General features: G+C 39.2%; 1 protein-coding gene and 2 non-coding genes across 3 annotated transcripts; 1 reads left to right on the top strand and 2 right to left on the bottom strand.

Annotated features, from left to right (window-relative positions):
• Nucleotides 1–104,106: 104,106 nt before the first annotated feature.
• TMC1 (transmembrane channel like 1) lies at nucleotides 104,107–262,613 on the top strand. Its single transcript, XM_056118790.1, has 20 exons — nucleotides 104,107–104,216; nucleotides 133,909–133,956; nucleotides 134,504–134,663; nucleotides 140,941–141,069; nucleotides 164,472–164,562; nucleotides 166,791–166,872; nucleotides 182,922–183,028; nucleotides 189,355–189,453; nucleotides 208,858–209,000; nucleotides 215,964–216,108; nucleotides 216,648–216,842; nucleotides 218,939–219,118; nucleotides 219,234–219,395; nucleotides 233,942–234,070; nucleotides 242,324–242,391; nucleotides 248,728–248,967; nucleotides 253,206–253,331; nucleotides 257,637–257,715; nucleotides 257,857–257,908; nucleotides 262,591–262,613. Exons 1-20 carry the CDS (start codon nucleotides 104,201–104,203, stop codon nucleotides 262,611–262,613), a joined length of 2,274 nt encoding a protein of 757 aa, XP_055974765.1. The 5' UTR covers nucleotides 104,107–104,200.
• Nucleotides 217,318–217,447, bottom strand: LOC130028071 (small nucleolar RNA SNORA27). Its single transcript, XR_008793161.1, has one exon. It is a non-coding gene; the product is annotated as a small nucleolar RNA SNORA27 (small nucleolar RNA).
• A 2,370-nt stretch (nucleotides 262,614–264,983) lies between the features above and the next one.
• LOC130028056 (U6 spliceosomal RNA) lies at nucleotides 264,984–265,090 on the bottom strand. Its single transcript, XR_008793150.1, has one exon. It is a non-coding gene; the product is annotated as a U6 spliceosomal RNA (small nuclear RNA).
• Nucleotides 265,091–288,358: the final 23,268 nt, after the last annotated feature.

The raw sequence follows: 288,358 nt of genomic DNA, 5'->3' as shown, positions 1-288,358 counted from the left end.
AGTATTGTTGATTAAGAACTGGTATCTACAGTGGCTCCCTCTCTGTATCATTTTGATTGTACCACCGGGTGTCAAGTTACTTGGTTAAATTTTATTCTGTGTATCTTGTGAAGATGTTTCTAGATGAGACTGATATTAGAATTTATATAGAGTAATATAAAATGCTGTCCCTAGTATGGGTGAGCTTTGTGCAATTTATTAATGACGTGAACAGAGCAAAAGGAGGAGTCAGAAAGAATTCTATCTCTGTCTAATTGTTTTTGATGCACTTGTGTTTTTCTCTGTCTTCACATTAGGACCTATACAGGAAACCTACACTATTGTCTCTTGGTTTTTAGGCCAGTTATCTGATTTACACAGGAGTCATATCATCAGCTTTCTTGGTCTCCATCTTGATGGCTGCCTCACATGAAATTGGACCTTCATAATTGCATAAATAAATCCCTTATCACCCCTGCCCCCACTGTTTCCTCTCTCTCATCCTCCCTCTCTTTGTATCTTATCTATATGGATTATGTTTCCTTAGAAAACCAAAACTAATTAATTTTCTCTATTATTTAAATAGATTACTCCTTGTACAACAAAAAGTGCACTGTTGAACATTTTACCCCCTACATATTTTATTAGTCATTTGGATTTTTTGCTACAAATTTTACTGTTACTCTATTTCCCCAATTTGCATTACTAATAACAATGCACAAAACTTTACGATTTCATTTTAGGAACATCCATTTTTTTCTCTTAACAACTGCCAATGTGTCCTCCATAGAAATTTTAATTTGTCTGTTTGATAACAGATTGAATAAAATAAAAGGTAATTTAGAAAGAAACCTGGTGATGTAGGCAGTTGGGCAGTGTGTCCTTCTATAAATAAGAGTTTTGAAGAGAGGAGGTAGAATGAATGTGCTACCTCAAAACCCACCACCCACAAATGACCTGGCAGGACATGATGACACCAAGAGCCTGAGCCAGCAGTGCTACCTACCACAGTGAGCCAGAACGAGGGATGGGAGTGACATATTGCTAAGCTCTGTATGTGGGCTGTGTAAGAGAACATATCTAATTTTAAGCCATTAAAGAAACAGGTAATAGTTCTCTAAAGTGATTAGTTTAGTCTCCTTTGTATGCTTCATAATATCCCGTAATAATTCTCAGAAGAAATAATCTTACTCATTTCATCCTCTTTCATTAGGCTTTCTGTGGCTGAAACATTTTAATGATACCATTCACGTCAAAGATTTATTTTCAGGCCAAAATGATAGCACAGTGGATAGCGTGCTTGTCTTGAATTGTGGCCAACCTGAGTTCAATTTCCAGGACTTCAAATGGTTCCCCAAGCCCCACCAGGAGTGATCCCTAAATGCAGATCCAGGAGTAAGCCTTAGTACTGCCAGGTGTGGCCCCCAAACAAAAAAAAATTTATTTTAATAACTTCTTTTTCATCTTTCTTCTCCTTTCTGTTTAATTAGGCTGTAGCTATGTTTAGTGCTCTATGCGGAAACAAAGCATTTTGAGACGTTGACAGGATTGTAGGTAGGAGACCAAAAAAAAGACAGAAGAGCTGTGAGCAGTCTTCACTAGTAAAGAAGGTTAAGGAACTCTAAGATATACTCTAAGGAGAAACAGAGGAAAATGTAGGAGACTATGCTGAGTAACATTTACTTCACAGGATACTCAAACTAAAGAATGCTCTAGTGTGTGTAGCATTCCTAACTGACTTCTTGGGCCAGGCACCACTACAGTGTTATCAGAGATGTCTGCAAATCATCTCTGAGTACTGCTATAGACCAGCTTCACTGTAGTGTCTGTGCTCCTGTAATCTCTGGTTGAACGTTTTTGCTCGTCCATAGTTCTAATCAGCCCAGGTTAATGATTTAATTCTATAGATTGTTCCATTTGCAAAAATAACTTAACATCATCCTCCAGTATTATAAAATCTGTTTCAAATTTGAATGAAAAAACCTGCCTATTCACAGTGAAAATGGAAATAACTACTAACCCTAGGAAGACCAACATGGATACAAGATGCAATTTAATTTAAGGTGAAAAATAGTTTTTTTTTCCGGGTCACTTTGTAAACTCATCATTGATCTGTAAAAGTGGAAGGAAGGCCTTACAAATCAACTCCTTCAGGAAATATTCTTTGACCATCTTCATGTCACCAGTTCTCATATCCTCCTGAGATTTTCCATAAAATAAACACAAGCAAATGATGTATATGTGCATGAAAAAAAATATAAAAATTGTCTTATGCTGGGTTAGGGAGAGAGTTCAAGTGAAAAAGCATAAGCCTAGTATATGCAAGGCCCTGAGTTTGATCCCTGGCACCCCGTGCTCTTACAATCCTACCTCTAGCCTTATCACCTTGCCAGTTATAACCATGGTGGCCCTGGAGCAGAAACTGCCAGTCCTGCACCACCAAGCTGAACTCCAAATCGCCCCTCTACCCTTTCATCACTGAGTAAGACCCTTATTTATTTATTTATTGGGCTGGAGCGATAGCACAGCGGGTAGGGCGTTCGCCTTACAAGCGGCCAACATGGCCGACCCGAGTTCGATTCCTCCGCCCCTCTCGGAGAGCCCGGCAAGCTACCCAGAGTATTCATATGCCAGACACAGTAACAATAAAGTCTCCAATGGAGACGTTACTGGGCCCGCTCGAGCAAATCGACGATCAACGGGAGGGCCTTGTGATTTTTATACATTTATTTTTCATTAAGTAGTTCACAATAGTTCATTACAGATAATATTCAAACACCCACTTTACCAGCAAGCATAATTCCAACCACAATAAGAGGGAAGTAAGTGTGTGAAGGTTTCTGTATTTCATTCTGGAGCCATTTAAGCCCGTATATAAGAGAATACAAGCAAGTATGTTAAAACCAAACAAATGTGTGCGACTTTAGGTACATCAGTGGGTTAGAGTATAAGAGGTCGAGTGCTCCAGGAAATACTGCATTGCTCTCTTCTGGGAGTTTTATTTTATAGGCTCTGAACCTTGGTCATTGATGAGATTACATGGTGCCGGGGGCAGTTTGTGGGTGTGACTGCCAAGCTACTGGAAAACTGGGGAGCTGGGTGGAGGAGTCCCGGTCCCAATCCGAGCAGGCTTGGAGATCTCAGCCACGTATGGCCCCCATTTAAAAAAATTATCCATGCCATTAGGGAGATCAAGAAGATCCAAAATCTGCAGTCAGCAAAATTGAGAATCAGGAAGAGCAATACAATTCAGTTGACATCAAGAAAGCCTAAGAACCAGAAGAGGCATTATCTGAGGTCTGGAGGACATAGAAGTCTTAGGTGAAGTAAAGAAAGAAAATTTGTCCTTCCTTCACCTCATTGTTCTATTGAGGTCATCAGTCCATTGGATAATGTCTACTTGCATGAAAGCAGCTGATATTGTCTCATCCAGAAATTCAGATGCTAATATCCTCCATGAATACTCTAACAGATATCACTGTATCACTGTTGTCATTCAGCCATTTACTCAAGCGGGTGCCAGTAATGTCTCCATTCCTAGCCCTGAGATTTTAGCAGCCTCTCCTTATCGTCTTTCCCAATGCTGCCTTATTAGAGGCCTTCACTCTAACAGTTAAATGTAGAAATAATGTTTTAGCAGGTACCTGGAATTCCCAGCCCCCATTGTTGAAATTCCTCACTCCTGGTGGCTTATTTGCTTCTACGTTAGAGTGTAGGCTTCTAGAAAGGCAGGGCCTAAGCTGGTTTATCCTCCAGATCTAGTACAGTATCCCTGTGGACTTGTGTAATGGTTTTAATGGCAGAGTAGGGTGTGGTGAGAAGACACAGCTGCCAACTGTCCATAGGCTCTTGTACTTTCAGCCCCCACCTTGACTTCTCTCTCACCTCATCCTTTGATCAAGAAGGAGATAGAGCATTGCAGACTGCTAACAGGAATTTACATGTATTGTGCTTTGTCTTATTATCCCATAATAGTGATGAGGGTTAATGGCTGAATACCACGTTCTTAAATTTGCAAGTCTTTGGACTGAGATTTGGGAACAATGACAACATTCTGAGCTTCCCAGAAGGTAACAGCTATGGGGATTTTCAGGGACATCTGAGAGAAGTGAACACAGATGGTTTGCCTTTTATTGGCCCGTTCTTGCCCAGAAGGCAACACTTAAAACAAAGGAGCCTTATACCAAAGGCTACGGACTTGGAGATACCTTCAGAGCTGCTTTTCTCCCTCTGGCCTGTACTGTATTGCTCACTTACAATTTCACAATCCAAGGTTTGTGACATTTTTCTTCTCTAGAATGGAAACAACAGAACTGTCAAGCATTAGTTTCTGATCAGTATCTCTGAGTCAGGCAAGAGCCCTGGTGATTAAAACTGGGCTCACACACTATATTCCCATCAGCTAAACAAGTGTGGGGGTCAAAGGAATAAATTATTAGGGGAAGCACCCAGGAAAATGTTCAATGGTAAAGTCTGTGCAAGTAATCTGGTTTCCTTTGGAGTCTGAGAAGATGGCGCCACTTGAGAAGAGCCTTGTAGCAGAATCTCCATCTGATGTCAAAGTAATCTGTAGAAAATCACAAAGCCACACAAATGCAAAAATCCACTGCCCCTAATTTTCTAAATCAGTAACCGTGATCATGGTAACCTCTGGCAAATGAAGGACTTGAACAGGAGAGTTAAAAGAAACACTTCAACTCTAGGGTAGTACTGTAGCACTGTCTTCCCATTGTTCATCGATTTGCTTTAGCAGGCACCAGTAACGTCTCACAACAAATTGTGAGACTTGTTGTTACTGTTTTTGGCATATCGAATATGTCATGGGTAGCTTGCCAGGCTTTGCTGTGCGGGCAAGATATTCTCAATAGTTTGCCGGGTTCTTCGAGAGGGGTGGAGGAATCGAACCTGGGTTGGTTGCATGCAAAGCAAACGCCCTACCTGCTATGCTATCGCTTTAGCCCAACTCTAGGGTCTCCATAAAAGTTTTGTATGATCACATTTTACGTGAGATATTTCTCCCCCTCTCCCTTCCATCCTTTTTTCTTTTTTTCTTTGACTTCTCTCTCTAAACTCTTTCTTATTTATCACCAAACTATCCTTTCATTTCCTTCTCTTTCAAATGCTTAGTGCTTCTTTACATCAACCAACAGATGCTGAAATTCTCCTGGTACTAAGGACTGTGTTAAGAATTTGAGGCCAGGATAAATTGGCTCTATTTTCTACCATGGTCCAAGTAATGATTTGATGAACTTTGCCCCACAATCTCCTTGAACTCCTAATCACTTCCTAAAACACAGTACACAGTACACTGACCAGGCCTGACATTTTTCATTCATAGTATGAGCAACTGGAATTCTCACCCATCTTATCAAAATTATCTTTACAAAAGAAGGACAGTTTTTGAATAGACTGATCACATATATTCTCAGAATAAAGAATACACTTACTCTGCAAAGTCTAGTCAATTGTCCTGTCTACAGCTTACAGCTGCTCCTTTTCCAATTACATCTCTGCATCTTGATCCTCTTGTTAGAAATTCTGGAGTGACTATTGCTTCAGCCCTTAGGCTGCTTGCCATGTGACAAAACCACCTTTAGATTAATTGCTTTGGAGTTCCTTAATCACTCTGGGATTTGATATGGAAAACTGGCACCATTGATTTAAAAAAGAAACTCTCACTTAAGCAGACTGTTCTGCTTGGGCCTACCAGGATGGGTGGAGCAAAGAAACAAAATAGCCGAACGTTCTCAAACGTTCTTTTTATCAAAGATAAAAAAGACACTGTATGAAAGAGAAGCGTCAGCTGAAGCTGACACAGGTACTGGCAAGGACACCCTGGAATGCTGTCATTTCTCACTAGACCAGAAACAGTTCACCCTGTAATAAATAAGATCTTAGTTTCTGTTGCAGCTTGATAGTGACCAGCTAACCTTTAGGCAAAACTTGCAGCTCTTCCTGATGAAGTCTTTTGGCAAACTATTTCCAGTTTTATGCAAGGGATTAGGTTAACGCTTGCAAAACCGGTTTACCAGGAACAGTGACTAAGGATTTTTTTTGTTGTTGTCCTGTATCTGGGCATATAGTGTCTAAGCAGCTATAAATATATTTACAAGCTGAAGTTTCAAGGGGTGGGGACTATTAGCTCACTGGAAAACAAGCCAACTCAGTCAGCCCTCATTCAGCTGGCATTTGGCACATGGTGTTTTCAGCCTCACCTCTTATGACTTCATTTTAGTTTTCAAGAACAGAGACTATGTCATTTTCTGTTTATCACTAACAACTTCCGTCCACCCTGCTTCTGGCTGTGTATATGCATGCGTGTGTGTGTGTGTGTGTGTGTGTGTGTGTGTGTGTGTGTGTGTGTGCTGTTGTTGTTGTTTCTGCTCTACAGGGGCTTGGAGTAGAGAATCTCACATAGGCATGTTCGTGTTATAGAACACACACTTTGCTTATTAGCACTCCAGTGACGAAGGGCACGGCCAGGGGAGCGATACTCTCTGAAGGTTGAGAGAAGGTTAGTTTCAGATGGGAAGCAAGAGAAGTTTTCTGTCAGACCGGAAGTTGTTCAGTTGTTTCAGACTGAACAACCTGGCATTCAGACAGTGCTGCTTTCAGCCCCAGATCTTGGCAATGGGGCAGACAGAGGGTGTGGTAACTTCAGATGTTGCCACAGGGCAGTGTTTTTATGGCATGTTCCCAGGAATCAGGGGCAAGAGGGCTGCCACAAAGGCAATTATTGAAACAAGAATTTCTAATAAGGGAGTGTCCTAAAAGGAGTAATAGTTATAATCCATGCCATTATTTTATGTTTACTATTGAAACGACAGCTCTCTCAACCTTTCTCTAAGCCGAAAATTCTGAGAAACACTTTGGTGGTTCCTGAAGGCCTGAGGGAAGGAATAGAATGAATGAGGCATCCCAGAATAAGCTCCTGGTTCCTGTTGATGTTAGTGGGTGGAGAATTTTCCACTTTGAGTACAGGAATTAATCTGGGGAGCGTAAAACCAAGTCCTTTGTATCCTTCAAACTCCATCACTACCATTGGCTATACAACACTGTCTTCCTAGTTCCTGCAATACCTGCTCAGTCTCTGCTGTCTAGGATTTTGCTTCGGGAAATTTACATGCATGGTCTGCTCGACGTTATTGCACTCAATGCTGGCTGACCTCAGAATCATCAGGCTCCATACCAGACCCATTTGGTTCTTTGTCTTGAACATGAGACCAGAAAGTTCCACTTCTTGATGGTACCCTTTTATGTCCAACTGCTGCCTACAGCCAACTGAGACGCATTGCTTTCTTTCCAATGGAAAACATACGCTACCCTTTTCTAGATCTGCTTCTAGCTTATTATTCCATTTCTGGAAACTTGATCCGCAAAATAAATTCTCCTGCTACCTTGATAGAAATGGAAATCTGTGTAAAATTTCTGTTACGTTATTCAGGTTTTGGATACGTTATTTTATTCATTCTTTACAGATGTTTTACAAAGTACTATCTTTATTGTGTGGTACAGGAAACAAAGATTCAGGGAACTTTGGGTAATTTGTCCTAAACTGGGCAATCAGGGAACAATAGAATGGGTTCAGACTCAAATCTGTCAGCATCTGCAGCCTTGCTATTCTAGAAAGTGTGAGCCTGGAGCTAGAAGAATCAGCATGATGTGGGATCTTATTAGAAATGTAGTCACTGAGTCCAAGATGTAGTTCAATAGGTTGCATGCTTCACCTTAGTTGGATACCTGAGCACTGCTGAGAGTACCATTAAAGAGATAAATGATAGTAGACTTTGAGCATTACTGGTGTAATCACACCATAAAAAGACCAAAACAATGGCCAGAGAGATGAGTACAGTGTGCATTCACTTGCATGTGGCTGACCTGAGTTCAAGCCCCAGCATCTTAAATGGTTCCACAAGCAGTTTTAGAAATAATTCCTGAGCACAGAGCCAGGAGTAATCCTTGAACATCTCTGGGATTGCCCATTCCCCCTACCCCCCCCCCCCAAAAAAACATACAAAAACAAAAACTCAAATAATTTAAATATATGCAGGTAAGTTTTCTATAGATATATATAAAAAAGAGAAGCAACAGATACGTAATCACATAGGTATCATCTTGGACCTACTGAATTAGTTTCTCTAGTGTTCAGAAATGTCTTTTGCTTAGTTTTGTTTTGTTCTTCAGTTTTTGTTTGGGTCATGCTCGGCTGTGCTCAGGAATTACTTCTGGCTCTGGGCTCAGGCATTACTCCAGTCAGGGTTCAGAGTGCTGGGGATTGAACCCAATTGGTCATGTGCAAGGTAAGCACCCTACCTGCTGTACTATTGCAACAACCCCCAGAAATGTGTTTTTTTTTCAAGCCCTCTTTGTGATTCTGGTGCACCCAAAGTTGAAGAATCACCAACCTAGAATCCTGTGTATTTCCCCACTTTACTGTCGTGTCTCATTTCCTTATTTCCTTGCTCAGAAGGATTGCCTCATATTTTTTTCTCTTGCAACCCCATTATCAGCTTCCAGGACAACCTTATTCATAACTTTCTCAACCAGCAGTTTTATTACACACACTCTTCTCATTTCCTTTACAACATTCATGGTATCTGACTGTGCAAACCACAGGATCTGACCTGGCTTTAGGTTTTGCCTCACTTTGCTTCACTCTAAGTATTTTCCTTGAATATTTTAAGGCAGGAAGACCCTGACTTTGAACCTCTTTTTTAAGCTTGGGGATACACATATCATGGGAATAACACAAACACTGAGTTATGTTTGATCATATCAACGAGTGTTTACATTGACTGCTTATACATGGTTGGAAAATCCCTACTAATGGTCTACTTAAGCCTGGGTTCCCAGGCAAGGAACTGCAAGCATCCCGAGGCCTTGGGAGCTTTCATTAAGCAGTGAAGTCTTCCAAGTCAGGCTAGGATAGGGATATTTTTAGATTAGGATCTGCTGATAATAGGCCACCTCCTCAAAACTATAATCTTATTCCTGGTTGGAAGTTGCCCAAGTTAAACCAGAACTATTTCCACTGGCTCTGCCTATAGTCAGAGGTTTCAGAATGACCAATACCTCTCACTAACTCTCCCTATTTCTACATACGCACAAAGTCCAGCCTACTAAGTAAAAGTCTAGTCTGTCTTATAGTCTGATTCTAACTTCAATGAAGTTTTGGGCTGTTTGTACCATATTTGAAAAACAAATTTGTTTTAATACCTTTAGCCTCATACATAATACATAATGATTGGTGAAAGGTGGTCATTTTGGAGTTCAAAACACATGAAGTTTTCTTGGATGGCTGATGCATCATTTTTAAATAGAAGCAGAAATAGGAGGTTGACAAGGAAACTTAGTTTAGGGATCCTTAGCTATTTATTTTTCTGAAAGTTACATTTATAACTTCTCAGTTTGTTTCTTCAATGCTACCAAACCCACGAGTATTCCATGAATAAAATATTAGGCTATCTCCCTGGTTGTCTGTAATGGTCATGTTATTCAGTTCAATGGCTATTTCATGGGATTATATCCTACTTGGAATTGCGGTGGTTTATTGAGATGCACTGCATTCATTTATACCATTTTCTATAGTTTTGCACTGTATTTGAGTCTCTAGCCACGAAAATTCTTGGGTTAGCTTAATTGCTAAAAGAATTAGAATTTCATCAGACAGTGACCTTGCAAGGACTACCATTGCAGCTCAACTTCAAATTCTTCTCAAGTACAGGGAATATTCTAAATGTATTTGCTTAACAGTTTATTTGTCATCTAATGCCACTCTCCCCTCTCCCATTAATATTAAGTCAGAAATTTACAAATAAATTCTGATAATAGGAAGTGACACAACAATCTTTTTTATTTTGTTTTTGCTTTGTCCTGCTTTTTGGGTGAACAAAAGTTTCATCATTTTTTTTATTAGAAATTATCTGGGAGTGATCGCTCCACATTTTATACTTCTCATGCTTCACAGCACTATAAATAAGTGGACTTTTCCCCCCTTCGAATTCAAGAGAATATTTTGGAGGTGATTGACAGAAAACATAATCAGCAAACCAGTGCTATCATTTTTCATGTTGTAAAACTAGAGGGAATATGGCATCTTATACTTAATAATAAACATGCAACGGTTTGTGAAAGTTGGCAGTCTGTACAGAAAACGTTAAGCAAAATTGTGCTCTGATTTAATGTTCTAGCTGTTCAGCAGATTTACTTTTACCCCCAAATATTTAAAATGAAATTTAAACATGGTTGATTTTGGCTCAGATAGACTATGTATTAACTGGAATTCAGGTAATATCCAGGACCTGATTTACTTCAGACAGTGAGACCCTTGAAAGTTTCCAAAAGTTCACTAGCTTCTTTTCGGAAAATAAAAATTCTCTTCCTTTTCTTCTAACTGTCCTCGTTCTTCTCTCACTACTTGATAGTTTGCTACAAAAAATTAAAATGCTTTGGAATTGGTACCTCAATACATGAGTTGGGTAGAAAGCAGAAGAAAACTGTTAAATTTTTCCATTCTATATTAGGATCTTAATAGGAAATTATTTAAATTTATTTCTTTTTAAATAATAACCAATCATTAAATTCATTTATTTCATTTATTTTTCTTCCCATTTTTATTTAGGCAGTCCTTCCATTTTACAAGTTAGGCTATTAATGATCAAGTTTTAAGTTGACAATGTTTCAGCACAAAGCCCACAACTACAGTGACAACATCTCTCCACCAATATTTCAAGGTCTCTTCCACACCCAGCCCACCCCCTGGCAAACTCAGCTCTGTAATCTGACTCTCAGGGTATGTAAATGTAAGTTACTCTTACTGCTTTGTTATATTCATGCTAAAATATTGAGTCAATGGTCAATGATTTACCATACAAAATTTCACAAAGCAAAAGCATAAATGTCTTTTTTTGCCCCAAACAGAGTAATAAAACCAATCATAAATAGACCCATTTTAGAGTGGCAGGTAGACGGCCTGGGGCTTGCCAGACTGTGCTGAGGAGACTGGGGCTTCTCCTGGCAATCCTGGAATGGAACTGGGGATACGGAACTCATATCCCTTAACCCTTGAACTGAGGACACGAAACTCACATCCCTCTCCAGTCCCTGGAACACATAATTTTATATCTACTTCTAGGAATCTTAGGCTTTTCTTATTTATTTAAAAATTAATTTTATTTTTAATAAAGTTGTTCATGATGATTTATTATATTCAATATTCCAACACCAATTCCACCCCCATCACACCTTCCCACCACCATTATTTCCAATTTTCCCAACCACCCCCCAAAGCAGGCCCTAAATAATTTATTTTGTATTGATTGTTATGACTAATTCGCTAAAAATGGTCAGAAAAGATTTCCTTAGAATAAAGTCTGTGAAGATTGTTGCATCTCACCCTGGAGCAGTTAAACTTTTGTATAAGAGATTACTAACATATTGTTGTAGGTTAAGCCTTGTGTGTTAATATTTTCTTAACTGAGATTGGTTGCCTTCATCCCTTCTAATGTGGTGAGCTATGAGCTACTTTTTTTTTCTTTTTTCTTTTTGGGTCACACCTGGTAATGCACACGGGTTACTCCTGGCTCTGTACTCAGGAATTACCCCTGGCGGTGCTCAGGGGACCATATGGGATGCTGGGAATCGAACCCAGGTCAGACATGTGCAAGGCAAATGCCCTACCTGCTGTGCTATCGTTCCAGCCCCTGTGGTGAGCTACTCTTGGTATATCAGTGGTATAGAGTATGAAATGTCTATTCTCTTTATGGTCGCATACACCAGGAATTCTAAAATTTTGAATAGGGTGATACAGCGGAAGTTAAATTTTTAACTGGATGGTGACTTTGGGGTCCAGAAGCATCTCTGCAGTTTGTTGATCTCCTTTGAGATTTATTCATGAGTCCCTGGGTCATGAGAGGTAAATGAGCTAGCGGCAGTTCATGGGTGTGAATGTCAGATTCTGGGAAGAACAGGGGAATGCGGGAAGGGTCGCCCATCCTTGACTCCATGAAAGCCTGGAGATTTCAGTCATAAAATCTGTGTACCTAAGTTTTTCAACAGATTTACTCCTGGATGAAGCTCTTCCTGAACTTGTGGAGTGCGGCCATGAGCATGATGGTGATTGGGTTATGGAGGTTTTTGGCTGTCAGGGATCTGTTTAGGCAGGTGGTGGGCTCCACTCTACTCCTGCTCCACTCCGGGGTACCCTAGATTAGACTCAGTCTTAGACTTTTCTTGTTGAACATGTACTAATAATATTTTTTTAAATTTTAACGTCAATAAAATAACTTATTTTAAACTAACATCTTTGACTTTACTTCTTGCCATATGATCCATCATTAGCAGTTATAATTATGCTCCAAAGTTCTAATTGTGAATCAATTGCTTGTCTCCTCAACATCCCCTATGAGAAATTTCATACAAAAATTTTCATTTCAGAATTAATGTAAACAACCTTATAAAAAATAAAAAAAAAGAAAATGGGACTTGTCAAAATTAAAACGAAAAAGAATTTTCATCTCAGAATAAAGTGCCAGGAAAATTTTGCTTTCCCCAAGCAAAATGGCATACTTTCTCCGTTGGGACAATAAAAGCCATGTAATTAAACATATTTTCCTTTGTGCTTTGGCTGCCAGGATGCTCAGAGCTAAATGTGTAGCCCAACATTTATGTTTTTATCACATCCTATGAGCCATTAATCTGGACTCTTTCTTTTTCCTTAAGAATGATCTTCAATCATGACATAAGTTTATAAAGTTTGTCATTATTAAGAAATTATAAAAGTATCTATAGACTGCCTAAAATTAATATGGGATGAAGTAAGCTATACATAGCCCAATAAGTCAAATGTTTGAAATCAAGGCAGATTTTTTTGGGGGGGAGAGAGGGGCGAAAACTAAGTGGTTTTGGGGTTTCTAATCCCACAGAAGTATATTTTATTTAAAAATTTTTTTTAACATATTCTTTTTTATTTATTTATTTTTATTGATTCACAGTGGGGTACAGTAACAAAATTTTGTGTTTGAGCTTCAATTAAACAGTCATCAAACACCCATCCCTTCACCAGTGCATGTTTTCCACTACTAAAATCCCTAGTATCCCCCCCGAACCCCCCGCATTCCACACCTCCCCTTGCCTGTGTGCAGACAATTTGCACAATACTCTTTTTCTATTTCAGCTACCTTTAATATTTTGAGACCAGTCCCGATACTGCTGATACCGGCTGAAAAGGCAGTTCCAGACCATGTGTTTTGTATTGCTTGCTATGGATACAGTATAATGTCATGCAGCCGTGAGAGCAGCCACACACTCTAGAGATTCTAAAATTTTAATAATTAGGGTCTGAAGAGATTGCTGTAGTAAGTTGCTTGGGACCAAGATTCCTTTGTGTGTCTCTGGATCATGGTGTGTGGGAGCTTAAGTACAGGGTGGCCGGATGTGGCATCATTTCAAAGTCCCATCGGGGCGGGGGTTGGGGAAGGAGAAGGGCCGACTCCTCCCCTATGCCTTGAGGCCTGGTGTTTGCCGTCACCGCCACTCTACCTGGAGCTTGTCCAGGAGTTCTAGAAAATGGGACAGGCAGGCAGAGGGATGCCACCTGCCCTCTTCTGGAGCAGCCCAGTGGATATGGCCTATTGTAAAGTCCAGGGCCATCTCTGTAGCAAGTTGCTCGGGTCCGAGATCCATTTGTGTGTCTAGAAGTCTATTTTATTTCAGCTAATAGTTTACATGCATTTACCATGTGTTGGACAGATGTGTTCCTGGTAGTGAGGTTTAAGTATTAATGTGGCTGAGTCACTCAAGGACACTAAAGGTTATAGGCAGAAGGGAAAAAACAAATAATGCAAGCTAAAATGAAATGGGTATTAAATAACCGTAAAAAACAACTGGTTGTAGGAACACTTGATATAAGAAGGAACAATTCATTTTGCAAGGGTTTAAAGACAAATAGGTTTTTAAAGGTTAAAAAAGGGAGAGAGAAAAGATTATTTTGAGCCAAGAAAGCTACACGGAGAGAGCATACTGTCACTACATTGCAGTGATAAATGACATAACAATGTTATTATGGAACAACATTAATAGTACATTGTATTAATATTGCTCCTTGGAGAAGACAGGTTTATATAGAGGTGAATAAAACTTTTCTTTCTTTACTGTTTCATTACAGTATTTTTTTTCAGTAAACAGAACTTTTACCCATTCTGTTGCAAGTAGAGTATTTCAAAGGCATTTTTAGAGCATTTTATTATCACAAGTACTTCCATTTTTACTATCATCAGCATTTCTCCTTTTTTCTAATAAAGGTGTATCATTGCCACTTCTTTATTGTTTATCGATCCTGATGGGGACTATTTCTGAATTGACTATACAAATAAAGAGAGGAAACGGGAGAGAAAAAGAAAAGACAGTAAAAGCAGAAAGGGGAAAGAAAATCTGAGAGTTTGATTCTTATATATTTGGTTTTATGTAGCACTGTCCTCCCGTTGTTCATCTCTTTGCTTGAGAGGCACCAGTAACGTCTCCATTGTGAGACTTATTGTTACTGTTTTTGGCATATCGAATATATCATGGGGAGTTTGCCAGGCTCTACCGTGAGGGCAGGATACTCTCGATAGCTTGCCGGGCTCTCCGAGAGGGGTGGAGGAATCGAACCCAGGTCGGCCACGTGCAAAGCAAATACCCTACCTTCTGTGCTATCGCTCCAGCCCATTTGGTTATATAAAACAAATAAATGTATATACAATATAATTATAAAAATTTTAGTATATTTAATTATATAAATCTATTTTATTATAGTTTTCTAGCTTTAGTAGGACGAGACTAAAAGAACAGACAGGAAAACTCAAGATTGAAAGTTTTTCTGGATTGGAAGAATTAAACAATATGGAGAAGAGTGAAGTGAATAAGGCCTAGGGAAAATTATACCTCGGAAGGATGTCAGAGTAGAAGATATTGGTCAGATTGTTCTGCCCTCAGGATAGAATGTGATGATTTGACAGGTTGGTACGATGAGCCATCAAGCATCGTGATGTTGTATATGGGAGATGGAAGGGGACAAGGTGCTTGAGCAGGAGGAAACATCATGCACCTGGGGCTTGCTCATATTGATACTGTGCTGCCACTCAGCACATCACCTGTGAATGGTTTGGCTTTGGCAGTTAATACACAGCATCAATATGAATCCCCTGAGCAGAACCTGAGGAAAATTTCATAAACAGTAATTATGGTGATTCCTACTGGCTGCATGCATTTGGAAACTATATGCCTAAGGGCTAATTTTAACATTCTATAATGTATACAGTTTAACTGGTATTTTACATGGAAGCATTAATAAATGGTTCTAATTGGTGTTGAATTGACATGGATTAGAGCACTTCTTAGACCTCCATTTTAGGGTTTAAAGACTTGGAGTTGAAAGAGCTGACAATATGATTTAAATAAACAATACGTTTTAGGAATTTTGCTAAAATTTGTCTGAAGGTAAATTAGGGTTTTTAATGCTCCAAGTTATTTATTTAAGCAATTATTATAATATGAATAACTGATAATAAGTTAAATACCCATATATAAGGAGCTTATTTTATAAATATTATGTATTTATATTAATAACATGCCATTAAAATAATGAGACAATGATAAGACATACTAAGAAATATGTGCAAGCTAAAAAATGTAGAAAATAAAAGTATCATGCTAAGCGAAATGAGTCAGAAAGAGAGGGATAGACATAGAAAGATTCCATTCATCTGGGGGATATAAAGTAACAAAATAGGAGATAAATACCCAAGGATAGCCGAGATAAGTACCAGGAGGATTACTCCATAGCTTAGAGGCCAGCTGGGCATTCTAGGGGAAAGGGCAGCTTAGATAGAGAAGAGAGCACCAAATAAAGGGTGTTTGGAGGATCCTCCCAGGAGGGGAGATGCACGTTGAAAGTAGACTATGGACTGAACATGATTGCCACTCAATGCCTCTTTTGCAGACCACAGCACCCAAAAGGAGAGAGAGAACAAAAGGGAATGCCCTGTCACAGAGACAGGGTGGGGTGGGGGTATGGGTATGGGAGGGATACTGGGATCCTGGTTTTGAAAAATGGGCACTGGTGGAGGGATGGGTATTTGATCATTGTATAATCGAAACCCAAGCACAAAAATTTGTAAATCTACAACTGGACCTCATGGTGTTTCACTAATAAAAATTTTTAAAAAATGTAGAAAAAGTATAAAATTATCTGCCATATTATGGTGAATCAGAAATATATACTTTATTATTAAGATAACCAGAATAATATTTCTTATATATATTTTTTTTATCGCCTTAGTTCTTGGCTCCATAAATCCTTGAAACTTTCTCAGTGTTAAGTGTGATCAAGCCTCTTTTATTTTAGGAACAGAATGAATTTGGGGAAAAACCTCTGAAGATGGGGTCTGGTTGCCTGTAGAAGCAAAGATGTGGGTTTCCAATCTTACACCAGACATTTTGATGTAAGGGGAAGTGGGTGAAGACTAAGTATAGGGGTGTTACCCAACTCATAAATTGTGCTCAGGTCACAAGGCTTCATAAATCCAAACACGGACAGAGATTTGGGGACAACACCTTGCCTGACACAGTTTAGAAACTCCTCGCTCTTCTCCCCCACCTTTTGTTCATGCATCCTTCCAGCTGGCTGTTTCTAAGTAGCACACCTGGTAGTGAATAGGTGTTACAGTGAATCCACCAATTTCCTAAGTTACATGAGCTTTAGTAAATTAATCAAACCTGAGGAGTTGGTTGTGAGAACCTTATAATCCATCATTCAGAAGCATCAGATTGTGCTTTGTATCTGAAGTCTAACGAGGGGATGATGGCATTCTTGAAAATGTATGCATTTCTTCAAATATACTCCTAAGCTAAGTCTGGTATTTTGTGTCTTATAGTGTCTTGTGCATATATATGCAAAACCAACAGCCCCTCTAGAAGATCACATGCCACATGTCTAATGAATGATTGTGGGAGTATCCGAGAGAGAATTAGGTCAAGAATAGGAGTGAGACAAAACATATGACTGTACTTTTTAATTAAACTAAATAGTCTTAACCGGAGTTTCTTTTTCTGACTAATCCTCTGACTTGAACTAGTGTTTCATCTCTAGGATTCAGATGAAAGGGAAACCTACTGTCAATATGTGAGCAGAGAACTTTCATTTTCCATCTGTGTGTGAAAGCTTCTCAACTTCCTTCCAACCTGGGTCAGAGCGTCTGTCATGGGACTTATTTTTCAAGCCCGTGTCCTCCCTTGAGCAAGTATCTCACTTGCTTGTTTTTATTTTCTTCTACTCTGGAGAAGCCCATGTTCTCTCTTAATATGTACTTCTCTTTTTCTCTCTCCTCACATATTTCTCTTTCTTTCTTTCTTTCTTTCTTTCTTTCTTTCTTTCTTTCTTTCTTTCTTTCTTTCTTTTTATGGCTCACACCGGACAGTGCTCAGGGGTTACTCCTATACTCCTGGCTCTGCACTCAGGAATCACTTCTGGAAGAGCTGGTGTACCATATGGGATGCTGGGGATTGAACCTGGGTGGGTCGTGTGCAAGGCAAATGCCCTACCCCTCACATATTTCTAAGAAACTTTTTTTCTACGAAAATGACCTTCCTTCACTTAAAAAAGAAAAAAGAAAAGAAAAGAAGCAAGCAGTTGCAGCAATTCTGCACAACACAACGATTTGTAATGGCCTTGAACCAGGTCACCTTGCTGGGAGGGTTTAAATTGTAACCACCTTGCTTGGCATATTCCTAACAGAAACTTCGAGTAAATCATTACACCAATTCTACTTTCTTTTTTAGGATAGGGTTCCAAGAGGTGCTCAGGCGTCCTGGGCAATTTACAGCTGGTGGTATTCAGGCTCTGCAGTGCTGGGGATAACCTGGGATAGCCCAGTGATGTTCACGGGCTTCCAGGACTGCAGCCAATGGTACTAAGACCCAACTGGCCTTGCACTTGCACCATATGCCCTAGACTGTCTCCAGCCCTCCACACTCTACTCTTTTTGATATTCTTTCACATTTTTCAGTGTACAAAGAGGGAAACGACTTACTCTGAATAGTGATGGTGATACCAAGTGGAGAATTTTGTCAGTGGTTCTCAAAGAGGGGCCCTTCTAAGGGATGCTTAGCAAAGATTGGAGACATTTTTGGTTTTCTAAACTGAAGGTGGTGCTTAGGAATCTAATCGATGGGCACTGAATACTCATCAGTGAACATTCTACAATGCACAGAACACTGTGTCCCAACAAAGAATTATATGAACCTGAATGCAAGCAATGCTGTCTTTGAGACACTTGGTTGTATAATGTGATAACAAATTAAAAATTTAGTTTCCATTGACTCAACCCAGCAAATAAGTGTTTCTTTCTCATACTGGATATCCAGCCTGGGCTGGCAGTGTGCTGTACTCACCTGATTCCATTCGGGAGTGTGACTGATGGAAACATTTCATGTGTACCTCTAGCATAATTGTGACAGGGACAGAACTTGGTGGATTACCCAGGAGATGTTAACGTTTTTTCTCTAAACAAGATAGAAAGACTTTCCATCACTTTCCATCAGCAATCATCTTTCATACAACCATACCTAGTGTCAAAGTGGATAGAAGCTGGATATTGTTATAGATCCAGAAGGAAGAGAAAATAGGATAATTTTAAACTTCCATAATGATTGGCATTGTGTGTGTGTGTGTGTGTGTGTGTGTGTGTGTGTATGTATGTAGTTTAAAGATTATTCTAATTGTTGATTGCTTGGAGAGCTGTTCCCATTCACCCAAAAGGAGAGTTGAGTACAATAAAAACAATTCAACATTTTTGTGAAAAAAATTTGAATAGGGGTGGACAGGAATAGTTGATCTCTAACAACATGATATTAGCTAGGACAGCTTGATATCGGGAGCCAGAATTCTCTGCAGTCTTGCTCACACACATGTCTGGCAGTTGATACTGTCTTGCTGGCTGGAAACCGAGACCTAGACTATGATTGTCATCCGGGTCACCTACATATGGGCTTTTCTTCTTTTTAAATTTTATTTTTATAAAGTTGTTGACAATAATTGACCGCATTTAATATTTGAACACTAATCCCACCACCATTACAAACCTTCCCACCACCGTATTTCCATCCCAAACCCCAATTCCTGCCCCCAAAGCAGAACCAAAGTAATTTATTTTGTATTGCTTGTTGTGGGCTGGAGCAATAGCACAGCAGGTAAGGTGTTTGCCTTGCACGTGACCAACCCGGCCAACCTGGACTCAATTCCTCCACCCCTCTCGGAGAATCTGGCAAGCTGAGAGTATCGTGCCCGCAAGGCAAAGCCTGGCAAGCTACCCGTGACATATTTGATACGCTAAACACAGTAACAAGTATCACAATGGAGATGTTACTGGGCCCGCTCAAGAAAATCGATGAACAACAGGAGGACAGTGACAGTGACAGTGATTGCTTGTCATAAATAATCTGCTAAAAATGATCCAAAATTTTTTTCTTAGAGGAAAGTGTGTGAAGATTACTGTATTTCACTCAGGAGCCATTAAGCTCTTCTATAAGAGATTGGTAACATGTTGTTAAAGGTTGAGTCTTGTGTGCAAATAGACATATATATGTATATATATATACACACATATATACATTTGGTCAACAACTACATATGTATATATATGCACATATATATAAACATATGTGTGTATGTATATAGATAGGTAGATAAATAGATAGATGTTACATGTATTTCCCCCTAAGATTGGTTGCCTTCTACTTTAAACCCCATCAAGTGTGGTGTGCTACTCCTGGTGTATCAGTGGTGTAAAGTATGAGATGTCTGTGCAGTCCAGGAATAGATTCACTCATGAGTGAGGCTCGTCCAAGTGTGGAGATGGGCCATGTAATCTCTTCTTAAAGCTTTTTAGAAAACTATTTGGTCCACATCTGGTGGTATTCTGGGATGACTCAGTTCTGTCCTCAGATAACTCCTGGTGGGCTTGGGAGACCACATAGAGTGCCAGAGATCAAACCCAAATTGGCAGCAAGCAAGACAAGTGCCCTCCTTGCTGAACTATCTCTCTGGACCCTCAGGGGACTCTTTGGCTTCCTCACAACAAGGCAGAAGTTCAAGGCTGCCAATTTCTTAAAGTCTGTGTCTGGAAACTGGTACTTCATCATGCTTCATCATCAACATGCTTCATCATCAACATTTGGTTTACTAAGAATTAGATCCCAACCTTAAGGGACGTTGCTGAGACTCCCATGTTTCAATAGAAGGAAAGTCAAATATGGAAATTATGTCTAAAACTGCTTTCCAGGTGAATTAAATCATTGAAATCACAGTACAATTTCTGTAAGTGGAGCCTGGAGAATGAGCATTCTTGGTAGAGTTAACAGCATGAACCAAGGAATATCAGAGATGAATTTATCTCTATCTTCTACCAGATCCTGATTACTATTCACTCCTAGTGCTCACATAAACCATGTAAAATATTTGATCCAACCACAAAATTTATCTTAAATTGCAAAATTTATCTTAAATTCTTTGGAGTTTATGAATGTGAACTACAATTTTGGATTTATTCCAATTTAATTGTCTGTTAATACCTGATGTTTACAATGCAAAAAAATAGAACTTTTAAAATGGTGATCATCAATTTTTTTCTGATCAATATTTGTTTTCATGATAAGTGTACTTCACCTCAGATTAGGGATTCAGTAGATTTTTACTGGTATTCATATGCTTCAGAATCCTTTTACTTTGAACTTTCAGCTCCAATTGCGGCTTCAGAGTCAGCTCAATGTGACCTGAAGCAGCGTTAAGAGTGTTCTTGAAGAATTAGGTGCAAAAGGGTTTGAGAAACAAAAAAAAATTGGCTCATCTTCCCTCTTTTCTGATTTTGAAAGGAAATGAGAGGTAAATCTCTGTGTCTGTCTCTCTTTCCAGTGCCCATTGTAAAATCACTAGTAGTGGATCACATTCAGAATTTTTGAGCTGAGAGCATCTTTCAAAGTTATTTAACTTGAACTTCCTTACTTTGCATGGAGGGCCTTGAGAACTCGAGAGGAAACGTGACCCGGAGTTACACTTCACAATTAAGCAGAGAGGAAGGGCAGCTGTTGCAAAAGGGGAGGCCTCCTGATGAATGACAGGGAATCTGCTTTTCCCTGTGTTTGCACTGAGGGAGAAACAGCTTCTTAGCTTCTGTTGCATTGACTTTCTCTGGTGACCTCTGTCCCAGCCCTTGGCGGCATCTATTCCATGCCACCAAGCCTGGACCACTCCATCTGTCTCCTGATTATACACTGGCAGCTGTCTTTAGCCTCACTCTTTGTTCTCATTCTTTTAAATCCAAGGGGGAGTTGCTCCACTGATAACATTTGAATTTAGCTCATGAAAAATTCTATAACAAGTGTACTTGCCTGTTTGATCTCTGGCTTCTCTCACATATTTGGCCTTTCTACCCTGAGAACTATTTCCCTCATTTCCTTGAAGCATACTGCCATTTCAATAGAAAGGAAATAACTGTGTAGCCTTCAAGCTGAGCTTGGGTCTAAAACGGACCAAGAAAAACTCAATCGTGAGCTACTGTGGAAACTCAGGTACCAATAAGGCAGTGTGATTTCTTTGCAAACACAGTTTTGGGATTAGGATTTTGAAATATCCCTGACATAGGTTCAATTTCCAATGCCACCACTTACTAGCTGTGTGATTCAGAAAGATGCTTAAACACTATAAAAATCACAAACACTGTGTGTGATCCACTTATTTTTATTACAAAAAATAGAAAAGAATCACCAACCTAAAAAAATTATAAATAAGTTTTTATGCCAAAAATTCATAGTTCAGGAAACTATGGAAAAACTGAGCTATCTGGATTCTTCCATGACCTCATCCACCGACCCTAACCAAGACAAAGGTAGGCAATGACTTGCCTTGAGAAAGAGGTAATAGAACTGAGAACTGTAGATACTGAGCATTACTAGGTCAAGAGAGCTAGAAGCACACACAAAACTTGAAGGCATAGAGTTTAATGTGGTACACTATTATCTGAGGGCTGTGTTGCTTCAGTGTGGATTTCATTCTGGTTTATTTTAAATCAGAGTTTCAAGACCAGGTTTGAATTTGATTTACTTATTTATTTTGCTTTTTGGGTCACACCCGGCGATGCACAGGGGCTACTCCTGGATTATGCACTCAGGAATTACTCCTGGAGGTGCTTGGGGGACCATTACCCTCTATCTCTCCAGCCCCCAAAATTTGCTTTCCTAATAAATTCCCTGAAATGCTGCTTATTTGAAAATCACACCATGGAATCTAAAGAAAAGCTATCGGATTTGGGAAATGAATTTATTAAGATTTGACAGGACCCTGTCTGTGTAGTTAGGATGAAGGAGGTTTCAAGAACTCTTTTCAGTCTTCTGATTTTACAAGGGAATGTTTAGGGATAGCTGGTCAGATCATAGAATATAATGTATTTATGAATAAATACATACATTAGGTACACATGAATGAGGAGGTGCTTTCGTAACAACTCAGTGAGTATATTGAGTGGTAGATATATTTATGAAACTTGGAAGGGAAAATGATTAGAGATAAAAACTTCGGGGTGAATATATAGCCAGATATTGAAGCGAGTGGCTTACTGTGACCTTGAAGGAACAATTCTATGCCACTTCTGGAATCTAATCAATTGACAAACAATGATGGAAGGGAAAGAACTTAACTTAGAAACACGCTGGATGCTTGAAGATGGAGGACTTCTGTTCTGCACTCTCACAAGAAGCAGCTTTCAGAGATAAAATTTAAAAATCACATTTTAAGTGGCAGCTGAGTAGCCAAAAAAGGTAGCCAAAAAATTATTTTAGATAAACCAGAGAGACTGTGCAGAGAATAAGGCCTACATACTGCCTCCAGAGTGATCCCTGGCATCCTATATGGTTCTTCCCGCCCTGTGAGAAATGACCCTTGAGCATAACAGATGTGTCCCCAAAACAAAACAAAACAAATTTCTTTAGTGACATTTTATTTCTAAATCTAAACAAAGGTTTTTGATTAAGGGTTTAGTCAGACCATTATCTTAAGGACAGAAAAAAAGACAGAGGCTTATCAGAAGTCAGCCAGCTTTTGTTGTTGTTGTTAGGTCACTGGAATAGTGTTCAGGAGCTACTCTTGGCTCTGTGCTCTGGTACCATATGTAGGGGTGCTGAGGATTTGAACTGGGGTCAGGGTAGGGGAAACAAGGCAAGTTCTTTAGCTGCCATAAGTTCCTTAGCAACTCTTTAGTCCCTGGTTTTTAACTTTTTAAAATTCAGCTCTTGAATCAGCTTTTAATTTCTCTTAGGTGGGTTCCAGTACAAAGAGGATCACTTAGTACTCACTCATTTTTGTGTTCCTTTTGTCCTGCGATCCAAAGCTCTGACTTCTCTTTCCTTGACCCTTTCAAAGGGCCATATCCCTCCCAGCCTTGGTTCTTTCTTGCTTGTTCTTCCTTCTTTTTGGCAAATGATGCTTTCTCCTCCCATTATCTAGCTCCTATCAACCCTCTTTGAAATCTATCCCAAAGACTCAGTCATGTATGGTATTAGCATCAAGGTACCTTTGCTTTCCTCCTAGCATAAGTCAAAGGTGGTGATTATGTTTTATTTACATTATTAAGTTCTAATGGTGATCGACTCATCTACATCCTAAGAAATTCTGAGGGTTTAGCTCAACATTTCACACTGATAAAGTCCCTGAAACAGTGGCTTGTGGCTAGCAGATATGGTAAAACAGTGGTAATTGCTCAGGAATGGGGAGAAACAGTAATCTCAGGGAAGGGCCAGGTTTCTCTTGCTTTTTAGATTTAAAAACATTCTGGGGGCTGGGGCAATAGCACAGCGGGTAGGCCATTTGCCTTGCACGCAGCCAACCTAGGTTCGAATCCCAGCATCCCATATGGTCCCCCGAGCACCGCCAGGAGTAATTCCTGAGTGTATGAACCAGGAGTAAGTCCTGTGCATCGCCCGGTATGACCCCGAAAGCAAAACAAACAAACAAACAAACAAAAACCATTCTGGGCGGAGAGGAGGGCAGAGCAATAGTACAGCAAGGAGGGCGTTTGCTCTGCATACGGTTGACCCCGGTTCAATTCCCAGCATCCCATATGGTACCCAGAGCAGCACCAGGGGTAATCCTGAGTGCAGAGCCAGGGCCAACTCCCGAGCATAGCCGCATGTGAGCCAAAAAGCGGGAAAATAAATCGGTGGTGGTGGTGGTGGTGGGGGATTACTATGGTTTAGAAACTGTTATTTGTAGGATTTTATACATGAACTATTCTAGCATCATCTTACTCATGTGCTACTTTTCCTCCCTCATTGTTCCTGGGTCTTTCACTCACTCTCCCCACTCCCGTGGTAAACTTCCTACTAAAGTCAAATTCTCAGGTTCTCTTGCCTTGGGGCATTTGTTATTCCACGATTTTGTTTCTTCAGGTTTTTTTCAGAACCGAGAAAATCATTTTACAGGCGTCCCCGTGAGAACCAGAAGCAGCGCCACCTGGTGGACACCAGTTATGCGACCGCTATGATGCCTCACGGCTGAGGGTTGTTGAAACAAAGGCAGAGAGGACTCGTTTTTGCATAAAAAAAATCATAAAAATTCAGGGCGCTGGTGGAGGGATGGGTACTTGATCCTTGTATAACTGAAACCTAAGCACAAAGATTTGTAAGTCTATAACTGTACCTCATGGTGTTTCACTAATAAAAAAAATTAAAAATAAATAAATAAATAAATAAAAAATAAAAATCTCATAAAATTTCATTAGAAGGAGAAAAACCCTTCTCATTGGGAGAACTGAAATAAGGTATAGTTTTTTTCCAAAGGTTTTTTCAAAGGTTTTTTTTTTTCACTTTTCTATTGTAATTAAGGGGACACAGGAATAAGGGAGTTTGAGATCTCCATCCGAAATCAGTGTCATGAAAAATCGAAGCAGGCGTCTAACGAACGGGCTTCCCAGATTGCTCTGCCTTTGGGAATGGAAGGGATGGTTCTGGTCTCTGGGAGTTGCTGATCCTGCACCGTTGCAAGCTTTCCTCCTGGAGAGGACGCATGGGTTACTGGGCAGAGGAGTCTGAACAATAGCATGGTGGGTGGAAGGAAAGGAGACACGATTTTTGTTTCCTTTCCACTTCTTTTACACTAGGGAAGACACTTAACACCTTAATTCTGTGGCAGAAAACGAACTAAGACTCTCACCATGTATAGACAGGTCGATTTCATATTGGAGTTTTCTCACTGGTCATTCCTAACTCTGGAATTTTGGAGGGAGGAGGTTGGAATGGTTTGGAAGCATGGTGCAGAGTTGGTTAGAGAAAGATACACTCCCCAATCCCCACCTTAGGCCATGCTTTGCTTTGCTTTGACATCAATTACCAGCTGAAAGACTTGAAGCCAGATGAGTTGATTTTGTTCCATCACGTTTCTAGAAATGTTTTCTCTCTTGGGCTGAGTTTCTGCATCTTGCTACTACATAGCCCACTGCCCAAATTGCATGCTGTTTACTCAAAGATGTGATTTCCTCTTTTAGTTCATTTAGATATGGCCACTGTTGGGCTACGGGCTGGGTTGTCACAGAACAAAGTGCATAATCACTGTATCTGTTAGGTAGATTTAATTCTCCGGCGATTCATTTTACTTAAAAGTAGAAAATCTACCATTAGGAAGTCCTTCAGATGGAGACTGATCCGGTAGTTCAATGATATTAAAAACAAACACATATTTATTTATTTTTTCTCTTCTGTGACTCACAACGTTGACTTCCTTTTAAGATTGTCTTCCCTTATGATTGTAGGTTTTGTTTCTGTCAGAATGAACTAGATTATGCCACAGTAATGGTATGGATGAATTGCTTGCATCTCGGTCTCTCCCATATTTTTAGGTTAATGTCTTAAACTTCAAAGTGTAATAGTTAGTGGCGAGGCCTTTGGAAAAATTGAAGCATAAATCTAAATCTAACTCTAAGCAAGCAAATCTAAATCAGCTAGGTTTACGTGAGACCAGGAGAGGAGAGCCCTCGTTGGGGTTACTAATTTGAGTATCTAACCAGCCACAGTTCTTCATCAGACACGGAGACTGTGGATACCTTGATTTTGCACTTCCCAGTTCTGATACAGGTTTTAGAGTTTTCTGCATCTACACAATTACTATCCAGGTTAAGAGAAAGTATTTTAGCAACTACAAAGCTTCCTGTGCCTTCTCCTTGCCAGAATGCCCTCTGAGCCATTTACTTTTGAGTTTTACTATAAATATTTTTAAAAAGATATATTCACATGCACATATCATGCTGGGCAACAGTACTAAAATCTAGCAATCATTAAGATTTTTGATACACAAGGTATATTTGTTCTCTTTTTCTTTTCTTTTTTTTTTTGGCTTTTTGGGTCACACCTGGCGATGCACAGGGGTTACTCCTGGCTCTGAACTCAGGAATTACCCCTGGTGCTGCTCAGGGGACCATATGGGATGCTGGGAATCGAACCCTGGTTGGCCCCGTGCAAGGCAAACACCCTACTCGCTGTGCTATTGCTCCAGCCCCTGTTCTCTTTTTCTTTAGGTTAGTGTTTATATTGTAGCCCAGGCAACAGGAGCGATAGCACAGCGGTGGGGCGTTTGCCTTGCACAGGGCCAACATAGCCAACTCCAGTTCGATTCCTCTGCCCCTCTCGGAGAGTCCGACAAGCTACCGAGAGAGTCTTGCCCGCACGGCAGAGCCTGGCAAGCTACCCGTGACATACTCAATATGCCAAACACAGTAACAACAAGTCTCATGATGGAGACGTTACTGGGCCTGCTTGAGCAAATCGATGAGCAACGGGAGGACCGTGACCGTGAGTGTTTATATGTGTGAACATTCATATGCATGCATATGTGTGTTTTTGTGTGTATGTATATTTTAAGCAAATTTGATATGTCAGGTCTCATTCCAACATGCATCTCTAAAAGCTTGGGCATTTTCTTCCAGAACAAGTGACTACTACACATGACTAGACAATGAATCCTTGGAATTATTTGGCACATAGTACCCATTATTCCAATTTCCTCAGTTGTCTTTGTATCATTTGTTTGTTCAGATGCAAGGTCCAGAATAGTAGCCTCACTGTTTGTTTGTCTTTATGTTTCTCTCTTTCTTTTCTCTGTCCTTGACTTCTTCTTTCTGTGTTGACATGTCTAGTAACCAACTCTGAATTTATGTGTTTCCTTGGGCTGTGGTTTTCCTCTGGCTAGTTTCTCCAGCCATTTTCTCTTTCAATTGAAAGTCAGGTCTAAAGGATTTTTCAGTTCAGATTCATTTTTTTTTCAAGGATATTTCTTTTCTTTTCTTTTCTTAATTTTTTATTAGAATTTTTTTTTTTATTATCAGTGAAACACCATGAGGTACAGTTGTAGATTTACAATTTTTTGTGCTTGGGTTTCGATTATACAATGATCAGATACCCATCCCTCCACCAATGCCATTTTCCACCACCATGGGTCCCAGTATCCCTCCCACCCCCATTCCCCCCATCCCCCCTGTCTCTGTGGCAGGGCAATCCCCTGTGTTCTCTCTCTCCTTTTGGGTGTTGTGGTCTGCAAAAGAGGCATTGAGTGGCAAACATGTTCAGTCCATAGTCTACTTTCGACATGCATCTCCCCTCCTGGGAGGATCCTCCAAACACCCTTTATTTGGTGCTCCCTTCTCTATCTGAGCTGCCCTTTCCCCTAGAATGCCCGGCTGGCCTCTAAGCTATGGAGTAATCCTCCTGGTGCTGATCTCAGCTATTCTTGGGTATTAATCTCATATTCAAGGAAATTTCTTAAATCCTGTCCGTGTCTTAAATTTGCCGCACCATATTTGATAGGGTTCAAATATGGTTTGAACCATGGTTTGAACCATGGGAACACCTACAAGGGCGATTAGAGCCCACCCTAAAAGCCTCTATCCCTCTCGGAGAGCCTGGCAAGTTACCCAGAGTATTTTGCCCACACGGCAGAGCCTCGCAAGATATCCATTGTGTATTCGATATGCCAAAACCAGTAATTTAGTAATTTCTTAAATGACACACTTCATCCTTTTGGGAGGTACATCCTATCTGCCTATTCCACTTTAATATTGTAATGACCAATTTTGAATTAAATATTTATAGTTTAATCTCAACATTTTCTTATCAATCTTTCATCTAATGCTTTCCACACTAGCTTTCAACATTTATTCTACAAATATTTATGAAATAAAGAATACCTTTCCTTAGCCGAGATAAGTACCAGGAAGTTTACTCCATGGCTTGGAGGCCAGCCACACATGCTAGGGAAAAGGCAGCTCAGATAGAGAAGGGAGCACCAAATAAAGGGTGTTGGGAGGATCCTCCCGGGATAGGAGATGCATGCTGAAAGTAGACTATAGACCGAATGTGATTGCCACTCAATGCCCCTTTTGCAAACCACAGCACCCGAAAGGAGAAAGAGAACAAAAGGGAATGCCCTGCCACAGAGGCAGGGTGGAATGGGGGATGGGGTGGTGGGAGGGATACTGGAATTCATGGTGGTGAAAAATGGGCAGTGGTGGAGAGATGGGAATTTGGTCATTGTATAATTGAAACCCAAGCACAAAAATTTGTAAGTCTACAACTGTACCTCATGGTGTTTCACTAATAAAAATTAAAAAAAAAATACCTTTCTTGTGCAAGATACTGGAGTCCCAAAAGAGGGCTAACACAGGGATAGATACTGTTTATATATCTTTATTTAATACAATACCCAAGATATGGGGTGTCTATATTTTGCAGATGATATACTAGCCATGGAATATATGAATACAAAATATGATTGAAACCTGCAATTTGCTTGATATTGGCTTCATGCAATTACCTTACCTTCTACTTTCTCTTCTTTATTCCGTTGTTCTCTCATCCCTTTTCCATTTTCATGCTTTTAATTATTTCACCCTCTTGATGTGTCAGGTATGTTGAGAATCACTTCAGGGGTATGGGACAAAAAACTGTTCTTATTTGTCTCTCAGGGTGATTTGTGATACCTCTATTTGTGATTTGTGATAGCAGACAATACAATAATTAATTTTGTGAAAGAGAAAAGAGAGATAAAACCTTGTTAATTATTCAAGCGTACACAGCAACTGGATGGACCCTGAAGGGAAAGAACTTTTCTGCTCCAAGTGTCCAGCGCCACACATTCTAAAAAGCTCCAGGGACTCTTCCAAGAAGAAAGTGAGTCAAAGCAGCATGGTATAAATTTACAGCAAAGCACCCCCATAAGAAATTATATATCGTCCTCTCTGGAAACAGGTGCACTCTGCAATTAGCATAGTAATACTGGACAGTCTTCAGTATTTAAGAGTTGTATATAAGCCTGCTTTGCTGAAATACTACTGGTGAAGTCTTTCCTTCCATCTTGAAGAAAATGCTGACTAGCTAAAGAAATACAAGTTTATACATGGGAAGAAGAACAGGGAAAAACCTGCTACACTCAGGGAAAGGAAGCATGTGCGATCCTAGACTATCTATGGCCTATAGATATGACCCAAATTTGAAAATGCACCAAGAAAATTTCATGCTTCCTTCATGACGATGTGGAAGGCAAGCGACCATTCACCACCCTGGGAAGGATGTATGAATTTGAATTTCACAAAATAAATCGATTTTGCAGAGGACTTTGTTTGATGCTAAAATTTTTGTTGTTGCAATACTCTCAAAACGGTCATGAGCGAACCTTCTCAGATGACTAGATGTGGAACTCCTAATAAAGGCCTTTATTAAAAATCCTTCCTAATGTTGCCTTATTAGGGAAGTACATTTTATATCTGTTATGGACTAAATTTCTAGTCATTGATTTTTTTCCCCTGCACAGAAAATGAAGAATGATACAAGAGCTCTTGATCCAGGGCAGAAAACATGCTATGTCCAAGAGATCAGACTGCAGGATTCACAATTCTTACATATTGGCTTAGAGAGACTGTGGGCTTGCAGTGCTTTCTGACATATTTTGGTTTCTGGAAGAGGAAGGGCCTCCTTGAGGGCACCTTCTGTTCCCCCTGTACTAGATTAAGGATGAAGAATGGGAATAGCCATTTGTAATACTTGCCATGAGGGGATCCCAGCTACCCACATGTCATTGCCAGAAAAGGGCTAAATTTCTAAGCCTTTCACCACCTGGCCCTGAGAATGAAAAAATGTGCTTACTTGGGGTGAGAGAAAGAAGAGAGGAAGGGAGACAGAGAGAAGAAGGGAGAGAGGGAAGAAGGGAGACAGAGAGAGGGAGACAGACAGAGACAGAGAGATACAAAGGGAGAGAGAGAGGGAGGGAGAGAAATAAAACAGAGATAGCTAGCTGTTTATAATATTCTCTCATATTTTTGTGTGTGGCAATGCTCAGACCTTAACTCAGGGATGGGGCTGAGGAAATAATATGGGGTGCTGGGCTGGCCACCCATGTCTGCTATGGCAAGGCAGACACCATGATCATTGTATTATTATTCAACTCTTCATCCTCCCTTATACTTCTGGTAAGCTCCTGGCCTGATGTAGGGGCTGTGGTGTCTATATGATTGGAAGCTATATTGTATGTTTTCTTTGGCTCCCTAAAGGAGAATAACAGTCAACGTGTCAATATAGACCCTCTGTTCAATCTTCTCTAGAAGTTCTTCATCTTCCAAGCGATTAATGTCATTCAGGTCACTTTCTCTTCCATATTCCCTGCTTTTGATGTTCTTACTCTTTGCCCAACATGGAATCAAATGCAATACTTAATGTTCTTTTCTTTGAATCACATGGGGAAAAAAAACACAAGTTGGCATAAGTCTTGTCTTCACACTTGAAAAAAATAACACAAATGGGGACTTGTATTCTAGAAGAGTAAACATCACTTGATCACTTGACTTCCCATTAATCATCGATTTGCTCGAGTGGGCACCAGTAACGTCTCCATTTGTCCCTGTTGAGTGCTAGTGTAGCTCAATGGTGTCTGTTCACTCTTGGAACACGAAGAGCCTCAAACTGATCGCTCGTAATCTTGATGAAGAAGACTGACCATCTGGTCGGTGGGCAGCCACGCGGTCTTTTGACATCCTGTGGAATCCAGTCGGTAACACTCTAGTCCAGCGGTCATCTTTAAATCTCATTACGTGACCAGCCCATCTGATTTTTGACACCTTGGCAAATGAGACAGAGTCCCTGATTCTTGATCCTCAACGGATGTTGGAACTCTGGATTCTTTCTCTCATTTGAGTGAAACGTGATATTCCAAGCATAGCTCTTTCAATTCTTCTTTGGGAGACCTGAATAGCATTCTCATCCTGTTTGCGAAGGGCCCAGGTCTCTGAGGCATATGTTAATGCAGGAAGAACAGTGGAATCAAAGAGATGTGCCCGGATCCAGAGGTTCTTCGTCCTCTTAGCTATTTCTTCGACGTTCTTGAAGGTGTTCCAAGCCGCTCTCTTCCTCCTGCGCAGCTCGGGTGCCAGGTCATTTGTCATATTGACCTCTCGACCTAGGTACACATAGCTGTTGCATTCGGAGATGGTCGGTCCGTTGAGAGCGAATGGGGCATCAGGAACGAGGCTGTTTCTCATAAACATTGTCTTCAGTTCCGTTGAGAGCGAATGGGGCATCAGGAACGAGGCTGTTTCTCATAAACATTGTCTTCATAAGATTCAGTTGTAGTCCGACCTTTCCACACTCACATCAGTAAACATCTTAAATGGAAAACAAGCAACCAACCCCAAATGAACCAATCCTGAGTTTCTGCAGTGCTGTTTTCTTTCTCCTTTGCTTCTGTGGATGCCACTCAGATACAGAAACACATTTTACTTTAATCTTTGCTCAGGGAACTTCTCATCTATCCTCTGACAAATTGTTGCTCTCTTATTCTGTAAAACCACCCACTGTAGGTCTCTCGCCTTCTCACCACCAAAGGGGACAGCATAGGCATTTATTTTCTAAGTGACAAGAATTAGTTCTTCCTTCAGTTCCTCCACCTGGAAGGCATATTTGATTATGGCCAGTTTTTATGTCATTACAACAATAACAATGTTAAGGGGTATTGAGCAGCATTGATTGCTCTCTGCTTTATAGTGCTATCTATTAGTACTAATCTCTCTCTCTCCCTCTCTCTCCCTGTGCTCTCAGAAGTTGCTAAATAGTGTAGTCAGTAAACTGAACACGAGTTCTAATCATAAAAACACTAAATTCTCCAAGGTTAAGACCTGATTTAGGTCATGAGAATTCTAATCATTAGCCTCTTAGTGCTGGTAAAGCAAAATTGGTTTCATAATTTTCATCAGTGCTTTGTATTGAAGGATAAACAGGCAAGGAATATGATGCCTTTGAGAAAAGGCAGAATTTGTAGTATGAGAACTATTCCTCCTCACTTTTTCTTCCTTTGGTGGAGGAAGACTTTGGACTGTACATTTGAGAATGTCAGGCCACCTGTTCTCTCTATTTGTTTAAGTGATGACAATAATCTGTGGTCTTGAAGTTGTTTCTTATTGGACCACATAGCTTTGATGCTAATTGTCAAAAATCAAAAGGTAGGAGGTAGGAGGGACACATTTTAACTGAAAGAGAAATACTAGGGAAAACCTGCATTTTACTTCATTTAATTTGAAGGATACTGGAATTATTTGACTATATTAATAATATCCAGTGATTAATTATTATCAATAATAATATCAATAAGAGATAGCTGAAGTCAAAATCTTCTTTTTGTTTGAGCCTATTTTTATTTTGAGATGCACAGGCAGTGTTCAGGGCTTACTTGGCTCTGCACTCCGGGATCACTTATGGTGGGGCTCAAGGGAACCTGTGCTGTACTGGGGATCAAACACAGGTCATTTACCAAGATGTTTGTAGTTTAGATTTACTATGGAGAAGTCTGGGGAGATGGATACAAGGAGGCCAGGTTAAAATTGGGTTTCCAAAGGGAAACCAGAGGGTTTGGAGCTCCAACCACAGCTTACAATTTCTCATAAGTTAATGTTCCCCCTCTCTCCTCAATTTTCTGGTTTTAAGAATGTCACAGATTGGAGAATTGGTGAGTATAAAGGAGAGGGAATTTTGAGAAGAGAGTCTGTGACTTCAATGGTGTGTAAAAATGGTTCAATACCAGCATGGTCATGGTCACGGTCACGGTCACAGTCTTCCCATTGTTCATCCATTTGCTCGAGCAGGCCCAGTAACATCTCCATCATGAGACTTGTTGTTACTGTGTTTGGCATATCGAACATGTCAGGGGTAGCTTGCCAGGCTCTGCTGTGCTGGCGAGATACTCTCGGTAGCTTGCCGGGCTCTCCAAGAGGGGCAGAGGAATCGAACTTGGGTTGGCCATGTTGGCCGCTTGTAAGGCAAACGCCCTACCGCTGTGCTATCGCTCCAGTCCATCAGTATAAAATTTAAATTTTTAGGAATCAAGCTATTTTTTATTGGTTTCTTTTGTCATTCTAGGTGTTACCTCTCAGTATAGAACCAAATGAACAATGAAAATCAGAAAATGATGCATATAAAGACCTTTAGATTTTCCTTTTTGGGATAACTGGTCTATCAAACTGCACTGCCCTTTCTGCATCCCAAAGAAGTATAGCTAGGGAAAGAGTCAGATTTGTAGTTGGCAACTTATTTGACTATATTAATAATCAAAAGACACTGAAAAAACCTAGCACTAATTCTATAGAATAAAATATAATTAGGGATATCTGTTGCCTTGTAAAGAAAGGAAAGGAAAGGAAATTAACCAAATAAAATTGTGTCATTGCTTAGGAAGAAAAAGCATAATTTTATATTTTTTTCACAATAGATTGATATACTCATTTAAGGGAGAAAAATTTATATTTACGTTTCATAATTCTAAATGAGACCTTGTAAGAAAAGGGAAATTAAAGAAAGAAAACTAGGCAAATGTACCAATATGTATTTCTCATCTACACATAGATGATAAACAAGGAAAACAAAAGCTCCATTATGTGGCTTAGAATTCAGATTTAATATCCTAAGATCAGAGGGAATGAGCACATGCTCTTCAAACTTGAGAATCTGAGTTCGAAGTCTTTTTCCTCCCCCAGGTCAGTCAGTACTCAAACCTGGGACTTGGCATTCTCCGTGTACGTGCCCTAGGTGTCCTTTAGGACCCTGGGATGCTCACCATCCCTGAGCCTTTTCCTGTTCATCCCCAACACTGTGCTCAGTGTTTTTCCTCCCCCAGGTCAGTCAGTACTCAAACCCGGGACTTGGCCTTCCTGTGTACGTGCCCCAGGCATCCTCTAGGACTCTGGGACACTCATCATCCCTGAGCCTCTTCCTGTTCATCCCCAATGCCGTGCCTAATTTTGGGCTGGCAGATGCTCATGCGGTCGCAGGTAGTTTACTCATACCCAGCAATCTCGTGTAATATCGCAGTCTCCATACCTCCGCACCAACATGAAGAAACAACGCAAATCCCCACCACGAGGGGAGGATGATGAAAACAGTCCAGAAGCCTCAGTAGGTGCTACTCACCTAAGGGACATCTCTGAGAAAGAATTCAGATATGAAGTAATGAAGATGTTCAATGAACTCAATGAAACAGTGAGACAGATATCCAGTAAATTAAAGGAGGACATGAGAGAAACAATCAAGAAAATCCAGGAACAAATGAGAGCAGAAATTGGAAAGCTATGCACATAAAATGACACGAATAAAAGATTCGGTAGATGAAATAAAAAAAAATCAGTCTGTGCCCTCAACACTAGAATGACCACAGCTGAAGACAGAATCAGTGAGCTGGAAGATCAGCTGCACAAATCCTACAGGCAACAACAATGGCAAGAGACCTTAAAATAGCTCTAGAGCGAATCAGAATCCTAGGAGATGATTCCAAGAGGAACAACATTAGAATCATTGCAGTACCAGAAGGTCAGGGAAACAATCCCAATGAAAAAAGCCACGGTTAAACAAATCATTGCTGAAAAATCCCCAGAGCTGGACAATGTAGCCATTCAGATTCAAGGAGCCCAAAGGGCGCCAGCTAAAAGAGACCTTAACAAAAACACTCCAAGACCCATCATAGTTAGAATGATGGATGCCGCCGATAGAGACACAATACTGCAAGCAGCAAGGTCAAAGAAGGAAATCACATATAAAGGAGCACCCCTTAGATTCACAGCCGACCTATCAGAGGAAACCCTCCAAGCCTGAGAATCTGAGTTCGATCCTGACACTGCACGGTCCCTGAGTGCTACAGAGAGTGACGCTCAGCATTGATGGACCAGTTCAGCATCACAGTAAAGCTGAACTAAGCACACAGAACTGTCATGCCTTCACCATAAGTTCAGCCAAAACCCTTAAACCCAGTACCAGAGGGCAAGATTTCCCACCAAAAATAATATCTCACTAGAGAAAGGGGAGCATGAATTCAGGGAGGACTCAAAGATGAAAATAAATATTAGAGTGGAAGCATGGGCCTTTTGTGTGGCTGCATGGTAACTTTTGACAGCGTGCTTCTGGCATAGTGTCAAATTCTATTCTCCTTTTCTCTGAGTGTTAATCTTCCCTTGTGGATAAAATTTTGTTGGGATCTATGATGATAGGTTTTTTTTTTTTGAGAACCCAACTTTAGTTAGATGAAGGAAGAGTACAGAGAAAGCTTCTCTCTGTATTTATTGTTTTTAATTACCTAAAACTCCAAGTGATTTTTGGGACAGTACATTAGAAACTTCTATGATCATGTTTAAGGTGACATATTCTTGCTATTCTTCACCCTTCTTTATGGATTAAGTTGTATCTTTCTAGCAGAGTGGTAGGGCATTTGCCTTGCACACAGCCGGCCCAGCCAAGCTGGGTTTGATTTCTCCATCCCTCTTGGAGAACCTGGCAAACTACCGAGAGTATCTTGCTCGCATGGCAAAGCCTGGCAAGCTGCCCATGACGTATTTGATATGCCAAACACAGTAACAACGAGTGTCACAATGGAGACGTTACTGGGCCCACTTGCGCAAATAGAACAATAATGAGAGGACATGACAGTGACAGTGTATCTTTCTCAAAAGCTGTTTATCCTAGTCTCAATATTTGATCATGTGACTTCATTTATAGTGTGATATTTATAAAAGTAACAAAGAAAATGAGCTCATTAGGCTCTGATTCAATATGACTGATATCTTTATGAAGATATCATTGACATGGACAAAGGGAAGAGTATGCAAGTTCAGATAGTGGTTTGTAAATTTATATTGTTTTAAAACTGTTTTTGGAATGAAAAACAGACCTATAAAATTAAATATCAAAAACCTTCCAACAACCAATTGTCATACTACCATTTATTATTTACAATCTTGTCATGCCAACACTTTGCTTTCTTCATCTATGTGAACTTCACTAGTCCTTATGGAAGCTCTACTAGACTGACAAAAATGAAGGCTTTATTAATCCGTGCAAAAAAGCATCACAGACATTTGTGGAAAAAGGAGCCTTGGGGAGTCTCAGAGCCAACACCCATGGACTATCAATAGATTTCACAAAGCAGACTTGGAGGAGATGGGCATTTATAGGGGAAAGTTATTGTCATTTCATACAAACCCACCCAGTGCAGAACCATCTGTTGCTCTGAGTCAGCTAAAACCTAGCAAAACATCTTTGACCTACAAAACTAGAAATGTAAGAGACAGGATGTGAACTAGCTGAAATGTATGGGACAGAATATGGACAAATCCATCCATAGATCAATAGATGCAGAACCATCTATTGCTCTGAATCACCTAAAATATTGAAATGTGTCTTTGACCTAAAAACTAGAATTTTATGGAAGAGGACTGCACACAGTGATAAGCAAAATCAGCTAAACAAATCAGGTATTTGCGAACAATTTGTGCAGAATTCAAGGTGGTGTTACTCGGTAGGGCATTTGCCTTGCACATGGCCGGCCTGGCCAACATGAGTTCGATTCCTCCGCCCCTCTCAGAGAGCCTGGCAAGCTATTGAGAGTATCTTGCCTTCACGGTAAAGCCTGGCAAGCTAAACGTGATGTATTCGATATGCCAAACAACAAAGTCTCGCAATGGAGACATTACTGGACCCGCTCGAGCAAATCGATGAACAATGAGAGGACAGTGCTACAGTGCTGTAACTCCTAAACATTGAGTGCTTCAGGGCAGGAGCTGGCATAGATAACAAGATGGGATGTTTCAATACCTCAAGCAAAATACTTCAGCCTGAAGGATTTAACAAGAATATAACACTCAGGGCACACAGTAAACTGAGAAGAAAAAAGCAATCTAAAATGCCTATCAAAGAAGTTGTGAAATGGTAGCAGAGCTGTGAAGGAGTCAGATGGAGAGTAGTGGGTTGTAGATGATCAAATAACTATAATTTTGGAGTCAGGAGGATTACTCAGTAGCCAACAAATGTGGGGTGAGATGCTTTTAAACTGTTATAACCAGATCATTTTCACAGCTTTCACTGAAATAGTGCAGCTGTAAAGTTCATGACTGGGAGTCTAGAATAAAAATTGGGGTTTCAATCAACTGACATAGCAACTTTGGGGATCGGAACAATATCTTTAATGAAATGAGTGTTTTAGTTGGCTATCTGAAGATACTGCCAATAGATGAAATGGTCTGTCTTATAGCGTGGATGTGTGTTTTAGACTAAGGATAAAATGGAGATACTGGAAGTGGTTGCATTTTTTCCCCTCAAATTAAAAAATTTTTTCCCCTCAAATTAAAAAATTTGAACTCTTGAAACATAGAATGAGGACTCAGGTGATGTCTATGTTTTTCTGCTTTGATCTTTGGATCATGCATTGATATCACAGTTTAGAGGCACTTAAGTCTTTATTTTTTCAAATTTTTTTTTGTGCTGGACTTTATGCCAATTTCAAGGGGCACAAATATGAGACCCCAATCCTTGCTGTCAGTAAATTAAGTACAAGTCTATCAAGAAGTCTCTTTGTTTAGGCACCCAATCAACAACAACAATTATAATGTGATATTAAAATTACTTCTAGAGTCTGTAAAGATACTGTTAAGATACTTGAAAAACAGTTTGGAGGAATATATTCCCAAATGATTGGGTGGTAGACTCCCAAGGAAGTCTCCTTTGAGGATGTGTAATTATAAGATTGTGGTCCATCTGATAAGTCTATAGGAACCAGATTACAAAGGTGCTCCTGTGTCAGACTTAAGGGAGACATTTAAGTCTTTTACTCTGTATGTGACACAATTAAATGTGTGTTTTAGAAAAAATCTCTAAGACAATAGAGGACAATGGGATAAAAATACATATTTTGGTTAACTCTATTCTAAAGTTTACTTTTGCACTCTGTACACTCTAATTAACTGTATTCAAGCAACGGGTCTTACAGACTCAGAAGCCTGTGCTATACACCTGTTTGTGTGTAACTTTCTTCTTGATATAACATAAACCTATGCTCCAGTCCCACATGCACTAGTGTTTATTAGAAACGGGTAAGAATAATGAATAAGAGATAGTGTTCAGTCTCATAGTTATTTGTAATGCTGTAGACATTAATTTTTTAATTGAATCACCATGAGATAGTTACCAAAATCTTTGTTGATTGAGTTTCAGTCATACAATGATCGAACACCCATCCCCCCACCACTGTACATTTTCCACCACCAATGTCCCCAGTATCCCTCCCGCCATCCCCACCCCATCCCAAACCCTTGCCTCTACAGCAGGCACTCTGCTTCTCACTCTCTCTCTGCTTCGGGGCATTATGGTTTGCAATGCAGACAGTGAGAGGCCATCATGTTTGGTCTACTTTCAACACACATCTCCTATCCCGAGTGATCCCTCCAACCATCATTGACATAGTGGTTCCTTCCCTATCCCAGCTGCCTTCTCCCCCAACACATGAGACAGGGTTCCAACCATGGAGCAATCCTCCTGTGTAGGTAATTTTTAAAATGAGTTTTTTTTTTCAGGATAGAGCCATAGTACAGCGAGCACTTGCCTAGCACAAGGTAGACTCGGGTTAGATCTCCAGCATCACATATGGTCTTCTGAACCTGCCGGGACTGAGCCTTGACTTCAGGGTCAAGAGTAATCTCCTAAGCACAGCCAGATATGACCCCAAAAATAAAAATAAATAATAAACTTAGTTTTTCCCATTGTTTTTAGTTTTCTTAAGTACAATAGCACAATTTAATAATTGATCTCTTTGAATATGGCAAAGTGTGTATCCAATCAAGCAAAGTCAAAACAAGATGCTGAGAGAAATCCTATAAAAATCCTGCTTTTCAAGTCATTGCTAGAATTTATTTTCTGGTTAAATAATAAAGCCAGGCATTTCTATGCAATGAAGTCAGGTCTTTTTCTGCATTTAAGGAGTCATCACGATCACGATCACGACCACCCTGTTGTTCGTCGATTGCCTCGAGCAGGTGCCAGTAACGTCTTCTTCGTCCTAGCCCTGAGATTTTTTTTTTTTTAAAGTGCCATATTCAAGGCTTTTTCAGGGTTAGGAGAATGAGACCCATCATTGTTACTGGTATTTGGCATATTGGGTACACCACGGGGAGTTTGCCAGACTCTGCCGTGTGGGCATGTTACATTTGGTAGCCTGCCAGTTTGACCGAATTAGGAATGAGATGATAAGATGTCGTGCGGCCGCAAATGCGGAATCCAGGAGCTGAGTGTGATGATCTCTGGATCCTGGCCGTTGTTGGAGTTACATGGCAGTTGGTGGGTGTAACTGTCTAGTTACTGGCAGGTCCAGTCCCAAACTGTACAGGCTTGGAGATCTCAGCCCCGGGTCCCACACACCTGGGTTCCTCTGTCAGTTCTTTTATGCGTGGGGCTCATCCAAGTGTGTGGAGAGTGCTCCCAGCAAGGCCTTGGCTGGGCCTCGGTGGTCTTCAGCTGTTGGGCCCTGGTGGAGACAGTCAGGCATAGGGTAGGAGACTCTGTCTTGTTCTCTCCCAGGAGCTGAGTGTGATGATCTCTGGATCCTGGCCGTTGTTGGAGTTACACGGCAGTTGGTGGGTGTAACTGTCTAGTTACTGGCAGGTCCAGTCCCAAACTGTACAGGCTTGGAGATCTCAGCCCCGGGTCCCACACACCTGGGTTCCTCTGTCAGTTCTTTTATGCGTGGGGCTCATCCAAGTGTGTGGAGAGTGCTCCCAGCAAGGCCTTGGCTGTGCCTCGGTGGTCTTCAGCTGTTGGGCCCTGGTGGAGACAGTCAGGCATAGGGTAGGAGACTCTGTCTTGTTCTCTCCCAGGAGCTGAGTGTGATGATAGGAGTCATAGGTATTGAATTTATTATAATATGAGAAATTAATTTCTGTTTTACCCTTCTTCTAAGTGTGCTTCTCAAGCTTCAGCATGTAGCAGAATCAACTGAAGATTTTGTTGTAACATAATACTGGGTCCTATTCTCAGAATTTCTGACTCAACTTAGAGATGAGACCTGAGACTCCACATTTCTGATAAGTTTTCAGATAAAGTTACTTCTGTTAGTCTCATGACCACACATTGAGAACCACTACTTTGGAACAGTAATGAATAACTTTTCTTGGGCACTTTCTGACTTCTGAATATTGGTCTTATATTAGTTTGTTAACTCCTCACGACAATCCTAGGACAAAAGCATTTTTTTGTGTCTCACTGAACAGTAGTCAACTCTGCTTCTTTAAAATATGCCTTTTGAAGGAAATGCCCTACCACAGAGGCAGGGTGGGATGGGGGGGGATGGGGGTGGGAAGGATCCTGGGATCCATGGTGGTGGAAAATGGGCACTGGTGGAGGGATGGGTATTTAATCATAGTATAATCGAAATCCAAGCACAAAAATTTGTAAATCTACAACTGTACCTCATGGTGTTTCACTAATAAAAAAAAAAAAGGAAAAAGAAAAACCATATCAGCAGCACTACTATAAACTACAGTGAAAAAAAATTTAAAAAAATATGCCTTTTGAGCAGAAGGATAATTTTGAAGTGGCTCTTTTGAGAAACAGGAGACAAAGAAGAAATTGAACATACCCTTTTCTGAGAGAAGTTTATGTTTATAAAGAAAATGTACGCGAAAAGAAAATTGACTTAGTCACAGAAAAATCTTATCTTTGAAAAGGCAACAGACTTAAATGTTAATAATGTTACACTGGTATACTGTTGTTCTCCCTGTAGTCTTCTTCTAATTGGTTTTATCTACCTCCCGTTTGTCCACAGCTGAAGATGGCACTTGAGCTAACTTTCTAGCTAGCCCAGAGAGTTGCTCATTTTTCCCTGGCCCTTTTTTATGTGTCCTTGAGATTATACATCTATTAATTTGTCTCTTATTACTGGAATCTTAACTAGAACTCAGAGCTATAGAGAGAATTTTCTTTCCTGTTCTACGATATTACTGCAAACAAAGAAATGAAGACCCTGGGGGCTGGAGCGATAGCACAGCGGGTAAGGTGTTTGATTTGCACATGGCCAACCTGGGTTCGATTCCTAGCATCCCTTATGGTCCCCGGAGCACCACGAGGAGTAATTCCTGAGTGCAGAACCGGGAGTAACCCCTGAGCATTGCCGGGTGTGACCTAAAAAGCAAAACAAACAAACAAACAAACAAACAAAAGAAAACCCAAAATAAAAGAAAGAAATGAAGACTTGAAGACTTGAGGGGTCAGAGTGATAGGGGCCTATGCAACAAAAGGACACTGCTTTGCACTCAGCTGGCCCAGGTTCAATCCCCAACATTCCATAAAGTCCCCCAAGCACTGCTAGGAGTAATTCCTGAGGGCAGAGCCATGGGTAATCCCTGAGCATGCTGGATATTTTCCACAAACCACAGCCACAGACAAACAAAGCAAGCCGAAACAACAACAGCAGAAAGAAATGAAGGCTTGAGAAATCAAAATCATTCATTCGAGGTGACTGTGTCAATAAGTGATGTGTGAAAACTCAACCTAAAATTCAGTAAGCGAGTGAGTTGTAGTGATTTTCCTTTTGCTAGATTCCAATTTCCTAAGCACGCTCCTCATCCAGAAACACTGGAACTCTGAGAACATTTTGTGAGTGTGCTTGTGACTTATATTTTCCTGTGTGAGATGAACATTGTTCTTTGTGGAAACATTTGCATTTTTATATGGAAATTTGCTTTATTCTCAAATGAACATTTTTGACTATAGAGAAATTGCCAAATGTGCTGACTCATAGCAAAAATAAAGAACATCTACTAATTAGCTTATGGCTTTTAGTTCTGGAAGGTGGTAGGCGGAAGATTAGATTGTCACCCACTATAGATTATTTCATTTTCACTTTATCCAATGCCATTTATAGTAATGTGTATGAAGGTGGTCTTCAGAGATTTATGGAGATTATTTTTTCAATGGTACAGATTGCTCTTGGAGAACAGAAGTATCATACTGACTCAGAGAAACTTGGTCATGTAAATCATTTTGTTTCGAGTGCTTGTCACTTCTGTACACATAAAGTGAACAAGTATTTTACTGGCTTATCAACCCATCACTAGAGTCACGAAAAATTCAACCTACAACATCATGCCTGACCACACACCAGTGATTTTTTTGTTACTTATTATTTTTCTGGATCTTTGACTAATCTTGTCTTTTTTCCACGTATGTATAATTTTCATCAAACTCATATGTGTTATGTATGTATGTGCACACATGCGTGTGTGTGTGTGTGTGTGAGAGAGAGAGAGAGAGAGAGAAAGAGAGAGAGAAAGAGAGAGCCTATCTGTCTACATATTGTTTTTTTTAATGGATATGGGCTATATTGTATCAGAAAAAATAACATTTAGATTTAAAGTCATTCTCTTCTCAAAATACAATGGGAAAAATATTCTATCATCAAAGTGATAGTTTTCTGTAATTATAATGTCATTATCAATGTGAAAAATTGACACCTTCATGCTTTTCATTTTAATACTAATTTGCATCATTTAAAATATTTTGACTACGTGCTATTTTTCTGCTAATTCTCATTGCAATTATGAATTTAAACTGCTTAAAGATGTTTCAATAAAACTAGTCTCTAGACCCATCCTTTTACAATTTTACAAGATTTGTTAGAAACCATTTAGACTACTAAATATGGAATTGTTTTTAAGGGAATCTTTTATTTACCAACTCATTCTCTCACATTTCTAAGGGAATTTGGTCATTGCAAGAAACATTTCTCAGTACTGATATTAATGAATATTATATATTTTTTAAAATTTTATTATTTATTTATTTATTGAATCACTGCTGGGAAAGTTACAAAGCTTTCAGGTTTAAGTCTTGGTCATACAATCATCAAACACATTTCCCTTCACCAGTACTTATTTTTCACCACCAAGAACTCCAATATACACCTCCTCCCAAGCCTCCCAATGCCTGTGAGGCAGATGAATTCTAGTTAATACTCTATCTACTTTGATTAGATTCATTGTTTCGACAAAAGATGCACCATTATTATTTAGAGTTTACACCCCAAAATCAGACCTGCTGAAAAGGCACTGTGAAATAATTTGTTTTCTACAGCTGGTTACAAGAACTGAATGATGTCAAAATGATGACAAAAAAATTCAAAATCAAAATCAAATTTTGGATTTCTGATATTTTACTTATTAAGCCTGGAAGTATTTCTGCCGAGAGTCAGATAATTATAAGATTGGTTTCTGTGGCTCTGGAGCCATGGCCGTGCCAGAGAGCCGCTTGTGGGGGGCAACTTGTGACCTCGGTAGGACGTGAAGGATGAGCCGGGAACGCCCCCCTTCCCATGAGGTTTCAGTCACCCCATCACGACCAGCTCATACCTGTCTTTCTAAAAAGCTCCGAGGAGGCCGCCATCTTGCTGTCCAGAGGGGAAAAGGTGGAAGGGAGCAACACCCTTTCCCTCCCGGGCAGGCATGGTGGCGTGGATTAATGCATAGTCCATTCACTTATCTGCTGCAAGCTGCTGGGCTCTGCATTAATTCCTTGTGCTTCTGGATGAATATCATATTTTTAAACTTATTTTCATGTTTACTGATGTCATTTCCCACAAGTTCCATGAGCAAGGACATTCATGTTTTGTTTATTCTTCTTTCTTCATTGTCCACAATAATGACTGACACATACTAGGAATTAAATAAGATGTTAAGTGAATGGACAGACAAATCAGTGAATAGATAAAATGTTGTTTAATATAATCATCAGACGAAAAATTCCAAGTCATGTGGAAATAAGAGTGAAAGAATGGGACAGAATTGTTTAACTTTGAAATCTTTATTTCTCCTGGAAAGTAGGATAAGAAATGTCTGCATCTGCTCTGTTAAGTTTATGCAAAAGTAAGCTCTATTACTTATATGTGGATATAGGAATGTGAAAAAGTGAAGCTAGTAGGCACAGAGTGGAATGATAGTAACCAAGTATTGTGGCAGGATTGGGGAGGTTTTGGTCAAAAGGGAACAGACTTAAAGTTAGAAGATGAATAAGTTCTGGGGATCTAATACACAGCATGCTGAGTATAGCTAACAATATTGCATTACATATTTGTAAGTTGCTAGACTAGATCCCAAGTATTCTTACTGCGCAAAGGAAATGATAATTCTGTGATATGATGGCTGTATTAGCTAACACAAAGATAAGCCATATTACAATATGTGAGTTCATCAAATCACACAATACTATGTTAAAATCATACAATGCTGAGTCATTTTGTGTCAAGTGATAAGAAAAGGAATATGTCATAAACAATTGAAATTTTGAAAAATTTAGAAATCTATGCAATTAGTGCTTGTTTATTGTTGAATGCTAAATCCCTTTCCCTCACCTCCCTGCCCCAACCCAACCCCACAAAGTAGCAGCCTAAAACCTCAGCAATTCGTTATCTCACAAGGACCAGGCATTCAGGGTTAGCATAACTGAATCAATCTAGCTCAAGGTCTATGTATTTATTTTCTCAAGTTGCCATTCAAACTACTACAGTTAATCATTTCATCATGAGTAGGTTTAAAGAACAGAATGGAACTAATGTTACTATACCAGACAGACTCAATAGTAACTAGACCCTGGAGCAATACTACAGTGGGTAGGATATTTTCCTTGTATGTGACCCACCTGGATTCGGTCCCTGGAATCTTTTATGGCTCACTAAGCCTACTAGGAATGATTTATGAGTATAGAGACAGGAGTAAAACCTGAGTACTGCTAGGTTTGGACCCAAACTAATAATGTTGATGATGATGATAATGATGATGATGATGATGATAGTAATAATAATAATAATACAAAGAAGAGGAGGAGGAGGAGGAAGAAGAGGAATAGGAGGAACTAATCTGGCAGTTCTGAAAGGCAAAAAGCACAATGTGAAGGTGTGTAAAGGGTTGGTTTCCTCTGAAACCACTTGTTTGGTCTGGCAACTACCCATTTCTTGACTCTTCATATGATCATCCCTCTACACATATATTGTTGTGTCTCCTTTTGAGTTCAAATCTCTCCATAAATTGGGCAGATTACTGAGTTGGAGAGATAGTACAATGGGTAGGGCATTTGCTTTGCACATGGCCAACCCTAGTTTGATCTCTGGCATTCTGTAAGGTCCCTCTAGCCCTCCCCAAGTGATCCCTGATTGCAGTCAGGAGTAAGCCCTGATCACAAGACCACCAGATAGGGCCCCCAAACAAACCCCTAAAATTGAATAAAAATAAATAAACTCACCAGATTATGTTAGGACATACCCTAACAGAATTATTTTAACTTAAGTATCATTTTGACATTCTATCTCCAACATAGTGACATATTTGGAGGTAGTGTGAGTTAAGACTTCAATAAATCTGTAGAGAATAGGTATGCCGTTAACTGTAGGATAACATTGGTTTGTCCTTTCTGGCTTTGCCACAAGATTTATTATGTTACTCCCATCACAGTGCTTCCATTTCTGTGTTTCTTTGTAACTTCTTTCTTTATGCTCTGCTTCCCCAACCTGTCAATTACCTTTGCCTCCTGATCAGACTCTGCTTACTTGTAAATATTGTTTTTCTCTTCTTCTTAAGTCCTTTGCATAGTTAATTCAGAGCAACTTCCTTTTTGTATAGACGCAGGAAGACAGTTAATTAATGCTATGCTTTTGTAACTTGGAGTTAATTGACTCTGAATGATGTTTTCCTCCTGGACATCTGTTCTCGCAACTTAAGCCTCAGTTGCCCTTACAGCCTAGCATCCCCAAAGCAGGGTCCCAATGAGGGACTGGATGGACCCAGGACAAGCAGTGAGCTACCCTGGTTATCAAAATGGGCCAAAGCATCATAATACTTAACTATAAGTTAAGACCATGGTCATGGACAAATTCTGTCATGATCCAAAAAGTAGCAACTGAATTAGGACCCTGCTAGGGTTAGAAAAGATTAATCTGATCCAAGCATTGTAGTCTGAGATCTATAGTGAGATGTCCCCAGGAGAGCCACCCCACAAGCTCACTGTATCTCTTACTGTATCCATACAAAATAACTAATATTAAGAAGTAGAATTAAGATGTTAATTAAGATGTTAATTAAGTTATTGGACTAAGGAGAGGAGAAACAACCCTAGGATGGGCGATCAGGAAGAACCTTCGATATGTTTCTTGTCTACCCCCAATGCGGAGGAGTTGGTGAGAGATGAGAGAGAGACCAGGGCAGCAAGATCGAGTGCGAAGAGACTAACAAGGGGGACAGAGGGAGAAGAATGTAGAGGAAGAATGCGGGAGCAGGCACATGGAGAGATGAGAGATGTGGTTGCGAGAAGGAGCGCAGAGGGATGAGTGTTAGAGACAGGAGGATATGGGAACGAGGGGCAGTGTGAGCCTAGAATGGGGGGCTTAGTGAGATTGGAACAGGCGCATTAGGAGAATGGAATAAATGGCAACTGATCACCGACCAGTCTGGTGGCCCTTGTTTCCTCTTTGTTCGCCCATGACCTTGGCCATCCCGGGTGGCTGAGCTGCCCGAGTCCACTGAATGCAGGCAGCGAGAGAGTCAAGCGGGGCTCTCCATAGGCCCTCAGTGATTACAGAGTTAACCATCTTGCAAGAAGCAGTCATTAACTCAGGGGCTACAGTTCTGGTGGATTGACTGTGAGAAAATGAACTTCCAAGCTCACTCATGTGATTACTGGTAGGTCTCGATTTCTTGGGAGACTTTGGTTCTTGTCCTATGGGATCCCCCATAAGCAGGTTAAGTGAACTGCTCATGACATAGCAGCTGTCTTTTCTCGGTGACAGAAATCTCTGACATAGCTCTTAAAAGAGAATGGACACTTGCTTTAAAATCTGATCTTGAGCTGACATGTCATAGTCTATTTGGATGGACCTACCTTCTCTGATAAAACATGGGAGAGTACTGTACAGCATTAAAAATTCTGGGAGATGGAATCATTAGTGGTTGTTTTTGAGGATGCCCCTGGCAGTTGAATTAAAACTAAAAAACCATACTGCAAAATGGATGTATTCACGTGGCTTAACACATCAACTCATTAGTGAAATACAAGATTTAGGTATTTTTAACAACTGTGATAATTGAATAGGTATTTTATTTTCCAGGGTTGAATTATTTGTGCTATAGGAATATTTCAGGGTTGGGGGAATGAGGCCAATTGGTTTTACAGTTCCACAATGAAATTGAACACATCATATTCAATTTGCAGTTTTGCCTGACCGATGTCGCTGTTGTCCCAAAATTTCAAATGGGATCGGACCACCGTCTCCTTCATGCAGAATTCTACTTCACAGAGCAGGGAGAAAGGGCTGCAAAGTTTAAGAAGAGAAGTCCCAGAATGATCATCAATTGGGAGCTCTTTGGGACTAATGTGGCAACATGGGAAGATGCCAGCATTGACAACATTGACAAAGAAAACGATCGAATGATTCAGCACCTCCATGACTGCACGAAGAATGCTGAGAGTGGGATAGCCACAGATACCTGCCTTTGGAAACTCAAGCTCATTCACCAACATGGTTTGGCGAGAGCCTCAGGCAATCACAAGCTAACAACTGATCTCGAAAAGTTGTGCAGAAAAGCGATAAAAGAAGAGGGGACTTGATCATTGTATAATTGAATCCCAAGCACAAAATTTGTAAGCCTATAACTGTACCTCATGGTTTTTCACTAATAAAAAAAATAATAAAAAATAAAAAAAAAAAAGAAGACCTCAAAGAGAGAAGAGCAGCAGTGTTGGCCAATACTTTTTCCGGCAGCCGGAAAAAGTATTCACAATGCCAGCTTATCCTTTGCCAACAACAAGTCCAAGATGACTGCCCTCCGACATCCTGATGGATCTATCACATCTTCCAGAAGGGCAATGGGGAAGATTATCCACGACTTCTACTTGGATCTTTTTGATAGCCTTGTTCACCTGCCCACATACCAAATTCCGCAGGATGGATATGTTGTTCCCAGCATTCTCCCTTCCGAAATCCGACATGCCATTTCATTGGTAAAGAAGCAAACAGCACCTGGTCCAGACAAGGTCAGACTGAAACAGCTGAAGATTCTGCTGCCAGTACTTATCAATACACTGGCTTGGCTCTTCACACGCTACTTGTCTGAATGTAAGGTTCCATCCCAATGGAAAACCAGCAGGTCCGTTCTGTACAAGAAGACACCCACGACGTCGGCAACTATTGTCTGATCTGCCTGTTGTCCATTGTCTACAAGTTGTTCACTTGTGTCATCCTGAATAGAATTGGCAGAACACTAGACGAACCATGCTAGTAAGCTGGGTTCCGAAATGGACTCAGCACAACCAACCATATCCACATGGTGACCAATCTCACTGAGGTTTTGTGAGAGTTCAAGATGCCACTCTATCTAATGTTCATGGATTTAGAATGAGAATGCTATTCAGATCACCCAAAAAGTGGTTGAAAGAGCTACGCTTGGAGTATCACACTTCACTCAAGTGAGAGAAAGAATCCGGAGTTCAGACCTCAGTCAACGATCCAAGATCAGGGACACTGCCTCATTTGCCAAGGCTGTTACCGACTGGATTCCACTGGATGTCAAAAAGACACATGGCTGCCCACCTACGATATGGTCAGACTTCTTCGTCAAAACCCTGAACAAACTGTTTGAGGCTCTTCTTGTTCCTGGAGTGAGCTGATGCTATTGGGCAACACAAGCACACAACAGGGACCAATAGAAACATTACTGGCGCCTGCTCGAATAAATCGATGATCAACAGGATTACAAGTGATACAAGTGAAGTGATAGGGATATTTGTAATTCTTTGTCAAATAAATTTATAAATGACATAAATATCATTGCCTGAGAGTATGTTCTAAATTAAGTACTTGTTTCACTTTGGATTGGTGGGTCAGGTAAAGGGAATCTGGGTTGACCTCAAAACTCTTCTCCATTAAGTAACACAGAAGCTTTGTTTGAAACGGTTTTAAGTCTTATATATCTATGATGAGGATCTTTTGTTCATCCCCCAGATCCACTGTCTTTCCCCCTTTTCTCTGCTTTGCCCTGGGAGGTTGACCTTTAACATTCTCAGTAGGTTACCTTGACATCTTGCTTCTTTTTTTTGGTTTGTTTGTTTGTTTGTTTTTGCTTTTTGGGTCACACCTGAGATGCACAGGGGTTACTCCTGGCTCTGCACTTAGGCGTTGCTCCTGGTGGTGCTCAGGGGACATATGGAATGCTGGGAATCGAACCCAGGTCGGCCACGTGCAAGGCATACGCCCTACCAGCTGTACTATCTCTCCAGCCCCTCTTGCTTCTTTTTGAATTGGACTTTACTACTGGAGAGCACTAGTCAGATTGGAAGGAGGGAGAAAGTTAGGTGCTTTTCCTCTGATAGCATTTGCTGACCCTCTTGGTCCTCTCCCTCAGTGTAGAGATGGTAAAGATGGCATGGGTTTGATTTCCATCTCTCTCTCTTTTTTTTGTAAGATTCACACCCAGTGATACTCAGGGGTCTTGAGGCCAATCCACAGCTTAGCGGAATTCAGTGCTCTGCAAGGCAGCAGGAGCTCTAAGGTCAAGAGCAGTTGGGAATTGATCCAGGCTACATACATGTTAGATATAAGCTTTACTATTTGAGTTAGCTTAATTCAGTCCTCCTAGACAATTGTGATTTCTCAATCTGCTACCACACCTTTAAAATTGCCTACATAAATTATTTTGTATATATTTTATATCTTAAAATTACCCAAGTTGAATGTTCCATATGGAGACAATCTGATACAGTTTTTGTAAATAGCAGTATAAAATCTTCGTCACCACAAAAAAGATTTCTTAATCTGACTGAGTACAAGAGATTTTGATAAAAATTTCCCTCCCCCACCCTCCCAAAAGTGTCAAGACAGTACACACTTTTATTTTTAAGGGTCATACAATCTACAACCACTGCATGACATGGCTATTTTAATGAGAAAACAGTATTAGAGAAGAAGTACGTGAATAAATTGACTTTTCTAAAGAACTTTATTTACAAAAGCAGACAGTGGGTTTCTTCTGTGACCTTTAAGTTTTCACAGTTTGCTAACTCTGATCCAGGGTGTGACTTTTTTTTCTTTTTAATTTATTTATTGAACTCCCGAGAAACCTCAATGAGCTTAGTTATCATGTGGATATGGTTGATTGTGCTAAATCCTTTTCAGAAACCGGCTTGCTCGCATGGTTGTCCTTCATCCAGTATTCTGCCAATCCTATTTAGGATGACTCAAGTGAACAGATTGTAGATGACAGACAACAGGCAGATCGGGTGATAGTTGCCAATGTTGTGGATGTCACCTTTCTTGTACAGAACGGTCCTGCTGGTTTTCCATTGGGACGGAACCTTGCATTCAGACAGGTAGCTTGTGAAGAGCCAAGCCAGTGTATTGATAAATACTGGCAGCAGAATCTTCAGCTGATCAGGTCTGACCTTATCTGGACCAGGTGCTGTTTACTTCTTTACCAATGAAATGGCATGTCGGATTTTAGAAGGGAGAACGTTGGGAACGACATATCCATCCTGTGAAATTTGGTATGTGGGCAGGTGAACAAGGCTATTAAAAAGATCCAAGTAGAGGTTGTGAATAATCTTCTCCATTGCCCTTCTGGAAGATGTGATAGATCCATTAGGACGTCAGAGGGCAGTCATCTTAGTATTGTAGTTAGCAAAAGACAGGCGGGCATTGCGAATGCTTTTCCCAGCTTCTGCCGCATCTGCCAGCACTGCTGCTCTTCTTTCTTTGAGATCTTCCTTTATTACTTCTCTGAACTGCGGTGAGCTCGGACGTTGGCTTGCGGTTGCCTGAGGCTTGCACCAGCCATGTTGGTGAATGAGCTTAAGAGTTTTCCAAGAGAGGCATCTTTTTGTGGCTATCTCTCAGCATTCTTCACACAATCATGGAGGTGCTGAACCAGTCGATCATATTCCTCGTCAATTTTGTCAATGATGGCATCTTCCCATTCCCACTGAGTTCAAGATGCCGCTCTGTCTAATGTTCATGGATTTAAAGAAGGCCTTCGATTCTGTCAAGACTGAAGCGGTCATCGAAGCCCTAGACAAACAGGGCATTCAAACGCATTACATCAGTATCCTCCGTGAGCTGTATTGTGGATTTACTACCAGGATCTCACCATTCTCCAGGGAGGTGATCATTGACGTCAAGAGAGGGTACGGCAGGCTGATACCATTTCACCGAAACTCTTCAGTGCCACCCTCAAGAACATTATGCGATGGTTGGAATGGGAAGAAATGGGAGTGAAGATAGATGGTTGGCAACAATGCCATCTCTGCTTCACTCATGGCATCATTCTAATAACACCAAACATCAGCAAAGCTGCACAAATGCTGGCTGACTTCAACCGTGAATGTGGAAAGGTCGGACTACAGCTAAATCTCACAAAGACAATGTTTATGAGAAATGGTCTTGTTCCTGACATTCCATTTGCTCTCAATGGGATGAACATCTCCGAATGCAACAGTTATGTGTACCTAGGTTGAGAGGTCAACATGACGAATGACTTGGCACCTGAGTTGCGTAGGAGGAAGAAAGTGGCTTGGAACTTTTTCAGGAGTGTTGAAGAAATAGTTAAGAGGACAAAGAACCTCTGGCTCCAGGCACATCTCTTCGATTCCACTTTTCTGCCTGCATCAACATACGCCTCAGAAACCTGGGCCCTACGAAAACAGGATGAGAGTGCTATTCAGGTCTCCCAAAGAGGAACCGAAAGAGCTATGCTTGGAGTATCACGCTTCACTCAAATGAGAGAAAGAATCCAGAATTCCAACCTCCGTTGACTATCAAGAATCAGGGGTGCTGTCTCATTTACCAAGATGTTGAAAATCAGATGGGCTGGACATGTAATGAGATTTGGAGATGACCGCTGGACTAGAGCCATTACTGACTGGATTCCACGAGACGTCAAAAGATCGCGTGCTGCCCACCTAAGAGATGGTCAGACTTCTTCATCAAGACCCTGAACAACTGGTTTGAGCTGTTTGTGTTCCTAGAATGAGCAGATGCCATTGGGCTACACTAGCAAGCGACAGGGATGAATGGAGACATTACTGGCGCCTGCTTGAGCAAATCAATGAGTAACAGGATGTCAAGTGATCAAGTGATCAATTTATTTTTGAATCACCGTGAGAGCAGTTACAAAGATTTCAGGTGTAAGACTCATTCATACAATGATGAAACACCCGTCCCTTCACCAGTGCCCATTTCCCACAACCAACAACCCCAGTATACCCCCCGTCCCACATCCTCCCTCTACCTCTGTGACAGACGATGTCCACATTACTCTCTCTCTCTCTCTCTCTCTCTCTCTCTCTCTCCCCTTTGATTACATTCTGTTTTTTGACACCAGCCCCACCATTTTTATTTCAGATTTTCCCCTAATACTTAGATCTGCCGGAAGGCAACATTAGGCACTTTCTTTTCTATTGCTGATTATGAATAGCATATGATTTTAAATTTTGGAATTTTAATAATTAAATTTGGAGGGATTTCTGCCAAAAGTTTCTGGATTCCGAGATTTCTTTCTGAGTCTCTGGGATCATGACCGTTCAGCAACTTGATCAGGAGCCAGAGAGGCTGTTCGTGACCAGTGACTCAGCATCTCATTTGTGTGTGTGTGTGGGGGGAGGGGAGGTTCAGGATGTGATTTAACCTGTGAGAGTGTTTCTGAACTTTTAATATTCTGTGCCCTTCCTCCATATGATGTTTGGCAATTCTTGGAGATGTTTTGGTTTGTCCTGACTGGAAGAGGGATACTACTGGTATAGACCACGAGAATGGAGATCAGGGATGAGGCTTTAACATCCTACATTTCACAGAATATTTCCCATAGTAAAGAATAGTTGACCCAAATATCAATGCTGTGGAGACTGAGAAATGCTGATCTTAAAGAGGTTAAGGAAATGATTGGTTTGCTCACTGTGTCTCTGTGATAGAGGAAAGAATCAGAATTAATTCTGGGTGACTCTTCCAACTCCCAGTTCTAATTTAAACATACTTCATGGAAAAAAAATACAATATGTCACATTTAGTTGTAAATGTGATGGCTTTCTAACCAATTTTTCCATCTCTTACATCACTGCTAGTCATATTAATCTAACTTACATTTATTTGGTTGAATAGTGAAAGTGTATATGCCTCCTCTAATAACTTAAATCTATTGAGCATACTAAAATTGCTTGTTGGAAACTTCCCGGTTTGTTGATTAAGATGAAGGGCAGCTTGTGAAAGAATTGGGTCTGATACAACAAAATAAATATGATTATTCTATCGGTGTGGGGGACAAGTACTGTCCGGGTTGAGAATACTGAGTTGCTAAATCTGAGAAACATTAGATATTGAATAGGACTATGTTTTCTTTCTGTGTTTGTGGGAAGGTATGCTAATGGAGGTGGCGTTTATAAAGGTTTTAGGAGTTAGGAAAAACTAGAGACATTTTTATTAACAGGCAAAGCAAGGTAGAATTACAGTCAGAGAAACCATGGTTCCAAAAGATTTGTTTGGAAATGTGCCTGTGAGCTAATTCATTTGATTATGTTCTTTCTGGGCTGGAGCGATAGCACAGCGGTAGGGCGTTTGCCTTACAAGCAGCCAACATGGCCTACCCGAGTTCGATTCCTCTGCCCCTCTCAGAGAGCCTGGCAAGCTACCGAGAGTATCTCGCCCGCACGGCAGAGCCTGGCAAGCTACCCGTGACGTATTCGATATGCCAAACACAGTAACAACAAGTCTCATGATGGAGACGTTACTGAGACGTTACTGGGCCTGCTCGAGCAAATCGATGAACAATGGGAGGACTGTGACTGTGACCTTCCTGGGCTCTATGTTGAAGATGAACTACCTGAGTGTTTCAGAAAAGGAGAGGAATGGAAAACTCCAACATGAATTATTATACTGTGAATTTTAAGTTAACCTATATAGTATCCAAAGAAACAGTTGAACTGAAACCTGCGATATTTGTGTCTGTTGAACTGAATTAATATTTCTTTTGACTTATGGCCTTGTTTAAAAACAAGGAACAATGGTTTACCCCCTCTATCCTCACCCACACATACTGTTAATTAGTAGACAAGTCTCAGAGCAATGCCACATGGAGGGTTGTTTCTGCATGATGTTGGAATTTTGCTCGGTTTAACAGTCTGATCATTGAGAAGATGCTCAAATTTTGGAATCACTTCTTTATTACAATCATAGCTATTAAGAATATTTTTTCCCCTTTTGGTTTTGGGGCCATACCCAGCAGTTCAGAGCTTGTTCCTGGCTCTGTGCACAGAAATCACTCCTGGTAGAACTCAGGGGACAATATGGGGTACCAAGGATCAAACCCAGGTCCGTCACATGCAAGACAAATGCCCTACACATTATGTTATTGCTCTAGCCTGCCATAGCTATCAAGTTTAAAGGTTTATAAAGATGGGCTAAACCACCATAAAGGTCTTTTCAAATTCATGCAAATTGTATTAACTAAATTTCATTGCTTCCATTAAAATACATTGATGTTAAAGCAATATCTACACACTGGAGAAAAATAAAATCATCCGCTGATTAATCAGTAACAAATATTTTGAAAACAGTGTAGAAATGTTATTTATATGTGATTTTGGAACCTGTTAGACAGGATTTTAGTGGGAAATGGCTCTAAATCTGGGATCACTCTTTTTAAAATTAGTTTCAGAATTCATTTTTGCTAGGAAATGCGTTTATCAAACTCTTTTAAGAATTTACAATCTTTAAATAATCAGTGTATAACAATTCTGACAATTACAAGTGAGAGAAGAGTAATTAAAATAATAAAAAAATTAGCAAATGTATTAAATATGGTACACTTGAATCCTAATATATCTCCAATGTATAAGGCAATGTATGAAATAGTTTACATAGCTTAGTATTTTCATTCTTTCTATAAACTACAGTAAGTACAATTATTGTCATAATCACTTTACTGATGAAGAAAACTGGGACAAGAAGAGGTTATATAATTGGCTCAAAATACACAGTAAACAACAACCTTGGAATAAAAATTCCAAAGCAGTGAAATTTTGGTCTTTTCTCTCTCTCTTTGATGTTTTCATTTAAAATTTTTCTCAGAAACGCTTTGGTTCTTTAATGTATTTTATGGTTCCAAGCAGATTTAAAAATATGTTTTATTATTATGGAAACAGCATAGTTGCAAGAGTGTTAATGTTTCTGCTTTTGTTATACCGGTGGACCAAGCTACTGTGCCTTTCATACCACCAAGTTACAAAAACCACCCAGGACTGTCCTGATGTCACTTCCAGCTCACTGCTAGTCTCCTCATTTCAGCCCTCACCCCCAACCTCAGTTCTTTTTTTTTTTTATTTTTTATTTTTAGTGAAACACCATGAGGTACAGTTGTAGATTTACAATTTTTGTGCTTGGGTTTAGATTATACAATGATCAAATACCCATCCCTTCACCAGTGCCCATTTCCCACCACCACGGATCCAAGTATCCCTCCCATCCCTCATCCGTCCATCCCCCCCTGCCTCTGTGGCAGGGCAATCCCTTGTGTTCTCTCTCTCCTTTTGAGTGTTGTGGTCTGCAAAAGAGGCTTTGAGTGGCAAACATGTTCAGTCCATAGTCTACTTTCAACATGCATCTCCCCTCCTGGGAGGATCCTCCAAACACCCTTTATTTGGTGCTCCCTTCTCTAACTGAGCTGCCCTTTCCCCTAGAGTGCCCGGCTGGCCTCTAAGCTATGGAGTAATCCTCCTGGTGTTGATCTCAGCTATTCTTGCCAACCTCAGTTCTGTTGTCAGAATTCAAGAACTGTTTTCAGTTCATCCCCTTAGATGCAGTCCATCCCCTTGTTTTATTTCTCTGGTTACCACATAGGAGTAAGATCAGTTGGTATTTATCCTTCCTCTGCCTGATTTCCTCTCGGTAGCTTGCCCGGCTCTCCGAGGGGGCGGAGGAATCGAACTCGGGTCAGCCATGTTGGCTGCGTGCAAGGCAAACGCCCTACCCCTGTGCTATCGCTCCAGCTGGCCTTGTTTTTTACAGGGGCTGGAGCGATAGCACAGCGGGTAGGGCGTTCGCCTTACAAGCGGCCAACATGGCCAACCCAAGTTCGATTCCTCCGCCCCTCTCGGGGAGCCCGGCAAGCTACCGAGAGTATTGGATATGCCAGACACAGTAACAACAAAGTCTCCAATGGAGACGTTACTGGGCCTGCTCGAGCAAATCGACGATCAACAGGAGGGCCTTTACCTTTACCTTTACCTGCCTGATTTCACTTAAGATGACTTCCCTCAAGTTCCATTCCAAGTTGCCGTGGACTGCAAATGTTCAATCTTTTTTAATAGTTAAGTAGTGTTATGGCACTGTAGCACTGTCCTCTCGTTGTTCACCGATTTGCTTGAGCAGGCCCAGTAAGGCTCTCCATTGTGAGACTTGTTATTGTGTTGGCATATACTTGTTACTGTGTTGGTAACTTGCCAGGCTCTGCTGTGGGGTGGGATACTCTCGGGAGCTTGCTGGGGTCTCCAAGAGGGGCGGAGGAATGAACCTGGGCAGACCTGGTTGGCCATGCAGGGCAGATGCCCTACCCGCTGTGCTATTGTTATTGCTATTAGCTATTCCTATTGCTCCTGATCCTTTTTTCACTGACCCTGTGAGGGGGGGAGGGAGGTGGCAAGACCCGAGGGGCTTTCGCTTCTGGCGCCAAGTGCTCAACTGGCCACGCGCCAGTTGGTCGCTACCTGCTCCGAGGACAGTGCCAGGTTGGGAGTTTGACTGGGGCAGTTCACCTGTCAAACGGTAACGCAGGTGTCCTAAGGCAACCTCAGGGAGGACAGAAATCTCCTGTGGTGCCGAAGGGCAAAAGCTCGCTTGATCTTGATTTTCAGTAGTTATTATATTGTATGTAATACCAAAATTTCTTTATCCTCTCATCTGTTTTCACATTTTTTTAATGAATCTTGAATAATGTAAGAAATGCAGCAATAAACACAGGTATGCCTCTATCTGTCTGTATTTAATTTGGGTCTGCACCTGGCAATGCTCAGGGTTTACTCCTGGCTCTGTGCTCAGGGGTCATTCCTGGAAATCCTCAGGAATGTGGAGTGCCAGGGATCAAACCCAGTTTGTCCACATGTAAGGCAAGCACGATACCCGATGTACTATCACTCTAAAACCAAGGTATACATATATCTTTTAAAAATTATTTAATTTTATTCAGAGGGTCACACTTGGATGTGCTCTGGGTTTACTCCTTTCTCTGTGCTTAGGGATCACTGCTGGCAGCGTTCGTGGGACCAGATGTGGTGCCAGGAATCAACTGGGTCCACAAATGGCTTATCTGTTGTGCTCTCTCTTCTCTCTCTCTCTCTCTCTCTCTCTCTCTCTCTCTCTCTCTCTCTCTCTCTCTCTCTCTCCTTCCTTTTCAAACCAATATTTTTATGCTGGGATGAATGTCAAGTGGTAGAACTGCTGGTTCATATGGAAGTTCTAAATACAATTTTTGAGAACTCGCCTTACCATTTTCCATAAAGGCTAAACCTGACATCATCCTTACAGCGGATGAGAGTTTATTTCCCCTCATGTCACAACCAACACTGTTTCATTTTTTTTTTTGATCTTTTTGGTATAGCCCATTTTCCCCGATGTGGTCTCTTATTGTTTTGAATTATATTTCCCTGAAATGGGTGATGATGAATATTTTTCATATGTCTAATGACCAGAAATTGTAGCACATCTCTATTTTATTTTGGAACGCACCCAGCTGTATTCAGCTATTCACAGCTCTGGGATTGGTAGTCATTCCAAGTGGTCCTCAGGGACTATGATTAGTCCCCACTGAGTCCTGCGCTCCTGCATGTAAAATATGTGCTCAGTTCTTTGATCCATTTCCAAAAGTCCCTCCCCATTTTTTCTATGGGATTGTTTCTTTGATGTCAAAGGTTGTGAGTCCTTTTATATCTTAGATTTTAGTCTTCTGTCAGTGTCCAAATATTTCTTCTTCTTCAGAAGGGCGTCTTTTCTTAAAAACAAAATAGTTTCGGGGCTGGAGCGATAGCACAGTGGGTAGGGCGGTTGCCTTGCACACGGCCGACCTGGGTTCAATTCCAAGTAGCCCTGAGCACCTCCAGTAGTAATTCCTGAGTGCAGAGCCAGGAGTAGCCCCTGTGCATCTCTGGGTGTGACCCAAAAAGCAAACCCCTACCAAACCCCCCCCCCCAAAAGACCCAAAATATTTTCATAATAAATTTGATTTGGGGCTGGAGTGACGGCACAGCGGTAGGGCGTTTGCCTTGCACGCAGCCAACATGGCCGACCCGAGTTCGATTCCTCCGCCCCTCTCAAGATACCGAGAGTATCTTGCCTGCACGGCAGAGCCTGGCAAGCTCCCCGTGACATATTCGATATGCCAAACACAGTAACAACAAAGTCTCCAATGGAGACGTTACTGGGCCCGCTTGAGCAAATCGATGAACAAGGGGAGGGCCTTTTCCTTTTACCTTTTTAGTTCTACTTTTCTCTTCTTTTTCCCTTTAATTTTAACTACATGATTATAATAGTTCATGGTTTTGATGTCGAAAGTAATAAAACTTCACCGTCACCAGTGTCCAAGCCCCCTTAGCCTTGACACTGTCCTGCCGTTCTTATGTCACATCTACTCCACCTCTTCATTCTCCATGCCTCACATCGCTCCCCCAACTGCTAAGTAATCTGTTTTGTGACCAAAGGTCAAGGCTTTGCCACAGTTTTGTCTTAACCCCCCGTGAATGCTGTTTTTTTTCTAGTATTTTTAGTGATGAATACAAGATCATTTAAAAGGCATCGTACTATGTTAGATCTTAATAAATCAAACAGGCAACAAATCTGTAACACACAGGCTAGTTGTTTGGACTTGAGAAAACCATATAACATATAAAATGAGAGATTGTACTGAGTGATTTCTTTTGTTTTGTTTTGTTTGGTGGCCACACCTGACAATGTTCAGTGGTTGCCCTAGGATCTGCATTCAGGAATCAGTCCTGTAAGTGTTCAGGGGATCATATGGGATGCTGAGGATTAATCTCAAGATGCAAGGGAAGTTTCCTTGCCCATGTACTATCTTCCCAGCTCCAAATACTTAGTGATTTTAAAATGTGTTTTTATTCCAACATGGTGATTCCAAAATGTGGAGAAATTTTTATTTCTTTGGGGACCACACTTAGTGGAGGTCACTCCCATCACTACTCAGGGAACCAGGAAATACAGAGGATTGAATCCAAGCTCCCTACGTGCAGAGCATGCATTCAGTCCATTGAATCTCAATCCAGTGCGCAGTTTCTTCTTTCTTAAATTATAACCATAAATCAAGTGGTTTATGGCTCATTGTTCATCCATTGTCATCTAATACTTTGGAACAAACACATCCTGTGCAGAATAATTTCCGTGCCTTTAAAAAACTGCATTGATTAATGCTTAGATGATATTGAAAGCTCCACTGCAAAAGAAAAAAAAATCTTGTTTAAGCACTCTTATGTCATGTATGGAATGTATTGCCACCATAGTCATAGGATTTTAGAATTAAAGAGTCCTGGAGATGACCTAATTTAGTTATCTTATCATACATATGACCAAGAAAGAAATTCAGAGAGAATTTTAAGGCCATTTTTTTTATTTAATTTTATTGAATCACTGTAAGCTAGTTACAAGCTTTCATGTTTGGGTTACAATCACACAATGATCAAACACCCATCCCTCCACCAGTGCATGTTTCCCACCATCAATATCCCTGGTATAACCCCCCTTTCCCACGCTCCCCCTGCCTCCATGGCAAACATGATTCCCTATAATGTCTCTCTACTCTTGGGCATTGTGGTTTGCAAGACAGACAACTGAGAGGTTATCATGGTTGGTCCTTTATCTACTTTCAGTACACATCTCCCATCCTAACCAATTCCTCCAGCCATCATTTTCTTAGTGATCCCTTCTCTATTCCAGCTGCCTTCTTCCTCTGCTCATGAGGCAGGCTTCTATCTATGGAGAAATATTTCTGGCCCGTATATCTACTGTCCTTAGTTGTCAGTAGAGCCATGTTCAAAGTCATAAATCTAGTTCATATTATAACTGAGCTACAATGATCTGAATTCAGATACCAGAGGTCACCCAATGAGTCAAAATGAGTAGTGTCTTTATTTCGCCAAGTCATAAAAAAAAATAAGCATGCTCTCGTCTGTTTAATGGAACAGAAAGATTGTATCTGAATGTCGGCTTAATTTCTTACTAATGTGAATTGTTTGATAAAATGAAAACATATGTGTATCTGTGTGAATGCATATTAATATGCCTTACATATTCATGTTATAGAGTCATATGCATTATATAAATTACATATTATGTATATATATTGTTCATGATCAAAAACTAATTCAGTGCTCAACACTGAAACACAGTGGGAAATTAAAATTGTGTTGGTACTAAGGAATCTATCTACATCTTACAAGAATCTATGAAAACATATGAGATGAGAAGTCAGTCTAATTTGTAACTGAGGCCAAATGATAGAATACGGTCAGTGCACTGCAGTTTACCAAGTTATTTGAGTAAAGTGGAGAAAGACTCAAACCAACAAATAGACAAAGATGCAGATCCAAATTCCAAAAATTTGATCTACTTACACTGCTCCCAAATCAGATTTGCAAAGATGATGATGAGGATGATGGCTCTAGAAAAGTCATGATCATCTGTGAAGTTAAGTTGTGGTGTTGCATTCAACATTATTAGCAGTGTAGCCTTGTTTTCTTTGAGTTTATAAGTTGTCGTATGGGAACTATAATCATAAGCAGCTTCTATCTCTGATATACTATAGGTAGCTTACATCTCATATTGTAATTACAAAAATTAGAGAGAATATCTGTTTTCTTTATGGAACACTCATATTTTCTTCTGGGCATTGAACAGCCTTACTTATCTAGTATGAATACTCATTTTAAATGTGAGAGATATTTTTAGAGCCTTATATATTGGCCATTTAATGATTCAAATATATCATTAGTAAAGATAATACCGAATGGTAAAAAATGTAATATGAATTCAGTAATGTTCTAAAATTATTTCATGGAGTATGCAGACATATGAATCTCAGAAAATGATAGCTCATGAAAATAAATACATGCAAAGATATTCATAGCCATTCATATGTGAAAGTAAAAGAATAGAAACAACTCGAATGTCTTCCAAAAGGAAGTCTGTGAATCCATAATGTTATATTCACATAATGTAATAGAACATAGCTGAAAGGTAGAACATGGACAGTTTCTGTGCACTGCCTGCCAATCCAGAATATATTAATTGTAAAAGTTAGGTAAAAAAAATTAATTGGGGGCTGGAGCGATAATACAGAGGATATGGCATTTGCCTTGCACGCGGCCGACCTGGTTCGATTCCCAGCATCCCATATGGTCCTCCAAGCACCGGCAGGAGTAGTTCCTGAATGCAGAACAAAAGGAACCCCTGTGCATCTCCAGGTGTGATCCAAAAAGAAAAAAAAAAAGAAAGAAAGAAAAAAGAAAACATTATTTATAATCTATCATTTATCCAAGAAACATATATGTGCATGTGTCTATGTATATATAACTCTAAGCTTATAAATAATTGTGTCTATACAAAATATGTTTTAGTAATTTGTCACCTTGGTTAGAGTGAACAGTAATTTGGTCAAATAATAATTCTAGGTGTTGCTTAATGTGTTTTAGGAAATGATTAAAATTTAAGACAATAGACTTTGATTAAAGAAAATTATCCTACATGATATAGATAGACTTCCTCATTTCAAGCAAACGCCTTAATAGTAAAGACTTAGGTTTCTCTAAGAAGAACTGAAATATCAACTCAACTCTTATATGAATTTACAGTTTGCTAGCTAGCCCCACAAATAAATTAATATTTGTCAGTCTTCACAATTATGTGCATTAACATTAACTCTCTCTCTCTCCTCTCTCTCTCTCTCTCAACTGCCCACCATCCATATATTATATAGAAATGGAGAGGGTGAAGTGAATAGAAATAAAATACTTCCCTGGATAAGGCTTTTAAATATATTTGACTTTGGAACCAGTCTAACATTTTTCTATAATCAGAAAAAATGCAAAATACAAAGAAGCAATTTCTACAAAGCAAGTAAAATAAAGAAAGAGTCACCTATGAATTGAGTTGGTGGCAAAACCACCAAACAAAACTTATTTCAGATTATTTAAAACATAAATTATACTAACATTTTTATTGATATATAAACAAATCACAAAAAATTGCAACACACATGGTTTTCAATAATTGCAATCAACAAAAGTTATATTGCTAGTCTAAACCTATTGTATTACATACATATTCTTTATTAACAAATCATACGATGAAAGTGGGCTGGAGCGATAGCACAGCAGGTAGGGCATTTGCCTAGCACACAGCCAACATGGCCGACCCGAGTTCGATTCCTCTGCCCCTCCCAGAGAGCCCGGCAAGCAACTGAGAGTATCTCGCCCGCACTGCAAAGCCTGGCAAGCTCCCCGTGATATATTCAATATGCCAAACACAGTAACAAGTCTCACAGTGTTACTGGGCCTGCTCGAGCAAATCGATGAACAATGGGGAGGACAGTGACAGTGACAGTGATGATGAAAGTACACATAATAAAATGATGATGCTCAAGGATCGGCTGGTGGGATTTGGGGGACCATATGGGGTGCTGGGGATCAAAACCTAGGATTGTCTCTTGCAAGGTCAAGTGTGCTACCTGCTGTTCTATTTCTCTGGCTTCACTAATAATTTTATTAAGAACCAAAATTTTCAGAGTAAGCGAAAATGATATGCATAAAAATAATTAGTAAAAATGTTGTTATCACATTTTGAAGCTTGAGCATTGCTATAAAGTCATAATGCTTTCCATTTAAAAATTATTTTCTAGTTCATTTCCCTGACAAGACCTGGCAACAATTACCAAGCAATAAGATCCCCTAGTACCCAGATGGTGCTCTCTGTATAACATTTCCAGTAAAAGGAATGAGAGTTCTTTGGAGAATGAGCTAATTTCAGAAATAAGGTAAAAGAGAGACAAGAAGTGCTTGAAACACGAAACACCCTGGAAAGCAGGGAAGCTCTGGAAGTCTAAGGAAATTCCATTTAAAGAATTCTGAGCCACCAAGAAGATATTTCCATTGTCCAGAGATGAAATAACTTGAAAAATTGGGTACCCATTCTTAATTTTCAAAGATAAGATGGAATAATTCATAGATTTTTATAGCAGTGTTATGAAAACAATGAATTAGGGACAACCAAATATTAATGAACTATTTTACGGAAAATAAGTTTAAAATTTATAAAATCAATTATTACATTTTATTAAGCACAAAAAATCCAAAACAGTAGATTTCACTTTTGATAATAGCATATGTATAAATTTATATAGTAAGACAAATGAAATATGACTAGTTATGGCTATGTGGCATAATTGCAAGTGATTCTAATTTCTCTGTTTTCCAACTTCTACACCAATTTTGAATAATTTTATATTTTTAATATAAAATAATCTATATAACAACTAGTCACTAGATTACAAATAAAAATAAAATGTTTTAAATGCTTGCATCCAAATGGAAAGGTATATTATTTTTCTAGGTTTAGGTGATGTTGTGACTCAGAGATTTAATACTCAGAGATTTAATATCCTGGGTAGGAAGTTACTTCATCTAGTGTCACATTTGTCATGTCAAAATGGGGTGGGTATAAAATTCTGAAAATGTGGGGCAACTTTCCCAAGGCTATCTTCATGAAGCAAAGCAAAAGGAAAAAAACAGAAAATGTGGTGATAGCCTGAATTTTATACTTTCATTATCTGAAACTAATCTGGGTATTTCATCTGTGTGCACAAAACTTGTCACCTAAGTAAGAGAAATTGTCCAAATTCAGTATAAGTGAATTTATCATAGACCCTAAATCCAAGATTAACATCCATGAATGGCAGGATTCCATAAGTGATTACAGATTTATAGTGATTACATCGCACCTCAAGAGGAATTTTTTGACATTCTGCTATATAGGGATGGCAATTCACCATCTTAGAAAAATTCTGCCCTGGTGGGTGACCCTTCTTTTAGAGTGTCCTAAGAAGACTGACACTATTCATCAGTAATCCTGAGACAGCCAAGAAAAGTGCTTTGGCATAGGAGACAGTGTACAAGTGTTTATCCTAGCTATATGAAACTCATTTTCAGCTGACACAAAGAATACAACAAAAGTGCTTGCAGGGACAATGGAATATAATTGGGAACAATGAAGGAAACAAAAAATAATCAACCAATGAGGAATAGAAAAATAAAATAACAGGGAAATTATCTCACTAGTCTTGAATGAATTTAATTGTAATTCAATTTAGAGCATATTTATTTCTAAAAAATATTTAAAAAACCCATCTATGTGGAACTAAGCTTTGAGAACTAAGAGATCTGTCATATCTTTTGATTTCTGGTAGAAAGGTGGGCTCTTTTACAGATACTGAAAAAAGCAAAGGGGCACTAGTTTTTCCTTTTATCTTAAGTTGAAATTCAGAAAGCTTTGTAGTGAAGTTTACTTTTCCTTGAATGTTGGCTAAACTGAAGGTCCAAAGAAAGAGGAACAAAAAAGTTCTCACAAAAAGTTTCATTGTTTCTAGAAGCTGGAAAGAGTGGTCTTCAGAATTGACTGGTTATTGGGTGGGGCTTCCTTTTGGGGTGTCTAAATTGTTCTGGAGCTAGATGTTGGAGATAGTTGAAAACTTTTATAAATGTATTGAGTGTCATTAAATTTTATAGCATAGCGGTAGGGTGTTTGCCTTGCGTGCAGCAAGCCTGGCCGAACCCGGTTCGATTCCTCCGTCCCTTTCGGAGAGCCCGGCAAGCTACCGAGAGTATCTCGCCCGTACAGCAAAGTCTGGCAAGCTACCCGCGACGTATTCAATATGCCAAACACAGTAACAACAAATCTCAAAAATGGAGATGTTACTGGGCCTGCTCGTGTAAATCAATGAACAATGGGAGGACATTCTTTGATAGACAAATTACACAGAGACCAGAGCAACAGTACAATGGGCAGGGCATTTGCCTAGCATGTAGCTGACCAGGGTTGAATGCCTGGCACCAAATATGGTCCTTTAAGGCCATATTTGTGATCCCCAAGCCATGAGTAAGCCCTGAGAAACACTGGGTATAGACCTATCTCAGAAAAAAAGTACATGAAATTATATATTTTATTTTAGAATTTTAGGTGAATTTTACCAACACCACACCCTCAAGACACACACACATGTCACATGCAGTGCACTGAGAGATAATTTATGGGGGAAAATGGGAAGGTATTAGCATGGAACTCAGAGGCAGAGATAGTGTTCAGGCTGTGGAAACCAAAACAGGAAGAATGGGACATTGGAATCAGAACTGAGACTTGATTTTCATTGACTAATCCCTCCTTTTTCTTATGGTGGAGTGCAGGGAGTTGGGCTACCCCTGGTGGTGTTAAGGAGCTAGCCTGGTTTGGGGGGGCGGTGCTCAGGGAGAGTAGTGTGGTACCAGAGATGGAGCCAGGACCTGCTTTTTGCAAGGGAAGCGTTTGTTCAATCTCTTGATTTAGCCCTTGTTCAATCTCTCCAGCCCAGGTTAATTCATTTTTAATTTTCTCTTGACACTACTTCAGCTTCTAATATGTTTCACGCAAAATTTCACAGAAATCATTAACGAGCTGTCTGTTACCTCTATAAGCCTTAGATATGTTTAGCTCTGCTGTTTATATGTGAAACTCTCCTTCCTTCCTTCCTTCCTTCCTTCCTTCCTTCCTTCCTTCCTTCCTTCCTTCCTTCCTTCCTTCCCTCCCACCCTCCCTTACCTTTCCTTCCCTCCTCCCTCCCCTCCTCCCTCCCTCCTTTCCTCCCTACCTCTCTCCCTCCTTTCCTTCCTTCCTTCCTTCCTTCCTTCCTTCCTTCCTTCCTTCCTTCCTTCCTTCCCTCCTCCCTCCCTCCCTCCCCTCTTCCCTCCCTCCTTTCCTCCCTCCCTACCTCTCTCCCTCCTTTCCTTCCTTCCTTCCTTCCTTCCTTCCTTCCTTCCTTCCTTCCTTCCTTCCCTCCCACCCTCCCTTACCTTTCCTTCCCTCCTCCCTCCCCTCCTCCCTCCCTCCTTTCCTCCCTTCCTCCCTACCTCTCTCCCTCCTTTCCTTCCTTCCTTCCTTCCTTCCTTCCTTCCTTCCTTCCTTCCTTCCTTCCCTCCCACCCTCCCTTACCTTTCCTTCCCTCCTCCCTCCCTACCTCTCTCCCTCCTTTCCTTCCTTCCTTCCTTCCTTCCTTCCTTCCTTCCTTCCTTCCTTTCTTCCTTCCTTCCTTCCTTCCCTCCTTTTCTTCCCTTCATCCATCCTTCGTTCCTCCCTTCCTTCCTCACTCCTTCCCTCCCTTGCTTCGTCCCTCAATCTTCTTCTTTTTTCTTTCTTTCTGTCCTGTATTCCTTCCTCCTTCCTTCCTTCCTTCCTTCCTTCCTTCCTTCCTTCCTTCCTTCCTTCCTTCCCTCCCTCCCTCCCTTCCTTTCCTTTCCTTCCTTTCTTTCCTCTTTCCATGTATTTACATAGGGCTTCATTTTCTCTAATTAATATGATCCTCATTACTTTTAATAATTCTTCAATAATTTGTATGATACACGCTTAGCTCATGAATGCATTTGTGTTCACAATCTTTGTTTTTAAGAAAATGTATACATGCAAAGCACAATGCTGATATAGTTTACTCTAAATGGCCTCTTGCTTTCTGAGCAAAATTGTAAAGAACTTATTACAGCAGGGGAAAAATATGTGCCTGAATGGATATATAGATTAAGTGTACTGGGAATAAAGACAGATGCAAAGATCATGCAATATCTGATTCCCTTCGACTTCTTATTGCATTAAGATTTTATTGCACTGAAAGGAGTTAGAGAAGACAAATGTTATTTGTTGAGAAACTGAGAAGAAATTCCATCAAATATATAAGTAATAGTCACTAGGGTATAACACTTTATTGTAACACATTTTCAGCTTGGGCATGGGGAGCATATTTACATCCTCAGTGAAGAAAAACCTTGGAAAATGAATAAAAATATATGTGTTTGGATTCTCAGCAATTTTACTGCAGTGCTCTCAAGAAATAAAGCAACTGCATATTGACTCTTTTTGTGTGACTCTCATGCTATTAGTGATCTTGATAACAACCCTGAAAGTTCATTTTTTATGTGAGAAACTTGACATTTATGAAGGGATCTCTTTTCCAATATCTACCACGACTTTATTCCAAAGTGACACAGCTCTTGGCTTTCCTGATTCCCATTTCTTTCGAGAAGCAGATGTAGCTTGTGGATATTCTCATGTTTCGTTAAAAAGAAATCATCCTTCATAGAAATGTGGTCCTGTTTCGATATCATTTTAGTAAACAAAAGAAGATCACCCTACAGAAAGACCTTATGGAAAAAAAGAATAGAGAACAGGGACTGCCTAAGATGTGCAGCCAGCTAAGATTACTCATTGTCCGAGGATTTGTTCCATGTCATTAGTCTTCAAGAATTACCCAAAGTTTGCTAAACTTTCATGAATTCATATTCTTCTAGATCAGAATATGAATAATTAAAAGAAAATTCATGTCCTCCAGAACTTTGTGTAGAAGTCCTATTATTATTTGCTCAAATATGTTTTTTTTTTCTTTTTGGGTCACACTCGGCAATGCACAGGAGTTACTCCTGGCTCATGCACTCAGGACTTACTCCTGGCGGTGCTCGGGGGACCATATGGGATGCTGGCAATTGAATCCGGGTCAGCCACGTGCAAGGCAAATGCCCTACCCTCTGTGCTATCACTCCAGTCCCTCAAATACGTTTTAAATGGTTAAATTCATGGACAATGATAATTCCATTTCTCAGAATTTGTCATAAGGAAAATGATGGTAAGTTAAGTTCCAAGATATTGTTTATTCACTAGGCTTAAAATTCACCTTTCTTTGCCCATTTTATATTTGCATATATTTGCATAAATTTTAAAGTTTTTTAATTTTTTTTAGTTTTTTTTTGTCTAGATGGCAATATATTTAGCTTCATCAATAAAGGAAACTGCAGTGCAACATGACAGAAAAACACATTCTCCAGGACTCAGCCCTCCGTCTTCTGTCCATCCATATATATATAATCTAATAACACCAAACATCAGCCAAGCGGCACAAATGCTGAACGACTTTGACCGTGAATGTGGAAAGGTCGGACTACAGCTGAATCTTAAGAAGACAATGTTTATGAGAAACAGCCTTGTTCCTGACGCTCCATTCGCTCTCAATGGAACCACCATCTCCGAATGCAACAGTTATATATACCTAGGTCGAGAAATCAACATGATGAATGACCTGGCACCTGAGTTGCACAGGAGGAAGAGAGCGGCTTGGAATGCCTTCAAGAGCGTTGAAGAAATAACTAAAAGGACAAAGAACCTCCAGCTACGAGCACATCTCTTTGATTCCACTGTTCTTCCTGCATTAACATATGCCTCAGAGATCTGGACCCTATGAAAACAGGATGAGAACGCTATTCGGGTCTCTCAAAGAGGAATCGAAAGAGCTATGCTTGGAATATCACGATTCACTCAAATGAGGGATAGGATCCGGAGTTCTGATCTTCGTTAACGCTCAAGAATCAGGGACGCTGTCTCATTTGCCAAGACATCAAAAATCAGATGGGCTGGACACGTAATGAGGTTTACAGACAACCGCTGGACTAGAGCCATTACTGATTGGATTCCACGGGACATCAAAAGATCACGTGGTCAGACTTCTTAGTCAAGACCCTGAATGATTGGTTTGAGGCTCTGCATGTTCCTAGAATGAACAGATACCATTGGGCTACGCTAGCACGCAACCGGGATGAATGGAGACGTTACTGGCACCAGCTCGAGTAAATCGATGAATAACGGGGATTAAGTGATTAAGTGATATAATCTTATTATCTCTTAAATCTTATTATCTCATTCTTACTTTGGACAACTTGGCAGGCTACCGAATGTAACCTGCCCACACGGCAGAGTCTGGCAAACTCCCCGTGGTGTACCCAATATGCCAAATACCAGTGACAATGATGGGTCTCATTCTCCTAACCCTGAAAGAGCCTTGAATATGGCACCTTTTAAAAAAATCTCAGGGCTAGGATGAAGGAGACGTTACTGGTGCCTGCTCGAGGTAATCGACGAACAACAGGATGATCGTGATCGTGATATATGTAATATATAGATAGATGGGCTGGAGCAATAGCACATTTGCCTTGCACGCAGCCGACCCGGTTTCGATTCCTCTGTCCCTCTCGGAGAGCCTGGCAAGCTACCGAGAGTATCCCAGCCGCATGGCAGAGCCTGGCAAGCTCCCTGTAGAGTATTTGATATGCCAAAAACAGTAACAACAAGTTTCACAATGGAGACGTTACTGGTGCCTGCTGAGAAAATCGATGAACAGCAGGAGGATAGTGCTATAGTGCTAAGATAGATAGGTAGATAGGTAGACAGGTAGATAGATAGATATAGGTATCCTGATAGACTTAAGGAGGAATACCAAGGAAAGCTCAGGCCATCTACCACCAGAAGCTTCAGTCTATTGCTATTCTACAGCAATGGCAGGTCACTTGAGCAAGTCAATCTTGGTCCATCTAGTTCATCCAGAGAAGGCAAACCAGTTTCTGCTTCCCACACCTACCAGCAGTTTTGAATTGTTTTTAGAGGCCAATTCAAGTCTGTTCATTCAGTCAATTGTCTTCTCCACTTCAGACTGTGGAATCTGCTTCTTTTCTTCTTTTCCTACCCCCTAGTTCCATAATTTTTCCTTTTCCTCACACTGGAGGTGGTGATTGCTTTTTCAGCGTGTGCCATGTCTTAACCCCTGAGAAATCGATCTGACTTCTCTGAATGGGTAATTTTAAAAGAAACATTTAAGGGGCTGAAGAGATAGTCCAGTGGACTAAGTGCTCTCCTTGCACATTCGGTTGGTCCTTTGAGTGATCCCTGAGCACAGAGTCAAAAGTAAGCCCCAACCACCACTGGGTGTGACCCCAAACTAAAAGTGAATAAATAAAATACAGAAATAAATATTTTGTCTATATTACAAGCAAACATCAGCCAAGCGGCACAAATGCTGGCCGACTTTGACCGTGAGTGTGGAAAGGTCGGACTACAGCTGAATCTTACGAAGACAATGTTTATGAGAAACAGCCTTGTTCCTGACGCCCCATTCACTCTCAATGGAACGACCATCTCCGAATGCAACAGCTATGTCTACCTAGGTCGAGAGGTCAACATGACAAATGACCTGGCACCCGAGCTGCGCAGGAGGAAGAGAGCGGCTTGGAACGCCTTCAAGAACGTCGAAGAAATAGCTAAGAGGACGAAGAACCTCCGGCTCCGGGCACATCTCTTTGATTCCACTGTTCTTCCTGCATTAACATATGCCTCAGAGACCTGGGCCCTACGCAAACAAGATGAGAACGCCATTCAGGTCTCCCAAAGAAGAATAGAAAGAGCTATGCTTGGAATATCACGTTTCACTCAATTGAGAGAAAGAATCCGGAGTTCTGACATCCGTCGACGATCAAGGATCAGGGACGCTGTCTCATTTGCCAAGGTGTCGAAAATCAGATGGGCTGGTCACGTAATGAGATTTAAAGACGACCGTTGGACTAGAGCTGTTACTGATTGGATTCCACGGGATGTCAAGAGACCGCGTGGCCGCCCACCTACCAGATGGTCAGACTTCTTTGTCAAGATCATGAATGATCGGTTTGAGGCCCTCCATGTTCCCGGAGCGAAGAGATGCCATTGGGCTACACTAGCACGCGACAGGGACAAATGGAGACGTTACTGGCGCCTGCTCGAGCAAATCGACGACTAACGGGAAGTTAAGTGATTAAGTGATTAAGTGATATTACAAGCAATTTTTTTCTTAATTAGATCTATAGAAGTAAATAGCTCAGTGAAATCAGCCAGAGATAGAGAGGAATAGCATCAGAATTATCTCTCTCTTATAAAGGATATAAAGAAACCTCATAGAGTAATATCAAATGCTTAATGGCAAAAGAAATAATGAGCAGGAGAACTGGTCTTCAGTAAGCAGCTGGGTACTAGGGCAAGGGAGAAGGGGAAGTTAGGGAAGGGAACATTTGAGTGGGGGGAAATGCCTGTCACAGAGGTAGGCTGGGGAGGAGAAGGAAAATTGCAGACATTGGTGGAGGGTAGTGGCACTGGTGAAGGGATTGGTGTTGCAATAATATATATATGCATGTCCTAAACTCAATCATAAATATCTTTGTAACTTTTTAAATATCTTTGTAACTTTTTAGTTCACGATGATTCAATTAAAATATCATTCTCAAAAAAACCCCAATTAATAGATTATTACATGGACAAAGGTGCTTCTGTATAATGGAGTAATGTTGCTTCCATTGTTGTACTTGGTGATGTTACCTTGACCTTGGATTGAGAAGGTCTAGTTTTCCATGCTCTTATTGTCTTACAGTTACTATGATTACTCACATGCTGATGTCGCTGAACAAAGAAATACCGAGACAAATATCAGTATATTCTCTGGAGTTCAGACATATTTTGTTTTGTGTGTGTAGAGCATTGTATAGCTTCTATTGACTAGCTCTTCAAGGAAATCATGATCTATGGTCTCCTCCAATATGCTAATCTCTGCTTTGCTTGCTGGTCCACTTACTAGTAAAAATTATGACACTCCTTTGAGAATTATAATTTCAAGTTCATAGGAACTTTAATATGTTCCTTGGTAAATGTAGGGCCAAATCCTTTACATACCTGTTATTTCCTGGACACAGGCATTTTAGTTGGAGCGAAAATACATATCAATATCTGTTTTGTGTGCATATCACATCCTAGAGTATGGTACTCAGCTTCACAAAGTTTTGTCCCAAAACTTGCCTAACCAGAACCTTCAACCACCTATTTTAATGTTTCCAGGAGCTTCTGGACTATAGGAAAAAATTAAGACTAGTTACTTTAGTTTTAAATTAGTCTAAAAATTAAAAATAATTACATGACTTGATACTTGAACATGGTAATACTTGGTAATTTTATAACGGGCACAATTTGTCAGTAATTCATTAGTAAGGTATTCTATAAACCCTTATATAGTGGCATTAGTAGAGGGTCACAGGCAAAAATAAGTGCAGATTGCACGTGGATTGTAACCAGAATTGTTATGTGCTATAAGAGAAGTAGTTTTGATATAACTAATATTTAATCAGGTGGCTTCGCAAGTTTCCCTGATGAATGGTGCCATATCAAGGGCTTGTCGTTAGACAATGCTGCTGACAGGTGAGATTTGGGCAGTAGAAGTGGTCAGATCATCTTTTGTTAGAGAAAGTCCATACTTTTTGGCCACTTGTAGCTTCTTACTGCAGTCTATGAATACTTTATGGCTTTGCTGCCTTAATCTATCTTACAGAATATTTCATGTGCACTCTACAAGAATGTGTATTTAGCTTTGTAGGGGTGACATCCCTTAACATATCTTTTAAGTTAAGCTCCTTCAACTTGTCATTTAAGACTATTATTTTTTTATTGACTTTCCTCTTTGCTTTATCTAACCTGCAATATGAATGGGGTATTACGGTTTTCTACTGTGAACTTTATGTTTTGAAATCTTTTCTCCTGTAAGCTAAAGTGTCCTACTTTTGCTGTAAATGTATGTCCTCAGGTTTATTAATAGCTATTTTGCTGACCTTCATTTGTTGCATGAATGCCGGTAAATATTAAGTCCTTTTGATGTACTGATAACTTCATTAATACTCATGGATATTTTGTAGGTGACATTGTTTTTTCTGTCATATACAAAATCATCAATTTGATTTGATTTATTTAATCTTATGGTAGAAGAATAAAATGTTCTTAAATTTTCTATGAGATTTGCATCTATCAGGAGAATAATGGTACCCAGTACTCTGTGAGTATCAGATCATAAGATACAAAGACACAACTATATGATTAGTCAAACTTCCTGACAGAAACCTGTCAAGACCAACTCCTTGCTTTCTTAAACTTTTCCCCAAATTAGCTACTTAAATCTCAAATCATTATTTTTCTCTATTAATTATTTTCATTATTATATAGAAAGTCTGGCTTCTCTGACATCATTCTTTAAGCCTTCCAACATACAACAGGAATTTGAATGAAGACTTTGAGAATATTTACCCAATACCCATCTGATAAGGAGTTAATATCCAGGATATACAAGACACTAGTAGAATTGTAGAAGAAAAAATTCTCCAACCCCATCAAAAAATAGGGAGAAGAAATGAACAGAATCTTCCTCAAAAAAGAAATAGAAATGGCCAAAAGGCACATGAAAAAGATGCTCTACATCATTAATTAGGGAGATGCAAATCAAAACAACAATAAGATATCATCTCACACCACAGAAACTGGCACACATCAAAAAGAAAAAGAACAGCCAGTGCTGGCATGCACGGATGTGGTGAAAAAGGGACTCTCTTTTATTGTTGGTGGGAATGCTGACTGGTCCAGCCTTTTTGGAAAACAATATGGACAATCTTTAAAAAGCTAGAATTGAGCTTCCATATGACCCAGCAATACCACTTGTTGGAATATATCCCCAGGGTGCAAAAAAGCACAGTAGAAATGACATCTGCACCTGTATGTTCATTGTAGCACTGTTCACAATAGCCAGAATCTGGACACAACCCGATTGTCCGAGAACAGACGACTGGTTAAAGAAACTTTGGTACATCTGCACAATGGAATACTGCACAGCTGTTAGAAAAGATGAAGTTATAAAATTAGCTTATAAATAGATGGTCATGGAGAATATCATGCTAAGTGAAATGAGTCAGAAAGAAGGACACAGAATGATTGCACTCATTTGTGGAATATAGGATAATATAAAATGAGACTGAAACCCAAGGACAGTAGACACAAGGGCCAGGAATATTGCTCCATAGTTGGAAGCCTGCCTCGTGAGCTGGGGGAGAAGGCAGCTGGAGTAGAGAAGGGATCACTAAGTCTATGATTATTGGAGGGATCACTTGGGATGGGAGATGTGTGCTGAAAGTAGATAAAGGACCAAACGTGAGGGTCTCTCAGTATCTATACTGCAAACCATAATGCCCCAAATTAGAGAAAGAGTATGGGGGAAATTGTCTTCCATAGAGATGGGGGAGGGGAGGTTTGGAATGGGGGGAGTAATAATACATTGGTGGTGGAGAATGTGCACTGGTGGAGGGATGGGTGTGCAATCATTGTACGACTGAAGCTCAAACATGAAAGCTTTGTAACTATCTCACAGTGATTCAAATAAAAAAAAAAGACTTTGAGATTATCTGTCTCTGCCATAGTTTCCACTACTACTCTGACTTAAGTGGGAACTTCCTAGATAACCTCTAAATTTGTGAATCAAATAAATAATTATCATTGATTTAAGTCTCAATTTTAATTAGTTTGGTAAAGGTAGATAGGCAATGATACTATTGTCTAGGAGGAAATACGCTGAAAAGGACTAAGTCTCTGGAGAGATATTTGGCCTAAAGCTATATAGATCAGAAAATGTTTAGGAAAGAGAGCACATAAAATCATCTGCATAGATGAAGTTGCCAGAAAAATAAAGTTCAGTTTGTTGAGAGAGATCAATAGAATCTTCAGAAATAGCTTCAGTAATAACACTAAAGGGACCAAAAAGAAAGACATATTTACAAGGGTATTAGGAAGAAATGACTAAAGTGAAGAGATGATACCTGAGAAAGATGATCTCAGAGAAGTCAAGAAAAAGGGAATTCACGAATTTAGATGCTGGGAAGGAAGATGAGTGAGTTAGAAAGTGAAGAATGTTATTTGGATTTGGCAACAGTAACTTTATATTTTCAGGGAAATTAGGGACGAAGCAGGTTAAGGGGAATAGTCAGATTTAAGGGTCTTTAGGAAGGAAGAAAATTTGAAGAGGATGATATCAAAGCCATTGTCTTTTAATGTATCATATTTACTTTCTCCATGCAATAGGTCTATGTAATTCTCTTCACTCAAATTATTAACCCACAGAACAATCACATCAGGTCACACATTTTATATTAGCAAAAATATATCATACCATGTTACAAATATACTTTTAAAAATTGGGAGCCACTAACTGGTGGTACTCCGGGCTTCCTCCTGGCTCTGTGCTCTGGGATCACTCCTGGTGGTTTTGGGGATCCTATAGGGTGTGGGAGGTCAAATCCAGGTCTGCTATCTGCAAAGCAAGCACGCTATCTGCTGCACTATCATGATGGACTTGCAATGCTACACTTCAACTCATAGGGCTAGAGAGCGAGTACAGTGGGTAAGATGCTTGTCTTATATACAGCTGACTTTAATTTGAACCCCACCATTCCTTATGGTCCTCCAAACCTCACTGGAAGTGATCTCTGAGCATAGAAGAATGTGGACACCCCCCCACAGCCCCAACCAAAAAGAATTTCAAGTTTTAAGCATGATAACTCTTTGTGTATTGTCCCAATCATTTTAGGCCTCTTGTTTTCAAATTTAAATAATTCATCATTTTAAATAGCACCCAGTGTTCAGTGTTCATAGCTGCCTTGTAATTACTAAAGAAAAAACAACCCGTTAAAGTTACAAACCCTTCAGGCATCTTTGCAGGAAAAATATCTCTCTTCTGCCAGAGAAATTTGGGGCAATTCTACAGATGGCCTGTTAATTCGTTGACTTGATTGCCAGGGCTCCCATTGCTGTCCACTCTGCTGGAATATTAAGGGGTGTAGGAGAAAGTGGGGAAGGTAAAGGTTTCCTTGACAACAATGAGTAAGATTCCAGAGAATTATGGAGAGAAATTCCTCTGTTCAACCTATAAATAATCTCATCATAATTGTCTTGTTGGCTCTGGGAACTTCTCTTTTTCTACCTCTTTTTTGGGGTAATTTCAGCCCATTCCCTTCTTTATTTCCCTCTGGTTTCCTTGCCATAATAAATATAGAGAATATGATGAGGATAGAAACAAAGTCTGTGAATACAGAGTTTATATTTTAAAGGTCTTTAAATTTATATTTCACGTCACTTCCAAATGAACACCAACAAAAACACTGTTAACAGATTTGGCAGGCAACATGTAGCATGCATTTTATTTTGTTATTATTATTTTTTTAGCCCAGCTGTGCTCAGGGCTTATTTCTAGGTCTGTTCTTAGGGACTGTCCCTAATGGTGTTTTGGAATGTGATACCAGAGATTGAACCTGAGTCAGTTATGTGCATATGGAGCAAACGCTTTACCTGATTTTTTTCTCTCTGACCCTGTAGCATGCATTTCAAACTCTTATTACCTTTGTGGACTACAGTCAATGCAGTATCTGTTTATAACTTTTATTAGCCTTGTAAAATATGTCATAAACCTGCAAATATGTAAATATCGCCATTGCTTTTAGCATTCTTTCATTAGTTGTGAGACTTTAAAATTAGCGAGTATTTTTTACAAATATGGCTTAGAATTTCTTTATAGTTTAGGATGTTTGAAACCTAAAATGAAAGGTTCGTTCGTAGGTGTTACTGTAGAACATTGCTGATGATTTCAGGAGGCTCAGAAGGGCTTTAAAAGATACAAGTGGCACAAATGTATTGAACACATTTTTGTGCTTAACACTGTGAGAGGGATATCACAGTCTGCATTTAATAATGTAGAGTTGCATGGAATGAGGCCCGAGGACAAACCATCCTGTGGAAGTGGGTCTGAGTTGGAAAAAAAAAAAGAGGGCTGGAGCGATAGCACAGTGGTAGATAGCCAACTTGGATGGAGTTTGGGGTATTGCACTATATGTGACTTTTACTTTGGGTTAATCTTTTTGGCAGATGGAACCACATGCCTTTTATCTTCAAGAAAAGAATATAAGAGGTGCACGGAAAGAGTGGCTGTGGTAAAGGAAAGACTGGTTTCAGAGGGTGTCTGCTCTGGGTGCAGACATGTGCCTATATGTTCATGCATGTGTACACATGCCCATACCAAAGGTACCACCAGCTTAAGTCTGATTTTCAACTAAAAAGATTTTATATGCTTCTTTAGTGTAGCCAAACTAAATATATTTTTAGAAATGGAAAGTAGAGCATGTTCCAAAAGTTCTTTTCTTTTGCCGTCAGGGACTATAGGACTTTTATTTATAGTTATTCCAAATCCCCAAACACCTGCAGTAATATTGATGGTACAAACGAAAAAGATTTAAGCAGTAGACTATTTGGTCAGGTGGTGTTTTATTTTATTTCTCTTGCATTTGGAAAATGTAAGCCGTTGGGGGAGTGAGCATCAGTCAGTGCTCAGGGACTTCTCTTGAATCTGTGCTTCTGGACTGGGTCACTCCTGGTGGAGCTCAGGGGACCATATGGGATGCAGAGCATAGAACCCAGGTTGACCTTGTACAAGGAAAAACAACCTATCTGCTCTGTTATCTCTCTAGAGCTTAGGGTTTTTTTCCCCAACTGTGATTATAGCTAGTATTCTTTCAATATTTCCTTAGAAGAATAGTCTTGTATGTAGCAATAATATGGACAATATTAGATGGCCCTGTTTTGGGCCTTGATGATTCAAAGAAAAATACATACTGAATAATCAGGTTTTCAGGTAGTCGCTCCACCTGACCCCTATGTATGCCAGCGACCGCAAAGTTCCAGAACCCAATGAAAAATCCAGGTATATGGGAGCAGTGACTGCAAACTCAGGCCTCGAGGGATGGAAAATGGGCAGTCCTTCCCATCTCCCCACCCCCACCATACGGGGTCCTGGCTGTCATGCCCACAAGTGGCCTCTGCGTGACATTTAAGTGCATTAATGGCCATGCTCTAGAGACTCACAAATGAATCTCAGAACCGAGCATCTCGCTGCAGAGATGTCTCTGGACCCCAATTATTTAAAATTTTAGAATTCCAGGAGCACACGGCTGCTTTCACAGCCGCATGTTATCTCATGCTATTCATAACAAGCAATATAAAAAAAATTACCTAGCATCTGCCTGCTGGGCAGGCTTGAGTGGCAGGGGTGAAATTTGAAATAATGGTGATAGGAAAGTGTAATGGTGGTGGGTTGGTACTTAAATATTGAATGTAATCCATTATTATTATTATTATTTGCTTTTTGGATCACACCTGGTGATGCTCAGGGGTTATCTCTGGCTCTGCACTCAGGCATGACTCCTGGTGGTGCTCGGAGGACCATATGGGTTGCAGGGGATCAAACCAGAGTCAAGCTGCATGTAAGGCAAATGCCCTACCTGCTGTCGCTCTGGCCAGAAATCCATTATTGTGAACAACTTTATGAAAATAAAATTTTTTAAAAAAGAATCAGGTTCTTTGAATGTTTTAGATACTTGTCTTATTGGATATATACAAATGGTTGAAATACATAGCAATACATAGAAAAATGTGAACTCTATTGAGTCACTACTACATATTGGATTCTTTACATATACTCATTATTTCATTTATAGTCAGACAATCTTATAATTTATATTGTAGGTTCACCATTTGTTTCAGTAAATTTTCAAAGGTATAAGGTCGATATTCTAAAAATACTGAGCAGATTAGCAGCAGAGCTCAATATCTGAACCAAGTTTTGACTAAAACTTATAGTCTTTGCATTCAAACAAGGTCTCAAAGTCATGACAGTTACTAGATTGACATTATTTTCCATTACTAGGGAGGAGAATATATTTATCACTCAATATTATCTATATTCAAAGAACTATCTTCTAAGCTTATACTTTCTTACGCAATAATAAATGATGAGGAATGTAGAGACCAAAGATGACATGTCCCAGTCCTCATGACAAAGACAGACTAGCGAGGAAGTCTAAGAAGTTAATAGCTATGGTACATGGTTCTTATGAGGTGCTCTGATAAAAATAACAAGTCATCATCAGAGCTTGGGAAATATATTCAGTGTACATCTGTATAATGTGTGCTATGTGATATGTATATGTGATGGGCATAGTGTTATGTGTATTGCGTGCTGTGTGGTATGTGGGTGCATATGTGGTATGTTGTACGCATGTTTGTGGTTTGTGTTGTGTGGTTTATTTGAATTATGTGTATTGCACAGCATTGTTTGTGGTACATGTGGTGTGGTGTTTGTATATGTACTTATAGGAAGGAAAAGGACAGTAAACACAAGTGGATAATAGATGCGAAGTCAAGGATCAGAGAGCATATGGCTTATTTGAAAAACTATCAATTACTAGGTTTGGCTAGAAAATAGTGAAAATAATGGCAGAGTAATTAAAAATTAAAATAATTATTTTGAGAATAGAGAGACCAGGATAATACTTTTGTAATAACCAAAAATTCAAAAGTTTCTTGAGAGGATGCATTCTTCTGTAGAAGGTATATATCTCTTGAAGACACATTATAATGGTCATAAAAAATGAAGTCAATTAGGATACAAATATGTGGGAAAGGGTCTGGAGTGATAGCAGAGTGGGTAGAGCATTTGCCTTGCACACAGCCCCACCCGGTTTCAATTTCCAGCATCCCATATGGTACCCCAAGCACAGTCAGGAGTAATTCCTGAGTGCATGAACCAGGAGTAACCCCTGTGCATGGCTAAGTGTAGCCCCAAAAGAAAAAAAACCCCAAAAAACCCCAAAAAATAAATACATGGGAAACACAGGCTAATTAGTAATTTTTAAGAACTCATAGAGTGACATTAACAAAACTACAAATATTGGTAAGAAAAAGATGAACTAGGCATATTTTCCCCTTACTGATTCATATATAATTTGTTTTAACACTCTTATAAATCTATATAAGATGCACATGATTTTATGTATTTGTGTTGAATAGCACCAGTTTGGGCATTCTATAGTCATAATGTACTATAAATGTATTTTAAGATCCCGAGCCCGGCAAGCTACCGAGAGTATTTGATGTGCCAGACACAGTAACAACAAAGTCTCCAATGGAGACGTTACTGGGCCCGCTCGAGCAAATCAACGATCAATGGGAGGGCCTTTCATATTGATTCAGAATCAGCCTAAGGAACCATGGTTCATAACTTTGGTCTAATTTGGTGTAATAGTGTAAGAGTATGTCTTAAATATGAATATTTACATTCTTGGTTTCACTCAGGGCTCTCCAGAGGGTGATGAGTGAGAGCCCTCCCCGCACCAAGGGACCAAGCTCCGGCAGCCAAAATCCTCCAGAGCTCAACGGTCTCCGTGCTCGTAGCCGCTCTCTATACGCTTGGGCCAAGCCTCAACCATGAGTGAACCATTTCCTGGACAGTGAGACACTTCATAGGACCCACCCTAGCCATACTCCAAGAGTACTGCACCACTTCTGATGTGATTTATAGTAGGAGGCAACCGACCTTAGAGGGAAATATTATATTATTTCAGTTCTGCTTTGAGACAGGGATTGGGGTAGGGATGAAAACACCTGAAATATGACGGTGGGAAGGTGTATGGTGGTGGCATTTGTGTTCGAGTATTAAATGTAATAAAATATTGTGTGATGTCAAAAGACCACATGGCCGCCCACCTTCCTGCTAGTCAGACTTCTTCGTCAAGATCATGAACGATCAGTTTGAGGCCCTTCATGTTCCCGGAGCGAACAGATGCCATTGGGCTACACTAGCACGCGACAGGGACAAATGGAGACGTTACTGGCGCCCGCTCGAGCAAATCGACGACTAACGGGAAGTTAAGTGATTAAGTGATTAAGTGAAAATATTGTGAACTACTTTATAAAATCAAAAATTTGAAAAAATTACATTCTTGTAAGCCATTTGATGCCTCAATGATATTTTAACTAAATTTAAAAGACTGAAAGTAAATTGACAAATTGTTAATGGTTTTTGTGTTTTTGAGTGATTTTTTGTGTTATATGCACTTACATATTTTTCATCATGTTTTAACTGTTACAAAATAAATGATGCTAAATATATATTTAAAGCATGATGCTTTATAGCGTTCTTTTATGTCACTTGATGTCTAGCAAGCCATTGTTACGTCTATAGTTGGGACACTGGTAAGCTATGCATTTTAGAAACCATAATATTGCCAAAGTTTCTCTTGAGAGAGCAGTACTGAAATCAAATGAAATAGTCTCCCAGTCCACTTCCCTTTTTAATATCTGAAAATATTTGCACTGTATAGCACTGTCCTCCCGTTGTTCATAGATTTGCTTGAGCGGGCACCAGTAACGTCTCCATTATGAGACTTGTTACTATTTTTGGCATATCGAATACGTCACGGGTAGCTTGCCAGGCATTCCCATGCGGGCAAGATACTCTTGGTAACTTGCCGGGCTCTTCAAGAGTGGCAGAGGAATAGAACCAGGGACAGCCCAGGTTGACTGCATGCAAGGCAAGCACCCTACCGGTTCTTGCTATCACTCCAGCCCATCTGAAAAGATCAAATTTTTATATTTTATATTTATCATTTTTTAATAATTTAATATTAATACATCATTTAGAAATTAATATGTACTAGGACCTATTAAAGAGTATTTCACTTCATTATGTGAACTAAAAGCTAACGTCAGTGTCCTAAGAACTAATCTCACATCAAATACAACCTTTTTGAATAGTCATTTCTGAAAGCCTCAGTTTCTTTAATCTCATGGGGGAAAGCAGGGACAGCAATCTTTGAAAGCATTAGATTCCCTATGTAGTGCTTATTTGTAAACATTTATCTGAATATTAAGGATGAGCAATCGAAAAAGTGGGTTTGTGAGATCTGTAGAAATTAGAATAGTTTGTAAGAAAAGAGGAGCATTATAAAATAGGAGTACAAAGTCCTTGAAACAAGCCAAGGTGAAAAGACAACAGGTCAGACTGGAATATATTTAGACAAGGCAGGAAAGAGTAGCAAGGATATTCAGTCTTCAGAAATAATAAAAGTTCATCTGTTTGAAGGAGTAAAGATTACACACAATGCTGCATATACTGAGAAAACAAACTTGAGAAGAATCCCTAGAATCTGAAATAAAAAGACAAGGAGATGCAAATGAAAAAATGAAAAAAAAAGTGCCATGGATATAGAGAAAAAGACAAGTAAAAAAAATTTTTTTCTTTTGCTTTTTCGGGTCACACCTGGCAATGCACAGGGGCTACTCCTGGCTCTGCACTCAGGAATTACACCTGATGGTGCTCAGGGGACCATATGGGATGCTGGGAATTGAACCTGGGTGGCCACCGCGTGCAAGGCAATTGCCCTACCCGCTGTGCTATTGCTCCAGCCCGACAAAGTAAAATTTAAGAATCTTAACTATGCATGACAGAGAAGATAGAAAGGATAATTACTACAGAGGTGATGGCAGTAATATCTCTACACTGAAAAAAATTCATGTACACATTGCAACGTATCACAAATTCTAATAAAAGTATTAAAAGAAAACTAAAAATACCTCCAAAGTCCATTATTTAAAATATTTTAGTAACCAGAGTTTAAAAAAACCAAGCACTTATGTAATAGGGAAAAATTCTTTGAAAAGAATTGCACTTACAGTAATCTTTTTAAGGTTAATGCTAAATTCAAAAAGGGTGTGGTGTACTTAAAAGCACTGCAAGAAACACATTGTAGGTATTAAAAATTAGGAAAGCATTTCATTAATAAGGAAACAGAAAGATGTATTTAAGAAATATAAGACGTCTGTACACTTTTCGGCAACAAAATAGCATGAAATATAGTTAAGTTATAATGGCTTTGAAAGTCTACATTAATCAGAGACAGAATATCTGAAAAAAGCATTTTATGAGAACATTAACCTTTTTTTTTTTTTTTGCTTTTTGGGTCACACCTGGCGATGCACAGGGGTTACTCCTGGCTCTGCACTCAGGAGTTACTCCTGGAGGTGCTCAGGGGACCATATGGGATGCTGGGAATCAAACCCGGGTCGGCTGCGTGCAAGGCAAACGCCCTACCCGCTGTGTATTTCTCCAGTCCCCAGTTTTTTGGTTTTTTTTATAGGGTTTGTTGAACAAAATGAAAGATCCAGTAGAACTTAACTTTTGTTTCAGTAAAGGGGAAGCTTTTCCTTTTTTATTCATGCTTTTGCTTTTAAATAGCACCAGAAGTATACATTTTTGTTAGCCAGTCACTTTACATTAGTGCAGACTTGGTTACCACAGATGATTGTCATGTTAAATCAAGTGTTAGCTCAATTTCACTGCCACATGCTTAGGCGATTTTTAATTATGTGACCCTGACCTCAACTCCATCTTTGTCTTGCTCAGGCACTACAACAAGTACTTTTTTCCTTTTCAGGCACAGCCAAATATGGATGAGTGAGAGCATCTGACCAATGACCATTAATTTATATGTGATTAAGATCATTGGGGCTGGAGACAGGCTGTCTGGGCCCAAATTCAGGGTTTACTGTTTGACTTGGTCTTCATTTTCTTCTTCCTAAAATAAATTTAATTGTGATTTGGAGTGGTGTTGGAACAGTGTAAGACTGAAACAACTCTAATATGAACAACTTTGTCAGCCATGGTGTCTTTATAAAAATAAATACGTTAATTTTTTTAAACAAATTTAATGATTATTCCTGATCAATTTGCTTATGGTGGGAATTAGATAAGTCATACATATAATGTTCTTTTTCTGTTTTACTTAAGAATTTTTAAAGTATATTTTAATGTCAAAAGTCACAACTGTTGAGTTAAAATTGATTAAATAAAAAAGCTTCAATATTAAATTCCAGAACTCATGGCTGCTCCTCCCAGACAGGAGTATAAAATGAGGCCCCCATAACCATGCCACCGGACTCTGCACCAGGCTGTTTTCACTCAGGGTGCCCCAGAGGGGGGTGGGTGAGAGCCCTCCCTACCCCAAGGGACCCAGCCCTAGCAGCCGACCTCCAGTACCCAACCCCCATCATGCTCCAGCCCACTTTCCACATGCTCGGGCCAAGCCTCACGTATGAGAGAACATATTCCTCGACCGTGTGGCCGTGAATTACCACACCATATATTTGATATATATATTAAATGGCATATATTTGATTATATATTAAATATATGGTGTGATAATTTTATACACACACACACATATATATATATATATATATATATATCAGAGAGCCCGGCAAATGGAGATATTACTGGAGCTCGCTCGAGTAAATTGAAGAACAACAGGATGACAGTGATACAGTGATACAGTGAATATTAAATTCAACAAGTGTTAAGAAAGTCAATTTTTATGTGAAATTTGTTTTATCTGATCATGGGGTTATTAAGTCCCTGTCTAAGAATTTACTAAGTTGTTCAATGCTAGTTGAGCCTTCCGTGTTACTGTTTTTTATTGTTGAGTTTAGTTGACTTCTCTGTTCACGTTCCCATTTGATTTGGTGTGCTCCTACTGGCATGTCAGTATCGAGGACTTGGGAGGTGTTGTTTGCAATGGCATATGCAGTCCAGAGACTTTGGGATCTATCACTATCACTGTCACTGTCCACAAATCATTGTTCATTGATTTGCTTGAGCAGGCTCAGTAATGTCTCCATTATGACAATTGTTGCTGTGTTACTGTGTTTGCTATATCAAATACATCAAGGGGAGCTTGCCAGGCTTTGCTTTGCAGGCGAGATACTCTCCGTAGCTTGCCGAGCTCTCCGAGAGGGGCAGAGGAATCGAACTCGTGTTGGCCATGTTGGCTGCGTGCAAGGCAAACACCCTATCCGCTGTGCTATCGCTCCAGCCCTCAGGATCTATAGTCTGGACAAATGAGTTGCCACTCAACTGTGTGTGGCGTGGCTGCTGGGACTTGACTATTGGGGCTTCTGGAAGTGCAGGAGGTTGCAGGGTGCTAGTTCACCCTGACTCCAGGAAGATACCAGAATTCTCAGCTTGGGAATCAGGGTACCTAATATGATTCACGGTTCGGCATCTCTACAGACAATGTCTGTAAAGCAGTGGAGTTAAGCCCTAGGCCTGGCTGCAGCGGTTGGTTATGGGTGGCTGCTGGGACTTCGGCAATGCAGTTACTGAGCCCACTCGCCTTCCTAGGGTTCCATGTCGGGATCAGTGTTTTCATGAATTTTAGCTGCTAGGCAGTCATCTTCTTGGAGATTTAGTAAGGAATAGGTAAGCTGGACCGTGGGTGAGTCAGCATTCATACATATAACATTATTTAGTACATAACCTATAATCTAGTAACTTCTTATTATATATAGTAATAATTGCAACAGATGGGGTAAGTCAATCAAGTTCTCTGTGACTCATGAATTTTGTTGGAAAACCCAGAATCAGACAGGCAACAATGAGAAAAGATTAGATTTATGAGAAAAGATGAGGGCTTCCAGGGTGATGCCAAGCTGGAGGCAACAGAAACTTGATTAGTAAGTAGAGGATCTCATTAGCCCAATCAAATATAGCCAAATGCTCAGTTCCCATATCTTTGTATGTGCTATAGAACACTTGCTATACAAATATTTTCACCTTTTCTGCATAGTTTGTGCCTTCTATACACACTGGGTCTACTATTCCACTAAATAGGATGGCTATCTACTATAGATGGAACAGTTGTTTTCCCCTTCATCACCCTCCTCTCCCCAACATACACACACACACACACACACACACACACACACACACACACATGATCACGACGACCACGACCATCCTGTTGTTCGTCGATTGCCTCGAGCAGGCCCCAGTAACATCTCCTTCATCCTAGCCCTGAGATTTTTAAAAAAGTGCCATATTCAAGGCTCTTTCAGGGTAAGGAGAATGAAACCCATCATTGTTACTGGTATTTGGCATATTGGGTACGCCACGGGGAGTTTGCCAGACTCTGCCATGTGGGCAGGTTACATTCGGTAGCCTGCCAGTTTGTCCAAAGTAGGAATGAGATCATAAGATGTCACTTCCGGGAGCTGGGTTTTATAGTCTCTGAGTCTTGGCCGTTGATGGGATTACATGGTGCCAGGGGGCCAGTTGGTGGGTGTGACCCCCGCCTACTGGAATTTGGAGGATCTGGGTGGAAGATACTCAGCCCCCATCCGAGCAGGCTTGGAGGTCTCAGCCCTGGGACCTGCAAGCCTTTGTTCCTCTGCCAGTACCTTCATGTGTGCGGAGAGTGGTCTCAGCATGGTGGTGCCTGGTTCTGGAGGTCTTCGGCTGCCGGAGCCCTGGTCGGAGTGGGGAGGGAAACTCAACCCGCTCCCCTCAAGGGGCCCTGGTGAGGACAGCCAGGCGCAGGAGCAGGAGACTCTGCGCTGTTCTCTTCCGGGAGCTGGGTTTTATAGTCTCTGAGTTTTGGCCGTTGATGGGATTACACACACACACCCTCCATTTTATATGCCAAAATACTATGCTGCTGCTAGGAGGTGGGGACTTTGGGAAGTAATCTAGTCATGAGGACAGACAGAATACACTGAATGGGATAAGTGACCTTATTAAAGATCCTCCAGAGACTGCTCAGGCCCTTGGTCATGTGAGGACAGAATGAGAAGCTAAAACCTGCAACCCATCAGAATATGCCAGGTTAGTTCCCTGATCTAAGACTTCCAGACTCCTGAATTGAGAGAAATCAAGTGCTGTCATATACAAGCCAGGCAGTCTATGGTACTTCTTTATTTAAAGCACAAACTGATTAAAACACTTTCTTCATCTAAGGAAATCTGCCAGAGTAAGGTAAGAAAACAGCATATGGCTCAGGAATGGGTTGGAATGATTTTTCTTTATTCTTATTTCTAGGCTGCAATCCACCTCTCAATCAACAGAATGAAAGCAATCTTCTACCGTATCACACTGGGCCTTTCCTGACCTGAGGGTGGTCCAGCTTTAAAGGGCCTTTCTAACCCACACATGGTCATGTGTCTTTTGCATATTTCAATTGTTGACATTTATAAATTGTTCCTGGAAAGTTTTATAAATAATATTTAAAATTTAGGCCTCTAAGTATGTTCATTTTTTTACAGCTCCAGGACCAAGATGGCAAAAGAGGAGATTCTGGTTTTCAAGAAAGGTGATCTACTTATTTATTTATTTATTTATTTATTTTATTAGTGAATAACCATGAGGTACAGTTACAGAACGATGGTCTAACACAGAAATAATCAACTACTAAATTTTCAAGTAGACTACGTGGGAAATATTTTGGATATCCATAATTTCAAAATTTTATCTTAAAGAGGTCACTGTCACTGTCACTGTCCTCCCGTTGTTCATCAATATGCTCAAGTGGACCCAGTAACGTCTCCATTTTGAGACTTCTTGTTACTGTGTTTGGCATATCGAATACGTCATGGGTAGCTTGCCAGGATTTGCCGTGCAGGCGAGATACTCTCTGTAGCTTGCTAGGCTCTCTGAGAGGGATGGAGGAATCGAACCCGGCTCCACCAGGCTGGCTGCACTCAAGGCAAACACCCTACCGCTGTGCTATCACTCCAGCCCACATAAGTCACATCATATTATTTATATACATTGCATATTAATTTGTAAATATATAAAATACTTCATATTTTCCCCAAGGATTTTCTTTTTATAAGTTTCTTTGAACATATGGATAAATGCCTGAATTAATTGATGTTTTTGCTTGTGGGGCACCACTGGCAGTGCTCCAGGATTAATTCTGAAACACTTCTTGTGGTGCCCAAGGGACCATATGTGGTAATAGGGGTCTAATCAAGAGTATCTGCTTATAAGGCAAGTGACTTAAGCCCTGTTTTATCTTTTTTACCCGAATTTATCACTTTAATGGCTAATCTTTATATATGAGGGCAGTTATACATATGGAGGATGTTTGAAATTTGTTCAAATATGCTGACATTTTTTCTAAAAGAAGCATTCTTATACCCAATTCATGCAGGAGTGCATTGAAGATTTATCACCAAAGTGATCTTTTCTTAATTGAAGCCCATTTCTTCAAGTTTTATTTTATTGAGATAATATCTCTGGAACAGTAGGGCATTATATCACACCCAAGACTGAAGTTTACTAACCCTCCACCTCAGTTCTTTAGAGCTTTTAACCCTTTTGTTTCCATGCCCCTTCCTCCCAGGAAAATATAAGTTCTGTGGTCATAACACCATATCTGTTTGTCACTTTGCTTTGTTTCTTTATAATCCACATATGAGTAAAGGAATCTAATATTTGCCTTTCTTTCTCTAAAATTTTCAGCTTAGCATAATTTCTTAAAGTTACATTTTTTTGCTGTAAATAGCAAGATTTCGATTATTTTTATAGCTGAATAGTAATCAACTTTGTATATTATCTATCGTATCTTTTTTAAAAATGTGATAATCTATCAATCTATTGGTATTTAGGTCATTTCCTTACTGTGACTATTGTAAATAGTATGAAGTGAGCATACTCTGTTTCAAAATCACACTTTATACTCAAGCTTCACTCAAATATAATTTATTACCACATTATTTAAATCTTAATTTTATTGTCATTTGTTTTGTTTATTGAAGTAACATTGCATTTTCATAACATTGCATTATATAGTTTAACTGATGATCTTTAAAAGTTAACATGTATATATACTTTGGCAGAGTCTCCTGCCTGAGCACCAAGCTGTCTTCACCAGGGCCTCTTATTGTCTAGTTTTTCCTCTCGGAGAACCCGGCAAGCTACCGAGAGTATCCTGCCCCCATGGCAGAGCCTGGCAAGCTCCCTGTGCTGTATTTGATATGCCAATAACAGTAACAATGTTGGGTCTCATTCCCCTGATCTGGAAGAGCCTTCAATGTGGCACCATTGAGAAGGACAAGTAAGGAGAGGCTGCTAAAATCTCAGGGCTCAGATGAAAGGAGAGGTTACTGGTGCCCACTCGAGCAAACTGATGAACAACGGGATGATAGTGATACAGTCATAGAGTGATATATACTACATTGTTTTATTCACCTGTCTTTTAATGGGCATTAAACTGAATGGCTATTAATAGTTTTTATTGTTATTTTCTTCGAATCTGTTAATGCTGTATATTCCTCCAGTTAAAATAGTAATTTTATCTCAATTTGTATGAGAACAATTTAAAACGGATTGACATCAATTTCATAGCCTAATTTTAAAGGCATTATGCAATTATGTACTAAAATATATTTCTAGAGAGATAATGCAGCAGGTAGGTCACTTGCTTTTCACATGACTGTTCTACAAACAATCTATGATATCTCATAGTTCTGTGAGCAGTGCCAGGAGGGATTACTGAGCATTGCCAGGTGTGGCCCCCAAACAAACAAAAACAAACAAAATTCTTATGACTTTAGTCTAAAATTTAAAAATAGTGCTTTTCACAAGGCCCAACCTTTAACAACATATTAATGATCTCTTATAAAAGGGCTTAATGGGCCCTGGGTGAAATACAACAATCTTCACACTCTTTCCTGTAAGGAAAGTTTTTTGTAGCATTTTTAGCAGGTTTTCATAACAAACAATACAAAATGAATTATCTCAGTTCTGCTTTGGGGCAGGGGATGGAGATATCTGAAATATGGTGGTGGGAAGGTGTAATGGTGGTGGGAATTGGTGTTCAAACATTAAATCTAATAAAATATTGTGAACTAACTTTATAAAACAAAAAAACATTAAAAAATTTAAATAAACTAAAAATAATTTAAAAAATAAAAATAGTGCATTTACATCATATTTGACACAGAAAAAGCAGTTAACACATGTATAGTGCTATTTTGGTGAATTTTATTAATAATGATATTGTAAATTGCTATTAATGATGGTTAATAGGATTTCTAGGTTCTGTGTAACAATATTGTAGTGAAAGTGACCATTTTGATGCCAAAAAATCTGAGAGAACCTTTTGTTCATTGTCATCAACTTCTCTCAGTGGAGTGTTGCTCTGCATAATCAATTGTCTGATCACTGATACTTAGTGAAAAAAATATCTATTCTGGAAAGATTTCAGTGCAGTTGCTACTCATGTTGATTTAGACTAACTTTATAAAGATCTAGAGAGACGAAGGCTAGCTTGACTGACAGAAGCTTGTATGGGTATGTATGTATGGGAAAGTATGTGCAAAATCAATGCACTCATTCCAGTGCCTATGTCCCATTACAATTTGTAATGAGAAGTAATACAGCATCGAAGAAATGGAGACCACAAATTCTTACCTCTCTCTTCCTCTAGTCAAAGTAGTTTTTAGGTTAGACTTGGATTTTTGATGAAGAGTTACAAAATTTCTTGGATTTGTTCATCCTAATACTTGGCAGACAAGGTGGACTTGAATTACAGTGCCCACAATTATGTTTGTGGACACAGCCCAAACCAGTGACTTTTTGAGGACTATTCTATCCCAGGTGTTTGAGATTTATTTTGAGATTGTGAGTATCACTACCATTCTTGCTTTTAGAAAAAGATTTTTTTTTTTTGGTTTATGGAATGTCTAATCTGTCAACTCAAAAGTAGTCACAAAGTCTAATTGACTGCCAACCTCCGAACTAGTCTGTGCTATTACGGTTTGTTGTCACACTTCAACAAGATCTTATAAACTGAAATTGTGTTTCCCTAAATCTCCTACTTCTACATTTTGCACTACATTTACTTATAGTCTCTACATCTCCTACTTCTTTATGACAATGTCAAATGAATGTACCTTGCACAAAATAGTCCTCTTCACTGTTCTCCATTATAGGCAGTGCCTCAAATAGCTCCTGAATTTAGTACTGGCTCTGTACTTGGTAAAGATTGGTACAAATGGAAAACGTAGGACCTCTTGTTCAGAAATGAAGAATTTCAAGATGGCAATAGCAAATGTAACAGAGCATCAATAGATTTTAACACTAATAGAGTATTAAGCTAAACAGAGTATCCTTGTATTTCTGGCATCCTATGCAAGTGCAGACATATTGTACCATAAGCTCTGCGTGCATCTTTCATCTGTTCAACTCCTTAGATTTCCTGGTAACCAACAACTATGCACCATATATATTACATGTAGCAGTATGCTTGCCATTAAAAGTAAAAATATTCTTAATTGTGGATTCAAATATTCCTAAAGTTAGATTCTAATATCCCACACACTTTTAGATTCTGGTGACTGCGTTGCCCATGAAAGGGATGAAATAGCACACAAATGTGGCTCTATTTCTTTTGTCTCTTTAAAATTAAATGCTGAGCTATAATGTCTTACGTATCATTCTATTGAAAATTCTATTCTCCAGGTTTTTAAGATCTCTGAACTTAGGATCTCAGCAGAAAGGTTCCCTTTCTCCCAGGATGTGTTGCCATCACACACACTTCTTATTTTATTTCTATGGACCAGATTTATTCAAGACCAGGTAAACAAATTATGCTAATGCAGGCATTAGTTGTTGGATATCTAAGGCAGGAGCTTATGCGCAGACTTCTCCAAGGATTGGTTAGGTGACATGCCATGAAAAGACCACCACAGAGGAGGTAAGAGCCTGACTGCAAAGGAAACAGTGCTGAGTGCCAAAGGCTAGTGTCATAACAGAATACAGGTATGATGTCTTATCTTTTCAAAGAAAAGTTAAAAATCCAGGAAAGATTAGCACACACACAAAAATCTGTTTATTGTCAATACACTCCACTTTAAAAAAAAGAAAAGGAATCTAAGCAGGGGAAAATAACCAATGTGCACCCAGGAGGCCTCAATTTTGAGTTTTTCTTCTGGTCAGATTTATTGAGCTGTAATTCATATGGAATAAATTCACTCTTTTAAGCATACTGTTCTCTGAGTTTTGACAAATTCCTTTATTTTATGTCTTGCCACAGGCAATTTCTTTATCATCAAAAGAAATTCCCTCATGTCTATTTGTGGTCAATTTCTTCATCTTCTGACACCCAGTGATAGGCTTTCTGTTTCCATAATTTTGCCTTATTCAGAAAGACTTATAAGTGGAATTATAGAGTCTGTGGACTTTGGAGCAGGAATTCTTTCACTTGGCATTAAATATGTGAGGTATATCTAGACTGCTGTGTTTATTAGAATTATTTCTATTCAAGCTTTCAAGTTAATTTTTTTCTTCTTTTCCTCACCTTCTCTCTTTCCTTTTATTCCTTCTTTCTCTAACTTCTTTTGCTACCATCTTCCCACCTTTCACAATTTTTTCTTCATTGTCTCTTTTTAGATACCAATTTCACAAAAGTTAAATAATCTTGATAGTTGTTTCATAACAAATTATCAATCAGGCATGACTTTTTTTTCTTTGTTGGTTTTTGGGTCTTCCTTTATCGCTTCTCTGCACTGCTTTGTGAGCTTGAACGTTTGCTTGTGGTTGTCTGAGGCTTGCGCCAAGCCACATTGGAGAATGAGCATGAGAGTTTTTGAAGACAGTTGTCTTTTTGTAGCTATTTCTCTTTTGGCGTTCCTTGCACAATCATGGAGGTGCTGAACCAGTCGATCGTATTCCTTGTCAATGTTGTCAACGACGTCATCTTCCCATGTTTCTGCAATAGTGCCAAAGAGCTCCCAGTTGGTGGTCGTTCTGGGAGTTCTCTTCTTAAACTTTGCAGCCCTTTCTCCCCGCTCTGTGAAGTAGAATTTTGCATGAAGGAGATGGTGGTCCGATCCCATTTGGAATTTTGGGACAACAGCGACATCGGTCAGGCCAGACCGTTGATTGAATATGATGTGGTCAATTTTTTTGTGGAATCCTTCCCCGGAAGACTCTCATGTTCAACATTTAGATTTGGCCTTCTGGAACTGTGAGTTACCATGGATGTCTTGGTCGACATGATGAACTCGGACAGTCTCTCACCCTGTTTGTTCCATTCTAGGCCGTGGGTCCTGATGTGGAGTTCTTTGGCTGATCTTCTCGGTCCTATCTTAGCATTAAAATTACCGACAATGGTCTTGTAGAAGGTGTGGTCTTCTTTATAGAACTTCTCCAGCTCCATGTAGAACTTCTCAATTTCTCCTTCATCATAATTGGATGTTGGTGCGTAGACAACAAAGATAGAAACTGCTGGCAGTGAGCCACATCTATTCAAGTGTATTCCATAATCACAGTGTGATGTGATTGACACCTTCTCATCTCAGTCAGACCAATGATGTCATACTTGATCTTTCACGCTTACACCATCAGGTCCTCAATAGATGCATCCGATGCCAGCGTATGTGCATTGAAATTACAGACAGTCATTTTTGTCCTTCTTCATTTTGGCAGCCTAGGTCGGTCCTGAGATTTTATGAGCATCTCCTTCCTCATCTGTCTTAATGCTGCCATATTGGTGGCTCTTTCAAGGTCAGGAGAATAGGATGCATTGTATTTACTGGTTTTGGCATATTGAAGACACCACAGGTAGCTTGCCAGACTCTGCCGTGTGAGTGGAACACTCTCGGTAGCTTGCCATTCTCTCCTAGAGGGATAAAGGCTTTTAAGGCAGTATCTAATCGCCCTTACAGGTGTTCCCATGCCTCAAACCATATTTCAAGGCATTCAATATGGTGCGGTAATCTTGAATTAAGTGTTTTATGATGTCCGTTGAGCCTGGAGTCCGAGGTCACAGAGTTCTGCTTCCTTGGCTCTCTGGGGCTTCATTCCTGTGTGAGTCCCAGCCTGAATGTCCAGAAAGCATTGCGTGGCCACAATGCAGCTGCACAAATCCAGAAAGCATTCTGGAGGGCGTTTGCAGCTGGGTAGTGGAGGTAGTGGAGGTAATGGAGGTGTGCCGGGCTGCTGGGAGCAGGCAGAGGATCTCTGCTCCCGGGCCCATTGAGCTTGGAGTTCGAGGTCACAGAGTTCTCCTTCCCTGGCTCTCTGGGGCTTCACTCCTGTGTGAGTCCTGGCCTGAGTGTCCGGAAAGCATCCTGGAGGGCGTCCGTGACTGGGTAGTGGAGGTAGTGGAGGTAATGGAGATCTACCGGGCTGCTGGGACCAGGCAGAGGATCTCTGCTCCTGGGTCCATTGAGCCTGGAGTCCAAGGTCACAGAGTTCTGCTTCCCTGGCGTTCTGGGGCTTCACTCCTGTGTGAGTCCCAGCCTGAGTGTCCAGAAAACATTCTGGAGGGCGTACGCAGCTGGGTAGTGGAGGTAGTGGAGGCAATGGAGGTCTGCTGGGCTGCTTCTCAAAGAGAGAAAAGCAGCAGTGCTGGCAGATGTGGCAGAAGCTGGGAAAAGCATTTGCAACGCCCTCCTGTTCTTCGGCAACTACAAGACCAAGATGACTGCCCTCCGACGTCCTGATGGATCTATCACATCTTTCAGAAGGCAATGGAGAAGATTATCCATGACTTCTATTCGGATCTCCTTGATAGCCACATTCACCTGCCTACATACCAAATTCTGCAGGATGGATATTTCATTCCCAAAGTTCTCCCTTCCGAAATCCAACACGCTATTTCATCAGTAAAGAAGCGAAGAACACCTGGCCCAGAGAAGGTCAGACCCAAACACCTGATGAACCTGTCATCAGTATTCGTCAATACACTGGCTCGGCTCTTCACACGCTACCTGTCTGAATGCAGGATTCCATCCCATTGGAAAACCAGCAAGACTGTACTACTGTACAAGAAGGGAGACATCCACGACATTGTCAACTATCGTCTGATCTGCCTGTTGCCTGTCATCTGCAAGCTGTTCACTGTAGTCATCCTGAATAGGATCGGCAGAACACTAGATGAAGAACAACCATGCGAGCAAGCCGGTTTCTGAAAAGGATTTAGCACAATTGACCATATCCACATGATAACCAAGCTCACTGAGCTTTCTCGGGAGTTCAAGATGCCACTCTGTCTAACGTTCATTGATTTAAAGGAGGCCTTTGATTCTGTTGAGACTGAAGTGGTCATCAAGGTCCTAGCCAAACAGGGCATTCAAACTCAATATATCAGGATCCTCCATGAGCTGTATTGTGGATTCACTACCAGGATCTCACCATTCTACACAGAGGTGATCATTGACGTCAAGAGAGGGGTTCGGCAGGGTGATACCATTTCACCGAAACTCTTCAGTGCCACCCTCGAGAACGTCATGCGACAACTGGAATGGGAGGGAATGGGAGTCAAGATAGATGGTTGGCAACTACACCACCTCCACTTTGTTGATGACATCGTTCTTATAACACCAAACATCAGCCAAGCGGCACAAATGCTGGCCGACTTTGACCGTGAGTGTGGAAAGGTTGGACTCCAGCTGAATCTAACAAAGACAATGTTTATGAGAAGTGGTCTTGTTCCTGACATTCCATTTACTCTCAACAGGACGAACATCTCTGAATGCAACAGTTATGTGTACCTAGGTCAAGAAGTCAACGTGATAAATGACCGGGCACCTGAGTTGTGCAGGAGGAAGAGATTGGCTTGGAATGCCTTCAAGAAGGTCGAAGAAATAGATAAGAAGACAAATAACCTCCAGCTCCGGGCACATCTCTTCGATTCCACTGATCTTCCTGCATTATCATATGCCTCAGAGAACTTGGCCCTACGAAAACAGGATGAGAACGCTATTCAGGTCTCCCAAAGAGAAATCAAAAGAGCTATGCTTGGAGTATCACGCTTCACTCAAATGAGAGAACGAATCCAAAGTTCCGACCTTTGTCGATGGTCAAGAATCAGGGACGCTGTCTCGTTTGCCAAGGTGTTGAAAATCAGATGGGCTGGACACGTAATGATATCTGGAGATGACCGCTGGATTAGAACCATTACCGACTGGATTCCACAGGATGTCAAAAGATCACATGGCCGCTCACCTATGAGATGGTCAGACTTCTTCGTCAAGACCCTGAACCATCTGTTTGAGGCTCTTCGTATTCCTAGAATGAGCAGATGCCATTGGGCTACATTAGCATGTGATTGGGATGAATGGGGACATTGCTGGCGCCCACTTGAGCAAATTGATGAGTAACGGGATGTCAAGTGATCAAGTGTTTTTGGGTCACACCTGGAGATGTACAAGGGTTACTCATGGCTCTGCACTCAGGAATTACTCCTGGCAGTGCTCAGGGGACCATATGGGATGCTGGGAATCTGGGAATTGAACCCAGGTAGGCCTCTTGCAAGGCAAACACCATATCTCTCCAGCCCCAATGCATGGTTTTTAAAAAATATTTTTACTGAAATAAAGTTCATAGACAAAAATCTGCACATCAATTTTCAACTTGAAAACAGTATCACTCTCACTACATTTTAAAGAATTTAATATCAATTGAACAATACTATGGCTTATACTCTGGCTTATTTAACTCAGCATAATACTTTGAAACCAATGTATTTTATTTTATGTATCAATATGTACTTACAGCATTCTACTTTTGGAGAACAATTAAATTGTTCCCAGGTTAGGCTGTAATAAATGCTCATATAAAAGTCTTTATAAGGACATATTACTTGATTTTTCTGAGAAATTTTTAAAAAATTGTGGGAGGGGTAGTACACCTGACAGGACTCTGGGCTTACTATAGGCTATGCACTCAGGAATTACTCCTGGCAGCATGCAGGGAGCCATATGGGATGCCTGGATCCTGGTTTGGTCTTCCATATATAAGGCAAGCACCCTACTCAATGAATTAACTCTCCAGCCACCCTGAATATTGTCTTAGAATAGAACACTTATGTCATGGTAAGCATATGTTTATTGTTTTAAAAAGTTGTCCACTGTTTTCAATGTATATTTTACTTTCCCAAGAACAGTGCACCAGAGTTCCTGTCCTCGGTCTTCTCCAACACTTGATAAGCCAAAATTTTAAATTTAAATCAGGGATGGGTAATCTTTTTTTTATACCAAGAGCCATTTTGATATTTATAACACTTTTCCCAAGCCATATAATCCAAGCAGAGGAACCATAGGTAGCTGATGAGAAGTATACATGTATGTCTGTCATGTGTGAAACCTAGAACACATGACTTTGAAAGTTACCCACACCTGTTTTAAATAAGTTTGTAATGGTATCTCATTGTGATTTTTATTGTGTTTCTTCACTGACTAATTATATTTTTACTTTTCTTGTGATTATTTGCCATTGTCATCTTCTTTGGCAAACTATGGGGTATTTAGTATATAATTTTATTGGGTTGTTATTGAATATTTTCTTATTGAATATTGAGTTTATTTTTCTAGGATAGAAAAAACAATTTTGAAAAAAATATAAGAGTTTGTTATATATATGTATAGTAGATATATACATAATATACTGATTTTCATATTTGATTTGCAATTTTTTCTCCTAGTTTATCACTCTTTTCATATCAAACAGAATCTTTTGTAAAGCAGTAACTTTCATTTTAATAAACTTCAATTTATTAATTTTTTGATATGTTTTCAATTCTGTGTTGTCTAAAATAAAATCTCTTTGTAATCCATTGTATTTTCTTTTTTTTATATTAATTTATTGAATCACCGTGGGAAAGGTTACAAAGCTTTCAGGTTTAGGTCTCAGTCATGCAAATATCAAACACATTTCCCTTTACCAATACTTATTTTTTACCATGAAGAAACCCAATAAAACCCCACCCCCCACCCCTCCCAGTCCCTGTGGGGCAGATGAATTCTAGTTAACACTCTATCTGCTTTGATTAGATTCATTGTTTCAATAAAAGATTCACCACTAATATTTAGAGTTTACCCCCCACCCCCAAATCAGACATGTTGAAAAAGCATTGTGAAGTGATTTGCTTTCTACAGCTGGGTTCAAGAATTAAATGTTGGTTTTGGATTTCTGCTATTTTACTTATTGACCCTGGAAGTATTTCTACTGAAAGTCAGATAGTTAAGAAATTGCTCTGGAGTCATGGCCGTGCTGGAGAGCCGCTAGTGGGGGGCAAATGGTGACCTCGGTAGGGCATGAAGGGCGGACCGAAATGCCCCCCTTCCCATGAGGTTTTAGTCGCCCCCGCTCCCCCGGCTCATACCTGCTGTCCACAAGGCTCCCATGCGGCCGCCATCTTTCTTTCCAGAGAGGAGAAGGCGACTGGGGCAACACGCTTTCCCCTCCGGACAGACCTGATGGCCTGGATTAATGCATAGTCCATTCACTTTTCTGCTCCAAGCTGCCGGGTTCTGCATTAAGTCCTTGTGCTTCTGGGGCCGTGGCCATGCTGGAGAGCCACTCGTGGGGGGCAACTGGTGATCTTGGTAGGGCGTGAAGTACAGACCGGAACGCCCCCCTTCCCATGAGGTTTTAGTCGCCCCCACACCCCCGGCTCATACCTGCTGTCCACAAGGCTCCCATGTGGCTGCCATCTTTCTTTCCAGAGGGAGGAGGGCGGAAGGGACCAACACCCTTTCCCCTCCGGGCAGACATGATGGCCATTCCCCTCCGGGCAGACATGATGGCCATTCACTTTTCTGCTCCAAGCTGCCGGGTTCTGCATTAAGTCCTTGTGCTTCTGGGGCTGTGGCCGTGCTGGAGAGCCGCTCATGGGGGGCAACTGGTGACCTCGGTAGGGCGTGAAGGGCGTACCGAAACGCCCCCCTTCCCATGAGGTTTTAGTCGCCCCCCTCCCCCGGCTCATACCTGCTGTCCACAAGGCTCCCATGCGGCCGTCATCTTTCTTTCCAGAGAGGAGAAGGCGACTGGGGCAACACCCTGTCCCCTCCGGACAGACCTGATGGCCTGGATTAATGCATAGTCCGTTCACTTTTCTGCTCCAAGCTGCTGGTTCTGCATTAAGTCCTTGTGCTTCTGGGGCCGTGGCCGTGCTGGAGAGCCTCTTGTGGGGGGCAACTGGTGACCTCGGTAGGGCGTGAAGGGCATACTGAAACGCCCCCATTCCCATGAGGTTTTAGTCGCCTCCCCTCCCCCGGCTCATACCTGCTGTCCACAAGGCTCCCATGTGGCCGCCATCTTTCTTTCCAGAGGGAGGAGGGCGGAAGGGACCAACACCCTTTCCCCTTCTGGCAGACATGATGGCTTGGATTAACGCATGGTCCGTTCACTTTTCTGCTCCAAGCTGCCGGGTTCTGCATTAAGTCCTTGTGCTTCTGGGGCTGTGGCTGTGCTGGAGAGCCACTCTCGGGGGGCAACTGGTGACCTCGGTAGGGCGTGAAGGACGGATTGGAACGCCCCCCCTTCCCATGAGGTTTTAGTTGCCCCCACACCCCCGGCTCATACCTGCTGTCCACAAGGCTCCCATGCGGCCGCCATCTTTCTTTCCAGAGGGAGGAGGGCGAATGGGGCAACACCCTTTCCCCTCCGGGCAGACATGATGGCCTGGATTAACGCATAGTCCTTTCACTTTTCTGCTCCAAGCTGCTGGGTTCTGCATTAAGTCCTTGTGCTTCTGGGGCTGTGGCCGTGCTGGAGAGCCTCTTGTGGGGTGCAACTGGTGACCTCAGTAGGGCATGAAGGACGGACCGGAACGCCCCCCTTCCCATGAGGTTTTACTCGCCTCCACACCCCCGGCTCATACCTGCTGTCCACAAGGCTCCCATGCGGCTGCCATCCTTCTTTCCAGAGAAGAGAGGGCAAATGGGGCAACACCCTTTCCCCTCTGGCAGACTTGATGGCCTGGATTAACGCATAGTCCTTTCACTTTTCTGCTCCAAGCTGCTGGGTTCTGCATTAAGTCCTTGTGCTTCTGGGGCTGTAGCCATGCTGGAGAGCCGCTCGTGGGGGGCAACTGGTGACCTTGGTAGGGTGTGAAGGACGGACCGGAACGCCCCCCTTCCCATGAGGTTTTAGTCGCCCCCACTCCCCCAGCTCATGCCTGCTGTCCACAAGGCTCCCATGCGACTGCCATCCTTCTTTCCAGAGAAGAGAGGGCAAATGGGGCAACACCCTTTCCCCTCTGGCAGACTTGATGGCCTGGATTAACGCATAGTCCTTTCACTTTTCTGCTCCAAGCTGCTGGGTTCTGCATTAAGTCCTTGTGCTTCTGGGGCTGTGGCCGTGCTGGAGAGCCGCTCGTGGGGGGCAACTGGTGGCCTCGGTAGGGCGTGAAGGACGGACCGGAACGCCCCCCTTCCCATGAGGTTTTAGTCGCCCCCACTCCCCCAGCTCATGCCTGCTGTCCACAAGGCTCCCATGTGGCCGCCATCTTTTTTTCCAGAGAGGAGAGGGCGAATGGGGCAACACCCTTTCCCCTCCAGCAGACTTGATGGCCTGGATTAACGCATAGCCCGTTCACTTTTCTGCTCCAAGCTGCTGGGTTCTGCATTAAGTCCTTGTGTTTCTGGGGCTGTGGCCGTGCTCCAAACTTAACTATGATTTTCAGAGAGAAACGTTGGGTGGTTTACTTCCCATGGATCACTTTGTATATAGAGAGATGTCTATATACATCTATATACATAGATGGTTTTGAGGAAAAGTCCTAGTTCCTGCATACTCGAGCTGTGCTTGTAGAAGCTTCTGGTCACCGGGGTTCCATCTGGGGGAGGCGGGATGCGGTACCTACCCCATCTGGGACTTCCCGATGATCTCGGCTCTTTTTGGAACCTTTTTTTTTTTTCCCTTCGGGATCTGTGGATCCCGCCCTTCATGTTGTCCTTCTCTTCGGCTGAATCTCCATTGTATTTTCTACTAGGAATTTTATAGTATTTCATTCACATTTCTGTATGGTTAATGTCGAGGCAATTATTGTATAGGAAATTCAAGTTTAATTTTTTAATATATGATGATCTTACTATAAATTATTAAAAGACTTATATTTTTGCTGAATTGTAGTTTATCTTTGTGTGGATCCATTTGTAATTTCACTCTTCTGCTATATCAGTACTTTTTACCTGGATATTAATAACATGATCTTGATTACTATGATTTCTTGTAAATCTGGAACAGTATAAATCCTCAAACTACTCATGAACTTCTTTTTTCAAAATTGATTTTTTTAATTCTGTTATTTATGTATTTTTGTGTGTATTTGTGTTATATCTGGTGATGCTCAGGTCTTTCTCCTGATTCTGTATTCAGGCATGATTCCTGAAGGTGCTCAAGAAGCACACGCTTCTCCCTGGCTTTGAATTATTTTCATGTATACGTATATTTTTGAAGTCAGATTGTCAATGTGTTCACCTTAATTACAACATGCTGTCTTAAAAATATTTTAGTTTGTGGATTTATATATTTCAACATTGTATTATACTATTTAACTAGAACTGATTAATCTTTATAGGATATTACTGGATTGTTTTCAAAAGTACCTGAGCAAATCTATAATCTTAAGACTCATATGACTATTGGCCTTATTTACCCTAATCTCTAGCATTTGTGATTATTGTTAGACTTGTTAATTTTGCCAAACGGGAGAAAATATGATGGGGGATATGGCACTGTATAGTCAGAATCTCCTTACTCCCTACCCTAACTATCTTTAATATTCGTTCTATCCAATAGTCTCCTTTTTAGTTCATTTGAAGTATCTTGATAGAAATAACTTTAAAATTTTAGTTTAAATTAAATCCAAGGTTGCAGCCTTTAGATAGTATTGCTATTGTCACCATCTGGACAGTAGATGGGACTGAATCCAGTCAAAGCATCTATATAAATATCAAGATTCTAGTAGGCAGATGTTAAAGAAAAAACTCATATGTAAGTTGTGTTATTGAAATCTAACAATTTAGAGTAAACGAAATTGATTTTTTGTGGAGCTGGTCTTCCTTTGTCCCCTGTATACAGGGGTCAAGTTTTAATATTATACTGGAATCCCCAAGGCTGCAAATTAATATATTCATACTCCTTGATCTTATGATTCTTTTGATATGTGTGATTAGGCCTTCATCTGTGTTATACTATGTTCTCCCTTTACTGTGAGATTACTGTTCACATTTTTGTTCATTTTTTTCAGATTATTGCCTGTTTTGTATCTTTACCTAATTTGGTGGGGGTTCACACCTGGTGGTTCTCTTCAACGTCTTCCAGTTCTATTTCAGGGTAACTACTGCTTGGTGGAATATCAGTGCCAGGATTGAGCTGGGTAGCTGTATGAAAGACAAGGGTGATAACCCTTATACTATTTCTTCAGCCCCTTCTGCCTAATTTTTTTTGAGGTGTGTTCTCTGGTGATAGGTACAAACTAACATTTTTATACTATTATGAAATGCTTTATGTTGAAAGAACTTTATGTGTTTTTTAATTCATTTGAAGTATCTTGATAAAAATAATTTTCAAATTTTAGTTTAAATAATGCATGTTTTAATTTTATGATTTGGTCTTTAATATTTTATTTAATACTTTATATCATTTTCTGTTTATAATGCTTTCAGAATGTCTTCTGTTAATTTACTTGTAGTTTTATATTTTGTCAGGATGATAGTTGTGTTATAATGTATACTGAAGTGAGTGTAAATTAAGTCACATATCATTTCTGCTCATAATTATAGGTTAGGGGTTTACAGTAAAATTTCTTAATTGTTTTATAAATTTCCAAGCTAAATAACTACTCTGGGCATTTACAAATATAATTATTTATATCATCTCTAACCTATATTACTTATCTCAGAGTGAAGGTTCTCATGTCCAAAATGGAGAATTACCCTTATAGAACTTTGTTACATGTATATTTTTGATTATTATTTTTATTTTGGAGGGTGTTCCCTAGCAGCATTCAGAAGGCCTGGCTTGGTGAGGAAAACTAGCTTTGTTTTACTTATTTAAACTTTTTTTTTCTTTAATTTTGGGAGGTGCCTCTAATTAGTACTCAGAGGGCCTGGGAGTACATAGTCAGTTATATACAGCTATACTCAGTTAACCCTGCCAGCAGCTTATTGCTGGGACTTAGGATAAATGCTGCTTTGGCAGAAATTACTTGGACCACCCCCTTTGGTTCTCGGGGTCTCCAAGGCTATACCTGGAGATGCTCAGGGGCCAGGGATCAAAACTCAGTCTGAAGCACCACTCTCTTATCTTCCTGACTATAGAGTTTTGTTTTAAAATCATAATTCCAATACAACCATAACAGAAACTATCACTCAAAAGCTTGAGTAAAATTTATGTTCTGGTTTGCATTTTCTAAAAGGGTCAGACGTGTGCACTCATCTACTTGGTAAGCCAAAAGCTGATATGGTGTAAATGTGCCACCAGGATCCATTTTCAAAATCCTGCTCCCTCTTGCCAAGGTCAGTGGCTATCAGTGAAGTAACCAGAGATGCCACTGTGCTATTCCAAAAAAAAAAAAAACAAACCAGTCTCTTTAACAACATTAAATTTCAGCACTTTTTGTCTGTTTCTTTTCAATGATTAATTTTTTTTGTTTTTCATTTGAAAGCAAAGATCACACTACCTTCCTATGAGAGGTGTGAGGAGAGAAAAGAAAAATTCTTTATATTTTTCCTAGAAAATAACAATATTTTCCTTAGAGTAAGTTTTCTTTTAAAAAAAAACTAGAAAAAAATGAAAACGATGTATGGATTTTCTCCCATTGGAAAGAAATTAAATGACTAATTGAATGCTCAATAACTTTTAAGCTTAAACCTAGACTCCAAAGGTAGGAACATCTTTATTTACTCATGTAATTTACCTAGTATACTTATCATTTCTCACCTTTCTAAGCTGGGGCTCTCTTACACTGACTTCAGTAAATGTAATTAGAAGAGAGCTCCTGAGAGAAAGGCATTTCGAATAAGACCTAGACTGAGAGGTTTTTCAAATGAGATCAGCAAAATCACAATGGGTGAATAAAGTCAGATTTGCTCTGAGTAGGACTGATGTCACGAATTTAATTTTTAGTTCAAACACTGGACCTGAATACAACCCTTTTGACCTGGGTACTCCATCCCTAAATGGCAAACTAAACATTCGTGAAAATTTAATGGTGAGGAAATTAGTACCTTCTTAGGTTTCAGCCTGTGAAATGGCACCAGCTAGCACTTCAGCGACAGACAGAAGTGGGTGGGTATCCTGAGCCAACTCTGAAACCTTTGTCCTTCAACGCAGCATCCTTTTCCTAAGTCAGTTGGCAGCTGAGTTGTTCTGACGAGACACCCCCCAGGATGCCACCCAAGAAAGGTATTTCAAAATAAAGTGGGATGTAAAGTTCTCAGCGTTTCTTAGAGATTGGGCACTTTGAAAAGAGTCCCTCTCTCCTGCCTCCCTCAACCTCTCTGTTCCCTCTTTGAGGGCTTCCCCTCTTTATGTTTCTGTGGACTTCTTGAGAATTTCTTTTTTTTTACTCATTTCTTCTTCAACTTCGTTTATTAACTGCATATACGTTTGCCAATCAGTAAATGCTGGAAGTTGATTTTCTTTCATTTAAGAAGACCTGAGAAGGTGCGGGTGTTGAGGGAAGCAGAATCCACAGATTCCTGTGCACTAACTCACCCCAAATTCAGTTCCTAGCGATTGCCTGTTGTCGGGTTATTGTTGTGAGGGGGAAGCTTTGTGATAGAGAGACCTATTCTAGTTTAGTCGGCGAATTAAATACAGTTCTGAATTAAGTCCAAGAGGAAAGGAGAGAAGACGAAAATAGCAAAGTGAAGAAAAGAGACATAACTCCAGATTGAAGAGGTGTTTGCGTGGAAGTTTGAGCAATAGTATAAAACATGTTTTTGCTTGTTCTGACTTGTCACAAGGGTGCGTTTTTAGTGACATGGAGATGTGTGTGGCATGCTCAGCTGTCATTTTAAGGTTCTTATATTACTTACACTTGGATTTGTTTTCAGTAACATTTCAGTCTACAAAGACTGAATTTTAAGTAAAAAAACTTGGAAAGATGTATTTGGTTTTTTTTTTTACGTCTAACCTTAATAGCCTTGATATTATTTTAAAAATTATTCTAATTAATATTAGGATGGAAAATGGAGATAACACATAGGGTTAATCTGCTTATCTCTGTGTTGGAAATCTGAGCAGTATCATACTTAATGTGCTCAGTCATTGTTATTGGCTTCAAACATCTGGAGAGTTTTAAGGAATTTCATATCAGAGGACATCATTTACTTTTAGAAACAAAATAAAAAAGATCCTTTGAAAAATATTGTATGTACTTTTTGAAAGAAGCTTTTGTAAGTGACCCAGAGTTGCACATTAACTTTTATTAGGTGGGGACATTTCTATTAATAGAGTAAGCGTCAAGTGTTATATAAGATGTTCAAATTAAACATCTCTGGGATTTCCTAAAGTAATGTCCTAAGGCTCTTCTGGCTATTTTGATAGCTTTGGTATTGGCAGGCTTTTTAAAGATTCCCAGCAATTATTATAAAACATGTAAGTCTACTCAGACTATCTTAAATGTCATCCATTTCAAGAAAGAAGATTGACTTGATTATTCTTGACATTTATTAATAATTTACTGCATGTTATTAATTAACTTTATTGCTTTCATTAACAACCTATGTTTTGAGATTTAATCCATACTTATATTACAATGTATATATACTGTGGTGGAAAATGTCTGCATTTTTAAAAAATGTATTAATTGATGATACCAGAAAAAATACAGAACCGCCACAGGAAGACCTACCATTTACCATTGATACTAGAGTGTCTTAATCCAGACTTTCTTTATGAAAGTGATGTTTGGTTTATATTCAATAAAGTTGACACAAATTAATTAATATTTAACAAGTATAGTTTTTAGACAATTCTTGGGCTTCAAAGCAGCTTGTATGGGGTTTCATAGTCTCATCGCATCATAACACTAACTTTTAATTCTCAGTCTACATACAAGGCTTTATACTATGTGTCGTGATGAGTAACAATGATGATTAGATGTGAAGTAATGACAATCACCAACTACTTTCAGCCAACTGTAGGGGATCATGGCAGGAAACTGTCAGATACATTTCTTCCTCATGCAAAATCCAGGAAACAATTGTGTCTAAGGGTAGATAGGAAGAGGGGAAAGAATGCAAATTTATCTGTCTGGATCCCTCTTGTCTCCCATTTCGACCCATGGAAAGTTAACCCAGCACATCTACAAGTTGTGTAATTCAGTCTGTCCAACAGATCTTTTGCACAAGATGCCAGGTCTCACACTCTACAGTGTTATGTCCCATCCAAGTCTGGAAAAAGTAGAGGCTCTCACTAAGACTCTGGGATTACAGATGACTGCCTCTAAAATGCTTAAGAGTGTTCTGAAGTTCAGAGTTAGTGATTTGTTGGAACTTGAGTATTATTATTATTACTATTACAATCGTAGGAAGGATGTATTTAAAGGAATTTGATGAGGTTTACATTAACAGCGAAAAGAAGGACCTCCAAGAACAAATTTGGTGAGAACAACTGTGGGAAAATTAAGGAGAGGAAGATATCAAGAATAATTCCTAAATATCTGGCATAATCAACTAAGTAGAAAAAATGGCAATAAATACAATAGAAGCAATAGGATTTTTAAAAAGAAAGTTAATTGGACCTGATTATTCAGGGTTTGTCTGGAGCTCGGGAAAAAAGTGGGTGTTTGTACAAAAGATTTTGGCATCATCTGCAAGGTAAATTATTAGAATCATGTGAATTTCCTGGAAAAATATATAGAATAACAAGAAAAATTGCCAGTAATGGTGCCCTGGACATCTCTAGCATTTTAGCAAGTGAAGTCTAAGGTCGGGGGCGGGGGGGAGGGAAGGGGGAAGGGCAGATGAAGGAGATAAAAAAATTATGGAGGAGAAAGAATTACAGAAACTAAGGGAGTAGAGAGTTTCCAGAAGGGCACTAACAAGCAGGTAACAATTTCAGTATAATTATAAAGAAATATTTTTTCAGGAAAAGCTAGTTATTTGTAGAAATGGTGCTGATTCTGCACTATAGTTTGAAAGATAATCGTGTTCAGATCTCTCTCTTGTGTCTATCATTCTCAATGTAATTTTAGACATTAAATGAATTGCTTAAACTTTTTAAAATGCAAAATAGATTCTATGATTTGTAGATTACAACCTGACAGTTGGTCAATAGTACTTCTAAATAACTCGAGTGAATGTTTATAACAGCTACTTGCAAATTCTGAAATATATGGGAAATAATGATCACAAGTATCATCAGTTGTCCAGTTAGACATATGTCTCTTATTTAGCCAGGCGCAATTTTTATACAATGCAAAAAGAAGCACCAGCTTCCTTTGATTATAGAACATTTTCAAAAGTTTTAATCTGAAGAACTCAAATAAATTATGTTTTACATATTTAAAGATGAATAAAGTACATTTTCTATAAGAAATGAATAATATATGTGTTGGGATTATATATAGTCACAGAAATGTACTTTATAAATTTTTTTCATTTGGTCACTTAGTACAGCAAACAAAGAATGCATTTGACTGTGTGTGTGTGTGTGTGTGTGTGTGTGTATGTGTGTGTGTGTGAAGGATGTGATGTGACAAAGTCTTTCTCAAAGAGTTTATCAGTTGCTGCATTTGCAGTAGAACTGACTGGGAAAAAAAGTTAGAAACATTATCTATCAAGGACTTAAAAAAAGAACATCACAACCATAAAATCAAACACTATTGTAAACATGTGACCCAAAGTATAATAATTAAAATTTTTTAAAATAAATTTGATAAGGAACCTGGGTAGGTACTTGAAGGCTATCTTGGGACATTGGAGAAAAAATGTTGACACGGGTGGTATGTCAGGGGCTGGAACTCTTCATGTCTGAAACTCTATTATTAGCATATTGAAAATTACGTTGCCTAAGTAAGCAACAAATAAACAAAAAATTAGGAATATTGTGAACCAAAGCTATAGAATGCCAGGTCAGGTGCTGGCCTTGCATGAGCACAACCCTGTTTGATTCCCCAGCACCCCATATGGTCTCCTGAGCACTGCTAGAAGTGATCCCTGAGCACAGAGTCAGGATTGAACCGTAAGCATCACCGCAGGTGCTCCCAAAACAGTGGCAACAACAAAAATTAGGAAAATTGATGTAATTGTTTCTAAATTTGACTTGTGCCCTTAGAATTTTTCTGAAGTGGACAGACTTCTTACATTTAGAAATGTCCATAATTAATGACAAAGGTCTGATAATTGTCTGACTGACAAAATATTGGCACTGCTTTGTTTCTTTTTTTTTGTTTTACTTTTTAAATATAGCTTACTGAGGTATCATTTATGCACAGCAAACTGTGTTGTTTTAAATGTAAAATTGGGCTAAAGGGGTACAGTACATGCTTTTAATGTCGAGATTCCAGTGCTGGGAATGGCCTAAGACCCCTGTACCTGATGTATGTTCCATATAGTAATAGTAACAATGTTGAGTTTTTGTGTTTGTTTGTTTTTTTAATTTTATTGAATCACTCTGAGATAGTTACAGGCTTTCATGTTTGGGTTACAATCACACAATGATCAAACACCCATCCCTCCACCAGTGCACATTCCCTAACACCAATATCCCCCATATACCCCTCATTTCCCACCCTCCCTATGCCTCCATGGCAGACATGATTCTCCATAATCTCTCTCTACTTTTGGGCATTATGGTTTCCAATACAGACCCTGAGAGGTTATCATGTTTGGTCCTTTATCTACTTTCTGCACACATCTCCCATCCTGACTGATTCCTCCAGCCACCATTTTCTTAGTGATCCCTTCTCTATTCCAGCTGCCTTCTCCCCTTTGCTCATGAGGCAGGCTTCCAGCTATGGAGCAATCCATCTGTCCTGTGTATCTACTATCCTTAGGTGTCACACTCATGTTGTGTTGTTTTACATTCCACAAATGAGTGCAGTGCTTCTGTGTCTGCCCCTCTCTTTCTGACTCATTTCACTAAGCATGATAATCTCCATGTATATCCATTTATAAGCAAATTTCATGACTTCATCTCTCCTGACAGCTGCATAGTATTCCATTGTGTAGATGTACCAAAGTTTCTTTAACCAGTCATCTGTTCTAGGGCACTTGGGTTGTTTCCAGATTTTGGCTATTGTGAACAGTGCTGCAATTAACATATAGGCACAGATGTCATTTCTACTGAGCTTTCTGTATACAAATTGATACAATTATATGGTTTTTATATAGGGTGAAGCATTAATTTATTTGCATATGCTGGACAATCCTTGTATCCCTGGAGTGAGTCCTGCTTTCTTATGATATAGGATCCTTTTGTTATGTTTGGGAAAATTTTGTTGAGGAACTTTGCACTAATGTTCAATAGAAATATTGGTTTGTAATTTTCTTTCTCCTACCACTTTTGGTATTAGAGTAATGTTGACTTCATAAGAGCTGTTAGATATGATTCCTTTAGTAAAAAGAGAGGATAGTGATAGTGTTTTTTTACATGTGCCATTCTCACTTGTGTGAGGTGATGGTACCTCACTATTACTTGAATTTTCATTTCCCTGATAATCAGTCATAATGAACACTTTATCCTGTACTTACTGAGCATCGTTAAGTCATATTTGAGACTTGTTTATTTATCACCTCTCTTGTTTTGACAGGGTTATTTATTGTTGTTGTTGAGCTTTGAGAGTGCTTGAATTTTTGCCCTTTTGTCTGGTACTTGAATATTTTCTCCTCATCAGCAAGATGTCTTTTTATTTTAGGTCTCTTTTCTTTCACAGTGAAGAAGTATTTTAGTTGATGTAGTTTCACTTGCTTGTTTCTGCTTTGGTTTTCATTGCCAATGTCACTGTAGACTCCTCTGATGTCAAGATATAGTAGAGTCCTGTCTGTGTTTTCCTCAGTGTATAAAAAAACTTGCTTCATATCAAGGACTTCAATCCATTTTTTAATTAACCTTTGTGAATGGTTTGGGATGAAGTCAATTTTAATTTTTTTGCATGTTGATATCCAATTTTCTTAGCATCATTTTTCAAAGATTCTTTTTGGTCCATCTTATGCTCCTAGCCTCTTAGTCGTAAATTAACTTCTCATATATTTGGTGGTTTATCTCTTGGCCCTCCAATTCTATTCCATTGATCTGAAAATCTTTGTTCCAGTACCATGAAGCTTTAATTACAATGTTTTGAGTTTTTAAAAAGTCAAAGGTGAGCTGAGCTTGTTATTGTCAGTGCTTAGCTGATAAATTCATTGATGGGTTTATGTCTTCTGGCCTGTATATTACCCAAGAGAAAATTTACAAGGGGAACAAAATTCACTCACTGTTTGGTGAACTTACAGTCAGAACTGAGGTAGCTTAATAGACTTGAGGGAAAATTTCAGCCAGGTCATATGCAACAGTCCATCCCCCACCCCCCGTCAGTAAAAAAACAAACAAAAAATTATAGAATATCAGATCTCTTTCCACTAGATGCAAAGTAAATACTAATATCAATTCTTTTTGACATCTGGTTTTTAGTGCTGCTTTCTCTGACCCTTTTTCAAGTGTTACAATACATCTATTTGTCTAATTTTTTTTTGCATTGGGAGCCATTCCGTGTTTTGGGGAAGGATTTGCCTGGGTTAGATCTTATCTTTTAGTTTCACATACTTAATAGCGCTCAAAGATTTTGTTTCATCTTAAAATGATATGAAAGGAAGTATATTCATGTAATAATCTTCATATTGTGCTTTTGTTTTGTAATGAAAATAAATTTTTACACAACTATACAGTAAAATGACAGTGATAACTGGAAATGATCACTCTGAGTGCTGAAAGTAAGTAAAGGGATAAATATGATGACAGTTTAGAACTTGTATTGCAAACCATGTTACCCAAAAGGAAAGAGAGAGAAAGAGGAGGGGAGGGAGAGAGAGAGAGAGAAAGAGAGAGAGAGGAATAGAAGAATAGTTTCTGCCACAGAGGCAGGTAGGCCATGGAGGAGGCAGTGGCAGTAGGGAACGTAGGAACATTGGTGGTGGGAAATGTACACTGGTGAAGAGAAGGGTGTTGGAACATTATATGACTGAAACCCAATGGTGAACAAGATTGTAATTGTGTATCTCATGGTGATTCAATTTAATAAATATTCAGTTCAGTATAATATTTGTTTTCAAGACACTTTTGTAAATTTTAGGATAGAATTGTTATCTTACTGATGATCTGAAAAGCAGGAAAAAGGCTGGTTTTTCATATTATATATCCCCTATCAGTAGCACTGTCCTCCTGTTCATTGATTTGCTCAAGAGGGCACCAGTAATGTCTTACAACAAATTGGAGACTTCTTTTGGCATATCGAAATGTCATGGGTAGCTTGTCAGACTTTGTCATGCGGGCGAGCTATTCTCGGTAGCTTGCAGGTCTCTCCGATTGGACTGGAGTGATAGCACAGTGGGTAAGGCGTTTGCCATGCACGTGGCCCATTCAGGCAACCCGGGTTGGATTCCTCTACCCCTCTGGGAGAGCCTGACAAGCTACTGAGAGTATCTTGCCCGCACAGCAAAGCCTGGTAAGTTCCCCATGACATACTCGATATGCCAAACACAGTAACAACAAGTCTCACAATAGAGACGTTAGTGGGCCTGCTTGAGCAAATCAATGGACAATGGGAGGACACTGCTACAGTGCTACATATATTCCCTATCATGAAAATACTGTAGCACTGTAGCACTGTCCTACTGTTTTTCATAGATTTGCTAGAGTGGGCCCAGTAACATTGTGAGACTTGTTACTGTGTTTGGCATATCAAATACATCATGGGAAGCTTGCCAGGCTTTGCCATGTGGGCAAGATACTCTCAGTAGCTTGCCGGGCTCTCCAAGAGGGGCGGAGGAATCGAACTCCGGTCGGCCATGTCGGCTGTGTGCAAGGCAAGCGCCCTGCTCACTGTGCTATCACTCCAAAAAATACTAAACAATAGAAATATCTGTTATGTAAATGGTTGTCTGTATGAATAGGTACAAGGACAATGAGTGAGTGAGCCTAGCTTTCTAAGACACCTTTTTGTGACCTGCTTTCAGGTAAATGTCAGAAAAGGCAACTCATGAATCTTCTTTGTAGCTCCTGTTTGTGTTAGATGAAAAAGATTAGTCTCTGGTAGTATTTTACTTACTAGGTTAAATGGGATCAAAACCAAAACATAAGAAAGAGTGTGTATTTTTGGACGTGATGACTTATTTAGATAGGTTGCTATAGAAAGTTATGCAAAGATATTTCACACATAAAATATCACATCCAGGATGCTTTAACACTGAATTCAAATGTCCTGGGTTGGGATGAGTGCAGGAATCTGAAAACTGAAATAAATCAATGCAGGTTCCTTTCTGTAATCTACAAGTCTGACAACTGATGACTCAAGACGTGGGGTCAGGAGACTTGAATGATACATCTGACATCACAGCACACTTCAGTTTATAGTCTTGGAGATTAATATACCAGACCTTCAATTAAAATATATCAAGAAACTTGACTAATTTGTATCTCTTTTTTGCTTCTCATCTTCTCATCTAATCTCCTCCAGATGATTATGTCTGGGATTAACAGTTAATATAAAATAACAATGCATCCATTAAATTAGAGCACGTTTATATTTATATTAATGACATTTGGCAATTTCTATTATATCATTTTTACGCAGTGTACTGCTGAAATAGGGACCTGGCATATACCTCAGTGGTAAAACATTTGTCTTGGCTGCATGAGATCTGAGTTCAAAACCTGGAACTGCAGGAAGGAAAAAGAGATGCAAAATAGCCTGCTAGTGCCGAAAGAAAAAAAAAAAAGAGGGGTGAGGAATGCTAGAATGAAATGTGCCAAAATGTTGTAAGCTGTCTCTGGAGATTGTGAGAAGTTCTTATCTTCCTCTTAAGACTTTTGTTTCTTAAAAACAAACAGACAAACAAAAAACCCACGGGGCTGAAGCAATAGCACAGCGGGTAGGTCGTTTGCCTTGCAAGTGGACGACCCGGGTTCGATTCCCAGCATCCCAGCAACCCTGAGCACCGCCAGGAGTAATTCCTGAATGCAGAGCCAGGAGTAGCCCTTGAGCATTTCCGGGTGTGACCCAAAAAACAAACAAACAAAAAAAAGACTTTTGTGTATGTGTGTGTTTAATGAATGACATTTAAGAAGATTAGGAGCATATATTTTTTGGAAAGAATACAGAAAGTCAGAGATTACTACTTAGAAATGCTCTTAGAATCTAAAACAAAACAAAATACCTTTGTATTTGCTTGATCCTTGCAGATATAAAACATGTCACAGTGTCCCTAGAAAGAAAGTCTGGATTATAAAATATCATAAAATCAAAATCCTTAAAATACAAAAAGAGTAACCAGAATTTATAAAATAGCATTTTATACACACAAAGTTAAGTGTATAAAGTAAAGTAAAGGCCCTCCCGTTGATCATCGATTTGCTTGAGCGGGCCCAGTAATGTCTCCATTGGAGACTTTGTTGTTACTGTGTCTGGCATATCGAATATGTCACGGGGAGCTTGCCAGGCTCTGCCGTGCGGGCGAGATACTCTCGGTAGCTTGCCGGGCTCTCCAAGAGGGGCAGAGGAATCGAACTTGGGTCGGCCATGTTGGCTGCGTGCAAGGCAAATGCCCTACAGCTGTGCTATCGCTCCAACAGTTAAGTATAAAAGAATCAATTTATAAAATGTTAATAGTACTTTTATTCAGCGGTGGCTAAAGTGTCCAACCTTGTAATGGAGGTTAGAATAATGTTTCTGAACATGTGGATTTTTTTTCCTAGTTTAGGGACCATGCCCAGGCTCTGGGCTCAGGGATCCATCCTTGTAAGGCTCAGGAGGGCCACATGTGGTACCAAGAGAGAACCCGGGTAAGCCGGGTGCAAGGCAAGAGCCTTACCCACTGTCCTATCTCCCGGGTCCCACATTTTTTAATTTAAAGAGAAATTGAGGCAGAACTTTAGTTCATTCATTCTACTTTTATTGGTTGAAAATGGTAGATCAGGTTCTTACCAGAACCTTGTTTCAATACAGAGAATGGAAGTGAAAGAACATCCTGATAGTTCATCCATTATTCTCTTCAGTCAAGAATAAATTAATGCCTATGGAAATAAAAGACAGAGGAAAGTGCAGCTTAGTTAAAGAAGCACTGCCTTGTTCTTAGAATTAAACAGACCTGACTCAGAACTTAGTCCTACCCCTTCAAAACAAGTGATCACCAGCGATTTTTTTGTTCTCTCTGTGTAATAACTTCAATTTCAGCAGATCATAAAAATAAATATTATTATAGAAATATGGTGGTCATAAATAATTAAAATATATTGACAGCACTATTCACAATAACCAAACTCTGGAAACAACTCCAATGTTCAAGGTCCGGTGACTCTATAAAGAAGCTGTAGTCCAAATACACAACACATACTATAAGAGACCAAAGCATGCAATTTGTTGCTTCATGGGTGGATTTGCAAAATAACATGCTGAGTGAAATTAGAAGGTTAAGGAGAAATACACAATGAAGCCCTTCACATATGGGATACAAAGAAAAATAATAAGGGAGCAACAAATGCCAAAAGACAACAGAAACTAAGAACTGGCTTTTAGTAGGAAGGTTACCACATCAGGGAGTTGGGAGTACTTATGGGGCAGGGGACACTGGGACAAAGGTGGAAGAAAGCTGACATTCTGGTGGAATTATGCTACTAGAATGTCTTGTGCATGAAACCCTACTAATATTAATATTGCCGTGTGCATTAGTGTCATATAGCTGCCTTCCATTATAAATATTGTACATGATGTACCTAAAATAAAATTTATATATATGAGTGCCTATTATATTTAAGGCACTAAAATATATATCAATCTAATAAAATCTGGGGAGTCATTAGGTAAATAATGTAGTTTTTTGTTTATAAAGTCTCAGTCTACGTAGAAGTCAAGATATATGCACAAATAAAACAGGTGGTACAAGGTAGAACATTATTAAATATTGTTATATTTCATTTATTGTTTGCTTTGGGTCCCACCCACCGTGTTCAGGACTAACTCCTGGGTTGGTGCTCAAGGATTACTCCTGGCATGCTCAGGGGACTGTATGGGGTGCTAGGGATTTAATCCCAGTCAGCAACATGCACGGCAAAGACCCTACCCACTGTACTATCTCTCTGGCCCCTTGAGATCCTAATTTTTTTTTTATTAGTGAGACACCATGAGGTACAGTTATAAACTTACAAGTTTTTGTGCTTGGGTTTCAATTATACAATGATTAAATACCCATCCCTCCACCAGTGCCCATTTCCCACCACCACGGATCCCAGTATCTTTCCCACCCCCCCATCCCCCCATCCCACCCTGCCTCTGTGGCAGGGCATTCCCTTTCATTCTCTCTCTCATTTTGGGTGTTGTGGTTTGCAAAAGAGGCATTGAGTTGCAATCATGTTTGGTCTAGAGTCTACTTTCATCATGCTTCTGGATGCAATTTTAATGATGATATTAGAAAGAGCATAGGCACTAGATTCTTGTCCTCAAGCAGTCAAGTTTGAAAGCAAGGAGCTGGAGATTATATGGCCAAATTCAGAAGATATTTTCAGAAATTACTCCCACACTGCTCAGGGGACCATATAAAATATCAGATCAAATATACATGAAATACCCTACCTACTGTATCATAGCTTCTGCCCCACCTTTTTAACAAAGATAATTTCAAAAATTAAGGTGGGTCAGTAAAACAGAGGTGAGACGATTATTTTTTGGTGTGAAGTGATCTAGATTATTTGGTCATCTAAGTTATATGGCTGAACCTAGGTCATCCAAGGTATTAGGGACCATCTAGACCCACGGTTGTTGCTTTCCATGCCATGAATTCCTTTTCTTAGGAGTTCCTCATCTCACCATGTCGGTTCCCCTTGTGTTCTTATCAATAGGAGCTGAAAGAAGACATTATAAATAGCTGAACAGGTCAGAACAAGGAACATGAAAGACGTAGATCCTCACTGAGTCTTTTCATGAGATCCACACTGATTCTTTCAATGTAAAGAGTGTGGAGATCCTAACTCCCATCCTAACAAGAGGAAAATAACTGAACTGTTAGTCAGCAACTTTTCTTAATTCTGTCAGAAAATTCTGGCTTGAGGACAACTGGCTGACCTCTGAAATGATGAGATAGGTATATACAGAGTATCACAATTGTTAGAGCAGAAATTTTTGTGGGAACTGGTAGGATCTTGTGTATTAAACTGGGGTGGGCTTGGGGTCCTTTTAGACAACCTTGAGAGCTAAACTTAATATCTAAAAATATAGAGGCAAAAAAATTAGAAAGCTATGCTTTCATACTGGGTTGCTAAATGCATTACTTGCATTCAATGTGAATACAACCCCTGGCATCACATGGCCTCCCAAATATCACTGGGCATAGCTCTGGAATCCCTGAGCATTTCAAGGGTGGCTCTAGAGAACTTCAGTACTGCACACCTGAAGAGCACTGTTTGGTGAGTAACACCAGAGTGACTCTTGCTTGGACCCCCAGAGCAAGGTATGCCAAACTCCAGCAAAGTCAAAAAGAAGTAGAAGTTGTAGGGAAGAAAGAGCTCCATCAGGTGAAAAGGAAAACAACTAATGGGGGCAGGATATAGTATGGGGTTTTCAAACTAGGTGCTGTTCCCTAATCATCATATATTAAACAATCGAAAAAATTACAAGGATTAAAAATTTAGCCCAGGCTTCACAGAGAAAATACAATAATAACATTGTTACTTTTTCAATTATAAGCAGATAAAGTGGATAAATCATTTTAAACATGATGTTATATTCTTGCTTCCCAGGATTAAAATACACATAATAGTTTGGGGGGTATAAGGGGGAGAGGGGAGCCATGGTCAACGTATAACACCTTACTCTGTATTCAGGGATAACTCCTGGAAGTGCTCAGGAGACCATATGGAGTGTCCAGGGTCAAACCTAGATTTGATGAGTACAAAGCAAATGATCTACCCACTGTACTATCTCTCTATCCCAAAATAGTAGTGAAGAAATTCCGAAGTGTCTAAATTCACAAAATAAAGGTAAAGGTAAAAGGTAAAGGCCCTCCCGTTGATCGTCGATTTGCTCGAGCGGGCCCAGTAACGTCTCCATTGGAGACTTTGTTGTTACTGTGTCTGGCATATCGAATACTCTCGGTAGGGAAAATGGAAAACCAGCTGACTAGAGATTTCTAGATTTCTCATTTGAGTATATGAAAACAGAAGTTTCTAGTTTCTCCAGAGAATACGTTGAGGTGATATCCTAACCTCTTGGAATAAAGTTTGCTTAGACAGTAGAATCTAGAGATCAGATGTCAGTAGAGGTAGAAGTAGAGTGCGGGACTGGGAGGTGGGCTAGATTTACCCATATCTAAAGGTAGTACTGGCCGTGTCTTTTCCACCGCACCCACCCAGTAAGGATGCAGAAGACAGAGAGATGAAAAAGGCATAAATAAATAAAACCCAAGCCATCAATTGCCAGTATTTTTCCTACCACACTCTATTTTTATCATGTCATTTTCACTACCTGTCATTAAGTTTTCTATTGTTGATCTTCAATAGAGAATAAACCACATTTTCTCTTGAGTCTTGGTGTCTTTCACTGAAGTAAGGACACTTTTTTAAGAGGGAGAAAGATGCATATACAGTCACCTAAAATAAATCCCTGCAGGGGACAGAGGTGTTCCTCGCTAGAATAAGACTACTTCTTCAGGGCTCAGAGAATGTCTTACAGTGCCCTTAACTGCATCTCTCATTTCTTTCAACATCAAAACGCTTTTTAAATGTAGCTATAATAAATTTTTCCTTGTGAAATTTCTGATATTTCCATTTGCCGTCTTCTCATTACTATCTTGTGTCGACTGATAACTCTTCCTCTCACAAAATTTGATTTTCCACTCAGACAGAGGAGACACAGGGCCATGGTGGAATAGAGAAGAAGCACATAGAGAACTCCAAGAATATATTTCCCTCTCAAATTCCGATATGCAAGTTACCTCTCTTCATAGACAAAGAAAATGGCTCCAAATTGGTATAATCCCTTCTACGAGCTAGTGATGATAGCTCACTTAGAATCTTAGAATCTACAACTAGACACTGTCACTGTCACTGTCCTCCCGTTGTTCATCGATTTGCCTGAGCAGGCCCAGTAACGTCTCCATTGGAGACTTTGTTGTTACTGTGTTTGGCTTATCAAATACATCCCGGGTAGCTTGCCAGGCTTTGCCATGAGGGCGAGATACTCTCGGTAGCTTGCCAGGCTCTCCGAGAGGGGTGGAGGAATCGAACTCAGGTTGGCCATGTTGGCTGCAAGCAAGGCAAACGCCCTACCACTGTGCTATCACTCTAGCCCTAGACACAATCAGGAGAAATTTAGATGAAAAGAAAACACTAAAAATATAGGTACAGCTTTTATAGGTGAAAATTTCATAATTCATGGGATACCAGGTAAGATACTCAGAAAGGTTTTGTCTCAGTAATAGAGAAAAAAATTACTTTTAGCCTAAATGTTGATATATTACTACCTAACAAAGCTGCATAGTGCAATCTTAAAGGATAAAACTTTCTCTAGGTAACTTAATATGTATGCTGAAAATACACATAAGAATATAAAAATGTTTAGCAAACAAAAGAAAATAATTATATTCATTATATAACAAAGTATTACATCTAAATAGAAAGAAACATAAAAATACTCATGAATAGGAAAAAAGATAATTGAACATAACTGTCCATAAATGATATAAAAGACACGTTTCATGTCTAATCATAATTGTACTATAAGTCACGGTCACGGTCACAGTCCTTCCATTGTTCATCGATTTGCTCGAGCAGGCCCAGTAACGTCTCCATCATGAGACTTGTTGTTACTGTGTTTGGCATATCGAATATGTCACGGGTAGCTTGCCAGGCTCTGCCATGCGGACGAGATACTCTCGGTTGCTTGCCAAGTTTAATCAAAAATCAAGTAGTACATAGGTGAAATTAAACTGTAAACAGAGATGAAACTCTATAGACAAAAACTACAATGTCTGAGACAAAGCACACACAGTAGATCAGTAGAAGTAAACAGTAGATCAATCAATCACCTGCTTATTAGACATTGCAAAAGAACACAGTGAACTTGAAGACATGTATTACAAAGTAATACATTGTTGGGATGGAAGAAATGGAAACATTGTGTAAGGTTTGACACTGTATATCACTTGAGAGTAGACTATTACTAAAGTATATTTTCCTTAAATAAATCATCTGGTAAGCTACTATAAAGAGTTACAGATAATAAAAAGTGATAAAAGTTCATAAAAATTCATCATTGAATTCTCACGTATCTTCTGAATCATAATTTTTGTAAATAAGGACCAGGAATCTGTGTTTTCCTAAGATCTGTAGGTAAATTCAACGCACCTAGTATTGGGTTGACTTCTTCCTGGTCAAAAAATTTCTAGGATTTGAGAAACAGAAGTTTACAAAGAGTGACAGAATTAAGTACCACAAAGTGAAGAAGAAAATGGATGCCATTTGACAATAGAATCCATTAAAATCTATCCTCTATGATTCCAAATAGAGCTGATCAATAAAAAATGGGCTAATCTCTTTTCTGGTCACAAAAAAATCACAAGATAATATTTATGCTTCAAGATGAACTTTTTCATGCACAAGCAATTTACACAATTTGTTGTTTGAAACAATTTGTTTATTAGTAATTGCGTGCGATAAATGTAGAGGTTAAAGAAAATGAAATCCAGGATTGTGTGATCTTTCCTCAAGTGTGTGAAAATTCTCTTATCCTTTCACATACACACAGACATGCACACACACCTGCACACACACAAACACAAAAATAATACAGTATGCACACAGCATACTGTGAGACAGGATGTAGAACTGAACAATTTTGTTTGGCTTGGTTTTGGGTAATGGGGCACCACCAGTGATGCTCTGGGCTTACTCTTGGCTCTGCTCTCAGGAATTTCTCCTGGGGTTTTGGGCAGGACCACATGGAATACTGGGGACTAAACCCAGGTTGTAAAAGACAGAGTTGAAAGTCTGTCTTATTTATTTACTCATTTTGTTAATTCAGTAGAAATTGTATTTGAGGAAAAAGGAAGGGTGGAGAGCTGGGGTATGGGGTTACCGTAAGTAAGATATCTATGACTTAGTTTGTTGGACAACACTTGATCACATTATTGAAATAGGACAGTTTCTGAGAATAAGCAGATGCCCCAAACTTAACAAGGACAAGGCACCAACCCTCAGTGGACTTGACGAACTGTTACACTCTTACTATTTCCTACCGCACACTTATTTTTTCTCAGTTGTCACACAGTTATAATTTGTCCCCAAGATGCCAGAACATTGCTAAAGTTATTCATAGTTGGGCTGGAGCGATAGCAGGGCTGGAGCAATAGCACAGCGGGTAGGGCATTTGCCTTGCATGCGGCCGACCCAGGTTCTATTCCTCCATCCCTCTCGAAGAGCCCGGCAGGCTACCAAGAATATCCCGTCTGTACGGCAGTCTGATAAGCTCCTCGCGGCATATTTGATATGCCAAAAACAGTAACAACAAGTCTCACAATGGATACAATTACTGGTGCCCGCTCAAGCAAATCAATGAACAACGGGAGGGCAGTGCTAGAGTGTTATTCATAGTTGAGCTTCAGGTACATGACATTCAGCACCAATCCCAGCAGCAGTGCCAACTTCCTTCCACTAGTGTCCACATTACATCCCAACCCCAAGCCTTCCTTCTGGATAAGCACATCTTAAAGTTTAGTGGTCGTTGTTTGGATCTCATGCTTTCAGTATTGTTGACACCATGGTTTGGACATAGAGTCTACTATCCTTCTACACCACCAATGTACCCAAGATCCTTGACACCTGCCTCCCTAACTTCCCATCCTTCTCTTCTTACTTCCCATCTTTCTTTGGTCTCTGTCCTTCTAAGGATGATCTAAATATCTCCCTTGCACATCCCCATTCAATTATTCTATGTCCCACAGATAAATGAGATCATTCTGTGTTTGTCTTTCTTCTTCTGACTTACTTCACTTATCATGATATATGCCAGTTCTATCCAAGTTGCAGCAAATTGCATGGGTTCATTATTCCTCATAGCTTCACGGATTTCCACTGGGTTGTTATACCACATCTTCATAATCTACTTGTCTATCATTAGATGCCTATGTTGATTTCATATCTTAGCTATTATACACATGCTGCAATGAGTAGCTGGTGTGCATATGTTCTTTTGAATGAATTTTTTTGTGTCCTGGGGGTAGATACCCAGAAGTAGACTTATTCGGCTACATGGAAGTTCAGTTCTTACTTTGCTCAGAAATCTATATACTGTTTTCCACAGTGTTTGAATTAAACATTTCCACTAGAGTGGCTGAGAGCTCCTTTTTACCATATCCCCACTGACACAGATAGTTCCCACTATTTTTAATATTGTGCCATTTTCAGCGGTGTGAGATCATATCTCATTGCCATCTTGACTTTGATTTCCCTCATAATTGATTATGAGCACTTTCTTTTATGTGAGTATGCATCTTTTGTGTCTCTTCTTCAGAAAAGTGTCATTTTGTCTCCCCACTTTTTGATAGGATTTTGGATTTTTTTGTTGTTGTTGTTGATTTTTGTGTGTTCTTTACATATCTTGGATACCAGTCTTTCATCTGCCAGTCCCTTTATAATTTTTATTTAATTTGGTTTTGAGGGCACAGCCAGCAATTTTTGAAGTCACTCCTGGCAGGAATCAGGGGACCATATGGGATTCTAGGGATTCAACCCTGTGCAAGTCAAATGCCCTACCCACTGTACTATCTGGCCCTGTCCCTTTTTTTAAGGTCAACTCTACTAGTGCTACAACAATTGATCCTACAACTGTTAATAAACAATATAAGCTTACCATTGACTCAGGCAAAATTACTGTCAGCATCATCTGTTATTATAAATAGAAATGGCAATGAGGTACAAAGAATAACAAGAGATACAGTTTAGGGCAGTAGGTGTACTGGAGTTTTGGTCACACTGGTGGTGTTTAATGGCTATTCCCAGTTCTCTGCTGGGAGATTCATGTAGTGTGCTGAGGAGTCATGTGAAGCCTGGAATGGAACCTGGCTTCCTGCATGCAAACCATGTGTTTAGCCCTTTGAGCTACCTCTATAGTCTTTGGGTAACATTTTTTTCCTTGTCTTTATCTTTTGATGAAATGGTCTTTAATATAATTTCAAATCAAATATAATGATGTTATTTTAACTAGATATCCAAAGTATTAAGGCAAAGGTTCAGCATATATATGTATATCTTCCTAGAATTTTAGATAAAATTTGTCAGAATTCTGTGTGTAGGTGTGTGTTAAAGCATTTGAATCATTTTGTAGATTATTATAATTCGGATACGTGCCAAGTGCAATACTGTAGATGCATTGGATATATTATTACATTTAGTTCTCTCAACAATTCTGAATGATGGCTATTTTTCCCTTTTACTAACTCTCAAAGAATTTAAATAAATTACATGAAAATGGCATAAAATTGTAGAAGAGGGTCTGGACAGATAACATAGGGGTTAAAGCTCTTACCGTGCATGCAGTCAACTGCATTTTGATCCCTGACATCACATGGTCCCCTGAACATTGCTAGATGCAGTCTGGCAGACCCCTAAATTCTGTGGCAAAGAATCACCGGAAGGGACCTCTGGGCCTCCTAAACACAGCATGGGAGACACTTCCAAAATTATGAAGAGTCCAAATACGAGTCTTTCTGACTCAAATGCTCAAATTCTTTCTACTAGAACCAGGCATCAACTTGAAAACTCTTAATCATCTTTTCTAGTCCTAAGGTATGAACCAAGTGTAGGATTCCTGCGACTTCCATTAATTTTGTTTTTAACCAGTTGTTATCTGTGGACTAATTTAAGGTGATGCCGACTAATTTATTTTGATATACGTATATACTGTATTTAAGACCCTTTCTGAAGTTTTGCTGATAGCCATCATGTTTATTGTATAGCAGAGATGTTGTGCCTTTTGGTTAAACTTTTGCAATGTATGTAGTTGAGGAACCACTGTGTGAAAAAACAAACAAAACATTAAAACAGAAAATCAAAAAATCAATACTGGTTATGTTGCTGGCTGGTTGCTTGATTTTTGTCAAATCATGTGACCCCATGCATCCAGATATTCTTTGATAGAGTTAAGATGATTTCAAAGAATCATCTCCATAGTCAGTCCCAGGCATAGATAAAATATTAGATATGATCCTGAATTAGAATATCAATTAATTTCATATGTAAAGACTGTGTGCACGAGCGCGTGTATGTGTATCTTTGTGTCTGTGTGTGAAAACATCTATAAATTAATCACAGGTTGTCTTATTAAACAATATGAATCTGTGGGGGGGGATTGAATGGATGGAGGTGTTGTCACAATTCATATACACTCGTGAGGACACCTATAATTCAGTCTCTGTGTCTCTCTATCATTTATTTATTTATTTATTTATTTATTTGTTTTTCTTTTTGGGTCACACCCGGCAATGCACAGGGGTTACTCCTGGCTCTGCACTCAGGAATTACTCCTGGCGGTGCTCAGGGGACCATATGGGATGATGGGAATCGAACCCGGGTCAGCCACGTGCAAGCAAACGCCCTACCCGCTGTGCTATTGCTCCAGTCCTGATTTTATTTTTATGCATCTGTTCTTTTTATTTTTTTATTTTTTTGCTTTTTGGGTCACACCCAGCGTTGCACAGGGGTTCCTCCTGGCTCATGCACTCAGGGATTACTCCTGGCAGTGCTCAGGGGACCAAATGGGATGCTGGGAATTGAACCCAGGTCGGCCGAGTGAAAGGCAAACACCCTACTCGCTGTGCTATCACTCCAGCCCTGATTTTTTTTTATGCATCTGTTCTTTTATTTTTTTATTTTTTTGCTTTTTGGATCACACCTGGCAATGCACAGGGATTACTCCTGGCTCTGCACTCAGGAATTACTCCTGGCGGTGCTCAGGGGACCCTATGGGATGCTGGGAATCAAACCCGGGTCGGCCGCGTGCAAGGCAAATGCCCTACCCGCTGTGTTACTCCTGGCGGTGCTCAGGGGACCCTATGGGATGCTGGGAATCAAACCCGGGTCGGCCGCGTGCAAGGCAAATGCCCTACCCGCTCCAACTCCTTTTCTATACTTTAGAAAAAGATAAGTAAGTGATTTTCTCTTTCGTGGTGCTTTTACTATTTTGTTGGGCAGGCTGGGCTTCTGAATTTCTGGAAACTACAAACCCAAGTCCTGAACAGTTCTATTACCACCGACTGTCTCCAAATTCCATCCTGCCCCACTCTGTCTTTATTCTTTAGAAAGCACTTATTAACATTTGTTAATGTAGGCAAATCAGTAATTAGATCTTCTAAGTGAACAACAGCCTAGCTAGGAAGATTATTTAAAATTCATCCAGCCTTGCCTGGTGCTTCTTTACCCTTTAGGAATTCTTTTCTGTCTTCAACGTTTTTATGTGTTTCATTTTGCTTGTTTATCTATGAATCCTGACAGCCATTTTTATGACTTGGAATATTGCAGAAAATCTATAGGGGTGGTAGAGAATGGCAGAAAGTGCCCCTCTCTCCCTCCATCCCCAAGCAATTCAAGCAATCCAAGAATATAAGCAGATATACCAAGGGTTTAGAACACACTATTTTCATTTCGTTGTTATTTTGATATTCTATTACTATAAAAGGTTTTTTTTGCCATTAAAACAGAGAAGAGAATATATTTTTTATTTCAGCACACTTATTTGCAGTGGTCTCCTTTTATGTTGGTAATTGCAGTGTGAAGCATGCACTCTGAATATGTTTTACGACAATAAACAAGACGTGTGCCCTGCCCCAAGGTCCTCTAAAATGCAAAGAAAAGGCAAAATTCACCACTTACTCTTGCAACCATAGAGAGAGCTCAAAATGCCTTTTGTAAATAGCTATTTACTTATTGAATGTATATAATTTTTAAAAAACCAACCTTCCAAACTACACAGAGCATGAACTGTGCCTGTTCTTTCTGTAGCTCAGTGGTGCTATAGAATAACTAATTGTAGTTCATCACAAATAATTCATAACATATAATTCACTACTTGAAGAACTCAGAGGTGGTAGAGGTTGAAAGCAGGCCAGCTAACCACTTGACTCAGCTTGTGTTTAAATTTAACTTCATTTGCAGTAAAAACAGAAGGAAAAAGTGCAAAATTCCTTGTTGTGCATCTCCTTTCTTTTTTCCTTGTGTTTGTAAAAGAGGTTCATTTTCACTGAAACAGGATAAAAGGAGGATCTTTATTCTAAGTAGATTTTTTCTCTCTCTATTCTCAGGACTCACCATCCTTTTTCAGGAACTCATAGTAAAACCAGGTTTCTTTTCGCTATGTTACATTTCATAACTGCAATATTTTTGTGTGTGTTTTAATGAAAAAAATCAGCATCTAAAAATAAATATAATCAAGAATAAAAATACTGGAAAACGGCAACCACTACAGCAGTTGTATATTTTTTTCTGCTCCCATCTTTTAAATAGGTAGGTTTTTCTAAAAACCAAAACTATTACTAGGCTTGTAATTTGATAACCATAGAGATTTGAAATAATCATTTTGCATTTCTAAAATATAATATTCAAAAAATGACTTTTTTGATATATGGGGCTGGAGCAATAGCAAGGTGGGTGGGGCATTTGCCTTGCACAAGCCGGGTTCGATTCCTCTGCCCCTCTCGGAGAGCCTAGCAAGCTATGGAGAGTATCTTGCCTGCTCGGTAAAGCCTGGCAAGCTCCTTGTGAGGTATTCAATATGCCAAACACAGTAACAACAAGTCTCACAATGGAGATGTTACTGGGCCCGCTTGAGCAAATCGATGAACAACGGGAGGACAATGACAGTTTTCATGAGAGTACTTAGAACGTGCGTGTCCCCAGCTTTCTCAATAGTTCTAAGGAATATTAAAAAAGATACTGACACAAGCAGAAGATATAGTAATCTGTTGAATTGAATCTTCACCTTAGATATCTTGCTGATATTTAAATATAATTATCTCATTTTGTTTTTCTCCTCTTAAGGATTCTTAAAATGTCTTTAATTTTATAAGCTCATTAAAGTGTTTGAATGGTATAAGATTTACAATTTTTTTTAACTTCAACTCTTTCCAAAGTATCGTGCATAGTTCCATTATCTTGATAACCTGGAGTTTTTATAGACAAATGACAAGAACACTTTGTTATCTTTACCTAAGTGTAGTAAAAATAAATGAAACTGATGAGTTTAACTGAATCAGATTTAATATTCTACATAGATTTTATACTAGAAGAAGAAAAACAATATCCTATCATTTTTACTCAATTTTCACAGTGGATTGATTTTGTTCCCTAAATAATGCTTTCTGATAATAGCGTTATTATAATTGAATGGAATACTAGACCATTCTCTGTAAATAAACAACAATTTATTACATTTTTGTGACTTAATCTAGCATTCACTGTTGGAAAATTTGTCTTTACAAATTCATTCCTTTTGAAATTTGGATCTATTTATCTCTTGTTTAGTTTTTAGAAAAGTAGAATGTCTAAATGCGTTTTTGGTTATGCCATATCTCTCCATCCACCTATCTATCAGACTATTTATCTTTACACTTATCTATCCCTCTGACCATCTTTACCTCTTCTATGTTTATATATGTATGTGCTATCTGTGTTTACAAAATTTTCTTTATAATTTGTATCATTATCATTGTTATCATTGCTATTATAAGAAATAGCTATTTGAAAGAATAATGAATGGCATCATACCTACAAAATTCCAACCATAAAATATACAATGTCAATTCATAAGAGATACTATTAGGGATTATTTTTTATATAAAAATTTATTTTAGGGGCTGGAGTGATAGCATAGTGGGTAGGGCATTTGCCTTGCATGTGGTCGACCCGGGTTCAATTCTCAGCATCCCATATGTTTCCCTGGGCACCACCAGGGGTAATTCCTGAGTGCAGAGCCAGGAGTAACCCCTGTGCATCGCTGGTGTGACCCAAAGAGAAAAAAAAAAGAATTTATTTTAAATTACATTTTTCTCCAGGACTGATCCCTGAGCTCAGGACCAAGAGTAAGCCTTGAGTATTGCTGGGTGTGATGCCCCCCGCCCACAACAAAAACAAAAAAAAAAGAAAAAAGAAAAATAAAGACAAGAAAAAGTATATGTGTACCTATTGTTGCACTATTTACAGTAGTAAAGATTTAAAAGTACCCAAATATCCAACAACAGCTGAGTGGATAAAGAAATTATGATATGTATATACAATAAAATCCTACTCAGCAACAAAAAGAAATATTATCATATTTTGTAACTTGTATGGAAGTAGGCAGTGTTTATGTTTAGCAAAATGTCAGAGGTTGAAGGATAAATGTCGGATGATCCTACTCATAAGTGGTATATAAAGAAACAAACAAGGGAATGTACAGAATCCAATGAAAACAAAATTTGACAAAGAAATTGCTGCTTCCTAGTGGGTGATGGGGTAGGGACGCATGGGTTGGACTGTCAGTGACTAATGGACAGTGGTCAGGGGTTTTGGTACTTTGACTTTATTGGTGGTGCAGTAACTTTTGTAGACCAGAAGCATGAGCATCGCAAACTATGTTGCCTTAGTAATAATAAATTCACTGTATCACTGTCATCCCGTTGATAGTCAAATTACTCGAGCAGATGCCAGTAACGTCTCTATTCCTCCCAGTACTGAGATTTTAGTAGCTTCTTCTTACTCATATTTTCCCAACAATTGGAGGATCTTTCAGGGTCAGGAGAATGATACCTGTTGTTGTTACTGTATTTGGCATGTCAAATACGCCATGGGGAGCTTGTCAGTCTCTGCCAGTGCAGGCAGAATACTCTCAGTAGCTTTCAGGGCTCTCCAAGAGGCATATATTTATATATTTATCTTTATGATTTGTTGCCTACTGTTTGAACCCCATAAGATATTGTCTAGTAACTGTGGAAAATGAGTAAGAAGTGTCTTATAATGGTCCGGAAAGCAGCCTGGAGCGTGGCGGTGGTTGGGTAGCAGAGTTCAGTGCCGGAGCTGGGTCCCTTGAGGTAGGGAGGGCTCTCACCTGCCCCTCAGCCTGGCACGGAGTCCGGTGGCATGGTTCTGGGAGTCTCATTTTATACTCCTGTCTGGGAGGAGCATCCATGAGTTCTGGAAGGTGGCTGATGAAAAGATTATTTGGTGCTGGCAGGGTGTGGCTTATGGGTGTGATCTGTGAGTCACCTGAGACTGGGGGAAGCAGGCAGAGGATCTCTGTTCCAGTGTCCTGTTGAGTCCAGAGTCCAAGGTCACAAAGTTCTGCATTATCGGGTTCTGTGGGACTTGATTCCTGCTTGAGGCTTGGCCTGAGCATCTGGAAAGCGGCCTGGAGCATGGCGGTGGTTGGGTAGTGGAGGCCAGCTGCCGGTGCTGGGTCCCTCGGGGGTGGGAAGGGCTCTCACCTGCCCCACAGCCTGTTAAAAAGTCCCAATAATAAAAAATAATTTCTTAATTTTTATTAAAAAAATGGATGGGATTAAGAACTGAAGTTGCTTGTGTTTTTTTGTGAACAAGATGTTTCTAAAATACAGAATAGTATTGGGTCAAGGGAAAGTAGAAAAATTAAGGCACTTGTGTTATATGTGGCCATTCCTGGTTTGAACCCCAGCAATTTCCAGGAATGACTCCTGAACTCAGACCCCAGAGTAGCCCCTGGGTGTGGACCTAAAGCCAAAATAAAAGTAATGAAATTTGTAGTTTATAATATTTTATGTTTACATTACTTATTTACATAAGACCAAATATAGACATTTGTTTTTATTATGTGTAACAGAAACAAAATGTGTTTTTGCCTTATATTTCTATCTACATTTTCCTCTTGGGCAGGAGCGATAGCACAGCAGGTAGGGTGTTTGCCTTGCACACAGCAGACCCAGGTTCGATTCCTTCATCGCTCTCTGAGAGCCTGGCAAGCTATCGAGTGTATCCCGCCCACATGGCAGAGCCTGGCAAGCTCCCCATGGCATACTAGATATGCCAAAAACAGTAACAACAAGTCTCACAATGGAGACGTTACTAGTGTCCGCTCAAGAAAATTGATGAACAATGGGAGGAAAGTGCTATAGTACTACATTTTTCTCTTACTCTTTTCTGGGCTTCTCACTCCGTCTTTTCTTCCCTTCTTTCTGTGTTCTTCTCTTTCTCTCCTTATTCTTTCCACCTCTTCCTTCTCTTGCGGGTTTTAAAATTTCTCCTCCATGAAGGCATACATAATATTTTGAAAGGCAAATCATACATCTAGGGCAATTTGAATTTAGTCTATTTCCCTATTACAGATATAGACCCTCAAGTATTTAGGTCAAGAATCATTGGTGGTGGGGGCGGTGCGGTGCACAGTTATCCGTGTTCAGGACTTAACTTACTCCTAGCTTTGTGCTCAGGGATCAAACCTGGTGGTGCTTGATGATGACAGGAATGGAACACATGTCAGGAATGAGCAAAGCAAGTAGAGCTTTCTTAGTTGTACCGTGGCTCCATCCCACAAAAATAATTTTTAGGCAGGGCTCTTTCTTGAGCCATCTAAACCAGCGTATAATAACAAAGTGGCTATTCTCAGAGTGATTATCATAGTCTCCAAGCTAAGAGCTTCACACCAGACTGATTTTGCTTTCTTAAGCCCAGGTTTTTGTTTGTTTTTTAAATTAGATAGGGGAAGAAGGAAGAAGGAGTACAAAAGACCTATTATTTGATCAACTTTTTCAGTAACCGATTTTCCTCCTACCACACTATTTATTCATTTATTCATTTCCATTTATTTCATTTCCAGTCCTTTGTTTCCTAGGGAATAGGGGTGGGGATTGGCCACATCTAGTGGTGCTCAGATATTATTCCTGGTTCTGTGCTTATCTTTGGTTTCTTTTTTCCCCCTCCATCCTCTCAATTTGGGTATCTCTCTCACATCCCCTCCCTTCCTCTGCACTTCTCACACTGATGCCATTTGACAAGAGAGTTCGGCGACCTGCTTCTTAGGCAGAACCATTCAGGACACATATATCAATTTAAAAAGAAAGTGCTTGCCATGGTATAGAGTGATATCCTTTTCGTAACATTTCAGTTCATTTATTTGTAAGGGGGCAGTGTTGACACATACAAAAACATATCTTGAAAATAAAGGTAGAAGAGAACAAATACATGTGAATAATACCTTATTGCTAATATAGCTTGAGACTGTTGTATGAAATGCTCATTCATACCTAACTTGGATCACATTGTTGCTTTGCTGGGGTGGGAGAGGTCGAGGGAGCACATCTTAGAAGTACTCAGGGCCTACTCCTGTCTCTGCACTCTGGGGTTACTCCGGATCCCAGCAGTGCTCAGGGAAGCATACCATATGGGGATCCAGGGATCAAACCTGGGTTGGCCATATGCAACACAAATATCCTACCCTCTGCATTATTGCTCCCAACCCCCTACACTTTGTTTTAAATTCATCCCTTTCCATTAAATACCAAGACTCCCTAAAGGTAGTGACATTTTTCTTCTGTAATATGTAAACTTTCTCTCTACAGCACATATACTCATGTGAATGTGCAGTGTAGCTTATAGAAGAGATGAATTTTCAGTTTTGAAAATAGTAATATGCTATTACAACTTTCCTATAAAAACTGTGAGTCAGAGCACTTTATTCTTCTGTCTTGTTGGCCCCTCTGAGCCATAAGAATCCTAAACCACTTTCAGTATTTCAGCACTATAGATCAAAAAGATGGGCTGGAGCAATACCCACTCTCCTGAATGATTCACTGGATCTGAATTCCACTGCATCTGAAATGTGACATTTTGCTGTTGTTTCCTTTTACTGGTTTTAATTACTGGCTCCATTTGCATGAAGCGAGGATCTGGGTTGCCTAGGAGTTCATCTGTTCCTATTGCATATTCCTCTTACTAAAATAAGCAAACGTCAATGCCGTTTTGCTCACTGATGCCAATGGTTTGATGGAACCTCCCGTTCATCTTTCATTAGCTTCCTCTTATTCTCCAGAAGAGAGGTTGTTATTATTTTTTAAAATTATTATTATTTTTGTTTGGGTCTCACTATGTGGTGCTCAGGAGGTCTGGTGCCTCCTGACTGATTTTCTGCCAGCTGTGCTGTCGACTCAATGCAAGGCCCAGAGGATGCCCCACTGCTCTGAGCCTGGAGTGATGGGGATATTAGAACCATTCTGCTCGTGCTGGGCCTGGCAGTACCAGTTGATGCTCATAAAACCAGGTGGTTCTGGGAATCAAATTCTCTGGACTGTCTTCTAACCAAAAGAGGATATTTTTTAAAGTACATAATCAAAAGGCTTTGGGAAACAGCCATCTGATGGGGTGTAAGCTACTAAGGATTACTGAGAGAATGGACAGCCACAAGCCATACCAAATATTGTCTGAGAAGGGAAAGACAGTCTTGTTCCTATGTAAATGTCCTGAGCTGTGGTTTTTGAACCTGTTTCCATCTTTAAGGGGTCTCTTAGCCTGGTTCTTCAGCATTGCTTTGAGAGTGCCGACCTTACTTCTCAAGATAAACAATCTCCTACTTAGATCAAAATTGTTCTGAGGCTATTCAAGTCCTTTTGCTTTGTTTTATTTGGGGGTCACAGTAGGCTAGGCTCTAGAATTACTACTGATTCTCCACTCAGGAATTACTCCTGCTGGTGCCTCTAAAGCTGTATGGGGATAGAACACTGGCTAACCTCTTGCAGAGTAAGAGCCCTACCTGCTGTACTATCTCTCTAGCTCCTCAAGTCTTATATTTTGTCAGTGTGGCTGTTTAATTCTTTGTGCTGCTGATGCCTTTGCTAAGGGTTTGAATCAATAACAAATCAATGGTTATCACAATGACTATAAAAAATTTCTCTGTGACCTCGGTAGCTTGCCGGGCTCTCCGAGAGGGGCGGAGGAATCGAACTCGGGTTGGCCATGTTGGCTGCGTGCAAGGCAAATGCCCTACTGCTGTGCTATCACTCTAGTCCGACAAAAGTATTGAATAAAGAAATTAAAGGGAGTATGAACAAGTTCAGATCTCTTAGCTGTTGGAAAGTCAGCTCAAAAGACAAGGAATAGTCTATTTTATGTACTTTCCTTTCACATTACTTAGAAACCAAAGTTCTCTTCCTTCTTTATAAAAGTCTTTCCCTATGGATTTTAGATTTCACCTAATGGCCATTGATAACTTTCCTTCTTGTAACAGAGAAGATGATCTATTTCTACTTTTTATTCTGGTTCTTAGAGGCTATTCATTTGTTTCTCATCTCCTTGTCATGGAACATTTCATCCTCAAGATTGTTATTTAATGCATGATCCTTTTAAACATATGCTTATATTTATTGTAATAAACTTTACTTCATTGTGTCTAGTTAGTCGATTAGCAAAAATCGGTAAAATATTTTGTGTGACTGTTTAAAACTTGTTTTAAACTTGTGTTGACTATACATATTGAAGAATTAGCTGTATGTCAACCTCTGCTCTTGTACTCATCTGTTTCTTTATTTTACACATTGGTAAGACCCAGACTCCAGGATAGTATTAGATCATTAAAGTGCCTTCCTTGGCATTTCCTTGAAGAAGCTTCATGGCAACATTCATTGCAAATAAAAGGCCATGATCTATTGATGAACATAGAATACCTTCTTAGAATTGACTGCCTTCACTGCTGTGAACACTTAGTGGTAACATAAAGAGCTTTGTCCTGTGGAAATCCAGTTACAGTCAGCACAGAAGTCATATGTCCACTTGGAACAAAAGAACATTTCTTTTCACACAGCAAAGCTGATGTCGAGTGATAACATTTTTGCATATTCTAAAAGGTTTTAAATTGAGTTTTTTTTTATAGGCAAAAGTGCTCTTACAATAACCTTTTTTGTAAATAGAATGTAAAATCCTATTAGGTGTTGCCTTTTCCATATGTCTGTCATGTTCTGAAAAATAATCTTTGACTGTGTGTGAACAGAAACAAATTTGAAGGTTGTTTCCTCTGTTTATAGAAGCATTTTAAAATCCTTTTTAAAAACTTATACCCATGTACCTCAAATATAAATTTGGTAAAATTTATATTTAATAAACAAGTTAGTATAGTTAAAATTTTTTAGTCTCACTTTTACCATGGTGACTTACGGACATCTGTTTCTGATAAATAGACCTCTGATGAATAGAAAATAGTTAACAAGGGGAAAACCTGAAATTAAGTTTTTTTTTCTTATGCTACTGTACTTTAGACAATTTCTAAACTTTGTATAAAGATTATCCACAGCTAAAAATCAAATACAATCTGAATAAGAGGCAAAGTACAAACAGAAGAAATGATCATTGTCTTAAAAAGAACAATAAAATAAATAATTTGTATCCATGCTGTCAAGGTATATTATATATTAGAAAATTTAGATTGTATTCCTGTAATGCCTATAGAGTAGGAAATATTAGCCTTTATGCATTTCTGGAAAGTTCTTGACACTAGATAATTTTTGAATAAAATATTCTGAATTTTATGTTGTTAATTTGATAACAACTGAATTGAGAATTTAGATATAGCTTTACTAACAATTCAATTTGCCCTAGAGTGAAATGGCCAAGGAAACATCAAGTCAACCTACTGCAATACAGAATTAATTTTGGTTGAAGTTACTTTGAATTAAGCAGACAGGTTTATAACTGATATGTTTTGCAAATCCTCAAAGACAATAGACTAGATAAATCTTTGCTCAACACTGTATAAGATACTGAAACTATATCTTTAATAAACTGCCCATTTTGACAGCTTTATTGTACAATTTTTCTTAACTGCACAAAATTTTTATGGTAAGAATAGTCAGAGTGAAAACCAGCTGCAAATAATTGTACTATCAGTTATAGAATTTTTATATTTTTCTTCCTTTTACAGTGCAAATCCAAGTGGAGGAAAAAGAAGATGATACTGAGGAAAGTTCAAGTAAGTAGGGATGGAGTCACTTAGGACATGCTTTCTATGGACAGAGGTAAATTTAGGAGTTGTATCCTATTACCTGATGGAGTTGTACATATCTACATTTGTATATGTATATGTATGATATGTAAGTGCAGGAATAATGTGAATGGCTTTTGATAGTCTCAGAAAAGAACTACAGCCCAGCATATCTCTACTTTAGATTCTGTTCAATTAGTGGAATCTAAATTCCATTCAGTTGGGATTCTACACACTCTCACACACAGGCACATTCTACCTAATTTAAAAGTTACTTGCTTTAGGCACTGGAGATAAAATATATTGGGTAGGATGCTTGTCTTGAACATGGCCAACTAAGCTTTGATCCCCAGCCAGGAGTCGTCCTGAGCAGCCTGGAACAAGGCCGAAGAACAACAACCAAAAAAGTCACTCATTTTATAAGGCATTGTGTTTTGAGAAGAGTAACAACAGTAACTTAAAAATAAGGATAAAAGTGGTTGCAGGAGAGAGCTCTTTTTGAGATGCTCATGAGATAATTAACTGCTGCATTTAGGTGAAGAGGAAGATAAACTACCTCGAAGAGAGAGTTTGAGACCAAAGAGGAAACGGACCAGGGATGTTATCAATGAAGATGATCCAATACCTGAACCAGAGGATGAAGAAACAAGAAAAGCTAGAGAAAAAGAGAGAAGAAGGAGGTTGAGGAGAGGAGCGTAAGTTAACTTTGATAAACTGAAATTATCACTCATTCAAAAATACCTGATGCTTAACGACTTTTTCTCAATAAGCATCTTCGACCTTTAGATTGACATTCACTTTTTGTTTTGGTTTGTTTTGGGGCAACACCTGACTGTGCTCAGGGATTACTCCTGGCTTTGCACACAGGAGTTACTCCTGAAGGTGCTCAGGCACCATGTGGGATGCCAGGGATTGAACCTAGGTTGGCAGAGTGTAAAACAAGATCCCTGTGCAATTTCTCCAGCCAGATAATTAGTTTTCAAAACATTTAACCTGATGCCACCATTTTATTCCACTTAATTAAAGGTATTTTGACATTAAAGTATATTTAAATGAATTAAGAGTGAACTATGAGAAATATCTATATGAAAGATTACATTATCAAATGTTTTAAAGTTATCCCATTAACTGTATGTATTGTTATTAGATAGAAATACTTTAAACCTAATCGTTTTCTTTTACAGAACAGGGAAAGATAAGCTAAAGCTAATTCCAATTCCAATCTATGTCTAATTATTTAAGAACTGTTATTGGCTGAACCCAAAAGGAGAGAGAGAGAGAGAGAGAGAGAGAGAGAGAGAGCAAAAGGGAATACCCTGCCATATAGGCAAGGCAGAGTGGTGTGGAGAGGACGGGGTGGGGTGGTGGGAGGGATGTTGGGACCATTGGTGATGGAAAATGGGGAGTGGTGGAGGGATGGACACTTGATCATTGTATGATTGAAACGCAGAACGAAAGTTTATACAGTCTGTAACTGTACCTCATTGTGATTCACTAATAAAAAATTTTAAAAAAAGGAACTGTTATTGGCTTTGCATGCAGGGGGTCAGGTTCAGTCTCTAACACTACATGGTACCCTGAGCACTGCCACAAGAAGCCGCCAATAACAAAATTAGAAATAATCCCTGAGCCTCATTGTTTGTGAACCAAAGTCAAAAACTAAAACAACAAAGGAATGGTTCTTAGAATTTTTTTCTGTATGGCTTTCTGCAGTGGTAGGTGGACATCTAGAGGCCATCTCTACCATGCATCTTTCTTTGGTTCTTGGGTTCAGCAATGCCAGGGTCCAAGCAGGGCCACTGTCATAATGCTCCAGCAGCTGTGCAATGCAGAGGATTGGAATTATGTCCTTGAACTGCCAGGCACATGTTCCACCTTTGAATTATCTTTCTGCTTAAAGGATTGTTCATTAAAAAAATAAGAAGAAAGACCAAATTGGGTCTGGGGTCATCGGGAGATGGTTGGACTCTTTCTTACACGTGCGGTTCAATCCTAGGCATCACATATGGTCTCCTAAGTATTGCCAGGAGTGATCCCGGAGCACAGAGCTAGGAGTATCCCCTGAGAATTTCCAAATATGGCCCAAATAATAACAATAATTAATAATAATAATAATAAGACTAACATAAAACAGAGCAATATGTAACATTCAACACCAAATATGTTCACTATATATATCTAGACACAGAAATAAGCACCTGCTCACTGATAGAGAAGACTGGGATGTTAGTTTCCTTATTCACGTAACCCTGCATTTCTCAGTGTCACTAGAACATTTAACTGAATGTTGACTATGCGTAGCACAGCACTGTAGCACTGTCCTCCCGCTGTTCATCTATTTGCTCGAGTGGGCACCAGTAACGTCTCCATTGTGAGACTTGTTGTTACTGTTTTTGGCATATCGAATATGCCATGGGGAACTTTCCAGGCTCTGCCATGCGGGTGAGATAGTCTCAGTAGCTTGCCAGGCTCTTCGAGAGGGACAGAGGACTCAAACCTGGGTCAGCTGCATGTAAGGTAAACGCCCTACCAGCTGTGCTATCAATTCAGCCTGACTATGGGTAGAATAGTATCTTATTGCAGTTTAGGAAAATTCTAAGAAAATAGCTGTCTGGTCTTGACTTGCTGGAAATTCGAAAACGGTGAACAGACAGAAAAAAGTTTGCATGTAAAACACGTGAAATAATAAAAATCTTACACCCTTGGTAAGGACTGATGAGAGCAGGATCTGTGTCATTTCAGGTGGTAGGGTGATATCATCATCTCAAATGAAGGGTCCTCCGAAGCACTCCTGGCACTGCAAATAAGATGCCTCCGCAGATGACACACAGCAGTATTAGATAATTACCTATTATTTTCCTTCTTCTAAAGAATTATAATTAAATACAATCCTATGAATATTTCCCATCAGAGAGCCCTGACATGAATACTTGATGATTTCTCTTTATAAAAGAGAAACAATAATATAAAACCCAAACCACTTCTTTATCTTTTGTTTAAGAGGTTTTTTTTTTTTTAAAGAGTTCTCTTCACTTTTCTCCCGTGCTTTTCCACAAACCTCTGTATTCTCCAAATTTCCATACATTGTCCTTAAGTTTTAACTTTGGTATTTGAATCTTCATTTTCAATTATCTGTTATTTTCAAAAACAAAATGCAGCAATGTTTAGATTCTCTATATTGTGATAACTATTGGTTTATTAAGTGATCATACTTCTTATTAGCAAAACGTATCTTTCCTCACAACGGCATTTCATTGAGAAACATTCACTAACAGATGTAATATGATGTAGGTTTTGTTTCAGACTTTGATTTCCTTTCTATAGTGAGGAAACCATAGTGAGGAAGAGAGTAATTTCTACTCAGTTCTCTTGCTCTATTTAAGCCCTCAACTGCTCAATCTCTAGAAAGAGGACCATAAGCATGTCATGAATACCTAGTAATGAGGTAACGGTCACGATCCTCCCGTTGTTCATCGATTTGCTCGAGTGGGCCCAGTAACATCTTCATCGTGAGACTTGTTACTGTGTTTGGCATATTGAATACGTCATGGGTAGCTTGCCAGGCTTTGCCGTGTGGGCGAGATACTCTCAGTAGCTTGCCAGGCTCTCCGAGAGGGGCAGAGGAATCAAACCTGGCTCGGCCAGGCCGGCTGCACACAAGACAAACGCCCTACTGCTGTGCTATAGTATTGCATGCTACCAATCTTGGTTGAATCTCTGGCACTGCACAGGGTCTTTTGAGCACTGTCAGGAATGATGCCTGAGCATGGAACAGGAAATCATTCCAAAGCACAACAGGATATGGCTGAGCCTCCCCTAAAAAAAGAGAGTAAATGAAAAAAAGCAGGAGCTCTGCTTGGTCCTTGTCGCAGGAGAGAATCTGGGTCCCAGGACAGCAGTAGTGACTGTCATTAGTTGATCCCCCTCTTATCCTGAGTCAGAGAACTTCATAGACACTCTGACTACTTTCTTTCTCATCCTATGGTTTGAAAAACTTGGTTAAAATACACTTTTGCACCATATGCTTTTCAAATTATATTATTGATACTACAAACTGTGGGCTGGAGCGGTAGCACAGCGGTAAGACATTTGCCTTGTTTACAGTCAGCCCGGCCAAGCTGGGTTCGATTCCTCCACCCCTCTCGGAGAGCCCGGCAAGCTACCGAGAGTATCTCGCCCTCACGGCAAAGCCTGGCAAGCTACCCGTGAATATGCCAAACACAGCAACAACAAGTCTCAAAATGGAGACATTACTGGGCCGGCTTGAGCAAATCAATGAACAACGGGAGGACAGTGCTACAGTGCTACAAATTGTGTGATAGAATCATACATTTTTTTGGTATAATCAGTAGTCTGATTATTATGTTGAAATACTGCTTTTTTTTAAGAGATCAAGCTTTAAAAAACAATGTATTCGCAAATATATTTGAGAAACAGTAGACAAATTAGGGAAATTAATTTAGGTTAATTAATTCATGGTCTTTTATTTATGTATTCAAGTAAAACACTAAAGTTCTTCTAGCACTGACAAAACACTGGAAACCTACTAAAACCTTGACTCTTTTTTTTTTTTTGGACTGAATACGTGTGTTTGCTGATGTATTGGGCAACCACGACATGGACCAGACTATTGACAGATAAAACCTTGACTCTTAATGCTAATTATCTTTGGGAACCATTGAAAAACAAGGACCAAGCAGAGCTCCTGCTTTTTTTCATTTACTCTCTTTCTTTAGGGGAGACTCAGCCATATCCTGTTGTGCTTTGGAATGATTTCCTGTTCTATGCTCAGGCATCATTCCTGACAGTTCTCAAAAGACCCTGTGCAGTGCCAGAGATTCAACCAAGATTGGTAGCATGCAATACCATAGCACAGCAGTAGGGCGTTTGTCTTGTGTGCAGCCGGCCTGGCCGAGCCAGGTTCTATTCCTCTGTACTTCTCGGAGAGCCTGGCAAGCTACTGAGAGTATCTCGCCCACACGGCAAAGCCTGGCAAGCTACCCGTGACGTATTCAATATGCCAAACACAGTAATAAGTCTCACGATGAAGATGTTACTGGGCCCACTATACCCAGACCCCACTCTCTGCTTGCAACAGTCACAGATACTTTGCAAGGAGCTTTTTTTGTTTTGTTTTGTTTTTTTCTCTGATTTTTGATTTGTTTGTTTGTTTGGGGACCACATCTGGCTTGCTCAGAATTTATTGCTGCCTCTGTGCTCTGGTATCACTCCTGGAGGGTTTCAGGGATGCAGTGGATGGAAACAGAGTGGGCGGCATGCAAGGGAAGCATCCCACACACTGCACTATCTCTCTGGAGCAGCAGTGCAAAGTTTTAATATTTACATCTGACGACTGCAAGTTCTTTTGGAAGAGTGGGAAAGTGATGATACTCTGACAAGCAAGATTCACCAGAAGTTTTGGGTAGGTGGTGCGGATGGGGAGACAGGGGTCGATGGAGCAGCCCTGCTTAGAAGTATCCATCCTCTTGGAAGGGAAGTGAAACCTGGGAAAGGCCAAATCCTTTTTTTTTAGTATCTGGTATTGTCAGCCTAATAGTTAGCCAGCCGATGAAGCAGCAGTGTGCCCTACTGAATTCTAGAATCCTAATATTCAGTAAGAAAAGGTGAGTTTGAAGTCAAGCAATAATAACTTACTAAAATTTAATAAAACAAATTTGTTACTAAATAAACTTTGATATTAATCAGATTATTACCAAATTGTTATATAAATGTATGGACAAAGAAACCACTATAATATTTCTTGATATTAAGTAATGTTCTCATGTTTCAATTTTTTTTAAATTTTTATTAGTGAGACACCATGACGTACAGTTGTAGACTTACAAATTTTTGTGCTTGGGTTTCAATTATACAATGATCCAGTACCCATCCCTCCACCAGCGCCCATCCTCCACCACCACGGGTCCCAGCATCCCTCCCACTGCCCACCCTCACCCCTCCCACCCTGCCTCTGTGGCAGGGCATTCCCTTTTGTTCTCTCTCTCCTTTTGGGTGCTGTGGTTTGCAAAAGAGGTATTGGGTGACAGTCATGTTCAGTCTATAGTCTACTTTCAGCATGCTTCTCCTATCCTGGGAGGATACTCCCAACACCTTTATTTGGTGTTCCCTTCTCTATCTGAGCTCCCTTTTCCCCTAGCATGTGTGGTTGGCCTCCAAGCCATGCATTCATCTGGGGAACATAAAGTAACAAAATAGGAGACTAACACCCAAGAGTGGCCGAGATTAGTACCAGGAATTTTATGTTTCAATGTTTTTTGGGGGGGTTGAACATAATTTTTCTATAATACTTGCAATACAGAGGACATACATCTTATTTGCTCAGTAAAAATCTAAATTCTTTTCAACTTCTCTTCAAAGGATTGCTGGACTCTCTCCCATCAAATATACTTCAAATTGAATGATATCAATTTGGTTTTGCTTTAATTAACAGATTAAGTTACCTTTGAGAAATAGATTTTTAAAAAGAAAGTCTCCCTGATTCAATTTTTACTCAGACAGGGCTAAATTGAACTGTTAAGAGCACTTCAAAGACATCTTCACCTTTAATTTACTAGCCTGATTGAAAATAAAGTTCAAAAATGAAATGCAGAAATGGGTGAAAAAAGCATTAAAGGGAAGGAAAAGAATTAAATGTATCTTGAAAAATCAGTAACCTTTCTACAGGTTTTTCAGCCCTGAGAATTTGAGGGCATGGACATAAAAGAACAGTCTAGTTTCAGAAGATCAGAATGTAAACGGTACTGCATAAAGTTAGAATCATTCCAGAAACTGTGCCTCAGAAATCAGGATATTGGAGTCTAATAATAATATAATTAGCATCTACTATGTAAAGCTATACATCCAAGTCATATATATATATATATATATATGAAAGTTGAAAGTTCTTTAAGTTTGAATAACATTCCTCTTTCAGTCAAGCAAAATCTCACTTTATTTTTTCCCCCTTTAAAGGGAAGAAGAAGAAGAAATTGATGAAGAGGAACTGGAAAGATTGAAAGCAGAGTTAGATGAGAATAGACAAATGATTGCCACTGTCAAGTGCAAGCCTTGGAAAATGGAGAAGAAAATTGAAGTTCTCAAGTATGATGCCTCTTTTTATACTTAGAAATACTTTCCCTGATACTGATCTCCTAAATTCTCTGAGTAATATTGCAGTAGTACAGAAAATACTACATATAAAATATATTCATATATACTTATATTTATTATTCATAGTGATATGGTTTATATACATATATATTTATTTCCATATATGCTTTTATATATATCACATGCATTTGCATATTGTTACATGCCTTATATTATTACATATAATATATGTATATTTGCTCGAGCGGGCCCAGTAACGTCTCCATTGGAGACTTTGTTGTTACTGTGTCTGGCATATCGAATACGTCACGGGGAGCTTGCCAGGCTCTGCCGTGCGGGCGAGATACTCTCGGTAGCTTGCCGGGCTCTCCGAGAGGGGCGGAGGAATCGAACTCGGGTCGGCCATGTTGGCTGCTTGTAAGGCGAACGCCCTACCCGCTGTGCTATCGCTTATTTGTATCATATCACTGGAGACCCTGGGATAATTATTATAGATCAAAACAGTTCTGGACAAATTTTTCAGACATCCTAAACTTCTATTCACCTTTAATCTTGTTCTTGGTACTGAGAGTTTCTTTTTATTATTATTATTCATTTTTATTAGTGAAACACCATGAAGTACAGTTGTAGACTTACAAATTTTTGTGCTTGTGTTTCAGTTATACAATGATCAAGTACCCATGCCTCCACCAGTGCCCATTTTCCACCACCACGGGTCCCAGCATCCCTCCCACCCCCCCATTCCCCCATCCCACCCTGGCATTCCCTTTTGTTCTCTCACTGAGAGTTTCTTCAGTAAATTTTTTGCTCTATCCCTGAAGGAGTTTATAGACTTTTACATATTAAGGTTTTATAGATTGTATATTCTTTTTTCTCTGTAAATTCCAGTCTCAAATGATATTTTCATGTGACAGCACTCATTAAGCCCAGAAAAGGAGCTATGCCAACAGAACGGTAACAAATAGGATTCCAATTAAGGGTTATGCTAATAGCTATTCCCCGTCCACTCGCGCACCAGTGACCCAATTTCGGTCTTACGTTGAGAGAGGATGCAGCTACAAACACACACGGAGGCATGTCGATTTTGAACTCCAACATGAAAAGTCAAATGAGTATTCTTTTCTGAGGATGGAAGCAGACTTACCTTTGAGAGTCACACTAGATTTCCACGCCATGGTGGTTTGGGAAGGTGAAGCATGAAATGAAGGAATGTGTCTGTGTTATCAGTCATGTTTGCAGGTTACAGTTGTAGCATGAACTGCATTTTCCCTCAAACATGTGCTTCCGAATTGAGGTAAATTTCCAAATGCATCATTCTACAAGTCTGTTTAACTAGTGATGTCAAATATTATAGTATATACTATTCAAATTATAGCCTGGTATTACTGTTGCTGGTGATAAAATAATAGGAGTAGTAGCTATGCGGACAATTTTTTTCTAGTCTTGGTGTGGAAGAAGATTTATTAAGGAAGAGCTATATAAGGAAACATCTTAGGGAACTCAGTAAACTCTGGGATCTCATTTCACATATAATTTTTTAAAATGTATATCTACATTTATTCTGTGACATTTGAAACCATTTATTATGGTTTTGTTTTATTTTGAGGTATAAGAATTTCAAAAAAATTAGTTTTGATTTTTGAGTCACACCTAGAAGTGCTCAGGGCTTACTCCTGACTCTGCACTCAGGTATTACTCCTGGCTGTGCTCAAGGTACTATATAGAATGCCAGGGCATTGAGTTGGGCGTTGCAAGACAAGTGCCTTCCTGCTGTACTAACCCTCCAGCCTCCAGTACGATGATTTAAAAGCTCCAAACAATGGTCTTTGCACTTTATACTTTTGCAACATCACACAACTTGTTTGTAGCTGGTATGTTGCATGTTTATGTACAGACCAGTCAAGGGGCTATGCAAGGGGCCAGAGCAATAATACTGCAGGTAGAACACTTGCCTTGCTTGCAACTGGCCTGGGTTCTATCCCTGTCATCCTATATGGTCTCCAGAACTTGCCAGAAGTGATATCTGACTACAGAAGCAGGAGTAAGCCCTACAAAAATAAAACAGAAAGAAAACTAAGGCAACCATCATTTTTGGTTTCATAGACCAATTTGTGTGTGTGTGTGTGTGTGTAGACAGTTTCATTCTGGAACTGATGATTCTATATGAGAATTTAAAGAATATTCTTATTTGGAAAGATATAAGGCAGCTTTTCGCTGTTTCCAAAATCATATTTTAAAATAATGCTATCCCATGGATTTCCAAACCTGGGAACCATATATATATTATATATAATGTTGAAAAAATAGAAAGCAATTTTATTGCAAACTGTTAAAAATGTATATGATTGAGTAAAAATGATAAGGAGTATGTAATCCATATCCACACACTTGGTAGTCCAAAAATATCTCCACTTTCTCTTCCCTGCATCTCCCATGGTTTCAGAATGGAGTTTAAATCACAGTTCTTCTGTTTAATAGCTATAAATTTGAATAAATTGTGCTGTCCTCTGATCTCAGTTGTCTCATGAAAGCATTTAAGTTTACAGGGTTTTTAGAATCATAAAGTGAGACAATTCATATAAACACTTAGCATGGTTCCAGAACACAGTACACAGCTGGGAAACACAACTTGTAATTCTTATTTTATCTCGGGATAGACTAAAATTGCCTGATTTCGTGCCATGAGTTGGGAAGAATGGAAGGTCTGGGATCTGCCAAAGCTGGGAGAAAGCAAATCTAGTCAGAGGCAACCTCTGATGCCTTTGGAAGATGGTGATATATAAGTGGCCATCTGAATGAACAATAAGATTTTGAAGCTATAACAAAGAAAGTACAGTTAATGTTTTAACAATATAAGCTTTAACTTCTTGGATCTATTTTTTTCTTCGAAAGATGCAACTGACCAACTATATTCTCACGTTCTGCCTTCTCAGATTGGACCACCTTGTTTTTTTTTTTTTTTTGGCTTTTTGGGTCACACCTGGCGATGCACAGGGTTTACTCCTGGCTCTGCACTCAGGAATTACTCCTGGTGGTGCTCAGGGGACCATATGGGATGCTGGGAATCGAACCTGGGTCAGCCGCGTGCAAGGCAAATGCCCTACCTGCTGTGCTATTGCTCCAGCCCCACCTTGGATGTTTTTTGACTGAATTTCTAGTTGCAGAGGGTTCCCATATTTGGAAGGAATATTCGACAGTAGGAAAATGAGTATACTACAGGTTTGGGTTAAAAGACATGCAGTATTAACAGTTATCATTTAGGCAAGAAGCATAACACTCTCAAATATAGTTTGGAAACAGATGTTAAGCATTTTTAGGGCAGTAAAGTTGGCTTTTTAGAACTGAAAGGACATCACCGCATTTCCATTATTGCCATGAAACAATGTTTTCCAATATCTGATTTACTATGTACTGAGAGCCTCACATACTCATGCAGCTACTGGATAAGGATTTCTGTGTAGAGAAGCACATGCGTCTAGGTCAGACCAAGAATGTGTATTTCTAGATTTTACTCTAAAATTGTTGATGTACTTTGAAAGTTGAGACTTTTTACACTTTTTTTCCACAGAAAGAGAAAAATACCTTAAACAGAATATTTTACACTAAGGACAGTTTATTGAATGAGTGAGAGTATGGTTATACTGAAGTAGGGGAGGTGAAAGGAAAATAATTTTTGCACTATCTAGGTTTTTCTGTTTGTTTATTTTGTTTGGGGGCCACACCCAGCCATGCTCAGGGTTTCCTGCTAACTCTGTGTTCAGGGATCACTCCTGGCAGACTCAGTGGACCATATGGGGTGCTGGGGATCCAACCCAGGTTGGCCACTGGCCAAGCAAATGCCCTACCCTCTGTATTATCACTCCAGTCTCATTTTCTAGTTATGTGAAGGTTGATTTCTATTTTTCATTATGTATTTAATTAAAGAAGCATCTTAACTGACCATCTTAAACACAGGTTTTGAGTTTTGTTTGTTCTTCTGCTATAGGGTGTGGAAATTTTGGGATTCACTCCTGACTCTGTGCTCAGGGATCACTCCTGACTCTGCTTGGAGAACCATATGCCATATGCAGTTCTGGGGATTTAAGTGGGGCTGGATGAATGCATGGCCAAAACCTTAACTCTTGTCATAAGATATGAATGAGTTTAGATGAGAAGTTTGGTAGACCTTTCTGACCTGTAGAAGTTGACTAGAGCTATGCTTCTCAACTGGGGGTCATACGACACCCCCCTTCCCACTGTGTGCCTCAAGGATATTTCAAGTGCATCACAGGTGAAAAACTTCAGCAAAGGGGAAGCATGGGACAAAATATGGGTGGCACCTGTATGACCGGGGAGCCACCAGGAGACCGTAGCTGGAAAATATCTGAGAAATACTTAACTAAGCCAATAGGTAGCAACTTACCTATAGGAGTTGTAGGTGAAACAAAATACTGGAGGCGGGGACAGGGAATAATGCATTTAAATAGGTAATGGCTACTTTTGGTTAGAGTAGTATAGGATAGAATTTGAATAAAAAATGAAGAGTGGCTTCATTCAAATCTCTACCTCTAATTTTATCTTTCTGAGCCCCAATTGATTGATTTATTTATAAAATGAAAGGATTGGATTGTGGCTCACAACACCATTTTTAAAGTTCTGGTCTCAGAGTTCAAATGGTTTGGTTAAATCCCTTCAGGGAAAGGGGGAAAAGTTCAAACCAAGATTTCTTGGACATAATGCCAGGTTCGAGCAAAGGAGCTCGAAGTTTTCTCTCTTTCACACAATGTTTTCATCTAAATGCTTCAGATGGAAGTACATTCTAAAGAAAATGCCCTGTGCCTGTCAAAATAAGAAATAGTTTTTAAAATATTTCATCTAAGCATTTAAAGAAGCTTATTTTGGTTAAGAAGACAGCTTTCTCATTTCATGAGTCTACAGATGAGTATATGGGAGTACTCCAAGTATACTTTTGCAAGGAACTGGCTCTTGTGTCAGGAATTGTAAAACTAATTTGATAAGAAAAATACTTATTTAGTTATTATACTGACTCCTTTAATTCCTGAGTTTTGTAATATATTGAAGTAGCATTTTTTTAAGAGCTCTGGTTGACTATAATTTGCAATTTAGCACTCAAGAAACCAACTTTTTGGGATCATCCCAATCACATATAATTACAGTGAGTTATTTGAGAAAATAACACACAATAAGAATATGAGCATGCAAGTCAATTAGCATTAAGTTGGGTGTGGGTGGTAGAAGAGGTTAAGAAACACTAGATGGGACTTGGAGAGATAGTACAATGGGTAGGATACTTTTCCTCAATGTGGCCAACTTGAGTTCTATCCTTGGAGTCCCATCTAGCTGTCCATGAACTGCATGGGGTAGCCCCTATGCACAGAGACAGGAGTATACCCTGAGCACAGCTGGATGTGCCCCACAAACAAAAACTATAAATGCACACAAGGTCTGAGGAACTACCATGAGAAACTGCTGTGTTCAACCTCTCAGACATCCCATGAAATGTTGACCAGTGTCGGGGAATGGCTTCTCTAGGACTGTTTTCTAGTGTTAGCGGCTAAGTCTGGAGAAGGCAATGGAGACACAGTTTTTTTTTTTTTAATTTATTTATTTATTGAATCACTGTGGGAAAGTTTACAAAGCTTTCAGGTTTATGTCTCAGTCATGCAAATATCAAACACATTTCCCTTTACCAATACTTATTTTTTCCCATGAAGAACCCCAATAAAACCCCACCCCCCACCCCTCCCCGTCCCTGTGAGGCAGATGAATTCTAGTTAACACTCTATCCGCTTTGATTAGATTGTTTCAATAAAAGATTCACCACTATTATTTAGAGTTTACCCCCCCCCCCCAAATCAGACATGCTGAAAAAGCATTGTGAAGTGATTTGCTTTCTACAGCTGGGTTCAAGAATTAAATGTTGGTTTTGGATTTCTGCTATTTTACTTATTGACCCTGGAAGTATTTCTACTGAAAGTCAGATAGTTAAGAAATTGGTTTCTGTGTTCTGGAGTCGTGGCCGTGCTGGAGAGCCGCTCGTGGGGGGCAACTGGTGGCCTCGGTAGGGCGTGAAGGGCGGAGCGAAATGCCCCCCTTCCCATGAGGTTTTAGTCGCCCCCACACTCCCGGCTCATACCTGCTGTCCACAAGGCTCCCATGTGGCCGCCATCTTTCTTTCCAGAGAGGAGAGGGCGAATGGGGCAACACCCTTTCCCCTCCGGCAGACTTGATGGGCTGGATCAACGCATAGTCCGTTCACTTTTCTGCTCCAAGCTGCTGGGTTCTGCATTAAGTCCTTGTGCTTCAGTCTTGAGCTGCTCCTTCAGGGAATCCATCCCGTGCTCTGGGCCTGGAATTCTGCCTCTCAAACATTTTCAGACCTATAGAGTATCTTGCCCGCACGGCAGAGCCTGGCAAGCTCCCCGTGACGTATTCGATATGCCAAACACAGTAACAACAAAGTCTCCAATGGAGATGTTACTGGGCCCGCTCGAGCAAATCAATGAACAACGGGAGGACAAGTCCAATCAGACTGCTGTTTGACCAGACTACTCTTATCTTTTCTGGAGAGTTGTGGAGACATGTATAATTTGTATCAACCTCCAAATTTCAAGCACATGACCTAGTTAAATCAGACTGAGAGTTATCCAGATGGTTAGTTTGAAGGGTATTAGTCACTGGGAAAAGTAGATCTATAAAAAGCTAATATTCAAAAATGTTTTTCAAGATTCTTGGCAATCAGTCTTATTTGTTATCATCTATTTAGGTTCACTTATCCAGAATTCAGATAATTCCTGAATAAAACATAGATAGGAATTTTTATTTGTGGTAACTACAGTAAAAAATCATAAACATCAGATATTGAAAAGCTCTAAGATTTTTCTAGCTAAACCATGGTTACTATTATCCTTTAAATTACATTTCTTGTGTCTTATTTCTTACAGTCTTCTCAGTCAATGTATTATAAATGGCAAAACACTGAATCAGTTTTATCTGCTTGTCAGAACATCATACTCTCATAATTTTTGAATAGTAGCAATTTTTCTAACTCACACTCTTTAGAATTTTAGCTATTAGAGACAGCTGACTTCACAACCTGTTAGACTATTCACAAATATATTAATTTTGAAAGATGATTAAAGGAAGAATTTCATTATCTGTCACTTAAAAATTATCTAGGAATGCTTTCAAATGTGGTTGACATAATGCATTAACAGTAGAAGAAATGTGTACTTGATAAGAACAAGATAAAATTAACTCAAGAAATATAAAACCTTCTTTGGGGGAACTATTATCCAGGTCTCTTTATAAGGATAAATATCAGGTTTATATCAGGTTTATAGTAAGAGAATAACCAAGACATTTTAGAGGACATCTTGAGATACATGACTGAGAAGCACAAGTGAAATATGACTCTGGGGGATTTAAAATAAGCTTATCACTATAGAATAAGAACACATACACTTAAATGTTACCATTATGTTAGAAGATCACAGCAACTTAAATAATAAGAAGAAAGTATAGTTCTTTTGGGGGGAATGGGATGCCTCCTCGGGAGTACTCAAGGGTCTAGTGGCCACTCTTGGTGATATTTGGTTTTGTAGAGTACACCTTTATTGTTTAGTGTTCATAACTCAGCTCAGTGATGCTCAAGTGCTATTAGAGCTACAACTAGAAATGTTGAAGAGAGGGGTGGGGTTCCTCGTACAGGGATTCAAACTCAGGATCTCACACATGCAAAGCATGCACTACATTCTTTTGAGTTATCTACTTAGTCTGAACGGGAACTAATTTTATATGTCCAATATAATATGCCTATTATTACTTCTACAGTTTTGAAATTAAAAATATTTGGAGTCCATAGTGTTAGTACAGTGGGTAGGACATTTGCCTTGCATGTGGATAACCTGGGTTTGATCCCCAACATCCCATATTATCCTCCAAGCATCACCAGTACCAACTCCTGAGTGCAGAACCAGGAGTAACCCCTGAGCAGTGATGGGTGTGACCCAAAAAGCAAAATAAAAAAAATTCAATAATTTAAAGTTCTTTGCAGTCATGTTTCATCAATATGTATGCATGAGTTTATATATATATATAAATATTTGTATGCATATATGACTGTTACACATATACACTCAGATATCTATATAATTATACAAATCTTTGAATTCATGCTTATATTTTACAAATACAGCTTTATGGTATTTATTTATTTTCAGTTTGGGGGCATATCCAGTGGTGTTCAGGGCTGAGTCTTGGCACGACTCTCAGAGATCACTCTGGCCGTGCTCAGAGGACCACATATGGTACTAGGGATTGAAATGGTGTCAATGTCCTGCATGGAAAGGGTCTTAATCCTTGTATTATCTCTCTAGCCCAGGTTTTTATTTTCTCTTTGGTTTTGGTGTCATACCCAGCAATACTCAAATCTTAATACTTCCTGATCTATGCTCCAGGGTCACTCTTGGCAGTATACCCAGGGGACCATAGGTGGTACTGAGGACCATACAGTGGTTATCCATGTCCAAGGCAAGCATCTTAACTTTTATACTATCTCTCTGGCCCGTAATATAGCCATTCTTGACCTATATCTGGTCACTGGAATTAGGACAAGTTAAAAGAAAAGTTACAGCTCAAAACAATTCTTAATAGTGTCCACATCTTGCTGTGTTATGCTGGAAGGACATTACTTGCTAGTGTATGATTCCTTAGAAGACTATGTGGTACTGGAAATCAAACCCAGGACCTTGGACATGCCAGGCATGAGCTTTACCAGTTAAACTGTCTCCCAGTTCACAGAAGTGAGATTATGAAAGGAACATCAAAATAATGACTCCATGTCAATTCAGCAAAAGAACCAGTTTGCATACGAACACAGTGGGGGGTTCTGTGGATGTCCTTGTTGCCCAGTGCTTAGGAAAGATCTCTGAATCTTTTTGTTTTGTCACAATCAAATCCACAAGGTATTCTTGATTGTTTTAGAATTCACTGATCTGTTATCATTTGCATTTCTTTCCCATTCATGAATTAAAAGACACAATAAGTATTGCAATAGGAAGTTTTTTTTTTAATAAACATACATTTTTTTCTTGAGGGAGGAGTATGCCTGGCTATAACCACTGTTTACTCCTGGCTTTGTGCTCAGAGATCTCTCCTGTTAGTGCTTGGGAACTATATGGGGCCCTAGTGATTACATTTGGATCAGTTGTGCAAGGCAAGTGCCCTACCTGCTATTCTCTCTCCAGGCATTCGACACACATTTAAAAAAATTTCATAATATTTAGAAATGCTTACCAAGATAGACATTAAAAGCATGGGTAAGAATAGTCAGGTTGCAGAGATAAAGGAATACTCATTCAATGTTGCTGGGAATATAAACTGACTCAGTTTCAATAGTAAGCAGCATAGAAATGTCTCAAAAATTAAAAATAGAATTACTAATCTAATCTAATTCCTTTTCTCCTGGATATTCATACTAAGAACTCCCATGCTAACTTAAAATGCTATACTCACACCTATGCTCACCGCAGCATTATTTATGATACTCAAGACCTACAAACAACTTAAATGCGTAACAGAAGATGAGTGGATAAAGAAGTTATGGTATATATACACAATAGATTACTACTTAACTATAAAAAAGATAAAACTTTGCATATTTGTATGACTTGGGTGGAAGTCGTATCATGTGAAGCAAGTAAATCAGAAGGCAAATACTTAGATGATCTCCCTCAGAGGTTGGTCTATAAATAAACAAAGCAAGGGAACAGTGTCCAGTGAAAAGAAGTCTTTAGCTTCTGACTACAGAACTGAGGTTATCACCACAGTGGAAGGAGGAAGTGGACAGAGGAGTCTTATGGACAGTGGTGGAAGGAAATGGCACATCAGTCAGTGGTAGAAGTGGTATAGTAACTTACCCACCAAACTTATAAACATTTGCTTTGGTAAATCAATTTTATCCTAATATTTTTTTAAAAAATCTAATTATTGTACAGAAATGCTTTACCAAAAATTATCTTTTTTGGGGGGAGCACACCCAGAAGTGCTCAGGGCTTAGTCCTGACACTGACTTTGTGATCAGGAATCACTCCTAGTGGTCTTAGAGGACCATACGGGGTTCCAGGATGGAACCCAGGTCATCTATCTGCAAGGCAAGTGCCCTACCCACTATAGCTCTGGCCCCTAGCAAGACTTAAACAGATGGATCCCCTTTATTCTGAAGTACTCCCTTGTCATTTTACAACATTCAGATTTCTTTAGTGTGTTTGATTAGAATGCACATGAAGCCACACAAAATTGGCAGTTTGTCTATGAGCCTTGTGAGGGGTCCTAGAAAAAAGGTAGTGTCTGAGTAGTTGAAAAATATGAGATTTTTGTGAAATTTGTGCTGGAAATATTTTTATTGTTAGAGACATTCCTGCAAATTGATGCCCAAAATGCCATTCTCTGCCTATTTGATCTCAGTCTTAAGTGTCTAGTTTAATTCTTATCTCCTCTGCAATGAGTTTAGTAAACTCTTCCTCCATTATTTCCTCTTTTTACTTTCAGAGCCTGTCACAGGACTGCTCTGTAACAGTTTTGTGGACCATAGATTATTTTTTTAATGGAGTTAAAGTTTCAGAAAAAAATCTATATTTTATTTATTTCAAAGAACTTAACATATTGCTAAGAAAAAAAATACACCCACAATAAATACTTAGGAGAAAGGGCTATGTAAAGGGGAAAGTAAAAGTGATAGCTTAGAAAGTTCTCTTGAAGCTTTGTGCAGCAATATAGATTGTCAGTAATATTTCTACCTACTTCTAAGAATAATGTTCTTTCCGTAAAGGCAGGGAGAGCATAGACATTGCCATTCTGCAGGTGGTGAGTGTAGCTGAGGTAGATTTAGATGTAGCTTTTCTTACTGCTCTTTTTGTTTGTTTTTGTTTTAGGCTCATAAACAGAAAAGATTTACTTCTGTTTCTGCGCTCAGATCAGTCCTGGCAGGCTTGGGGGACCATATAGTGTGCCAGGTTTGGAACCTGGGTTGGTGATGTGCAAACCAAATGTCCTATTCACCAAACTATCACTCTGGCCCCTTTTAGTACTCTAGGGATCCATTCTTAAAAAGTTATATTTGTTTTTTAAGGCATATTTTCCACAAATTCTATTTCCGATCAACAGCCAAAGCAATGTTAGTTGACTGGGACAGACGTCATTACCTTAATAATAGATACTACCACATCTACTTTTGGATATTAATGTATTTAATTGCATACTCAGTTGATTTATTAAAACAAAAGACAAAAGTAAAACTCCCAAATGCAACCCTAAGAACTTGATATCGACTTTAATACAAAAAAAAGAAAATCTAGATACATCTACAAATTTGCTAGACTGTTTTACACCGAGAAATCATGCTTTGTAACAACTTAAATGTCTGTAGTCTTTGTTGATAATATTATAACTTCAGAGATTTTTGGAGGGCTGGGAATGGAGAGATAGTACAGATAGTAAGACATTGTCCTTGCATGTGACAAACCCTGGTTCCATTCCCAGAACTCTATGTGCTCTATCAAGTATGTAGCAAACTCCCAATTTAACAGAACATCAAAACAAACATCAACTATAATAAGTATTTTTTTTGCTTTTTTTTTTTTTTTGCTTTTTGGGGTCACACCCAGAAATGCACAGGGATTAATCATGGCTCATGCTCTCAGAAATTACACTTGGAGGTGCTCAGAGGACCATATGAGATGCTGGGAATCGAACCCAGGTCGACTGCATGCAAGGCAAACACCCTATCAACTGTGCTATTGTTCCAGCCCCATAAAGTAGTATTTTTAAGTCCAGTATTTCAATAGTTGAATTAAAGTGTAAATAACTCTTAAATTTAGTTGTCTTACCAAATGAAATTGTATTGTGTTGAACATTTTGCCTCCAACTTGTATATTTTGAAATCATTTAGGATAATTAAAATATTGATATTTTATATTTAAGCTCTAGAGGAAGTAATATTTTTATTTGTTTGTTTATTTTGGAGTCACACCATGTGATGCTCAGGGCTTGTTATTCCTGGGTCTGTAATCAGGAAACACTCCTGACACTCCTGCTTGGGAAATCATATGAGATTCTGGGGGTTTGAACCCAGCTTGGCCACATAAAAGGCAAGACCCCTACCTGCTGTGTTATCACTTTGGTCCCTCTATAGATAGTAATGAAGTAATCTGCAAGTAGGGAGACTTAATCATTGAAATTTTAAAGAGATCCCATAAGTGTTTCGATAGAAACTGCTGTAGGTATAGGCAGTTTCAGAGATCATTGGTTCAGCTATTGTCCATTTTTCAAAGTGCTCCTTTATACAGTTACCAGTTATTGAAACTGACTTCCATGCCAGATTGTATCTTAACTACTGAGAAATCAGAATAAAAGACATGGGCATTATTTTTTTGAAATTCTAGTGTAATAGGTGAAATAGACCAGAAAATAATGGGATAATACTGCATGAAGAGCCAAGGTTAAATCATTCTGACTTAGGTTGGAGAGCAGTATTGGGAAGAAAATAGCTGTGGAATTGGCCTGATTTTTTAATTGAAATTAAAACAGAAAAAGGGAGAAAAATAACAGAATGGTACTCCAGAAAGAAGATGATCTTAGCGCAGGCATTAAAATATCATGTTGTATTCATCCTTTTAGTTTATTTCCCTACGATTTGTCTCATTTATCATTACAACATTTTTTCATGCTGTGAAATATTCATGGGTTCTTGCTGACATCAGAATAAATTCTACACTTTTTAACCTGACATTACACTGTGCCAGTAGTTCTGAGAATTCTAGAATATTCTCTTCATTATCCACCAGGAGACCACAGGTACTTTCTTTTCCTTCCCCTTGCTCAGACCATGTTGCCTCTGTGGAAATGTCTTTTCTCTTTCTTTGTTCATGGTCACGGTCACGGTCCTCCCGTTATTCATTGATTTGCTCAAGCGGGCCCAGTAACATCTCCATCGTGAGACTTGTTGTTGCTGTTTTTGGCATATCAAATACATCACGGGGGTTTGTTCATAGTTTCTTCTAAACACCCCAGTGTCTTACCAGCATTGTAGAGAACTTTTACTGCTTGGTAGTAACTGTATAATATCTTATATATTTCTTTGTAGTTTCTTTTTCTAATATGACTGTAATTTTCCTATAGAAAGATGATATTCTGTGAGGGTTATATTCTCTCCCCCACTCCCTTCCACCTTTTTCCTTCTTTTTTTGGCAGTGCCTCTTTAGAGTCTGAGGTTTACCACCTGACTTATCTGGTTATCCGTCTCTGAGTCATTAAGAACAAAATCAGCGTTTTACTTGTAATTTTTAAATCATTTTTTAAAATAATTTTTAAATTGAGCATATATGGTTTACAATACTATGAATAATAGTTTCTCATGCACATAATTTCCAAGACCACATTCCTCACCAGTGTACCCACCTCCTTCTCTCAGGGACCCCAACCCACTTCTCTCATCCCCCAAAACTCAACTTTTTTTTTCTTTTTGGGTCACACCCGGCATTACACAGGGGTTACTCCTGGCTCATGCACTCAGGAATTACTCCTGGCGGTGCTTGAGGGACCATATGGAATGCTGGGAATTGAACCCGGGTCGGCCATGTGCAAGGCAAACGCCCTACCCACTGTGCGATCACTCAAGTCCCCCCAAACTCAATTGTATAAATCAGTTCACCCATTATGTTGCCTCTAGACCTTTGTTGAGCCCTTGCTGTATATATTTAAGTCCCACATATAAGAGAGCAATTTCATATTTATCTCTTTTTATCCAACTTAATCATTCAACATGATATACACTAGTTCCACCCATGTTGCTACAAATTACAATATAAAGATATATATATATATATAGATAGATAGATAGATAGATAAATAGATAAATAGATAAATGGATATTGCAGTTTCTTGGCTCATCTCTAGTTGAGCATTTGAGTTTTTTCCATACCTTCGCTATTGTACAATGTTTGGCGATCAAAATAGGTGGACAATTATTCTTTTGAATTAATGTTTCTGTGTTTTGTATTCCATTGCTTTTAATGGTCATAAGTCTAGATAATAAACAATCATTTGCATAATCACCTAGTTTGAGGGCACTAGCATTGTATGTACATAGATTCAGAGTCAATGATACATATTCTTCCCTTTTCCCTTCTTCCTTCCTTGCTTCCTTCCTTCCTTCCTTACTCCCCTTTCTTTTTCTCTCTTTTCTTTCTCTCTTTTTCTCCTTTCCTCTTCCTTCCATTCCTCCCTCCCTTCCCCCTCTTTCTCTCTCTCTCTCTCCTTCCTTCCTTCCTTCCTTCCTTCCTTCCTTCCTTCCTTCCTTCCTTCCTTCTTTCCTCCTCCTCCTCCTCCTCCTCCTCCTCCTCCTCCTCCTCCTCCTCCTCCTCCTCCTCCTCCTCCTTCTCCTTCTCCTTCTCCTTCTTCTTCCTCTTCTTCTTCTTCTTCTTCTTCTTCTTCTTCTTCTTCTTCTTCTTCTTCTTCTTCTTCTTCTCCTCCTCCTCTCTCCCTCCCTCCCTCCTCCCTCCCTCCCTCCCCCCTCCCTTCCCTTCCCTTCCCTTCCCTTCCCTTCCCTTCCCTTCCCTTCCCTTCCCTTCCCTTCCCTTCCCTTCCCTTCCCTTCCCTTCCCTTCCCTTCCCTTCCCTTCCCTTTCTTTCTTTCTTTCTTTCTTTCTTTCTTTCTTTCTTTCTTTCTTTCTTTCTCTCTTTGTCACAACCAGCAATGCTCAGGGGTTCCCCGTAGCTCTGCACTCAAGAATCACTACTAGTGAACATGGGAGACCATATGGGATGCCAGGGATCAAACCCAGGTGAGCCTCATGCAAGGCATGCACTCTACCCGCTGTACTATTTCTTCGGCCCCACAGATATTTCTTTAATCTGAAGTTTTAGCTATAACAATTTCCTCAGAAAAATAATAGGAATCTTTGACTAATGAGAGCTGGAGCGGTAGCACAATGGGTATGGCGTTTGCCTTGCATGCAGCCGACCCGGTCTACCTGGGTTTGATTCCTCCGCCCCTCTCAGAGAGCCCAGCAAGTTACCGAGAGTATCTCGCCAGCACAGCAAAGCCTGGCAAGCTACCCATGACGTATTTGATATGCCAAACAACAGTAACAACAAGTCTCACAATGGAGACGTTACTGGGCCTGCTCGAGCAAAATCGATGAATGGCGGGAGGACAGTGCCACAGTGCTACAGTGCTTTGACTAATAATCAACAGTAATTATTGCCTTCAGCTTAATAAATACTGCTTTGCTCATGCTGTCTCAAACTTTTGTATCTTTATCGCAGTCCGACAAGATACTTTATGGTATTACTTTTGAAAAACTGGAGACAAGGATTCTAGCCAAGCTGAACCATCTACTTTTTTGGTGACTTTTTTTTTTTTATTATGGAGACATAATTGATAAAATTGTTTTTTTGGTTTTTTGTTTAGATTTTTTTCATTATAACGTTTATTTATTTATTATTTATTTTTTTATTAGTGTAACACCATGAGGTACAGTTATAGACTTACAAACTTTTGTGCTTGGGTTTCAGTTATACAATGATCGAGTACCCATCCCTCCACCAGTGCCCATCCTCCACCACCACGAGTCCCAGTATCCCTCCCAGCCCCCCCGCCCCCCCCATCCCACCCTGTCTCTGTGGCAGGGCCTTCTCTTTTGTTCTCTCTCTCTCTCTCTCTCTCTCTCTCTCTCTCTCTCTCTCTCTCTCTCTCCTTTTGGGTTCTGTGATCTGCAAGAGAGGCATTGAGTGGGAATAATGTTTGGTCTAGAGTCTACTTTCAGCATGCTCCTCCTATCCTGGGAGAATCCTCCCTAAACCCTTTATTTGGTGCTCCCTTTTCTATTTGAGCTTCCCTATTTTACATACCTACTCCTTACTTTCCTCATTTCTGAGATGGTGAAAACAATAATTTGCATATTGAAGGATTTTGTGGAATTGTATGAAAGAATAGACATAAATAGTGCCTGGTATATGGCAAGCACCCAATGTCTGCCAACTATGACTGCTGTTATTATTGATGATCACTTTTGTAGATGAGAAATGGGGGATCAATGCTGACTCCAGTGTATACAACTAGTGTGTGACAGTCATATATCCTATATATCCTTTATAAGTCATGCATCACAAATTGGGCAGTAACCTATCAAATGAGAGGGAGCCATTTCTGCCTCATCAGAGAGACTTTCACAGGCCATGCATCCTGAAAGCTCTGCAGCAACACCGTAATGCTAGGACAGGACTCAGGCCCAGATCCATGACTGTCTATCTGGAGGCTACCTTGCAACGTGGATGCCTAACATCCCAGAACTGGAACGCCTCACAGGGTCTTATGTGTTGAAACTGAAGCTGCCCCTACTTGGTAGCAATAATTCTCAGTATTTCTGAATATTATTGAGTGTTAATTCGAGAGGAAATGGATTGATACTTGGATATTTTACCCATAAGTCTTTTCTTACCTATGCAATTTTGAAAAGAAACATAAAAATTGAAAGCAGCTAGACCTTATTAGTGTTGTAGTAGTAGCTATATTTATAGTATCCAAACTATTTATTATGAAAACATAAAACATTATTAGTAAGCACTTGCATAACTTTTATAAAGTTTGCTAAGTAGTGAAATAGCTATTATATATATTTTAGAGACAAAGTATCTGAGCATATTAAACTGTTACAACAACTACTACTAAAGGATCCTCTTTATAAAAAATGTTCAGAATCATTCCTTTCATTAGCAGCAAGAGTTGCTGACTTTCCTAATCCCATTAGTCTAGTTATAGATTTATATTGTCTAGGGGAGCCTATAATTCTTATTTTAATTTGTTTGTTTTGCAGCTACACACAGCGATGTTCAGGGGTTATTCCTGGCTCTACACTCAGGAATTATTCCTAGTGGTGTTCCAGAGATTATATTGGGTGCAAAGGATCAAACCTAGGTCAGCAGCATGCAAGGCAAACACTTTTGTGTATATAGTCCTTATTTTAAATGTCTGCATTAAAATACTTTTTAAAAGAGTAACTTCTTACTTCTGAAAATTTTAATTATTTGGTAATATTTTAGGAAAAGTCAGAATAGGACTTTTTTCCATTTGTGGCCAATTAAAAATAATTATTACTTACTAGAAAATGCATTTTCACTCTGATCCTTTTACTGGAAAATATTCAACAGTACGAGTGTTGATCACAATTGCCTGAAACACTAGTTTTGAAATGTTCTTTTTTTATTTACTTGAGCAATAAATTGGTTACTCAATCAAACTATCAAACTGAAAACAGGAGGGGAACAAAGTCAACTTAACCTAACCCAAACAAGGACCACATTTCCTGGATTGAGTTGGTGTCAGTGGCAGCATACTATGTCCTAAGTCCCCTTTGTAATCTGGGTTGTATCATATGTATGTATCATATGGATAAATTATCTATTTTGTAAGTTAGGACTAAGTGTGCTCCTTCAACTAACTGTGAAAGCTTTCTTGAAAGCCCATGAAACCTTATTATTCTAATTACCAACACACAGTGGCCGATAAATGAATGATGAGGCCAGGTATTATTGTCATTAAATAGACCTCACTCAATTATTTACTCCTGAGTCTGGGGTTACAGTTCAGAGAGCTGTGCATGTTGTACCAGCGCTTGCTCAGAGCCCTGGGACTGGATTACAGTCTTGGCAGGCAGCTTTTGTTGAATACAATTCAATAGAATGACACACATTGTTCAGACACATTAGGATGGTTTTGTAGACAATAGATGAATACTTGGAATTTATCCAAAAAGATCTATTTAATTTGAGCCATGAAAAAAAGATCCCTTTGAGTTACCCAGATCAATGTAAATATGAAGATATTAGATTGACTAAGAAAAAATCAAATGAAACTCTTGTTCTCTAATTTTCACTGGCTATGCTCTTTTTAAATTTATTTTTCTTACTTGATGATATCTGCCTGGACCCCTTAGTGGAATAACTATCAGTCAATACTTACATACTTACATCCCTATGGGACTTCTTTTTTTTTTTTTTTTGCTTTTTGGGTCACACCCGGGGATGCATAGGGGTTACTCCTGGCTCTGCATTCAGGAGTTACTTCCTGGAGGTGCTCAGGGGATGATATGGGATGCTGGGAATTGAACCGGGTTGACCACGTGCAAGGTAAATGCTCTACCTGCTGTGCTATCACTCCATGATAAAATTTACGTGTAAAATTACATTTACAATAGCTGACAAAAGCCCTAAGAACTTTCTCTTTTTCTATCTGGTTTCCAATAGTGAAATGAGAGATGCTGTTTTCTGGGTAAAAATAAAAATTGTCATCAGAGAGATCGGTAATGCATGTATTCATCCATTCTGAGATTGTTGCCAATTTATTGCAAGGGCCAGTCCTGAAAACACTACTAAAGACTGCTCTCTTCCATCCTAGCGTCTCTCTCAGAGGTGTGCAATGACCTACTCACATTCCACTAGCATCAGATTAAGGAGATCAAGAATATGTGCTTGCTGTATAATAATTATTCTCTTCTCATCTCGTGATGCTATAAAGTTGTCCTCGGAGTCCCAACTAGTTGAGCCTCACAGTTATTTCAAACAGCTGCTTAGTGGGGATCAGAAGTTGCTAGAAAGAGAGTTCAGGGACCCCAAGAAACGGATCTTAGGGGATACTGCTTGAAGAATGGAGAAGATAGGTCAATTGAGAAAAAAGAAAGTCATACCTGAGAGGATGTTGAATAGAATGAAGTCCAGATTTTTACCTGAGAGCAAGTCAGGATATTTATGTTGAAGGTAATAATAGAGAAAGAAATATGAAACTATGCCCAGAATCAGGGGGAACTTGGCGATGGAGGAAATAATAAGACCGGTTTTGAGTTCTCAAAAGAAAATTACATTTGCAATAGCTGACAAAAGCACTGTGGATATCATGTAAATAGATTTCCATTTTGTTAACTAAATTTATAATTAATTTCACAGTGACTTTAATTTGGCTATAATCCTAACTTCATTTTCTCTTTCTTAAATTATGACAGCTTAATGTTCTCTTAACATATTTGTTAGATCACAAAATAAAAATTCAATGCCAGAAATAAGGAGTAGACTACTTCTTTACACTTTTAACTATTTAGAAGAGTTATGTTTTAGAAATGTCTATCGATGAGGAGATAGAGCTATTAGAACAATGTAAATATCTCTTATTTATTTGTGAAATTGAATATCTCTTAATTATTTGTGAAATATTTAGATCAATTGTGTTTATAATAATAAGCAATATATTACATTTGAAAAATCAGATACTGATTTTACCACTGGGCATAATGTTTTATTCCCTATTTATATGTACTGGAGAATGATGTAATAATTCATACATATGCTTGGTTTTACCCATTTCAAAATTATTGATGTCATTCAACAATTACAGTCAGTTCTGCTATTACACAATGACTAGAATGCTGATTTTCACTGTGCTGTGTGAAACTGGACAGTAAAAGAGTGAAAGATACAGGGTTTAGAGGAAAATTGGGAATGCTCAGTTTCAAAGCATATTTTTTTTAATTTTTAAAAAATTTTTATTAGTGAGACACCATGAGGTACAGTTGTAGACTTACAAATTTTTGTGCTTGGGTTTCAATTATACAATGATCAAATACCCATCCCTCCACCAGTGCCCATTTCCCACCACCACGGATCCCAGTATCCCTCCCACCCCCCATCACCCCCATCCCACCCTGGCTCTGTGGCAGGGCATACCCTTTTGTTCTCTCTTGCCTCAAAGCATATTTTTAGTATAGAACTGACTGGGATAATCCTCTCAGCACTGATATATACAGTTTTACCTCAATTTTGCCACTATTTTGGCAAACCGAGAGGGAATTGTCTACTTTTGTTTGATGGAGAATTTTGACCTGTTAAAGGACACACAATCGCTTGTGCCAGAAACATCTCAGGTGTGGACCATCCCGGGAAAGTGTGAAAACTCCTGAACTTGTGTACAGAAAACTTAAAAGCTGTGAACAGGGGGCTGTTGGGAAAATACATCAGGTGGGACATTTGCCTTGCATGCAGCCAACCCAAGTTCGATTCCTATCAGGAATCATGGTCTCCTATGCCCCACCAGAAATGATCCTTGAGTACAGCCAGGTGTAACACTAAAAACAAAGCAAAAGAATAACAACAGAAATACTGTGGGCAAAGTCACAGATCCAGTTGCAGACTTAGTTTCCCGAGTCTTTGTTTAGGTTTGTTCAACATTTGATAAAGTATCTGCGAGTTGCTTTACAGCTGTCTGATCATCTCTGTAACACATGGCTGATGTTTAAATGTGATACGTTTTCCTCATTGCCTGTATGCAAAACCACGCTACATGCGTTCATTATTTTTTTTGATGAGACCTTATTGAACTTTTTAGAATATGTACTCTATTTTAGTAACTGGTCTTCAATTTATCTTCAAAACATAGTCAGAGACCATGCAAGGGGTAAGACATCTGACAAGAAGACCCTTGTCCCTAAGATCCCGAAAAGACTAGTAAGGAGCTCAGTTCTCAAGTCTAGGAAAGATTTTCTCTTTAAGCATTCACTGATGAGGAAAATAGTAGATATTCTCTTGGCTTGTGGTATGAAGAGCATTATGAAGGACGATCAGGATTATGAAGGATTGTCACTGTCACTGTCCTCCTGTTGTTCATCGATTTGCTCGAGTGGGCCCAGTAACATCCCTATTGTGACAATTGTTACTGTGTCTGGCATATCGAATATGCCATGGGGAGCTTGCTGGGCTGGACCAATAGCACAGTGGGTAGGGTGTTTGCCTTGCACGTGGCTGACCCGGGTTCAATTCCTCCGTCCCTCTTGGAGAGCCTGGCAAACCTATCGAGAGTATCCCGCCCACACGGCAGAGCCTGGCAAGTTCCCTGTGGCGTATTCAATATGAAGGATTATGTTTATTAATTATGGATTATGTTTGTGTTGTAAGAGCAGTGTTCAAGAACTCTGGAAAGAGGTTGACATATACAGAATACTTTCCCGGTTTTTAAGAGAATACTTGAAGGGGCATGAGATAGTACAGCAGGGAAGATACTTGCCTTACATGTGGCTAACTCAGGTTCGATTCCTGGCACTCCATATGTTCCCTTGAAGACTAGCTGGGGTGATCTCTGATTGTAGAGCCAAGAATACAAGAATAAATCCTGAGCACTGCCAGTGACCCCCCCCCCCCCCACCGCCCTCCTCCCCGCAAATAAAAAATGAACAAAAAGAAACAAATAAAAGAAACCCAGAATCAGTGAATTGGGAAGTTTACCAATGGAAGAGAAGCTTCTCCAATGTTAATTTTTTTTACTGCAGGTATGGGTGGGTGAGGAAGAGATACCACCCTCTAGTTTTTGGCTATGTTAGCAAGCATATTCTGTGATTGGGTGACTGGATATTGTAAGATTGCAAACTTCACTTAGAAGCGTTAATGAACTAATTACTAAGAAGCATATTTAAAAAAAAAATCCTTCACTACCCTTCCATTGTTAAAGGAGACATTTTAAAAAATGTGTTAATAAGTTTACTTATAGCTATGTGTGAAAGGGTCTTGTCTATAAAATCTCACATGTTTTTTGGAGCCATCTACTGAGGACAGCTTTATGCCTGCCTACTCCTGCTCCAGGCTTGGGTTATCTGTTTTTCTCCCCAGTTATTTAATGTTTACTACAACATCTGAATAGCTGACAGGTATTGATTGCTTCTGTTCTTTAAATTTCTTTCCATAAGCAAACACCAAACTGTATTTAAGAAATGACCAAACACAGTTTTAAACTTAAAATTGAGATTAAGGTGCCAGAGAGATAATATAACGGGTAAGGCACTTGCTATAAGGCACGTGACTGACCTAGGTTTGATCACCAGCATCCCAGTAGGTCCCTTGAGCACCACCAGGAATGAATGATCCCTGAGGACCGAGTCAGGAGTATCCCCAGCACCCAGTGTAGCCCCCTATAAAAACAAAACATTAAACAAAAACAAAAAGACCCTAAGATTAAACTTAAAAGTAAACTTTTCTTAAATTTAATGTATTAAACTTATTTACATTTTCCATTTTAATGACCTAATGTTTTTACAAAAGTATAGAAAGACACTGATATGACTAATATAAAGACACTGACATGACTAATATGCCTGCGTACATATTTGTTGGGGATACTATGAAATTTGGGCTGGAGTGATAGAACAGCGGGTAGGGTGTTTGCCTTGCATGCGGCTGACCCAGGTTCGATTCCTCCACCCCTCTTGGAGACCCCAGCAAGCTACCGAGAGTATCTCACCTACACGGCAAAGCACGGCAAGCTACCTGTGATGTATTTGATATGCCAAAAACAGTAACAAAAAATATCACAATTTGTTGTGGGACATTATTGGTGTCTACTTGAGCAAATCGATAAACAATGGGAGAACAGTGCTACAGTGCTATTATGAAATTTAAATTTTAAGTCCTTTCTGAATGAGGACAATAAACTTTATGTCTTTTTCCTTCTCTCAACTCCATCTGCTTTATATAATGATGTTTCTGTCTCAAGTCATAATTATTTTTATGAGATTAAACATCAGGTCAGTGTGTGTGTGTTCTGTGTCAGTTTGCCCTAAATGTGCTGCCCTATTAAAGAAATAATACTTAGAAAAACAGGAAAGAATTATTTTTAATAAACATCCCAAATACCAGAGTCTGAATTAAACCATATTTAATTTTATATGTGTTAAATAAAAAAGAAATTCAAGTTTATTATTTTGATGCATAGAATAAATTCTTTGTATTTCAATGACTTGTTGATTGAATTAGTCTAACATGCCTTAGTTTTACTGGGCAGAATTAAAATGTCCTCAAGTTTATTATAATTCCGCACTTATAAAATATGACTTAGATTTACTTCTTTGGCATCTAAAAGATTCCAAATGAAATAAATGCAAATCTAAAACGGTAAATAAAACATTCCTAAAATAATCTACTCCTTTATACTATATTACTAAAGATAAACTAAAACAATCAGAATTATAGCACAACGGGTAGGGCATTTGCCTTACATCTGCCTGACCCAGGTTCGATTCCTCCATCGCTCTCAGAGAGCCCAGCAAGCTACCAAGAGTATCCCACCCACACAGCCTGGCAAGCTCGCGAGGCGTATTCGATATGCCAAAAACAGTAACAACAAATCTTACAATGGAGACATTACTGGTGCCCACTTGAGCAAATCGATGAACAACAGGACAATAGTGCTACAGTATTACTAAAATAAACTAAACCAAACTTAAAGCAGTCTACTACTTATATATTCTATGAAAATCCCCTCTAACCCACTGACCCTTTATTTTTCTTTCTTTTTTTCAGAGAAGCTAAGAAGTTTGTGAGTGAAAATGAAGGAGCTCTTGGTAAAGGAAAAGGAAAACGGTGGTTTGCATTTAAGATGATGATGGCTAAGGTCAGTCTTTGTATGATGGGTTGGTTTATACTATATACTCTAGGCAGATGCCACGTTGCTGCCAAGTTGGTGAAAACGGACTTTTTTTTTCTCTTCAGAAAGTGAAACAAATATTACACTTTATATGCATAAAGCACAAATGCACATAAGTTGGCATTAAAACTGGGGCAGAGGAAGACACAGTGAAAATTTGACCAAAAGGCTCCATATGTTTCAGACCCCAAGGTTCTTTGGCTCTCAGCATGAATAGGAATTGGGAAGAGGCCAAGGGAGAGATTTAGGCTGAGATTTATCATTTTTAGGCTTGTGATCAAGGGGGACAGCACAAGACAATGTGTCCTGGCTGGTCCTCTGAACAGAGGGCAGAGGAGTCTTTACCGGGAGAGGCAGAAAGGGCCGGGTACATAAACATAGAGGGGTAAGAGGTAGAGGCACTTGTTTGCAAGTATCAAGTGTTTTTCTTGCTTGTTTAATCTCTACCTCTAGGTAAGATTTTTAGTCTTAAAATGAGAAAATGTCACTGACGGGTCATCACTGGAGTCTTTCTTGGCACAATCTGGTTTAGTCTAGTTTATTAGGATTCTTCCTAGGTATTTCTTGGAGAAAAGATTCAAATAGGAGAGAGAGAACAGAGAGGAATGCTCTTCCACAGAAGCAGGGTGGGATGGTGGGGACGGCGGGGTGGGGGTGGGGTGGGAGGGATACTGGGATCCGTGGTGGTGGGAAATGGGCACTGGTGGAGGGATGGGTATTTGATCGTTGCATAATTGAAACCCAAGAACAAAAATTTGTAAGTCTATGACTGTACCTCATGGTATCTCACTAATAAAAAAAAATAAAATAAAAGCAAAACAAAACAAAAGGTGGGTGTGTTTTAGCTTTTCTTTTCTTTTTTCTTTCTGGTGAAAAACAAAGTCCTGGTAGTTGTGAAGAGGATGAAGGTGGGGCAGGGTGTTAAGTCCTGAACACAATGTATTTCTACCTCCCTTAGAAAAAATACTATGAAAATTACATTGATAGACTGTTAAATATAAAAATTAAATAATGAGATATGAAAATGACAAAACAAGTAAAAAATAGTGAACTATGACAAAAGACTTGTTTTGTATGAGTTTATCACTTCCAGATGTAAAATATTTTGTGCTTTTCATTTTTATTCCCTGATAGTTTAGGGGTTACAGATCAAAGATTTTTTTTCTCAAAATAGCAATGTTACAGAGCCATATAACTGTCTCTATTAGAAACATCAACAACAAGTTGAATAGAAATAATTATATATATGAGAATATTTGGAAAAGGTCAAATAGAAACTAATATTTTTGTGTCATTTACAATTGTCAAGCACAATATTGAATTCTTAACGAAAGTTATATTTAGTTCTCAGGACAAATAAAGTATATATTATTTCTATTTCATGCTAAATGTATTGCAAAAAACAGTTTTATGAGTACATCACCATTTTCCATTCTTCTGAGCAGTCCTCTTGATCATAGCTAGCCTAACACTATTAAGTCACGTAGAAGGAATGTATTTTATAAAAACAGACTTATGCTTTTTCTTCTTGCCTTTCCAACAATACTTGGCCAGTTCCTTTTAGATGTCTGTTCTGTCTTTACCAGACTGAAAAGTGTCTGTCATCATAGTTCTACCACTGATAGCTTACTGTGCCAGACCCAGGAACCCTTCAAGCAGAATCTAGATCTTAGCCATATTTTATTAATTCCTTTATACAGTGAATACTTAATTACATATAAACAACTTGTGAATCACCTTTTTTTAGGTCCTAACTCAATTTGTGATTTCTTTTTGCCAGAAAAATACATAGACTTTTCTCAACATATTTTTGTAGAAGAGGGCCATCTGAGGTTGGAGAGTTAATATGGTGGGTAGGGCACTTGCTTTGCATACAGCTGGCCCAGGTTTAATACCCGGCACCCCATATAATCCCCCAAGCTTGCCCAAAATCACCCATGAGTTCAGAACCAGGAGTGAGACCTGAGCACAGTTGGATATAGCCCCCTAAAACTAAAAACAAAACAAAGAAAAAAAACCTTAAAGTGTGTTTTTTTTTTTTTGAATGGGGAGATCTACAACTTTCAGTCAAGTTGCCTTTACAAATCAGTGACTCTAGAACGATCATTGTCTTAGCATATTTGGGACCAAAGGGGTCTAAACATCATGATACACAAGTGGTTGGGTTTAATTGTCATATTTGGCTTTCCTTTCAGAAATGGGCAAAGTTTCTTCGTGATTTTGAGAACTTCAAAGCTGCTTGTGTACCATGGGAAAATAAAATCAAGGCAATTGAAAGTAAGTGCTCATCAGATTCTGTTGTATCGGGAAAAGCTGTCCTAAATAAACGTCTCACAAACTTCTTAGACACCTTTCTCAGCTTCTGTACTATTGCAAAGATTTTAAGCAAGAAGACAAATAAACAGAATGTTTTTACAGCCTTTTTTTTTCACTTTGAAGTTTTACCAGCCCTTATCCACTTCAGCAGGGTCTGCCCTTTGTTGTCCTGCATTAGACCAAAACACTCTCATTTTTCTTTTTACTTTGCTTTGTCTCTGATACAAAGAAATTCATCTAATGCACAGTGAGTTGTTTTATTAGGATGATATGGCAATGTCTTTTGCCATTGAATATGGCATTAAAATGATATGCTTTCCCTGAGTACCCAAAAAATGATTTAAATGAATGTTTAAAAAGTGAAATAATTTTGGAGGCATATATATATATTTATATATATATGTAAATTTTTTGAGACTAAGTATTAAACCTCTGAAGTAGAATTAGCAGCATCCAGGAACTTCATTGTATCACTGTATCACTGTCACCCCCTTCTTCATAAATTCACTCAAGCGGGCTCCAGTAGCATCTCCATTTGTCCCAGCCCTGAGACTTTAGCATCCTCTCTTTACTCATCTTTTCCAACGCTGCCATATTGGAGGCTCTTTCAAGGTCAGGGGAATGAGACCCGTTATTGTTACTGTTTTTGGCATATCTAATACAGCACAGGTAGCTTGTCAGGCTCTGCCCTGCTGGCAGGATACTCTTGGTAGCTTGCTGGGCTCTCCGAAATATATATATATATATATATATATATATATATATATATGTATATATATATATATATAAATTTCCTCTATGATTTGTTGCCTACTATCTGAACCCCATCAAATATGGTGTGGTAAACCAGGAATTCGCTCTATGAAAATCCCATCGTGTCTTCATTTAGAACAAAATTCACAGAGAAAACAGGATAATATACTCAACGCATAGCCTGCTCCACATAGTTCTCTAGACTTACAACAAAGTCAATAAAATTGTAAAATATAGTAGAAATGTGGTAAATAATTAAACATGAAAGACTATAATAAGAAACTAAGAATTTGGGCTATCATCTTGCCATATTTTGTTTTCTAAGGATTTTCACTAAGATTGCATTTCCTCTGTGCCTCCAGAATGAGGGCAGCTTTTCCTGCTGGTTAAGTGTGGTGTTGTGTAATTAAAATGGAGGCTTCATGGGGAGATAAAATAACTGATGGATATTTTGTTGACATGATTGGGCATGTTTTAGGAGTGCTTGTTCCTCAATCCTTTGTCTTTCATTATCAGGTGACAATGAGTTAAATAAAATGCATCAGCTCATTAATTGTATTCCATTCTACACACTCCTATACCACCCCTTTCTTAATTTTTCTTCTGACTTTATTTTTCTATCATTATCACTAATAATTGTAATGTCAACAATATCACTGAAACTGTATTTTCTATTTGTTTTAACTTTTAATAGTCACACTGTCCTCCCATTGTTTATTGATTTACTCTAGCGGGCCCAGTAACATCTCCATTGTGAGACTTGTTACCGTGTTTGGCATATCGAATATGTCGTGGGGAGCTTGCCAGGCCTTGCCATGTGGGCGAGATACTCTCGGTAGCTTGCCGGGCTCTTCGAGAGGGGTGGAGGAATTGAACTCGGGTCTGCTGGGTTGGCCGGGTGCAAGGCAAACACCCTACCTGCTGTACTATCACTCCAGTACAACTTCATTTTATTTTATGTTTATTTTTCCTACTACCGAGAGTATTGGATATGCCAGACACAGTAACAACAAAGTCTCCAATGGAGACGTTACTGGGCCCGCTCGAGCAAATCGACGATCAACGGGAGGGCCTTTACTTTACTTTTACTTTACTTTTCCTACTAGAAATGAAAGCAAAAATTTAGTTGTATTCATTGCTAGATTGCTAGAAAGAATATGTTTTATGTTATTAAATTATATTGAGTACAATCAAATGTACAGAACAGACATCATGAAATTCTTAGGTTTTAACTGCATAGCTAAAAATCAAACTTTAAGAAGCATTAAGAATACAGTGTCATTAAGAACATTAACATCCTTAAAGGATTGTGTGAAAAATACTCTAAATTTGGTTCTTGTCTGCCACAGCTGATTTGTTTGAGTAAGAGACAACTACTTAGACCCTCTGAGCTTGATTCTATTCACTTATAAAGTGATAGGACTACTTCTAATTAATTTAAAAACATCCCAAAATATTTGTAATTGGGTATAGATATAAAGTAAAGGCCCTAAAGGGCCAGAGCAATTGGACAGTCATGGGATGTTTGCTTTGCATACAGCCAGCATGAATTAGATCTCTGCTACCACATATGGTACCCTGAGCCCACCAGGAGTGATTCCTGAGCAATAAGCCCTAAGCACTGCTGGGTGGGACCCAAAATTAACTTCTTTTAGGAAATCCGGAAGCATCAAGCTCGACAGTTTAAGCAAGTGTGCATTGTTTTCCTCAATGTTTCATTTATTTCTATGATTTTGTCCTTTTTGTTTGTTTGTTTGCTTGTTTGGGGGCCACAATGGGCAATGTTCAGGGATTACTCCTGGCGGTGCTTGGGAGACCATCTGGGATGCTGAGGATCTAACCAAGATTGGGCATGTATAAGGCAAATGCTCTACCCACTATACTATCTCTCTGTCTAAGAACTTTAAAGTCACTGTATTAGAGGTACTCTCGGGAAATAGCCTGTCAAAAAGGAAAGAATATATTTGCAATGAAAGCTTGAAGCTAAAGTGAATAGAAGTGGGAAGAAATGGATCACACAATTTTCTAGGTTGTTTTTCTGAGGTTTATTTATTTATTTATTTTGCTTCTTATTCAGCCTATAATTGGGAGTTTGCACATTTAAGATTTTACAAATAATTTGGGATTTAGCTAGTTAGTATGTAAGGTCCTTTCCAAACCAGCGTTCTATGGTTTATAAGTTACAATAAGTTTCCGCTGTATTTGTAAGTATGTGAAGTTTTTTACCTTATACTTTTAAAAAATTAATAATTGAAACAGATAAGTCAGATATAGAATTCTACTGAGAAGGTTAATCCGCCCAATTAACCTTCCTTGCAATTTAGAATAAAAAGGTTAAACATTTGCCCTATTTATAAAGTGTATATTTTATTTTATGAAAGTAAATGCTCTGTTTGTGGTATATAGACCTCTCTATGCATTTTTGAAAACTTTATTTTAGGCAGTGTGGTTTATCAAATTGTTAATGGCAAAGTTTCATGCATAAAACTTTCCAGCATCAGACCCTCCATTGGAATATCCTCTTCTCTCAATTATTGTTCCTAGTGAAGACCAGTTCTTAGTTTCAGTTGCCTTTGCACATTCTCCTACAGTGTTTATTTACCTCTTGCATGTAAGAGAAATCGTTCTGTGCCTGTCCTTTCCTCTAAGTAACTTCATTCAGTGTGCTACGCGCTGGATTCATCCACATAGCAACACATTTAACGATTTCATCTCTTCTTAAAGTCAAGTAGTATTCCAGTATATGTAGGTACCATCATTTCTTCACTCAATCGTCCTCTTTTGTGTTGTTTCCAGATCTTGGCTCTTGTGAATAGTGGTGCAGTGAACATATGAGTGCCAATATCTTTTTGGAATAAAAGTTTTGGGCGCCTTGGGGTAGATGCCAAGAAGAAATTGCTGGGTCTTATGGAAACTTAATTTCAAGATATTTTTTAAAATTTTATTTTCATGAGGTTGTTCACATTAATTGATTACATTCAATATTTTAATACCAAGCCCACCATCATTACACTTTCCCACCACCATTATTTCAAAATTTCCTACGACCACTCAATCCCGTCTTGCCACAAGCAGATGCCAGATAATTTATTTTCTATTGCTTATTATGAATATCATAAGAGATTCTGCATGCTCCTGGAATTCTAAAATTGTAAATGATTGGGGTCAGAGACATATCTGTAAGGAGCTAATCCATTGTGAGATTCATTTGTGAGTCTCTGGATCAAGACCATTAAAGTACTTAACTAACAACAATAGCCAGGACCCCGAAGGGTGGGGAGACGGGAAGGGACGACCTGCCCCCACCATTATGTGGCCTGGAGTCTTTAGTCCCTGGTCCCTCAGACCTGGGATTTTTTACTGGAAGTTTCTGGTCACCAGGGCTCCATTTGGAATAGGTGGGGAGAGAATGCCTGCTCCATCTGAACTGCCTGGGTAAAATTGGCTCTGCAGAGAGTCAGCAGAAATCTCCAATGAACTGCTGCCTTCATGGATTCATTGCTGAATGTTCCGACCAAGGCTGTTGACACCCTTAAATGGCACCCAGGGGCTGTTCTTGGGTGTTAGAAAATTCCAAGATATTTGAGATATGTTTGTATTGTTTTCCAAAAAGATTGGATCAGTCAACATTCCCACCAGCAGTGGTTGAGGGTTTCTTGCACCCACATCCACTCCAATACTGGTTGTTTTTGTTCATCATGACGTATGCCAGTCTAATTGGTGTGAGGTGATATCTCACTGTTTAGATTTGCATTTACATGATGATATGTGATGGAGAGAATTTTTTTTCACATACCTTTTAGTCATTGGTTTGTTTTCTTTGAGGAAGAGTGCTTTCATTGTTTTGTTTTCACTTGTTTTTGACCACATCCTGCAGAGTTCAGAATTTACCTATGGTTCTGCCTCCAGGGATCCCTCCTGGCAGTGCTTGGGAAACTTTGGGATTCCAGGTATCAGACCCAGTTTGGCTGGATGTCTGCCCTCTGCATTATCTCTCTGGTCCCATTTCCTCTTTACTTTGACAGGGTTGGTAGGTTTATTTTTCTTCTTTTTATAAAATTCTATCAGTACTTTATATATTTCAGATATCAATCTTTTATCAGATGGCAGGAAATGAAGTTCTTTTCTATTGAGGAATTGACTACATAATTTTAAAGTTAGTAAAGATAGTATTATAGCCCATTCAAACTCATAAATGTTTACTGTGTCATATCTCATTTAATCTTCAGAGTAAGTTGATCTTACTGATTAATTAAGTTAGCACTTTCTGAGTGCCAACTATTAAAAGGACTACTATTTATCCAGGCACTAGGATATAGTATTGACAATGCAGATGAGTACTGATCTTACTTATAAACATTAGTATAGAGGGCTAGAGCAATAGTACAGTGAGTACTGTGTTTGCCTTGCACACAGCCAACCCAGCTTTAATCTCTGGTGGTCCACCAATTCTACCAGGATTGAATGCTGAGTGCAGAGGTCAGAGTAAGCCCTGATCATTTCTGTGTGTGGCCCAAAGACTAAAAAAGTATATACATGGGTTATATTTTATAATTTAAGAGAAGAGAGAGAATTGTCCTCCCGTTGTTCATTGATACGCTCGAACGGGCCCAGTAACATCTCCATTGGAGACTTTTGTTGTTACTGTGTTTGGCATATCGAATACATCACGGGTAGCTTGCCAGGCTCTGCTGTGTGGGCAAGATACTCTCGTAGCTTGCCGGGCTCTCCAAGAGGGGCAGCAGAATAGAACTCGGGTCAGCGATGTTGGCTGCGTACAAGGCAAATGCCCTACCACTGTGCTATCGTTCCACTCCCCCTCCATTTTATAATTTATAAAATAAAAATAATTAAAATTATTATGGATTGCAATAAATGTCTTTCAAACTGGAGATTATAAATCTATCTCTGAGTCAAATTCTACTTTCTTCCTAATTGATTAAAACATTAAAATTAAGGTATGATAAACCTATTTTTCAAATTGGAAAAATTTTCAAACAAAAAAGACTAAGTATAGAGTTTAAAACTGTGTTCACTTTTAGCATAAGAAATAAAAATATACAAATTAGACTTGCTAAAGTTAATTCTCTTCTCTGAGACAAGTAGAGAAGAGACTATACCTTCTATTTTACCCTAATTAGATAGAATTTTCACTGTACTCATATACCAGGTAACTTGCTGGTTTTTATCCTCTAGAAATGTTCATATGCATCTTCTTGTCTTATTACCCAGGTATTTAAAGAAATCATACATAATGACAAACTATAGTTTCCTTTAATATTAAATAAACAGAGAAAGAAGTGAAGCTTTAGCTTTAATTTTAAAGAAATATAGAAAAATTGCTTGAGTGGGCCCAGTAACGTCTCCATTGTGAGACTTGTTATTACTGTGTTTGGCATATCGAATACTTCACGGGTAGCTTGCCAGGCTTTGCTATGCGGGTGAAATACTTTCAGTAGCTTGCTGGGTTCTCCAAGAGGGGCAGAGGAATCGAACATGGGTCAGTCACGTGCAAGGCAAATGCCCTACCCGCTATGAGTGATAGCACAGCGGTAGGGTGTTTGCCTTCCATGCAGCTGGCCTGGTTGAGCCGAGTTCGATTCCTTCACCCCTCTTGGAGAGCCTGGCAAGCTACTGAAAGTATTTCACCCGCATGGCAAAGCCTGGCAAGCTACCCGTGAAGTATTCGATATGCCAAACACAGTAATAACAAGTCTCACAATGGAGACGTTACTGGGCCTGCTCGAACAAATTGATAAACAACAGGACAGTGCTACAGTGCTACATAAAAAAATTAGTAGTAATAATATATCTCTTTAATAGCCACATCCACTTGCCCACATACCACATACCACATGATGGATATGTCGTTCCCAGTGTTCTCCCTTCCGAAATCCAACATGCCATCTCGTCGGTAAAGAAACAAAAAGCACCTGGCCCAGACAAGATCAGACCTGAACACCTGAAGAACTTACCATCAGTACTCATCAATACATTAGCTCGACTCTTCACACGCTACCTGTCTGAATGCAAGGTTCCATCCCAATGGAAAACCAGCAAGACTGTACTACTATACAAGAAAGGAGACATCCACGACATTGGCAACTATCGCCCAATCTGCCTATTGTTTGTCATCTACAAACTATCCACTCGAGTCATCCTGAATAGGATTAGCAGAACACTAGATGAAGGACAACCATGTGAACAAGCTGGTTCCGAAAAGGATTCAGTACCATTGACCATATCCACACAATAACCAAGCTCATTGAGGTATCTCGGGAGTTCAAGATGCCGCTCTGTCTAACGTTCATTGATTTAAAGAAGGCCTTTGATTCTGTTGAGACGGAAGCGGTCATGGAAGCCCTAGCCAATCAGGGCGTACAAACTCAATACATCAGGATCCTTCGTGAGCTCTATTGCGGATTCACTACCAAGATCTCACCATTCTACAAAGAAGTAATCATCCATATCAAGAGAGGGGTTCGGCAGGGTGATACCATTTCACCAAAACTCTTCAGTGCCACCCTCGAGAACATCATGCGACGACTAGAATGGGAAAACATGGGAGTGAAGATAGATGGTCGGCAACTACACCACCTCCGCTTTGCTGATGACATCGTTCTAATAACACCAAACATCAGCCAAGCGGCACAAATGCTTGCGGACTTTGACCGTGAGTGTGGAAAGGTCGGACTACAGCTGAATCTTACGAAGACAATGTTTATGAGAAACAGCCTTGTTCCTGACGCTCCATTCGCTCTCAACGGAACCACCATCTCCGAATGCAACAGTTATATATACTTAGGTCGAGAAATCAACATGATGAATGACCTGGCACCTGAGTTACGCAGGAGGAAGAGAGCGGCTTGGAATGCCTTCAAGAGCATTGAAGAAATAACTAAAAGGACAAAGAACCTCCAGCTACGAGCACATCTCTTTGATTCCACTATTCTTCCTGCATTAACATATGCCTCAGAGACCTGGACCCTACGAAAACAGGATGAGAACACTATTCGGGTCTCTCAAAGAGGAATCGAAAGAACTATGCTTGGAATATCACGATTCACTCAAATGAGAGATAGAATCCGGAGTTCTGATCTTCGTCAATGCTCAAGAATCAGGGACGCTGTCTCATTTGCCAAGACATCAAAAATCAGATGGGCTGGACATGTAATGAGGTTTACAGACAACCGCTGGACTAGAGCCATTATTGATTGGATTCCACGAGACATCAAAAGATCACGTGGACGCCCACCTATAAGATGGTCAGACTTCTTCGTCAAGACCCTAAATGATTGGTTTGAGGCTCTACATGTTCCTAAAACGAACAGATACCATTGGGCTACGCTAGCACGCAACCGGGATGAATGGAGACGTTACTGGCACCCGCTCGAATAAATCGATGAATAACGGGTATTAAGTGATTAAGTGATTAATAATATATTATTAATATATTAATATATTAAGTAAGTAAAGTAAAGGCCCTCCCGTTGATCATCGATTTACTCGAGCGGGCCCTGTAATGTCTCCATTGGAGACTTTGTTGTTACTGTGTCTCGCATATTGAATACTCTCGGTAGCTTGCCGGGCTCTCCAGAGGGGTGGAGGAATCGAACTCGGGTCGGCCATGTTGGCTGCATGCAAGGCAAACGCCCTACCACTGTGCTATCGCTATAATAATATATTATTAATATATTATATTATTATTAGTAATAATAATATATAAGTGTTACTGTGTCTGGCATATCGAATACTCTCGGTAGCTTGCCGGGCTCTCCGAGAGGGGTGGAGGAATCGAACTCGGGTCGGCCATGTTGGCTGCTTGTAAGGCGAACGCCCTACCCGCTGTGCTATCGCAATTGTAACTTTAAATCATGTCTCTAACATTAGAGATATAATATGCAAAATGTCCTGTTTTAATAAACTAATAATTCACAATGAAAAGACCATTATTTTGTCAAATAAAAGTCAGACATCGGTCATTTATAGCTGTTATTTGAATCTGTAACTTTGACTAGCTTTAGCTGAGTGATAAACATTATCTATATTCTTTTAGACAGATTCATTGCATATTTATTATACATATTATAGCTTAATTTAATTTTTTAATTTTAATTTTTGAAGCAAAACTATTTTATTTGAAAGAAACTTAAAGAAATTTGAGGGAAGTAAAAGATAGAGATACATATTCAAGGGAGAAAATAATCTTTTCCAGAGGGGAAAACTACATTTCGCAGTTTAAAAAATTAATTCAAATTATAGTTAGAGATAGTATAGCAGGTAGAATAGCATAGTATAGCATTTTCCTTCCACATGCTAGACCTGTTTTCAATCCCTGGCATCCAATATGATTCGGGTACTGCTAGGATTAAAACATTAAATCATAACTATGATCCCCTGGGTACTGCCAGGATTCTTGAGAATAGAGCCAAGAGTAAACCCTGAGCACAGCCAGGTGTCACCCCCCCAAATGAAACAATACAAAATAATTTTAAATATAATTTTACTTGAGTACTAAGCCACTGTAACCAAGAGTAATACAAATTTGGAGCAAAGAGTGCCTGTACAGTAAGAGCACCTGGATTGGAAGTCTTATTCCGTTATTTATGCTTGTATGATACTCTCTATATACACTTTGACTCCATCGCTGGTTACTAACTAAATATCCTATCATTCAAACCTCTATTAATAGGGAATGGTAGGATTTGATGAGAATCAAATGAAAGATAAAGGTGTTGTTTGAACTTGTGTCTTTGTATATTTGTGATGGGCTGGAGCGATAGCACAGTGGTTAGGGCATTTGCCTTGCACGCTGCCGACCCAGGTTCGATTCCTCCACCCCTCTCGGAGAGCCCAGCAAGTTACTGAGAGTACCTCACAACCCCCTGCTCCCCCAAAAAAGCCTGGCAAGCTACCCATGGTGTATTCGATATGCCAAACACAGTAACAAGTGTCACAATGGAGACATTATTGGGCCTGCTCAAGAAAATCCATGAACAATATGATGACAATGACAGTGACAGTATATTTGTGATATGCATATATTTTTATTTCTTATGCTAAAAGTGGCGGCTGGGTAGTGGAGGTAAAAGAGCGGCTTGGAACGCCTTCAAGAAGAAATAGCTAAGAGGACAAAGAACCTCCGGCTCTGGGCACATCTCTTTGATTCCACTGTTCTTCCTGCATTAACATATGCCTCAGAGACCTGGGCCCTATGCAAACAGAATGAGAACACTATTCGGGTCTCCCAAAGAGGAATTGAAAGAGCTATGCTTGGAGTATCACGTTTCACTCAAATGAGAGAAAGAATCTGGAGTTCCGACATCTGTCGACGATCAAGAATCAGGGATGCTGTCTCGTTTGCCAAGGTGTCAAAAATCAGATGGGCTGGTCACGTAATGAGATTTAAAGACGACCGCTGGACTAGAGCTGTTACGGACTAGATTCCACGGGAATTCCATTATACCACCAATAGTGGTATTCCACTATACCATCATTTCTCACCTACCAGATGGTCAGACTTCTTCATCAAGATCATGAACGATCGGTTTGAGGCTCTTCATGTTCCCAGAGCGAACAGATGCCATTGGGCTACACTAGCACGTGACAGGGACAAATGGAGATGTTACTGGCACCTGCTCGAGCAAATTGACGATTAACGAGAAGTCAAGTGATCAAGTGATGCTAAAAGTGAACATAGCTTTAGACTCTATATTTAGTTTTTTTTTTGTATAAAGATTTTTCCAATTTGAAAAATAGGGGAGCTGGAGCAATAGTACAGAGGGTAGGTTGTTTGTTGTTTGCCTTGCACGCGGCTGACCCGGGTTCAATTCCCAGCATCCCATATGGTCCCCTGAGCACCATCAAGAATAATTCCTGAGTGCAGAGCCAGGAGTAACATGCTGCAGGGTGTGACCAAAAGAGCAAAAAAAAAAAGTTTATCACGCCTTGATTTTAATGTTTTAATCATTTAGGAAGAAAGTTTTCAGAAATAGATTTATAATCACTAGCACAGTGATAAAGTAGGTGTTGGAGAAAAAATTCACTGTGTTAGCTATTATAATCAGTAAAGTGTTCAGTCAGCCATTCCAAGTTGTTAACTCTTCATCGACATCGTGGGACTAATAATTCTTGAGTTTCAGGTTCTAGAGTCAGAAAAATGATTTCATGAGTACAAAACTTTGAGTATACATAATTGCCCATCAAGATACGTGAGCTATTATTATTATCATCATCACTCATTCTTTTAAAAATATTTTTAAATTGTGGATTTTAAACTGTGGATTACAAAGTTATTCATGATTGGTTTTAGGCATATAATCTCCCTACACCAGTGTCTACTTCCCTCCACCAATATCCCTAATTTCCCTCCCACCCACCAGCCTGCTTTATTGACAGGAATTTAAAAATTAATTTTTAGCATTGTGATGTACAGTACTGTCACTCTTAGGGTTTCGTGCAGAACACTATACCACCTTTCAGCACACCCTCTTCCTCCAGGTTGACCACTTCCCTTCACCATTGTTGAAGTCGTCACTCAATCTTGTTTTTTGTAAACATAAGCCAGTTTGGAGGCTGAAGCTATAGTATAGCAGATAGGGCATTTGCCTTGCAGGTGACTGACCCAGGTTTAACCTGTGGTATTACATATGATCCCTTGAGCCCATTTGAGTACAGAATCAGGACTAAGCCCTGAGCACCGTCAGTGCCCCTCCCCCCAATAAAGAAGAATGTATCAGTTTATGTGAGCGCATGAAAATGGAGATTCTTTCATTTTATGAATTTTTAGCCACTCTGTACTCATCCCCTCCACACACATGCTATTGACTATATTATGTGTAATTAGTATTGCCTTCTGGATTTCTCAGGCTCTTTGATCTGTGTCTGGGTCATTTTTTACCCATTTCTACCTTTAATGAAATACGATTTCTTGCTATTCATTTTCTTTACACAGGACTCACCAGAGAATATTTTATGTAACTTCTCTTCTTCCAAATAAAACAGTTGTGAAGGCACTCAAAAGACTAAAATTTAGATTTTGGGCTCTACATATGTTTCATCCTTAATGAAATAGATTACAGATGAATGAGTAATTCTTTTCTGAGACAGTTTACCTTTCTTCTTAATGTGTAGGTCTATTTATTCTCTATACGTAATTAAGACACTTATTTTCCAGGGGTCATATAGCAGCAAGGAATGGGAGGGAGTAGGCCATGTTGCTAATTGGAAGGGCAGAATTATAAAAAATTAGGACAGAAGGAAGGGAGGATATTAAGAATAAGGAAAGGAAGAGCAAACATGTACTTGAAATATTTACCAAAAAGTTGCCATGTGTTTCCAACGAGGCATTTGCCCCCAATACCCAGAGACACAGGTTATCCTGCAGTTGAAACCACTATAATAATTATAAGCTTGAAGTCCTCTTTCTTCAATAAAACATGATGAGAGAAGATGACTGAGGCAATCCTTGGGTAGTGGTTACCAGAGCACATAGATAACAGCTATGCAGCGATCTAAAATCACCAAGAGTCAAGTGGATGATTAGATATCTAGGAGAGGAGCATTCACTTTTTTTTTGCCTTTTGGGTCACACCCAGCGATGCTCAGGGGTCACTTCTGGCTCTGCACTCAGAAATTACTCCTGGCAGTGCTTGGGGGACCATATGGGATGCCGGGGATTGAACCCGGGTCAGCCGCATGCAAAGCAAACACCCTACCCCGCTGTGCTATTGCTCCGGCCCCAAGGAAGAGTGTTCACTTTTTCACTTCTGCAAATGAACTGGAGCATCCATTTATAATACCAGGGGTGGGGGATGGAAGGAAAGATATTTATCAAAATCTCGTGATTTCAGAATGCTTATAGATCTCTACAATTCTCCACAAAGTGAAATATCAATCCTTTTTCTGATTGCAAAGAAAAACAAATATTCAGACTTCAAATGAATTGATTTCTTTCAGAATGTCCACTTAGACATTGATTTTCCAAGTTTCCATAAAACTGTCACCATATTATGGGAATAAGAGCACCTAAAGAATTGGCTAAGTTCCAAAAATAAGGGATGACGCTAATGTGAGGCTGGACTTTCAGGAAGCAGATGATGCAATTGGATTCACACAAACATACATGTTTCTGTAATAATCTTTTTCTACTTAGACTATTTCAAAGTCAGAGGGACCCCACAAAGAACTGGGGTGTTTTATGAAGTAGTACATGGGACTGATGTTGTTCATGTTTTCTTCTTGAGCAACTTAAAATGAAGTTGAGGAAATCCAAAGAATGACTGGAGAAAGAGAGAAAGCTGATATAGCGTCTTAGTAAATTAATCTTATCCTTTGAACATCTATAAAATCTCATACTGTTATTTAAAACTCTAAGTTTTTTTCACTCTTCCTTTCTACTACTTAAGGTACATTTGTGTATTTTTTTTCAGTCAATAAGAACTGAACAGATCATTTTTCTGTGGGGAAAGTGTGAGTGGGCACAACATTCATGTCTGTTTACACTAAATTAATGTTTTTAAAAAAGTTATGTTTTTTTAAATTTTTATTAGTGAGACACCACAAGATACAGTTGTAGACTTACAAATTTTGTGCTTGGGTTTCAATTATACAATGATCCAGTACCCATCCCTCCACCAGTGCCCATTTTCCACCACCACGGATCCCAGTATCCCTCCCACCCTCCATCCCCCCCATCCCACCCTGCCTCTGTGGCAGGGCACTCCCTTTTGTTCTCTCTCTCCTTTTGGGTGCTGTGGTTTGCAAAAGAGGCATTGAGTGGCAATCATGTTTGGTCTATAGTCTACTTTCAGCATGCGTCTCCCATCCTGGGAGGATCCTCCCAACACCCTTTATTTGGTGCTCCCTTCTCTATCTGAGCTGCCTCAAAAAGTTATGTTTTAAGGGTCTAGTCTTACTCCACAGGACCAGCACAGTGTTGCTTGATCTTTTCCTTCTTCATCAAGCGTTACCACAGTCTCATCTTTTTCCATGCATGCCTTGATGCTTAATTGTCTTGCCTTCTTTCGAATAATCTAGGTTTTACTTCAAAATAAAGTTCCTCTTCTCCAGCTCTCATACTGCAGTCTCTTTGACCAGCTTCAGTTATATACTTAAACGTCACCTTCTTTGACATGCTTCAGTGAACCTTTCAAAACAGGTCCTCCCATTCCTTCAGTACCCATCTGGGGATTACTACAGTCATGTCATATGTTAAGATATATATCAAATATCGTATAAAAACTATGAGAATTTATAGCATATTTTCTACCTAGAAAATATATGCAGATAACGCATTTAACATATACAACACATATAAGATATAACACAGTTTATATATAGCAACTTTATATATAATGTATGTATTTTTACTATTCAAATATTTTCATGCTATTATTTCATATATCATACTGCGTTGTAGCACTGTCCTCCCGTTATTCATCGATTTTGCTCGAGCGGGCCCAGTAACGTCTCCATCGTGAGATTTGTTGTTACTGTGTTTGGCATATTGAATACGTCACGGGTAGCTTGCCAGGCTTTGCTGTGCAGGCAAGATACTCTCGGTAGCTTGCTGGGCTCTCCGAGAGGGGCACATGCAAGGCCGCTGTGCTATCACTCCAGCCCATAAAATAATTATTACAAAATAATTTCATACTATTATTTCCATTTCTCACTGCATGTAATTTCTTTTAGGACAGAAAATCTTTCCTAGCTTATTTTTAGAAGTAGTTAATAACAGTGTGTAAAATGAATAAAAGAATTTCAGTTTTCACACTAGTAAAGTGAGAGGAAAACACAGGTTGTTCTGTACGATAATTGTCTGTAATGGTCCTGATAAACTTTCTTGAGAAGGGCCTTGTTTGCCTGAAAAAATGGGAGGAAGAAATCCAGTAATTATATAGATGGCTAACTACCAAGCAGGCAATGTTAGGACCACTTGACAAGTGTTTTCTTATTTCATTTCATTTCATTTCATTTCATTTCATTTCATTTCATTTCATTTCATCATCCTGTTATTCGTCAATTGCCTCGAGCAGGCCCCAGTAACGTCTCTTTCATCCTAGCCCTGAGATTATATTCAAGACTCTTTAGGAGAATGAGACCCATCATTGTTACTGGTATTTGGCATATTTGGTACGCCACTGGGAGTTTGCCAGACTCTGCCTTGTGGGCAGGCTACATTCGATAGCCTGCAAGTTTGTCCAAAGTAGGAATGAGATAATAAGATGTCATTCTTATTTGCTCGAGCGCGGGCCCAGTAATATCTCCATTGGAGACTTTGTTGTTACTGTGTTTGGAATATCGAATACTCTTGGTAGCTTGCTGGGCTCTCCGAGAGGGGCGGAGGAATCGAACTCGGGTCGGCCATGTTGGCCGCTTGTAAGGCGAACGCCCTACCGCTGTGCTATCGCTCCAGCCTTATTTAGCTCAACAAATAAAATAGACCCTTCAGAAAGCTTTGTTGGCTGCTAATCAAAGGCAGCTTTATCCCTCTCTTTTCCCTGGCCCCAATGGGACTTTGCGATGATGCCCACAAACTGCCTCTGGCTACTTATCAAGCTCCTACATGGTCATGACCCAGAGACACACACGGGAATCTCAGAGCTGAGCAGCTCACTGCAGAGATTGCTCCAGACCCTAATTATTAAAATTTTAGAACTCCTAGAGCATGTGGCCGCTTTTGTGGCCACATGACATTATATGCTATCCATAACAAGCAATACAAAACAAATTGTCTAGCATTGCTTTTTCAGCAGTTCTGATTTGTGGTGGGACTAGTGTCGAAATATTGAATGTAGTCATAGTAGAGAAAGAATATTGTGTAATTTGTCTGTCACACAGGTAGGGAAGGGTTGGAATGGGGAGGGAGATACTGGGGATTTTGGTGATGGAAAATGTGCAGTGGTGAAGGGGTGGGTGATTGATAATTGTATGACCAAAACCCAAACACGAAAGCTTTTTTAACTGTATCTCACGGTGAATCAATGAAAAAGAAAAAAAAAAGGGCAGCTTTCCCTTGGATGAACACATGGACTCTAAGGATGGATCATATCCCTGCACACAATTTTTTCTCTATAAAAGAGAACACAGGGATCTTGCTTTAACATTTTCTGTGTGTGCACAGAACATGAAGATTGCTCAAAACTGTATTTGAATAGAATTATTTCATTTTAAAAATATTTTGTTTGGAAGATTCCAGACATAATTTTTGGTCTGTTTTCACCTCTTCTTTATCCTTTTAATTTTCTTCACAATAGGTCAGTTTGGCTCATCAGTGGCCTCATACTTCCTCTTCTTGAGATGGATGTATGGAGTAAATATGGTTCTCTTTATCCTGACATTCAGTCTCATCATGTTGCCAGAGGTAAGATCTGACTCCCAGTTTACAAATATACTAAAACAAATACCTTGTGTTATCACTCCCCTAGAAAAGCTCCTTTAATTTTTTGGGGGGGGGTGTTGGGGGGACACCCAGCAGTGATCAAGATTTATTACTGGCTCTGCCCTCACAGTCAACTCCTGACAATTCTTCAGGAACCATAAGAGATGTCAGGGATCGAACTCAGAGGTGAATCACATGCAAGGCAATTGCCCTATGAGCTGCACTATTGTTCCAGCCAGAAGAACACCATTTCCTTGGGATTAGAATAAATAAGTGAAAGACACCCACTCTAAATAAAAATAGTGCTTATGGGCCAAAAATCCTAATCTTTCCTCCAAAGGATGTACAAGTCTTCTGAATATATATATAAATGTTTATATTATAATTGTGCATATATATAATTGCATATATATAATTGCATATATATATATATATATATATAATTGTGATCCTCCAAATTCCAGTAGGCAGGGGTCACACCCACCAACTGGCCCCCTGGCGCCGTGTAATCCCATCAACAACAATGGCCAAGACTCAGAGACTATAAAAACCAGCTCCCAGAACCGCGTGGCCGCATTCGCGGCCATGCGACATCTTATTATGACATCTTATTATCTCATTCCTACTTTGGGCAAACTGGCAGGCTACGAATGTAGTCTGCCCACACAGCAGAGTCTGGCAAACTCCCCGTAGCGTACCCAATATGCCAAATACCAGTAACAATGATGGGTCTCATTCTCCTAAAGAGTCTTGAATATAATCTCAGGGCTAGGATGAAGGAGACGTTACTGGGGCCTGCTCGAGGCAATTGACAAATAACAGGATGATTTGTGATTGTGATTGTGATATAATTGTGTATATATAATTGTGAATGTATATAATATATATATACACAAAATTGGAGCCCAGTGAGATACACAGTTACAAAGTTTTTCATGATTGGGTTTCAGCCATACAATATTCCAACACCCATCCTTTCATGAGTGTGCATTTCTTACCACCAATGTCCCCAGTATGCCTCCTGACAACCCCTCATTCCCTACAGATTGCCTTATTGCTCTCTTTCCATTCCCTATAGACTGCCTTATTTCTCTCTTTTATTTTTGGCATCATGGTTTGCAGTCACTGCTACTGTCACTGTCCTCCTGTTGTTCATCGAATTTGCTCGAGCGGGCCCAGTAACATCTCCATCGTGAGACTTGTTGTTACTGTATTTGGCATATTGAATATGTCACGGGGAGCTTGCCAGCTTCCCAGGCGAGATACTCTCGGTAGCTTGCCGGGCTCTCCGAGGGGGGTGAAGGAATCGAACCCGGCTTGGCCTGGCCGACTGTGTGCAAGGCAAATGCCCTAACACTGTGCTATTGCTCCAGTCCAAACAAACACTGTCCTCCCATGGTTCATCGATTTTGCTCGAGCGGGCCCAGTAACATCTCTATTTTGAGAGCCCGGCAAGCTACCGAGAGTATTCGATATGCCAGACACAGTAACAACAAAGTCTCCAATGGAGACGTTACTGGGCCCGCTCGAGCAAATCGACGATCAACGGGAGGGCCTTTACTTTTACTTTACTTTTACTTGTTACTGTGTTTGGCATATCGAATACGTCACGGGTAGCTTGCCAGGATTTGCCTTGCAGGCAAGATACTCTCAGTAGCTTGCCCGGCTCTCTGAGAGGGGCAGAGGAACCAACCCCAGCTCAGCTGGGCTGGCTGCACGCAAGGCAAACACCCTATGACTGTGCTATCACTCCAGCCCATGGTTTGTAATACATGTACTGAAAGGTTATCATGTATATCCTTTACCTCCTGTCAGTATTCAGTGCTTGTCCCGAGTGATCATTTCCAACTGTTGTTGTCATAGTGATCCCTTCTTTATACCAACTGCTCTCTGCCACCCCCCCCCATACTTGTGGCAAGCTTCCAACTGTGAAACAGTCTTACTAGTACCTGTCTTGTCTGTCCTTAGATAATCTCATGCTCTGTTTACTTTATATCCCACAAGTGAGAGCAGTCATACATACTATGTCTGTCCCTCTCAAGAAAGATGTATTTCTGACTGTATTATAAGAAACGCTCCATAATATATCATCCATCATTTCTCTTAAAGAAATAGATTGTAAAGTAAAGTAAAGGCCCTCCCGTTGATCTCCGATTTGCTCGAGCGGGCCCAGTAACGTCTCCATTGGAGACTTTGTTGTCACTGTGTCTGGGATATCGAATACGTCACGGGGAGCTTGCCAGGCTCTGCCGTGCGGGCGAGATACTCTCGGTAGCTTGCCGGGCTCTCCGAGAGGGGCGGAGGAATCGAACTCGGGTCGGCCATGTTGGCTGCGTGCAAGGCAAACGCCCTACCACTGTGCTATCGCTCCAGCGCTCAGTATACTTCAAATATGTTAAAGCAGCATACAACTGACAAAAACATTTCCAATATAGTCAGTGAAATAATACACAAATGCACACACTGTAGATGGGTTCTTTCGGGGCCAAAATCAAAGATAAGAGTAAACTGACAGTCAGGGCTGGGGCAATGATTCAAAGGTCTGGAGCATATGTCTTGTATGTTTGAGTCTTTGAGTTCAGTGCGCCAAACCACATAGTTCCTTGGTCTCTTCTGAATGTGGCCATATGGGTCCCTGAGTGCTTCTGAAGTTGCCCTGATGGCCTCTTTCACAGAATTGTCCAGCACGGTTAACCTAGCACTGTTGGGAGTGACCACCAGCCCCCAGAGCACTGCTTGAAGAGTATCCTCCCACTCCCCTAATACAGAAAGAACCCAAACAAATACTGGGTCCAGAGTGAAGAAGAAAAACCATGAGTTGATTTTGGGGAAAATAGTTGAAGAAATAAGATTAAGAAGCACATCAACCCATATGAAGTTAAGTGATTCTGACTTCTTTGGATGCAAAGCCATCCTGTCTTTTTTTAACTTAGGAAGAATCTTTGGGGTGGAGATCCCAAGAAGTATGTAGGGGACTTTGGTCCTCTCTCAGTAATAACTGACCAACAGGATCTGATGTTTGATGAGAATTTACGGAGATGCAACACAGCTCAAGCTCAGTAGTACTGGTGACAAGCAAATAAAAGGGTCTTTTTGGTTACCAGCTGGAGTTTCAAATTCCATTTGCTCTGTTGAGCATTGCCAACCTCCCAGACCCAGTGTTTTTGCAGAAATCCAGGAAATGGGTTAATTGTTTAACATTATTATTGAGCATCAGTGTCCATTTGTGTCTAGCCTTCTCACTATATAATAATAATAGTACCAATAGTTATGTGCAGACTAATGCATTTTTAAATTTTATTTCATTTTATTGAACCTCCTGAATGATGCTCAGAAGATTCAGAGCCCCCACCAGTGAATAACGTTTAATAGTGCAAGGACTTCTAATAGTACAAATCTCTTCTTTTACTTACTGAACCCCAATACAAATTCATAAGGTAGATTATTGACAAGTTTTCTTCATCCTATCTAAGAATGTGAAAATAGACTCATGAAATTCTTATTAGACTTATTTCACATCTCAGAGTGATTTCTTTTTTTTTTAAGCTGATCTAGGATAAGGATTATGATTCTACATAATTCTATTTTTCCACCCTGATCCATTAGTTTTTTTAAACGCTGAGATAATTTGGGAATTTTATGACTGTTCGAGTCTTGGAAGACTGAAATCTGTATTTCTCATAGAGTTTAGAAACTCTGTGTCGTTCATTTCTTAATTATAGACCTTTAGGAAATGCAATAGAATACATGAATTTAGTTTCTTTCAGCTTGGTCCTGGCTTTACTTTTGCTTATTTCTTTAAGAAAACTTGAAACCCCATCAACAGCCACCATGATATTCTTTAATGTCATATTTGCTCGAGCGGGCCCAGTAACGTCTCCATTGGAGACTTTGTTGTTACTGTGTTTGGCATATCGAATACGTCATGGGGAGCTTGCCAGGCTCTGCCGTGCGGGTGGGATACTCTCTGTAGCTTGCCGGGCTCTCCGAGAGGGGCGGAGGAATCGAACTCGGGTCGGCCGTGTTGGCTGCGTGCAAGGCAAACGCCCTACCGCTGTGCTATTGCTCCAGCCCAATGTCAGATACAGGTTATAAATAGAATTTTATTCTGTGTATTTACTTCCTCCACTCCATCCTCACTGCTGCCTCCTTGTGAAGGCAATGAACTATGCAGCTTATTCTTAAGAAATTGTAGATGCCTAATATGCAGGAGAGAGCTAATATGTGTTCCATTAGAACTGTAGCATTGTAGCACTGTCCTCCCGTTGTTCATCGATTGGCTCGAGCGGGCACCAGTAACGTCTTCATTGTGAGACTTGTTGTTACTGTTTTTGGCGTATCGAATACACCATGAGTAGCTTGCCAGGCTCTCGAAGAGGGACGGAGGAATCGAATCCAGGTCAGCCATGTGCAAGGCTAGTGCCCTTACCCACTGTGCTATCACTCCAGCCTGGATTAGATTAGCAGTTAAGTAAAATATATTATTTATTCCAACATTACCAGTAATAATTTTCAATGACTTATTCTAATAGTTTTCAATGACTTATTAGAGATGGATGGAAATGTTCAAGAAGAGAGGTTAAAATTATGCTTTGTCTAAAAAATTACAAATAAAAGTATTAGATAGTCTAGTGAATTTTAAAAAATCATGCTTTCTTGATTTAATTCATTTTATACCATTAACATTAGTAATATGAAAAACACAATCAAATGAAAGCAAAAGACTAAAACACAAACAAGTAAAACTTGCTTGATTTCTTTGAACTTTTTCATTAATGTAGAAAACCTAATACTGTCGCTATAGTACTTGTACAACACAGAATAAAAATTGAAAATATTTGTAAGTAAAAAGAATATTAGGAAGAATATTGGTTGTTGGGTTCTTTTAGTGTGTTTTATGTGCTGAGGGACATCCTGTTTTCTTGCTATTGACTACCAAGTTCAGCAAAAGAACCAAAGAGGAAGTGTGGTAACTTTCAGAACCACCCGCTTCCTGCACAAGCAACGTTTCTAAGTGCCACTCTGATCTCAGTGGCCTCACTCAGCTTTCCTATGCTCAATATGCCAATTGGGCCCAAATTTCCTATGTTGCTAGGCAATGCTGAGACCAAATTTTCACTGTCTGCTTTTGCTCTCATCTTTGAGGGGAGATAGCATGGATAGGACCCAACGTCTGATTCATCCTGTCTGTTCCATTTCGTCTTCGTTCTGTCCTGGTCTTTTATGTTCTGGTTCTTGTTCTGCTCTGGTCCAATTCTGTCCCAGGATTCCAGAGGGATAACAGGGACTCCATGGAAGCCAGCCAGTTTTGTGTGGTAGAAAGGCAAAGAGGCTGCTTTCCAACTTTTTACTACTAAAACTCTGCATCCAGACTTCTGACCACATTAATACCCAACCTCCAGTGCCAGGAAAAAAATCACTTCTTATAGAAACAGCTGCATCTGCTTAACAAGCTCATGCCTGCTATTTGGCACGGGGGTGAGGGTACTGTTCCAGTTCTTTGAATTAATCTTGACACTCACTGGCTGACTCCACCCCTAATAGCTTCTCTCCAATTTGGTGGCACAGATCAGGGCAATAAAGATAAATTGGTGGTAAAGTCATGATCATAATGATGATGCATAATCTTGTTGACATCCTCAAACTATGGATTTTTTTTAAGTGATCTCTTTTTTGACATAAGGAGATAATCTCTCTCTCCTCCCACCCTCCAGGGGCATTTTCATATTCAGCCGAGGGTAGTGCTGCCTGTCTCCTCTGTTAAATGATAGGAGTTTGAAGAAGATGGTAGGTAATTTGGATTATCAGCAAGTCTTCTGGACAGCTTGGTTGACCCAACCATTGGTGCTTTGTCCATTTAATTCAGAATGTTGTTTCCTAGCACTCACCTCAGTTCTTTCTTTCTTTCTTTCTTTCTTTCTTTCTTTCTTTCTTTCTTTCTTTCTTTCTTTCTTTCTTTTCTTTCAGGGGGAGGTCACACCTGGCGATGCACAGGGGTTACTTCTGGCTTTGTGCTCAGGAATTACTGCTGGCGGTGCTCAGGGTACCAAATGGGATGCTGGGAATTGGGAATTGAACCTGGGTCAGCTGCGTGCAAGGCAAATACCCTACTAGCTGAAATATTGCTCCAGCCTCTCACTTTAGTTCTTAGCTCTTAACCTGACAGTCAGTTCCCAGAAAATGGGACCCCAACTGGATACCCAAAGAGTTCCCATAAAACAATTATAGGAACAAGACCATCTGCAGTCACATCTGTAGCTCAGACTTTATTTCCAATTGTTAACTATTTTCATTGCTTTTTTACATAGTACCTCTGGGGTTTACCGTATGGCAGTTTACCTAGGAAAACCGTTCCCAGAGCCGAAGAAGCATCTGCAGCAAATTTTGGTGTGTTGTACGACTTCAATGTAAGTGTCTAGAAAAACCTGTGTGTTAATAAAATAGATTTGACTGTATCTTCTGACACCACTTGACCTTCTCCTCTGAGGTTAAATGAGAAATCTTAAATCGTTTGAAAAAGAAAAAAAAAGAAAGATAAATCAAAGGGGGGGATGGAAAAAAAATAAATAGGTTTTAGGTATGATTATATCGTTTACTGAATGGAATATGGTTTGTTCACGTTATTGAATGAAACGGAGCTGATAATTCAAAGATTGGAAGTAAATTTACTTATCAAAAAGTTTGCAAATCTTATTTTTTTGCAAACGTATTTTTTAATTTTGTTGGAGTAATAGGGAATTAAGATCTTGGTATTTCATATTGAACTCTTCACTTCCTAAACAAGTAGACTTCCTAAACAAGTAACTTGTTTAGTAAGTGACCACTTTTAACCACTACTGAGTGGACAATAGAAATAAAGCCATTAAGTGTTAAAAATACTGAATTCTAACTTCTGACTAATGCTAAAAAGCTAACACTTTATTTACTATTTATTTATTTATTTATTTATTTTGCTTTTTTGGTCAAACCCGGTGATGTACAGGGGTTACTCCTGGCACATGCACTCAGGAATTACTCCTGACAGTACTCGGGGGATTATATGGGATGCTGGGAATCGAACCTGGGTCGGCCACATGCAAGGCCAATGCCCTACTCGCTGTGCTATCACTCCAGCCCCAGAATGCTAACACTTTAATGTGGCACACAAACAAACTGTAGCACTAAATTGTACTTCATTGTAGTAGTAAAGTGATTGTTAATATTTGGCCTATGCTGAGTAGGGATACTATTTTGGCAGGGACTCATTGCTGTGCATGGAAAGGTCATTTAATTCCATATATTTTTTTAAGAACATTGAGCTGATTAGAAACAGATTAGAGATTGAAAAATGTAGAGGATGACACAGCAGTAAGGTGGAGATTGGAGGATGAAGAATTCAAGAAACTTTTGAAAGAATCAAACGTAAGCAATATTTCTGGTGTATTGGAGCTATGAAGGAAGAAAAGCAAGTCTTTGTTTTCACAGTGTCGATACAAGTAAGAATATTTAACAAATGCTCTTGATTCTATCAACCTCACAATGTGTTGGGAGCTGTCTAAAGAGCAGATCCCATTTGCTACATTTCCTCTGAGACCTTTAATATAATCCTTAACCTGTAGAGGACTAAAGGATCTTGTTAAATGTTATCCTTAGTAAGTGAAAGAACTTGTAGAGCATAGAGATAAGAATCATAGAATTTCATTTATCTGTACAGAATTCAAAATTTCACCCTAAAGTTCTCATACTTCAGATAAACAAAGCAAGTCACAGAATATAAACCCTAGAGACAATCTCCACTTTGTGGCGTTTGAAATCTTTTAGGCACCACTGTCAGTTTAATTCAACAATAATTTTTAAATACAACAATTTCAAACTTTAAAAAGATGAACGTGTCCTAATTCTTTATTTTTATTTTTTAAAAATAGTGTAGGAGCACTGCTATTTGTTCAGCTATTGATTAAGCTGATTGAATTGGGCATGAACTCCACGTTACTTTTTAAAAATATTTTATTATATCACTGTAAGATAGAGTCACAAAGACTTCATGTTTGAGATTCTGCCATATAATGATGGAACACCCTCCACCAGTACACATTTTCTACCATCAATATTCCCAGTGTCCCCCCCAACCCCCAAATCCCAGTCTTCACCCTGCCTCTACGGCAGATGATTTCTCCAATACTCTCTAATTTTGGTTGGGCCTTATGTTTTACTCGAATTTTTACACCATCATTCAAGTCTACCTGCCAGGGGCAGATGCCAGATAATATTTTTTTTTTCATTTTGAATATCATGAGAGCTCATGTGGCCTTGATTGTAAATGTAAATTTCTAGATTGTAAATGGTTGGGTTCTAGAGACATCTCTGTATGGCACTAATCCATTTTTGGGATTCAATTAGGAGTCTTTGGATCAGAGCAGTGGGTGCGCTAAGATGGCACCAAGAGGCAAATTGTGGGTGTGACAGCCAGTCTGCTGGGTGGGTGGGGAACCGAGGAGGGACAGCTCAGTTCCTCTGCCACCATGTAGCTTAGAGATTTAGTGTGGGGACCCGAGGAGGGACAGCCCAGTTTCTCTGCCACCATGCAGCTTAGAGATTTAGTCCTGGAACCTGCATACCGGGAATGGGTGGGGGGAGCTTGCTTGTGGAAGCTCTTGGTCACTGGGATTCCATCTGGAGTAGGCAGGGAAACTGTATCTGCTCCATCTGGGGTGTCCTGGTGAAATTGGCTCAGTATGGGGACCAGAGAGATCTCTGGCGCTATGGTGTCTTCTAGGACTTGCTGCTGTGTCTCTTGGCCAGGGCTTTTATTGTGCTAAAATTCACATTACAAAATTTTCAGCAGATTATATCTTGGTGAAGTCCACGGTAGAGTCAGGCTGGGGGTATGGTGGTGATTTTGGATTGTGAAAACAAGTGGCTGCCAGGGGCTCTGCTTGGACGGGCACAGACCAACCTGCTCCCCTCCAGTTTACTCCGGTCTGTTCAGCCATGCATGGGTCTGAGCTTATATGAGGCTTTTGATCTCTTTTGAAATTTATTTAGGGGTCTCTGAAGCAAGACCGGTAGTAAAGCTTACAGGGTGGCGCTGGAGTTGGTTCGTGGGGGTGACTGCCAGTGCTTCCATGTGTATTGGGAATTGGGGGGGATGTAGCCCACCCCAACTCTGAGAAGACCTGGAAATTTCAGTCACAAAACCTGCATGCCAGAGTTTTCAGCAGATTATATTTTGGTGAAGCCCATCCTGAGATGGTGGAGTCAGGTGGCGATTTTGGTTTGAGGAAGCAAGTGGCTGCAGGGAGCTCTGCTCGGGAGGGCCACCAGGCCAACCCAACCCCATCTCAGTTATTTCAGTCTCTTCAGTCATGTGTGGGTCTGAGCTTAACTGCGGCTCTGATCTCTTTTGAGATTTATCTATGGATCTCTGAAATAAGGCTAATAAACGTGCTTGTATAGCTGAGCCAGAGGTGGTTTGTGAGTGTGACTCCCACATACCTAGCTTTTGGCTATTTAATTTCCTGGTAGACTTGGTCCCAAGTTGTTCAGGTCTGCCCAAAGAACAGCAGCAATTTGGGGGTATCAGGAAGCCTGAAGGCACCATCAGGATGCTGATGCACTCGCCCCACATGTACAGGTTGTCCTGTTGGTGGCACCATGTCCCCATGTCATAATTCTTAACCTCCAGAAATAGAGTAGAAGAAAGATACTTACACAACTGGTATATAATGTAGTGTACAAGATCAAACTGAAAAAGCTAGAGGTACTTAGGACCACTGAGGAAGCAGTTACTATTCCTGCAGCTTAAGCCTTCATAAATCTTGCAACTCAAAATGTTTTTGAGAAATGTCTATTGACTATGCAAAAGAATTTCATCCTTTGAGAAAGTCCAGACTTGCTAGAGGATGGAAGGAGCATGTATGAGAGAAATATAAGATTCAGCTCAGGTAAAGGGTTTAATAACTGACTCACCAAAATTTTGATTATTTCCTTTGACACACACCTTTCTTGTTGAGTGTGATAAAATACTATTATAGATAGATGGAGGAAGACAGAACCTAGAGCACCCTGTCATATTCATTCTCCATATAATATTAGCCTGTCTAAAAGCAATTTTAAGACAATGATAGAATAGTTTAAGGTCAAGAAAAAAAAGAAAGTCTCTGAATTGGTATTTTTCACTTTTAACCTTTCCTATTATTTTTTGCATTCTTTGACCACTCAATTATTTGAATTTATCACAAAAATAAGTTTTATAAGTGAAAGTGTCCATAAAGATCATATAGTTCAAAACCCCATTATGAAACTATGGACATTTAGAGGGAAAAAAAGTTTAGGTCTAATGGTAATAATGGCTCTTATTCTATTGTTCTTTGTGTTTCTACATAACATATCCATCATGATTTCCAACAAATTTTTTCTATTTCTCAAATATAGACTAACTTAATTAGTTTACATATATAATGTATATATGTATATATATATCTGTTTTGGGGCTATTTCAGGTGGTACTTAGGACTGCTAAAAGGTTATACCTTTGGTGCTAGGGATAAAGTATAGCACCAGGGATCAAATTCAAAGTTATTTAATTAAAAACCATGTGCTCCAAATCTTTCTGTCTTCTCCTTGGTCTTTATTTAAATACATATGCATATATATGATATTATATATATACATATTTATACTTCACAAGAAGACACAAAGCAATTCAAATCCAAATTTTATCTTTTGTAATAAATGTATGATTCCCAGATTCACTTCTAAAATGGAATGGCTTATTCGGTATTTATAATCTCCTAAATTCTTAACTTGATCCTCTGTTCTATGCTTCACAGAACAGCTTATTTTTTTTATTACTTAAGTGGGCAGTCCAAGATTCCATCCATCACGGCATCCTGGAGGAAGCCAGTGACCTTGAGATCCCTGAAAACTCAGATCTTGTATTTTAAAGAGATCAAAGATGCAGAGTGACTAGTGACTGAATAGTCTAATTGTGCTCTGGGATTCTAAGATGGTTAATAGGCCAGTTTAGCCAAGTTTATTAAAGAAGAATAAAAAGTTTATTAAAGAAGAATGAAAGCAGTCGAATATGGATGGAAGCATGACCTCTTGTGGCAGGGGAGCCTACAGAACAGGGAGGAGCAGAAACCTCTGGGGTGGAGGTAAGGGGAGGATGGTGAGGAAATACTTTTCTCACAGTATAGTTCCAGGTTGAAACCTCGGAACTTTACCCGGAGAACCCATCCCTCTACTTGGAAATTTGTACAATGCCATGTAAGACTATGTAACAACTCGTCCAATTTTTCTTAAATTAGAACTGTTAGCACTGTTCTCCCATTGTTCATCGATTTGCTCGAGCGGGTACCAGTAATGTCTCCATTGTGAGACTTGTTGTTACTGTTTCTGGCATATCGAATACATCACTGGTAGCTTGCCAGGCTTTGCCATGTGGGCAGGATATTCTCGGTAGCTTGCTGGGCTCTCCGAGAGGGGTGAAGGAATCAAACCTGGGTTGGCCATGTGCAAGGCAAACACCCTACCCACTGTGCTCCAGGCCTCCCTTAAATTAACAGTAGATAATACCATTCATATTCAGGGACAATTAATCCGATAGTTTTGCAAAGTTGCCATTTGCAAAGTGCCATTTTTCTGATTCAAATTTATTTAATGAAATATTTTATAAAGCATTTTAAACTATTTAATTTTAAATAAAATTTAAATATAAAATTTAGATGCTTGAAATATATAATTTTAATATATAATTAAATGTATAATTTTAAAGGCAAATTTAAAAATTTTAAATATTATATAAAATAAAACATTTAATAAATTAAAATAGGAAAAGGTGAAGGAATTATCTATGAATTAGACGCTCAAGAACAGTATTATTTAAAACAAGGTTAGAATAGTATAATGTTACTCATGGAAACATAAGAATGATGTAGGATTTATAAAAAAGAAGAGAAAATAGCTTTAAGAAAACAGGTTAGGAAACTGAGGCAGAATTTGAAAGGATCTTTAGCTGATATCAGATGGTGAGATAAAATGGGAAAACAATTGTGAATAAAGGAAAATACATTTTAATTTCTAGTATGAGTGCATCTTATAGTTACATATTAATACATGGTAATTCAACTTTGCTTCCTCTTTTCTTAAGGTACTCATGGATGTGGAAGTTAAGGGAATCCTAGAAAAGCAGGAGAGAAGAACTAAGCTATAATTTTGTTAAATATATAGAGACACACTCATATATATGTAATCATAAAACTTACACAATAATAAAGTATATAGAATTTTTTGTTACTATGTTTGGCATATCGAATACGTCACAGGGAGCTTGCCATGCTTTGCTGTGCAGGCGAGATACTCTCAGTAGCTTGCAGGGCTCTCCGAGAGGGGCAGAGGAATCAAATTCAGGAGGAACTGAACTCAGATTGGCCAGGTTGGCCACATGCAAGGCAAATGCCTTATCGCTGTGCTATCAAGTCTCACAATGGAGACATTACTGGACTCACTCGAGCAAATAGATGAACAATGGGAGGACAGTGCAGAGCAGTGCAGTATATATAACACAAATATGAAGCACAAATAAAATAAAATTTAACAATATATTTTAAAGCTGAGTAAATTTGGATTCAAAGAAACTAGCAGTTTTGTGGAAGACTATAAAATAATTAGGAGACTCTAGAATCACTGGAACCAAAGCTGAGGTGTGACTGATTTTAATACTGCATTGTTTTATGCTGATCCTCCTGAACTCTGGCATCCAAACTCTGCTGTACTCACTTTTGACACATCTCATCCATGAGGTCTGTCCTCAGAAGTGAATGTCACAGTCATACTGCATGATAGCAAACAGCAGTTTAGTTCTTTTTTTTTTTTTACGACTTCAACTCTTTTTAGTAATGATTTTCCAAAGTCCAAGTTTTATCTCTTAGACTTATCTTAGTTCTATTCAGTCCTGTGTCTCTTATTATGCTGACCACATTTAAGAAAGATGTTTTTGTGATTCACACATGGAATGACATATTTTTTTCTTCCAAGGATATTTTATTGTTTATATATATTTATTTAATTAAATCACTGATAGCACAGAGGGTAGGGCATTTGCCTTGCACGCTACCAAACCGGTGGACCCAAATTCGATTCTTCTGCCTTCGAATTTTCTGCCCCTCTCTGAGAGCCCAGCAAGCTACCAGGAGTATCTCTTCTGCACAATAAAGCCTGGAAAGCTACCCCTGATGTATTAGATATGCCAAACACAGTTACAACAAGTCTCACAATGTTACTGGGCCTGCTTGAGCAAATCCCTATACTTTGGGACCAAGGGTGATCTGGACACCCTCTATGCCCCCCCCGCCTTAAACCATTGTATTTCCTTAACCAGTTGCTTTAAATACTACACATAAGTGATGTCATCCTGTGTTTATCCTTCTTAGGCTTCTTAATTACCTATTCCTGAATTTATTTATGACACACCTAAAGTGTGTAATGGGAGAAATCTGTGCATCTTTTGTAATCTTTATTGTCATCCCTTGTTTTCCTTTTGGTGCTAAATTTGAAACCAGGTCTGCACACATGGAAGACAAATGTCTTCCTTTGACCCACAACACCCAACCCCTATTGATATCTTTTTCCCCCTCACTGTGGGGAGTTGAGTTTTTAGGATCTGCATTCATATTGTTTGCTTTTTTTTTTTTTTTGGGTCACACCCATCAATTCACAGTGGTGACTCCTGGCTCATGCACTCAGGAATTACTCCTGGCGGTGCTCAGGGGACCATATGGGATGCTGGGAATTGAACTCGGGTTGGCCACATGCAAGGCAAGTGCCCTACCCATTGTGCTATCGCTCCAGCCCCTGTTTGCTTGTTTTTGTTGTTTGTTTTAATTTGTTTGCTTTGGGGCCTCACCTGGTATTACTCCTGGTTCTCCACTCAGAAATTACTTCTGGCAGTACTCAGAGGACCATATGAGATGCCAGGGATCAAACCTGGCTCAGCTGCATGCAAGTCAAATGCCTTACTCACTGTACTATTTGCCCAGTCTCGTGTTTGTTTGTTTTTTAATTCAGTAACAAATTTCAATTTTCAAAATTTCCCTCAAACTATAATGACCAAATCAAAGACAAACTTTTCTTTGGCAAATAAAGGACAAAATAAATAGAAGAAAAGAAATTAGAATATGTATAATCCCTAATGCTATACTTAAGCAACTAAAGCAGTATCCTTCCCCGAAATGTGATTATAGAAATAATTTTTCATTTACTGTTGTGAATATTTAATGAGTAATTGCAAGATTTAAGAAGTTAAACAAAGGTGAGCAAGTTTCAAGAGATCTCTGCCATTAGAAATGTATATCTTGTAGTGCAATAAAATTACAAATGTAATTTCAATTCTGCTATTATAAAAGAAAGGAATACTGCATTATTCGGCTGTAGAAGGATCCCTGGTCTGATTCATGGTCTATGAGTTGGGTTCGGGGTAACACAAAAGCTGCTTCTGAAAAAGTAACCTTTTGAATTGAGCTTTGAAGTCATTACAAGTTCCCAAGTTGAGGAAAGGAAGAGGCATCCTAGTTCATAAAGACTAGAGCAAAGACCCCATGGTGGAAGAAAACTGTCTTGTTCAAGAAATCTAATTAAGGATTGTAAAACTAAAATTTAGAATATGAAGTGGCATGAAAAGCAATATACCATGCCAATTAAAGAAAATATAAAGCATCATACAGCCAAAAAAGGTATAATATCCAAAAACAGCAAAACAAACTGCTCCATCAAAAATATTAAGAGGGGCTAGAGCGATAGCACAGTGGGTAGGGGGTTTGCCTTACACGCGGTTGACCGGGTTTGATTCCCAGCATCCCAGATGGCCCCCTGAGCACCGCCAGGAGTAATTCCTGAGTGCATGAGCCAGGAGTAACCTCTGTGCATCTCAGGATGTGGCCCAAAAAGAAAAAAAAATTAAAAGAAACAAAATTAGAGTAGAACTGAAAAGTCACTTTTCCAAAAAAGATACTTTGATGGTAATTAGGCACATGAGAGAAAAAGATTATTTTTATCTAATATCACAGAAATGTAAATCTGATGAAGAGATATCACCTCACACCAGTGAGAATGGTTTATATTAAAATCAAAAGTCAGAAACAGTAAGTTCTGGTGATCCTGTGTATACAATGGAAAAATCTCTTTCACTAATGCTGTGAATACAAATTGTAGGTGGAGTTGTGTACATTCATTCTAAGTTAAATAAGTTGGAAGAAAAAAGGCAAATATTAAGTGATCTCCCTTATATGATATATATGACGATACAAAGCAAGGAAATGGACAATATTCAACAATAACAACAAACCCTTAGACTCTGATTGCAGGATGGAGGGGTGAGCTAATAGGGTTCAGTGAACTATGATAGAGGGATATTGGCAATTTAGTGCTGCAGATGGTATCCCCCTAAAAGATATGAATATTTATACTCTTTAAATCAATTTTACCTCAACATAAATAAATTGGTAAATAAATAAATACATATTCGTTGCCAACCTTATAGATTAAGCTATTGAGTTAGATTGAAATTTCATGAAATTTATTAAATTATATTTAAAAATAAGAAACACCAAATTATGAGTCTTCTACATATGCTGTGACAGTTTATTTATTTTAAAGATTTTATTTATTTATTTATTTATTTAATCAAATCACCATGAGAACAGTTTCAAAGTTTTCAGGTTTAAGTCTCGGTCATACAATGATCAAACACCCATCCCTTCACCAGTGCACATATTCCACCACCAAGAATCCCAGTATATCCCCCATCCCACCTCTCCCCCTGCCTGTGTGGCAGATGATTTTTCCTTTACTTTCTCTCTAGTTTGATTTCATTCGATTTTTCGACAGAAGACCCACCATTAGTATTTGGAATTTTTCCCCAACAATCAGACCTGACGGAAAGGCATCATTAGATCATTTGTTTTCTATTGCTGATTATGAAGAGCTTATGATGTCATGCGGTCCCAGTGGCTGCGTGATTTTGGATTTCTGATATCATAGTAATTAAATCCGGAGGAGCGATAGCACAGTGGGTAGGGCGTTTTCCTTGCATGTGGCTGACGTGGTCGGCCCAGGTTTGATTCCTTCACCCCTCTTGGAGAGCCTGGCAAGCTACCTAAAGTATCTCGCCCGCATGGCAAAGCCTGGCAAGCTACCCGTGACATATTTGATATGCCTAACACAGTAACAACAAGTCTCACAATGGAGATGTTACTGGGCCTGCTTGAGCAAATCAATGAACAAGGGGAAGACAGTGCTACAGTGCTAAGTCCGGAGGGATTTCTGCAGAAGCTACTAGGTTCCAAGATTGATTTGGGTGCCTCTGAGATCATGGCCGTTCAGGAGCAGGAGGAGCCATTCATGGGTGGCAACTAGGGGTCTAGTCAGGACGGGGAGAAGAACTGGTTCTACCCCCTCATCCCGTGAGGCCCCACATGTCTCATCACTGCTAGTTCGTACCTCTCTTGTGGCAGTTAATTTAAATTTACAAAAATTTGAAAGCAATTCACACAAATTTATTTTTTATATTTTACTGTCTCATATCTCCTGGAGACTATTTTCTTATAAATTATACTAGAAGTGGGTATATTTTTGAATTTTGAATTTTAAATAAAATATAGACTTATGCCAACAAAAATTTTCTAAGCTAAAATTGTTAAAATAAAACACTTATGTTTGTTCAAAAAGTAGTTCTTAAACAATTTAAACTGTCTAGAGGACAGGACCCATGTTTTCATGTATGAGTTCACTATGTTTCATTTTGCAAGACTATATAATAGTAGGTGTATTTGCAAGTATAGTGGTCAACAAAATATTACCTAACCTTATTCAACATAATGCTTTTAATCATTACTTTGTGAAATCAAACAATTTTCCCCCAGTACAAGAAAAGAATCATACAGAGCAGTTTGATGTATTATACTGAGATTGTTCTAGCAATTTGAATAAAATTTGGTTAAAAATTGTCATCTTTGGTGTCTTCATATACTTTTTTGTGTGATTTGTGTCATTAAATCTCAACACTTTTTTTTGGTGGTTTTGTCTAAAACAACTTGCCTTTTTATTAAAATGGGTAGCAGTGTGCTGAGGATATAGCACAGGGATCAGTGCTCTTGCCTTGCCTGTGTTGATATCTGCTGATATTGGTTTCATCACCAGTACCACATGGCCCCCCAAGCATTTCTGGGTGTAGCTTTGGAGGCCACTAAGGTGGCCACTTAATCCTTAGCATTGGAGACCTGAGCAGCACTGTATTCTGAGCCCTCGTTATGAACTTATGGTCCAGTTGTCTGGGAATTTCTAAGAGGGGACCATAGAGCACTGCTTGAGAGAACTCCCACCTTCAACAACAACAACAACAAGAAGAAGAAGAAGTAAAATGAGTAGTAACAGAAAAATAGATATGGAGGCTTTGCATTGCCTTTTGAACAAGTTTAATCAAAGGATTTTAATGACACTAGAAGTACTTTCTCTGTTCATTCAGTCATTTTTCAAACACAACCTTAATGTTAGGTGCTATAAATACAAAGTCAATCTAACATGGCCTCAAACCAAGTTTTGCAGCCACTCAAGGATGAATCAATTGAGAAACAAATGGACCAGTTGAGAAAGAGTTTTATTAGCAAAATCTGGCCAGTTGGAATATGTGAACTCTTATCCCCGAAAACTGCATGGTTGTAAGAAGCAGCTTAATAGACAATGAATAAAGGAAGCATATTTTTACAAAGGGCAGGTTGCAGATCAGTAGGCTCCAGAAAGATGTATAAATTCCCTTACGGTCTGCCCGCATACTACCTTATCTGCAAACCTACATGAACATTTAGATCCTTCTTTCAGAAATCTAAGGACAGATAACTATTCCTGCCTAGACTTGCCTCCTGAATTTCTAAAATTTTGAATTCAGCTCTTAATTTTGGTGGGGTCATTTTCAGTAATGTATAAGCCCTATTCACAGGGGTCTTATTGTGTAACCAGGTGTGCAAACAAAAAAAATGTCTTGACAATGTATGTAATAGGCATCTGAGTTCTCAATGTTTTGTTGGAGCAGAGAAAATTTGACCCCAAAGTCCATATTCATCAAAGTAGTGGGCAAGTATGGTTCTATTAACCAAATGGTTTTGCTAATATGAAACTCCAAATTAGTCACCTTAGGGAAAGTGTTTGTTTGTTTGTTTTTAGAGGAAGGGAGTTATATTTGGACAAGTTAATTCAATTAATTCCAAATTTACTGATCAGATCAGTCGCCATATATCTCCTGGGCCTGAGTGAGCAAAGTGACAGAGGCTGAAAGAATGTTCTGTCTAGCAGTGCTCCTCGAACTTGAAGGAGCTATCAAGAGAAAGGTGTGATGACCATTTACCCATTTACTTCCCATGAAAACGAACTCTGATTTAGAAGTCGGTAAATGCTTAACTTAAGCATGTCCCTGGCTTAGGAGAAAAGGCTCTGGATGGGATGGGGGAGCTGGAATAGTACTTCACACAGAGAGATCAGTGTGTACAATAGCACGGGAACTTTTAAGATCATGCCATTCTCTCAACATCCATGAATGGTTTAGAATAGACAATATTTAAGGAGAGAAAGAGCGATGAGAGTGAAGTGAGTATATCATACAAGTGGTGATAATATCCATGATATTACAAAGCCAGATTTTGTTGCATACATAGTGTAAGAGCATACAAAGAGTTTGGAAGCTGAATTCAAATACAGTTTTGAAGCAGAATATAGCCAGAGTTACTAGAAGATTCTTGTCATATCTTATAGACCTGGGTTGACTTGGTAAGAGAAGGGCATGGAGGCCTATATGTAGCAGTGATGTGGAGAGAAAGGTTTAATAGAATCATTTTACAAGGCAGAAGTTATAGTGTATAGCACTCACTGCCAATAGATCATGAGTAAAGTTAGGAAAATAATGTTAATATCCAGGTTCCTGATTACCAAAATTGTGTCATTCTCTGAGATAGAAAGCAGAAGTAGGTTTGTGTTAACTCCTTTCTTTTATAAATAAAATTCTATTGAATTACCATTGGGTCACAATACTATTTCACTTCCTTATATGTGTAAAAGTGTCACCACATCCTGACCACCAAAGTCCCAGCGCTATCCCACTGTGAAGCAGCCCCCTCTTCCCATTCCTCCTGACTCCTTCCCCCTTTATCTTGGTTAGTCACCACCATGCTCTTCATTTCAATCACTTCTCATTGTAGTTTTCTCATGTTCACACTAATGCTATGTTATGTTTTGCTAAGCTACCCATTAATTCTTCCTACCCCTCCCTCTGTTTCTTTTTGTCATGTTTGGGTTTCCGTAATACAATGTTCCACAACCCATCCATTCACCACTGTACACTTCCCACCCCCAATGTCCTCAGTTTCCTTCCCTCCATTCCCTACGCTCCACAGCCTGGCTCTACGGCAGGCACTTTTCTTCCTTCTCTCCTCTCTCCTTCTCTCTCTCTTTCTCTTTCTCACTCTCTCTTCTTTTGGGCATTATAATTTTTCAATACAAGTACGAGTGGCTATCATGTTTGTCCCTTTACATACTTTCATCATGTAATTCTTATCCAGAGTGATCATTCCCAACTATTATTGTCATAGTGGTCCTCCTCTGTCCCAAATGGCTTCTCATCCAGCACTTAAAGGCAGTTTTCCAATCATGGACCAAACCCCCTGCCCCATGTTCCTACTGTCTTTGGGTATTAATCTTATACTATGTTTTATTTATCTCCCACAAATGGGTGCGATCATTCTTTGTCTGTCCCTCTCTTTCAGACTCATTTTGCTCAGCATGATGCTCTCCGTGTCCATCCATTTATAAAAGAATTTCATGACATCATTTTTCTTGGTTGCTGCATAGTATTCCATTGTGTAGATGTGTCATAGTTTCTTTAACTAGTCATCTGTTCTCAGGCACTATCATGCCATCATTTCATTGAGTTCTTTAAATATCCCCAACATGGTGTAACTCAGATCATTCTTGGGGAGTTTACAGAGCTGTTTGATACGGTAGAGGCTTCTTCGTTATTATTTCACTCATTGAGCTTGGTGGGCTACTACAGAGCTTTCTCCATGTGTTTGATGTACTCTTGCTGTGCAGAGGTTGAATCTTTGTAGTTAGACTCCTGGACCTCTCTTCAGGATTAGAATGGCTGTTGCTCTTTTCCTGCTCTGCCTGTCTTCATCAAGTGACAGTAATTATAAGTGTGATCAGTGAGAGGTGTGATAGGTAGAGGTGTCATATGAGGTCACTGGTGGTTAAGAGATATGGATGTTGGTCTGTTAAGATAGTGGAGGAGGCCAATTGAGAGTACTTGACAGTGCTCTGGGCTTCCTCCTGCCTCTGTGTTCAGTAATAACTCATGGTGATCATCCAGAGAACCATATGTGGTGGTGGGAATCAAACCTATTGAGAATGTAGCTTGCCATTCCCACCACTTTTGAATCCGCTTTTTCTTCTCAAATAATGATCTGACAGTAGCTACTAATTCAAACAGTTTCTAAAGATAATAAAATTATTCACTGCCCAGAGGAGAGTGTTGTCTTTCACAATATTTTTTGTAGTCCAGGAATACCATAAAGAATAGAGTTGTGATATAATTCCAGATGACAAATACTTAAGAAAATATATTGCATCCAGAGCTCTCTGAGGAGCCCTGTAATATTACGTCTTACAACATCTTTGTATATGGTATTCGAAATGTAGTAAACTGTAGAAAAAAGTTAGATCAGTACATGAATTGGTTTCTACTCACCATCACATCATCAAAACACACTCCCCTCCCATGCCTTGGTGCCACATCTGATTGTGCTCTGTGCTTATTCTTGGGTCTGCATTCAAACAAAAAGGACTAAGTGGGTTGATAGGGATCAAACCCATGTTAATCATATGCAAGTACCCACTGTACTCTTGCACGAGCCTCAAATCATACCGCTTCATTGGGGAAATGTGTTGGTGGTGACCAGCTGTAGCATTTAAACAAAAATCAACCTTATTATATGACATGCAAGCATGGAACTAAAATGCAGACAGAGATTTTTCTATGCTCATTTGGAATTTGGCTTTGACTGTGTTTCCTCTGTCACAGATTTTGGGCTGGGAGAGTGTTCCCACAGGGAGAGCTGTGTGTACTGACATGGAAAGTGAGTAGAACCTTGGCTAGGTTACGAGTCATTGCTATTTTAGTCATTTCCAGATGTCTGCCATTGGAGATCTTAGGGGAATAGAAATATGCGTTGAGCCCTTTGGGTAGAGGGAGCCATGCTTTTTTATGCCTTTTGGTTCATGTTAAAAGCTATTCTTTAAGACAAATTGGATAAAAATATTTAAAAGTCTGCTCTCTCTCATAGCAATTCTTTTATGTATATACTTGTTTCATAATAGCCAAACGGAAGAAATTTCTATAAAATAATCAGCATCCCACCAAATAGAAATCTTAGCCCCTTTGTCTGTGATCTAATATTTATGAAGTGCCAGCCATTGAACATATGCTGAGTGGTCTATGTGCCAGAGAAGTTAGTAGCCCCGGTAGCTACTGTGCTAACCTAACAAGCACCAGATGCTTGTTGTTTATCTTCTTCCTCCTTTCCATGTTATTTTGTAGGTATCTCTGAATTCCAAAACTCTTCTTATGAATTAGAAAAAAAAAAGTTTGGTTAATAATGGTTTTAGATGTGGAAATGAGACTTTCTGAAATCTTTTCAGAAAAGGAGTACAAGAAATCGAAGGGTCCTGTGGGGTCGGTAGATTTCTGATTTTTGTGTGTTAGTGGCACAGAATGACTCAGGGTAATACTTGAAAACACTAGAGAAACTGTCCATTACTGTAGTTAAGCATAGGACTTTGCATCAGACAGACTCATTTCAATTCAGACTCTCAAAAGCTATGTCAACTTTGACAAGGTGTTATAACATTTACAAGGCTCAGATGATTCATTTGTAAAGCCATGTAGGACTAAAAGCTATTGGCTCATTGCTGGCATGATATAATGTGTAAGTAGGCTTTGTTCTGGCCATGATAGAAAAAATGAAGAGAAATGGAGATTAGCCTGTCTCCTTATTGTTAAAGTTCATATTAAAGAGTGCAGCATTTTTTAAAAAAAAATCATTTGTATTAAGGCACCATGACTTGCAAAATGATTCATAGTTTAATTTTAGGCATACAATGACCACAAGTGTCAACTTTCTGTGTTACCACCAGTACCCTCAGTCTCCCTCCCATCCCTCAACCTGTTTATTTGAAACAGGTATGCTTTTAACTTAGTTGTTAGAGTTTGTTTCTTCCTCTTTCAATGTTGTTGATTCTGTGGTTTGAACTTAGAGCTATACTATTTGTCTATGCCCCTGATGTACCCAAACCCTTTACACCTGTCCCCATTTCTTTCCATCCTGCCTCTTTTTACTTTCCCCTCAATTTCTCTGCTTCCATGTCTTCCATCATATACTCTGGTGTCAAGAGTGATCTATATATGCCCCCTTTAATACCTTGCATTCCTTGTCCAGTTATTTTATATACCATAGATTAGTGAGCTCATCCTACATAGCTCCTTATTTTCTAATTTCACTTAACAAGATATCTCCCAGTTCCATCCAAGTTGCAGCTAAGTGCAAGATTTTGTCATTTTTTTGCAGCTGCATAGTATTCCATTGGGCAAATATACTACACCTTCATAATCCACTTGTATTTCATTGGAAACCTAGGTTGATTCCATATTTTAGATCTTGTGATAAGTTAAGCAGTGAATAAAGATACATATATGTCTCTTTGAATAATTGTTTTTAATGCCCTGGGGCTAGATACTCAGAAGTGGAATTGCTGGGTTTTATGACAAATTAATTCTTACTTTAATGAGAAATCTACAATCTGCTTTTCACAGTTATTCAATATGACAACAGGATGTGGCAATTGTTTTTTATGGACAAGTAGGTCTCATAGTCAGACCTTTCTACCATGAAGGTCTTCCCCTATTCCATCATAGTATAGCTGTCTAAGAAGATATTTCTAGACATTTCTTCATCCAGGCATTGCTCTCATGTTAGTTTCTCATCCCAGGGCAAATTAGGCCTTGCAAAAATTGTTTATGGATCTTCTTGCAGAAGGAAACATGAAGGGTGAAGTAAAATATTCCTATTATTAAGTATCTTTTTATTCAGGTGAGATGTGTCACTGCTCAGAGTTTCAAGGGCCCTATATGGTAATCTAGAGCTTAAGAGCAGGATATTCCATTCTGGAATCCAACCCAGAGCATCAGGCATATAAGTATGTGTCATCTGAGCCAAAAGCCTAACTCTTTGGGAATTCTTGAATAATTCTGTGAAATGAAGGTATCCAGTAAATACTAAGTGCTCAGCAAAATTAATGATGAATATTGCCAAGTATCAGAAGGATGACAAGGAAATGAGGAAATCATTTGTTGCTGGGAAAAAAAGAGGAGTTTGGAGAAATGATAGGTTATACTCTGAAAAAGAAAAAGATAATTTGAAGGAGTAGCCTTTCAATAGGGATTTAAGAGCTTGAGCCCTTGCCAGTGATTCTTCACGACCTTGCATCTTAATTCAAGGACTTGATGATGTGATGATTAGGCTTGGCAGTGCCAGAGATTACCTGTACCACCTTGCTGGAGATACCCAAGTCAGCCCTGTGATATTGGAGGCTTTTAGAGACTCAGCAGGCAGAGATTAAGCTATGCAGGACTGCATCTGATGATACTCTAGAGACTGTGTGGTGTTAGAAATTGAATTTGGTTGGGAACTTGTCTCTGTACTATCTCTCAACCCCAGGAAAAAGATCATTTTAGAAATACTTTAAACCAGAACAGAGGCCAAGTGCCTGACTTGTCCCAGGTCCTGCTTTTGTTGTTCTGAAAGAATAGGGCTCATCTGAAGGTTCTGCACAGAGAACAAGATTAGATTTAAAGTAGCTAAGAGAAAACAGAGACCTTAGCTAAACAAATGTAAATAAGAAATTGTCCTGGCAGTGGGTGGAGAAATTCTCTCTGTCCTGCCTCTCCGGGAATGGTTTCTAGGTATTGGTCTGTTGGTAATCCATGATGATTTGCTTTCTTGTGTACTTGAGATGAGCTCATTTACTTCCCTTGATTGTGATTTCTGCTGTTTGTGTAGCCTTGACTTTCTTTTGTGTTGAATTTAGATATTTTGGAGCTGAAAATGCAGGTACAGGGGGAGAGGGTGTCAGAAATCATTTCCATTTTGGTTTTGCTCTTCTTCTTCCAGTTCTATCCCTACTTACGTCTATAATCTGTATTACTATCCTTCTGTTGTTCATCAATTTGCTTGAGTGGGCCCAGTAACGTCTCCATTGTGAGACTTGTGTTACTCTGTTCGGCATATTGAATACGTCACGGGAAGCTTGCCAGGCTTTGCCTACAAATTTATAATATTTTTAGACTTTTTTTTCCTTTGGATTCTTGTTGTTTGTTGCTGTTGTTGTTTGGGGGCTACATCTGGTGGTGATCAGGGGTTACTTCTGGCTCTGCACCCAGGAATCACTCCTGACAAACAGTAGGGACCATGTGGGGTGCAAGAATTGAACCCTGGTCAACTGTGTGCAAGGAAAGCATCCCACTTGCTGTACTATGTCTCAGCCATTCTTCATAATATTAAAAACTAACTTTTCTGCAAAAGATAAAAGAACTCTCATTTCCATTATCTCTACAGGTCTCTGATTTCTCTGATTTGAGCTATGCATGGCCTTTGCAATTTTCTAACTTACTTAATTCTTCCTCTGGAAATTAGCTTGCAGATGTATCATCTGTTTTTTCCTCATATAACCCTTTTCCCCATATATTTTCTCTTTTTTAGTAGTCAGTTTCAAGCCCCTGGCATGGGATAAATTATGTTAAAGGCAGCCAATTGGATTTTTCTAAGATTCAAGAGTGACTTGCTTTATCTCTAGAGGAAATCCCACATTGGCAAGCTATTATTTTCTTACTTCACAAAGCATAGTCATTTTAAGTTATTGCCAAATAAATGAAGTCAGCGCGATGCTGCGGAAATGATATATGGTAATATGGAAACAATGCTTCAATGTTGAAAGTGAAAATCACAGATTGTACAAGAAAAAAAGGAAAGTAAAGACTGTTATTTTTTTTTTTAAAAAAAAGCTGTTTCACAATATTCTGGCAATATTCTGCTTAGAGAGAAGTGGTACTCAGGTGTTTGTGAGAGATGGTGATTCCAGCACTGACAATTTTAAGTAAAATGCATGCAGTTGCATGAATGAACATGCTTATTTTGGGAGAATGCTGTAACAGACATGACGAATAGAAGGTTGTACAGATTGCTTCAATGTCATCTCACCTGCTCCTCATTTTTGCTAAGTGTCAGCTGTGATTCAACCTCTGTGACTTAAGGAAAACCAATCTTATTGCGACTAGAAATGGAAACTGCCACTGCATTTTGTAGAAGCACGTTCCAGATCCTTCCTCCTAATATTACACAAGCTCTTAAACTTGTGAATCTAATAACACCATGAAGTGTGTTTTGATGTTTCAGTCAATGGGAATTTCATGGTAATGGCTCCACAGCTGAGCAAGCCTATATTTGGTTAAAGAATTTGGTCCATTAGAAGTCCCTGAATTTTAAGTAAACCAAGAAGCTGCCAATCACTGTGTCAGCCAAAACATTTCTTGTGTGAAAAAAAAAAAAATTCATGTCAGAGCCTTCACCCAAGTTTGAAAATGAATGTCACTTTGTTTTTCCCCTTACGAGTCAATCTTGTTCTCCGAGTTGCTCTTCCTTACATGTGCTAAAGTAGCTTTCTTGTTCGATTTTTAGGGCCTGGCGCAATATTCTGTCTTATTTTATGGCTATTACGACAATAAACGGACAATCGGATGGCTGAATTTCCGGCTGCCACTCTCCTATTTTCTGGTGGGAATCATGTGCATTGGATACAGCTTTCTTGTTGTCCTTAAAGCGTAAGTTTTATCGGTCTCTTGGGAAGAAAATGATGACTTTTGGAATCAAATGGAGGAATTGATACTAAAATTAGTTTTTTTCTCCTGCCGCTTCATCTTAGTTTGTAAGCAATGTACTGTTAACATTTGGTACTAATTAGAATATTGAAGCCCCCAAATAATGGGTATGAATATGTGTGCAGACCTTTGGATTATCTTACTGGGTCATATGCCTGGTCGCTTGTCTATTCTGTGCATAAGCGTATTTTATAAAGAAGTGCCTTCTGTGTTTTTAGGTGTGATAATGTTTCAAGTGATACAGGAAAACATCTGTTAAACCCACTTTTTGCCTGCAAAGAGGCTTAAGAAATGCTGAATCAGTGCAAATAGGATGAATGATTTTAAAAAATTCTACTCCCCCCGCCCCAGAACAGAAAAATCATTCATCCCCCAAATTTCAACTGTGTAAGAAAGTAAAAAATAATTGAGTCTCAGTGAGAATATTTCAATCAAACATGAAATCATGATTTTTCTTTGAGAAGGTTCTATTAGAACAGCATGAAGAAGAATTTCATTGGGACGCCTATGAAAATTCAGTTCATTTTTCTCCTTAACAATCCTGCAGAAATTTAACAGAGAGTTGGAGCTATGGAGAACCCATGCTTCAGCTTAGTCAGTCTCTTGAACTACTTGAAACTTCTCCTAACCTTTTTTTGGCTCTACAATACACACTGGACTTTGTTCCACTGCTGGGAAGGACCTCTGTCTCAGTTTCTAAGACACCTTTAGTGGAAACTCTTTGGGGCGTATGTGAAGCTTTGTGAATCCTGTACCAGTCAAATTTACTGATTGTACCAGGAAACACAGTTCTGTTAAGTCAACACAGTTATGTTACCTATTCTGTTAAATTAACCTAATCATGACTTGAAGAAAGCCTAACAGAGACCTCCTATTGAAAATATTCATAGTCTCTCCGAGTGTAATCAGAGTCCTGAAACATAAATTTGTCTATCTATTAAAATGCAGGCATATTGATAAACCTCAAAAGTATATAGAGACGTTTAATCATTTTGACTTGGCAGAATTAAAGATTAGAGTGCTTGTTACCCACTCACATAAATAAACATGCACAGTCACAGGTATATTACAGAGGCTTGTGACCACTGTGTCTGTGTTAATCTTCCATTTGTCAGAACTGATGGAAAAACATGTTTGTTTTTTCTCTCTTTGCTTTTTTTTAACTACAAAACACACTCAGTGGTGCTGGGGTCACTCTGAGGATGCTTAGCCTGGCAATGTGCATTTGATGGTTTGATTCTCTGGGGATCTCAGAAGAATCAGAGTTGCTTGGGAGTCATACAGTGCTGAGGACCAAACTCAGTACCTCGAGGATGCTAGAGATTAATTCTGTTAAAGGTATTTATTTAACACATAAGAAATCTAAAATTATTGAGAGATTTTTCTCCTGTTGAGGGTCTAAAATTTTGGGGAATTTTGTGTGACTTACATTTCCAATGCTCCAAACTGCATGCCACTGGTATGAGCACAGTGATTAGTAGATAGTATGAACGTAGGTGAAACAGCACCTTTTCTGAATTAGATAAAGATACTGTTTAAGAAGACTACAGGGTACTTATTCCACATTTTTTAAAAATTTTTATTAGTGAGACACCATGAGGTACAGTTGTAGACTTACAAATCCTTGTGCTTGGGTTTCGATTATACAATGATCAAATACCCATCCCTCCACCAGTGCCCATTTCCCACCACCACGGATCCCAGTATCTCTCCCACCCCCCATCCCCCCCATCCCACCCTGCCTCTGTGGCAGGGCATTCCCTTTTGTTCTCTCTCTCTCCTCTTGGGTGTTGTGGTTTGGAGTACTATGTAGCTGTTAGAAAAGACTAAGTCATGAAATTTACATACAAGTGGTACTACATGGAAAGTATCATGTTAAGCGAAATGACTGAAAAAGAAAGGGATAGACATAGAAAGATTGCTTTTATCTGGGGAAAATAAAGTGACAAAATAGGAGACCAACACCAAAGAATGGGTGAGATTAGTACCAGGAACTTCTTCCACATTTTTCTCTTCAAAGTGACTCACGATGCAAAAGCCAAACCAGCTTAGCTTCATTCTTCTATCTGGATTTAAACTTTGGGTGCTTGCAATCTAATAAGTGAGTGGTTTAAGCTCATTGACTGATAGCAAGACAATTCTAAAACAATGCATCACTTCTACTCCCAGACCTGAGAATACACCTTGATAGAAGAAGCAATAAAATGTGAGTTATTAAATTATTATTCACATTAAGCAGAATAGCTTATTCTGTATTTCCCTTTCTGATATCATAAGAAGATATTATTAGAAATAAAAGCATGGGCCACATGGGGACATTATCGTTTTTGTGTTTGCTTTGTGTTTGTTTTTGTTTTGGGGCCATACCTGACAGTGCTTTTGACTTTCTCCTGACTCTGTACTCAGGGTGCACTCTTGATTGAGCTTGGGGGACCACATGTGGTGCCAGGCATTGTACCTGGGTCTAGCACATGCAGGACAAATACCTTTCCTGCTTCACTATCTCTTTGGGCCTGCATTATCAATGAAATCCAGTACAAGGGAATCTTAGTTCTAAAGGCTAGCAACTGACAAATTTTGTCATTTTGCTTACACTATCTAAGCATTTTCAAAAACAAAATGAAAGCAAATAGCTGAGTTTACATCCCTCAATCAGAAAATTGGAAGCTAAAATTAAATAGGTTTTTAACTCAGGATTACTAAGTTTGTTGACCCAAGACTTCCTCGATTTTAGAACTGAAAGTCTGTGTTCTGGAAACTCAGTTATTGGAAAACCAAGATAACTGGTCACCCTGGTTTAAAATCCTTCCTTCTTACTGTTTCTGAATGTACTTTACTAATGTTGGAAGAGATTTATAGATTTTTATTGAAAATAGTTCTGTTACTGGCAGATTAATCTAGTATAATGTAAAGTTACACAGGAAAACCATCAGTTCTTTCATATATTGACCTCATCGGTTTGAATCTTTGTATAACCAAAGGAAAAGTAGTTTAATTTCAAGACCCAACTGCTCCTATTAAGAATAGTTCTCTGAGCTAAAAATTCTGGCATGTTCTGCAATAGCAAACTACTGGAAGCATTTGACTCACTCGGACAGGTGTGCTTTAATGAGAAACTTTGCTGTCTAGTTCATTCCAACATATTTTTCCAAGATTTGCTTGCTCTTGTAGGTCTCCTAGGACTATAAACACTTATCTGTTTATAAATTTGTCTATAACAATGCTCATAAAAATCACAAACACTATTGGATATCTAAATAATATGTTAAGTATAAATATAAATGGCATAAACATTTTGTTGACAAAGAACATTCTACAAATATCATAAACTTATACATACCCCAAACCAGGCTCAACTCATACATATTCATATTTTTACAATTTTAAAGAAAGAAATATTCATATATATTTATAGGTATATACAAATAATTAATTATATTCCAACTAATAATTATTTAAATTTTCTTAGTATGTTCATATATCTGCTTAAACTTTCTTTAGGTCTTGAACATTTCAAAGTGGGTAGTAGTTTCACTATTTTACAGATAATACAATAAGTAAATATTAAATCATTTGCCAAAGTCACTTGATTATATAATTAATTTGAACTTACATTGTTTCAACTCAAAAGCATTTTCTTTTACCTTTTTCTTCAAGATTTTTGGGGAAGGAAGGTGAGATTTGGGGCCACACCCAGTGGTTATCATGGCTTACTCCTGGCTCTGCACTCAGGGATCACTCCTGGTGGACTTGGGTGAGCAGATGGAGGTGTTGTGGATTCAACTGGGATCAGCCTAGTGCAAAGCAAATGCCTTACCTCCTATACTATCGCTCCAGTCACTCAAAAGCATTTTCTACCTGACAACTTTGTGAAATTTTCATTTGTTTGTTTTGTTTTGGGGCCACACCTGGCAAGCTCAGAGTTTACTTCTGGATCTGCATTCAGAAATTACTCCTGGCAGGGTCAGTGAATCATGTGGCATTTTGGGGATCAAATCCAGGTTGGCTGTATGTGAGATAAATGCTCTATCTACTGTACTATTGGTCTGACCCCTGTGATTTCGTTATATTGATTTTTTTCTTACAATTTGTTTCTACTACCTACTATACCTGATGGAGAAAAAAATTGTCTATTTTTGGAAAGATAAAGAAATTAAGGCTCAATAGAGTTTTCTGACTTGACTAAGCATAACCAATAATTTATAGACTGAGACTTGAATATTATCCTCTAATTTCTATTCCTGTCCTAATCTCAGAAGTGGATACACCTATAGTGGAAAGGTGAAAAAACAAACTCTAGATTTAAAAATTCCTACTTGACTAGAGTACTCTTTTAAATTCTATTTTCAAATTGTCTTTGTATATTGCCATATTTCTTTGCAGTCTATGAACCTGCTACCACTTCCATGGTGAAGAAGTCTTGCAAGATGGTGACTACATAAAGGCGCAGAGCTCTCCTCTTGGTCATATTTTCAATCAAATAATTTACTAGCTGAAATATAGACCACTGAAAAGAACCACACAGTGAGAGAAGCAGTACTCTCCCAGGGACAGATGATCTCAGAAATATTGATGAGTGGGATTGGAACCATAGTACAGTTTCCTTAGTAAGCGCTTTCCTTGCATGTGACTCACCCAGGTCTGAATATTGGCATTTAATGTGGTATCCAGTGTACCACCAAGAGTAATTCCTAGTGCAGATCCAGAAGTAAATCTTGAGCATTGTTGGGTGTGACCTCAAAAGTATAAATAAATAAATGAATAAATAAATAAATAAATTTTTTAAAATGAAGATTATAGGAACAACTGTAAATAAGGTCATTTGGTGTTTCTTCCCGATGGTCTAACTTGGTAGAAAGAGAGCACAGTGAGGTATGAAACAGCCTTTTTCTCAAAAGGCAATGTGAGGAGCAGAGTTCTACCACTGGGTGTTTGGGAAATGAATAGGTGCTGGCAACCCACAGATGCCGGAGAGGCAAAGAACTAGGACTGAAGGGGAAGATAACTCATGTCCCTGCTGGAGAGGAGGCTGGGGACTTCAAACAGTTCTCATGGCTGTTGGCACAGAGTTATCCTGGATGGTATAAGACAAATCAACGATCATGACCATCCTGTTGTTTGTCTATTGCCTTGAGCAGGCCCCAGTAACGTCTCCTTCGTCCTAGCCCTGAGATTTTTTTAAAAAACATGCCATATTCAAGGCTCTTTCAGGGTTAGGAGAATGAGACCCATCATTGTTACTGGTATTTGGCATATTGGGTACGCCACGGGGAGTTTGCCAGACTCTGCCGTTTGGGCTGGTTACATTCAGTAGCCTACCAGTTTGTCCAAAGTAAGAATGAGATAATAAGATGTTGTGCGGCTGCAAATGCAGCCACACGCTTCCGGGAGCTGGGTTTTATAGTCTCTGGGTCTTGGTCATTGATGGGATTACACGGCGCCAGGGGGCCAGTTGGTGGGTGTGACCCCTGCCTACTGGAATATGGAGAATCTGGGTGGAGGATGCTCAGCCCTGATCCGAGCAGGCGAGCAGGCTTGGAGATCTCAGCCCCGGGACACGCATGCCTTTGTTCCTCTGCTGGTACCTTCATGCATGTGAAAAACTGAAAGCATTCCTTTTTATATCAGGAATAAAATAGGATATCCACTGTCTACTCTCATTCAATATAGTGTTAGAAGTTCAGCAATGGCAATCAGGCAAAAAAATAAATTAAATTAAATGGATCTAAATAGAAAAGAAAAATCCAATTCTCACTATTTGCAGAACACAAAAAAATAATTAGAAGATCCTAAAGTCCACTAAGAAGCTCCTATTGACAACTAACCACTGTAGCAAAGTATCTAGCTACAAATTTGCTGTACAATAATCCGTTGCATTCCTAAATGCAAATAAAAAATGAGACAAGAATGAGATTAGCATCCACTTCTTTCAAATTGGTGTCCAAAAACATCAAGCAGTAAGAACCTACTAAAAGATAGGTTGGTGAGAGATCTATACCATGAAAACTGTAAGTCACATCTGAAAGATATATAAGAAGACATTAGGAAATAGGTAAAACATTGCATGTTCATGTATTGAAAGGATCAACGTCGTTAAATTGATTATCATATCTAAATTATTATGTAGATTCAGTGCAATCCCCATCTAAATTCCAGTGATGTTATTCAAAGATTTAGGATGGTCAATAATAAATTTTGTATAATAATAAAACACTCAGAATAGCTGAAACAATATTGAGAATTGTGAAATTAGGAGGTATCTCATATAATCTGAAACAATATTTTAAAACAATTTTCATCAAAACAATATGGCAATGGTCTAAGGAACTATTCTTACCAATAGGGCAAAGACTACCCAAATCAAGTACCCAGAGTCAAATCCCAGATCTGTGGTCAATTAATTCTTGACAAAGGAGTTCACTATCTAAGACTGAGTATGCACCCAATCTACCATACTATTCCTCCTTCCCCTAGAAGAAACTTATTTAAGAACATACATCATTTAACTATTGCTTCTTCAATTTACCTGTAGCACTGTGGCACTGTCCTCCCATTGTTTATCGATTTTCTCGAGTGGGCACCAGTAACGTCTCACAACAAATTGTGAGACTTTGTTTGTGTGAGAATTGTGTTTGGGATACTGAATACGTCACAGGTAGCTTGCCAGGCTTTGCCACGGAGCGAGATACTCTCGGTAGCTTGCCAGGCTCTCTGAGAGGGGTGGAGGAATCGAACCCAGGGCAGAGGAATCAAACCTGGATCGACCATGTCGGCTGCGAGCAAGGCAAGCACCTTACCTGCTGTGCTATCGCCCCAGGCCAACTTACCTAAAATTGGGGTATTTCACCTCTTCCAAAAATCTCCCTTTTTTGTTTCCTACTGCTCAGTTAAGCTGTGTTTTTATAGGATGACCAAAAATATTGGGGATGATGGAGGCGGAGATGACAATACTTTCAACTTCAGCTGGAAGGTTTTCTGCAGTTGGGACTATTTGATTGGCAATCCTGAAACAGCAGACAACAAATTTAATTCTATCACAATGAATTTTAAGGTAAAGTTGTTAATTTAAGAAGCTTTTATTTTATTTATAAGTAAAATTAGAGTTATTCACTATCCTAGCTAAAAGAAAGTAATATAGTTCCTATTTAACATGATTTGGTCAGAGTTCTGATTCTGATTAACAATTACCTAATGATTCATGATAGAACTATTTCTTTTCTAAATTAGTAATTAAACGAGCTATTGGAACGAACCAGTTAACCATTAGGAATAGGCATTAAACATTAAATAATGAAACAAATTTTCCTAAGTATTTAAAGGTCAGCTCAATATTATTGTAAGTTTTCATTTCCCCCTACTGTATTAGTAGAGAATTTAAACTGAAGACTATCCTAGGAACAGGTAAGCATATGTTTAGAAAAATTCTATCTTCTCTCATTTGCCATCAATTATTAGGAATATTCATTTTGTAGAAACACAGATTAAGTTACTCTTTCATTTCTTACATACTAATGTTTGCAAGTATTATTTCTGAGTTCATTATAGTTTTTGTCACTTATATACTTTCTTTTTTATGTTGTCTGGGTACAGGAAGCAATTATCGAAGAAAGAGCGGCTCAGGTTGAAGAAAACGTACATTTGATTAGATTCCTGAGATTTCTTGCTAACTTCTTCGTGTTCCTAACCCTTGGCGGCAGTGGATACCTCATCTTCTGGGCTGTGAAGCGATCCCAGGAATTTGCTCAGATGGATCCTGACTCCCTTGGGTGGTGGGAAAAAAATGAAGTACATGTTTTTTATGTGCTTAGAACCTGACGTTTATGGCTTTCTTTTATTAATCTTTTGTAACATTTTATAATATTAAATTTTGATTATTCTTGTGTAATCTTTTGGAATATTAAATAAGCTCACCTTAACTTATTCCCTCCACCCTTTCGTTAGAGTTCACTGACGACATCACAGTTCTTACTCCATTCTATTCTTCAAATTTTACTTATTACCTATTACCTGGTCTTCATTTTGTGACATTATAGAAAGTTGCAGTTAAAAATAAATATTAATAAATGACTAAAAGAATATGAGAAAAAAGGAGATAGCCCTATTTGGGGGAACTCTTGAATCCTAGGACTACAGCAGACAATAATGGGGATTCAGAAATAATTTTAGAAATCTAATGAAACAGAATTTATGTTTGCTTTATATGAGATTATAGAAAATCTGCCAGGTTTTTCTGGTTTTTTTTTCCATTTTTTTCCTTGCATGTTGTTTCCTCTGACAAGATGCAAGACAAATGCCCAGTTTGCTTGAGTTTTTTTAAAAGGACACTTCCTTTGTCCCACATGAATGACCAATTAAGAAATAAGTCCAATTGGCAAAGTGAGAAGGGGGATCTTTCAGGTTTTTCTTAAGGATGAAATTATACCTTGCTAAGTTTGTATTATGCCATTCTTGTTTTGTTAGCTTCTGCTGGACATGTTTATACAAGACTATGAATCAAAATGGAAAAATATAGACAACTGTTTTCTAAATATAATCTAGTAGTTCTCAAGGGGATATATGAAATATTTAGTAGCTATACTTGATTCAGGTATTTAGGGAAACATTTGTCAGGGTCACCTGAAAACTTTTGTTTTTAACTCAAAGGGCTTTTCCCTAATTATAAAAGCAGTGAATGCTTTGGGTTCTTTCCTTGATTTATTTTTTCTTAATAATCACTGTGGGCTGGAGCGATAGCACAACGGGTAGGGCGTTCGCCTTACAAGTGGCCAACATGGCCGACCCGAGTTCGATTCCTCCGCCCCTCTCGGAGAGCCCGGCAAGCTACCGAGAGTATTCGATATGCCAGACACAGTAACAACAAAGTCTCCAATGGAGACGTTACTGGGCCCGCTCGAGCAAATCGACGATCAACGGGAGGGCCTTTACCTTTACCTTTTAATCACTGTGGGCTGGAGAAATAGTACAGTGGGTAGGGCATTTGCCTTGCATGCTGCCTAACTGCGTTCAATCCCTATGGCCCTATATGGTCCACTGAGCATCCAGGAGTAAGTCCTGACCACAGAGACAGAAATAAGCCCTGAGCACAGCCAGGTGTAGCCCAAAACACAAAAAAATGAAGAAACAAAAAAATAAATAAAACAATGCAGCCGCAGCATTTTTATTCAACAGATAAAAACACATATTATTTTTATATTTCCATGTTCATATTTGTGCTCTCACTCTGTCTCCCTGCACACCCCATTTGTGCCATCATTTTCTCTACCTTTGGCTTTATGAATCAGTTCTTCATTTTCTAAACTTTGCTATGTTATCATTAAGTAATATGATTTCGTTTTGTTGGTCTTCTGTTTTTTTTGTCAAAATGAATTTTACTTTGTCACTAACAATTTACATTCTCACTACTCTGTATTTAGCCTTGAGCCTGTCTCAAAGGATTCATCCATTCTAATTGACTTAATGTGTTCTTATGATGATGATCCTCAAGTTAGTTATCCAGTTTGGGCCTTATAATTCAAGGTCATATGCCATTTGCTCTGGAAATCTTTTTGTGAAGTGCATAATATCAAAAACAGTATATAGTGTAATATATATTCTTTGGATAGAAAATGATGCTAATTAAGTCCCTTATCATGTCAGCAAAAGGAACTGTCTATCACTGGCACATATATGATCTTGTGAAATTATAGATATATATACATTAAGAATGTGAATTAACTATTGCATTTGTTGTATAAGAGTAAAATTTTAAGATACATAAGATAATCTGCTTTCATCTAAAAATAATCAAAGGGACATAGCTGAAATCTTGCAACCTTTTGGAAGAAAATAATAATAATTTTCAAATGTCATTCACCTAGTTCATCCTTTGTGTGTCCTTGTAGATGAACATGGTAATGTCCCTCCTGGGGATGTTTTGTCCAACACTGTTTGATTTATTTGCTGAATTGGAAGACTACCATCCCCTCATTGCTCTGAAATGGCTACTGGGACGCATTTTTGCTCTTCTTTTAGGCAACTTGTATGTATTTATTCTTGCTCTGATGGATGAGATTAACAACAAGGTAAGTCTGGTGTCAAAATTTCCCTTGCCATCAACTGGATGTTTCATTCCTAGTTCTAGCATTGGCTGCATTTAACTCTGTCCTCATTTCTATTTTTTTATTATTTTCATTCTAGATTGAAGAGGAGAAGCTAGTCAAAGCCAATATTACCTTATGGGAAGCCAACATGATTAAAGCCTACAACGCATCCCTCACTGGGAATACCACAGGGCCACCCTTTTTTGTGCATCCTGCAGATGTACCTCGAGGACCCTGCTGGGAAACAATGGTGGGGCAGGTAACGACACAAACAGAAGTGTGCAAGTATTCATTCATTAATTCAAAAATACAGAGTTAGTATTTCTTGATAAGTGTGCTCTAATTTTATCTTGTAAGCAAAATATACTCAGTAGTTTTAAAATATTGGGTATTCAATAAATTGAACACTTGAATATTTAATAAATTAATCAACATTTGTTGGCCATGAATTTCATATTTGCATTCTCGTATAATCCATATATTAAGAAAAATACATCTGCACCCACTTCATAGTTATATATAAAGGAAGACTATTTTAAAATGATTTCAGATATTTACTATGTGTGTTAATGCTAGAGTGATAGCACAGCGGTAGGGCATTTGCCTTGCGCACAGCCAGCCTGGCCGAGCTGGGTTCGATTCCTCTGCCCCTCTCGGAGAGCCTGGCAAGCTACTGAGAGTATCTCGCCCACACGGCAGAGCCTGGCAAGCTACCCGTGACGTATTCGATATGCCAAACACAGTAACAACAAGTCTCAGGGTGGAGACGTTACTGGGCCCGCTTGAGCAAATCAATGAAGAAAGGAAGGACCGTGACCATGACTATGTATTTTATAATAAAGCATCCATAATAGATGCAGCCAAAAATGGATCTCTGTGATATATTTTCTAAAGATTCTCTGGGAAGCATATTTTAATGATTTCATAATGTCAATTTTTATCAAAAATTGTCCCTTTAAGCATTAAAAATATTATTTTATGTACTTACAGAGGTATATTTTTAGAGAAAAGAAATAATACCACTTATTGGCTTTCTTTCCTGTATAGAAAGCCAAACAAACTGAAAGAAAAACCAAAACAAAGCAAAATTAGTTTAGCCCATCTTTTAGAAGATCCAATTTATATTTTGAAAAACCTTTAATTTTATTTCATTTTAATTTAAATGCTTTATACACATGTCATAATTTGTGTTTTATAACTGCTTTATAATGTTTAAAATATGTGCTTCTATTTGACGACAATTCAATTTCAGCAGTAATATGGTCTTTGTAAATTATTTGAATAATTTTTTACTAGATACTTATTTTCTATAAGATTAAAGGAAAACTGAAAGTTAGCATTAGTCTTATAAAATTGATGTAATCTAAACAAATCACCTTCACATTTAATCAGCTATTGTAGGACTTAAACCAGTCAACTGTTGTTTCAATTGTAGGGGAAACATTTTATATTAGCAACAAATCAAGAAGAATGAGTTTTAAAAGTAATATTGTACAATTAAGGATTTTATTTTCTTTTTTAAGCTTTCTGGAGCCAGATAAAAGGCCCTTGCTAGTTATATGCTATAAAAGATGCAATTTTCAGTCACGCATACTTTATCAAATGTGGCAAGAAACTATTATAAAGGAAATAATGAAACAATGGTTGCCTTCATTTAGTATAGAGGTGTATTGCTCTGCAGTGTGGTCAACAGGATAATGGCCAGTTTACCATTTGGTAATCACTATGAAACTATGACTATGTTCCTTTACATGGTAAATGGATTTTGATGACTTGATTAAGTAAAAGGCTTATTATCATGGGGGTGAGTTTAATGAAATTACAAAGGGGAGGTAGAAAACTAAACCTCAGAAGAAAGAAATGTTTTTCTCAACAGTGACACTCAATGGAATTTATGGTTTTTTTCCTTCCAGTATTTATTTTGGAACATGGCTTACAATATTATAAATAACAGGGCTTCAGGCCTACTATGTCTTAATTCCACACCCACCAACAGTCAACAAGTGTCAGTTTCTCAAATGTTATTACTATAGCTTGGGTCACATGTTTACAATAATGTTAGACATAGTTTTCATGCTTTCATGCTAACTCTACAACCAAAGTTCCCACAATACTTCACAAATGATCCTATATTATATCCAGTCCAGCTCATCATTTCCTCAGTCACTCAATACCCCGACCTTCCCATTCTTTTTTTATATATATTTTTATTTTATTTTTTTAAAATATTTTTATTAGTGAAACACCATGAGGTACAGTTACAGACTTACAAATTTTTGTGCTTGGGTTTCAGTTATACAATGATCAAGTACCCATTCCTCCACTAACACCCATCCTCCACCACCATGAGTCCCAGCATCCCTCCCACCCCCCATCCTCCCCATCCATCCCTGCCTCTGTGGCAGGGCATTCCCTTTTGTTCTCTCTCTCTTCTTTTGGGTCCTGTGTTTTGCAAGAGAGGCATTGAGTGGCAATCATGTTTGGTCTATAGTCTACTTTCAGCATGCTTCTCCCACCCTGGGAGGATCCTCCCAACACCCTTTATTTGGTGCTCTCTTCTCTCTCTGAGTTTCCTTTTCCCCTAGCACGTGTGGCTGGCCTCCAATTCATGGAGCAAAATTCCTGGTACTAATCTCAACCACTCCTGACGACTCTCCCATTCTTATTTGGCATTCTCAGTTCTGTGTTCTGGGGCCAACAGTTTACATCCTTCCAACATTTCAATCCCTCGTCTCATTTTTTTACATACCACTGATGAATGAGATTACACTGATTTGTCTTTGTCCCTCTGACTTAGTTTACTTAACATGAGCTTCTCCACTTCCGTCCACATTGCCCGAGACAATATGATTTCACCTTTTCATATGGTTTTATTGTATTCCATTGTGTTTATGTCTGTTGTTGTACATTGGTTTGGGCTCATGGGGCTTCTGGTGTGCAAGATGGACTCACAGGAGCAAAGTAGCAGGCATTTAAGTTGCTTCCAGGCCCATGAAAGAGGTCTCTCAAATGATGTGTTGCTGTTGTTCTTTGAAGAGAACTTAGAAGTGGAATAAGTGAATCTTAGGGTAATCTGTTGGGGTGGGGGATGTGGAAGAGGACACAGCTGGTGATGCTCTGGGCTTACTCCTGGCTCTGGGCTCAGGAATGAATCCTGGCAGAGCTCAGATACTATATGGGGCTCAAACCTGAATTATACATATGCAAGGTAAGAGCCCTACTTGCCCCTATACTATCTCTGCATCCCTGGCAGTTAGCAGATTTAGTATTTATTTTTTTTTAGATCTCTATATTGTTTTCATAAAAGTTGGATCTGTTTATTTACATTACTACCAATAAGATATTTGGGTTCCTTTCTACTCTAAACTTTCTACCAGCAATTGTTTCTCCTATTTTTTCCGCACTCATTCTCATGGGTGTGAGGTATTAGTTGGTTATCATGTTGCTTATATTTCACTGCTAGTGTGATAATGAACACTTTTAAAATGTCCATCATTCCAACAATTTGCCTTTTTTTGTGAAGCACTTATTCAGCCATTCTCTCCCATTCAATATTCTATATTCTTCTGTTTAATGCAATAGGATCATTTTATTTTTTAATGTTTTAAATCTTAGATAATGTGACACACTATAAATGATAGGGTTTTACGCACACAATGCTTCAACCCCACCCTTTCCACCAGAGTGTATGCCCTGTCAACACACTTAACCCTTCCTTTCCCGCCACGGTAAACTCAGTTCAGTAGACCAGGTCTCAGGTTCAGTTGCCTTTGACCATTTGTTATCCCTTTACTATATTTCTTTATATCTCACATATGAGATATAAAGAGATATAGTGTCTGTCCCTCTAGCATTTAAGTTCAACATAATACTCCTTATTTATTATGTATTTTTCGTTTCCTTATGTATGTTGAATCTCCGTGCTGGAGTGATAGCACAGCGGTAGGGTGTTTGCCTTGCACGCAGCCAGCCCAGCAGAGCTGGGTTCAATTCTTCCGCCCTTCTCGGAGAGCCTGGCAAGCTACCAAGACTATCTTGCCCGCACGGCAAAGCCTGGCAAGCTACCCGTGAGGTATTCAATATGCCAAACACAGTAACGACAAGTCTCAAAATGGAGACATTACTAGGCCCACTCGAGCAAATTGATGAACAATGGGAGGACAGTGACAGTGACAGTGATGTTGAATCTCTTCTCTGAAATCACTATTGATGCTAATATTATGGATTATTTTGTCTGTTTTCTGTATTTTACATTTTTATTTTTAATGTCTAAGTAAAATATTATTTATTTTATAGTTCTTAAAACCATCTAGTTAAAGTGACTTATCTTGACTTCTAAAAAATTCCATTTTCTATTTTACTCTTGGGTGTGGAAAGACACCTGACTGTGCTCATGGCTTATTCCTGACTTATTCTGAGTTATTCTTATTATTCCTGATAATCAATCATCACTACTGACAGTGCTTGTAAGGCCATATATAGCACTAGGGATTAAATCTGGGTCAGTAACATGCAAAGAAAGCACCTTAACCCCTACACTAACTCTCCAGCCTTTAAAATGTCTTGTCTGTAGTACCTTTCCTTGTTACACCATCTTACCTTAATGCCATTTATAGTTGGATTTCCCGCCTTCTCTTCCACACTCCTGCATCCCTAAGAGCATTATATTCTTGTGGGAGTATTTGCAAGGATCAGTCAAAGGGAAGGGATTTGTGGCTCTTACTGGAATATTGATAAAGGAGGTAAAATTCCTAAGGACAAGGAGAACACAAGTCATCTAAAATCCTGAGTTCCAGGAAGTTCTGGTGTGACTGGCTTTTAAGAGGTTAATGGCTATATACACTTACTTAGAAATATGTATTTTAGCCATTTTTTAAGTGACTCTAGAGGAAAAGACAAGTATTTTGCAATTAATATTTGGGATTCATCCAAAAGACTCAGAAATTGTTCTGTAAGAATGTTTTGAATATTGCTTTTTTCCTGCATAGATGCCCTCTGATTTTTTTTCCTAAACAATGTTATGAGACTCTGAGTTTGAATGTGATATAATCTGGTGACTCTTTCGTCTCCCCTGGGATTCTCAGGATGCAGTCTTCAGTCTCTTCTGTAATAGCATTGTAGGTACATTACAATCATTCTTGGAAGATAGCTATTTGAAGCAATATAACAACGCCTGCATTAAGCTCTGGGAAAGAAGAAAGAGTAGTCTGAGTGGCTAGCATTTATTGAATGCCACTAATATTACAAACATTTATCTCTGAATTTATAAGTGACTTTCTGAGATGTTATCTTTTTATAAGTTTTTAAAATTTTATTTTATCGAAGCACCATGATTTACAAAGTTGTTCATCCTTGGGCTTTAGCACCCATCTTTTCCAGCACCCACCCCCCCTTGGTTTCTTCTTCCCTCCACTAGGGTTCCCAGCTTCCTACCTCCCCATCCACCCTCTTGCTAACTTGACAGAAACAATTTAAAGTTTGTTATAAAAATTTAATTAAAGAAATGTTATTTACACGATGATGATCATGATCACGACCATCCTGTTATTCATCGATTGCCTCGAGTAGGCCCCAGTAATGTCTCCTTCGTCCTAGCCCTGAGATTTTTTAAAAAGTGCCACATTCAAGGCTCTTTCAGAGTTAGGAGAATGAGACCCATCATTGTTACTGGTATTTGGCATATTGGGTACACCACGGGAAGTTTGCCAGACTCTGCCGTGTGGGAAGGCTACATTTGGTAGCCTGCCAGTCTATCCAAAGTAGAAATGAGATAATAAGATGTCGCGCGGCCACAAATGCGGCCACACGCTTCCGTGAGCTGGGTTTTATAGTCTCTGAGTCTTGGCCATTGATCTCTTGTTATTTACAAGAGATCTTATATTCTCATTCTAACTTTATAGATGTGGAGACTGTGATAAAGAAAGGTAAGGCAATTTGTCCAAGATTTCAAAAGACAGGGGTCCAAGTTCAGCAGACAGAGTCAGCTCAGAGTTTGTGTCCTGGTTCATAATGCTGAATCAGTCTTTGAAGCTTCAATAGCATCAATTTCCAAATTCCTACCAGGGAATAACTATAGTGTTTTCTCTTGTGACATCTCCTGACAATTGACTTTTCTTTACCTGCTAGTAGTTCGTTTGAGTCTACTGATCAAAGCTATCCAGACATTTTAACACAGTATTATGTGTGTGAAATATTTAGGTGTGGCCCACAGACAAAATTCAACAGGAGATCTATGACATGCTCCATTAGGTCAGGGGAATGAGACCTGTTATTGCTGTTTTTGTCATATCAAATACACCATGGAGAGCTTGCCAGGCTCTGCGTATGGGCAGGATAGTCTTGGTAGTTTGCCAGGCTCTCCGAAAGGAATATTTTAAAAAATAAACATATTTATATATTTAATTGTTTTAATTGAGGCCCAGGCTATTTGGAAAATATTATTGAATTCCAATTTTTATATTCTTATTGTGACATAGTGACAGAAACAGTGATATACATATATATATATATACACACACACATATATATGTATATCACTGTAGCACTGTCCTCCTGTTCATCAATTTGTTTGAGCAGGCACCAGTAATATCTCTAATGTGAGACTTGTTACATTATTTGGCATATTGAATATGCCACGGGGAGCTTGCCAGACTTCTGCGGTGCAGGTGGGATACTCTCAGTAGCTTGCTGGACTCTCCGAGAGTGACAGAGGAATCTAGCCCAGGTCGGCCGCATGCAAGGCAAATGCCCTACCCACTGTGCTATCGCTCCAGTCCAAAATAATAGTACATTCAGTAATAGGAACATTCATATTCCGTAAATTGGAAATCTTATGAAAGAAGTAACTGCCTGTTCTTCATTACTGAAGTTTTACTCTAAAATCTAGAATACCTCTAATATATATGGCAGGTGATCAATAAATATTCACTGAATGAATAATTTTTTAAGTGACTACTCACCTTTTCCAGTGACAAGGTACCTGGGAAGCAAAATTAATATCCAAAGCCGCTTGATGATCATAGAATCAGAACAAAGAGTTTGAGAGAGATTTCATCCAAACACAAAGATAACCTAAGACATACTCCTATCCAGCAAAGCCAACCTTAAGCTTAAGATCGTTTGTCTGCAGATAACTCTACTCCCAAGTCAGCTTCAAAATAACGTCTCATTTTCCTTTCATACTTTCCATCTCCCTTCAGCAATATTACTTAGATAAACAAGGTACTACCATGAGTCAGAAAGAGCTCAACAGGTTGAATGAATACTTTGCATGCCAGAGGTCCAGTTCAATCCAAATACCGCCAGGAGTGACCCAGAGCACAGAGTCAGGAGTGGCTCCCAATGCTGTCAGATGTGGCCCAACACACAAAATGAAAAGAACTTGATTAAGCTTTTGCTGGCTGGCATCAAAAACTTTAAATTAACATACTTAAAACTGCTTTTGTATGTATTTATTTCTTCCACTACATTCAGGCATTTTAGAGGTGCCCTGTTAGTACCATGACTATTACCATTTTACATGTATATTTATATGCATGTATATATACACTCACATATGTATATGCATATAAACCTGCATATTGATGTACATGTATAATAAGTTCACACCACTTAGGAGTAAAACAGAAAAAGTAAAAGGAACAACGTGATAAAAATATTAAAAAATGAGTAAACACTGTGTATCACAAAGGTCAGAAAGATTAAATTTCTCTCTTAAGGTTGTCTAACCTTTTCAATTTTCTCTTGCATATTAATTTGTTCATTAAAGGGTTCCAAGTTTTTTATTTTATTTTATATGTTTCTTTTTTGATCACACCCGGCGATGCACAGGAGCTACTTCTGGCTCACGCACTCAGGAATTACTCCTGGTGGTGTTAGGGGAACCATATAGGATACTGGGAATCGAACCTGGGTGAGCAGCGTGCAAGGCAAACACCTTCCCCACAGTGCTATCGCTCCAGCCCCCCAAAATTATATTTCTTCTAGATTCCACCCTTCCTTCCTTCCTTCCTTCCTTCCTTCCTTCCTTCCTTCCTTCCTTCCTCCCTCCCTCCCTTCCTTCCTTCCTTCCTTCCACCCTTCCTTCCTTCCTTCCTTCCTTCCTTCCTTCCTTCCTTCCTTCCTTCCTCCCTTCCACCCTTCCTTCCTTCCTTCCTTCCTTCCTTCCTTCCTTCCTTCCTTCCTTCCTTCCTTCCTTCTCCCTTCCACCCTTCCTTCTCTCTCTCTTTCTCTCTTTCTCTCTCTCTCTCTCTCTCTCTCTCTCTCTCTCTCTCTCTCTTATTCTCTTTCTTTTTTCTTTTGATTATGAAGCCTCAGTCAGCAGTGCTCAGGGCTTAATCTTAGCTCTCTACCTGAGATCACTCCTAGCAGTGTGTTACGGAGTGACAGATATCAAACCCAGCTCAGCTCCATGCAAGTCAAGTGTCTTATCCACTGTACTATTTCTACATCTCTGAGCACTATATTTCAGCTATGTTATGCAAAGAAAATATATTATTTTAGTCTATTTCATTTTAATCTAGTGTTGAAAGCTTTTCTGGTATGGGCATCAAAACCATTTGCTGACCTGACAGTAGAAACCAACGATTTTATATGTCTATATATATAATATTTTATTTTAAGATATAAAAATATATCTATGTTTATGTATTTCTATATATCTAAACACCTTAAAATCTATCTCTAATTGATGCTACTTATCAGAATCTAAAATCTAAATAAAGTATTAAGAACTCAAATTGCCTGAGGAATAAACAAGTGAATTTAAGAATAGAGAAAAAAGAGAGGCACTTCCAGACTCCTACAAGGCTGAACCTCATATCTGGGCCACCCTGCCGGAGGCAGGTGAGTCCCACCACCCGCCCTAAAAGAGTGCAGGCAGCCACAAACTACCAGAACCCAATCGCCACCACGCTGAAGGCTAATCTCCACAGACTCAGATGAACCTCATTCACAAGCAGGTCTGTTGAAAAACTCAGGTATTTGTAAATGAATACAAATATTTGTTTGTATTCATTTACAAACTCAAGGTTTTGTAAATAAAATCTCCAGGTTCTCAAAGAGTCGGGAATGGGCAATCATACCCCATCACCCTGTTCTTCTGGGACCCTGGCAGTCACACTCACCAAATGCCTCTGGTATTATATAATCAACCAGTCATGATGCACAAATAAATCTCAGAAGAAATCAACAAGCTGTAGAGATGCTTCAGACCCCAAAGTCACCATCCAGTTAAAAATTTAACTCCAGCTGTATGACCTTATTTAAAATTTTGGAATTCCTGGACTGCACCTGCACAGCATCTCATATTCTAGACCACTGATGTATCCGGAGTAGCACACATTGGATAGGATGTAAAGCAGAAGGCAACCAATCTCAATCAAATATATATATATATATATATGTGTGTATAGCTATATATGTCTATATATTATATATAGCCATATATACGTCTATATATAATATATAGACATATATATATTAGCCCACAAGACTCAACCTGTGACAACATATTATAATCTCTTATACAAGGGCTAAATGGCTCTAGGAAGAAATACAACAGTCTTCAACTTTCTTTGAAGAAACCCTTTTTTGATCATTTTTAGAGAAGTATTCATAACAAGCAAAACAAGATAAATTATTTAGAACCTGCTTTGGGGCAGTCTTGGGTGGTGGTTGGGAAAATTCAAAATAATAGTGGTGGGTAAGGTGAATGGTGGTGAGATTGGTGTTGGAATATTAAATACAATAAATTATTGTGAACAACCTTAAAAAAAACTAAAATGGGAAATCTAAATTGCAAACCCAAATAAAGAATAGAGAAAAGGAAAAGTACTGCCATAAATAATTTGTCATTACTTAATTATTCATTCCACACTCTTTTGTACACTCAAAGTGCCACACGCTGTACTAGATACTAGAAGTTGAATGATTGTCTCAGAAAAATTATATTTTCTGAGGGAAGAAACCATTGTTTGATCGTAATGCAAAAATTTTAATTTACAATGTCAATGAAACACTATAAGAATTAAATGCATGGGGTCTGAGAACTACTTTTATTATTTTTTTATTAGTGAAACACCATGAGGTACAGTTATAGACTTACACATTTTTGTGCTTGGGTTGCAGTTATACAATGGTCAAGTACCCATCCCTCCACCAGTGCCCATCCTCCACCACCAGGGGTCCCAGCATCCCTCCCACCCCCCACCCCCCCATCCCACCCTGCCTCTGTGGCAGGGCAATCCCTTTTGTTCTCTCTCTCCTTTTGGGTGTTGTGGTTTGCAAGAGAGGCATTGAGTAGCAATCATGTTTGGTCTATAGTCTACTTTCAGCACGCTTCTCCCAACCTGGGAGGATCCTACCAAAACCCTTTATTTGGTGCTGTCTTCTTTTAGAGAAGCTACTGTACAATCACTCCAGCCTTTAAAATAGCATTTTATTTCATTTTATTTTTTAATTTTATTGTTATAAAGTTGTTCACAATAATTTATTACATTTCATATACCAACACCAATCATACCATTGTTACATCTTTCCACCACCATATTTTGAATGTTTCCACCCCAACCCCCAAACCCGGCCTCCAAACTGGGACCTAAATAATTTATTTTGTATTGCTCATTATGAATAATCTGCTAAAAATTATCCAAGAAATATTCCTTAGAGGAAAGTGTATGAATTGTTACATTTCACTCTGGAGCCATTAAGCCCTTGTATAAGAGATTACTGTTAAAGGTTGTGCCTTGTGTGCTTATATATATATTTTTTCTCCCCAAGATTAGCTGCCTTCTACTTTACAGTCCATAAAATGTGGTGTGTACTATGCTTGATACATTAGTGATGGTATGACATATTGCATTTGTGGTCACATGCTCTAGGAATTCTAAAATTTTAAATATGATGATACAACTGAGGTTAACTTTTTAATTTTTTTTTAACTGGATGGTTTATTTGGGGTCCAGAGACCTCTTTGTGGTATGTTGCTCTACTTTTCTATTCTGAGAGATTTATTTGCAAGTCTCTAGATCATAGCTGTTAACGAGCTAACCTGGTGCCAGAGGCAATTCTGGGTGTTACTGCCAGGCTACTGGAAGCACAGAGAGATGTTGGGAGGTCACCTATTTCTGATCCCATGCCAGTCTGGAGATTTCAGTCACAAGTCCTGCATACCTGGGTTTTTCAGCAGATTCACTCAGAGATGAGGCTCATCCAAGTCTGTGGACATGGGCTATGAGCATGATAGTGATTGAGTCCTGGAGGTTTTTGACTGCCAGGGCTCTGCTGGCGCAGGGAAGGTAATTCATCTTCCCCCTTCTGGGTTGCCCTACATGAGACAACTGGCACGGAGTCCAAAGATATCTCTGAGGCATGTTGCCAATATAACATTTTAAAATAAAGTATATTTAAGTTTTTAAAATTAGATAAAAATCTATATTTTTATTGGCAACTGGGACAAAAGCGTGGCTGATAGGGCATTTGACTTGCACACAGTCCACCTGGGTTCGATCCCTGGCATTCCATATAGTCAAATAAGCAGTGCTAGGAGTGATTCCTGAGTGTGGAGGCAGGAGTAACCTCTGAGACTCTCTAGGTGTGGCACAAAAACCAATAAACAAAAAAATAATAAACTTCTGTGACAGAGTAAACACATAGACTTCACACACAAATTCACATTTACACCACTGTGGTAAAAAGTTTCTAATTTTTGTAATAATTTGGATTCACACATGTGAACACACATATACACATTTATACATAATGTAATTAATAAGAGAACGACTTCATACAAAATATCCTATTTTGTAAATTTTTAAGAGATATTTTTATCAGAGTATATTTTATCAGTAGTAAACAACTTCATCAAATCAAAATTCATGTTCATTTCACTTATTTAAAGTATGCAGTGCAGTAGTTTCTATTATATGATCATAGAGTTGTACATCCAGAATCACAATGACATGTTATCACAAATAGGCTGTGAACAATGCTTTTACAATTTAGAGGTTCAGATTTGTATTGCACTGATTTTCTGTGGAGTAGATCTATAGTATATATGGGCTGGAGCGATAGCACAGCGGGTAAGGCGTTCGCCTTACACGCGGCCAACATGGCCGACCCGAGTTCGATTCCTCCGCCCCTCTCGGGGAGCCCGGCAAGCTACTGAGAGTATTCGATATGCCAGACACAGTAACAACAAAGTCTCCAATGGGGACGTTACTGGGCCCGCTCGAGCAAATCGACGATCAACGGGAGGGCCTTTACTCCTCAAATATTGTTTAATTTCCCTACTAGTGAAAGTGTATGAAAGCTTGTTTTGCCAAACTCTCGTGACAAAGAAAAATATTTTGCAATATTTATCATATGAAGCAATAGCTCATTTTTTATATCCACATTTTAATTATGTGATGGTTTCAGTATGTTCAATATTTTAATTAACTATAAATCCTTTCCAGTGAATTTATATTTGTGCATTTGTCATTTTCCCTATTATATTAGCAATCTATTCTCATATTGGTATATAAAAACTTCTAATATGTTAAGAAAATGATTTCTCTATCACATAGGCTGCAAATACTTTTCCAAGTGGACTTTTAACTATGTAAATAGTTCTGGTCTCCAATTAAAAGCTTAAACTTCTGGGGCCCAAGTGATAGTACCATGGATAGGGCACTTGCTTTGCCCATATGTTCTATCTGTTGCATGCCATATGATCCAATGACTATTGCTAGGAGTCATCCTTAAGGAATGACCCTTAAGGAGTGATCCTTAAACGCAGACAGGAATTACAGGAGTGAGCTCTAAGAACCTTCAAGTGTGAACCAAAAACTAACCAAATAAAAGAAGTATAGTGTAGGATTACTTTGCTTTGTCCTTCCTGCATGGTCCCAAGTAGTTTTGGTTTATTGGGTTGCTCTCATCACAGTACTCCCATTCCTCTGTGCTTATTTGTAAACTTCTTTCTTTGTGCTCTGTTGACTTGTAAATATTGTTTTTCTCTTCTCCCTAAGTCCTTTGCATAGTTTATTCAGAGCTTTTTTGTATGGACACAAGAGAACAGTACATGCTATTATTTTGTAACATGACTCTCAGTGATATTTTCCTCCTGGGTATCTGTTCTCTCCACCTAAGCCTCAGTTGCCCTTACTTCCTAGCGCCCACAAAAGCAGGGTCCCCACGAGGGACTGGATGGAACCAAGGCAAGTGGTGAGCTATGTGCTACCCTGGCATCAAGATGGGCCTGGCCAAAGTGCCTAAAGCACTTAACTATAAGTTAAGAGCTTGGTCATGGACAAATGCTGTCATGATCCAAAAAGTAATAACTAAATTTGGACCCTGCTAGGGTTAGGAATGATTAATCTGGCCTGAGTGCTATAGTCTGAGTCTGTGGCAAGATGTTCCCAGGAGAGCTGCCCTACAAGCCTCAATGTATCTCTTGCTGTGTCCAGACAAAAATAACTAGTATTAAGATGTTGGTTGAGTTATTGGACTGAGGAAAGGAGAAAAATACCTTAGGAGGTATTTTGCCCTTGGGCAGTCAGGAAGGGCTTTGGAGTACCCCAGGTGGTGTTTCTGCCCTTGAACCTGATGGCAGTCAGGAAGGGCTTTCTTATATTGATTTGTCAGTATTCCAGACTGGGTGTAGTGCTGTAGCCAGGGCTAGAGTTGAGGAGAGACTAGAGTTGGAGGATATGAAAAAGAGAGAGAGAGAGAGAGAGAGAGAGAGAGAGAGAGAGAGAGAGACTGCCAGATGCAGTGCTGAGAGACTAGCAAGGGGGACAGAAGAATGTAGAAGAAGAATGAGGAGCAGGCACATGGAGAGAGAATCCAGGTTGCAAGATGGAGCGTGGAGAGAGTGGGGGAGAGACAGGAGGAGACGGGAATGAGGGGTAGTGTGAGACTAGATTAGGAGGCTCAGAGAGACTGGAACAGGCACATGGGGAAATGGAATAAATGGCAGCTGATCAACCAACTGGCTTGGTCCTTGTTTCCTCCTCAGTTTGCCCCATGGTTGGGCCGCCTAGCTGGGGGAGCAGCCAAGGCTCCCCGAACCTGGGCAGCAAGGGAAAGAGCTGTTGGGGCCTCCCCAGCCACCTCCAGAGATTTATACAGTATAGACCTCTGTTTGGCCTATAATTTGCTATATATTATCTTAGGTGATGGTGGGGGTAGGAGAATAAGGAGTAGAATGTCTCCCAAGTAGTGCACAGGGGCCCAGGGCCATTCCTGATACATAAAACCCAGCCATGAAGTTCAATCCTCAGACTAGCAAAGATGTGCTGTCCAAAACCAATTATACTGTAGCTGCCAAAACAGTGCTCAGGCACCATTCAGAGCGGGTCTGGAATTTGAGGCCACTACAAACAAAGCAAGTCATCCAGCTCTTAGAGCTATTTCCCTGCCTCTATTGTCTCACTCTTAGGAAATTTTTCTCAGTAACAAGACTGTAATAGAATCATTTGGAATGACAAAAAAATGTTTTTAGCCTAGAGAATTAGGGGTGAAATGTTTTCCATTTACTAAATTTGCTAACTAGTCTCTTTAAAGTTTTCCCTCCAAGGACTGAAGAGACATTACTGTGGGTCAGGTACTTGTCTTGTGTGTAGTTCAATCCTTGGCACCTGCTATCAAGCACCTCCAGGAGTTATACCTGAGTGCAGAGTCAGGAGTAATCCCTGAACATCACTGGATATGATCTCAAAGTTTCCCAACCAATACTATGTAAAATCATGAAACAGTTGATGAGAACGCTAGAGTTACTTAAAGAAGAAAACGCGCATTGTAATACGGATTATATCTCAACAGGAATTTGTGAGACTGACTGTTTCTGATGTCCTGACCACCTACGTCACAATTCTCATCGGGGACTTTCTGCGAGCATGTTTTGTAAGGTTCTGCAATTACTGCTGGTGCTGGGACCTGGAATATGGATATGTGAGTAAGATCATGATGGTTCTCTTAATACATCACTCATTGTGGTGTTATTCAACACATATGCAAGAGGAAGAGAGATTAGAAATTCATGGCTAGCATTGCTTTTTAGATGCTAATAAATGAAAATGAGTGAGGACAATTTTAATTCAGAGACAGATAGTTTTGAATATCACGACTCACAACATTTTAGTAAAATCAGCTCAGTGTGGCTAATGCAATAAATTTCAACTTGTGTGTTAAAATGGGATAATAGGCACAATAAATCTGGAAACACAGCTACTCACCTTCTAGGGAATCTTGTTAATATTTCTAGAAGCCAACCCAGATGGATAACACCAGCTACACATTCTATCAATCTCTTGAATTATGTCCAGTTCTTGGACATTTGCTATGTGCTAGTCTCTGTGCTGTTTTGGGGATAAAAATATTCAATACCAAATTATATTTATGGTATCTCATAGAACGCAAGTCTAATAAGAATTTGACTGAGACAAAAATGGAAAGCTAAAGTTTCAAAGTTTAGTTTGATGCTCGAGTCTGAAAAAAATGATGAAGCTGAACTCTGAGAAGGTAGCCTCCTTTCCCACAAAAACGCAGTTTTCAGATCTCCACTGGTTTTGGTTACATCATCTGCTAACCCAGCATGTATGAGCTTAGGTCCCTTCACAAAATTTGAGGGAAGCAGAGGAATACATGTCACTCTGCAGTATAAGAGATCACCGAGTTCCCACATCCCTTCTTTGCAAATGAAAGAGTCTCTTTGCAAATTAGACTCAAGATACTATTGGTTCATATCTGATTAAAATACTCCAGTGATGTCATGGACTATGCTGCCATGCTCCAGGCCACTTTCTGGATGCTCGGGCCGAGCCTCAACACCTGAATGAAGTTCCATGGAACCCAGGTAATGTGGAACGTGGAACTTTGTGACCTTAGACTCTGTGCTCAATGGGACCCGGGAGCAGAGATCCTCTGCCTGCTTCCCTCAGTCTCCAGCAACCCAGGGGTCACACCATAAACTACTCCCCGCCAGTGCCAGATAATCTACTCAGTGGCCACCCTCCAGAACTCACGACGGCTTCTCCCAGAAGGAAGCATAAAATGGGACTCTCATAACAGGCCACCGGATTCTGCGCCAGGGTGTTTTCACCCGGGGCACCCAAGATGGGGGCAGGTGAGAGCGCTTCCCGCCCCAAGGGACCCAGCCCTGGCAGTTGATCTCCACTACCCAACCTCTGCCACGCTCCAGTCTGCTTTCCGGACACATCATAAGACACTTCCTACCAATTTTCTATAATTACCACACCATATTTGATGGGGTTCAGGCAGTAGGCACAAATCATAGAGAGAAATATATATATATATATATATATATATATATATATATATATCACTGTATAGCACTGTCCTCGCGTTGCTCGTTGATTTGCTCGAGCGGGCCCAGTAACGTCTCCATTGTGGCCATTGTTACTGTGTTTGGCATATCGAATACCTCACGGGTAGCTTGCCAGGCTTTGCCGTGTGGGCAAGATACTCTCGGTAGCTTTCCAGGCTCTCCGAGAGGGACGGAAGAATCAAACTCAGGTCGGCTGCATGGGCTATGTGCAAGGTAAACGCCCTACCACTGTGCTATTCCATCAAATATGGAGAGCCAGGCAAGCTATGGAGAGTATCCCACCAGCATGGGAAGAGCCTGGCAAGCCCCACGTGGCATATTCTATATGCCAAAACCAGTAACGACAATAGTCTCATTCCCCTAACCTTGAAAGAGCCTCCAATCACTTGAGAAAGACAAGTAAGGAGAAGCTGCTAAAATCTCAGGGCTGGGAGAAATAGAGACGGTTACTGGCACCCGCTCTAGTAAATCAACAAACAATGGAATGACAGTGATACAGTGATACAGTGACAGTGATGTCATGAGTCCTTAGAATGAATTTTAAGTATCTTTCTGGGATCTCAGTTCTCTATATGATTTTCTAGATTTTCCTCTGCTCTAATCTCCTACCACTTTTGCTCTTGTTTTATAAAGGCCAAGTTCAATCTGGGGTTCTTATGCTCAAATACAGGATGGTCCTTGAACTTAGCTGTTCCTCATTCTAAGAGTGCTGATTCTTGACATTAAGGACTCAGTGAAATATCACCTCTTTAGATATCTGATCATCCAATCTAACATAGTCCACCAGGCACCCTGTTATTTAAACTCCTGTTTTATTTTCTTCATATTGACATTTCTATGTTTAGATGTGCTTATTATCCATCTCCTTTGTTAGAATGAAATCCCTATAAAACCAGAGACCAAACTTCTTGGATTTGAGCCATGCTTCTCACATGGCAGATATTGAGTATTAACTGATTAACTCAATGTTGAACCTTCGCATTTTAGGACTATCATTCAAACAGCATCTGTAGACACAACTATGCCTGATTCCAAGTCCTGGACCCAAGACGTCAGTTGTACTTTTGTTTTATCTTGAATGTTTTGTTTGTTTTGTCATGGGTTCATACCCAGAGATAGTTAGGGCTTACTCCTAAATTTTGTGCTCAGGGATAACTCCAGATGGTGCTCTGGGGACCATTTCACCTGGAGTCTGTCACAAGCAAGGCAGGTGCCTAAACTCTTCTACTATACCTCTGGCTCACTTGCTATTCCTTTAATGTTCTCAAGCCAATGATGTTTCTCTCCTTACCAGTAAAGATAGATAATTTGATGACCTTCTCACTGATTTGTGACCTCTACTCTGTATTGTCATGCACTCGCAACGATTTTAAGGATGCTAGGCCAGATCCTTTCTTTGCTTGACTTTGAGATTGTACATTTTGTTAAGCCATCTCAGTCACCTTCTCTGAAAGTGCCTCTCAGATAAGCCAAGGCAGTGACATAATGCTATTTGGTGAGCGAGCATGATGTAATGTTATAGATCCAGGAAGCTGTCGCATTGCTTTCTCATTCCTTGCGATGAAGTATGAGACTGGCTTGGTTTCATTTCTATTTTTCAGACCTGATTCAGCTCAGATGAGGCAGACATAAAATTTCATTCTTTCCTAAGCCATTGCCTGTTGTGTATCCCTTACTGCTTTCTTCTTAAGTGCTAGAAAATTTTGCCTCATATGTAAAGTCAATACAACATGATCTGGATAATCATAAGCTATAATTAAATTATTATGATTTATTATCTTAGTGCTGACATGCTCTTAGGATAGTCCAAATACTGTAAGAGACAACTTCCTGTTTCAGTCATAGAAAACACAATTTCTTCTATTATGCTTTTCAGGATACTTCAGAGGGAAACTAAAGTGAAATGTATCAACACACTAAACTAAATCAAAATATATTTTACTTATTTACTTTTTCTTATTTTATTTTTATTGAACAGAGTGAGATAGAGCATTAAAATATTGCTCATGATTGTGTTTCAGTCATACAATATTCCAACACCAATCCCCCCACCAGTGTAATTTTCCAACACCAGTGTCCAGTTTCCCTCCCACCCCTTCAAGCCACACCCACACCCTAGTCTGTCTCTATGGCAGCAACCTCTCTTTTCTCACTCTCTTTCTCTTTCTTTCTCTTATTTTAGGCATTATGGTTTGCAATTCAGATGCTGAAAGGTTATCATAAATATCCTTTTCACCTGCTTTCAAGACTTAGTTTTTGTCCAGAGTGATCATTTCAACTTGTGTTGTCATAGTTAACCCTCCTCTATCTGAAGTACCATCTATCTTCCACACTATTAACCAACCAATGACCAGTTCTCTTGGCCCATTTTCCTTAGCATCGGGTATTAATAGTGTTACATATATGTATATATATATATATATCCCACAAATAAATGCAGTCATTCTATATCTGTCCCTCTCCTTCTGACTCATTTCACTCAGCACAATAATCTCCAAGTCTATCCATTTATAGGTAAATTTAATGACCTTATTTTTCCTAACAGCTGTGTAGTATTCCGTTGTGTAGATGTACATAGTATCTTTATCCATACATCTTTTCTAGGTCATTCAGGTTGTTTCCAGCTTCTGGGTACTGTGAATAGTGCTGCAATGAACATAGAAGTGCAGATGGCTTTTCTGCTATGTGTCTTTGGACTCCCAGGGTATATACCCAGAAGTTGTATTGCTGGGTCAAATGGGAGCTCAATTTCTTGTTTTGTGAGGAATGTCCATATTGTTTTCCAAAAAGGTTGTACCAGTCAGCATTCCCATCAGCAATGAATGAGAGTCCCTTTCTCCCCGTGCCAGCACTAGTTGTTCATTTACATGTGTTCCAGTCTCTGTGGTGTGAGATGATATCTCATCGTTGTTTTTATTTGTATCTCCTTGATGTTTAGTGATGAAGAGCATTTTTTCATGTTCCGTTTGGCCATTTGAATTTCTTGTTTGAGGAAGTTTCTGTTCATTTCTTCTCCCCACTTTTTCATGGGGTTGGGTGTTTTTTCCTTGTGAAGTCTACCAGTGCCTTATATATCTTTGATATTGACCCCTTATCAGATGAGTATTGGGTAAATAGTTTTTCCAATTCCATGGGCTGTCTTTGTATCTTGGTCACTGTTTCTTTTTGAGCTGCAGCAGCTTCTTAGTTTAATGAGTCCCATTTGTTAACCTTTACTTCCACTTGCTTGGCCTACAGTGTTTCATCTTTGGAGATGTCTTGAGATTCAGTGTCATGGAGGGTTTGAAATGCATTTTAGAACAATAAATTGGATTATCAATCTTTGTGGATCCTTTTACCATTAACTTAGCAAGTACATAGTTTATGCAGTTTCATTTCAACTGGCATATACCATTCTTAGTATTTACCCTGCGTGATAGGATTCAATAGTGATATAAAAGATGCAAGCTAAGAAGATAGATATTTTCACTTATCTTCTGAAAACTACTGAGGTTTTTTTTTGTGGGGAGGAGGTGGGTCACACAAGGCTGTGCTCAGGGATAACTCCTACGAGGTTTGGGAGTCCAAGTGTGGTATGGGGGATTGAACCCTGGTCAGCCATGTGCAAGACACATATCCCACACATTTAACCATTGCTCAAGACCCTATTTGTAATTTTTAATAGTAGTCATTTTTGTTTACAAGAGTGTTAATGTTCATAAGGTTTAAGAACATAGTGTTACCGTATATGCTCACTAGCAAAGTGCAAATATCTCTAAACAGAATTCCACTAGACTCCCGCTGAACACAGCCTGACTCTACCTCACCTTGGTAACATCAGTTAGAGGTCAAAGTCTAAGGATATATTTTTGTTTGACACAGTCTCTTTCTTGCTTTATTTTTTTATATATTATGTATAAATGAGATCATCTAGTATTTGTCATTCTCCTTCTGACTTAGTTTGCTGTGCATGACCCTACCCCTGGGGTTCCCTCAAATACTTGTACATATTATGACAAAGAAATGACTTCATCTGTTCTAATAACTGAGTAGAAACATATTGAAAATTCATACCATTTCTTCCTTATCTACTCATTCATTGGGCACTAAAGCTTCCAGATCATGGTTATTGTAAATAGTACTGTAATGAAAAGATGTGTATTATATTTTTGAAACAGCATTTTTTTCTTTCTCTGGAATAAGTAGCTATAATTGGAACTGCTGGATCATGTAATAATTTTATTTTTAACTTCTTGAGAAATTTCTCTACTCATTGCACTATCTTTTCAATCCTAAAGTACTTCCAAACTTTCAAGAAAGACCTACTCCAATCATTTTCAGTCTCTTTCAGAAAGATGAAGAAAAAGGAATCCTACCAAACAGTGTTTATGAGGCAAATATTGCCATGAAGCCAAATGCAAAGACAACACACACACACACACACACACACACACACACACACACACACACGGAAAACTGTAGATTTTCCTCTCTGGTGAACACAATTCTCAACAAAATGTAGTCAATTGAATCCAACAATTTATTATAAAGATCATACACCACAACCAACGATTGGGATGCAAGCATGGTTTAGTATAAGCAAGCCAATCAACATAATATGCCATATAAATATAAGGAAAAATAGAGATAATATGATTCTCTCAATAAATGCAGAGAAAACATTAGACAAGATCAAATACCTATTCGTGTTTTTTGTAAAAAAAACTCCTAACAAATTGGGCATAAAAGAAAGTTTCCAGGGAATGCCCTGCCACAGTGGCAGGGGGGGATGGGGGGGATGGGGGGAGGGATATTATCCATGGTGGTGGAAAATGGGCACTGGTGGAGGGATGGGTATTTGATCATGGTATGACCGAAATCCAAGCACAAAAATTTGTAAATCTACAACTGTACCTCATGGTGTTTCACTAATAAAAAATAAATTAAAAGAAAAAGTTTCCTCAATAGAGTTAAAAAAGACATTTACCATGAACCCACAGTTAGCAGCTTACTCAACAGAGAAAAACTGAAAACCTTTCTCTTAAGATTAGGTGAAGGACAAGGGTACCAAATTTTACCACTACTATTCAATATAGTACTGGAAGTTTTCGCCATAACAGTTAGGCAAGAAAGAAATATTGAGGACATTCATATGGGAAAATAAAAATCCATGATGTTTTGGACTCTTATATTTAGGCTACTGTAAAGAATTCACCAAAATAAAAGAAAAAAACACTCCCAATAGAGTGTTCTAATAAATAATAGACTTGTGCCTTAAACTGTCTGGCTACAAAATCAATGTACAGAAATCCATAACTTTTCTATATGCAAATAATGACTAAAGAGGAAAAAAATTTGAATAACTTAATTTCTCTCTCTGCTCTCTCTTCTCTCTCTCTCCCTCTCTCTCTTCTCTCTCTTTCTCTTCTTGCCACATGTTGAGGGAGGAATTGGGTCTAAAAGCATACCATGTAAGAACCCGGAGCAGTGCTAGAGTCCTGTCATTTCCTTGTTGTTTTTCATGTCTACTCATTTACTCAATATATATATATATATATATGCTGGAGCGATAGCACAGAGGGTAGGGCATTTGCCTTACAAGTGGCCAACATGACCAACCAGAGTTCGATTCCTCCGCCCCTCTTGGAGAGCCCGGCAAGCTACCGAGAATATCTCGCCCACAAGGCAGAGCCTGGCCAAGCTACCCGTGATGTATTCTATATGCCAAACACAGTAACAACAAGTCTCATGATGGAGACGTTACTGGGCCCGCTCGAGCAAATAGATGAACAATGGGAGGACAGTGATATATGTATATATAATATATATGTTTAATTTTTTTTGCTATACTTTTTTTCTTATGCTACCAACTGATTATTCTTCATTTCAAGTGAAACCAGAGACAGTATTGTCCTTTATAATTAGTTTTACACCCATCATTAGCAATTTTCTTACAAGATTATCAGCTGTGTCACCAAGGAGTCTTTGGAGAGGATACCCAGGAACAAATGTCTTTCTTATTGGTGGCTGAATTCACAAAGAACAGCCTGGCCTGCTGCCCTAGCAGGACCCTATTATCCAGAAGCAAAACACTGCATATTGTATGCAATAATTTCTTAAACTTTTGTGCTATTTCTTTCTTGCTTATTTTTAATTACATAGGTAATTCACATTTTGCTGAAAGACACTTTAAAAGTATGAAAAAATTAAAGATAAAAATTAAAGCTATAATCTGTCACCCACATCTAACAATGATTCATTTCGCTGATTACTTTTAATTCTGTTCTCTATTACAGTTTCAGGTAAAACAGATCATAATAATGAATGCCTAATTTTACATTTATTTTTTCAAAAATGTGCAATTTTCTGTAGTTTTCTCTTTTCTCTTGTGTGTAAGTATTCTTTACACAGCAATTATAGTTCACTGCAATGTAAGTCCTGGTAGAGAGGTACTATTTTCATTTTAATGTCATGCATTTACATGGCTTTATCTCTGCTTGTCAAAATTAATCAGCATTTATGAATACATTGTTAAAAGAATTATAGAAGATCAAAGAGGATGGGATTATTAATGTTGGTTTTAATATGTATTTTCAAGTTATTTCTCTAAAAGTTGCTTCTATTGTTGCTTTCCTCAGTGGTAAATGAAAATGCCTCTCTCTCCACCCTTTTACAGCAAAGAATAACTAAATTTAAAACTGGTTTATTATGTTAAATAAGTATACTCTTATTTTTTATTGCTAATCATTATATTGATTCTGCAGTTGTTCTACAAGTAGTTAAGAATCTCATTATACTGATGTAGAAATAAAAGACACTTGCTTTTCAATTTTCACCACTTGATATGCTGATCCAATGAATATCTGTGTCTCCTTTAGCCTTCATACACAGAATTTGACATCAGTGGCAATGTTCTGGCTCTGATCTTCAACCAAGGCATGATCTGGTAGGCCCACTACTGGACATTTTATCCCTTACAGTCAAGTCTCCAGAATTATTATAATTTAAAAACACCACTTTGGTCTTTGAGAAAACCATAACCCATATCTCACTCAGCATTTGCTTTATAAAGTTGATGACTCTAAGTATTCACCTTTTTATGCTATAACTGTCAGTTCATGGAGGTATCTGCCTATTTTGCAGAGCACATTAAATAGTAGGAACATATATTCTATTTCGTAGACTATTTAACACTTTTATTTTTATTATTTAAAACAATTATTATTATTATTATTTGCTTTTGGGGTCACTCCCAGTGATGTAGGGCTGGAGCAATAGCACAGCAGGTAGGGCATTTGCCGTGCACACAGCTGACCCTGGTTCGAGTCCTCCGTCCCTCTTGGAGAGCCTGGCAAGCTACCAAGAGTATCCCGTCCGCACAGCAGAGCCTGGCAAGCTTCCCATGGCATATTCAATATGCCAAAAGCATTAACAAGTCTCACAATGGAGACCTTACTGGTGCCTGCTCGAGCAAATCGATGAACAATTGAAGGACAGTGCTACAGTGCAACCCAGTGATACACAGGGGTTACTCCTGGTTCATGCACTCAGGAATTACTCCTGGAGGTGTTCAGGGAACCATATGGGATGCTAAGAATCCAACCTAGATCGGTCGAGTGCAAGTCAAACACCTGACCCACTGTGCTGTTGTTCCAGCCCCCAGTTAACACTTTTACTTTTGTTATGTAACACTAGGCGAAAAGTAAAAAATAAATCATTGCTAGACAATTTGTATAGAATAAAGTAAGATCTTTCTAAGAAAGTGGTTTATAGTCCTCACAATTGAATATATTTAAAATAAAATTTTTTATTGGTTTGATTTTGGAACCACATCTGGCAATGCTTAAGGATTACTCCTGTCACTGTGCTCAGAGATCACTCTCGGTGGGGCTTGAGGAACCATATTAGAGAAAACCACAAGAATGGAGATTGAATATAGGTCAGTCACATGCAAGGCACTGTGCTACTGTCTAGCCCTTACAATACAACATATAACTGCTTTAAAAAATAATAGCTTACCATCCATGAGATCTTATGATCCCCAACATCACACAAAAGGGGGGAATAAAATATTTTTTAAAAACCCCATCTTTTATTCAAGTGAAACATGTTTTAGGAAAGTCAAGTTTAAAACGTGACCATTATCTTACAGCTTTTTTCATGGTATCATTTACACATGAGAATTATTTCTATTGGTGTGCAAAAGAGATTGTCGTTTATTTTTATAAAGTGAAAGCATTTTCACCGCAAACCCTGACAGGTTAAGGGGACGTGATATATTAGAAAACATTTTTTAGTTTAAAAATTCAATCACAACACACAATTTATCAGAGAACCATGTGTCTCATAAATCTGTCACTCCTTACTAGGAATATCCAATCCACAAGTGGTTAAATTGATTATTTTTTTCCTACTGACTTGTCTAATATAATACTGTGGTGACTCCTCACCCATTCTTACATCAGCATACATATTAGTAATTATACTAGGTTTTCCCACAAGCTTCACATACTATTTAAGTCATTCTGTCACAGATACTCTGGGTCATCAAGCATTTATAAGATTGGTCCCTTATTAAAAGTGCCCAAGTCATCTTGTTTCAGTAATACAAAGGTTTCCACCAAGAGTTCCATCTTTTTTTTTGTAATTTTTATTAGTGAAACACCATGAGATACAGTTGTAGACTTACAAATTTTTGTGCTTGGGTTTCAGTTATACAATGATCGAGTACCCATCCTTCCACCAGTGCCCATTCTCCACCACCACTGATCCCAGTAAGCTTCCCACCTCCCATCCCCCCACTCCACCCTGTCTCTGTGGCAGGGCATTCCCTTTTGTTCTCTCTCTCCTTTTGGGTGTTGTGGTTTGCAAAAGAGGCATCGAGTGGCAGTCATGTTCACTCTATAGTCTACTTTCAGCATGCATCTCCCATCCTGGGCAGATCTTCCCAACACCCTTTATTTGGTGCTCCCTTCTCTATCTGAGTTGCCTTTTCCCTTAGCGTGTGCAGCTGGTCTCCAAGCCATGGAGTAAACCTCCTGATACTTATCTCAGCTATTCTTGGGTGTTAGTCTCCTATTTTGTTATTTTATGTTTCCCAGATGTCCTATCAAATTTCCACCTCAGTAGGATGAAAAGGACGAGGAGAAAGAAAAAAAAAGAAAGATCCTTTCAATACTTTTAAAACAAGTATGTTTAAAATAAAATTTCTGCCCCTTTGCTTTCTCTTTTAGTTCTTTTTTTTAAATTTTGTTCTTTTGTTTTTGGGTTATACTGGCACTGTGCTCAGTCATCATTTCTGGTGGGCTCAGCAGACTATGCAAAGGGATACAACCCACGTCATCTACAGACAAGGCAAGAGTATTACCTGCAATTTTTCTGGCCCCTCAATCCCCTTGCTTTGTAAGTTTTTCTTCTTCTAGCTCATTAAGGAAAATAATCCATCATTTATTCTCCAAGCTAGGAAGAAAGTCATGGCAACCTAATGAGTGATGACCAATAGAAATGATCAATTTCACTGGTCTGAATTTTTCATTTTCTGGAGGGCCTTGTGCTGCTTTGGAGAAAAATAGCTGTTAGTGGGAAAATGAGGAACCAGTACTTTCTATCAGCCATAAACTCCCTGACTCTTACTCAATGTGCCATAAACCTTGAAGGCTCTGTGGGTGTTACTTGATTACCACACAGATGTCCTGTGTCTACTTCTTTGTCTTTTTTTGAAGAGGGTAGGGTGGGGGCTACACTTGGTTATGCTCAGAGATATTTCCTTGCTCTGTGCTCGGGGGATCTCTCTTGAAATTTCTCAGGGAATTATGTGGTGCCAGGGATCAAATCCAGGCCAATTGCATGCAAGGCATGTACCTCACCTCTGGCATAATCTCTCTATGCCCAGTGAAGATTATTTTTGCTGATAGTATTACAGTCATATATTTATTGGTAAGCACTATAGCATTGTCCTCCCATTGTTCATCAATTTGCTCGAGCGGGCACCAGTAACGTCTCCATTGTGAGACTCGTGACTGTTTTGGGCATATTGAATATGCCATGGGGAGCTTTCCAGGCTCTGTCATGCGGGCAGGATACTCTCAGTAGCTTGTGGGGCTCTCCGAGAGGGACGGAGGAATCAAACCTGGGTTGGCCGTGTGCAAGGCAAACACCCTACCCGTTGTGCTATCACTCCAGCCCCATATATTGGCAAAATAATTTTAATTATGAATTGACTGATGGTCAATAAACCTTTTCTTACATACTTTTTTTACATACATACTTTTAAAAATAAAAAATAGATCTTTGTCATTATAAATAAATTATATATTTAGTCTATGTATAAATATAAATAAATATAAATATTAAATATAAATTAAAATGCTTTAAAAATAGAAAACATAGACCTTTGTAATTATGTATTTTAAAGTATAGTTATAATTTTATAGTTACACTTTTAAAACACATTACATTTCTACTCCATTATAGCAGGATGTATGTCTGAGAACACACGATAAGGGAAATGGGTTAAAAGATTTCCCAAGATTGTCTCATTGTGGACACTCCCGTCAGTTTTTTCTCTGTTTGATTCCTCATATTCTCAACTGATCATTTGTGAATAATTCCCCTCATGTGGACCATGTCACTGGCATAGAAAGGAATGGAAAAGAGATAATTTCCTTTGATCATCTTGGAAGATAAGTGTTTTATTTGACTAATGCCTTACAGTCATCTTTAACTGACATGAGTGGTTTGTCTGGATGAGGAACTGGATGAATAGAGCTAATTAGTGAGTCACAAGAAAAGAAAGGAGGAGAATTAAGGTTCATATATAAGTATACCAGGATCTATTTTTGTTTTAAAATACGTTTTTTGGATCTTTTGTTCAAAATGCCAAGGTGATAATCTATTTTGAAATTTATTTACCTACTCACACAATAGACTACATATAAGTGTACGCATAATATGTTTATGCATCTGGAAGACAAGCAAAGCACATATTTTATTGCAAATATGTATGGCTTTCTGCAGATCTAATTCTTGAATTATGCACAGATTGTGTCCTAAAATGTACTAGACCAAGCAGCAATGAAACAAATCTCCTAAATATTAGTGGTTTACAATATTTCAAGGCTACCTTAAGTGTAGAGTTCAAGTTGACCTCATGGATCTATTTGGAACATCCATTAGTTCAAGTTGCAGGAGAGAACCAAAAAATCTGAGTCCTTAAAGTTTCCACACCTAGAGTGAGGCATCTCATTTTTATTTCTGTTTTGCTGGTCGGAACAGCACATATGACTAATTCTGAGTAGCAGAATCCCAAATCCCATTATTTTGCTAATACTGAAATTTGGGGATATTATCTGCTGCTTGTATTTCCAACCCTTCAGCTGTGACTTTTATTTTCTTGTGTTTTGGGGTTTCTAGAATTTCTTTTGCTATACCATTACCGAGATGCATAGTCTTATTGCAAAGCCTAGCCCTTTATATTATTAATTAAAATATAAGCCTTACATCTCAAAGAACTGTTAAATTCATAGCAAAGTTGAGTGGAAATTGCATTTGTGACAATTGATGAATTCACAGGTAAAATCGCTATCACTCAAATTTCATATCAGTATTTTTCAGAGTTTAACTTCCTTGGAATCCTCTGAGCCAATCCGCGTGTTAAAACATTTAGATGTACATTTGCAGAATCCTGCCAAAAAGACAGAACAAATTGGATCTCTTGACGGATTGGTATATTTCATAGAAATGGGGTTGTATAAGCTCAATTAGAATAGAAACAAATATGTTCATGCAACTTACCACCCTCCCCGCTAATAAACCAAATTTACATTTGGATTGCTTAAAGCAATTACTCTTGATATCAAAAAATTATAAAATGTTATTTATAACTATAGTTGATGAGTAAATCATTAAATTGGGGTGGTTTAAGAGGTAAGACTTTGTTTATACCTCCAATATTAGTTTACAACTAAACTTTTTTTGGTTTTGGGCTAATAACTTTCAATTAACCTAGGTAATGAGAACATAATGAACTTTCCTATCAAGGAAAATTGAAATTAATTTTCTTTGTTCAGACAACCAGCTTAGAGAAGCAAAAGAAATTGCACCTAATTGGTTCTAGTATGCAGCAGGTTTTAAAATGCTCTTCGAAAGTCAGACGCACAATGCTGTGGATTTCCATGACAAGTTAAAGTAGGAAAATAAATATATAACCTACATTAAATGGATGCATTAAATTTTCATTTAAAAAACACATGAAGCTTGCTAGAGATTATCAATAAAACATAGTATATTAGACACAAATACCTTATTCCCATCAACTCCAAAATAATTTTAGCAGCCACAAAGAGAAAATAACATTAAAGAAAAACTTAAACTCATTTTCTTTTTCATTAAATAAAAATTATTAGCGAGGACAAAGATAAAGATAAAAAATACATTTAATAAAATTTGCGGTTTCAATGGTCAAATTACTTTTAAAACTCAGATATAAATTAATCAGTGTTAAGAACATTAAGGGAACTGAAGTTTATTTTGAAAATTGAAGGAAATATAATATACTATTGATTATATTTGAAATTTACTAATGATAAAAGATGACGTTAGCGAATAGCATATTTTCATGGAAGAATCATGTATGCAATCCATATGATGATGGGGTAGTGGTAAAATATGCATTGTAGATGGAAAAGGATTGGTCGACTGTACTTATAAAAATAGTTTGCATGAGGAGCTGGTGTGATAGTGAAAGGGTTAAGGTTTTGTCTTATCCTCAGTGGACCCCAATTCAATCCCCAGTACCACATATAATCTCCTGAACTCTACCAAGAATAACTATTGAGCACAGAGCCAAAATAAGTTCCGAACACCACTGTTTTTTTTCTGTTTGCCCCAAGAAAAATAAAAATAAAAAATAAATTTGGGTTGTAGGCCAGAGTTATAGCACAGATGTTAGGGTTTTTGCTTTGCCCACTGATGACCCAGGTTCAATCCCCAGCATCCCACGTGGTCCCTTGAGCACTGCCAGCAGTAATTGCTGATTGCAGATCCAAGAGTAACCCCTGAGCATCACTGGGTATGACGCAAAAACAAAACCTCCCAGCAGTAATTGCTGATTGCAGATCCAAGAGTAACCCCTGAGCATCATTGGGTGTGTCTCAAAAGCAAAAACAAAAATTTGGAACTGATAGCAACACATTTTTCACTTTTGGTAAAGAAACTATTGTGTTGTGTGACTCTGTTAAGGGGAGAAGGCTTACATTGAACAGAAGTCTGTTTTTCTTTTTAGGATGGGCTCCTTCTTTGCTCCCAGCCTCCCAGGAATCAACATCCTTCGACTCCACACATCCATGTATTTCCAATGCTGGGCTGTTATGTGTTGCAACGTTCCTGAGGCCAGAGTCTTCAAAGCTTCTAGATCGAACAATTTCTACTTGGGCATGCTCTTGCTCATCCTCTTTCTGTCCACCATGCCCGTGTTGTACATGATTGTCTCCCTCCCTCCATCATTTGATTGTGGTCCCTTCAGGTTCGTACATTTGAAATTCCAGCTGGGCATAGTTTTCTTTCAGGCATGGAGATGGGGATGGTAGTTCACTGTGGATGCTGTTTTTTCTTCTGAACTTTGGCATTTTAGTTCATATGGATGAATTACTTAGAATATCCACATTCTTTATGAGACACAGAGACTCTTGGGGAATATTCCATCTATTTCTTTGTTTGGAAATCATGAAAAGGAAAAATAACTGTTCCAAATTCAGCCTAGGCAAAATCACAAATCACAAATCATCCTGTTATTCGTTGATTGCCTCGAGCAGGCCCCAGTAACGTCTCCTTCATCCTAGCCCTGAGATTATATTCAAGGCTCTTTAGGAGAATGAGACCCATCATTGTTACTGGTATTTGGCATATTGGGTGTGCCACCGGGAGTTTGCCAGACTCTGCCGTGTATTGGCAAAATATTGGCTTAAATAAATTTGAACTATTTCCATATAAGTAGATAACAATAAGCTGCTTTGATAATGTCAGTCTGGACAGAAACGTTTTTTGGAATTAAAACTGTCACTGATATCTAGACATCAGAAATGATTGCTACTTTTCATGCAGATGACCAAATTGAAAATGAAAATAAGAAATAAAATATGCTTCCTACTTTTACTATTAGCAAATGAGATAATCATTAGGTAAGGATGAATATAAAGAACACATGATTTATAATCCCCAAAGCTATCTATATACTAGCACATGTTAAAGATGTCTCTCATGGTTTCTTTTTTTCTCCAAAGAAGAAAGATAAATCATTATGTCAATATTAGTCAAGAAGACTTCATGATACAAATTGAAACTTTGTATCCTTATGACAGTTACCTCTATGAAACTATCAAGAAATTAAAGTTTCTAGGATCTGGGGCATTGACATTTCATTTGCTAAAGAGATTTAAGAAATGAATCTTCCACAAATCCCTCTGAGATTATCTGCATATTGGATTACAGGTCAACATGCTTTTGAGTTACTTAACCTTTGCTTTGAAGGAAACACAGATGTGAAATGCCTTGTGAATGACAAGCATGATGCAACAGCAACGTAGGACTAAGGACAGAACGTAGTGGGCTGAGTGAGTGCTTTGCATGTAGAATTCCCTTCTTGTACAGTCAGCACCACCTGATTCCCTGAGCACTGCCAGGGGTTGTCCCTAAATAGTGCCTAATTTCCCCTAAGTCACGGTTTGGAGTCTTGTTTGACTCCAAAACCAAACTAAAATCAAACAATAATGGACATCTAGAATTCCCCATTGGTGCTGTCAGAACCAAATGTTTAGAGTTGTCCACAGAGAAGTATAATGAGTTATTTCTATGCTAACAGTAGCCTGAGGGTTTTTCTTTTCCCCGACCAAAAGAGAAAAGAAGAAAATGTTAAACCAGCACACAGGGCAAGAACAGCTAGAGCTCCATTATAAGCAGCTAGCTGAGGATCCTACTCATTCATTGAGCCTCGGCCCACCCCAGCCCCCAAGCAAGTGGGCTGAAATAAATAATGCATACAGTGACATCTGGAGACTAACTATGAAATTGCATTCTTGAAAGAGGTACTAGTTTTAATAAACCCTTCAGAAATCCCAGGGTACACAGTTCACCAGATAACCGTTCAAAAACATTATTCGTTGCAAATCATCCACATACTCTGTGGATAAATGTTAAGTGTGTTTCAGCCTTTGAATGGAAAGCCAGCCCTTCTTAGAAAAAGATACTCAAAGAATTTAATTGTCTAATGGAAAACTTCACAATATCAAGAAACTGAGGTGTGGTTACAAAGGTGTATTTATATGATAGTATTTTTGATGCTATAGAGCTGTATAATGACTGACTAGCTTTAGTTTTTTAGTTCTAACTCCTCTTACGTTACATTACACTAAGTCTCTAGGATTTTATTCTATTTATGTTTGACAATTATGGATTACAGAACATGCTTATATATGTGTTAACATTAATGGTTTTGATGTATATAAAATTACCAAAGTTCACCATCCCCAAAGTACCCCAAGCCCTCCACCAGGTCCTTATTTAAGTCCTTGCTTGCCTTTTCTTTGGGTTCCTTTACTCCTCTCTGTAAACTTGGTTTTATAATACAGGCCAAGCGTTTGTCATCTTTTGGTACCATTGAATGACAATGATTTTATAAAAAAAATAAATTATCATTATGTATTAAGGCATAGGCAATTTTTACGAAACATTTTCTAATTGGCAAGCTTAGGCTTAAAAATTACATATTTTTATCTTAATATCAATTCAAATTTGATATTTTGCCCTGGCACCGTGTAATCCCATCAACGGCCAAGACCCAGAGACTATAAAACCCAGATCCCAGAGGCATACAGCCGCATTTGCGGCCACGCGACATCTTATCATCTCATTCCTACTTTGGACAAGCTGGCATGCTACCGAATGTAACCTGCCCACACGGCAGAGTCTGGCAAACTCCCCGTGGCATACCCAATATGCCAAATACCAGTAACAATGATGGGTCTCATTCTCTTACTCCTGAAAGAGCCTTGAATATGGCACTTTTTAAAAGATCTCAGGGCTAGGATGAAGGAGATATTACTGGTGCCTGCTCGAGGCAATCGATGAACAATAGGATGGTCCTGATCGTGATCAATTCAAATTTAGATAAACTATTTTTCTGTAACTTCTTTCATCTTGCATATAAAAGAATATATGCTTTCTAAATTTGTTCGAACCAATTGTTCTACCCCATTTCCTGTTACCTGATATTTTTCCTGTGCCCCCTTCATAGTAACTGTGAACTTACAGATTCTTTAGATTCTCACTAATCTCCTTGCTAATATTTGGCAATTGTATTTTTATGTATTTTCATCAAATTGCAAAGGTACTATGGGTTTGCCCTATAAAATTTGGAATTTATAGAAATATTTGAATATGAAAATTAATATTACTCATAATTTTAAAGACCTGAAATAAAAGCCCTCAGCATTTTACTTTCTGGTCTTATTTTATGCTAATTTTTAAATAGCTGAGATCACACATAATGATGTTACAGAACCGTGACAAAACATCATCTATAATGTGACACTGCTATTCCATTACTCATTTCTAGCATTCTTTGTGTGTCTAGTTTTCTTTCTCTTCCTTTTGTTGTGTGGGCAGCCACGCCTGGGGGTGTTCGGGGCTTATTTCTGGCTATGTGCTCAGACATCACTCCACATGCAGCTCAGGGGACCATGTTCACCGTTGGTGATTGAACTGGGATTGTCTGTGTGCAAGACAAGTTTTGTATTCTCTCGCCATCCATTTTCTTTCCATTTTTGCCCTCTGACAAGAGCCAACAATATGGTGCTTGGAGACCTAGTGCCACTCTCAATGATGCTGAGATCAATTGTTCTTAATAGTGTAGGTGATTTCTAGAGAACTGGGGTGTGTTTTCTTGTCTCTCTGAACCTAGAACACATCAGAGAAATGGTAGAAAACAGTTCAGGTGGCTCAGTGTTCCATCCCAGGCCCCACACAGTCCCCTCAAGCACATTGGCTGTTTAAAAACCAACTCAGAGCACAGTAGAGCCTAGTGGGCCAGATTTGTGTGAATGAGTGAGTGCTGGTGACTTACTGTGTACTAAGAACTAAAGAATATAAAGGGTAAATTGGGCATAGTTTCAGTCTGGTGGAAAGATAATCTGGTATAAACAAAAGCTCTTGCGTAAAAAGATGTGAGTTTGTGGATTTGATTCTGTTAAACTATTATTCACATTTCCAAGAATAATTAAAAAGCCAAGTGTCGTGTTTATTTAGCCCCAAGAGAATTCTCCCACAAAGCTTAGCTGGCTAATGGGTAGACGAAGAATATTTAAATATTTAAATAGGATTAACTAATCTTTGAATGACTGCCTTTAGAAGTCTAAGGTTGCGGCTTATTTTTGAAATTTTTGACCACATGTGTATACTGGAAGAACATTTCTCATACTACTGAGAGTATCTTGCCTGCACGGCAAAGCCTGGCAACAAGTCTCACAATGTTACTGGGCCCGCTCGAGCAAATTGATGAACAACGGGGTGCCAGTGACAGAGATAATATATATGTATATATACATATATGGACAAAAGAAGGTTTGGCTGTAAAGAATTACAGCTAAACAAAAGATTCCTACGCTGAAAGAGTGCCTATACAGTGTTTGAGAAAATGTTTCAATTTTTCTGCTTGTAACCATGGTTTTCCTGTATGCCTGAAATAAACTTCTCTCTTTTGTATTCCAGTGGCAAAAATAGGATGTTCGAAGTGATTGGAGAAACACTGGAACATGATTTCCCGAGCTGGATGGCAAAAATCTTGAGACAGCTTTCTAACCCTGGGCTGGTCATCGCTGTCATTTTGGTTATGGTGTATGTGCATACTGCCTCTTAGAAAGAGACTCTCTAATGTTCTTACTGTACCTCTTTTTTTTACTTCCCTTCTTCCCTTTCATAAATTCCTCCCTCCCTTCCTCCCTCCCTCCCTCCCTCCCTTCCTTCCTTCCTTCCTTCCTCTCTTCCTTCCTCTCTTCCTTCCTCCTTTCCTCCCTCCCTTCCTTCCTTCCTTCCTTCCTTCCTTCCTTCCTTCCTTCCTTCCTTCCTTCCTTCCTTCCTCTCTTCCTTCCTCTCTTCCTTTCTCCTTTCCTCCTTTCCTTCCTCCCTCCCTCCCTCCCTCCCTCCCTCCCTCCTTCCTTCCTTCCTTCCTTCCTTCCTCTCTTCCTTCCTCTCTTCCTTCCTCCTTTCCTCCCTCCCTCCCTTCCTTCCTTCCTTCCTTCCTTCCTTCCTTCCTTCCTTCCTTCCTCTCTTCCTTCCTCTCTTCCTTCCTCCTTTCCTCCCTCCCTCCCTCCCTTCCTTCCTTCCTCCCTCCCTCCCTCCCTCCCTCCCTCCTTCCTTCCTTCCTTCCTTCCTTCCTTCCTTCCTTCCTTCCTTCCTCTCTTCCTCCCTCCTTCCTTCCTTCCTTCCTTCCTCTCTTCCTCCCTCCCTTCCTTCCTTCCTTCCTTCCTTCCTTCCTTCCTTCCTTCATTTCTTCCTCCTTTCCTCCCTCCCTCCCTCCCTCCCTCCCTCCCTCTTTCCCTCCTTCCTTCCTCCCTTCCTCCTTCCTCCCTCCCTCCCTCCCTCCCTCCCTCCTTCCTTCCTTCCTTCCTTCCTTCCTTCCTTCCTTCCTTCCTTCCTTATTCCCTCCCTCCTTCCCTCCTTTCTTTCTCCCTCTCTTCCTTCCTTCCTTCCTTCCTTCCTTGCTTCCTTCCTTCCTTCCTTCCTTCCTTCTTGTTCTTTTTAGCTACTTTTGGCTTTTCCAACTCTCACAGTCTCTCCAAGGACTAAGCTGTAACCTATCCAAATTCAGTGCTGATTACATAGTGATGAGAGGCTGAAATCATGAACCGTGTTCTGATCCTATTGGATGTAATTCATAGCCATCTGCATCTGCCTTTGTTTGCCTAGGATTATAAGATTTGTTCTCCAAGTAACGAAAATAATTATCAGTAAACAGCGAAAGCAAGGGAAACATAAATGCTAACTGCTAAATCTAATCAGCACGCTGAGCTCCCCGCTTCTTCCCTGCCCCCGACTCTTATTTCATAGAACAGATGGCCGTGAACACACAGAAATGATGAGCATCTAAGTTGATATTCCCCTTGGGGTTTCTATAGGCTTTATTTTAGGGTTAAGGGCTTAAAAGGTCTTAAAAAAAATCACCCAGTCCTTATCCAAGAAGGTCATCCACAATCTTGTGTTGTTGTATCACAAGCTTGTGTCTGTAGTAACAGCATCACAATAACGGAAAGGGTCTTGGAAAGATCAGTCAGAGATATGATCAGTCAGCTGTAGCAAAATTTGGGAGGGCTTTTATTTTCATAGTTCATTAGACTGCTCTTGGCCATCAGAGATTCATTTACATTCTACACACACACACACACACACACACGTGTGCGCGCGCACACACACACACCAACCATACACTTTCTAGGAAAAAAACTACTAAAAATGCTCTACCTCTTTATTCCAATCTCCGTGCTTCTTCTGCACAGAAATCCCGTAAACCACCTTTAGTAGTATTTTAGAAAGTGCAAAAGGTTGAAAAATTTTCAACAGTAAAATGAAAATAAAAAAAACTAGGCAATCTTAGGGAGAGAAATTCCAACATTTGACATAAATGAGCTGAGTTCTGAAAGGATTCTCATGGCTAAGGTCATGGTCACCCACTATGCCACAGAGATCAGGTGTCACTCTGCTCACTGTTATCGAGTTTGAAAAACTACTTAAATGGTTGAAATGATTTTCCCTCAGTGATCACATAGAGAAATGGTGAAAATAGGACTTCCACATTGACAACGCTGCTGGCCACATTCCACTTCTGGGTCTGCCTTGAGTGAGAGCTCATAGGCCAGAACAGCGAAGGAAACAGCCAAACAGGTGACTTCAGAATTTGGAACGTGGTGTCGTGTTATAAATGCGATTATAAATCTTTGCTGCACGTGTCAAAAAATGACATGGTTGATGTGGTGTGCTCTACCAGATCTACTCCAGAGAGATCTTAGAGTGATCTCTATTTTTCTAATTCATAGACTTCAGAGAGAACCCTGCAGATCCTGTGAGCTCTTAGAATCAGGGTCCCATAGTGGTGTATAAATGAAATCTCATTCAACACACACAATTCCATAATAATTTTGGTATTATGTTATTTGTTTATTGAGAGCCATTTGTTTGTTTAGGTGTGGGGGTCACATCCAGCTATGCTCAGGGCTTACTCCTGGTTCTGCCCTCAGGGATCATTCCTGGTGAGCTTAGGGAATCATTTGGGATGCCAGGACCAAGCCCAGGTCAGCTGTGTGTAAGGCAAGCGCCCTACCGCCTGCACAATCTCTCTGACCCTCAGAGGCATTTATTTCAAACTAAGAAGCAACCAATTCATGCAACTAATGAAGTGCTTAAAAAGCAATCTAGGGAGTATGGAAGAGGAATGAACATTGACCTTTTATCATTCACTAGCTATATATTAACTTTTAAAATTTTCACAATAACCTTAACATGTTTGCCTCATTAATCATTTTAACGAGAGCACATAGAGTATCTGCCTCAAATCACACAGCTAATAAATAGATTAAATCAGTTATTTTATGACTTTTATCAATCCCCCGGCCCCCATTTACCACTGCACACAATGAACTCAAGATTAGTTGAACCCGAGTCATTTATTAAGAATGCTCCACATACAGAGTTGTCACACTTTTCCTTTAAAAATTATCCAGTAAAATTTTAGGCTGTTTGAGTTAAAAGTGAAAACTGAAGAAGGTATATCGAGTAGACAATTAAAATGCAAAAAAAAATCTTAATTTCATAAGCCATATTGAAACCGACTGAAGTTTCAGGTTGTCCAAGACCTATATAGATGGTTTAGAAAAAAAAAATCCAGGAGAAAACGTCAAGGTCAAAGAGATGTCCTTTAAGGTTGATTGTAGTTTTGAGATTCTGATTTAAAGCACAAATTTAAGTTTATTGTTGATTTGATCCTAAGATTCTGAGATCTCATCTTCTGTTTTATTGGTGCCTGTACAACTGGCTTTGCTTTTTATGACTTTTAATTAGAAAGTGGTACATGTTGCAAACATTTAATTTCCCCAATGGATCATATCAAAACAGCTTGGATGGTTTGGGGATAAGAGTAGAATTCAGTTTAGTTCTCTGCTGACAGCTCATTTCTTTAGAAAATGATTTACAATGAATCATATCATGTACATAATGGGGCAGGAAAAAAATGTGTTGAATAAAGAAAAGTCCAGAATTATAAATAATGTATAAAATCTTTGATGTTTTCCCCCAATACAAGAACGGTTCTAAGAAAATCCTTATAATGTGGGGCACATTCACACACACGCATATTCACACGTTTATTGAGCACATACTTTGTGCCAGAAATTGCACCAGATGCTTTCATGTAACTTCATTTAAACTCACATCTCTCATACAAGAGATAAACAAACCCAACTACACCATATCAATAATTGTGTTGCTGGCACCAGATGGCTCCTAATATAATATGGCACGTTGGTAAGCAGAGAATATGTGTTCAGTCTTCAGTGATTTGCAATGAAGAGAAATGCTAATTACCATTTTAACTGCATTCTTCTTGTTTCTTTTGCTTTAAGTGAAGATGAACAAGCTATTTTTGTATAAAGTTTGGCCAGAAATTGTTCTTTCTAGAAATGTGAATGTCATTTAAAATCCAAGACCATTCTTTTATAAAATATTTTCCTTGGGCGAAGGGAAATAAGAAAAACACATCACATGGAATAAAACTCATGTTGATTAACTATAACTATGAAGAGCAAAATAATTATTATTAACATCAATTTAATATGTTATTTTTAATGACTACTTAAATAAATACTGATGCCTTTACAAGAAGCAGCCCAAATTAAGATGTGATGTGCACTGAATAGTTTCTGGATTAAAAGCCTTGGATCCCAACTTCCTGAGTTCCTCTAATCACTCTCTCATTCTGTGAGCTATTCTGTCCTCTATGTCATAGTCTTTGATCAATGCAATAAGTTCAATTCAAAAATACATTAGAATCTACTCCACTCACAGTAATCTTCAGCTTAATGTATATTTTGAAAACATCTTGAAGAACAGATAAACACCGTATGCTATTATTATTATTATTATTATTTTTAGTTTGACCATCTACTATCTCAATGCTACTGCAAAGGGGCAAAAGGCAGCAAATTTGGATCTGAAAAAGAAGATGAAGCAGGTAGGCTACAGTGTATTTCATAGAAATAATGTTTTTTAAAATAAATTTTAGGTGGTAGAAAGTGCCAGTCAATCTCACTCTCTCCCTCTCTCCTCCTCTTCTCTCTCTCTCTTTTTTTTTTTTTTTGTGGCGGTCCTGCAGCAAGCTTTGGAGAACAAAATGCGAAACAAGAAAATGGCAGCTGCAAGAGCAGGTTGGAAATTACTTTGTGTTTGCTTATCCCTCCCACAAACTGTATACTCTTTATTTTTGTTTCTCCAAATGGAACATTTGATGCCGATTGGCACGACTTCCCCAAGTAAGTCCTATTGTTCACATTTTGAGATCTTCTAGGCACCTTGTCCAGAAGGAGGTTGTTGATTTCCAATGGAGAGAAAAAGAGAGAGAAATCAGAAAGAGAAGCTTAGTAAGGGGTGGAATGGTGGTATAGTGAGTACAACATTTGCCTTGCATGCGGCTGACCCAAGTTCAAACCTTGGTATTCCATCTGGGTATCATGGGGAATAATTCCTGAGTGCAGAGTCAGGGGTAATCCCTGATTATCGCTAGGTGTGATGCAAAAAAAAACAAGACAACGAAATATAAGCTTAGTAGTAGAGGCAGAAAACTGACTTTGCAAACTGATAGAAAATGAAAAAATATCCATATAATAATAGAGAAAGGAGATAGCACAGTCCTGTCCTTGTACTGTCCTCCCGTTGTTCATCGATTTGCTCGCACGGGCACCAGTAACATCTCCATTGTGAGACTTGTTGTTACTGTTTTTGGCATGAATACCTTACAGGGAGCTTGCCAGGCTCTGCTGTGCGGCTGGGATACTCTCAGTAGCTTGCCCGGCTCTCCGAGAGGGGCGGAGAAATCGAACCTGGGTCTACCATATGCAAGGCAAACACCCTACCCGCTGTGCTATCACTCCAGCCCAGAGAAAGGAGATACAAATACATAATTATTCTGTACATTTAAAAAAATTTTTACACAGAAGAATACACTGGAAAGGTATACTTTGATATCACCACCATTAATTGCAACAATTCTACTACATTCATAGTTTTTTGTTTCCCCACCTTGATTTTGAAAACATTAGACTAGCGTACCCTGCTCACCAAAACCGCTGAGTTGTGTTCCACTTGGATACATGCTAATTAAAGGGTTCAGTGAAAATCTTTTTTAGCATTTTCTTCATCCATGCCTATAAAAATCTTTACATTAAAGGGCTCATTCACACTAAGTAACAACAAACTCAACGTAAACAATTGCTTTTATGTAGAAAAGAAAAGTTACTGCATTTCACAAATGAATAAGAGAGCAGTATGTGTGGTTTTGGGCCCAATGTTACACTAAATTTATTTTGATCCAGGGCATAGCTAACTTCTCTGTGCTTCTGTCAACCCTCCTTGGATGTTGGTTGACCTTTGTGAAAGCAGAAATGGATGTAGCTACTTTCAAGACTGTATCCTTAGATCTCAACACATGGGAAAGTAGAAGGTGACTTTTTTTAAAAAAACAGAAGATATGTATACTTTTCTTGGCAGTTAAGCTCCTTATTTCTTTGTATCCTTGTTCAACTTCATTAAGGTCTAAGTGAAAAAATTGTAATACCCTCATAGTGTATAATAACATGATGGATTGATATATGTATAATTTATAAATGAATCCTTAGAGCTAAATAACACTTCCATCACTTCACATTTTATTTATTGATTTTTGGCGAGACTATGAAACTACTATTCTAGAAAATTTCATTATATAAATACAATGTTATTAAACTTATCGATTACAGCCACCATGTTATATATTAACTACACAAACATTATTCATATTATGATCAAACGCTTATGCCCTTTGACCAGCTTCTCCTTATTTCTCCTTCCCCTCCCACCAGTTCCAGAAAAATCTCTTATTTTCATTTGTTTGCTTTTCCTGTTTACATCCTCTCACTAAAGTGACTTCTATTTTCCGTTCCCTGTTTTGTCTCTCTGGAAAGTTGCAGAGTATACCTTTGATTTGATTTGATTTGATGATCATGTCTCAGAGTGAACCTATTCTTATTTGTTTGCTCATCAGTGCTCCCTTTCTTGAAAAAACATGTGTACTTTATTTGAAGGAAATTTTGTAAGGTTTCTAAATTACCTCTTTCTATATATTTTTCCCCCATGGAATGGAATCCTTCTTATTTGGATATTGCTCTCCTTGGTTGATTCCCTGCCCCCTCCTCTCATTCACTGTCTCTCTCTCTCTCATTCACTCCTCTCTCTCTTGCCCTCTCACTCACTCGCTCCCTTGTGCTCTCTCTCTCTCTCTCTCTCTCTCTCTCTCTCTCTCTCACACACACACACACACACACACACACACACACACACACATCTCTGGGTTTTGTACAACACTCAGCTATGCTCAGTGCTTACTCCTGGCTCTGCACTCAGGAATTCCTCCTGGTGGTGCTCAGGGGACCATATGGGATACGAGGAACAGAACCCAGGTGTGTCACATACAAAACATATACTACCCTCTGTACTATCACCCCAGTCCCACTTTTCTTAATTATAACTTGTCTTTGATGAACATTTTTGTTAAATTATCTGTATTTCTCTTGGCTGTTTCTTTCCTTTTCCTTTTTCATTCTCTTTTCTTTCTCTTCTTTTCTTCTCTTTTCCTTTGTTTTTAGGCATAGTTGCTGGTGCTCAAGTCTGACTCCTGGCTTTATGCTCAGGTATCACTCCTGGTAGAAGTCAGGGTGCTGGGAACTGAACCCAGGTTGGCCAAGTACAAGGCAAGTCCCCCACTTGCTGTACTATCTCAATGGCGTTTCCTTGCTTTCACACTTCTGCTATAATAATTCCCATTTCCACAGCTGTTTCATTATTTAATGTTTAAAATAGCCACTTGGTCTTATCTAATGGCTCTCCCGGGGCATGTGTTCTCTTTATGAGAATTTCATTAACTCCTTTCAAAGTTTCTTTGCCTTCGGAATCTTTTCTTTTCAAAAAGTCACTTTGCCCTTTCTTTTTGTTTTTAATCTCTGCTGTAGCTGCTTCTCAGTTGCATTACAGTGCTTGGCACTAAAAGATGAGACAGGCAGGAGTGCTTATAAGGTCTAAGCACACGTGGGAAACTTGTGGACCCATCTCACAGAAAGACTCTGCCTGTTCTTACAATGAGTCTTTGTTGGCATTTCAGTTTGTCTGTTTGTTTCAACTGGGCTCATTAGAGTGTGCAGAAAACTTGTATGCAAGTTTCTCTCTGGAGTGTGAAGACTTGCCCACCAGTTCTGTAGCTTGAGTGGGAAAGAGGGCAAAGCTTCCATTTTCAACTTAGAAAAGCTCGCCAAGACTCCCGTTTTCACTGTTACTTCTTGTAGCTGATAGTCGACAAACTTCTATTTCATGCTTTCTCGAAATTTTGTTCCAATCTTTTGCTAAACAGAGGAGGTAGCAGTCACCCCGGTTTGCCAAATGAAATAAAAATGGGCTTGAAACTGATACTCTGGGAGAGAGCCAAAGCAGCCTCTGAGGATCAGTTCTTCCATTCCACAGTGCTAACCATTGTGCTGCTCAACCCAAGCAAAGCACTCTATCTTTTCTACTAAGAGGAGTTATGGGTTTATCTCCATTTTAAGTCTGTCCATTCTATATTTTCTAGCTGGGATATTTTGTTAAGATGAAATCCGATACAGAGTCTAAATTCATAGGACTTTGATAGTATCGCATTGCAAAAGATGTGGGCATAGATACATGTATGACTCAGTGCCTGTGTGGCTTCTATTTCTGATCTCTATTGTAGATAGAATTTAACACTAGCCAGTTAGATTTTAGAATGGTAAGTAAAAATCTTACTTTGTTTTATTTTGTTTTTATTTGGGAGGAGGAAAATCCAACAGTGCTAGGGAGCCCAGGGGTTGATCCTGATGATACTTCCTCTCTGGCCCATTGATGTCATGTTGTAACTCTGATCCCACATGACTGCTTGAGGCAGTTTTGAGTTTAGGGGTGAGTTAGGGGTGGTGGTGAAGGGGCTGCTATAAATATCAAAATCCAACCCAGGACCCTGGCCTGCCAGGCATGTACTCCAACCCTGGAGCTATCTCTCTAGTCAGCCCTGGGAAGTGACTTAGGTTTTGACTTCTAAGAGCTAAATTCTAGTTAACGTCTTATTCTTTGCTATATAATGGTACTACAAGGCTGGAGTGATAGCACAGCAGGTAGGGCATTTGCCTTGTATGTGGCCGACATGGCCGTCCCCAGTTCGATTCCTCCGCTCCTCTCTGAGAGCCCAGCAAGCTACTGAGAGAATCTAACCTGCACAGCAAAGTCTGGCAAACTCCCCGTGATGTATTCAATATGCCAAACACAGTAACAAGTGTCACAATGTTATGGGGCCCGTTTGAGCAAATCGATGAACAATGGGAGGACAGTGACAGTGACAAGGCTATAGCATACTATTACCTGATGTTTCTCATAATTTCACTTCAAAATAAATACAACCACCCTAAATAATTACAACTTCTAAGAAGCAAGGACTGTTTTTATTTATAGTTGTTTCTTCAAAATTCCATACAGAACTTAAAAAACAACAGAGCAAGGGGAATCTTTTTATTAAAAAAATTTGAAAGGAATAAATTCCTATACCAATTAAATAAGCATTAACAAAATGTCATTCCCCCCAAAATTATAAATTTTGTTCTCCCTTCAACAGAATTTGTGGTGATTTTGTTCAATAATAAACATAGACTTTAAAAATTATAAAACCACTTAACATTATTTCAGTGAGAACACATTTTGAAAATACAAAATTTAGTTGCGCGTTTGCACTTGAAGTTAAATTTTTGTTTGCTTTTTAACTTCTCTTTCTCATCTTTCTCTTTCTCTTTTTTAACAGCTGCAGCTGCTGGTGGGCAGTAACTTTCATAGATCCATGGGGTCTCAGAAGTACATCTCATCTCACTTTATAAGAAGTACTGGCTTGGTGAAGGTTCAAAAGATAGACATTGTGGAGTTGCAGTTCCCTCATCTAATCATGATGGATTATCAAGATCATGCTAGTCATCGAAGGCCTCATTATTCCTAGTTCAGAAAAGGATCTGTACTTTTTTTTTTTTTGCATATTTGTTCTTATGCGGAACCATTTCTCTGCCATTGTCCCTCCAAAATCTGAGTTTAAAAGTTTAAAAGTAAACATGATCCAAGGGCCAGAGACAAAGTACAGAGGTTAAGATGCTTGCCTTGCATGTAGCGGACCCTGGTTTGGTCCCTGCATGTTATAGGATCCTCTTAGTGTCTTCAGATGTGGCCCTCAAATAAAACAAAACAAAAAGTATATGAGTGATCCAATAGCACAGGCTACTCATTTACTTGAGAGATAGCTAAATAATTATTTTTTATAGGAACTCACATTGTACACATTTCTTATGCATTTTCTCAGTCTGATAACAGGAATATGTTATCATCTTTTGCATTCAAAGTTGAAAAACAACTTCATAAAATATTTATTCTAATCATTCATTAAATTAGTTTTTAAAACCAATACCACGGTTTTCTTTTTGTTTCCCCATCCAGACACCCATGGATAAATATTCAAGACCTTTATTTGGATAGTAGGGCCAGGTGATGCTGATTTCAATGTCAAAAGGAATGGACTTATTAGAATGAAATTCCTAAGTGAATTAAGGGGCTGATCAGCATTGAGTCTCTTATCTTGAAAGGGACACCTGGGTCTTAGGTACTAAACTTTCTATGAGTTGTAATGTTACAAAGAAAAAAAAGGCCCTGATAAAGATTGCTATTTAATCACAGTCTCATAAATTTGGTGTCCAGAGATATTTTCTGAATTTAGATTATCGTATTTCACAATTTAGTTTTATTCTATGTTTCTTTGTCTTCTTTGGGAAGGTAAGGAAAGACCCTATGGGGAATATTAGTTGGTAGATGTGTTTAAGCATTATCATTTATTTGAAGTTTGTAATGACTTAGACTAGCAGTATTCAATGTCCCCAGCTTGCCTTGTGTGATTTCTGTTGTATTTCCTAAATCACAGTGTCCTTTCCAGGCCTCAGTCAATTAACTGCTTTTCCCTATAGACTTGCTATGATAATTTTGTTACTGTCTGAGTTTCTTATTTTTTTTTCAGTCTCCTGGTTTTACGATTGTCCTGTTCACCTGCCAACTCATGCACTTATCACATCTTCAATCCAGATTCAAATGTATCCTCTGATCAACAGATTACTTTTTCGAAATCACAGCATTCTCTTGATATGTTTCCTTAGATTGTCATGTCTTTCCCATGTCTTTAATTCAGTCTCTTATTTATATAGATTGTTTTATGACTTGTAATGGCTATGTATTTCTTTGTATATGCACGGATCATCTTTTGTACTCAAATTATAAACGCTTTATCAGTAGGGATCATATCTCTTAACTTTTTGTATGCCTAGTATAGTGCTGTGCACAGGTAGGCACTAAATAAATGCTTGTTAATTAAATTGAATCAATTTAACATACAGCACTTGCACTGTGAAACACAATGTCTTATCTACATAAAATGTTACTATGATGTAGGAAATTGAATTATCTGTTGATAAGCTGAGTTTATTATCTCATTAAATTATAATTCAGATGAATAAGAAAAATCTCGTGCTTATTTATACTTGACTCACTTTATCACCGCGTAGTAATAAGATTAGAGAATTGATTTGTATGTTGCCAAATTTACAATATAGATAATACTTCCTTGCTCTTGAGCTATTTCATAAAGAAAATGATGGGAGATGACAAACTCTTCAGGCAGTGGAATTTTTTGATCAAAGGCACATGGTATAAGCATTTGGACATGATTTGCTACGTTTCAATCATTCTATACATTAGAAAATAAGTTAAGTTCTTAAGACACTTAAATATCCACCCAATTTAAACTAAGCACTCTAGGAATAGTTTATTTTTTTAGACTCCATAAAACTTCTGATATTTCTCTACTAGTATATAGAAGCAACAACAGTTACACACCATTCTTTTTATTTATGTATTTATTTATTTTATTAGTGAAACACCATGAGGTATAGTTATAGACTTACAAATTTTTGTGCTTGGGTTTCAGTTATACAATGATCAAGTACCCATCCCTCCACCAGCGCCCATCCTCCACCACCATGGGTCCCAGCATCCCTCCCACCCCCCATCCCCCCTATCCCACCCTGCCTCTGTGGCAGGGCATTCCCTTTTGTTCTCTCTCTCTCCTTTTGGGTTCTGTGGTTTGCAAGAGAGGCATTGAGTGGCACTAAAAATATGGAACACTTCACGAATTTGAGTGTCATCCTTGCGCAGGGGCCATGCTAATCTACTCTGTATCGTTCCAATTTTAGTATATGTGCTGCTGAAGCGAGCACTGTCACTGTCACTGTTCTCCCATTGTTCATCAATTTGCTAGAGCTGGCCCAGTAATGTCTCCATTGCAGACTTTGTTGTTACTGTGTTTGGCATATCGAATACGTCATGGGTAGCTTGCCATGTGCGCACCATTCTTAAAGCTATTTTATACCTACTCTGAGAATAGCCTTGCAGAGCAGCACTGATTGCCACTGTATATTTTGGTGTCATTATTTCCATAACTCATTCTAAAGCCGTAGGAAAAAATTAGAAGTCTAACAAACAAAAAACAGACTGCACCTTTTATGTTTCTGAGCTCGTCAAATCGATGTGAAAACTCAAAACGAAAATGAACAAATGGGGCTATATAAAATTAAGAAGCTTCTGCAAAGCAAAAGAAATAATAACCAGAATCAAAGGAAGCCATGCAGACTAGAAGAGAATATTTGCCCACTACTTATCTGACAAAGGTTAATATACATACAAGTTATTTAAAACACTTGTCAAAGTTTATGAGAAAATAAAGCTCAGACAACCCTGTTGAAATATGAGAGGATAGATGAGCAGAAACTTCCTCAAGGAATGCTTTAAAAAAATTCTCTGAAACATTTATAATAATGTTTCAGAGAATTATGGAGGGCTGGAGCGATAGCACAATGGTAGGGCGTTTGCCTTGCATGCAGCCAGCCCGGTCGAGTCGGGTTCTATTCCTCCGCCCCTCTCGGAGAGCCCAGCAAGCTACCGAGAGTATCTTGCCCGCACGGCAGAGCCTGGCAAGCTGTCCGTGACGTATTCAATATGCCAAACACAGTAACAACAAGTCTCAAAAAAAAAATGGAGACATTACTGGGCCTGCTCGAGCAAATCGATGAACAACGGGAGGACAGTTGCAATTTATCATAAGGGAGATGCAAATCAAAACAACAATGAGATATCACCTCACACCAGTGAGACTGGCACATTAGTATGAACAAAGAACAAAACAAACAGTATTAGTGTAGATGTGGGTGGAAGAGGGACCCTCATCACTGCTACTGTGAATGTTGGCTGGTTCAACCATTTGTAAACAACATGGACGCATGAGAATTGAGGACACACAAACGAATCTCGGACCCGAGCAACTTGCTGCAGAGATGACTCTGGACTTTGCAGTAGGCCACTTTCACCGGGTCACTCCAGATGGGGGCAGGTGCCATCCCTCCACCTGCCCCCTAGGAATCCTGCAGCCGCCATCTTCTAGAACCCGGCAAAAGCTCCAGGTCCTGGGTGGCGGTGGTGGCAAATGCCGTGCCTCACGGGACAGGGGAGGAGTCGGACCTTTTCCTTCCTCCACCTTCAGACTCTGAGATGATGCCCACATATGGCCACCGTCTATTTAAACTCACACACTGCCATGATACAGAGACACACAAACTAATCTCAGACCTTATCAACTTGCTGCAGCGATCTCTCCAGACCCTAAATATTAAAAGTTTAGAATTCCTAGAGCACGTGGCCGTGAGACTGCGTGACATTATATTTTATTAATAACAAGCAATACGAAACACATTGTATAGTGTTGTCTTTTTGGCAGGTATGAGTGGTGGTGGGATTGGTCTCAAAATATGGAAGGTAACCAAAGGGGGGGGAGAGAGAGAGAGAGAGAGAGAGAGAGAGAGAGAGAGAGAGAGAGAGAGAAAGAGAAAGAGAGAAAGAAAGAGAGAGTATTGTGCAAATTTTCCGCCACACAGGCAGGGGAAGATGTGGAATAGGGGGATGGGGGGTACTGGGGATTTGGGTGGTGGAAAATGTGCACCGGTTAAGGGATGGGTGTTTGATGATTGTATGATCGAAGCTCAAACATAAAAGCTTTGTAACTGTACCTCATGGTGAATCAATAAAAAGGGGGGAGGGGAATCACTTTGATTAAAAAAAATCTAAGAATTTAGCTTCCACATGGCCTAACAATTCCACTTCTGAGCATCCACCTCAAGGGCCCGACAACTATCTAGTAAAGACTTTTGCACTCCTATGATTATTGCAGCACTATTCGCAAAAGCCCCAATCTGGGAACAACCCATGTCCAAAAACAGATGACTGGGAAAAGAACGGTCATGGTCACGGTCCTCCCGTTATTCATCGATTTGCTCGAGCGGGCCCAGTAATGTCTCCATCGTGAGACTTGTTGTTACTCTGTTTGGCATATTGAATACATCATGGGTAGCTTGCCAGGCTTTGCCGTGCAGGCGAGATACTCCCGGTAGCTTGCCAGGCTCTCCGAGAGGGGTGGAGAAATCAAAACCGGCTCTGCCCGGCCGGCTGCACGCAAGGCAAACGCCCTACTGTTGTGCTATCACTCCAGCCCGGGAAAAGAAATGATGCTATATATGCACAAAGGAATACCACTGAGCTATAAGAACAAACAAAATCATGTAATTTGTTGCTTATGTGAATTGATCTGAGTGAAATTAGTCAGAAGGAGAGGGACAGGTATGCAGAGTGATCTCATATGTAGAATATAAAGAAGTAGAGTAAAGAAATAACAAATGGCCAAGGGCAACAGAACTGAGAACTGGTCTACAGAACTGAATTTACCATGGCAGGGAGATGGTGGGGGCAGAGCTAGAGTGGAGGCAGATTTTTAGAAGGGATCCTGAGACAATGGTGGAGGGAAGTTTTCACTGTGACGAAAGGTGTGGTGCTGGAAAGTATTGAGTAGGATGCAAGGATAATATCTATCATTAGCAGTATTGTAAATCAAGGTCACTGAAATCGCTTTTTAAAAGTAGTAAGAAAGGTTATATGCAATTTCTCCAAATTGTCTAAGTCTGGACTTCTCCACATACATACATGAAAGTTAACCTAGGTGCTGTCTCAGGGACGGCCCTAGACTCTCGATGATCTTTTCATATTCTTACCATGACCATAGATTCTCTTGATTCTTCTGCTTTTCTGACTTGTCTACCCTTCTCTGGGAGATGCCTCAGTTTATACATCAGGGGTATTTGCATCTCAAAGGGATGTGTTCCTGAGGCCTTTGGGTTACTTCCAGGATAAGCAATCTTTTTTTTTTATTGGTCTGATTATTTCACCAAAACTCATTGCCAGAATTCCCCATATCTGTCTGCAACTTTCTCCCCTAAAAATTTCAACTTCTTAAATTTTTAAAGGGTAGACGGATGAAGGTCTGTCTTTAATAACTGTTTTCTGCTGGCAAAGGGCATGGACTTGCCCTTTGGCAAGGAAGTGAAATCTCATGCTAACTCAGTATTATTGGGGCCCAGGAAATAGTTAATTTGTTTCATATTTGTCAGACTGGAAGATAAAGCAGAAAAATTAGACAGTATTTTAAAAACATGTATAGGGCCTAGAGAAGAAATGCTTCCTCTGATCCAAGAAGGGCAGTGTTTAAGAAAACATAAAAATAATCTCGGTCACGGTCCTCCCGTTGTTCATCAATTTTCTCGAGCAGGCCCAGTAACGTCTCCATCATGAGACTTGTTGTTACTGTGTTTGGCATATTAAATACGTCACGGGTAGCTTGCCAGGCTTTGCCGTGTGGGCGAGATACTCTCAGTAGCTTGCCAGGCTCTCCGAGAGGGGCAGAGGAATCAAACCTGGCTCGGCCAGGCCGGCTGCACACAAGACAAATGCCCTACTGCTGTGCTATGCTTTTGTTTTTTTCTTTTGCATTTTGACAAGTTTTCAAAAAAACAGTGAGGGCCTATTTTTTTCTAGTCTTCTGTAAAAAGCCATTGTTCAGGGAAAAAAAGGGTGTTTAGCATTTCAGAAGTGCTTAGCTTTTTTGAGTAAGGTCAGTTTTTCTTCCAAAGCAGTTAAGCCCTCTGTTTCACAGGATAGGAAACCTCAATTCCTATCAGAGTTCTTACCATTGAGGTGGACAAGTATGATTTTTGTCCTAGTCAGATGAACACAAGTAGAAATCTCAGTAAATTTTACGGCATTGAGAGTACAGAAGGATAAGATGATAAGGTCCCTTCCACTGAGGCAGTCATTAACCTAACAGAAATCTCCAATATTCCAGCCACCAAGTTGAATTTTGGCTGAGGTTATTTCTCTATTTGGCTGAAACAAATTATTTCCATAATTTGAATTGCCTGGTGGAACTTCTTACCTTTGTACTATTGTATAGCAGGCTCTTGGGGACTAGAGATGTCTTGCTAGCTGAAGACCTAGCCAGGGAGTAACAAAGATAAGGCCCTCCCATTGATCGTCGATTTGCTCGAGCGGGCCCAGTAACGTCTCCATTGGAGACTTTGTTGTTACTGTAAAGAACCAGAAGAATTCTACTTCCCAATATTTGTGTGCTTCAATCACACTGAAACCTCTGCTATGCATCTCATGATGTAATAAGAATCACAAGCCCAGGTACAACTCACTGCTAAAAAACTACCAAGAGAGATGAATTTGTCTAGTAGACTACATCATGACATTGGACTTACCTTATCTTTATGAGTGTCAGAGTATCAGTTCAAGATAATTATTGCAAACCCAGGACTCCAGGCTTGCTAGATTTTAATGCCATATACCCACATATTTTAAATATTATAATTAACACAATTTTAGTGCACATACCACTCATCAACTGTATGCTGTTCAAAGGCTGTAGTTCAAAGAATTTCAAATTATTATCCCGCTAACTGTAAAAGTAGACAACAAACTATTCCCTTCAGCTCAGCATAAAGCGTATCAGTCTGTTTTTTATTTGTTTTATTTTACATTTCTTTGGTTGCTTGTATATATTTAATGTAATTAAATATATAATGAAGCATTTATATATTTAAGATAAGGTCTATCTTTAACCTGTTAGATGCTATAATGCATTCCCCACCCCCACCCCCTTCCTGGCTGAATAAAGCTTAGACACTTTTCCTGTCAAACAGAAGAAGCTTTTCCTTATACAAAGAACTTGGGATTTGAGTTCCTCTGTCAAAATATTTTACCACCAGGGGGAGCTCAAACTTTTTAAATATAATTTTACATTTAGGTGGAACAACTAAAGAAAAAAAAATTATCCTGTGACATTTTGTATTCTAAGACTTTCAAATTATTATTCCACTAACTGTAAAAATAGACAACAAACTATCTCCTTCAGCTAGGCATAAAGCATATCACTCTGATTTTTGTTTCATTTTGTATTTCTTTGGTTGCTTTTATATATTAAATGTAATGGAATGTCACTTTTTTTTTCATTTTAGGGTAATAGCCAGCCATTCTCAGGAGTTACTTTTAGCTCTACTCTCAGGTATCAGTCCTGGCACTATATGGGATACTGAGGCTCAAACATGGGTTGGCTGTGAGAGGCAAGTGCCTTTCCCATTGGGTTATCCTTCTGGCTCCAGCAATGTTACTTTTGTTTGTTTTGACTTTTGGGGGGGACACACCCACTGGTACACAGGACTTTCTCCTGACTCCACACTGAGGAATCACTCGTGTTGTTGCTCCGAAACCATATGGGATGCCAAGGATCAATATCCCAGTTGACCATGTGCAAGGCAAGCGCCCTGCTTACTGTGCTGTCTCACCAACCTTCTGCAATGTTGCTTCACCATACATGTTCTAGACAGAGTGATAATGGAGCAAGAAGAACATTGAGTTTAGAACCATGGTATCTTATATAGGCTTACAGTTCAACTGTTAAATTAGAAAGATAGAGAGAGAGGAAGGGAGAGGGAGGTAGAGAGGCAGAGAGAGAGAGAGAGAGAGAGAGAGAGAGAGAATACTCTGAAATTTAAATGCACTTCCACTTAGGTAAAAGAAATCCAATCTTTAGTCTCTGAGTTGGGAAATCAAAAGATGCCTTTCAAACTTAGAATTTAGTCTCTCCTTCACTCTCCAACTTGATTCCTCTGCTTCTCTTGGAATCTCTGTGAACTTTTTCCTCCAAATACCTCAGTCCATCCATCCTTACCTCGTGGCCTGAATTGAGATGTGGTTTGTCTGTTTGCTTTGTTTCTTGGGTTGTTTCAACTATCTGGAAGGCACGCTGGCTTGATATAGATCAGCTGTTTATAGAGTACATTTCTGGTTTTGGTTTGGGGTCATACTCAGCTGTGGATCTTGATCTGTTTTTAAAATTATTGATAATTTAATTAAAAATAAAAATTAGCAGAACTTCCTAGTACATTTGAAGTATAAATGAGGTACATACAGAAGGTGAACAATTTGATGATTTTTTTAGTAAACACTAAATAAACTTTAAATAGAAAATAAGCACCAGAATTTTGATAGTTTCCACATTTCTTAGAATATTTTACAGTTAAGAATTAAGTATTAAATGGGAGAAATATAAAGTATACATTTATTAACTCTCTAGAGATATAAAGCCATAATTATTTTGGAAGCAATGGGAGTCATGAAAGTAGATATAACTTCACTTTAAAAATAAAAATATGCATATCTGGGCTGGCAAGATAGTCCAGTGAGTAGGGCAACTTGCCTTGCATACTGCCAATCTGGGGTTCCATCCCCAGCATCCCATATGGTTCTTGGAGCACTGCCAGGAGTGATTCCTGAGTGCAGAGCCAGGTGTAACCCCTGTACAATGCCAGATGTGACACAAAAACTTAAAGAGAAAGAAAGAAAAAGATAAGCATCGCTGAGAAATAAACCGAGAATTCACTTTTTTCTTCTATCCATGAGTATCCAAGTTTCCTATTAAGTTCTGCTAAAACAAACAAAAGACAAACACTGTCCTCCCGTTGTTCATTGATTTGCTCGAGCGGGCCCAGTAACGACTCCATTTTTTGAGATTTGTTACTGTGTTTGGCATATCTAATACATCATGGGTAGCTTGCCAGGCTCTGCCATGCAGGCGAGATACTCTCAGTAGCTTGCCGGGCTCTCCGAAAGGGGCGAAGGAATCGAACCTGGCTTGGCCAGGCTGGCAGCGCGCAAGGCAAACGCCCTACCATTGTGCTATCGCTCAAGTTCTACTAAAATAACCATAATATTCCTGAAAAAATTAAAGTTCTTATCCATTAAAGCGGGCTCATTACTCTGTAATTGATTAAGCTATGCAAGATAACAGTTATGCAAACATTTTATTGGGATATGACACGGAATTTAACCTTCAATTACATCATTACATCATCTTTAATGACAGAAAAGAGGTAAATAAATGAATAATCAGAATAGGTAAAGTAAGACCACTGACAATTTCAATTTCCTAAGGAGAGTTTGTTCAGGAGGTTTTGGGATGGCCATTTCTCCTCTTCAGCCTCAGAACTAAGTGCTCTTTTTCTCTGCTGCCACCTAGTGGCAGCCTGATGTTCCTCTGGTTCAGCAGCTTGGCGGCAAGTGGAGCTCTCTTGCAAAACACAGTACCCAAAAGAAGAGAGAGAGAACAAGGGGGGATGCCCTGCCACAGAGGCAGGGTGGGATGGGGGGATGGGGGGTGGGAGAGATTCTGGGACCCGTGGTGGTGGAGGATGGGCACTGGTGGAGGGATGGGTACTTGATCTTTGTATAACTGAAACCCAAGCACAAAAATGTGTAAGTCTACAACTGGACCTCATGGTGTTTCACTAATAAAAATTTTTTTTAAAAAATTAAAAGAGAAGATGAAAATATAAAAAAAAAAACAAAGATGGCCTGAGTAATCACTAATACCACCTCCCCCTCCACACACACACACACACACACACGCACACACTCACACTCGCCAGCCACCTGATTGTCACTTCTGGGGGTTAAGTAATTGCAGGATTTCCAAAATGTCAAATTTTGTTGATCTGGGAAATTTGGGAACAGAGAACTAGCTGTTCCAAACTAACAAGAGAATCATTCCTGATGTTAGTTTGTACTTTTTTAAAAAAAAAAAAAACATCCTGGTGACCAAAAATAGCTTGCTCGTACAAGATTTTGCAAGAAGGCTTTGTTATTTTGAGCTGGGATGGAACGTAACTATATATGATCATTATAACTACTTGATATTGAAGTTTTGCGAGAGGGAAATAAAAAAAACCAATGTCAAATAAAGCTTACATTAAAATGTAAATAGTATTATAGGATTCAGCAACCCCCCTTGGGGGTATTTATCCAAAGAGGATAAAAACAGGACCTGGAGAGATAGTACAGCAAGTAGGGCACTTGCCTTGCACACGGCTGATCCGGATCAATCCCCAGAATCCCACGTGGTCCTGCAACACGACCAGACGTGATCCCTGAGCACACAGCCAAAAGTAAGCCTTGAGCAGAGCTGGGTGTGAGTTCAAGTATGTGAAGCATTCGGTGGCTGAAAACAGTCTCCATGGCTCCCCAGCAAAGGCACATAGAGAGGAGACTCAGGGATAGACCTGTTAGCATACTTACATAACATCTGAGGGGCTGTTAACATACTTCTAGAACCTCTGAGGGGGTTCGAATTATAGACCTGCCTATAGGTATGATTGATTGTTTACAGAGGAAAATGCCAGAATATATTGTGTATGAGTGATATGGTATTAGAATATGATAGTACTGCACAGTACTGCACAGAATCACCAGCTGAAGTTGCTAATTTAATGAGGGATCTTGGCATAGTATTCATTGAATTTATTTAACCACACACTGAGAACATAACTTTTGGGTACTTATGTTATTCTCAAGAGCAACTCACTGATAGGAGAAGACTTGGGCCTGAAAATATGGGAGGCATTCTAGCAAAACTGGGACCACAAGACCTCTAACCCCACCCCAGAGCTTGCTAGGTACAGCCCTGCTGGCTTCTGAGCACTGCTGGGAGTGTCCCTGAGGACTCCAGAAGCTCTCAGCAGTAGTGGGTGCTCCACTGAATCCCCAGTACCACAAACCAAGCAACTTCATATCCTCCAGCTTTTGTGTTAAACAGCCAATTGCTGGACCTAGGAGTGCCCTGAGCCCTGTGGGCACTGCTTATGAGAAAGAACCCTCACTACTACTACAAAAAAAGTGATGATAAGATTGGAGAAACTTCTGACCAGGTTTCCCAAAACATCATTCTTAATTTTCAGCCTCAAACACCATCTTTTCAATGCACATCAATGAATTCCTTGCAACAAGTAAAGCCTCCACGTGGACTGAAAGCCTTGAAGGATGTCTTTATCTTTTCCTTAACTTGTTACTTGATTTTTCACAAAGTGCTCATTGCCGACCTTTTATTGCTAAAAGTTTTTTTATCTTTCTCTTGCACTATGGGTTTCCTTGGAAATCCAATCTGTATACTGAATATCTTTTCCATTTCCAGAATATTTCAAAATTTCTTCTCTACTAGATGACTTCTCTGTTTTATCAGGGTTGAAGATGCTTTTAAAATTAGTTTTGTTATTTCTATAGGGTTAGTGAAAGAGGAAAGGGTATATCCTTTTCAACGTCCTAAAATAAAAGGTTTGCATTTATATCTCAGACTTCACTATTGCAGTATAATATTTATGAAAACATTGCTGGAGGTGAAGGAGAGGCAGGATTTCCCACTTGTTTTGTACATAAGGCTATACTGATGATGTGGTGATTAGCAATGAAGTCATAAAACTATATAGGAAATATACTGAGTTGTTCCTATGGCATGCTGGGAAGTAACTTATTAGCTTAGAAGCATTTTGATGCTTATTTTTCACTTTTAGTAAAAGACTATCAGGATAGCAATTGCCTAATATATCAATCACTGTTTTGTAATTAAGTACTAAAGCATGTTATAGTGGTCTCTTGAGATGATAGGCTCTGTGATTACAGACAATTTTGAGTAATGAGCAAACCCTGATTCCACTAGGTAACTGCTCACTCTAGCCCTCCTTATGACCTAACAGCTACCATTGACAGCTGATTGCTGTAACAATCAACTTTGACTTTAATGCTAGCGTTCTTAAGATGATGCTTTCTTGGTTCTCATTATTTTATTTTATATATTAGAAACTTTAATGGTTGAAAATCAGATCTTGTCAGACAGGGACTCTCCCTCTGCTCCTTCCCATGACAGGTTTTCATCAGTCTTGTTTATAGTCGAAAGAGAAATAAATTAAGTCCTTAATGGGAAAGGACTCCGGGCATCATTGACTTTAGTATGTTCATCATGAAATTTCATTTGCTTGAAATAAAATTTCAAGCAAAATTTATGGCTTTGCAAACCATAAATTTTAGGGTTACCTTTAACCCAGAATTTTAACTTAGCTCAAACAATAGTTGTATAATGAAGATCAAACTCTAAAATAAAAGTCATGGCATTTTAAGTCTAATTTTATTTTTAAAACTCAAAATTTGAAAGGAATAAGTTACACTATAATAGAGGTTCAAATGGAATTTCTCAGGGTTGGAGCAAAAGTAGCAATAGTACAACAGATAAGGCACTTGCCTTGCATGCAGCTGATCTGGGTTTGACCCTTGGCATATCATATGGTCTCTCAAGCCTGACCAGGAATGATCCCTGAGCCACTTTCAGGTGTTGCCTAAAAAATAAAACTAAAAAAAAGGAAAAGAGAAGAAAAGAAGAAATTGTTCAAAATAATAGAAAATTCTATTGCAGTAGACATTTGACACTGTGACTTTCTGATATGTAAGTCCTCTGCATATGTTAAACAGGGTTTTCCAACAAAATTGAATGAGGAGACAAATCTACATCTATATCTATATGTGTATATATATATATATATATCTTCCATTTACTTATATACTTACATAAGTATCTTAATTTATATATCAGAGCTATCTCCCTATCTATTCTATATCTGTTTACCTTTTATATATCATTGTCTCTAAAATTTTGTCACATGTCTATGGAGACTGATGAGTTCCAATATCTGTAAGTCATCGTGGTGGAAGCATGGAAAACCAACGGTGAGTTTCATGAACACAGACAATCTCTTGACGGTGTTACTATCACCTCTGTAGAGAAGGATTTTTTACAGGGTTGGGAAGGGATTTCCACTTAGAGAAGATCAGCAGGAGCCCTATCCACTAGCATGACGTGCTTATTTTGATCTCAAAAGTTCTCATTTTAGATTACCAGCCATGTACAATAGAAATGAGGGCCAGGAGGACTGGCTCACAGTTTGAAGCTTGTCACCAATGGGGGAGTGGGGGAGGGAAAGTTAGGATAAAGAAGGGACCACTATGACAATGAAAGTTGGAAATGATCACTCTGGACAAAAGTTGAGTATTAAAAGTAGGTAAATGGACATATATGATAACCTTACAGTACTTGTACCACAAACTATAATGACCAAAAGAAGAGAGAGAGAGAAGAAGAAGCAGAAGAAGCAGAAGCAGCAGCAGCAGCAGCAGCAGAAGAAGAAGAAGAAGAAGAAGAAGAAGAAGAAGAAGAAGAAGAAGAAGAAGAAGAAGAAGAAGAAGAAGAAGAAGAAGAACAAGAACAAGAACAACAACAACAACAACAACAAGAATAAGAAGAACAAGAACAAGAAGAACAAGAACCAGAAATAAGGTAAGAAGAGAAAGAAACAGAGGAGGAGGAGGAGAAGGAGTAGGAGGAGGAGGAAGCGGAAGAAGAAGAGGAAGAGGAAGAGGAGGAAGAGGAAGAGGCGGGAGAAGAAGGAGGAGGAGTAGAAGGAGGAGGAGGAGCAGAAGAAGAAGAAGAAGAAGAAGAAGAAGAAGAAGAAGAAGAAGAAGAAGAAGAAGAAGAAGAAGAAGAAGAGAAGAAGAAGAAGAAGAGGAGAAGAAGAAGAAGAAGAAGAAGAAGAAGAAGAAGAAGAAGAAGAAGAAGAAGAAGAAGAAGAAGAAGAAGAAATGTCTGACATAGAGGCAGAGTTGGGATGAAAGGTGGGAAATTGGGGACATTGGTGGTGAGAAATGGACACTGGTGAAGGGACAGGTGTTGCAACATTAAATCACTGAAACCCAATCATGGACAACTTTGTGATTGTTTATCTCATGATAATTTAATTAAAAATTTAAGTTCTAATTTTTCTCTTATTGATCTCTCACACAGAACACCATAAGGAGTCCTGGTGCCCATATCAGGAGAGTTCTAGCAGGCTAACCAGCAGGCTTACTTTTCTCAAAGGCCAGTTAAGGTTTAAGATCCAGAGACATTGAGTAAATGTTCCAATTCAAATGTGAAGAGAAAAACATTTCCCCACTCCTACCTCCTCAATTTTTGTCATCTCTTCCCATTGCTAGAAAATTAACAGAAACTGTTGGCAGTAACAGAGGAGATAGAAGAGAAGAGGATCCTCTTCAGAACACGTTGCAGAAGGACAGAAATGGGAGCCAGAGCATCGCGGAAATGGTTGCTCTAGCCTGAATTATTTGCTGGGCCTCTGAGTAAGTAAAACACATCTCAGGAGAATTGCTGTTGCCCCTAGGACTATGTGTCTTTTTAAGAAATGCAGCAGGCGTGGTGCCTTTTTCATCCTTCTTTGGCATTTCTTAGGTTCCTGGGTCTCCACCAGGTGGAGTCAGAGGCCTGTTTATTAAAGGGTTAAGCCCGGAAAGCTGTTTGGTTAAGGGTTTCTATTTCAGAGGAAGAAAGATAACAGTGAGGGGACCATTTATTTTCCCTTTGATGGTTCCTGCTGGGCTGTTACCTCGTTCTGGTTTGACTTTGGTGTCAATGTTCCCCATTCTTGAATTATGACTTAGCACATGTCTATCGTGAGGACAGAGACTCATTCCAGCTGGCTCAAGAATAAAGAGCTGTATTCTAAATATACAAGGACTAACACAGACATTTTAGGGCAAGAAACAAAATACAGTCGGGGATTATCACAAGCAGAGGCTGTTCTTTGCTTCTCAGAGGACACAGGATGGCAGGACGGCTCACATTTCTGCCTCTCACTTATTCATTATTCATTCATGACTTTTTCACTCTGGTGCTGGGGCTTGAGGTACAGATCCGGGCAGATCAGGCATTACGTGGAAGTCAGGTGTTTAGGAAAAGAAACAAAATTGTAAATGGCTAGGAACACTCTTAATAAAAGGCACAGCTCACAGGAGAGTGGAAAGTGAGCACTTAATTGTACTTAGGGGACAAGAAGAAAAAATTAATTAGCATTTAACCATAAACCTAAAAAGGTGATCAGGAAGAAGCTGGTTGAGAGACCATGAAACAGTTGAAACCAATGGGTTTAAACAAGCAAGATTTTAACCGTTTCATATGGACACAGGAATAAGAGGCTTCAATTGGCTACTATTTTAACATGGATAAACGTTTGTGGTGAAAGAGGAAAGTCCTGTTCCAAATAGTGTAAGTCCCTAGCTGTGAAAAACTGAAATATATGTAGTTCTGTTCCACTTAGCCTGATCTAAGTATAGAACAGACTGATTTTTTTAATTTCACCTGTGTAGTCATTAAAAATAAAAAGTATAAATTTATCAGTACATTGTTTCTGGTTCCTTGCTCCTAAAATAACTTAAAATTCACTTTAAAGTATATTTGTGTATATATAGTTACTTTTAGTATAGCACTGTAGCACTGTCATCCAATTGTTCATCAATTTGCTCCAGGGAGCCCAGTGACATTGTGAAACTTGTTACCATGTTTGGCATATCAAATACATCATGGGTAGCTTGCCAGGCTTTGCTGTGCATTCAAAATACTCTCGGTAGCTTGCTGGGCTCTCTGAGAGGGGCAGAGGAATCGAACTCGGGTCGGCTGGGTCAGCTGAGTGCAAGGCAAAAGCCCTACCCGCTGTGCTATCACTCCATCCCACTTTTAGTATATATGTATAAATATGTATATAGCTGCATAAATATATAGCATTGTGGTTTATCTACTACTTTATCTGTATATATTTATATATGTATGTAGTATAATATATATATATTTGTTTATTGCTTTTGGGGTCACACCCAGCGATGCTCAGGGGTTACTCCTAGCTCTGCACTCAGGAATTACACCTGTCGATATTCAGGGGCCCATATGGGATGCTGGGAATCGAACCCGGGTCAGCCACATGCAAGGCAAACACCCTACCCACTGTGCTATCGCTCCAGCCCAGAGTCTCCTGCCTGTGCACCAAACTATCTTCATTGGATCTCCTTGGAGGGGGACGGGTTGATTGTCCCTCCCTACCCCAAGCAGCCCCATCAGCCGCAAACCTCTGCAGCCATGTTCAAGGCCACTCTCTACATGCTCAGACAAGCCTCACACAGGAAAGAACCAGCAGAGGAACCCAGGTATGTGGGTTTCAGGGCTGAGATCTCCAAGCCTGTTCAGATCGGGACTGGGCCTCCTCTACCCAGATCCCCCATTTTCCAGGAGCCAGGCAGTTACACCCACAAACTTCCCCTGGCACCGTGAAATTCCATCAGCGGCCAAGATCCAAAAACTATAAAACAAAGCTCCTGGAAGTGCGCCGCTGCATATGCAGTCATGCAACCTCTTATAGTCTAGTTCTCCTTCTCAGAGAACCCAGCAAGCTACTGAGAGTTTCCTGCCCACACCACGGAGACTGGCAAGCTCCCGTGGCATATTCAATATGCCAAAAACAGTAACAATGATGTGTCTCATTCCCCTGACCCTGAAAGAGCCTCCCGTGTGACACCATTGGGAAGGACGAGTAAGGAGAGGCTGCTAAAAATCTCAGGGCTATGACGAATGCAGACGTAACTGGTGCCCGCTCGAGCAAATCAATGAATAACGGGATGACAGTGATGACAGTGACAGTGATATATAGTTAGTTTTGATGTATATGTATAAATAGATGTATTAAGGTATATATGTTTATTTATACATGGCATTGGCATTGTGGTTTACAGGACTGTTGCTGATAGGGTTTCATATACATCATTTTACCACTTTTCAGTCTTTTGGCACCATTTCCTCCTCCTGGATGAGCAATGTCCCCACCCCACACACACACCCTGACCCGTCCCCTACCCTACCCTCCAGCCCCCTCAAGTGGCATATTTCTTATGTTCTCAAGTTCTCATGTTCCTTGTTTTCATTGCCTTTGGAGATTCATTAATCCACTGTTAGGCTTCTTTATATCCTGCAGATGAGAGAGAACATTTTGTGTAGGTCTCGTTTCCTCTGACTAACTTCACTGAGCATGAAACTCTCCAGGTCTCTCCATGTAGCAGCAAATTAAATTAAATTACTACTTCCATGTAATACCATGTAATGGCTTTATCTTTTCTTATGGCTGAGTAATATCCCATTGTATATATGTGTAAAGTTTCTTTATTCAGTTTTTTTCTTTTAGTAAAATCAGTAGAAGTCCCAGGACATCAACTGACATACATTATTAGGAACATATTTTAAAACAAATATATGATCCCCTTTCATGATAAGGTTTTTTTAATCACTTAATCACTTAATCCCCGTTATTCATCGATTTATTCGAGCGGGTGCCAGTAACGTCTCCATTCATCCCGGTTGCGTGCTAGCGTAGCCCAATGGTATCTGTTCGTTTTAGGAACATGTAGAGCCTCAAACCGATCATTTAGGGTCTTGACGAAGAAGTCTGACCATCTTATAGGTGGGCGTCCACGTGATCTTTTGATGTCTCGTGGAATCCAATCAGTAATGTCTCTAGTCCAGCGGTTGTCTGTAAACCTCATTACATGTCCAGCCCATCTGATTTTTGATGTCTTGGCAAATGAGACAGCGTCTCTGATTCTTGAGCGTTGACGAAGATCAGAACTCCGGATTCTATCTCTCATTTGAGTGAATCGTGATATTCCAAGCATAGTTCTTTCGATTCCTCTTTGAGAGACTCGAATAGTGTTCTCATCCTGTTTTCGTAGGGTCCAGGTCTCTGAGGCATATGTTAATGCAGGAAGAATAGTGGAATCAAAGAGATGTGCTCGTAGTTGGAGGTTCTTTGTCCTTTTAGTTATTTCTTCAATGCTCTTGAAGGCATTCCAAGCCGCTCTTTTCCTCCTGCGTAACTCAGGTGCCAGGTCATTCATCATGTTGATTTCTCGACCTAAGTATATATAACTGTTGCATATAAAGGTTTTTTTAAATATAATTTTATAGGCCCACTCATATTTCCCCTTAAATTGTTTCTAAGGAGGCCAGAGCAATAGTCTAGTTGGTAAGGCACTTGCCTTGCACGTGGCTAACCTAGGTTCAATCCCTGGAATCTCATATGGTCCCCCAAGCTCCACCAGGAGTGATCCCTGAGTGCAGAGACAGTTGTAAGCTCTGAGCACCACTGAATGTGCTCCAAAAACAACATCCCAAAATATCTTTAGTTCTCTGTTCCTCACTCTTACATATTTGTAGAGTTTATCTAATCCATGTAAATTTTAAAATGTGTCATCATAGACCTATTTGCGGTATTAATTTTTTAAAATTTATACATCTGTGAAAAAGAAATACATAACTTTTAAAAATGTTTCACTAATGTATCATTGATTCACTAAAGGTAAAAAGGTAAAGGCCCTCCCGTTGATCGTCGATTTGCTCGAGCGGGCCCAGTAACGTCTCCATTGGAGACTTTGTTGTTACTGTGTCTGGCATATCGAATACTCTCGGTAGCTTGCCGGGCTCTCCGAGAGGGGCGGAGGAATCGAACTCGGGTCGGCCATGTTGGCCGCTTGTAAGGCGAACGCCCTACCCGTTGTGCTATCGCTCCAGCCCAATTGATTCACTATTTAATAGAATTTTAAGAGTTTAGCTTTATTCATCTCTATGTATGGAGGTATCATCTCCAAAATAAAAATTCAAAAATCATCTCTATAGAATGTTGGATATAAGGGCTGGAGCGGTAGCACAGTGGTAGGGCTTTTGCCTTGCATGTGGCCGACCTGGGTTTGATTCCCAGCATCTCATATGGTCCCCTGAGCACTGCCAAGGAGTAATTCCTGAGTGCATGAGCCAGGAGTAACTCCTGTGCAATGCCGGGTGTGACCCAAAAAAGGAAAAAAAAATGCTGGGTATGAAGAAGCATTCTAAGGGCACAACAAATGGGAACTGGAGATTTTGGCTATAGATCTGAGCTTATATGTTAAGGGAAGGGTTTACCGGGAGGGGTGCTTTGGTCACTGGCGGGAGGAAATGGGCTCTCTGTTGATGGGTGTGGTGTTGAGATGATGTATGCATATAGTAGTATTTTCCTAGCACTGTCCTCCTGTTGTTCATTGATTCACTCGAGTGAGCACTAGTAACATCTCCATTGTGAGACTTGTTTTTACTGTTTTTGGCATATCAAATACGCCACGGGGAGCTTGCCAGGCTCTGCCACGCAGGCAGTATACTCTCGGTAGCTTGCCAGGCTCTCCGAAAGGGACAGGGAAATTAAATTCGGGTCGGCCAAGTATGAGGCAAATGCCCTACCCATTGTGCTATCACTTCAGCCCCAGCAAATCAATAGACGGCCTATTAAAAAGAAAGCTGATAAACTGAGAATTTGGGTAGGTCATAACTGAAGTCACTATAAAGGAAAGATGATGACAGCTTAGAAAAATGAAATGGTAAGAGAAATATTCCCTGCTAATAAAATAACCAGAACATTAAATATGTAGATTTATTTTTTCTAATTAACAAAGCATATGATGTTTAATATCTTTATATTTATAGGTTGAAAATAAAACTATAATTCATCCCAACTTCCAAGAGACAAAATTACATAATTGGTACAGGTTCTATCAATTATTGTTTTCTATACAAATAATAATTATAATATGGCAAGTTCTATAGTACGTCACAGAATGAATAATAATAGTTTTGAATTGTTTTTATTATCCCACAGAATAGCACAAGCACAAGGACAAGCATCCTGTTGTTCGTCGATTCCCTTGAGCAGGCACCAGTAACGTCTCCTTCATCCTAGCCCTGAGATTTTAAAAGAGCAATTTCAATGCTCTTTCAGGATTAGAAGAATGAGACCCATCATTGTTACTGGTATTTGGCATATTGAGTACGACACGGGAAGTTTGCCAGACTCTACAATGCGGGCAGGATGCTTTTGGTAGCCTGCCAGGTTCTCCAAAGGGGAGAAAAAAAAAAGATAATAAGATGTCACGCTTGCGGCCGCGCACTTCCGGGAGCTGGATTTTATAGTCTCTGCGTCTTGGCCGTTGATGGGATCAACCTGGCACTGGCAGCAGCTGGTGGGTATGACGCCTACCTACTGGAAGATGGGGGTCTGGTTGGAGAAGTCCCAGTCCAAATCCGAGTAGGCTTGGAGACCTCAGCCCCGGGACCGCATGCTTGGGTTCCTCTGCCAGTTCTTTCATGCATGAGGCCCGTCCGGATGTGTGGAGAGTGGTCCCAGCATGGCCGTGGCTGGCTCCGGAGGTCCTCAGCTGCTGGGGCTCTGCTCGGGTCCCCACCCCGCCCCACAGAATAGAAAAAAGAAAATAGCAAAAATAGAGCAAGATGAAGTGTAGGAGAGATTAGTAGGAGTTACAGTCAAAATGACCATGAGTTTTCTATGTCAGGGAATAAAAGTGAGTTAATGGCATTATTTTTTAAATATAGAAAAAGAACAATCTAAGCTAACATCAAGCTTTCACTTTATCTGGATATTTTCTAAGTTGAGCTCTAATGAAATCTTTTATCAGGAAAATATAAGGTCATTAAGACCATTCAAGCTATGAATTTAAAATGTTTCATGTAAACTATATAATAACAGAAAAAAAATACCTGTAAGAGACAGGTGAAAAGAATAAAATGGAACTTGAATGCAACATCAAAAGGTATACTAGAAAAATAAATCATGTAGAAAAATGCTAACATTATGTTAGATCAATTTGCTCGAGCGGGCCCAGTAACATCTCCATTGGAGACTTTGTTGTTACTGTGTCTGGCATATCGGTAGTTTGCCGGGCTCTCCGAGAGGGGCAGAGGAATCGAACTCATGTCAGCCATGTTGGCCGTGTGCAAGGCAAACGCCCTACCCACTGTGCTATAATCTTCTTTTTATGGTTTAATGGTTTTAATAAATTTACAGTTATGCAGCCCTCCACACAGTTCAATTTTAGAACATTTCTCCTAAATAGTTTAAATTGCTTTTTGCATTTTTTAAAATTTTTTATTAGTGAGACACCATGAGGTACCATTGTAGACTTACAATGGACAGTGACCATGGATAAGGATGAAGTTTGATTGAAGACATAGACTCAGAAGTCCCTAATGCTGAATCCAAGTTAGGAGTTGGACAAGGGTGTTGTCATCGGTTCTGACTGCTGCTAAGAGATTAACAAGTACTGAAAAATGACTTTTGTAATGTCATAACATTAACAGAGAAGTAATGGGCTATCTAGCAGAGCGTTTTCTGTGAAATGGAGAGGGCAAAAGTCAACCTTCACTGTATTGATGACCGAGCATCTCTGAGAAAGTGTAAGCCACAGAAAACATCAACTAAGCATCTGATGCCTCATAGCTCTTGATACCTTCCTGTTTTGCCTCCGTTCTCTGTATTTGTGATGCTGAAACCATATTGCCAATTAAGGCAGTTCTAGTAAAAGAAAAATATTACATTAAAATAAAAAAAGAGTTTCCTTGGAAGTTGGAGGACAATTTCTCCTAGCTGGACTTCCTTCTGGACCTTTTGATTGGGGCTTACTATAGGCTTAATCTACCATCAAGACTCCCCATCATTAAAAGGTGGGCTCTTGACACACCTACTGTTGTAGTAAAATTCTCAGGTCCAGCAGACCCCTGACCATAGCCAGCACCGGCCTGAGAGTACTGTCCAAACAGAGATTCTGGCCCAGCCCAACCCCAGTCTTCAGTGAACGTAACATTAGGGGCAATGGGAAAGCAAGACAACACAAAGGTGTCACAGAGGGCAACAATCCCTCAGGAAACTCTGCAATGACATCAGACCTCTGTAATCTGCCTGAAAGTTCTTAAGGCAACTAACGTATTAATGCTCAATCATTTGAAAATTCAGTGGAGGAGAGAGTCAATAATCTTGAAGAGAGCCTAATGAAAAGAAAAATGTAAAGCATTCAAAATAAATATAAAGAAATTGAAGAGTGCAGTAGTAAGTCTCAGAGGAAGTATAGGTGAAACTGCAAAGTAAATCAGCAAACTCAAAGATCCAGTAAACCTTACTCTAGCAAGAAAGAAGAGAAAATAATGAGGAAAAAGCAAAGAGAATATAAAGGATTTTATTGGCAATACTAAGAGGAATGACCTCAGAATGACAGCAATCATAAAAGGAATAGATAGCTAGGAGCAAAAAGATTAGTCGAAAAAAATAAAAATTTAGGATTTCTCCAGCCTGAAGAGGAAGATGAATGCATTGATTCTAGAGACCCAAAGAGTGCTAATCAAAGTAAAACCAAATAAAACAGTACCAAGACCCTTTGTCATTAAAAATGGCAAGAAATAAAGACAGAGACAGAATCCTTACAGCCATAGAGAAAATCTAAAACTTACATTCAAGGGGGGAAAAGCATTGGATTCACAACAGATTTCTCCAACGAAAATCTGAACGTAAGTAGAGAATAGAGCTGCATGTCAAAGTATCAAAAGAAAATAACCTCCAATCAAGAAAAAAAAAGGATCAACAAACCTGAGTAAGCATTCTTCTCAAGTGCCTATGGAATATACTTGAGAATATGCCTCATTTTAGACCCGAAGAAGTTGATTTGCAAAACTCTATTAATAGTTTCACAAAAACTAAGATCATTTTCAGTCTCTTTGGTGATGACAATGATGAAACCACAAATTTAAAGCAAGTGATAGATTGAAAAGCCTGAAATGCGTAAAGACTAACATATGCTACTGAACAATTACAGAGTTAATAAGGAAATCACTGAAGAAATGAAAAAATCCTGAAAAATTTTAGGGCTAGCTAAACCTGGGCTGGATTACAAAATAGTGCTACATGATACTAGCAAATCTCATACTAATAATTCAATCTTATATGTAAAAGAACTTGAGGAAGAACAAACAAAATAGGCAAAAATAGAGTGTTGAAGAGTCATGATGGCAGGTAAGATGCTTGTCTTGCATGCAGCCAACCTTTGTTTGATCTCTGGCTCAAAGGGCCCTGATCCCTGCTAGAAGTGATCCCCGGGCACATATCAAGGAGTTCCCCTCAAAAAAAAAAATAAAATAATAGAAGGAAGAAATAATAAAATTTTATTTAAATAAATTCATAGAACTCCAAAACATAATACAAGGACCAATGAAGCTAAGAGCTCCGTCACTGAAATGACAAAAACTGAGACAAATTATTTTAAAAAAGTGAAAAAAAAGCTTTGGTTTTGTACCACACCCAGCAATAATCCAGGGCTCTTCCCGGTTCTACACTAAGAATTATTCCTACCAGTGTTTGGGTGATGATATGGGGTGCGAGGGATCAAACACAGAGTATCAGCATGCAAAGAAACTGCCCACTCCTGTCTCACAGAATAAAAAATTTTTAGTATGTAGATTGTTTGAAACATTTTGTCTTCAGTAGTTTTGAGAATGTTAGATAAAAGATCACTTTAATTACAAATGAGGAAATTTATCATTCTAAAACTCCTCCAAAAACTGAAAAATTAAAGATTCAAAAACTTTTTAGGCAAACAATATAATGGACAAACATTGAAAGCTGTGTGAGCTACAAAGTTATGCTGACCTACAAAAACAAAACAAACCCACAAAAAAACACAAAAACCCTGAATAGCTAAAGCAACTAAGAAAAAAATAGGGAGATTAGACCATCACATTCCTTAACTTCAAACTCTACTAAAGCCCTAGTAATGAAAAACAGCGTGTGGTGGGAACACAGAAATCAGTGGAATGGAATTGAGAGCTTAAATCCACATATATTTGACTGGTTGATTTATAATGAAGGAACCAAAACAAACAAAGTTTCCTTAACAAATTATGCTGGGAAAACTAGACAGTTACAAGCCAAAGAATGAAACTTGACCTCCATCTTATATCATTTATAAAAATGAACTCATAACAGATTAAAGACTGGGATGTTAAGACCTGAACACTTAAAATACATAGAACAGACACTGGTAAAATGCTTCAGAATATTCCCTACAGTGATGTCTCTGGGGACTTGATTCCAACAGCCAGGGAAACAAAAGCAAAAATAAACAATTGGAACTACATCAAACTACAGCAAAGGAAACAAAAGCAGAAGTAAACAATTGGAACTACATCAAAATCTTTCTGCATAGCAAAAGAAACGACTACATAAAGTGCAGAGACATCCTACTGGGGAAAAAATATTTGCACATCATACATCTGACGAGGGGCTAGTAGCCAACATATAAAAAGATCTTATAAGCCTTACAAACAAAAAAAATCAAAGGTCCTCATAAAAATGGACAAAAGAACTGAATAGATGCTTTTCCAAAGAGTACAGATGGCAAATAGGCATAAGGAAAATACTTATCCACACTTATTATCAGGGATGTGAATGAAAACTACAATGAGATATCATCTCAGTGTGGGAATAGCCTATAACACAAAGAACAGAAACAAGAGTTGGTGAGGGCGTAGAGAAGAGAAAATCTTCCTAAATTATTGGTGGGAATGTAAATTGCTCATCCTGTATGGAAAACAGTATGGTTGTTTCTCAAGATGCTAAAAAAAAAGGCACTTAACCACAATATGCAATTCCACTGCTAGTCATATATATCCAAAAAAATTAAACGTAAAAACACCAACTTAAAAAAGACTCTCTCTCACACACACATACACAGTAGCACTCTTTACAGGATCCTAAATATAGAAACAATTGAAACTTGTAACAGACAAAGAAGATGCAAAATATAGAAGCAACAAAATAATACTCAGCTACACTACAGCAGAATCTTTCATTGTGGATAGAACTGGAGAGTGTAACAAAGTGAAATCTGTCAAGGAGAAAAACAAATTTGGATCTTTTTTGCTGACTCATGGGATACAAAGAAACAGAGTGAACAGGCAAAACCAGCTCAAGACTAACCTTTGATCTGACCACAGAACTGGGCTTAGAAGAGGAAGAGAAAATGGTAGCACAATTAGTGGAGACTCAGAGAATGGTGGAAAGAAATATGAGAGCTTTGGTGATGGGTGTGAGTACTGACTTCAGGAAGATCACAATCAAAGTATTCCTGTAACACACAATGACAAAGTAAAAGTAAAGAGACAGGACTAGAGAGATAGTGCCCTAAGTAAGGTGCTTGCCTTGCACATGGCTGACCTGGACTCAGTCTCCAGTATCCCACATGATCCTCAAAAGCACTGCCTGAGTGATTTCTGAGTGCAGAACCAGGAGTAACCCCCTGAGCATCATGGTATGGAGGATCCACAAAAAAAAAAACTAAAACAACAAAAAACACCCAAATTTTTAAAAAAATCAAGAGACAATGTTTAATAATGACAAAAGAAGAAAAAACCTTTCTTAGTTTATTCCTATTAGAGCAGCTTTCTTAACAAAAGTTTTATATACATAGTATCTAAATAATATTTTGTTGCTGGA

Source organism: Sorex fumeus, unplaced genomic scaffold, assembly GCF_029834395.1.
Source record: "Sorex fumeus unplaced genomic scaffold, SorFum_2.1 ptg000038l, whole genome shotgun sequence".
In the NCBI taxonomy this organism is placed as follows: Eukaryota; Metazoa; Chordata; class Mammalia; order Eulipotyphla; family Soricidae; genus Sorex; species Sorex fumeus.
Note: the sequence above shows the minus strand (reverse complement) of the source record. Positions and strands in the feature narration are given on the sequence as shown.

Excerpts from the sequence above, each read along its gene's own strand:
- TMC1 (XM_056118790.1), top strand. Across the intron at positions 141,070-164,471 it reads AAGAAAATTGAAGTTCTCAA|AGAAGCTAAGAAGTTTGTGA; the intron begins GTATGATGCCTC and ends TCTTTTTTTCAG. Across the intron at positions 242,392-248,727 it reads TTCAACCAAGGCATGATCTG|GATGGGCTCCTTCTTTGCTC; the intron begins GTAGGCCCACTA and ends TTTTCTTTTTAG.